The 246377-nt window shown below is 39.3% G+C and overlaps 4 protein-coding genes, 1 long non-coding RNA gene and 1 pseudogene across 8 annotated transcripts; 2 read left to right on the top strand and 4 right to left on the bottom strand.

Moving 5' to 3' along the window:
* Nucleotides 1–4631: 4631 nt before the first annotated feature.
* RAB21 (RAB21, member RAS oncogene family) lies at nucleotides 4632–19883 on the bottom strand. The gene is made up of 7 exons (XM_070755702.1): nucleotides 18773–19883; nucleotides 13279–13338; nucleotides 13057–13164; nucleotides 12498–12561; nucleotides 11446–11500; nucleotides 9891–9979; nucleotides 4632–6397 (listed from the first exon to the last, which is right to left on the bottom strand). Exons 1-7 carry the CDS (start codon nucleotides 18953–18955, stop codon nucleotides 6258–6260), a joined length of 699 nt encoding a protein of 232 aa, XP_070611803.1. The 5' UTR covers nucleotides 18956–19883; the 3' UTR covers nucleotides 4632–6257.
* Nucleotides 19884–30140: 10257 nt separating this feature from the next.
* TMEM19 (transmembrane protein 19) lies at nucleotides 30141–44943 on the bottom strand. 2 transcript variants are annotated; one of them, XM_070755701.1, is made up of 7 exons: nucleotides 44694–44943; nucleotides 42370–42523; nucleotides 40382–40495; nucleotides 35875–36012; nucleotides 35048–35299; nucleotides 33262–33471; nucleotides 30141–31982 (listed from the first exon to the last, which is right to left on the bottom strand). In XM_070755701.1, the coding sequence occupies exons 2-7, from the start codon at nucleotides 42500–42502 to the stop codon at nucleotides 31819–31821; spliced, it is 1011 nt and encodes a 336-aa protein (XP_070611802.1). In that variant the 5' UTR covers nucleotides 42503–42523; nucleotides 44694–44943; the 3' UTR covers nucleotides 30141–31818. The 2 variants fall into 2 exon arrangements, with proteins under 2 accessions (XP_070611802.1, XP_070611801.1); XM_070755700.1 differs by having other exon boundaries at nucleotides 44731–44860.
* Nucleotides 44944–65547: 20604 nt separating this feature from the next.
* On the bottom strand, nucleotides 65548–65692 carry LOC139169829 (U2 spliceosomal RNA; annotated as a pseudogene).
* Nucleotides 65693–76522: 10830 nt separating this feature from the next.
* Nucleotides 76523–130253, top strand: ZFC3H1 (zinc finger C3H1-type containing). Of its 3 annotated transcripts, XR_011559484.1 has the most exons (36): nucleotides 76523–77289; nucleotides 80068–80481; nucleotides 87966–88015; nucleotides 88740–88938; nucleotides 89056–89282; nucleotides 93042–93165; nucleotides 97658–97755; nucleotides 98652–98855; nucleotides 99968–100132; nucleotides 100440–100577; nucleotides 101402–101520; nucleotides 101904–102050; nucleotides 104951–105125; nucleotides 105247–105378; nucleotides 106231–106776; nucleotides 107005–107114; nucleotides 108991–109122; nucleotides 109873–109994; nucleotides 110332–110433; nucleotides 110557–110673; nucleotides 111560–111743; nucleotides 112354–112540; nucleotides 114126–114317; nucleotides 115226–115463; nucleotides 116005–116107; nucleotides 118827–119025; nucleotides 119536–119630; nucleotides 120520–120630; nucleotides 123584–123688; nucleotides 124175–124340; nucleotides 125786–125886; nucleotides 127321–127422; nucleotides 127762–127838; nucleotides 128011–128050; nucleotides 129100–129162; nucleotides 129288–130253. XR_011559484.1 is itself a non-coding variant. In XM_070755698.1 (35 exons), exons 1-35 carry the CDS (start codon nucleotides 76734–76736, stop codon nucleotides 129423–129425), a joined length of 5901 nt encoding a protein of 1966 aa, XP_070611799.1. In that variant the 5' UTR covers nucleotides 76523–76733; the 3' UTR covers nucleotides 129426–130253. The 3 variants fall into 3 exon arrangements, 2 of the variants coding, with proteins under 2 accessions (XP_070611799.1, XP_070611800.1); XM_070755698.1 differs by lacking the exon at nucleotides 127762–127838; XM_070755699.1 differs by lacking the exon at nucleotides 127762–127838 and having other exon boundaries at nucleotides 76558–77289; nucleotides 87969–88015.
* A 4844-nt stretch (nucleotides 130254–135097) lies between these two features.
* Nucleotides 135098–139243, top strand: LOC139168978 (uncharacterized). Its single transcript, XR_011559409.1, has 3 exons — nucleotides 135098–135132; nucleotides 137243–137363; nucleotides 139224–139243. It is a non-coding gene; the product is annotated as an uncharacterized lncRNA (long non-coding RNA).
* Nucleotides 139244–140058: 815 nt separating this feature from the next.
* On the bottom strand, nucleotides 140059–227089 carry LGR5 (leucine rich repeat containing G protein-coupled receptor 5). Its single transcript, XM_070754758.1, has 18 exons — nucleotides 226749–227089; nucleotides 212017–212088; nucleotides 198667–198738; nucleotides 197156–197227; nucleotides 171639–171854; nucleotides 169979–170050; nucleotides 168754–168822; nucleotides 165957–166028; nucleotides 164890–164961; nucleotides 164726–164794; nucleotides 164268–164339; nucleotides 159318–159383; nucleotides 158832–158903; nucleotides 152760–152831; nucleotides 152022–152147; nucleotides 148614–148759; nucleotides 147370–147453; nucleotides 140059–143579 (listed from the first exon to the last, which is right to left on the bottom strand). The coding sequence occupies exons 1-18, from the start codon at nucleotides 226952–226954 to the stop codon at nucleotides 142489–142491; spliced, it is 2721 nt and encodes a 906-aa protein (XP_070610859.1). The 5' UTR covers nucleotides 226955–227089; the 3' UTR covers nucleotides 140059–142488.
* Between the last annotated feature and the right edge of the window lie 19288 nt (nucleotides 227090–246377).

Here is a 246377-nt window from a genome sequence, read left to right as displayed (position 1 = left end):
AAGCGCTTGGAGAGGGAATAAACCTCTGCCAGTGTCCAAAGAAAAGAAACGCTCCTTTTGCTCTGGGCAGCCCAGAGCGAACAGAGCGCTTTCCTTTCTCTGGGTGCTTGGAGAGGAAATAAACCACTTTGCTGTGGTGACTCCCTTGTGCTACCTCCCATACACCCGGCACGAGGTTGCCTCCTGGAGCAGGTCACCCTAAACAGGGCAGCTGGGCAAGAATCTGCAAGGTACACAGCCTTTGCCGCCTTTATCGCCACAAGATAAGTCCTAATATAGTTTCTTACCTGTGTCCAGTCGGACACAATTACTGGCCCTCAATTTTCATTCTAGGCTTCTCTTTTGGCTCCCTGCCTGTTTTGGAGGACTGGGTGGGGGGGCAAGAAAGCAAAGCATGTTTGTGGCACCTATACTTTATTCTTATTTTCAATAAATGCCTGAAGGATATGTGTATGTTCCAAAACCATCTTGAAAATAAAGGATATATTTTGGTGGTACGTATACTGAATAAATGTAGTGGCTTATGAATAAAGCACAACGAAATTCAGACTCAATCATAATGAACTATACAATGAAATATAAAGGTAAAGGCTTCCCCTGTCCAATCAGGTCCAATTTGAAGAGGTAATGCTTATGTTTCTTACCTGCGCCAGCATTATCTGAAGATGCTTCCGTGGTCACAGGGCCAGCGTGTCTATACGCCAAAGTGTACAGAACACACTTACATTCCCAGCAAAGTAATACCAATTTATCTACTTGCATTTGCATGCTTTTGAATGGCCAGGTAAGCAGGAGCTGGGGCAAGAATGGTATATACTATACAATGTCTATCTACCGTGTCTGTCTGTCTATCTATCTACCTTAAGAATGCTGATAATCCAATACAACTATACAGATACTCATGAAATGAAGATTTATTGTAAACAAATCAAATGTTTCAGTGCTTTTTAAATATGTTATTATATAAAAAATGTTCACAATAATCTAACATCTAAAACTGAAATATCTAAAACTATTGGACCAACTAGCAATTCTGCATTATGGACCAATATCTTAAAAACAAATTCTTACAGGCAGTCCTTGATTTACACTGGAAGGTATGACCATATGTTAGGAAAGGCCCCACGAAAAGTACTTAGTGTTCTGAATTCAGGCTTATACATATAATACTTGAAATAAATGATTTCTCAATGTGTCTCATTGTAAAACATATCCTCTTTATTTCTCCTTTTAACACATCAACTTTGCACGCAGTTTTCTTCTCTCCTCATCTCTATCTCAGCAATTAAGTAGATAAGCTTGGCAGTAACATAAAAAACATTCCACAAGTCATTCTAAAATTTATGGGCTAATCAGGGCTAGCCATGAGTCATAAAAAAGCAAGTAATAAATCACTCATGATAGCTTATGCTCTGGAGCAAGTCCTGGACGTGACCATCTTTAGATTGCAAGATTGAATGAATTCAGCTTCTCTTCCGTTTTACATCCGGATGTGAGGATATAATGGTTCATTTAATGATTACTTACCACCGGCGGCCACCACAAAAAAAAGTAAACTCAGGCCTGGTCAAAGGTAACAACGGCAATTACTTGGAAAGCTACTTCCAGGCTCAATTACAATCATAAATTGAGGACTATCTGTATTAGTATTGTTACATGGAACAAAGTGACCAACTTTGGTCACAGATGTTGGAGGGTAGAAGAGACAGTTTTTCTATTATTCATGAACCACAATATGTTAAAAGGACAGTGATTAAGTCATTCTATCCTGGTCTCTTAACTAATCTCTTCCATAACTTACAAGAATTAAATTTCTAAAAGCAATTCTTAGTGTTCTTTGCTTCTTAGAAATACATTCTTTGAATAAATAAATTGAACTTACTTCAAAAATATTCCATAATATACAGTCATGTGAAAAAGTATATCCTCTTGCAGTGCTGTGGTTTTATATAGCAAGAATAGTGAAAATCATCTGATCCTTAGCGGTTCTTATAAGTAGGTAAATACAACCTCAGATGAACGTGTGACATATTACATCATGTCATAATTAATTTTACAAAAAAAAAGCCAAACTGGAGAAGCATGTGTGAAAAACTAAGTGAAATCTTACTGTTTCCATAGATAAGAAATAGCAGCCAGGTGTTGCTAATCAAGTGCCCTTGATCATCAGCAAGTATGACTACCTCAATGAAAGCCAAACTTTTAGTGTTCCAATATCTCAGGGGTTGCCACAAAGGAGTCAACCTATTCTCCAAAGAACCTGGGGATAGAACAAGAAGCAATGGGTGGAAACTAAACAGAGAGAAGTAATTTAGAACTAAGGAGAAATTTCCTGACAGTTCAAACAATCAGTGGAACAGCTTGTCTCCAGAAGTTGTGAATGCTCCAACACTGGAAGTTTTTAAGATGATTTTGGATAACCATCTGTCTGAAGTAGTGTAGGGTTTCATGCCTAAGCAGGGCATTTGAAAGGATCTCCAAGGTCCTTTCCAACTGTTATATTACTACTACTATCATCATCATCATCTTAGAAAAACTATTATTGGCCATTTTCAAAAAAATTAAAAGCTATCATTTTAGTGAGGAAGATTATTCACAAGTGGAAAACATTCAAGACAGTTACCAATCTTCCCAGGAGAGGACATCCCAACAAACTCACCCCAAGGTCAGACTGTTCAATGCTCAGTGAAATTCAAAAAATCCAAGATTTACAGCTGACTATATAGGCCTGTTATCATGTTAAATGTTGAGGTTCATGACAATACACTTAGAAAAAGACTTAACAAGTATGATTTGTTTTGAGGGGTTGCCAGGAGAAATGTCTTCTCTTTAAAAAGAACATAACAGCCGGGCTTAGGTTTGCCAAGCTGCATCTGAACAAATAAGACTTTTGGAATACTGTTGTTTGAACAGATGAGACCAATATGGAGATGCATGGCCATAATGTACAATGCCATGTTTTGCAAAAACCAAACACAGCATATCAGCACAAAATCTCCTACCAACTGTCAAGCAAAAGTGGAGGATGGATGATTTGGACTTGTTTTGCAGCCACAGGATCTGGGCACCTTGGAGTTATTGAGTGGACCATTAACTTCTCTTAGACCAAAATATTCTAAAGTCAAATATGAGGCCATCTGTCTCACAGTGAAACAGACGTTGGGTCATGCAACAGGACAATGATTCCAAGCTGACCAGCAAATCTACAAGAAAACAAAAAGAATGTGTAGCAAAAAGAAAAGAATGTGTAGCAATGGCTCAAAGTCCAGAGCTCAACCTAATTGAAATGCTGTGGTGGGACCTCAAGAGATGTGCATAAACAAATGCCCACAAATGCCAATGAGTTGAACCAATGTAAAGGTTTGGCTAAACTTTCTCCAAAATGTGAGAGACATACCAAAAATGATTACTTCAAGTTATTGCTGCTAAAAGTGGTTCTACAAGTTATTGAATCATAAAGTGTTTCTTTATAACATGTCACGTGTTGTTCTACATATGAAGTTGTATTTACCTACTTTTAGGTAAATGATTACTACTATATCCAGATATCTAAATCATAGAACTCACAAGTGTGTATTTTCTTTTTCAAGAATATCCACTACACAAATTATAAAACCATTGATAAGGTTAACATATAAGTAAACCTATTTACTAATATACAAAACTCTTCCATTAGTCTTCCAACTTACACATAGATAAGAAACATAAATAAGGGATCATTGATTTAAAGATAAAAAGAATCATAGCCTTAAAAGTTGCATAAATGGCAACTATTAAACAGAAACTGAATAAATAAAAAACATACATTGATGTCATGAGTTTCAAATAGATTATTTTTCAAAGTTTCCAGTAAGATTTTGAGAAGTAAACTTGCAGCTTGCTTCTACTGATAAGCAGTATCTGCTGCCTTCTAAAGACTGATAGGCAAAATGTCTATTTTCACTTTTTATCTCTCTATTTCTATCAAGCTTTGAGTTATTACATGTATTGAATCAGGAGGAAAATGAATTAAGCAATTTAGAAGTATAATCAGAGTATTTCCATTACAGAAGTTATGTTCAAAATCTAGGACAAATTATATTACTGGTGGGAATCTAAGAGGAATGTTTGGGATTATAATTTAGTGACAAATTGGAGATCTATAAATTTTCATATCAAAGAAGAAAAATGGAACTAACACTGTACATAAAATGAAGATATTTATAAAGAGATAAAGATTTATATTTAGGAAGAAACAACTGAATGATAATATGTAAACTGGAATATCACGTCATGTCCATGTCTTATTTGTTTGTATTATAACTTTTTTTAAAAAAAGTTATGCTCTTGTCTAGGATAAGGGTACCAATTATAATCTGGAACTCCCAACAAACTTCAGCAATATCCTGCTCACTTACTAAAGAATTTTATAAGTGGGTGCTCTTGGAATCATCCAACGCCCTGTTTTACAACAGTGCACCAAGGTTAATTCCAAGAGCATATTTAAGAAAGGGGGGAAAAGGGTTTCTCCAGGATTATTTTTAGAGTCATGAATATGAAAAATGAAACCATTATTTTTAAAATAAGTATCATTTTTGCCTTTGAACAGATACTCATAATTGTCTATGTCAAACACAGTTCAGACAAATAGCTGTAAAAAGATACTAAATATATTTAATGAATATAGGGTAGCGTACAGCAGCACATGGTAGAAGTCACAGTAACCAAGCTATTTGAACATATGTATTTTAACAAATCATTTAATTTACAGTTTCAGTAGGGGTTAAGGTACAGAGTATAACGTATATATTTACCCAGTTTATGGCCACGCGTGACAGTTAATTTCTTTCTGTTGACTTCCACTGATTTTTGTACATCAACTTTAATAGTATTATAAATGCATGCAGTGTTTTTTAAAATGCCATTCTTAAAAGTTCTGTGTCAGTATCTGGAAAGTGATCTTTATAGGATGTGTATCCAATTCCCAGTGTTCAGTGTTTCAGCTTGCATATTCATTATATTCATCGTAGTACTGAAAATTCAAGCCATCTGAAGTGAAGTTTCTAAATTTCTAAAAGCAAAATCATGTATGTTCCATGCAAAATACTCCCATTTACCAAATAACCATGTGGAATTTTCTTCAGGAACTCAACAATATGCTACTTTTAATGTAGTTATTCTGAAACAAAAGCACTTTCAAGTATGTTATCTGTATTTCTCCCCCCCTCCCCCCAAAATATCTTAGACATACTTGATAACTGGAAGCTCACAAAAAGTAGATTTAAACAAAGCTGATCGAAGTTCAATAATTCATATCCATTTTAATGGATTTTAATGTGTCGCAGCCAAATTATTTTAATTTCTGTTTTTAACACTATATATTATAAGGAAGAAAGAATATAAGGACAAATGAAGCATTGATGAGGTCTTTCTTAAAGATGATCAAATAAAAAGGCCTGTTCACAGATATAATTTCTGTGTGTTATAAGCAGTATTGTAACCATGTCAAACTTGTATTAGTAAAAATGAACATTAACAGTCCACAACATTCCAACTAGATTTTTTGGACTGAGAGTGTTATAGATCAATAGCTGCTAGAAAAATATTTAGAAACGTATGTAAAGTTTAGAGCAAAGAAAACTAATTATCATAATCTAACAAAGAGAAAGCCAGCAGTAATAAAACTTGTATCTTTCCACCGTTTTTCACCTCACAATCACTGACAAGACTTGTGTACATATTTCTGCACCTCACTTATAAAAGCAGATAAAATATTTAATTTGTAATTGATCATTTATTTTACCAGCATGGAGTACAAGATGAATATATCGAAGTAGTCAAGCAGTTATATATCAATGGTACCCCTGCAAAAATAGTATCCAGGTATCTGCTAATTAAAAAGAAATGGATTTGCAATTGTGAAGAAATACATCTTGATCTACCACAAAATACAAAGAGCTGCAAAAAATGTCTAGTTCCAATAAGGTGTATAAGTTATTAAATAATGATCTCATTTAAAATATAAATGAAGCCATAAGTCCTTCTCACATGCAATATTATTCATTATTAAAGAAATATGTAAAAAGGCCATTGGTTTGCTTTGTTAATCACTGTAGAAAATGCCAATTCTCTGGTCACATACTCCACTAGTTTAGCACTTAATGGTATTGAATTGTTACAAATGATTTAATGTTAATTCCAATTCTCCGCTGATAAAGAATGAGACTCTGAACATGGCAGTCTTCACTAAAGGGCAAGAAGCACAGTCTCTTGTACAATTATCCAGAGGAGCAGCAACCTCCACTACTCTGAGCTGCTGGCTCATCATCAATTATTTGTACTCCCCGCCTTGCAGCTCCTGATTGACTAGAACCATTGCCTCGTGCTCTCTCATCAACTTGCGCAGTTTCTATCATTCCTAGAATACAAAAATATTGTATTATATTAGATAATTTCTAATCATTGAGCAGAAAAGCAAATCATATTTTATATAAATGTAACATATGCAAATCTTGTAAAAGATTTTTTTAAACATATATTACTTATTTATAAACAGAACCTAATTTTAAATACCCAATAAATCTGAAACCCCACATATATTACTCAACTAAAATTAGAGACAAATTGTCTTCAAAGAATCAAATACAATATGAATCAAATATAAAATAAATACCTAACATCAATTTGAATATGTCACTTTTACAGAGAGCTTATCACTTTTCAGATAATAACCATTCTATTTCGGTGATTACCATCCCAGATACAGCAGCCCATTATGGGTACCACTATATTTCTGTATCCAAAAGATTCCTGAACTCTGATGTGGCTAATAAATGATGTGGCACTGTATTAGTAATAAGCAGTAGTCTTCAATTTCCCTATGCATCTTCCTATGTGGTTACTGCAAAATAAGAAGGAACAGCTGCAACACCATAAACAGTTTATGGTCCATAAACTACATTATAAATGTCAGCATTGCCAGTATCTCAACCCTGCCATTCTTTTGAAATGATTATTTAACTAGATTTAACTTTTGCAGAACTGTATTTTGAAGCCTTATATTACTGTCATATGTATTTTTTTCTGTCCTTTTTTCTGTCCTATCATTATGTATTATGTAAGTTTTACATTTCAGTAGAAATAAGCAGGAACTGAATCATCTTCCCATATGGATTTAGGCTATACCTTAAATAATATCACACTTGCCAAGCACCAATTTAACAGGTTAAGCTTATATTTTGTTCATTTTTAGCAGACCTCTGATTCCTGCCTCTATCTATATTATCCCAACACATGTTCCAGGATGGATCTAGCAGCCAGTAATCAAAGTACATGCAACCGGGGGAGAGGGGCGTGGCCAAGCACCGTGGTGGGAGGGGAATTCTCTGCGCTCCACGGGAACCCCAAATTCCCGCTGTCAGGGGGGGGGGGATGCAGTTCCATAGAACTGATCCCAGAACTTCCTTGAAGGGGCAGAGAAGAAAAGGGACACGACCGAGTCCTGTTTTGGGGTTGGCATACGCCGCAGGATCCCTTTACAGAGCCGTCAACCGGCAATGGTAAAAGTCAGCCAGGAAGAAGGTGTCTCAGCTGTTTTAGCCACAGTGGCTGCGCATCAAGAGGATTGAAAGTTTTCTGAGGGTCGTCATTTGGAAGGAGAAGATTTAAGCATTGTGCAGGAGAGAGACAGAGGTGGAGGAATACTATAAGGTTGGTGATTTTTGCCACTAAAGTGACCTTCAAAGCAACCTTTAATCTAAAGGGGAGAAAACAAAGGGACCAGAAATAAGATGGTGGCTAAAAAGGGACTAGTTTTAAAAAGATAAAAAGAACTGTAACTAAAGCCCAAGAACTGTAACTAAAGCCCAAGATATATGGACATTTTATTAAAGACTGAATGGAGAGATAAATGATTGTAAATGAGTGGAAGAAAACCTTTGTGGCGATGTGGAATTTAATCCTAATTGGAAAAGGAAAGGAAAAAATTAAATCAGAAGAAGCAAAATGCCATCATAGGGGGTGGAGAAATTGAGACTGTGGAGCTTTTTATGCAGCAGCTGGATGATTCGAAACCGTGGATTTATGATTTGTAATTTTTTTGGGAGGCATGTATGAAAGATTGGAAGTAAAACTATCAACTGGACTACTTTAAAATTGCTAACTGTATGACTGACTAAACATGAAAAGAATTAATCAAATTGAGATAATGGAAATATTCATTGACTTATTAAACACGTCAAAAAGAAGATGGGGAATAGAGACAAAAGTACTGACTAGAAGTGAAATCCAAGCAGAACTAAATGAAATTCAGGAAAAATTAAAAGCAAAAGAGGACTATACAGAAGAGGAGCTGACACAAGGGCCTACTATATATGAAAAAGAAGAAAAGATTGCTGGAAATTAAATTAAGACTATGGATTTTTTACAAATGATTACAAACATTATGATTATGATTTTGAAGTCATGAACATGTTGACAGGAGTGATGAATTTATTGATTTTACTGAAAACAGTACTGACAATTTTGGAAACAAGGAGCAAAAAAGACTAATAAGAGGAATAGGTATACAGAGAAAGATTAGCCAGAAAGATAAAAAGAAAGAGGAAAAGAAAGGGGGGGGGGGAGAAGTTAAGAAGATAAGGTTGTGGGAATGCAGAAAATTTAAGTATAAAAAGGGTAAAGGTGAAAAGACAAAAGATAAAGAATTAAGGTTGTGGGAATGTAGAAAATTTAAATATAAAAATGCTAAGGTTGAAAAATTGACAAAAAATGGATGAAGGGCACTAATGTATGCAATGCTTTATTAGTTTTATGCTAATTTACCTTTGAATTTATACACAATAAGTCTTAAATTAACAGATTATAATGTACTGGGTATTTTTCCTTTTTTAAAAATATATAAATGTAAGCATTTTTTCAGAAAGGCAAAATATGGCATTCTTTGCTGTGCGCCCGTATTACTCCATCTTTACACGAGCTGCGTTGGTTGCCAGTTGGTCTCCAAATGCAATTCAAGGTGTTGGTTGTTATCTTTAAAGGCCTGATGTCTCAGGGCCAGACTATCTACAGGACCGCCTCTGTCCTCATATCTCACTGTGGCCAGTAAGAACCCACAGTCGGCTTTCTCCAGGTCCCGTCCGCCAAACAATGTCGGTTGGCAGGACCTCAGGGAAGAACCTCTTCTGTGGTGGCTCCGACCCTGTGAAATCAACTGCCTCCAGAGATCCACACTATCTCTTCCCTACTAGTCTTCCGAAAGCTCTTAAGACCTGGCAGGCCTGGACTTAGAACCAGAGTGATTGTAATGCATGCATGGCTTTAATGATATTATCGCTTTTGTCATACTGCTGATTTTATTGTTGTATTTTTTACTGTTTCTTTTACTATTGTTGTATTTATAACTTGTCAGCTGCTCTGAGTCCGTTTCGGAATGAGCCGCATATAAATACAATCAATCAATCAATCAATCAATAAACCAAAGAATGCAACTATATCTTTTACTATGGTAGAAAGTTATGATATGTTATGATAATTTTTTGTAGTCTATGTAGTTTATTTACAGTAGTGTATTTATTAATGAGTGACTTATTGTTAAATATAAAATATAAAGTATTTTTTCTTTTCATTCTTAGTTTGTATGGAGTTGCTTCTTTTCTCTTTAGGTTTTGGTTTCTGTTATTATTTTTCCTTAAGTTTAAAGATTTTTTGTTAATTGTTTATGTTATGAATGTTAATTTTTTTAAAAATTAGAAATTCATAATGCAAATTGTTTTACATAGTTTAAATCTATGCAAATAAAGCTGGATATAAAAGCTAGTGCAAATAAAGCTGGATATAAAACAATAGCTCATCATTCAGGAGGAATTTGTTTTCAAATCAGAAACATTAACCCATAAAATAGAGAAACGTACGTTTACACAAATCGAGAAAGAGTTCTTCTATTCCTTTGTTCTGTTTGGCAGATGTATGATAGTGTTTTGCCCCCACTGATTCTGCATATCTGCAAGGGGAAAAAAAGCCTTATCTTGTGACTGAAAATTATAATTGCATGCATTTTCTATGTTGTAAGCAAATTATACACTGTGTAAATTTTAATACATCTAATGTACAGCAAAAATACCCTATTGTCCTTTCCTTCCTGTAAATTGTGGCTGAATTTTGGTTACATTTGGATCTGGATACAGACTATTAAATATTAGTCTGCTGCTATGGCCTAGGGGTGAAGCACTTGCCTCACAATCAGGAGGTTGTGAATTTGATCCTAGGCAGAGACAGATGTAGGGTCTCCCGCTTGGGCAGGTGGGGTTGGACTAGATGACCTGCAAGGCCCCTTCCAATTTTGTTAATCTGTTAAATTAGCTAACAAAATATCATTAAGTAACAGGAGAATTGAGGTAGTAAAGACTTTAAATACACTAATTGCATAGAATGTTTTAATACTTCATAATTTAAATGTTTACACAGGCGGTCCTCGTTTAGCAACTATAATTGGGATTGGGAACTCATTAAGCAAAGCAATCACTAAGTGAAAAATCACATGATCATGATTAGTGTTACACTTTCCTCTCCTTTGCTTTAAAATGTCAGAAAGCAGAGAAGACTGTTGATGGTGATGATATCCATTCAGTCAATCTTGACGATTCTATGAATCAGGTCTCTCTACATCTGCCAATCTTGCACTATTTCTTTGAATTGTTCTGTGCTCTGGACTGGTGTCAGTTTTGATGGTATCCAGCCACCCTGTTTTTTGGAGGATTGATTTCATTTTTACTGCTAACTCTTCCTAACATAAGTTAATTCCCCCATATTGGTCTCATCTGTTCAAACAATCAGTCAGATGAAGCCAAACAGTGAGGAAGCTTCCCAAAATTCAACTTGAGAAGAACTTGAACAAAAGAACATTTCTTATAGCCTTTTCCCCCACCCTGATATCCTTTTGAATAGTCACTCCAGCACTGAGGTAATTAGCAAAATGGATTCTTGTATTTACATTCTTTGGAGAGCAAATACACAGTGAAAGAAATGAGCTACTACTAATTGTTTACCTAAAAAACTATTTAGAAAGCAAATTAAATTCTTTAGTGTAAAACTAATTAGAGTCTTGTCAATTTTGTAGTAACTGCAAGCTCACCCAACATTCTAGCCAACTAATTAAGACCACAAAGCTAAGTTTCTTAAATTGTGGTTAATCCTTTTTAGGAATAGGCTTTGCAGCAGAGAAAAGTAACTCAGGTCAATATATTTGTTTGGGGGAGGGGAATCAGCACAGGACAACAGGTTACTGATTGAGATGATGAGCACATGAAAAGAGATGCTACAAAGGCACTGGTCACAAAGTTACTATTTCATCACTGTTGTAACTTTGATTATTTTGCTGTCTAAACAGTTGATAAATGAGGATTACTATATGCTCTATATGTGATGGCATCTTCAGGGTAGTACTGAAATTAAGTGTCAAATACTTACGTTTCTGCTTCTTGAATAGACACATGTCTTTCCTTCTCCAAATCTATTTTATTACCTGTCAAGAATACAGATTTCATTAATATTCAAAATAAATCAGGAAGATACAATCTGCTCAACATCAACAATATGTTTCTAACTGACTTCTAATTTTCATTGTTTCTATCATCAGTGGCATTTACTCTTCATACTCTTCTATATCTATAGACATTCAGGTATCCAGAATTAATTGTCAAATTCAACCTCACATTATCAAGACTATGAATTATTTATTTATTTATTTATTTATTTTATTAGATTTGTGTGCCAATTAAAAAATACTAAAACCCCTTATTAAAAGCAAACATACGCACAAACACACCATGCATAAACTGTTTAGGCTGGGGGGGGGAGGAGAGATGTCTCAATTCCCCCATGCCTGACGGAAGAGGTGTGTTTTAAGGAGTTTACGAAAGGCAAGGAGGGTGGGGGCAGTTCTAATCTCCAGGGGAAGCAAGAATACAAAAGAACACGCTGAATCATTTTTGTAATTCTTCATCATGAAAGTATTAAATAGTATGATAGAATCCTGCTCCATCCTGAAATCTTTGGCTAATCTCTAACAGACATGTTCCCTTGTATAATTAAACAGGAAGCTGTGGTTATTTCAAACAAAAAAGTTGCAGCTAAACTTAATCTGAGATACCAAAGAATTTCCCAAAATGACAAGTAATTTGTACAGTTCAGAGGAAATCTTTCAATCATATTTCTAAAGCAATTTTATATTAACTTGTTCACAAAGAATATCTAGTGTAGAACTAAATGGACTCTGAACTCTAACAAGGATTTAAATACATTCAGAAATTTCTCAAAAAACCTTCTCAAATTCTTGCTATTGCCATTCTGCTTTCAGTTTCTTCATTGTTTACTTTTAAAATCATCAGACATTTTTCTAACTGAGGCTAATCGGTACCAAAATTAAAAGAGTTTTTTAAAAGTACATAGATTTTATGCACTCATTTAAATGCAACATTCTACTAAAAATGAAAAATAAAATGTAGAAACCCAAATCTTACCAACTATGCATAGGCAAATTTCATTCCCCAACATTTTTCTTAGTTCCTTTACCCAGTTTTTTACCTATAAAAGTAACAAGAAAATGTATTTCAATGTTTAAGTTTTTAAAAGTTATTTTAAAATTTTCTAATCAGAAATCCTAGACTTTCTTAATTGTCTTCACATGAGTTGCAATTGTTTTCTTGGAAAAAAATCATTCTGCTTTCTTGGAAGTAAATCCTACTGAATTTAATTTAATGGAACTTCTGGATTGTACATTAAAAATACCTTTATCGACATAAGCCTATTCTATTTATAAAATAGGACTTTTGCACCTTTTCTCCAAAACAAGTTTTCAGCATTTATTCCGAATTATGCCATTAAATCCACGAGCACTAGTTAAAGCTATTCCTCCAAGGCTTAAGCCCATTTAGATACCACTTTTTATTCAACCCAAATCCACAGTATAAGTTTATCCACCAGGTTATTTCTAAAATATTAAGAGTGAAATTTAATTTGGGGGGGGGGAAATGTGCTTGCTATGGTTGCTTAATTGATACAGGAAAATGGTATAGTTACCTTTTGAAAAGAATCTTCATCTGTTATATCATAAACTAAAATAGCTCCATTAGAGTCTCTGTAGTAAATAGGACCTAGTGCATGAAATCTTTCTTGTCCAGCTGTATCCTGTATGATACAAAAATATTGATCTCATTTAATCTACTCAAACAGTACATTATTTTCCTAAGTAAAGTTTGATATTTAAATGTAGTATCATGACAACATAATTATACCACTTACCCATATTGCAAGGTTTACTCTTTTCCCTCCAATATTTAGTTTCTTGGTTAGAAAAGATGCCTGCAAGTGGAAAAACACCCATAAAATTAATGCCAAATTTCACTGATTCATTCCAATAATATATTTCAATGAGTTTTGTAAATATAAAAACAAAAACAGGTCCCCAAGGTCATTTTACTAACTTATATACAAATATGATTAGTATATGGATGTAGGAGAAGAAATGTTTTGTAAAATAATGGGTTTGAATGATGTTATAGTTACCTATATTTTTCTCTTATTTAATAAGATTTGATCAATCCCTTTAATTCATTTCAATATTATAGTTTTAAATTATGACTTTTTATGTATAAAAAAGTCTATTGCTGAAATGAAGGTTTCGGGTGAAAAATATGAATAATTAGGCAATTAAATTTTCTGTTTTTGGCAAAGTTGTTGATTAGTTCAGAGAAATATTTAAGAAATTTAAATACACTGAAAGAGCTATTGTTGTCTGTGTTGCATATAATGGTGTTGCAAACTCTATTTTGCACTTCTTTTGGATAATGGAGAAGAAATAAAGGTTTGTGAATAAAACTTTTTTTTTCAGTGAAGAATAGGACTGTGCTGCATATTGGACTCAAACTCCAAAAGATGCCTTGGAGCATAAAGGAAGGAACGCAAGTAAAATAGTATCTGCAGCCTCTCATCCATTTGTAATATTGTACAATTGCTTTCACATTCCCTGTCTAACAAAAATATGCAGTTGCTTTAAGGTTTTGCAGCGAATACTTCCATTCTAAATAACGTTTTGGAGATGACATCTGAAGTCCTGCACTACCCAAATGGGCATGTGCTTATTATAATTTTATTCCCACAATAAACTCCACCATACTATTTTTGGTTCTTTTATTGTTACATTGTGTTTTAACCGATTCTATATACTGCCTTGAGTCACCTTTTATGTATACAAAATACATGTTTATACAGTAATAAAGCAAACTTTGAATAAACTGATTATATTTCAAAACTGGAAAATGCTTCATTAGTTTAATATTTAATATAAGGGACACATAACACTGTAAGTTAACGACTGCTTGAAAAACGTTTAATTATGAGATCTACCAATCTCTTGTTCTCTCTTCTTGCTTCAACACCAGAAGACAAATGCTTGCAACCCAGCATTGATCTGAGGCACTTAAATGAATAAAGATGGACTTATCTTTTTTCAGTTTATAAAAAAAAGCAACTCTGAGAAATCTGCTATATGTTCTAGATGGCACTTCAAAACAATGTAAAATACCGCATTTTTCGCTCTATAAGACGCACCTGCTGATAAGACGCACCTAGATTTTAGAGGAGGAAAATAGAAAAAAAATATTTTGAGCCAAAAAGGGGAGAGGAAGAGAGGAAGGAGTGAAAGAAGGGAGTGAGGGAGGAAAGAAGGGAGGAAGGAAAAGGAAAGCAAGAAATGGAGGGAGGAAAGGAAGGAAGGAAGAAAAGAAAGAAAGAAAGAAAGAAAGAAAGAAAGAAAGAAAGAAAGAAAGAAAGAAAGAAAGAAAGAAAGGGGGAAGGAACAGGAACAGAGGAAGGAAGCAAGGAAACTTATGAAAGGGGAGAGTAAGAGAGGAAGGACTGAAGGGAGGGAGGGAAGAAGGTAGGAAGGAGAAAGAAAAGAAATAGAGGAAGGGAAGGTAAAAGAGAGAAAGAAAAAGAGCAAGAAAGAAAGCAAGAAAGAGAGAAAGAAAGAAAATGAAAGAGAAATAAAAATAGAGAGGGGGAATGAAAGAAATGGAAGGAGGGAAGGAAGGAGAGAAAGCAAGAGAAAGCAAGAAAGCAAGAGAAAGAAAAAAGAATGAAAGAGCAAGAGAGCAAGAGAGAAAAAGAAAGAAAGAAAGAAAGGCAACTTCAAAGAAAGGCTCACTGAGCATCTCTCACTCTCTCTCTCTTTCTATCCCTCTTTCTTTCTTTCTCTTCCTTTCTCTCTCTCCTCTTCCTTTATCTCCTCTCTCTCCCTCCCTCTCTCTTTCTCTCCCCTCTCTCTCCCCCTTTCCCTCTCTCTTTCTCTCTCTCCCTCTCTTGCTATCTCTCCCCCCCTCTCCCTCTCTTTCTCTCCCCCCTCTCCCTCTCTTTCTCTCCCCTTTCCCTCTCTCTTTCTCTCTCTCCCTCTCTTGCTATCTCTCCCCCCTCTCCCACTCTCTTTCTCCCTCTCCCTCTCCCTCTCTCTCTCCCCCTCTCTCTTTCTCTCTCTCCCCCCCCCTTTCTCTCACTCTCTCTTTCTCACTATCTTGCTGTCTGTTGCTCTCACTCACTCTCGTTCTCTCTCCATTCTTCTCAGCGGTGACGCGCGCACGCCCTGCCCGCCTCACCTTTGCCGAGAGCACTTTCGTCCTGGGCTCTCAGCAAGGGGGTTGTAGGAGAGACGGGGCCGGTGGCAAAGGTGATATTCAATGTCGGGGGCGCACAGACGGTTGCACGTGCTCTCTATCTCCCTGCTAGCCCACTCGGAATATTCAAAATAAGAAAAACCTTCACCAGCAAAGGCTTTTCTTATTTTGAATATTCCGAGTGGGCTAGCAGGGAGATAGGGAGCGCGCGCAACCGCCCATGCGCCCCCGACATTGAATATCGCCTTCGCCGGCCTCCGCTGAGAAAAGCCTTTGCCGGCATTTCCTCTCGGCGTCAAGGAGGCGCAGCGGCGGGCGGAGAGAGGGAAGGGGGGGCAGCGGCGTCCCTCCTGGCCTTGGCGGGCCGCCCGACCCTCCCCACCTCCTGCAAACGCGGCGGGCGGCGGGGGAAGAGCGAGGAGCCGGTTCCGGCGGGCGCGGGGCTTGGCTGGCTGGCGGGGGGGAGCGCCGCTGGTGGTGAGGAGGGAGACCCTCCTCCGGGAGGGAGGAGGCCAGGCAGCAGCTAGCCAGCCAGCCGGCGGGATGGCGCTTCCGAGTTCGCAGCCTCCCCCCCCCCCTCCCTGCCTGCATCTTTGCTCCATAAGATGGGGCTGATTTTTCATCCTACTTTGGGAGGAAAAAAACTGCGTCTTATGGAGTGAAAAATACGGTAACATGTTAAATCTAAGAAATGAACTTTGTTTTAATCACCAGTACATTGAATCTTATTAAACTGATCCTTTCATTTATTTACACACAATTTACATTAAACATATTACTGATAGTTATCACAAATAACGCCCAAATTTATATTGCTAAGTGAGATAGTTAAGTGAATTTTGCCCCATTTTATAACCTTTCTTGCCAGTTATTAAGTGAATCATTACAGTTGTTAAATTAGTAATAGTGCTGTTAAGTGAATCTGGCTTCCTGATTGACTTTGCTTCTCAGAAAATTGCAAAAGGTGATCATAAACATGAACTAGTTGCCAAATATCTGAATTTTAATCATGTGACCATGGGGATGCTGCAAAAGTAAGTGTGAAAAACAGTCACAAGTCATTTTTAAAGTGCCATTGTCACTTAGAACAGTCACTAAATAAACTGTTATAAGTTGAAATCACAAGCAATTTCATAGGTTAATTAATCACTGTATAAAACAATCTGTTTATAGATTTACAGAACTGTAGCATACTGCATTTTAGATTATACTACAGTAGTTTTTTTTTAAAAAAAACCTAACTAAAACTGACTGCTTTAAGACATAACTTGTAGGAGTGTTGCAATAAAGCTGGTGTGGAATGGGAACAAAGAATTATGTAAGTCTTCTGGGGTTTCTTTGAGAAAGAGCAGGATGTTAAAGAACAAGAAAATCTTCAGAGAACGTTACAATTAGCAATTGTGAACTGACATTTAATTATCATATCCACCATGGATTGTCTTCCAGTACTTAATTCTTAGCTACAGACTGCTAGCTTCCCATTATAGTGGTCATTTGCAAGATAGAATAATTTTAACATTCCAGGGAACAAAGTTTCTATTCCCTCAACTAATAGTGATAAAAAGGAAATCCGAAGAACCTACCTAATAAGTCTAGCAGATTTGTTTAAACTTTATATTTAAAAAGTAATAATATCCTATATATACTAAGAAACAAAATAAACCTATGATTTATTAATGAACAGTATAATGGGAATGTTTTTCTGTACTGTAGGCAGAAATAATTGCAATTGCTTGTAAAAATTGAATATATTCTCTCTTGCATATTTGTTTTAGAAAGCAAAAGGATCAGCACTGCTGTACTGTATTGTAATTCATAAACTCAATATAATTATCCTTAATGCCACTTTAGACACTTTAGACATTTAGAAAAATCTATTACTTTGAAGAATCACGTGGACCCTAATAGCGAGAAAATGAAAGTTAAACTTCATCACGTTTAGTTATAGAAGTGTATGGAAACTCAGCTTCCTTTGAACAGTCTTATTTGTATCCTTGGAGAGACATCATTACAAATATATCCTTCTGTATTCTGAATTATTCGGAGTCTATTTCAGCTCCACATGTGACTAAGCAGTGGATCTGACAACCTATTCCATTACTCTTCTCTAAAAAGTATGGGCAAAGCAAATGAACTGTAGCAATAGGAGTTTCAAATTACGAAACCATTCGAGATTCTACTATATATAAATCAGCATGTTTATCAACTAGTTTGTAAATAGGTCAGTAAAAAGTAAATGGATAAACATTTTTTTTTTAAAAAATGACTTTTTAAAAAGTTGGGTGAAGATGATCAGACAAGTATAATTACAGGGTATGATAATTTTTATCCAGAACCTCTGATGATCATGTGAAATTCTTGAAAGGAAAAAAAAACAACCAAGCTGTCTTAAGATTTCTGCAATTTTGAAATATAATTTCTACAATTACCATATAATTTTATTAATTCCTACTGATCTATCATTGAATGCTGTATTTGTATACAGCAAGGACGCCACATAGCCACTTCAATTCACTTCTATTCTCAATACCTATAATTTCTATCTTAATTACAGAATTAGTTTCAGAAATATCAGTTTGGGAAACTTTATAGGACAATTATTTTAATAATAAGGTCCTAAAGTTTAGGCTTGTAGTAAAACGATTCATAGGGACATACCTATGAAACCTAGGTAATACTAGGAGTGAAAAGCAGAACATTGGTTCATGCATATATTAAAATACCCAACATGTTCAAATTCCAGATAAATAGTAGTTGTCAGTTTACCATAGCATTTCTAAACTAGAACCGATGGTAGCTATTTTTTCCCAGCTCTTCCTACTACTTGTTTTGTGTTTCCATGTTGTCTGACACGATCATTTTTTATTTATCTCTAATAAAGGTGGTTTTGATAAACATTAATGGCGACTTTTCTAAAAGAGTGCGTGGTCCGAGCTGGAAACTTTGAAGCGCTTCACTCTCTTGCTTGTTCGGATTGGGGAGAGGGGAGCAGCTCGGGGACCCACTGTCGTCCCTTCCTCAAAAGGACCGAATGCGACAGGAAAAAACAAGCCCATCTTTAAAGAAGGAAGCCCAATTTCACCCCTGCCGAAGGTGGCGAGCGGCCTCCTGCAGCCTCCCGGGCCTACCTGCAGAGTGGTGATATGCTTGTCATTGAACTTGTTCTCACAGTAGCGGAGGACTAGGGAAGTCTTCCCCACGCAGCCTTCCCCGAGCAGGACCACCTTGAAGGAGAAACTTCGCCCGCCCGCAGCAGCGGCGGCAGCACTGGCAGCACCGCCGCCGCCTCCCGCGGCCCCTGCCGTCGCCATCCGCAGCGAAGTGGGCCGCCGCCTCCCGCGGCCTCACATTCGGCAAACCGCCGAACCCCGAGGGACAGGGGCACTGAGCAGAACCCGAGAGAACCGTTAAAAGGAGAACGGGGCGGGGGGGGGAGCAGAGGAAGGAGAGGAGGCCGCGCGGAGGAAGACTGCCAGGCGGAAGCCACCTACAGGAGGAGAGGCAACAGCGGCGGGCGGGGGGGGGGAAGAGAGAGAGAACCCCGAGCCGCCCTCCTCCCGCACCGGGGCGTCTCGCTCAGCCTCCTTTCTAATGGCGTCTTCTTCTTCTTCCTCCTACGTCATGCGACGGACGGTCACGCGACACGCCGTCGGCAGCTGACGTTGCGGCCTTCCGAAGCTCCGCCCGGAAAAAAACCAGCGGGAGGGGAGGAACAGGAGTCCCAGGCCGGGCCGGGGGAGATGACGGAAGGAACGTTGCTAATGTGGAAGGGTGACGCGTGTTCGCCCCCGTGGCTCGGAGTGCTGGCGGAGTCCAGCGCAATTATGCGCGATTTCGTTACCTGCCCAGGTGCAGTAGCATAATTGCGCTGCACTCCGCTAGCTGTCAGAGCCACGGGGCGCGCGCACGCGTCACCGTTCCCCCTTAGCAGCCCACCTCTTATCTCTTATAAATGAAGGCAACAGGGCCGTGGGGCCTACGGAGGTAGGCTTTGGTACCGGTTGTTCACTTTGCTATCGGCGCCAGAGGAGAAGATGGGTCGTTATTAAGTCGAGCCTGCAGCGTCACTGCTTCTGAAGCGATGTTTCCTGCTCAGGGCTGTCCACAAAAACAAACAAACAAACGGCGGGGGGTGGGAGGCGGTAGGATGTAGGGAAGGCTAATGATCTTTGTGCTATTCATACTTGGAAAGAAAGCATACGTATACGTATACGTAGTAAAATCACAAATGGAGGAGGAGGCGGCTGTAGTAACTCTAAAGCAGTGTTTCCCAACCTTGGCAACTTGAAGATATTTTGACTTCCAAATCAAGTTGCCAAGGTTGGGAAACACTGCCCTAAAGGACTGAGTGCGCATAGAATGGGGAACAGCTAACGGGGAATAAGTACTAATTTTCTATTTTTAAAAAAGCCCAAGGAAGTAAAACGGATTTATAAATAGCCATCTACAAACCATAGCTGATAAGATACTGATTATCTTCCATTGATAGTTCATTTAGCGTTGCAGGAACTCATACACCACGCCTTGCAATTACTGTGCAAAAGGGGCTATCCAAATGTGGCAAGAAAGGCGACCACATTTTAAATCGAAGATTTTCAAATAGTGATTCTAGATAATGGGGAAATCATAGGATCATGTCTAAGATTATATATGCTCCTAATGCACTGCTTCTACTAACCTGATGCAAACAACAAAAATATGAAACAAATTTATCAACCAGAAAGTATGAGGAAAAACATGATCGACTCTAGGCTGCTAGCTGCCATCCACCTGATGCTGTTATCCTGTGAAGTCGTTGCCACCGTTGCATGTAAAACCTGAGCTTGCATATACATGTTGTGTCTGCTCAGAATAATATACAAATTAATTTTTGTTGCTTATTCAGCAAACTACTTTAACACATTGCAAGTTTGTTTAGGGACTGAGCAATGTAATTGTTCAAAATTAGATTTTTTTCCTGACTCATTTTGAACATTTCTAGATACTTTTTTCCGTGAGTTTTCCAGGCACCTTGAACTATTAAAAGGTTTGTTAAAAACTATCAATTTTTCATACATTTCCTAGGATAATCATAACTACCTACATCTGATATGTCCCTACAGATTCCTGAGAAGTTCTTATATGAAGAAAGCTATTTTTAAGTTTTCATTTTGATTAGAATGTTTTAATTCAAGGACAGTTGCAAGATTTGTATACATCAAACACTGTCACTTTTAATGCTTACCCTTCTAGTACATTTTGTGCTATTACTTAGATTAAGTTGCATATGTTTTAAAATATGCACATTTATCAATTTGCATCTCTATCTTTAAAATGAAATTGATCCAGCTAGGATGACAAAGGCTCTATTTTTAGGAGTGACTTTTCAGTAATGTAATTAGATACAACATGAAGGTACTATGAGTCAAGTTGAGTTATATCTTTACCTTTGCCTTCAATTATGCACATGTAACTTTGGAAAGCATTTTTATGTGTTTTTGATGCTGCACATAGTGAAATAAACTGAATGTGGTAGATATAGTGTTCCATTTTACTGTGATTTCATGCAGATAGTGACTACTTGTTTTAATTGTGTTGGTTGAATAAATCATAATCGCTTTGCACATAGTGCTGTGCTAAACATGGCTTCAGTGTGATGTTTAAGTTGTATGTGTACATTGTACATCTTTAATTTTTTTCCCAATGGAAAAACAGCTCTTAGAATGGCAGTGGAAGACTTGGAACTCTAAATAAGAGATAAAAAGCAAAATAAAGAACAGTTATCAACAGTGAGTTGGCCACAATGTAGTTTTAAACTGTTCACAGATTTCAAAGGAAGTCTTGTTAAATATTACTTTAGAAAATTTAGGGTAGTTAATTGCTTAGTTCCCTCCAATGTGCTTTGAAAGAAGTCTTTGAAGGAAAAGAGTTGTGTTTTGAAGATGAAAAGTTCCGATTTCGGAAATCGCTACAGGAACTGTTATAGAAATAGTACTTATGACAAGAACTCATGACTCATGAACTCATGATTATATCCATCCATATTAATCTTCAGATCATGGTAAATCAAGGCATCATCAAAGGATAGCAAATGCCTAGCTTGAATAATCTTGAAAATCAAGTCAGACTGGTTAGTATTTGGATGAAAGATTTAATTCAAATTCCTAAAGCTGCAGGCTATATTATGAGTGTCAGCAAAATTCTACAGCTATCAACATAATATACAGCTCAAAAAATAAAGGGAACACTCAAAAAACACATCCTAGATCGGAATGAATGAAATATTCTCATTTAATATTTCATTTGCACAAGTGTTGCTTCCTAAGTGGACAGTTTGATTTACTTGAAATTATATTCTGTTTTTTAAGTGTTACCTTTATTTTTTTTAGCAGTGTATATTAATAGCTAGATGATAATAATATGGATTGGATTTAGATTTGTAGTTACCAGGAGAGGAGCTTGCCTTGAGTGAGATTTATCTTTGACAAGGTAAATCTATTTCTATGAAAAAAAAAATATTTTCCCCTAAAAGGAGATTTAGAGCTGCCTAAGATGAGGCAGAAATGGTCTCCCATGTTGCACCAGAAATATAAAGAGCCAGGATGGCGCAGCAGGTAGAGTGCTGTACTGCAGCCACTGAAGGTGACTGTAGATCTATAGGTTAGCGGTTCAAATCTCATCACTGGCTCACTGGAAGGTTGACTCAGCCTTCCATCCTTCCGAGGTGGGTAAAATAAGGACCCAGATTGTGGGGACAATATGCTGGCTCTTAAAAAGTGCTACTGCTAACATGTTGTAAGCCGCCCTAAGTCTAAGGAGAAGGGCAGCATAGAAATAAAATTAAATAAATAAATATAGCATGTTAGAATTTCTTATTGCCATATGTGCCTTCAAGCTGACATCCTAAATTCGGGAGAAAGAGGATGTATACTGAAAAATGAACTGATTTTCAAATACTAATGTGTCTTATTTGGCTATAATGAGATTTCACACACTTTGGATTTTCCTTACTGCCAGCTGAATACAGAAACCAATAGGTGGTGCTGTTCCCAGTGGTAAATCATTATTGAACAAAACATCTTCCTGTTTAAAATGATAGCTCAGGCAATACTAATGAAAATTTAGATTGCAATCATAGAAAATCAGTAATTGTAATCTATGTTTATTGTGATGGATTCTTAATGCTCTTATAGTATATCAACACTTATGTGGGATGGAATGAGTAGTCATTTCATCTAAGCTAATGGTAGAAGTTAAAATATACATGAGAAAGTCTTATAAAAATATTACACCAGTATTTTTGCCTATGTAATCCAGTTTTATTCATGATTGAAAATTACACCAAGTAACTTTCTGAAATATCTAGCAGGACAGCATTAAGCCCAGCTGCTGTGGCCTAGAGATGGAGCTACTGCCTCACAATCTGGAGTTTGTGAGTTTGATCCTAGTTAGAGGCAAATGTAGAATATCCTACATGGACTAGGTGAGGTCCTTTCCAACTCTGTTAATCTGTTAAATGTGTATTATAAAAACTCTCCCTTGTGTATTGCTTGTTCTAATAAAATTTATTTTTAGTTCTCAGCTGTGATAATCTATGACCCTAGTTGTTGCTGAGCTATAACTTGTACTGTCTCTTACCCTTGGCAAAGTTTGATTTGGATTAGCAGGAAGTACAGTTCAATTCTTCCATCTGCCAGTTGAAGATTTCTCATAACATGCTTTAAGCCAGAGGTCCCAAAACTTTTGGACCTCAGAGATCACCAAGGTCATTTTAAATCCTGCAGACCACCAAATCCATACTTTTAAATCCTACATACCTTAATTCATAATTTTAAGTCCCGCAGAATATGGTGAAATCTAAAAAAAAAAAACCCTATGGGTTCTGTGGGCATGGCTTGGAGTCAGGGGAGTGTGGCTTGGTGGTCAGGTGACAGGTTGGGTGTTGGCAACTTGTAAAATATGGTGAAATTTATTTAACAATGCTCTTAGCAACCAACATTTTGGGCTCAGTTGTGGTTATGTCTTTATAACTTTCCTTCTTTCCTTTTCCTTTTCTTCCTTTTTTCTTTGTCTCTCTCTCTCTCCCCCTTTCTCTTTCTTTTTTCTTGTCTCTTTCTCTCTCTCTCTCTTTCCCTCTGTCTCTTTCCTATTCCAAGAGGAAGTATTTATTTGGCCACGGCCAAAGGCCAGCGTTTCTAGAGAAAAGCCTTCATGCAACGTGCCTCCCCTTGGGTTACATCGCAGCTAGGCTCCTATTACTCCTGTGGGTTGCGCTGAAACATCTCTTCCACAGGCCACGGTTGCTCAGCAATACAGCACTGCATCCATCTCATGCATTGTGCATGTCGCCTTTTTCCAGGACTGCCCTGATAGCGTTACCAGCTGGGCCATCAAAAGAGCCCCACTTCAGTTGACCATTTCCGCTGAACAGGGTGCCGGCTTTTCCTCCTTGCTTTGCATACCATTTCGAGGCTGAGCACAGCCCCTAAGACATTGTCCTCCTCCATTGGAAGCTCTGTCTGGAGGAAGCCAACTTTCTCCCTCTTCCCCCTCCTGCCTTTCTCTTCCTTCCCCACCTCAGGCCTGCCTGCCTGTCCTGGAAGGCAGTGCAGAGAAAGGTGCCACAGAGCTAGTTTTGGACAGTTTGCTGTCCATTGTGCACGTTAGTTCGCCCCCACACAAACTCTTGTCTCTCGAGCGTTCGTTGAAGCGCCGCAGGAAACTTCAGCTGGGCTCTGTAAGAGACAAGCCTTTGCAGGGGGCCAAGCAAACTCTCATTTCTTGAGCCCCATTGAAGTGCTTCTGTCAGCTGTAGCGCAGCATCAGAGATCAGGGATTTCTAGCCCCACTATGGCTGGTCCCATATTCCAGAGCTATAGTAGTCACACTCACAGGACTGGCCCGGTGCAGCTCCCCCACCCAGTTGCAATGTCCATTGCAGACGCTAGCTTGCCCCCTCCCCACAAACTTGTGTCTTGAGCAGTGTGGGAAACTTGCTGAAGTGGCATGAGAAACCAATCTAGCAGGTGCTTTCTCTTGGACCACCCACCCGGAGGCCTCACAGGAGAGATGTAGACACAAAAGGCATCTGGACTTCCCCCCGCCCTCCAAGGCAGCCATCTGGCTGAGCGGGGTGAGTTCTTGATCTTACTTTCCTGTTCCAGCTCATATGGCTCACATCGCTATACTCAAGGTGAGGTTTGCACTTGGTCTTAAGAATAGGGGTTGGCATGTGGGCAGGGTGATATTGGGTGGTGCAGCTTTGTGTTCCCACAGGAGGGCTGAATTAATTGCTCTTGGCCATACCCGTCTCAGGGGCCAAGATTTCTCCACGGACCACCATCATTTTCTTGCAGAGCACCAGTGGTTCATGGACCACCGGTTGGTGACCTGTGGTATAAGCTGTGAAAACGGGCTGCAGGGGCCAAGAAACTATCTTACGAATAGCTTTTTGTCACTAATTAAAAATGGCAAAACCAGAAAAGATTGTTTACAAATAAGCCACTCAGAATTGTACAAAACAGAATAGAAGCATTTTAAATAAATCATTTTACACATATATAATAAATAGAATTTATATTTAATTGAAGTGCAATACAAAGATATACATTGTGAACCTATTATTTTGGCAGGCGATGCTTGTTTATATATGTATTGATGACATTTTTATATAGTCACCTTTTTCAGAGATTGACTCTGGATAGCACATAAACAATCAAATAACATATAAAAATAATCAATATAAAAATATAAAATCCAGATTAAAATAGAAATTATAAAAACAAATATACCAATTGTTAACAAATGGTGTCTAAGAATAGGCACCTAACAAAGGGACCATTTGAGCTTATCTCAGGTTTCCTGACAGCTCCAAGCCTGATTAGATAACCAGGTCTTGAGAGACTTTCAGAATATCAAAGGGATGGAGCTAATCTAATTCAAAGTCTCACCATGCTTTCACTAACTACCAAAATTCTATAGTGTTTGTTGGCAATGCTGTATTTCCTTTACTCACAACCCCTGTGGAAAATCTTGGAGGGTGTGAATGGCTAGGAATGAAGCTGGAAATGCATACATAGTAACACATATATAAAGTATGGTTGTAAAATATTTTGTGCGTATTTTGACCAAGCATGAATATGGACATCAATTCATTTAACTATATACTGTACTAACATTGTGAAATCCCTTAAATTCTATTTTATTTTATTATACAAACTCTTACCTGCTAGTATCTACTTCTTTACTACAACAGATAGCTTACTGCAGAGAAAAATCTTTGAACTCTATGGTCACATGTAATTTGTGTGTGTGTCAGTGCAATTAATCTCACAGAAAACACTTGGGTTTAGACCCTAAATAGTATAAATTCATCACAATATTTTGACACATTAGGGGAAATATGTGATAGAGGAATGCTCAAACTTCATTGTGCAAAATACATGTACAAGATTTTTTAATTATATTTTAACAAAGCATAAATATGATAATTGTGTGGCCTGCAATAAATAAAACTACCAGACGATGTTCTAACAGGAGTCCTGCCAGCTTGTCTAGCCACAGCAATAACAGAGTCTGGCAGCAACACTATGTATGAACTCACTCGTTGGATCAGGGTGTTCCTTTGACAGCCTTCATACTCATAGCAATAGCTCTGCCAACAGCCCAAACCTGTTCCTGAGCACAGCTTAAGGCAATCCTACCAGAAGTGAGCCTCTCCAATAGTCTCAGGTTACACCTATTCCAAGGGAAGCAGCGCCTTGCCATTTCTTGCTTAAAATAATTACTATTAAACTTAGAAAACCATGGAATAGTTTTGAATGAGGAAAATCTGTTACTATTTAGCAAAAAGCAGCCAATAGTAACATAATTTTTGCTTACATTTGTTACATTAATTATAAAACTGGGATGTTTAAATTTGCATATTATGACACATTTCATCAATGTTAAAGTTTTCATACAACAGCTTATTTTTTTATTTGCTCTTTTTATGAGAAATAGACTGTGTTTTGGATTCAGTCTCTCACTTGGAAATACTGAAATAGTTCCATTAACTGAAAACATGATTTCTGTTATTCAATGATAACACCTGAAAATCATTAACTTTTTAAAAATTTGAGACAGAATTAAAGATTCCATAACTATGTTTATACTAGGTGTATAAAGTAGACTCTCAATTATCTGTCCTTCGGTCATCTGACATTCCGGATCCTCCGACGTTGCGGCTGCTTAGAAGCATGGCTGTAGGCATTTCTGCGCCCCCAGACACGCTCCCAAACATGGCAGCCACCATGGGGAAGCAGTTCCCAAGGACTGACTTCTCTCTGCAAAGCCTCAAATGGGGGGGAAAGAGGCGGGGAGGTGGAGATGACAGGGAGGAGGAAGAGCCACTTCTCGCCTCTCTTCGAAACACAGCTCCCTGCAGACACTGGCTGCCCATCCACGAGGAATGCATTGCCTAACCCTCCCAACATCCCATTCCCTGGCCACCTTTCCACCCCTTCCCGCCTTGCTTCTCTGGGTCTATCTGCCCAATGGCCCGCCTAAGGCGCTCACCACCCCATTCCCAGACACACCAACCTGGCCCCCCAGAGCCACCTTCCAGGCAGGAGGGTGAAGCCAAGAGGAACTGGGGTGGTGGAGGCGCAGGCTGTGGTGCCCAGGCAACCAAGCTAGCTGGGAGGGGCAAAGTGGAGGGCAGCGGGGACCCTGCCAGCAGGAAATGTTTCCGCCAACGGCGGCAGCTTGGAGCAAGTGGAGGAGGGAAGGAAAGAGCACGCAAGGGGTGGACGGAATACCTGTTGGCTTTTAATAGTTTGCAGCAATTCCTACTTGGAAGTAAGCAGTCTCTGAAAATACATGTCATAAGCGTGCAGAGATTTGGATTCATCTTTAGTTCGTATCTCATGAATTGCTTTATCCCAGGACCTATGTTTACTCTTGGACCAGAGGAAATTAATACTGACATTACATCAATAAATCCAACAGAATGAGTTTAACACACAACTCGATTTGGCTAATGTTGAAATGTATTTGTTAGATTTAACAGGACAATGCATTCACAAATGCTTTAGGAAAAGGGAATACTCAATAATCATATGAATAGTTTGGTTTTTTTTAAGGTAAAAGACTAAGATCTGCATGAGCCTAAAATACCTATATTTTCAGAATGCATTTCAAAGAGTGGGCTAAAGATAAAGCATATTGCATGTTTGAATAGAAGTTGCATTAAAGTAGTACAGGTACTCTTCATTAGAATATCAAGGAGATACTAAGCTAGGATCCTTTTTTCCAGGACTATATGTACATGAAACAGATGGATTTCTCTCCCCCTTCCTTAATGTTATTACAGCTACAACTCTGCAAATGTAGCTAGATAATAGCAATAACACATAGACTTATAAACCGCTTCACCATGCTTTTGCAGTCCTCTCTAAGCGATTCAGAGTCTCAGCATATTGCCCCCAACAATCTGGGTCCTCATTTTACCAACCTCAGAAGGATGGAAGGCTCAGTCAACCTTGAGCCTGATGAGAGTTGAACTGCCAAATTGCACTCTAGACATTGTGCCACCTCTGCTCCTAATAATCCTACAAACATGGACTAGGTTTACATAGTATAAGCCACAAAACAGCTTAGTACAGGATCAGAAAAGGTGTTGGTCACGAGTCATTTCTACAGGGATGAGGCTACAGCAGAAAGGCTCAGGATAAAAAAGCCTTCGGTCATTTTTTTTCCTACCTTGTCCTTTTGCTAGGATAGTTAAAGGAATTTTTAAAATTACTATTTTAGGCCTTTTCATCTCTGATTCTGTGTAGGTAGCAAAATTGCGCACAGCAACGCACATACGGCTGCGTTTCAGCGAGGTTTTTGCTTCCCCACAATCATTATTTCTTTATTCCTATGGGCGCGCGCATTCCTGGGCAGAATTTTGCTACCTGCACAGGTGCAGGAAGCGTAACTGTGCTTGATCCCGCACTCGTGTTCCAGAGCCGTGAGTAACAGGCAAGAAATGACAGCTGCCTCAAGCAGCTCAAGCTATAGCTTGGCTGCTAGAGAAGTCTCAAATTCACAAATTCAGTCTCTAATGCAAATAAGAAAGTTCAAACTCACAGTAATAGAAGGAACAAGAAACCTCAGAATGGATACAGCAACTAATTTTTACAAAGTTTATAAGAAGAATGGATGGCACAACCGTCCTCGCTGAGCAATTGAGTGAAAAGGCTGTCAAGCATAGTAATAAGAGCAGCCCCTGAACAGCTTTGATAGACTCAGTCCAATCAGAGAGCAGATGGATTTAATTTATTCCTGGATGCTATATTTACCACGAGGGAGAATATGCTGGTACACACACACACTCCTTTTTGATTTAGAGAGTTTCTGGATCTGTAGGAAAGGAATAGCTTAAAACCCTGACATCATGGTATGAAGTGAGTTCAAATGGAAAGACAAAATCTGTTTCTGCTAGTCAACTCAAGTGAAATCTTAAACCAAATTAAGCCTGGTTCTGCAACAACTCTTACTCTAGTGCCGCAGTGGTTAGAATACAATATTGCAGGCAAACTCTGCCCACAGCCTGAAGTTTGATCCCGACAGGGCTGAAGGTTGACTCAGCCTTCCATCCTTCCAAGATTGGTAAAATGTGGATCCAGACTGTTGCAGACAATATGCTGGCTCATTAAACTGCCCAGAGAGTACTGTAAATCCCTATGGGGCAGTCTAAGAGCTATTGCTAAATGCTAGCGCTATCAATTTAACTAGAAAATGACGTAAAAGTCATTGACAGTATATTAGTTAACAGGAATCCAAGTGAAGATAATTATTACAAATGCACTTTTCCAAAAGTATTTATTTTAGGGTTCAACATGCTACATGAACCAGCCATTTTGGTTCCTAGTAGCGATGTGTGGCTGTGAAAGTTTGACTATAAAGTAGGCTGAGCGCCAAAGAATTGATATTTTTAAATTGTGGTATTGGAGAAGATGTACAAGAGTCCCCTGGACTGCAAGGACATCAAATCAGTTAATTCTAAAGGAAATGAACCTTGCATGTTGGGAAGGACAGATACTGAAGCTGTAGCTCAAGTACTTTGACCCAACAGATGAGAAATAAGGACTCATTGGAAAAAACTTTGAAGTTGGAAAAAATTGAAGGCAAAAGAAGGGGATGATAGAAGATGAGATAGTTAGATAATGTCATTAATGCAACAAACATGAATTTGGACAAACTCCCGAAAGCATTGAAGATATATTTCAATGTTAACCTGTTGAGGATATTCTTCATTATTTGACTGTTAACTGATACAAAGTGAAATAGAAAATAATTATTGACTTTTAAAGTGTGTTTATCTTTTATAATTTTTTTCTGTAATGATTCGTGATAGCAAGAGTTGCCACTTTTTAGAATTGATCCTAGCTACGTTGTTAAGTCAATTTTATAAACCAAAATGATATCAAAATTGTATGATTTTCTTAATATAACATACCAGTGTTGTTTCTGTAATGATAAAACAAAACAGCCATTTTAAAGTCATTTTTAATTGAACATATTTGTAAAAGCCTCATTTGGGACATGTTTTCTACACATATTTTCAAAAAAAATGCCTACTGCTCTATTTATCACAATGTATAAATACATTGAGGCACAAAAAATATTTCAATTTACATTCTTCTCCCCAACTCATACATTCCATTAAATATTATATTTTCAATTTTTATTATTTATAATTAGTTCACAATGCTTCACTGATATCTATAATATTTTAACCAGATCTTCATAAATCCAATCAATTTCTTGGGTTTCATTAAGATTTTATTGCCTATTTTGTCACTACCAACAAATATCCACTTTTTCAAATGCTTAAGAGAACATTAGAGTCAACACTAGTTAGTCCTGTATTCACTTTATTAGACCATCTATTTCAGCATCTATATTACAGAAATCTGTATATTATTTTTTGAAGAAATTTCCAATGTCCTATATTACATATGTGCTTATTGTGTTGTTTTAATAAATTTGTACAAATGGTTCTTCAAATTTGCTTTATGCACATTCCTTGTTAATGAAAGTTCTTATCTACAGTTGTAACTGATAAGAAAAACAACTGAAAACAGTCAATTTCTACAAACAATATTAAAAATTGTCTCTAGGCGTAGTCTTTTTGAAGCATCAATCAACTTCTCACCTTTTTTCCTTTAAGATTAGTGTAAAATTAAAAATTCTAGTATCTGATTTATATAAAATGACAAATATAAATCTATGGAAAATGGATCTATTTGCAAACAAACTTGACCATTTTTTCATTGCATTTGTAATATAACTTGCCAATATATTTTAAAATATATATACAAGAAAAATTAAAAAAAATATTTGTCAGTTCAGAGTTGCTTTCAGTTTAATTGAATTTCACTTTTGGGCAAATCTTTACGAAGAAATAAACCTATCTATAAAGATATCAGTGGTAAGTTATTACAATTTAAATCCATCTCAAAGATCAAACAAATTTTAAACAAATATAAGTATTTGTTCCATATGCCAGGATAAAACTGTAGCTAATAATTATAGACCATAGCCAAAGCATTCATTCTTGTTTTTTAAACATAATATTTTAAAGCCAATAAATTAAATTTTAAATATTAAGCACCAACAGGTTAATATTAGGTTTCATACAATACATATTTTAAAAAAATATTTTAACAGGAAAAAGCAAATTTGTGATGCACGAACGTTGTATCTAGAGTAGTCAGTTCACTAGCTATAGTACAATAGATCCCCTCAATAAATAGATTTCAAAATAATATAGAAAGTTTAGCATTTAGTTTAGTCACCAGACCGAGATTTTTTACTTGTTCAGGAAGCTGTAGTGGCATTCTATTCACAGGTTATTTTAGTCTTCCCAGTTCCCATTTGCCTAATAGATTATGGAGAATGAAGTGCAATCAAATATTCTATTAAGTAATAACTCAAGTGATAACTATAGAAAGAAGCAAGATTAAATCAGGACTCCTCATCTTCCTGTCTGTCTTAGCTACCAAAAACTGCTGTAGGAAATATCACTTTAATAACCTAGTGATTCCTCATGCTTTCAGAACAGTTGCAGGAATGTATTCCACTCCAGAATTATAAAGACTTTTGGTGGAGAATCTTTTAGGTCACAGCTTGTTTGAAGAAAAAAAATGCAAGTCACCACCTTTCTTCATCCTCTTGGCCAAAATCCCCATGCTATTCCTGGCAATAACAAAGCAATGACTACAGAGGAGAAGAGATTCACTCCATTGTTATCTAGGATTGGTTTACCAGAAATGTGTGTTGCATTTTCTGTCTGATGGTTGACAACCATTCCAGTACGTTTATCAAAACCTGAAGAAGCAGTAAGAACAGCATATTAACCAAATGGAGAAAACAGTTTTCAATAACATAATATGGCATCAACTATATGTTCCAATGACCACAAATTAAAACCATTGTAAAGGTCTTAGTTACACTTTTTATTGTAAACAATATTTAAACACTCAAAATTCTTGTTTAAAAATCTGTTTTATATAAAATGTTGTTCCTTATTTTTCATCAGGAATCAATCAATACAAAAAATTTAAGACAGGTAAAACTAGAAAAATTAGAATATCATGTTCATTTATTTCAGTAATGTAACTTAAAAGGTGAAACTTAATATATGAGAGATACTCATAACATGCAAGGCAAGATAGCTCAAACTGTGTCATAATTGTGATTATTATGGGGTACAGCTCATAAAACCCCCAAATCCCCCATCTCAAAAAAATAGAATATTACATGCGATCAATAAAAAAAGGATTGTACATAGAACAATATCGGACTTCTGAAAAGTATAATCATGCATATGTACTCAGTATTTCGTTTGGCCCCCTTTTTGCAGTAATTACTGCCTCAATGTGACGTGGCATGGATGCCATCAGCTTGTGGCATTGCTAAGGTGTAATGGAACACCAAGATGCTTCAATAGTGGCCTTCAGCTCTTCTGCATTGTTCTTTTTTTAGATTAAACAATATTTTAATATGAAGGGAATAAATCTGTACTTGTTGTGCAATTGTTTATATTTCTGTTGATTAGCCAAGGGATTTATAAACCTCAGTTTCCTGTTAATCTGAATGTTATAGATAGCAGGGCTGTGCAGAGCTTTGGATCTGATTGCAGTTAGACAGTTTGGACTGCATGAAAGTGCTCATGGACAGCCTGTCTGCAAGTCTTAAGGCAGCATCTATGTAAGTCCAAGAAAAGTCATTGATTCATGGAAGAGTTGCAGGCAAATGCTTTGTTTTGATTCTCACTAGAATATTTTTAATAATTTAGAATTAGGTTTAGATTTATCAACTTCTACTCCCCTAAATGCCAATAGAATCTAACTCTAATAACTTCCAGCTAAGTTGCTTATCTTCAGTATATTGCTTGTTATGTCTTAAGAATTTTCCAGCATTATCTGATGCTAATTGGAATATACTGTATATGATGAAATAGCAATATCAACTAATCTTTCTAATTTATTTAATATAAAACAAAAATATTTAAGATAAACTTATTCTATGGTTATCAATCCTACATGTTCTAAATGGTAAGATTACATTTCTTTCCTACCAAGCTAAATATTTATTTAAAACTTACCACTGTATTGCATTGTTGCTCCTAAGTAGGAATCAATGATAGAGCCTAGTAAACCAGCAAAAGCACCAAACACAATAATTGGCCATTGTGGAGCAGATATATCCAAATCATTCACAAAAATCAATTGGGAAATGAAGTAAGCTATGCCAACGAATGTACCTCCCAGTAGACTTGAAATTAAACCCACTACAGTAATACCTCCATTAGTACCTAAAATAAAACATTCCAAAATTAGCATTCTAAATGTTTAAAATTTGCATTACATTCAGCATAATATAGGTTTGCATCAGACATATTGCATATATTTGGCCAATATCATATTATTTTAAGTAAAATAACATTGACAATATCCATCTTCATTCTTTTTGCAGCACAGCAAGCTAGTAAAACAAAAAGGAGAATTCCAGTAACCCTTAATCCATTTTAAACTAACTTCAACAAATATCTTGTGCTACCACTGATGCAGCATTCTAGTTGAATCCACTTACGGTAAAAAAGCTGAACAAACCTCAACTGTTCTCTTCTCAGAAATGCACTATTAATACTAACATCAAGCATATTTATAAGTTAATTTCAAACAGCATTTCAATCAGTGTTCATTTCAGTGAGCAGATTATCATATTAAACTGAGACTTTTAAAAAATAGTAATGTCCTGCTTAATACATGACACAAATTCACCACCCAAACAACTGCATTATGTTTTTAGCAAGTGATAATATTGTTATAATTGCCAGTTGCAAGAATAAAAAGGTCTTTGTCTTTGCATTGTAAATACAGTAAAATTAATGTCAGGCATATTTCAATCAGAAAGAACATGAGAAAGCTATGTGTAAAAATGCCTTCCCTGACAGAAAGTCCACAATGGAAAGACACTGGTAATCCTCGACTTGTGACCAAAATTAAACCCAGAATGTTACTTCTTAAGTTTTTGTGATTGTAAATTAAGTCACCATGTGAACAAACCTGATCTTATAACTGTTTTTATTATAGTTGTTAAGTTGGTCATCAGCCCAAATCCAGGTTCTCCAATGGTTTCAGGCATAGAAAAACATTGTTTCTATCTAAGGGTTACTTGGCTGTTATACCCCTTACCAAATTAATATATTAATCATAGACTTATTATAATTGCAAACATCTATAATGGAATGCATTAGTAGTCTTAAGAAAGGAGAAAAGAGATGCTGCCTAGGAAAAATGAGACAAGATAGGCAGGAGCCGACAATTACTTAAGTGTCATATAAGAAACAGAGAAAGGGCCTGCCCTAATGGATCAAGCAGTTAAGTGGCTGGTGGAACGTTTGTAATTTTAGACTTGCAAGACTGTTAATGTAGCCTTACAATAAAGTAGAATTAGTTTATTTAATTCTGTTTCCTAACTGGTTTACCTGGAAGGTCTGACAGCATGTCATTTTCTGAGATATTTTGGGACAATTGTATTATTGCATCAATGATTCAAATACATGGTAACTAGGAAAAAGAAAGCAAAGGTCTAACTGATACAAGTCTTTCAGGCCAAATTTAAGGCTGCACCCAGTAACTAAGTTTACACATCATGCTAAATCATGAGGGTTTATTTGATTCTGACTTTCTGCACAATGAGACTCTATACACCAAAATCTATAAACCATGGTTTATAGTTCAATATATAGGAATTTAGACAATCATGCTTTATATAATAATCTATGGTTGCTAAAACAATGTTTAATTTTAATTAAACCAAGACCACATAAAGAGACTATCTACTACAATTCATTCAGCTGAGATAATTTTGAAATTCAAGCTCACCTACAGGAACTTTTTTCCAGGTTGTTATTAGCCGAGGTTCATGACCTATGACAGTGCCAATTTCTGAAGCCCAAGTATCCCCAGCACAGCAGGACAAAGCACCCAGTAATGATAGACACATCCAGGATGCTGTATATTGTTTAGAGAAATCTACTGGGATTTCACCTGGTCCATTTTCAATCATATAGAGCAGAGCCAATTCTGCAGGTACACCACCATTGCAAAATACTTGCACCCAATTTCTTTGTCCACCTGTGTACAAATAGAGATGCTATAAGCTGTTAAAAAGAAAATAACATTTAGTAGCCTGGAGAGAGAGAAAAAAATAGAGAAAAATAGAATGATACTATGCTTCTCTCAAATCATTAGTTTTCAATTTTAACTCAAAGCAAAAATTAAAATTATTATGTTGTTTACATGCATAATTCAGTTGATTCATTAGAAAGATGATGTCAAGATATATTTATTTGGGATTTGGCCTACAGATGAAATCCAGTAAATATTGATGATTAAATATACTTTTAACCATTCCATTTGAAACTTTCCAAAGACCACAAAAATGGCCTCTAACAGTGCTGGCTAAAAAAAAGTTTCCACCATTTTTCAAAAATGCTTTCTTATTTCAAATATATCAATTCCTCTCTCTCAAAAGAATCCTGTTCCCCAAGGAAATGTTTCCAGGATCTTGTGGACTAGTAAGGAAAGAGAAAACTGAAGTGGGGAAGACCAGCTTCTTCCTACCCAGATCAAATCTAAGTATTATACCATTTCTTCCCTAAAATCAGGGGAAATCAGCATTATTAAATTTCTTAAAACTAAAAGTTTACCTTCTTTGTATTCTGAATCTATTTGTTTTTTAACTTTTCCTTTCCACTTGGTGAGTTTGGAAGAAGTAATGAAAAACATGAGCATGGAGGTAAAAAAGCTGTAATTTGCAACAGTGAGGATAAATCCAACAATTAAACCTGAAGGAAAAGGGAAAGTTGGAGTAAGAATTACAATTTACATTTTGCAATCACTTTCTTCCAGAAATTTTATTATTTGACTTTTTAAAAGTATTTGGTATCAACCTGCATTGAAATAATAGTCCAAATACTATGTAGTTAGTAACAATATCAAACAGAATCACAAAACATACTGCACTAGTTGCAGTATGGAATACTCCTATTCAGTTTTCTACCCAGTCATATCCTATTTTATGATATTCCATTTCATTCTTCTATGGTACTGAACATACCCTTTGAAAGTATTGGGCAATAAGCTCTCCAAATTCAGTATTTATTCTACATAATATGGGAGTGAACTAAGCTAGCTCCCCCACATTTCTGCATTCCATTTGTAGTGCTCTAAAGAGCATCATTCCAATTAATATGCCCATTAATTATTCTACCTTATCTTGATTGGAGGAAAGAAGCACTACACCTTTAGTTCTGGTTCATATCTCTCTTCAAACTTCTATTTCAACCTTTATAACTTAGAACATTCTGATAATATGACTGGGAGAATATAATGCATTCATAATCCAGGTATCTGAAGATACGTTCATATCAGCCTTTCTTACATGCCATACTACATTTGATGTTTCTGATAGAATCTGGTATGTCTCCTAAATTTCTTTTTTCTCAGTATTCAAAATTTTATTATAAATGCTAGATTTATACAAACTGTCATAAATACCATAACTAAATGAAATAACCCATATTCTCCATTCTTTCCATTTAACTTAAAACTCTAGGCCATCTTGAAGAGGCCGCATGGAATAATCAGGATTGGTTTCTGTTAAACGAGTTAGATTAAACTTGCTAAGAATCTTAATTAAATTATAAATTCCATAAAGAAATGGTTTTACAATAATGGTCAGGTATAGAAATAGCAATTTTTTCTGGGGTAAAAAGCCATCAATTATGTTCTGCTATTCAATATAGACCAAGCATCCTCACTCTATGTGACTTTGGATGCTCCAGATACTTTTGAAACTTCTTTCCTCCTTTAAGTCCGAGCTTTATAGCACAGTATTTCTACTGTAGGCAATTTTCTCGACTGTACTAATAACTAGCATAGCTACATTAATAAACTATTTTGAATATGCTAAAACATACAAAGAAAAATTCTTACATTACTATTGTAGTAATCTACTGCCAAAAACTTTTATTGACCTATGAAATATAAAATTTCTTCTAAAAGCACCCCAGTGTCTTATTTGTGGTTGATCAGATATAGGATCCTAAGATTCATCAGACTATTTTTGATATTTAGGTGTATAGGACAACTTGACTGAATACCATGTTTCCCCAAAATAAGATCATGTCTTATATTTTTTTGAACCCTGAAATAATTGTTTGGCTTTATTGCCATGCACTCAAAAGCCCAACTGGGCTTATTATCAGGGATGTCTTATTTGGAGGGAAACATAGTATGTATTAGTACACACAGACACACACACATACACACATCAAATTTCATCTGGTATTTGATATATATCTGATGAAATTTGATCTTTGTATATGTGTGTGTAGAGGTTGAGGGCAATATGCTGACTCTGTAAAACCGCTTAGAGAGGGCTGTAAAAAATACTATGAAGTGGTATATAAGTCTAAGTGCTATTGCTACAGATATACACACATACGTGTAACATATTTGTTATGAGTTATTCATTTAAGTAACATTTATGTTTACATTAATTATATATTTTGAACATAAATATCTACTCAAGTAATAAGTAACTCATAACAAATCCAATTCTATGGAACCCAGCATAGCCCTAGATTAGATAGCATCACATGAAGTGTAGAGGATAGCATAGATTTAAAGTCAAGCCACTTCCTAAATTCTATTTTATTTTCCATCCACAATGAAAAAGAGAATTTACCAAATAATACATCAAATAATAAATAATTTACATATATTGATCTCTACAAAATGATGAGAACAGATTATTACAATACGGTGTTTCCTTGAAAATATAACCTATTCAAAAAGGCCTAGCCCAATTTTGAGGGGGAGAGCAATATATGCTCCAAAAATAAGTGTGGCCATCACAGGAGGCAGCCTTCCTTTCCCCAGTCATCTCATGGCTGCTCGGCCCCTTAATCGTGGCCCACGGATCAGCTGATCCCAGGAGTGGTCTCTCCAGTACATTCTCGCTAGCCCCAGCCCTCCCCACGGTGCCAGGCAACCTTGCAGCTGAGGGGCCTCTGTTCCACAGCTCACTTTGCTGCTATTGAGTAGGCAGTGACCATGGTTTGAAAGGGTTTCCTCTGCGCTGTTTCTCTTCTCTTTTCCACCCGCCTGTCCACCAATTGCACCTGAGCCTGCTGGGCACCATCTTCCCCAAACCAAGTGACAAGGAGGCTTCGGAACAGCACCCTTCTAGCATCTGCCACTCTGTCAAAGGCAAAGGTGAAGCAGGCAAGGGTTGCGTGAAGCTCCTCTGAGGCCTCCCCACCCCACTCAGGAGCAGCCCATACACGAAGTGTGAGTATGGGTTGAGTTGGCATTTCACCTTCCTGCCTTTTGTGAACTTTTGCCAATGAAAGCAGCAGAAGCAGTACCGCAGAAGTCTTTCTTTCTCTCCCCCAAACTACACTAGAAATAAATCTTTGTGAGACTCGTCACGCCGCCACCACAACCTCTTGAAGGAGGATCCTGCAAGGCTTGTTGTGTCATTGTAAGCACACTGCAAGCTTCATCGCACTGAGCCTCAAACCTCACTTTGTGAGGCTTGTTGCACGAGAGCAATGGTATCACCACGAGGTTTAACATACTGGCCCAGCTGTGAGCGGCAGGACGTCAGCTGTGCCAGTGTGAGGAAGTGCACAAAAGCTAATTTTTGGCAGCATTTGGGGGAAGGGAAAGAAAGAGTCTTTCTTTCATTAAAAAAAACTTCTCATGAGAAGTTGGAATTAATTAATTGAACTCTTTTAATGGTAGTCCCACAAATTGGCTCCCTGCACACAACAGTGAGAAACATGACGGATCTGGAAATCAAGTACCAGTAGGCAAAATAAGGCTTGGAGGAAGCAAGGGCACCTGGGTGATGGTGGGTGAGGCAAGCTTTTCTTTTCCAGAAAATCCTTGTTTTTGACAGCCAACCTGAAAGGCAGAGAAGAGCTACCGGGAAGAAGCCAGTTGGCCTGGCAGTTGGGAACACCCTTTCTCCCCCACTTCACCCCTCCCAATTCAATAAAGGGGGCGAGTGGCTAAGCGAGGGGCAGGAAGGATGGCCATGCCTGGTGAGGGGGGAAGAGAGTGCAAGAGGAGCTCCATTTTGCTCCACGCACCCCAATAAAAGGCCACAGCAGCCTGGTTTCTTCCCTTCCCCACCCTCTTTGGCACTGGAAGTCAACTGACAGGATCATACTCAGTCGCTCATTCCTCCCTCTCCCCCACCAAGATTAGCAGGCCAGATTCGGGGAGCTGAAGTCTCTGCCACTGCCCAAGAGGAGAAGAACATAAGAAATGGGCTCTCTCACAGCACCTCCTCTTCTTCTTTTCCTCCCAGGCAGCGGCAGTGCCTCCGACTTACCAAATCTAGCCTGCCAATCCTGGCTGACAATGCTACAGGAAAGAACAGGTCATGCCAATCCCAATTCACAGCTGCGCAGATGGAGCCTGCACCGGCCAGTGCTCGGAGCTCCAGTGCCGGTCCCCCTTTTTCCAGTCCAAGTCAACAGGGCTGGCAAGAGTGTGCCAGAAACATCTCCAGGCATCTCGATTACAAATTTCTGGCCCTTGCTGGATCAGCTGATCTGTGGGCCGCAGTTAAGGGGCCGAGAAGCCATATGGTAATCGTGGTTGCCACCTCTTGCATCTCAAAAAAATAAGATAGGGGTGGGCTCCAACTGGAACGCTAAATTGGGCTCACCGCCACGGCTCGTGAGTGCTTGCAGGGCCAGGGCTATTTTGCTTCTCCACCTGTGGAAATAGCAAAATCGCACACGGGCGCACCTGCAACTCTATGCACAATTTTGCTATCTCCACAGGTGCAGAAGCAAAATCGTGCTGGCCCCGCAAGCACTTACCAGCTGTGGCGGTGAGCCCAATTTAGCGTTCCGGCTAGCAGCCCACCCTGAAATAAGACATCCCCAAAAATAAGGCCAAGTGCTTATTTCAGGTGTCAAAAGAAAATAAGACTCGATCTTATTTACAGGGAAACACAGATAAGAATAGAATATTATTTTAACTGAAAGCTTGCACATGTAGGCAACTTTTTAAAAACCCAAAGTAACAATAAACAAAAACAAATACATCTTAATGCTAAGTTGAAAGTTGAAAGAAAATAGTTATATCTCAAAAATCTATACAGACAACCAAAATTAAGAGATAAAGCCATACCTCCTATTGCTCCACCATGATCAAGACTCTTTTTCCTAAATCCTCGTGAAGCAATTATTAGCGGGATCAAAATTGAAAAAAGCCAGCGCCATGGAGAAATTGGCCGCAAGCTACCTAAAAGGCATGTTGAAAACAGTACACAATGTCAAGACCAATATTATATTATACAACCATAATGTTTTAACCACCAGCCTTATTATTATTTTTGTTGTTATTGCTTATTTGCCTCTGGCAACTCCAGGCGGTTTTCAGAATACAAAAATCACATTTAAGACAATAAAACGAATTAAAAATCAAATCAATTAATTAATAATAAAATCACTCCCTACCCCCAACGCCACAAAAGCAGATCACACAAGCCATTTAATGGGCTCCATCCCACACTGGGTTCTCCAGACCTGCTTGCAAAACCAGGTCTTCAGTGCCTTCCGAAAGAGTATTAAAGTAGGGGCCATTCTAATCTCTGGGAGAATCATGTTCCAAAGAGAGAGAGAGAGAGCCACCATGGAGAAGGTCCTTCTTCTGGGTCCCCGCAGATATATCTTCCTGGGGATGTCATACACAACATTCCCTGCCTCCCTGCTCTGATGGGTCGTGTAGATGTGACTGGTCAGAGACAGTCCCTCAGGTGATAACCAGCACTTTTAATTGCACCCAGAAACAAATAGGCAGCCAATGTAGCTCCCACAGGAGGTGTGGTACATGTGCACACCAGGGCAACCCCATGTAAAGCATGTTGCAATAGTCAAGACTGGAAGTGACTAGGGCATAAGTGACTGTGAATAGGGATTGATGGTCCACTTTATCAATCACGCCACTGCAGCTGCCTCACTGCAGCTTCTTGTGCCATTGCATGCATGAATGGCAGCACTACCGCAAGGCAGTCCTGCAGTTTGTGCATGCAAAGGCACAAGAAGCCTTGCAGAGTCCTGCTCCACAAGATGTCTGTGGTGGGCCAGATGCTCAGCTGGTGCCAAGAACAGGGAGGAGAGGTGACAGTGATGGGACATCCAGTCCCATGCTCGCCCCCTAGTGCACCCCGCAAAATAATACCCCTTCCCAATAATATGGCCAAGGGCATATTTCAGGCTTCAAAAAAATATATAAGCCTGTCTTATTTTTTGGGAAACATTGTGTGTGACTCAATGGTTAAAATGCAGCATTATAGGGCAGTGACTTTGCCCACTGCCAAGAGATTGATCCTGACCACGGTAGACTCAGTCTTCCATCCTTCCAAGGTGAGAAAAATTAGGACACAGATAGTTACTCTTTTTTTCATAGCCTCCTTAACATATTTTCTCCTCTATTTTAAGCTATAATATGCTTAATTAATTTGAAATTAGAGTGCTTTGTAAGTCTTATGAAAGACAATAAAAAGTGAATGCAAATGTACCAGATGTAACACTATCCCTTTTCTTTGAAGAAAGTTAGGAAACCATATCATCTAATCGCTTTCATTTTATTTATGCAACAAATCAGTGTAGACTATTTGCTAATACACATTACCATTGTATATAAGTGTTTCCCACTTTTGCAACTTTAAGCTGGCTAGAGAATTTAGGGAGTTGCTATCCACACATCTTAAAGCTGCTAAAGATGGAAATGCATACAGATAACAATATTTAATTAAAAAACAGGTATTTTTATTTTCTCAAAATATGTATACACATACACCTTTTATTATTGTTATAAATAATTCAATATGATGAACATACCTAATTGTGAAGCAAATAAGAAGTATTATTTATAATAAATTATTGACATAATATATAGATTATACAAAATATTAAAGTTCGTAAAATTTATAGTTTTTAATATTATGAGTAGTTAAATATATTTGATAAACTTCAGCAGTCGCCTAAAATATTTCAGTTATAGAAATATATGGCAAAAGTGTGCTTACATATCAACATTAGCTATTAAAATAATTAAAATGTGAACGTAATACACAAACATTTCATAAATATCTAATGATTTTGAAAACTTACCATAATATGTGCTTGCGGTCATGGACACAATCCAGAAAGATAAAGAAATACATATAAGTATACTCAAAATGATGATATTAGTTATCATTTTGAAGTAATCTTTATTGAAATCATTCCAGGAATGAAACAGCATGGAAAATCCAGAATTGATCACCTGTGTATAGAAGAAAGCAGAAAATGCTTAGATTGTTTAGGTAAGTAAAATATATGTTTAGAGTAATAAAATATATCAAAAATCATAGAAAATCAGAAAGAATGAACTAAGTTTCCATGATGAGAAACATATTTCACCAGGTGGGCGGGGGGGGGGGGGGTTGTTACCTTTCTGGAGCTAAAGAAAATATCTGTGTGCAAATCCAGTTAAAATATAATACAATGCCTTAAGTTTTTAATAGAGCAACCATTCAGATTTTATGTTTTTTGTTATTGTTGTGTACAAGTAACTTGGCATGGGTGTTTACCTGTAATATAAATGCTGGCAATTCATCTCCGGAAATACATTTTGAATGCACCAAAGCAGAAAAAGAATGGGTAGGTGAGTAAAGTAGAATCCTTCCTCACCTTGCACTACTACTTCTGTAAATATTTGTGAAAGTCAAACTAATATAGGGTTATCATTTAGCAAATGTTTCAAGCATAGTCTTGAAGTGTAACACAGAGGGGGGTTTTCTTTAGTATCTGGGTTTTTTAAAAAAATTAAAATTGTTTTCACAACAGTGGTCAAACTTTCCTATACTGTGGCACTGTAAATTCTCTTCTTTCTTTTCTTTGTCTATCAATAACCCAGATTTTCTTTATTTATTTCCTGATTCCAGTAATCAGCTTCAATTCAGCCCCATCAAATCCATAATCACTGTAGTCTGTGAGACCACATGATCTGTCATACCTTTCCATGGTAAAATTCACAAAGAACATTGTTGCAAATTCTATATTATAGCTACATATGTTCCTGAAAATAAAGATTTGTGGGGAAAAATATTACAAATTGAAGAACTGGTGTTTTGGTGCTGGAAAAAGTGTTTTTGTACATATGAAGGCCTAAGTACATTTTTTTGCTATAAATATTTTCACAGATGTCAAGAAAGGTAAATATTGACTCTTACTTTTTTCCCCACTTGTCCTTACTAAAGCAATACTGGGAGAGGAGATCAATAATATTGTCACTGTATTGTTGTTTTTTAAATAAAAAACCAAGAACTTGTGCAAACAAAATATTAGTCAAAAGTTAGCATCTTCTATACAACTATCCGTTCTGCCATTAACTTACAAGTTTTTATCAAATCAATGCAAGACAAAGTTTAATAGTTTAATCCTAATCGAAACAGATATCCAGAATGTATATAATTCAATGGCTACTTTCAATATATTTTAATTATTGGAAATATGCATATGTCATATATCCCTTGGAAAAACTGCCGGCATGTATGTACAGCACAGGATAGAGAAGTGATGGCAAACCTATGGCACCTGTGCCACAGGTGGCACGTGGAGCCATATCTGGTGGCACGCTATTTCCTTAGCTCAGCTCCAGCGCACATGTGCACACCAGCCAGCTGATTTTCAGCTTACACTGAGGTGTTTTTGCCCTCCCCCATGCCCCCAGAGAAGCCTCTGGAGTCTGGGATGGGGCGGTGAATAAGGGGCCTTCTGGGCCCACCGAAAGTTGGAAAATGGGCCATTTCCAGCCTCTGGAGGGATGGGTGAAGCCATTTTTGCCCTTCCCAGGCATTGAATTATGGGCGTGGGCACTTGCGCATGTGTAATAATACTCATGCAAATGCTTTCAGCACCCTGGGAAAAAAGCTTCACCATTATTGGGATAGTTTGTCTGTCTGTCTATCATTTATTTATTTGGTTAGTTAGTTAGTTGGTTGGTTGCTTAGTTAGTTCCATCTGTATGTCGTCCAACTTCCTAAGGAGCCTTTATCAGCACACACAGCAAAAGAGCCCAAGGGCTTTCCCTCAACAATGTAAAGTACGAGGAAGTAGTTAAATTGCCACCATCTTCTTCCAGGCATTCTGCGGAGCAGCCAAGTGTTAAAGTACTGCGCTGAATTCGCTCTCTTGTATCCAACGCACGTGTATTTAAAGGTACCTCCGTCCACACTACCCTCCACTTCTGCTTTATTTAATCCCGACCATTTATTTAGCATAGCTGCTCTGTTGGGCTCGCTGGCCAAGATGCTTAGTACACAGTGAAGAGCAATCAGAGCTCCTTCGAGTAAGGCAGCCCCCTGTCTCTGACGGCCCTGGGGAAGCCTGAGCGGCTCGCCTAAAAGGCGCCGAGAGCCTGCCGAGCCTTGCGCCTCAGCTTCCTGACACACCTCAGGGCTAACGGGGCCTCGCCTGGCTGCAGCCGACCTTCTGGGGGAGGCAGAGACTCTTCCATCCTCTTCCCAGCGAGCCCCGGATCAACCCAGCAAGACGGCAAGACAGTCCCATCGGCGCCGAACCCCGCTGTAAACCTAAGGAACCCTAACCCCGGGCCATAGATTCATAGTTTGAAGACTCGTACGAAGGTCGACTCTTCCGAAATAATCTGGAGCGGCTTCGGTTTCGTCCTTCCGGGGAATCATGAGGAATATTTTCATAGAATATATCTGAGAATATTTTAAATCAAAACCAGTTACAATTTATTGATTTGAGTAACATGGATACGGCTGCATTGAAGGGAGGTGGGGGGGAATAGCATCTCCACCAAAAGCAGGCAACGAGAATCTTTGATTGGTGCTTTTATTAGGACGACTCAGTTCTCTCATTTGGGCGGTTTCCCCATGAATCACCAGAATTATAATTCTTTCTTAATCTATGTTATCGGCAGTTCAAGAATGTATCACAGCCATCGTTTCCAATTTGTAATACAGTAATGGATACACGGTATCAAATAAAGAGTGAACTCAGCGTAGACCATTTATTATCATTCTACTTTATTCCTAGCTCTAGTTGTTTATTTCTTACGCGCATGCGTCTTCGTGAGTGGGTTAAAGTCGAGCTTTAGAACTTTTACCTACGTGCATATAAACCTACATTATGTATTGGACAAAATAAAATAAATAACTGACTGTAAAAAATACGACTTTAGTAATCGAGTTGTCGAAGCGTGGAATTCACTACCGGATTCTGTAGTATCATCCCCTAACCCCCAACACTTTACCCTTAGACTATCCACGGTTCAAAAAAATAAACAAATAAGTTCCTAAGAGGTCAGTAAGGGGCATACATAAGTGCACCAGAGTGCCTACCGTCCCCTGTCCTATTGTCTCCTATACTGTATCTCCTATATCTTCTCTTCTATACCTATATCTTTTTCTGCTATTCTCTCATAGTTATATTTCACTCCTTTATTCTCTCCTCTATTCCCCCTTTAATACATTCTACCTAATTATATCCTCTATAACCCTCATTGTGTATTATTGTGTATTGGACAAAACAAAATCAACATAAAATAAAATAAATGGCTGCCTTTTCCTACAACTGCTGTACACAAATGAAGCTCAATCACCCCACCAGTTAAAAATTTTCTTTCTTCCACAGCCAAATCAATCAACCAACCATAATCCCTTAAGTAGAAAAGAATTTAGTTTTATAAATTTCACTTTTAAATGTTTAAATAGTAATAAATGTAATTATATTTTTTTCTAAGCAAAGTTAACATTTTATCTGAATTCCCCCTTCAAGAATAGGAATAGAATAGAACAGAACAGAACAGACAGTTGGAAGGGACCTTGGAGGTTCTTCTAGTCCAGTGTTTCCCAACCTTTTTTGAGCCGCGGCACATTATTCATGTTTTCAAAATTCTGGGGAACACTGAAGGGGGGGCGGGGGGGCTAAAGAAAAGTTTGGACAAAAAAAAATCTCTTCCTCCATTTCACTCTATTTCTCCCTCCCTCTTTCTCTCTCTTCCTTCCTTCCCTTCTTTCTCTCCATCCCTCTTTCTTTCTTCCTCTCTTTTTTGCTCTCTTTCTCTCTCCCTCCTTCCCTCCCTCTGTCTTTCCCTCTCCTTCCTTCCCCCCTTTCTTTCTCTCTCTCTCTTGCTTTCTTTCCCTCTCTTTCTCTTGCTTTCTTTCTCTCATTCTCTCTCCCCTCCTTTTTCTCTCTCTCTCTTTCTCTCTCGTTCACCATGCCAGCAACAGAGAGAAAAAGAAAGAGCGAGAGAGAGCCGGAGAGAGAGTGGAGTGCGCAGCAGCCATCAGCCTCCTCGCCCTCCCAGACGTCCCCAGCGCCCGGCCTCGCGCCGCCTCCCGTTAGCCCGGCCGAAAGCCACACAGTCCTGGACTCCCGGATCGCTCGCTTCTCCGGCCAGCGCGGCGCTTTCCTGGGCAGATGGCTTTGCTGACCGGAGAAGCGAGCGATCCGGGAGTCCGGGACTGTGTGGCTTTGCGCCATGAAGAGAAAACGGCAGCAGGGAAAAGTCGCCCGTTTTCTCTTCATGGCGCAAAGCCACACAGTCCCGGACTCCCGGATTGCTCGCCCCAAGGCAGGAGGCGGCGGCGGAGGAGAGTGGGCGGATCGGGCGGGCAATGGGGCAGGGCGGAGAAGCCAGGGGCGCGTTTGGCCGGAGGCACCGTGGGGAGGCAGGGGCAGGGAGGTGCGGCAGTAGGTGCCTCCGGCCAAACGCGCCCCTGGCTTCTCCGCCCTGCCCCATTGCCCGCCCGATCCGCCCACTCTCCTCCGCCGCCTCTCGCCGCGGCACACCTGACGGTGTCTTGCAGCACACTAGTGTGCTGCGGCACACCGGTTGGGAAACGCTGTTCTAGTCCAACCCCCTGCTTAGGCAGGATACTCTGGCCTATACCATTTCAGACAAATGGTTATCCAATCTTTTCTTTAAAACTTCCAGTGTTGGAACATTTACAACTTCTGGGTGCAAGCTGTTCCACTGATTAATTGTTTTAACTGTCAGGAAATTTCTCCTTAGTTCTAAGTTGCTTTTCTCCTTGATTAGTTTCCATCTATTGCTTCTTGTCCTACCCTCAGGTGCTTTGGAGAATAGCTTGACTCCCTCTTCTTTGTGGCAACCCCTGAGATATTGGAACGTTGCTCTCATGTCACCCCTAGTCTTTCTTTTCATCAGACTAGACCCATGATGGCGAATTTATGGCCCTTGCTGGGGACACACCAGCTGTTGCCCCATCCCAGCTTCACCGAGCATGCTTCAGTGCCTCCCGCTGGCCGGCTGGTCTTCAGATCTCGGAACACGGGGTCTGTGCTCACATTGCATTTTGGGGCTTGGTGTTTTGGCTCCCAGGTTGGTGCAGGAGGCTTTCCAGACCAAAAATGGGCCATGGGGGGCACATGTGAGCTCTCCTGGAAAGCCTCCTGCACCAATCTGGAAGCACAAAATAGGCAACAGAGGGTCAGGACGCATGCGTGGGTGTTGTATCCACATGCATGGTGGTGTTGCATGCACATTGCATTATGGCTATGGGTGAGCAGGAGTGCTGGCACATGTATACACACACACATTGGACATGTAATGACAAAAAGGTTAGTCATCACTGGACTAGACATACCCAGTTCCAGCAACTGTTCTTTAGATGTGAAGCTGTAGAAGTGATGTGCCGGTGTCTGGAGGCTGTAAGGGTCTGGATAGATATCAATAGGCTCAAGATCAACCTCAACAAGATGGAGTGGTTGTGGATCCTGCCTCTTAAGGACTATTCCATCAATCCATCTATAACTGTGGGAGGGGAGATTTTAACCCCCTCAGAGTAGATCTGCAACTTGGGTGTCTTCCTAGATCCAGAGCTGAGGTTAGAACGACATCTTTCAGCTGTGGCTAGAGGGACTTTTGCACAGGTCCACTTGGTGCACTAGTTGTGGCCCTATCTGGATAGGGAGTCTCTTCTCACAGCCTCTAATGCCCTCCGCACCTCACAGCTCATTTACTGCAACACATTCTACCTGGGGCTACCCTTGAAAAACATTCAAAGACTTCAGCTTGTCCAGAAAGCAGTCCCACAAGCTGTTATGTGTGTACCTAGATCAGTGATGGGCTACCAAAATTTTTACTAACACACTGTGGGTGTGCCTTATGCATTTTGTTTCAACATTTTTCATGCAAATTGGGTGCTCTGGGGTGGAGCTCCAAATTTTGCTACCAGAACGGTTCCTGACCGTTCCCATAGGAGCACATCACTGACCTAGATACACCCATATAACTCCATCACTCTGTGAGCTGCACTGGCTTCTGATTGGTCCCCGAATGCAATTCAAGGTGTTGGTTATCACCTATAAAGCCTACATGCAGTGAAGGGCCACACTTACCTTTTCCCTAACAGATCGGTCCCAGAGGACGGTGGGCGCACATAGGCAGTGGCAGATTTTGCTTCCACACATGCATCACTGAAATCTCATTGCATTCGCAGAAGCGAAGAAAGGCCGAAAATCGCCAAAATCTCATGCATGCAAGCATCCTCGCACAAAATTTTAATGGTTTTTGGTGATTTTTTTGCTTTCCTGCATACACAGAAGCAAAATCTCACACAGGGGTGCGCACGGCAGGCATCACCATTTTCACTACCAGAACAGCGATCCCAGTCATATCAGAGGAAGCCCGCCCCAGCCTATATGGCTTAGGACCAGATTACTTGCAGGACTGTCTTCTGCCTCATACGTCCCAGTGACTGATCAGAGCCCACAGAATTGGCCTTCTCCAATTCCTGTCAGCCAAACAATGTCAGCTGGCAGGACTGCAGGGAAGGGCCTTCTCTGTGGAGGCCCTGGTCCTCTGGAATCAACTTCCTCAGGAGATTTGCACACTCCCTACCCTCGTAGCCTTTCAAAAGGACCTGAAAACACAGCTTTGCTGGCAGGTCTTGAGCTGTTGAGCTAACGCTATACCTTGCTCTGGCCAGCAGCAGGGAGTGAATGTAGTATGGAAGTTTATATTGGGGTTTTAATTATGTTTTATTACCATGTTTTATTGTATTGTACTTTTATTGTTGTAAGCTGCCCTTTGTCCTAATGTAGCAGGGAGGCATATATATAAATTTTAGCCTCAAATCTCCATATCAGCTTCGTTACTCTTCTCTGCACTCTTTCTACAGTCTCAACATCTTTTTTACATTGTGGTGACCAAAACTGAATGCAGTATTCCAAGTAGGGCCTTATCAAGGCCTTATAAAGTGGTATTAACACTTCATGTGATCTTGATTCTATCCCTCTGGTTATGCAGCTTAGAACCGTATTGGCTTTAGATGCCTTTCTTTGTTTAAAGCACTATAACGAAATGTGTATGTGCATTTTACTTTAGTTTTAATAATAATTGGAGCCATCATTGTAATGTACAATTTCTTCCTATTCTGTAGAGATTAGGTAAACACAAATTGTTACCAATTGCCCATCAAAATAGGCACATGTTATGAATTGATATAATGATAATAATTACACTAAAAGAGCTTTCTGATCAAGGAAGGAAGAGCCACATAATATTGTGATCTATAGGAATCCTGGTGCCATAGTGTTTAAAGTGCATTATTTCAGGCAAAATCTGCCCACAGCCTGGAGTTCAATTGTAACAGGGCTCAATCTTCCATGCTTTTGAGATTGATAAAATGAGGATCCAGATGGTTGGCTGTATTATACAAAAATTCTCTGCATTGTAAACCACTCAGAGTGTGTTGTAAAGTGATATGGGGTGGTATATAAGCCTAATTGCTATTGATATTGGTATGGTCAGATATGAGGCAACTGAGCCCACAGAAGGAATGAAAGCATGGCAACTGCCTCAAAAAAACCCTCTTAATTTCTGGGACTGTAGAAGTGAGGTGGGACAGATATACATTCAAACTTGTGAGCTTCTGTTAATAGCTTTATAATAAAGATTGATCTATTAGTTCTGTGTGTATTTGTCTGGACTATCTCACAAGGTAGTTATCAATCCACATGGAGACAATGTAGAAATTGGATCACTTCCTGAAGATCAAAGGGATTATCTGATAAAATATTTTCTTTGCAAAATGGAATATAGAGATGATCTTAGGGAAAGATTTTGAGAGGCCATAAAGACTGATATCAAAGTTTTGCTGTATTCCATCTTATACTAAATATACTGCTCAAAAAAATAAAGGGAACACTCAAATAACACATCCTAGATCTGAATGAATGAAATATTCTCATTGAATACTTTGTTCTGAACAAAGTTGAATGTGCACAACAGCATGTGAAATTGATTGTCAATCAGTGTTGCTTCCTAAGTGGACAGTTTGATTTCATAGAAGTTTGATTTACTTGGAGTTATATTGTGTTGTTTAAGTGTTCCCTTTATTTTGTGAGGTGTATAATAAAGGCAGGGCTATTTTGTATTTCTTTCTTATGCTTTTCACTTTATTAGAAGTTGTCGCCCTGGGTTCTTGGAGAGGGGCTGGATATAAATCAAATAAATAATAATAATAATTTCATCTTTCTTAATAAGTCACCATTCCTTTCCCAAAGATATCTCCTGCATCCAGCTCTGAGTGAATATAAACAAATTTATTTTTTCAGGATGTTTGCACATTCATTATAATGACTCAGCCAAAGATTTTTTTTGGCCTATCAGTCTTTAAAACAGTGGTCCACAAATTATTCAGCTCATTAATTTCTTCATGATTCTTTAGATTGTTTGTAAACCCCAAAAATATGTTATATCAAAATAATTTAATATTAGTTAACTAATAATTCTATCATTAATAATAACAAAGCAATGGGTAGTCCAAATAATCCTTGGGGTGGATATTGATCATATTGGGGAACCCTGCCTTAAAATCATTTGGGTAATTTTAAACAGTACTGCTGGGAAGCAATGTTGACCCTGTAATTATATGTCCTGTTTATTTAGGCAATTTACTTTTTGTACAAAGTTGAATTTGTAAAACCTCTTATCATAGTTTACCTTTCCAAAATGATCAATACAGTTTATGCATGGTACGTTTGTGTGTATGTTTTCTTTTTAATAAAGGGTTTTTAATGACTTATTAGATTTGTTATATATTGTGTTATTATTGTTGTGAGCCGCCCCGGGTCTACGGAGAGGGGCAGCATACAAATCTAATAAATAACAACAACAACAACAATAATAATAATAATAATAATAATAATAATAATAATAATAATAAAGAAATATTGTCAGTGGTTCGCATATTTACAGTTTTTAAAAAGGGTTTAAATTAGATCAAAGAAGTTATGGATTTGGCTTTGTAAAAAAATGAATTGGAAATTAAACTATGTAATGATGATGGAAATGAAAAATGTCTTACAGTCTTATATTTATGAAGACCAATCTAGCTTTTTGCCAAAAAGAGAACTTACATGACAACTGTTTTGAACATTATTGAATACTTACTCATATTTACTATGAGAAGCATAAAATTTTTGGATGCAGAGAAAGTACTGTATCACAATTTAAATAGGCCTGTATGTTTAAAGTCCTGGAAGATATGAATTTTATGGAGACATTTATTGAAGGAGTTAAAGTGATTTATATGTCTATGGAGATTCTCAGTCATCCAGGTCATGGTTGTCCCAAAGGTGTTTTTTTAATAAGCAACTGGACTTTCTTACTTTTCTTTGAAAACCATTCACCTCTCATTCAAGAAGCTTCTTCAGCTCTGACTGGATGGTAGGAAGGATTTATAGTCCTTGCAGACAGCTGGTAATTTGCATTATTTTAGAGTTTTTGAGGCCACTTGGAAATGTATCTGTGTCCTCAGGATCACGTTAAACTCAGGGGTGAAATTCAGCAGGTTCTGGAGAACCAGTAATTTTGAGTAGTTTGGAGAACTGGTAGAGGAAATTTTGAGTAGTTTGGAGAACTGGCAAATACCACCTCAGGCTGGCCCCAGAGTGGGGTTGGGAATGGAGTTTTTGCAGTATCTTTCTCCCAGGAGTGGGGAAGGAATGGAGATTTTGCAGTATCCTTCCCTTGCCACACCCACCAAGCCACACCATACCCACCAAGCGACGCCCACAGAACCAGTATAAAAAATATTTGGATTTCACCACTGCCTAAAGTCCTTCACAATAATTCTGCCCACTCACTGGTAAAGGTATGCGGATGATATGTGCGTCAAGATCAAAACACGGGAATTGGAAGTATTCACCAAAATATCAACACTGTGGATGTTAAAGAAAATAATCTAGCTTCCTGGATTGTGCACTACACATTAAGGAAAACAGAAGCCTTAACCCCCAAACACAGATCAATATTTACATTTTGATTCTCACCAACCACTGAACAGAAAATGGGAGTTAACAGAACCCTACACCACTGAGATGAAGGCCTGCTTACCAGAAAAGGTGAGAAAGAAAAAGAACTAAAACACATCAAGGAAACCCTCAGAACATGGTGATCCCAAATGGGCCATCATCAAATCCCAAAATAGACTCAGCAGGAGCTCCTTCATAACAGACAAAGAAGAGAACAATAAACAAAGCAATGTCATCATTCCATACATTGCAGGAATATCTGAAAAACTCAAAAGGATCTTCAGTCAACATAACATACACACACAAACTTTAAATCCAAGAATACTCTAAGTCTAAGGCTTGTCCATCCCCGGGATAAAATGCCCAGACACAAACTGAACAATGTGATATTTGCAGTACAATTGTACAAATGAATAAATAAATAAAACAATGCAGTGAGTCATGTGCAGATCTGTACATTGGGGAAAAAAACAACTCCTTCATAAATGCATGGCACATCATAGAAGATATCACATTATCTGCATTTAAAAGACAAAGGCTTGAGAGGGCTGCTGGTTTGAAAGAGGGGTCAAAGAGGCCATTTATGTCAAAATTGAATAACCCTCAATGAACAGAGTGGGAGGGACATCTTCTATCTCCAGAGTACAATACAGTCCTTTTCAGCAGTTCTAAGAAGGCTCCACACCCATTTGAACTACTCAGGTGGTTCCAAGGACACAGATAAATCTTCACGTGGCCTCAATAACTCTCTAAAAGAATGCAAATGATCAGCTATCAAATGTAGAGAAGGGCAGCATACAAATATTATTATTATTATTATTATTATTAATAATAATAATAATAATAATAATAATTCCTTCCATTCCACACCACCCAGTCAGAGCTGAAGAAGCTTCTTAGATGAGAAGCAAAATGTCTTCAAAGAAAAATAAGAAAGTCCAGTTGCCTCTTGAAAAAGCACCTTTGGGACAAAGTTAGTAGTGGGTTCTAAATCCTGTCAGTACTGGTTTGTGCATGCACCCGTGCGCGCAATGCTTCTGCAGATGCGCAGAAGTGTCTCGTGAGGCAGAGCCTCCCTCCGCCACTGCTACAGGTTGCTGAATCGGGCCAAACAAGGAGCAAAGTCAAATCACTGGACAAAGTGATTTGTGCTTGCTGGGAAGTACAAATCACTTTGTCCAGTGATTTGACTTCGCAGCACGCACAAATCATTATTAATGAAGACTTAACTGAAATGTGTGAAATTCAAAAGAGTATGAGACAAGAATGTCCTTTATCACCTTTGTTTATATTGGTGCTGTAAGTTTTGAATAGGAATGTTGCATGAGAAAATAACAGGCATAGATATTAAAAAGAAAGTTTATAAAATTGAGCCTATTTGATGGTGACAGTTATATTTCTACAATACCCAAAAACTGAAATAGAATACTTGATAAGAAACTAAATGTTAAGAATATGGCTTTTAAGAATAAGAGCTGGGGGTGGCATAGAGGTTAGAGCGCAGCACTGCAGGCTCCTTCAGCTAATTGCTAGCTGTAGTTCAGCAGTTCAAATCTCACCACCAGCTCAAGGTTGATTCAGCCTTCCATCCTTCCGAGGTGGGTAAAATGAGGACCCAGATTGTTGTGGGCAAGAGGTTGATTCTGTAAACCGCTTAGAGAGGGCTATAAAACACTCTGAAGTGGTATATAAATTTAAATGCTAATGCTATTGCTATTTTCAGAATTATGAAATATTGATCAAAAAGTCATGTTTCAAAATAAAGAAAGGGGTAAAATATCTTTTGACAAATACCAAAGTTGTTTCAAAACAACTTTGTAGCTGTGTGGAATGATATAAAAAAGCCTATGACACTGGAATAATTTGCAATTATCTTTACTGGGTAGAATTAAGAAGTGTTTTAACAAAGATGTTATTTTTTATTTCATAATTTACTGATACTTATAATTGATATTCCATTTTTAAACAATGCAAATTGATGTTTCAAAATTCATATGGCAAGAAAAAAAACCAAGATAAAGATATAAGCTTCATCCTAAAGAAAAAAAACCCTTGGCTTATCAAATTTGAAATTGTACTGTGAGGCCTGTTTGGTCTGGAATCAAAGAGTGGGTGACTCTAAAACAAGAGACTACTTAAATTAGAAATCCCTGAACTAAGATTTGGATGGCACGCCTAATTGTATGACAAAGTTAAATGTAGATTATAACAATCATTGTTAGATGTGCCATTGTAAGGGTTTGGAACAAAATAATATGAAATAATCTCTGCAAAAGTACATCTTCAAGTGTCATCTCAGGAAATCTTTTTTAACAAGAAATGACGATGAGGCCAAACTGGCGGACCTTTTTAATCAAGGTGAACCTACCCCTCAAATCCAAAGAAGAACTGGAATCAGGAGATTCCACTGGTTTACATATTTACAATTGAAAGAAAGATTTAAATTAGAAAACTTATGGATTTCACTTTGTGAAAACCCACACATTGTACAGTGTGGGTAATGATGAACACATTATTGCCATGGTTTATAAACGATTGTTGAAATTGAATTTGGAGACTGAATATGTAAATCACTTCATGATCCAATGGGCAAAGAATTTGGGATATAATGCTTAAACAGTGGGAAAATACGTTACAAAGGGTCTAAAATTTATATTAAATTATAGCTTAAAAGAATTGTTTATGAAATAATGTATTGTTGGTATTTAGTACTAGTTATACTGTAACTATATTGTTTTAACATAAGTTTGCACTAAACCTTTTTATTGAGGAGGCGCAATAGTTAGAATGCAGTACTGCAGGCTACATCTCTGACTGCCTGCTGCCTGCAATTTGGCAGTTCAAATCTCACCAAGCCCAAAGTTGACTCAGCCTTCCATCCTTCTGAAGTTGGTAAAATGAGAACCCAGATTGTTGGGGCAATATGCTGACTCTTTAAACCACTTAGAGGGGGGTATAGAGCACTATGAAGTGGTATATAAATCTAAGTGGTATTGTTATTGTTCAACTGTCAATAAATAATTTAAGACTATAATTCTGATCAATTCAAAGTGTTGGTTATGACCTTTAAAGCCCTTCATGGCATCGGACCAGAATATCTCTGAGACCGCCTTCTGCCGCACGAATCCCAGCGACCGATTAGGTCCCACAGAGTGGGCCTCCTCCGGGTCCCGTCAACTAAACAATGTCGGTTGGCGGGCCCCAGGGGGAGAGCCTTCTCTGTGGCGGCACCGACTCTCTGGAACCAACTCCCCCCGGAGATCAGAACTGCCCCTACTCTTCCTGCCTTCCGCAAACTCCTCAAAACCCACCTTTGCCGTCAGGCATGGGGAAACTAAACATCTCCCCCTGGGCACGTTGAATTTATATATGGTATGCTTGTGTGTATGTATTTTAGTATATGGGGTTTTTTAAATTTTTCAATATTTTAATTAATTGGATTATGTATTGGATTGCTTTTCACTTGTTGTGAGCCGCCCCGAGTCTTCGGAGAGGGGCGGCATACAAATCCAAATAATAAATAAAATAAATAAATTTACTCAAGGAACTGAAATCCATGATTAAAACCTCATCAATATGACTAAAAATATTTGTATCAGTGGTAACAATCAAATATGACTCAAACAGAAGGCTTGAAATAGAACCTCACTTTAAATCCTTTGGGGCACAGAATAAACTGGATAATATGATTAACACATCATCTTTCTACGGCTTCATTCCTATTTATTTTGATCTTCCCTGCTAGATAAAGTGAAAGTTTACTTCATTAAAAAGAATGTGTATGTTGGCTGTTCTCTGTCTCTCTTAATGAAGATTATATTGGCTTGTTATATTTTACAGTAACAATTCAGGCAAGTTAGGATTTGTGACTATCTTATTTTTCTCTCTATCACATGTCATCCTACTGGGGGAAAGCAACCATCAATCTCTTTTTATAATGTGGGAGATTGCAGGACGGGCTGATTTAGATGGATGATTAGAATACAGGTTTAACTAACTTGTCTGGTGATTCAAGTAATATGCTCAGGCATAAAAGGGTGTGGGGTAAAACAATTAGGAACTCTCCCAGTGATCTTTGCATTCCCTCCTTTGCACCTGTAACCTGTTGGTCAGGCTATTTCTGAATTGCACTTGTGAGGCTGTACACCTGTGCTCAGTAAAGTGTTTCATTCTGTTCTTGGTTATATGTGACAGATGATAGAACCAGCACTTTTTCAGAATATTAAATCCATGCTTAAAGACTAGCATTTTTTCCAGATGAAACCCATAACTATGCTTATTGGTTTTTATTCAGTTATAGTAATTATGAATGCACTGTGAAGAGGCTTAGAAAAAATAGTTTAGGGTTACATCATCATTAAGAAAATGTATGTTGTTCCTAGGAATTGCAAATGACTTGATTGGACATAATTAACTGGTCTTCATCAGAACTAGGAAATGACCACTTGAAATTAGTCAGGAAGATGCTTTTGTGACCTGCTCTCTCCTACAGGCAAAGCCAACATGGGCTTTCATTTCAAAGATGCAGCGGTGGGCTACAAGCCGGAACACTAAATTGCGCTCACCGCCACGTCTCGTAAGTTCTTGTGGGACCAGCGTGATTTCGCTGCTGCACCTGTGGAGGTAGTAAAATTGCACCCGTGTTTCAGCAAGGTTTTATCTGCAGCTCCGTGCGCAATTTTGCTACCTCCACAGGTGCAGCAGTAAAATCACGCTGGTCCCGCAAAAACTTACGAGCCGCGGTGGCGAGCACAATTTAGCGTTCCGGCTCATAGCCCACCACTGCAAAGATGACACTGCTGCAGACAGGAAGACAGATTTCCTTCTACTCTCTTCATACTCCTTTTTCTAAATTGATAGCCATAGGATTGCATTATAATTTTTTATCGACTGAAAGACATTGTACTTTGTTTATAATGTTCAAGAGGGTTTTTGCTTAAGAATAGTGCTTAAGAATTTGGCTACTTTGTCAATTAAAGTGGGTTGTGTAGCTAAGTAAACAATCATTTAGAAATCATTAAAGTTCCACTCAATACTCAGATTAATACTGTATATTGCTCCAATGTCTCCTGGTAAACCATATTATTTATATCTGAATGCACCTCAATTATGCCAATGTAAAACTCCCTGGAAGTGGTTTCCATCCCACACTACCAATACTATTTTAGCCTGCCTGTCCTATTAATTCAGAACAGTATGGCTAATGTTTCAGTTCAGAGAATTATTTATTCTATACATAAACATCTGATTATATTTGTCTCTCTTACAGTCATATCATTAGTTTACAAACATGTTTTAGTTTTTGAAACATACCATTAAAATTCCATGGGTTCTGTGTTTCCTGTTGACTTGGATGTAACTACAGATTCCCCTTGAATTAGGGTGATAATTGGGATTGGATAAGCAATATGATCATAAAGCACAATGCAATTGTATCACTTAATGACAGCAGCCTGGCGATTCTTGTTGCTATTGTTAACTGAGAATCTCACATGACCATGACATAGGATGAGGGCTAAAATTGTGTCCCAGGAAAGCAGGTTGGCAGTTTGGAGACCAGTTGGGTGGGTGCTACATGGGACTGCTATGAGCACTTCCATTTATGGTAATTTTGAAGCTGGGCAGCCTTCTAAATCCAAATAACAAGACAGTGTTAATGATAAAAGTTGTGAACCTTTGAAATTATGTGCTAATAGTGGTACCTTTTTCAGATATGAATGAAGATCTACACAGAAACAGGAGGCAGAATGATTAAGATCTGGTTTGTAAATAAATATGCTGCAAACATACATTATGGCAAAAAATAATGGGCTGGAGATACATTATGCTAAAAATTCTAGTGATTTTTTATATTAATATAAAAGCATAAACTGAGAGCAAAATGATCCATTACCAAATAGGCTCTAAGGCAGTGGTTCTCAACCTTTCTAATGCCACGACCCCTTAATACAGTTCCTCGTGTTGTGTTGACCTCCAACCATAAGTCTAGGGCAAATTCTCCCAACAAAGCTTTAGGCTGATTGGCAGGAAGGTCAGAGGGAAACCCCGCACTGTAAACGCCTGATTGGTCGGATTGTAAAAATATGTTCCAAGGTGCCAGAATAGAAGCTTTAGTTCCTAACACCATGGGAAATTTGTCTTTTCCCATGATCTTAGGCGGTCCCTGTAAAACGGGCATTCGACCCCCAAAGGGGTCCCAACCCCCAGGTTGAGAACCACTGCTCTAAGAACTTAATTCTAAGCAATGACAAGGTTAAATTGAGTGAAATCAGTGTTCAGCATTCATACAGTGTTCTATTATGAATTCTTTATCTTCTTCTTTACCTGGCATGTGTGACTGAGACCTGGCTGGGCCCAGAAGGAGGAGTTCCTCTCTCTGAAATGTGCCCAGCTGGGTTTCAGGTATGGCACCAGCCACGACCCCAGGGAAGTAGGGGAGGAGTGGCTATTATAGCCAAGAAGACCTTCAGCCTACGCAAACTTGGTGCTCCTGAGATTGCGGGTTGTGAGTCCCTCTTTGTGAAGCTGGATCTAGGGGTTCAGGTGGGCTTGTTGGTCACATACCTGCCTCCCAGCTGCATGTCAATAGCCCTGCCTACGCTGCTTGAGGAGGTAGCTGGGCTGGCGGTGTACTTTCCCAGACTTATTGTCCTGGGGGATCTTAATCTGCCATCGCTCAATGAATCCTCTGGGTTAGCGCAGGAGTTCATGGCCACCATGGACCTGACCCAAGTACTTCAGGGAGGGTACACTCCCGTCATGGTATTCCTCTCAGATCGGCTGAGCAATGATCTGAGATTAAGGGGCTTAGATATCCTGCCTTTGTCATGGTCAGACCATTTTCTGCTATGTCTTGATTTTAAGGCTCCAATCCTCACCCACAGGGAGGCAGAACCGACTAGGTGTTTCTGTCCCAGATGCCTGATGGACTCAGTGGGCTTTCAAGAGGGCGCTTGGGATTTTACTGGATTCGCTTGTACACAGTTCGGCATAGTCCCTTGCTGTGGCCTGGAATACGGCGGCAGCGTGGGCTCTCGACCCAATTGCGCCGTTGCAACCTCTCTATGGCAGCAGACCTGGAGAGCTCCCTGATTTACCAAGGAACTCCGGGGGATGAAACACCAAAAGAGACGTCTAGAGAAGCGCTGGAGGAAAAGCAAATCTGAATCTGACCGAACACTTTTAAGAACTCATATTAAGACTTATAAAGTGTCACTCAAGGTGGCAAGATGTGTATATTATACCGCCTTGATTGCATCAGCGAAATCCCGCCCGGCCACCCTATTTACTACTTGGCAGGGTAGTGCCGAGGACAAGTTTTTCGCTGATAAAATAGCTCAGATTCGGACAGACCTTGACTCCAATTGGAATGAAGTGTTGGCTGACAACGAGTCAGTCAAGATGACAGGGGCCCATCCTAGTCCATCTGTGTGGGTTGAGTTTCACCTGATGACACCTGATGAAGTGGACAAGGCCATTGGAGCTGTGAGTTCCGCCACCTGTTTGTTGGACCTGTGTCCCTCCTGGCTGGTCTTGGCCAGCAGGGAGATGACACGGAGCTGGGTCTAGGGGATTGTCAACGCTTCTTTGAGGAGGGGTCCTTCCTGGCTCCCTACAAGGAGGCACTTGTGCGCCCCCTCCTCAAGAAGCCTTCCCTGGACCCAGCTGTATTTAATAACTAGTGTTAAAGGTATCATTGCATGGTGGAAGCTGTTCCAAGTAAAACTGTCTTTGCAATTGACTGGTGACAATGCCGATGGTGTTCAAGTAGTATTCTAGAGGTTTGGGGATTGCACTCAAGACCTCTATTACTATTGGTACTATTTTTGCTTTTTTTGCCACAGCCATTCTACTTATATTGTATTTTCAAGTCTTTTTATTTGATATCTTTTTCAGTTCTTTCTCCTCTATTCTAGTGTCTCCAGGTACTGTAAAATCCACTATCCAGACATCCTTGAAGTCTGGAGTGTTATGTGGCAGAAGCTTCTCTGTTTGAGTTCTAAAGTCCCAGAACTTCTTCATTTTCTAATACTTTGTCTACTTTGTACTTTCAATAGTTTTTGATTGTAGGTAGGCAAATGGCATTTCTTATGGATCTTCCAAGGCACCATTATTGCTATTTTGTCATGCTGTTGCTTGTAAGTAAGACAATGCAATGTTTTTGCACAAGCTAACCAGATGGTCCTTTGTTCTTTAGCTTCTTTGCAGAAACCATATCTGTTGTTGTCTTCCCAATTCTGGTTTTATATGCATTGGCTCTTAGGGGCTGGCTATGTGCAGCCAGAATTACCCACCCCCTGGTCCCCTTTTTCAGTTTCCCTGCTATTACAATTGCTAAGACTTGTTGGTATCTGCTTTGCCTGCTAATTGTTGTTGTTGTTTAAATATAGTGGTCATGTAATACTTTGCCTTGCTATATTTCTTTTCTATGCTTCCCTTGATTTTTCTTGTAGGCCAGTTTAGTCTCTTGGGCATTCAGGAAATTTTATTGGTGTACTACCTTCAGTTTATTTTCTTTACTGTTCTCCAGATACTCTTCCAATGTCCTTTTTTCTTCTTCAACTGTCTGGCGTACTTGCAATATTCCATGCTCACTTATTTTCTTCGGAAAGTAGAATTTGTTAACCTCACTGTGTGGATGAAGGACATGAATCATTGTCATTTTTCTGATTTGCCTGTCCAGGGCTTTTGCTTCTACTTGACTCCAGTCTGCTATTCTAGCTGTGTATCTAATGACTGGAATTTCCCAGGTATTAATTGCCTTGATATTTTCACCACTGAACTTAGACTGTAAAGATCTTTTTTTTCTCAAATGATGTATTCATTTCTAACCTCCTTGACTATGGTGTTCTTGATATTGTCAGCTTGAAGGATGCCTGGATATTTTTAATGATCGTCTTCATCCAGGCCCTTGATGTTATTTCCATAGAGCATCTTGATTCCTTCACATTTTACTATTTTTTCTGACTAGTAAGGGTGGCAAATTCTATTACAATATGTTGACTTTATATATGGGCAGTGTGGAGCAGTGATTATATTTCAAAATAGAATACTTCTATATAGCTTCAGTTCATCTATGTAAAGGAGGTGGGATAGCCTGGCAAATGTTTTTGATGTTTGATAGCCACAGCCTAACGTGTTCAGTATTGTTGACAGAGGAACAAGTGCAATGGTGGTTTGCTCCCGGTTCTATGAACTGGTAGCAGTGGTGGGGGAGGCACTGCCCACCCGCCCGGGACGCTTCTGTGCATGCAAACTGATAGCAACAGCATTTAGAATCCACTACTGAACCAGTGCAATGACAAACAGGAATGTGGACAGTGAATCTTTTTTAATCTGTCTCATTTTCATCACTGACCAACATCTGTCTTCCATTGTGCCATTGTTCTTTGTACAATGCTTCTGATGTTCTTACTGACTCCTGTTTCTTGAAGGCATTTGGTTATACAATTATGTGGCAGAGAGTTGAATACCTTCTTGTAATCAATCCAAGCTACTTTCAAATTGTTTTTTTTTCTCTTGCAGTTTTCCAAAATCATCTTGTCAATTAGGAGTTGGACTTTTGTTTCTCTGTTACTGGGGTAATTTCTTTTTTACTCAGGGGGAAAGAGTTTGTTTTCAACTAGATGCTGTTGGACTGCATCAACTATCAATATCATTTAGGAATTTGGAAGTTGATGGTGAGCAGGTAATTGGCATTCAATTTCCTGGCACTGCCCTTTTTGTTGGATCATTCATTTCAGGTAGGTTTTACCAAATGTCAATCTTCAATTTTACATCCTTTTAGTATGTTAAATTGTTTGGCTGTAGACCAAGTTAGATGTTTCACCTAAAAACCATGCAGTTTATCTTCATCTGGTGCTAGCCAATTCTTGATCTTTCTTGCCTGTTCCACCACTATTTTTGCTGTTGATTAGGTGTTCTTTGTTCTTGTTCTTCAGCTTCTTTTCTTTCATTTGTCTTAACTTGCTTGCATCTGCTCTTAGCATATTTATATTTTCTAGACTTTTTCTTTTCTTTTCTGATTTTGTGTTCAAGGTTTTCAATTATAATGGCAGCCATTCTGTTCATTACTTTATTTGTTTCTTGCAGTAAGCCTGCATTTATATTTGATATTACAATATTGGCATCTTTTAATAATTGTATCTTTGGAGTATCTTTGGAGCTGTTTCTTTGGAACAGTGTGGTGCCTAGAGGTGGAGTTCTCACCTGACAATCTGGAGGCTGTGAGTTCAATGCTAGGTAGTGGCAGATATTTGTCTCTCTGAGCATAAAGAGAAAATATCTGCTGTGAGCTCCATGTAGGTGTCAGGAAGGGTATATGGCCAGTAAATGCGCAGGTCCATTCAGTCGCCCCAACTCCACATTGATTTCAGGTTCATTAAAAGAAAAAAAAAGCTGTTTCATTTGGTGTGTCTTCCAATAATATTGCAGCTGCTGGTCCCAGTTGCTCAACCAGCAGTCCTAAGTCCTGTAACCATTTTTCACCATATGTTTGGGAACTCCAACACATACTGCATTTTCCTCAAAACAAGGCCATATCTTATTTTCTTTTCGGCCCCAAAGTAACACCAGGTCTTATTTTCAGGGGATGTCTTGCCTACTTGCCTTAGAACCACTTAGAACCACTGCAACCACGCCTCCTGTGCCATGAAACCTGTTGCGCTGCTGCTCGACTTCTTATGCAGCTGCTTAAAGCTGTTCATGGCATGATGAGTGGCATGATGCCAAGAGGGTCATCACATTGGTGCCACTGCAAGGCTTGTCATGCTGGTACCATGTGAACGGCAGAACGCAACCAGGCTTGTTGCATTTGTGCTGTTCACGGGGGCACCAGCATGGCAAGCCACAAAGTGCTGCAGCATCAGCACAAGTCTAATGGTATCCTGCCACTTACGGCGGCATCAGAGCAATGAGTGTTGTTGCATTCTGCCACTACTGGCTGCACCAGCACAATGCACCTCATGGCATCCAGCCACAAGTAGCTGCAGAAGAAGTTGGGCAGTTGCATGACAGGTGTAAGGGCATTGGAGGCCTGGCTGCAGCAGTCCTAAGATAAGCAGGTATGGGGCAAATAGGGCAGCTCCACCCACCCAGGCTTGATTTTTACGCTTGTGCCTCGCCCCAACCCTGTACAACCAAAGAGTGGACAGGGCTTAACTATGGTTTATTTTTGAGGGTAGGGCTAATATTAGGCGCATGTGTGGAAAATCTGGCTAGGACTTGTTTTGGGGGTAGGTCATATTTTCAGGGAAACATGGTAGCATCATCTTTCTTGACTCAGTTAATGACTGATCCAGAATGGGTTTCTGTAAATTACATTACACCATGTTATGTATGGGAGAGACTCTTCATTTGAATTAGATGAGACCTATCCAATATGGCTGAACCCAGGGGTGAAATCCAGCAGGTTATGACAGGTTCTGGTGAATTGGTAGTGGAAATTTTGAGTAGTTCAGAGAGCCAGCAAATACCACCTCTGGCTGGCCCCAGCCCAGAGTGGAGTGGGAATGGAGATTTTAAGTTTAAATTTATTGGATTTATATGCCGACCCTCTCTGAGGACTCGGGGCGGCTTACAACATATAAAAAAGACAATATACATCGAAATCCAAATAATTAAAATGAAAACATTACATCTAAAAACTAAAGAATCAATTAAAATACATACATATCCATTCAATCAACAAACCCTCTATACATTCATCGGCTGGGGGGAGAATCTAATGACCCCAAACTTGGTGGCATAGGTGAGTCTTTAGACTCTTACGAAAAGTGGGGAGGGTGGGGGCAGTACGAATCTCCAGGGGGAGCTGATTCCAAAGGGCCGCCCCCCCCCCCCACAGAGGGGCTCTTCCCCTAGGTCCCACCAAGCGACATTGTCTAGTTGACGTGACCTGTAGAAGGCCGACTCTATGGGACTTAACTGGTCGCTGGGATTCATGCAGTAGGAGGTGGTCCCGTAAGTAATCTGGTCCCGTGCCATGTAGGGCTTTATAGGTCATAACCAACACTTTGAATTGAATCCGGAAACCGATTGGCAGCCAGTGCAGAGCGTGGAGTGTTTGAGAGATGTGGACATGTCCGGATAGTCCCATGACTGCTCGCACGGCTGTATTTGGCACAATTTGTAGTTTCCGAGCACTCTTCAAAGGTAGCCCCATGTAGAGAGCATTGCAGTAGTCAAGCCTCAAGGTGATAAGGACATGAGTGATTGTGAGTAGAGACTCCCTGTCCAGATAGGGCCGCAACTGGTGCACCAGGCGAACCCGGGCAAACCTCCCCCTTGCCACAGGCAATAAATGATGTTTTGCAGTATTCTTCCCCTGCCATGCACACCACCCATCCCATAGAACCGGTAATTTTAAAAAATTGGATTTCACCACTGGTTGAATGTCTAGCATAGTTCTCATCTTTCTCAAAGCATACAAGCCCCATATTGACATCAAGGCAGTGTCTCACTAAGGGAGATATCTCTCTCTCTCACACACACACATACACACATTGTAATGCAGTGCAATGTAACATTATGGTTCATCTCACAGTCAGATGTTTAGACTGGATTTGAAATTTTTATCCACTTACCCTTTATTATTTATAATTTTTATCTGCCTTTTAAAAATATTCTTTGACAACTCAAGGCAGCAAACATTCCTACTACTTCTGCCTATTTATTGGGATGCTGTCAGATTAATCTTAGGTTTGACCTGAAAAACTCAGTTCTTGAATATCAAAAGTAGTCATATTTTTTTCTTGAAAGTGTTAAATTTCTGATAGCAGGTAATCACTGCTGTTTTGCAATTACATGTATTCCATTTACTATTGACCAACAGTTGCTTTATATACATATTTTTTCTTCTTATGGATTTGACTCCTTTTTCTGATCACATGTTGGGTTGCCTATATTAAGCTTACATATACTGTATCAGCATTATCACAGAACTTCAAAACTGTTCCTCAACTTTTTGCCTCCTCTAACCAGACACATTATATGTACATTATTGATACAGGCTTTATTGAAACCTGCCAATAAGAAAAACTAAATTTGTAATAAATGCTAGCCCAAAAGTCAACATAACATTCTCCTAAACCTAATACTGTTACACTTGATCTTAGCCAAAAGGCCGAGAAGCTTTTAGAATAATACAATACCCTAATTTAAAATTGGAAGACCAAAGTAAAGAAAATATCTTATAAACACAGTAACTGATATCCAAATACCACATCAAGACTATGCAATACTTTGACTCTTCTTGAAGATGGGGAGAGAACATTTAAGATTCCATTTCCAACCATAAAATATATTGAGACTACACAGGAGAAACAGGGTTAAGACTCAAAGGAACACATAACCTAAAAGATTGAATAATTAATCTAAAAAGCTGGTTGAGAAAAATTTGAAGTTGATAAACAATTACAGTTTAAAGCCTGTTCCTAACCAAACTATCTGAATGACTGATGGAAAGCTTACCTTCTAAAGAATCTCTTTTTTTTACTCCACAAAATAAATTATTTTAATAATAATTAACATGACTATCTCTATTGCAAGCATAACATTTCACTAGTTCAAAAGCTTAGCCTAATCAATTACCATCTGTCCTCAATTAAATCTGGGATAGTACTGTACTTAAGTATCTAATTTAAAGTTTATTTAGGTAAATAGGCACACACTATAGTTAGCATTACATAAAAAGAATAAAAAATTAAACTGTTGGCAATGAACCATTCTCTACTTAAAAAACTTTACCTTCTAAAGAATCTCAACAATAATCAAGCTGCTGTTGATGAGCAAGTACCAGATGCAATGTGAACCAGAAAAGAACCTAGGGAGTTGTTCCTCAGTTGTTTTCCCTAGGAAGTTAGTGGATTATATTCTCTTACGTCACTACTACTGACAGTTTATTAACAGTTTGGGGCACTTTCTTAGACCACCTTTCTACAATTGCATTTATTCATGTTGCAAACTTCTATTTCTATCACTAGCTTCAGCAGCATCACAGTTGACCGCCAGTTCTTTTCTTTTTTTTATAATTTATTTTCCATTCTATTTCTCATTTTTTCATAATAGTGTTTGTTAATTGATAAGCATGTTGACTATACACACATGAAAAATATAACACACATCAAATGTAAAAAAAGAAAGATATGAAATATTGTTTGAAATAATATTGCTAATAATTAAAGTAAAAATAAATAAAAATCTCTATGCAATTACTTGGCAGTAATCCTTGCTGATTTCAATAGGGCTTCTGAAGAAGTATGTATAGAAATCCAATATTTGAATTAGAATTCTTTGGATAAAATTATCTTAAATGAAATGAGACTGTTGTGCAAGTATCTATACATTTATCACTGTCACCTATACATGTCAGCATATTAACTGCACTAATTATATTATGAAAACATTTTTCACTTGTGCTAGAAGATTTTCTCACAGTGGTACGGGTAGAAAGAAAAATGTAAAACATAGACTGAAATAGAAGAAATAAATATATAGAATACCAAAATTGATATCACTTACCTGCTACTGAGAATCTTGCACAGTTTTGAAATCCAACAACTATGGAATGCAAGCGAAATATGTATCTCAAAATCACTACCGGGAATCCTGGGAAAATGTTAAATGTGTGGTAGTAAGTTGTCAATAACAATAATTTCTAATAGAATAGAAAAAATGATCTGAATTTCCTTTTCGCCCACTCTAAATTTGTTTCACATTCTTTCATTTATGTGGAAGAATTTAGTCTCTCTCTCATGACTCACTTCCTTAAAAGACAAAACAGCACTGGCAGAGGAACGAGGGTGTGTCCTAACATGTAGGCTTCAGATCAAAGTAATCTCTATAATGTATTCCATCATTCTTCTCTTGTGAAATTGGAGATCCACCCAGAATATTTTATTGGCACATTTTATTGGACACAGAATTCTGGAGTATCCACTGTCATCATTGTTACACGTCTGTATAACCCAATTCTACACCCTTTCTGGAGGATCTAACCATACAAGACATATTCTATAATCTAAATGTTTTTTTCAAAAGTAAGACACACTAAATTCAGGTGCAGTAATTTGACATATCACATACCTTTTATTACTGCATCTAAATACATAGAATTAAAGATACAGATCATTGAGCAATACGTAATTGCTGTTTTTAATTCAGCCACATGGCTGAGCAAATGTGATGTAGTTGATGTACTAAAATGTAAATTTATAATTATTATTAAAAAACCCAAAATAAACCCAATTCAAAAAATACAGTTTTCATTTGCAAAATTATTCAAAACAAGAACTGGAAAGCTATGGCACTCCAGATGCTGTTTGATCTTGATTTCTATATGGGCAGCTAACTGGACATCCAATGACATTGAGTGGGTTTGCTTGTCCTGATTTAAGGCACTTCCACTACAAACAGTAACTAGGACATTAAGTATAATTTAAAATATAAATTCACATCATTTATTACACTACTCTTTTTTATCATTTTTTAAATGTGGGAGTAGTTCTTCAATTTTAGAAAAATTGAAATAAAATTATTCATGAAATTCAGCACAAAATTAGGACACAAAACTAGAATCCATTAATCTAGATAATTTGTAACCTAACGTAGATGAAATCCAAACGATTGTTAGAGTTTATTTCTCTAGTAGACAAGGGAATAGAGACAAAGGAAATTTACACTGTATTTATTAAAAAATAATTTTCATGAAGTTCAATGTATTATCGAGTAAGCATATATATATCCAGTCTTTAGATGTAATAGTTTTTAAGTTAGCCAATAAAGCAAAAAAATCAAGGTTGCTCTTCACATCCCTTTATTCATTCATATGAACATGGTCAATAAGTGTTATTTTTTAATGTTCCCTTGTGTCATTGTCTTTATATCAACTACGTGAGACACTTTAAAGTCACCCTACGGTAGCTTGTCTAGATTTAAAGTAGTGTTTTTACTCTTAACTACACAGTTTGTGCTAAACACATAATTTTGTGTGTTTCACCAATACTGCTGAAATTAGGATCTGCACAATACCTAGGACATTTTGGCCTTCTACAGTCATTGCCCTTGTGGTTTATATGAATTGGCCTCCATGCACATATCGCTTCTACTGCAGGAATTGCAAGACACCTGGCTTTTGCAGAAAGTTGCAAGACACCTGGCTTTTACAGACTTAGACTAACTTTATTTTCACTTTAAAGGGATACATTACACTAGGAATACATGTACTGTAACTTTATTGCATACAGCTCTCAAAGGGTCGCCACCTCCAATATACACTACTGTGGAAATAATATCTGCTTGGTCCATTCCATAGTGTTTTCAAGATTTTGACAGGCTCCTGACCAGTACAGATTTAATGATCTTTGAAGAGAATTCAAAGATAGAAAAAGTAATATACACCCATAATGGAAGAATAGATTAAAATTAATGGAGCTAGCGTGAGATTGACTGCTTGCTTAGAGACAATAATTTGACTAAATTTCACATGACTAGAGATTTCTTACAAGATAATCAACTTTTGACTTTGGGATTTAAAGATTATTAGGTTGCATTTAACTAAGAAATATTGTAGCTTTGTAAGTTTTTTATTGTTAAGAATTCACTATTTTTTGGATGAAATTAAGAGGATATTTTATGAATAGTTTTCTTAGTATGTTGACTATTAATAGTTGAAGATACATGATAGATTGGTATTATTTGTTTAAACTTAGAGGGGGCGATATTATTATTCATTTTCCCTTTTTCTTTATGTTAATTTGTATTTTAATGTTTTATTTTAATTTGAAAAAAAACCCCTATGTATTAAAAACTGTAGTTCCATGTATCATTAAAGTAAATTTAAACTGGGAAAAAGAGCCACATTGTGACATACAGTATATGTGTTGTTGCTACTTTTGTTATCTCTCACTATATCAGTGCAAAAATGGTCCTACCCAGGTTTCAGGTTCTGTACCTGCCTGCAGCCCAAGGGGTGGGGAGGGGGACTATTGCCATTTGTGAGTTTTTGTAAACTTTCAAGGACTTTGCTTCACAGATAACCAGATGTGAGGTGTTGAAGTTGGGCATAGAGGAACATCTGGGATTGCTGATAGTGTACCACTCTACCTGCTGCCCAGTAGCATCTCTGCCTGAACTGCTGGATATGTTGCCAGGCTAGCCAGGCTGTTGGTCCTTGGAATTTTATTTTGCCATCCAGGTTCTTTAAGTTACTTGAGCGCCTAGGAATTTGTGGCCTGAGTTAAGTTACTAATTGTCTGCATACTTATTGTTTTTTGTCATGGTGGGATTACTGTAATACAGAATCTGGAAGTGGTGGATATTGATCTCATCCATTGCTATGGATATATCACTCTTTTATTGTCTTTCAAATCACTCCTGTCATCCTTCTTTAGAGAGCCTTTCAGCTGTTAACCTGGCCACCTGTTTCTGGATCCAGGCCCTTCTTGAGCTGTAAAAATAGCCAAGGGAAGCAACTTGCATTTATGTTCATGCTGTGTTCTCAGCTTAACAAAGGAGATAGTATCACATGTCATGAAAGATGTGTTGGTCCTCTCATCCTCACAAATCCATCTTTGAACCCATGTGCGTTCATCCAGTCTCCTTCCCTTTTGAGAGGTGGTTTTTGAGAAAATGATTGATCTGTAGTTGATGGAAACCTTATAGGAAACATAGGATCTAGTCTTCTTTCAGTCAGGTTTCAGGCCCAGATTTAGAATTGAGACAACTTTGGTCACACTTGTAGATTATCTATGGTGGATCTAGGTTAAAAGTAGCAATCTTTTTCCAAGGCTGGTTCCAACAGGTATTGGTTGGGGTTTGGGGTCAGATTACATTCCTGGACTCTTCTTTGAGGGGATGCCATAGGATTCTACTATCTACCCTCCATTCCAAAATCTCCTTGAAACCATCCAGTTTGGGGTTCAGCATTATCAATATATTAATGATACTATTATCTCTCAATCCCAGCCCGGCCACCTGCTATTACCAAATTTTTGTCCCAATGTCTATAGTATGTATGGATTTGCATAGGTAGGAACTGTCTCCAACTCAGTTTTACAAAAGCTGAGACATTTTGGGTGTTTTGGCCACCCAGACCTAGGGATATTCCACCTGCCTTTGGATAGGGTGGAATAAGAGTGGTGTACAACCTACGGTCCTTCATGCATCCACATTTGATGAACAAGTAACAGCTGTAGTCAGGAAGGTGACAGTTGTTTATACAGATTAATCTGGTGTGTCAGTTGCACCCTTTTGTAGATCGGGAGACACATCACTCATGTCCTGGTCACCTCATGGCTTCACTACTTTTATATGGGCTGCCTTGAAGACCACTTGGAAACTTCAGTTGGTTCAGAATGTAGCAGAGTTGGCAGGCCTTAGCATATCCACGTAGCATCTTTAGTTTGCAATTTGCCCTCATTGTAGGTTTGCATGTGGGTGCCATTCAAAGTGTTGGCTGTTATTTATAAAGCCCTTCATGGCATAGATCCTGGCTGCTTGAGAAACCACTATTTCCCATTAAATAATATCCCTCTGTCAGAACCATGGAAGTGCAGAGTCTCTGTCACAGTGCTTGTCCTCTGGAATGAGGTCTCATTCCAATATTGTGGAGAATTTTTTTAATGAGTTAGTTATTCATTCTAAATTTTTCATAGTGTGAATGACTGTGTGGCCTTAGTTATGAATGAATTAGAACACATGACATTCTTTATTATCATACAGGCTGGAGTTGTAGAGAATCATGGTTCAATTAAAGCATGATCTGCACCTATTTTGTTAATTATTACCCCAATCCCATTCCACCTTAATTTTAAATGATTCATATAAAAATGCACAAAATGCATTGGAATGGTATTAAAAGTATATATCAGACCAGATTACTTACTCTTCTGCCGCATGAGTCCCAGCAACCGGTCAGGTCCCACAAAGTTGGTCTTCTCCAGGTCCTATCAACCACACAATATCGCCTGGCAGGGCATAGGGGAAGAGCCTTCTCTGTGGGGGCCCCGGCCCTCTGGAACCAGCTCCCACCCTCCACCTCAAAGATTTGTACCACTCCCATTCTCCCTGCATTCTGCAAGAGTCTAAAGACCCACCTATGAGGATAGGTCTGGGGCCATTAGACATTAGCTCCCGGCTGATGAATGGAATGTATGTTTGACTGAATGAGAGTGATTGGTTTTTAAGGAATTGGGGTTTTAGATTAGTTAGTTTAATTTTTTACATTTGGATTTAAATTTACATATTGTAAGCTGTCGGAGTCTGCAGAGAGGGGTGGCATATAAATAAAAATAATAAAGAAACAAACAAACAAATGAATGAATGAATCCAAATAAATAGATAAATAAATAAATAAATCCAAATAAAGAAACCCAAATGAATAAATCCAAGTAAATAAATCCCAGTAAGTAAGTGAGTGAGTGAGTGAGTAAATAAGTAAATAAATAAATACATAAATAAATATCCTTAGCCCTTATGTAACTCAGGACAAGGGAATGTGGAACTTTGATGTGTCTCTCCAGTTTTTTTTATTTTAAGGATGTCTATTTTTCTGTCTATCACATTTACTGTAAATTGCTACCCTCTTCCAAAAAACTGTTCTGGGTTTTTTATTATTTAAATAGTGAAATATAAAAAAGACTACATTTAATAATGACAGCAGAATAATTCAAAGGAAAAGAACTAAACATAAATTTAAAAAAAACATGATAAAATTTTCTAGTGTCACATTCTCCCATTTCCTCCTGTTTGCTTCCCCAGCCTAGATATTTGTCTTGCACATTGAACATTAAACACTATTGTTAATTATCTGAGTCCTTGAATCTTTTTACCTGGTATTTTTATTGGTCTAACTTTTTTCCTTCAAAACTATATTCCCTATGTCTAAATTTGTCTTGCTGTCTCTTTGAAACCTTTCTATCCTCTCCTGCAACATCCCAGATATTAAATAAAATGATCTATAAAATTTCTGAAATGATGCTGAATTAGATAGGTTTACGTATTTGTTACTGCCAGATATTATTTTCCATCTGTCTGAAAACTTTTATTACTTATCAAGCCCATCCAAAATTAAGTGAAGCCAAGGATTTGATATTGTTTTTAAGCTTTTAAATGATGCAATGGAGCAGAGCCAAGCCTTGTCTTCACCATACCTTCACACTGATAGAAATTGTATATTTCTATTTTATGGAAAGTAATCCTAAAGCATCCTCCTATGCCCCAATGCAGCTTTTTTGTCTCGAAAGTTGAAGAAAAAATTCAGCTCAACAAGTTTAGCCAGCTGGAGCACAACACACCAAACAGGACAGAAGCTGAGCCCTTGCAAAAAAATTTGCTATGTGGCTGCTTTTATGACCTAGCTTCCTGCAGAAAAAAATTCTTTTCTTGCCTCATCCCTTTATCATGCTCTTCAGCCTGGGTCAAAGTAAGTAACTCATAGATTTTGACACCCTCTTTCCAGGCATGCAGTATATTTAGCAAATTAAGCTGTTAAAGATGGAGAATGGAAGGCAGAGGTGGGGAGGTTAATTTCAAAACCTAATTAGGAGTGAGGAGATTTTTAGACAAGTCCCTCAATTCCAGCTTTTTTTCATTTTCTTATTGAAGAAATGTGGATTTGGGCGTGTGTTGTTTAAATTTATTTATTTATTTTCTTGTTTGTTTATTTATTTTCTTGTTTATTTATTTGCTTATTTGTTTGTTTGTTTGTTTGTTTGTGTATGTATGTATGTATGTATGTATTCTTCTATGCTGCCCAATCCCGAAGTACTAAGGAACGCTTTTGAACATATGCAAATATTGAAATTATAGCTCTGAAAGGCTCGAAAACCCATCCTTTCTTTTTGCCCCAGAAAGACAGCTGCAACCAGGCAAGTAGGCACACCCCATCTTCTCCTTCCATATTGTTTGTTACAAGTCAGTCAGTTGTGTGGTGGGCATGTATGCAAATTACCCAAAGGATAGGCAAAGCATGGGATATCTCGTGGTGAAGGAGGCTGTGGAGACCCAAGGCAGATGGCCTTGTGCCTGCATTAGGCCTCTCAGAATTTCTCCCACCAGAGGTACCTCATGCTCCACTTATTGACCTGTGTGTTCAATGAATATACAGGGAGGAGCAGGGATGATTGATCATTACTTGCTACAGTTCTTTTAATAATTGTCTTGATGTCTGATCCCAATGGACAAGCTCCAATATGGTTGTAACTTTAAGGACTAACTCTACTCCACAGGGTATTTCCAGGTGTTGCTATTCCCTGGCAATGCTAATCAAGAACAGTTTGCTATTATCATTTGTTCCTTCTGTGTCACCTTATATGCTCCCCCCAAACCTGGTCAAAGGTTTAGCAAAATTTCAAAATTGCTCTAGACTCCTGTTTAAAAACAATCACAGGAGGTTCAAACACATAGGAGTGGTTGTGTCAAACAGAAAGGCAGCTTCTATCTATCATTACATATCTCTCTGTACTTACATGTTAGTTGAGCAACTTGATGGCTAAACTAAAATCTATATTCACCTATTCCTACTTGTCCACATGTTAAAGAACGTGATTATTTCCCCAACAATAGGTGATGTTGAATAACAGTGGAAATAAACCTTAAGGATCACCACTTTCCTTTACCTGTCCCAGGAAACACAGGAAAGTCACTATCACAACATTGCATTACTAGCTTCATTGCAATTAAAAGTATTCCACTTTTCTGCTGCATCATGAACTGAAGGGAAGCACTTAAAATCCTTCTGGGACTTTAAATCTTCTAAAGTCCTTCTTTGCACCCACGTTTTCTACAGTGACTAACCAACTAAACTAATCAACCAACTAAAACAACCAACCAGTTCTGGCAGGCCATTGACCGAATAAGATACCATCTAGATCTGGCTATGAGAGATATTGAAATATATGTATGGCTTTTACTAGGGTTTTGTAATTATTTTTTAAATTGTTATTTTTAATATTTTTATTTCTTGTAAGCCACCCAGAGTCCTTGAGGAGTTGGGCAGCATATAAATTAGATAGATAAACAAACAAACAAACAAAGATATGGAAAGCCCACACACAAGATATTAGCATCCAGCTATTTTTAGCAATTGTCACTTATAAAATCTGATATAATAATAATAATAATAATAATTATTATTATTATTTATTAGATTTGTATGCCGCCTCTCTCCAAAGATTTGGGGCGGCTCACAATAGCAATAAACAATTTAGTACAAATCCAATACTTAAAAAACTGAAGCTAAAACCCACTATTATTTAAAAACAGTCAATACTACTCAATCATACCACACATAAATCTTACTAGTGAACAAGGGAATGCATCATTTACCCTGTGCCTGGTGACATAGATAGGTCTTCAAAGTCTTGCAGAAGGCAAGGAGTTTGGGGGCAGTTCGAATCTCCGGAGGGAGTTGATTCCAGAGGGCCAGGGCTGCCACAGAGAAGGCTCTTCCCCCAGGTCCCGCCAGACCAGTGTTTCCCAACCTTGGCAACTTGAAGATATCTGGACTTCAACTCCCAGAATTCGCTGGCTGGGGAATTCTGGGAGTTGAAGTCCAAATATCTTCAAGTTGCCAAGGTTGGAAAACACTGCGCCAGATGACATTGTTTAGTTGATGGGACCCGGAGAAGGCCAACTCTGTGGGACCTAATCAGCCGCCGGGATTTGTGCGGCAGAAGGCGGTCCCGTAGGTATTCTGGTCCGATGCCATGTAGGCCTTTATAGGACATTACCAACACTTTGAATTGTGTCCGGAAACTAATCAGCAGCCAGTGCAGGCCGCGGAGTGATGACGACGAGACTTGGGCGTATCTGGGAAGGCCCATGATTGCTCTTGCGGACGCATTCTGCACAATCTGAAGTTTCCGAACACTCTTCAGAGGTAGCCCCATGTAGAGAGCCTTGCAGTAGTCGAACCTCGAGGTGATGAGGGCATGAGTGACTGTGAGGAGAGACTCCCTGCAACTAGTGCACCAGGCAAACCTGGGCAAACACCCTCCTTGCCACAGACAAAAGATGGTGCTCTAATGTTAACTGTGGATCGAGGAGGACGCCCAAGTTGCGGACCTTCTCTGAGGGGTTCAATAACTCCCCCCCCCCAGGGTAATGGACGGACAGGTGGGATTGTCCTTGGGAGGCAAAACCCACAGCCACTCTGTCTTGTCAGGGTTGAATTTGAGCCTGTTGACACCCATCCAGACCCCAACAGCCTCCAGTATTGGCTTTCATGATTTAGACACACAAGGTTGGAAAGGAACTCAGTGGTCTACTCCAACTTCCTGAGTTTGAGCTGGGATCTTCAAATCATAGTCTTGCAAAATTTCTTTCTAGAGATGAATCATGCTCAAACTCGTGCATGTTTAACAACTGGGAAACTGTTTAACAACTGTCAGAGTATTCAATATTTCAAGTTTGGATCGCTTTCGGTAAAGCTTCTGCTGCACCTGCTGGTTCTCATTCTACCTTCTTAGACTAAAACTACACCTCCCTCCCTGTGACAGTCCTTTAAAAATTTGAGGAACTTCTCCCCCTGGTTTTCTCTCTAGACGAAACATGCCCACTTTTAAATGTTCCTTATTGGATTTCTTCTTCTTCGGAATAAGGGCACTCCTCATTTAAAGCTTTAAAAATATTAGGCTATTCATCTCCACATTTTACAGCGGAGGATTCCACAAGTTAATTATGAACGATACAAAACCCACCGGTAAAGCTGAGTTCTGTCTTGTTCTGCATCTACGCCTAAATTAAGCTCTATGAAGGCTTTATTGGATCTTCAAACATTCTTTTCCTCATAATTTTTACAGGAGGAACAATCGCCGTTAAAGAACCGTTATTATTTCCCAGTTCTTCCTTGAAGTGCGACTGATCGCCTCAATTTCCTGACGGCGGGGGACTACAATTCCCAACGTGCATTTCGCTGCCCCCCCTTTGTGATGCTCCTCTTCCCCCCCCCCCGCCGCTATCCTTTGAGGAAGGGGAAGATCAGAAAAAACTAAGTCTCGCGAGAGTCTTGAGAGCAAAGGGGAAGGGTGGTGTTGCGCGTACAAGTTTGGGGTCTGACTGGGCCGGCCATCGCGCCACTTGGAAAAGACACCGAAAGTGAGCGGTACGCCTGTGGGCGGGCCAGCCCGGGGCGTTTTCTTCTGTGTCTGCGGCCCAGTTAGCGCTGAGGAACTTCTATGGCGGCTTCTGCGGCTGAGGAGAAGGCGGCGACCCCGAGCGACCTCTCCCCGAAAGAGGAAGGGGAGCTAGAGGACGGAGAAATCAGCGACGATGACAACAACGATGCACCCCCTGAACCCAGCGGCAGAGACCGGAGTGGCGCCCGGGGCCCTTACGCCCGACGCAGGCCGCCTCCCGACCTGCGGAATAGCCTCCCGTCCTCCTCTCGCCGCTTCCCTCACTTGCGCCACCAGCCTCCCCCGGAACTCGGACACGTCCACGGGCACGGCGGAGGCGGCGGGTACCGGCTCAAGGAGCCTTTCCGTCCCCAGCCGCCTCCTTCCTCGTCGTGCTCGCGGCTGCCACCCGGCCCTCACCCCGACGCCGGCCCAAGACTCTCGTTCTGGGAACGCAGCCACAACGCGCTGGACCGGTTTCGTTTTCGAGGCAGGGCCTACCGGGGCGGAGGCCGCTGGGGCAGGAGTCGAGGTGGCAATTCCCCTGGAAAGCCCTCGGGAGGAGGTGGCGGATACAGCGGCAGCCAAGGCTGGAGGGAGCCTTCGCCTCGGAAATGTATCCTTCTCATTAACAGTTTCCTTTTGCTGCTGGTGGTGCTGCTTCTTTATCTCGAGGGAAGGGGTGCTGTGCATGAGGCGACTTAAATTTGCTATCTGGGTTCGTTTAAGTCTGATTATAGGTTATACAAGGCGATCATTGGAAAGAAATCCAGCTGCTGTCTTGGCTTGTTCAAGGTTGGGTGGAGACTACAGTGACGACATCATAAAGGGTCAAGAGCTGTTTCTTAGTCTGAGGGTGATGGAAGAAGATCTGAATGCAGAGTTGTTGAGGTTTGCCGAGAATAATGGGAAATGTGCTCTCGATAGATGTAGAGGTCACCAGCTTGGGAAAGCTGTTTTAGAAACAGAGGGAAGTTTGCAAACCTGAATGTTTAAACAATATTTGCAGAAGGGGGGACGTGTAGATTTGACCTGCTTGAAAATCTGCTGAAGAATTGAACGTTAATAGAGATTGGAAAGATTCACTGCTGTCACTTTAACTGGTTATTGAGCTTGGAAATATTTAGAACTTAATTTCACATTTATTAGCTATTCGGTTTTGGAAGAGTTCAGTGGGTGATCTTCATTGCATTAGTGCTAGGGATCCTTGTCAGATATTGTATATTAACCCCCTTTTTTTAAAAAAAAAAGTTCATTGGCTGTATTTTATTTCTAATATGATTAGAATAGTATTTAATTTGTTATTTATAAACTTCCACGTGTTTGGGAATAGTTCAAGGAGATTTCGTATGCAACTTTGCATAATACATTGATATTAATAAATGCTTTCTAAACAGTCAAAGGATTATATTGCAAATTACATAGCTAAGCCTGTGATACTAAGAATATATTGTGGGGAATATGATCTGCATTGACACAATTAGGGTCAGATATTAGCATAGAATTCTGATAGATTTTTGCTGCTTTTGACTAGAGACTTTTTATCTTCCTTTTCATTGAAGGTATATTTAATGAGTTTGAGCTGATTCTGAATATCATTGCCAAACATTACTACAATCTCATATCTTCAATATATATACCACTTAAGTAATATTTTTGTTTGGATTGCTTTTAATTAACTAGTTTTATTCATGCAACTATGGAATAGGATGTAGTTTTGGTCTGTATTTTAGCATTTCAAATATATGAAGATGCATTCAGAACTTTTGAGAGTTGTTCTTGCATGGGTATGTCAGTGTATTTTAGTATTCTTATTTTGAATGAAAGTACTTCTCAAACAATCTCCACCTATTGCTGTATAAATTTTTTATTTTTCATTTTCATAGTTTAGTGGGTACATTAATGAATTTAATTTTATTCAATTATATTTTCAAATTGTAAAATTGCTTTAAGTAGTTTACATGATCAACTTGTCTTATGATAATTATTTCAACATAGAATGGTCAATTAAATTTTAGATAAATTGTTGATACTTATATTTGAAACTTTGCCACTAGGCCATTGGGCTGATAATTTGCAAATTGGAATAATTTATGTATTGATGTTTCATGTTGCCCTTTCAAATATCCAAAACATCTGTTTGTCTAGTGGTCTAGAGCCAGTTTGGTGTAGTAGTTAAGGGCCCAAGTTAAAAAGCAGGAGACCATAAGTCTCATTTTAGCCATGAAAGCTAGCTGGGTATATTTTGATGAGTCACATTCTCAGCCTGACTCTTACAGAGTTGTTGTGAGGAAAGGAGGAGGAGGAAGGTGTGTTAGGTCAGATCAGGTTAACAGAGTTGGAAGGGACCTTCCAGGTCATCTAGTCCAATCCCCTGCCCAATCAGGAGACCCTTATATCTGTCTCTACCTAGGATCTAACGCACAACCTCCTGATTGTTGGATTTGTTCAACACCTGGAGTTATTTGTAAAAATAATAAAAGATAAAAACAGATTAAAAACTTTAACAGTAAATAGTACTTTAATATTAAATGTTGAAGAACTTAAACACTTTTAATTTTATCAAATAGCTGTCAGACTTGAATTTGAAACTTTCAGTTTTTATCAGTTCAATTATTCCTGTTTAAAATCACCCAGTTTATAGTTCTTCAGTCTTCTGAAATAGTTTTAAATGACTTGTAATTAAATTTAAGGAAAATAACTGAAAAGTGTAAATTTGAGCCATTAAGAAGTACTGTATAACAACAAAAATGAAAGTCAATAGACAATATTTATCAATATCAAAAGCCTAAGTTTGCCTTTCCAAAATTTGCAATATTAAAGTGGAATTAACATGATAAGTAAATAATGGAAAATAAAATGAAAGATTCGTTATATAGAAAACTTACATACAATAATCTGTTTATGTGTGAGATAAATGAAAATTATTGTGTTGTAGAATTATTTTATAGCCTCTTATCCTGACACTGTCCGGTTGTACTTTTAAATCCGATTATTTGACCAAATAACTAGCAGACTTCAAAAAAAATATCATTTGGGATGTGTACTAAGGCTAGACATATTTCAGATAAGAAATTATCAAGCTTAATTGTGACAGTATCCTCAGAGGATATATTTAAAGTGCCAGAGAAGAATCAGGTGCAATGACAAGCCAATGAAAATTTTATTGATGGTGAATAGATTCGGAAGTACAATATATGTTTTCTTTATTACATTCTGAAAATATTTTTGAATATATAGTGGTGTATAAGCATGGAGTAAAATTTCTTAACGCCTAACATTCCTTTTCAATATTTGAATATATTCATTTGTATTGAATATATTGTATAATATATTCATATTGTAATGGTATCAATAAATGTATTCTAGATGAATTCTTTAATTAATGCATCAGCCAAAACATTTGGAAAGTCCCCATTTCGCAAGCAGAACTATTCTTCTAAAAATGATAACTCAGTTGAAGAGAGTTTTGAGGATCTTTTGTTGAAATACAAACAGATTCAACTAGAACTTGAATGTATTAATAAAGATGAGAAACTGGCTCTAAATAATAAAGAAGACAGTGCCCAACAAAGCAACAGTGAAGTGGCCAGTCCACAGGACCAAATAACAATTGAAAATGTCAGTATTACAAAAGATGCTGTAAATGAAGTGTCTCCTGAGGAGAATAAAGTATTAACTTTTCAGGCGTTTGAACTGAAACCTCTTAGGCAAAAACTGCCCACGCTAGCTGAGAGGAGCAAGTTGAAAAAAGCAAAAGATGGAATAAAAGAACATTCACAGAAAAACGACCTGGATATCAATGAAGGTAAAAAAAAAATTAAGTTGATTATATGTAATCTTTTTGAAATTAAGTTTAATTCCTTCAATTTTTAAAAATGTTTCTCAATGAAAAAATAAAGTTTAAATTTTATTACCAAAAATAATGCTTAGAAGCTGAACTTTTTGATTAAGATTATTTGCATTTTCTGGTTATTGGAATTAAGAAAACTATCAATTTTTAAAAAGCCAATAGTTGAAGTAAATATATATTAAATATGTGTCGAAGAATTTACAAATTAAAAGTTCCTTTGACATAGGCTGCATTCACACAACAAAATAAGGGTTATTTTAACCTAATTCTATTGTATTCTATTCTATTACGGGAGCCACAGAGCTAGCCGTTCCACGGGAACGAGGGATCGCTGCTTAATAATGATCTCTTGTTCTGGCCCTGTGAGTTCAACCCTGGGCACTGGTGATGAATGTAATTCTGGCCCTGGGCTCAAGCTGCTGCTACTCAATGCCAGGTCAGTGGTAAATAAAGCTCTCCTCATCCAGGATTTGATCTTGGATGAGGAGGCCGACCTGGCATGTGTACCTGAAACCTGGCTGGGCCGGAGGGAGGAGTTTCTCTCTCTGAAATTTGCCCAGCCGGATTTCAGATATGGCATCAGCCTCGACCCCAGGGAAGGGGGGGAGGAGTGGCTATTATAGCCAGGGAGTGTCTTTGCCTGCGTAGACTCGTTGCTCCAGAGATTGCGGGTTGTGAGTCCCTCCTGGTGAAGTTGGACTTAGGGGTTCAGGTGGGCTTGTTTCTCACGTACCTGCCTCCCAGCTGCGTGTCACAAGCCCTGCCTGTGCTACTTGAGGTAGCCAGGTTGGCGGTGGGGTTCCCCAGACTTATTGTCTTGGGGGACTTTAACCTGCCATCACTCGGCGAAACCTCTGGACTGGCACAGGAGTTCATGGCCACCATGACAACCATGGACCTGACCCAAGTAGTACAGGGTCCGACTCACGAGGGGGGGCACGCACCTGACATGGCATTCCTCTCTGAGCAATTGAGTAATGGTCTGAGACTAAGGGGCTTAGAAGTGTTGCCTTTGTCATGGTCAGACCATTTTCTACTGCGGCTTGACTTCCTGGCTCCAATCCTTCCCCGCAGGGAGGCGGAACCGATTAAGTTGTTCCACCCCAGATGCCTGATGGATCCAGAGGGTTTTCAGAAGGCGCTTGGGGTTATTCCAGATACATTCATCCACAGTTCGGCAGAGTCTCTGGCTGAGGCCTGGAACAAGGCTGCAGCGGAGGCTCTTGACCGGATTGCGCCTTTGTGACCTCTCCGCGGTACTAGACCCCGTAGAGCTCCATGGTTCAATGAGGAGCTCCGGGAGTTGAAACGCCAGAAGAGACATCTAGAGAAGTGATGGAGGAAGAGTAAGTCCGAACCCGATCGAACACTTGTAAGAGCTCATGTTAAGACTTACAAAGTGGCACTCAAAGCGGCAAGATGCGCGTATCATGCCGCTCTGTTTATGGTGACCCGCTCCCTTCTTAACCAGAGGGGAGTTAGGGAGCCCTTGAAGACTAGTGCCGAGGATTTTAACACATTTTTCGCTGATAAAATCGCTTGGATCCGTGCGGACCTCGACTCCAATTGAGAAATAGAGTCGACTGACAACGAGTCAGTCGAGGTGACTGGGGCCCGTACTTGTCCATCTGTCTGGGAAGAGTTTGATCTGGTGACACCTGATGAAGTGGACAAGGCCATTGGAGCTGTGAGTTCCGCCACCTGTTTGCTGGATCTGTGTCCCTCCTGGCTGGTTTCAGCCAGCAGGGAGGTGACACAGAGCTGGGTCCAGGAGATTGTCAACGCTTCTCTGGGGAGGGGGTCCTTCCCGGATCCCTACAAGGAGGCACTTGTGCACCCCCTCCTCAAGAAGCCTTCCCTGGACCCAGCCATTCTTAACAGCTATCGCTCAGTCTCCAACCTTCCCTTCGTGGAGAAGGTGGTGGCGCTCCAGCTCCAGCGGTCCTTGGAAGAAGCCGATTATCTAGATCCTCAACAGTCAGGATTCAGGCCCGGCTACAGCACGGAAACGGCTTTGGTCGCTCTGATGGATGATCTCTGGCGGGCCCGGGACAGGGGTTTATCCTCTGTCCTGGTGCTCCTTGACCTTTCAGCGGCTTTCGATACCATCAACCATGGTATCCTTCTGCGCCGACTGGAGGGGCTGGGAGTGGGAGGCACTGTCCTTCAGTGGTTCTCCTCCTACCTCTCCGGTCGGTCGCAGTCGGTGTTAGTGGGGGGTCAGAGGTCGACCTTTAGGTTGCTCCCTTGTGGGGTACTTCAGGGGTCGGTCCTCTCCCCCCTACTATTTAATATCTACATGAAACTGCTGGGTGAGATCATCCAAGGGCATGGGGTGAGGTATCATCAATATGCAGATTATACCCAGCTTTACATCTCCACCCCATGTCCAGTCAACGAAGCAGTGGAAGTGATATGCCGGTGCCTGGAGGCTGTTGGGGTCTGAATGGATGTCAACAGACTCAAACTCAACCCTGATAAGATGGAGTGGCTGTGGGTTTTGCCTCCCAAGGACAATTCCATCTGTCCATCCATTACCCTGGGGGGGGGGAATTACTAACCCCCTCAGAGAGGGTCCGCAACTTGGGCGTCCTCCTCGATCCACAGCTCACATTAGAGAAACATCTTTCAGCTGTGGCGGGGGCGTTTGCCCAGGTTCGCCTGGTGCACCAGTTGCGGCCCTATCTGAATCGGGAGTCACTGCTCACAGTCACTCATGCCCTCATCACCTAGAGGCTCGACTACTGTAATGCTCTCTACATGGGGCTACCTTTGAAAAGTGTTCGGAAACTTCAGATCGTGCAGAATGCAGCTGCGAGAGCAATCATGGGCTTCCCTAAATATGCCCATGTCACACCAACCCTCTGCAGTCTGCATTGGTTGCCGATCAGTTTCCAGTCACAATTCAAAGTGTTGGTTATGACCTATAAAACCCTTCATGGCACCGGACCAGATTATCTCCGGGACCGCCTTCTGCCTTACGAATGCCAGCGAGCAGTTAGGTCCCACAGAGTGGGCCTTCTCCGGGTCCCGTCAACTAAACAATGTTGTTTGGCGGGACCCAGGGGAAGAGCCTTCTCTGTGGCGGCCCCGGCCCTCTGGAACCAACTCCCCCCAGAGATTAGAATAGTCCCCACCCTCCTTGCCTTTCGTAAGCTCCTTAAAACCCACTTCTGCCGTCAGGCATGGGGGAACTGAGATATTCTTTCCCCCTAGGCCTCTACAATTTATGCATGGTATGTTTGTATGTATGATTAGTTTTATAACAAGGGTTTTTAGCTGTTTTAGTATTGGATTGTAACATGCTGTTTTTACCACTGTTGTTAGCCGCCCCAAGTCCACGGAGAGGGGCGACATACAAATCCAATAAATAAATAAATACGTATTAAGCCAATTGGCTGTGTTTGATTTAAATCATAAAAACAATAACAAAGGTTAAAATTAACTGGAGATACTTCCTTTTCCCCCATTCCTGAACCATAATTCAATATGATTTATGTATTGATAGTATATATTGAAATAAAATATACAGTGGTACCTCAAGATACGAACCCCTTGTCTTATGAACAACCCGAGATACGAACCCGGGGTTCTTAAAATTTTCACCTCTTCTTACGAACTTTTTTCATGTTACGAACCCCAAACCCGAACTTCCGGGTTCGGCGTTCGCCCGGCTGTCACCTTTTAAAACAGCCGGGGGGCTTCCCAGCAGCCTCCCGAAGCCGAACCCGGATGTTCAGGTTTGGCGTTCAGCTTCGGGAGGCTTCTGGGAAGCCCCCCCGGCTGTTTTAAAAGGTGACAGCCGGGCGGCGGGGCTTCTCGGCGGCGGTGGCAGGTTGGTAAGATGGAAAACGTTCGGGTTCGGGAGGCCACTTTGGGTTTTTGTCTGGGAGGGAGGGCAGGAGGTCCGGCGCTGGGGGAGGGAGTCAGGAAGGTCCTCCTGCTCCCCCCCCCAGCGAAAAACCACAAAGATGGTCTGCCGCCGCATGACAGGCAGGGCGGAGCAGCCTGGAGCAAAGGGAGTCTGAAACCGCCGGCGGCTTCAGCTTCCAATTGCTCCGCGGGCGGCGGCAGACCGCCTTTGTATTTTTGGCTGGGGGGGAGCAGGAAGCGCAGGATCGGGCCGGCGGCGGGCGTGAGGCGAGGCAGCAGGTCTGCATCCTGGGCGGGCGGGCGGTGGGTGAGGAGGAGCGGCCGAGCGAGACGGGGCCGGCAGCGAGACGGGGCCGGCAGCGAGACGGGGCGGGCAGCAACTGGGGGCGGCGGTGGTGGCGGCGATGCTGTGTCCGACTCAGGGCTGGTGGCGCCCGACACAGCGGGCAACATTGTCGGCTGCTCCGGGCCGCTCCCGGAAGCGGCCATGGGAGGGCGAGCTGCCTCAGGGAGGAGGAGGATCGGGCGGGACCAGGTGGGGGCTGGAATTTCTCCGCTGGGAAGAAGCGGCGATGGATCCTCTGTCTACCTCTGTCGGCTGCTCCGGGCCACGGGGGCGAGGATGAAAGGGCGGAAGGCGTGCTCGGTTCTGCCGCTCCAGCCCCTTTCGATCAGCGCGGGAGGCAGGAGAGGACCGGGCAACCGGAGAAGCAGCGCCCCTCGCCCCTGTGGCCCGCAGCAGCCGACAGAGGTAGACGGATGATCCATCGCCACTTCTTCCCAGCGGAGAAATTCCAACCCCCACCTGGTCCCGCCCGATCCTCCCTGAGGCAGCTCGCCCTCCCATGGCTGCTTCCTCCACCCTCCATCGCAAGCCCTTGCCACCGCAGCCAACGTGCGCTGCGATCTTCAAGCCCGGCTCCTTTCGGCCCAGCATCCCGGGCCAAGCGGCTGCCTTCCGTCACTGAGCCTGGCTCGCCCGGGAGATCATAGTGTGTGTTGGCTGCGGCAGCGGTGACGTTGCTGCCGGCTTGGCTTCCCTCGCTGGCGCAGCCAACGCGCGCTACGATCTTCCGGGCGAGCCAGGCTCAGTGATGGAAGGCAGCCGCTTGGCCCGGGATGCTGGGCCGAAAGGAGCCGGGCTTGATCCGCTGAGCTGATGTTCCCCGGTGCGTCGGGCGCCGCCAGCCCCGAGTCGGACGCACCCTCGCCGCTGTGCCCAGCCGCTGCCCGCCCCGTCCTAGCCTGAGCCGGTCGGGCGCGCCTCCTCGCCCGCCCCCCCCGCCCAGGATGCAAACATGAAAAACGTGGAGGTTGGTGAACAAAGGCCAGAACTTTCGGCTTCTGGGTGGATGGGAGGAGCTAAGCGGTGGGAGGAATCAATGCCGCTGGGCTGGTAACATCTCCCCAATGTAAAAAGCCGCTGGGCTGGCTTAGCTCCCCCTTTCCAGCCCGAGGCCGAAAGAAAAACGCGGAGGCTGCAGGAGTCGGGATGTGTGGAAGAGGTCCGCAGGAGAACTGGGGGGACCCCAGCCCACGCCTGCTGCTTGCTCTCCCGGAAAGACCCCAGCCCACACCTTCGGGAGCTTCCCAGCCGGGTCCCTTCCACGGGGCAGTGGCCACGGCTCCCCCCAGTTCTCCTGCTGACCCTTTCCACACACACACACCATCCCCACCCTCCACGCCGCCGGTTGGCTGTCATCTAAAGAAGCAAGAAGAGGAGGAGGAGCTGGGCGCCGGTGGTGGTGGAGGAAGGCGCCCAGCTCCTCCTCCTCTTCTTGCTTCTTTAGAAGATGACAGCTGGCCGGCGGCGCAGAGAATGTGGCTCGGAGGCTGGGAGGGAGGCGGAATACAGGAGGAGGAGGAGGAGGAGGGAGGCCAGGAGGGAGAGGGGGAAGGAGGGAGGGAGGAAATCAGAGAAGACGCACGTACAAACCGCCCGTGCATTTCCCTCCCTTCCCTTCCAGTCATTGCAAGCCGGACAGTAACTGTTGACTTTTCCGTTAATCCACCCACGAGGCTCCCTCCGGGCAGCCTGCGCTTTCTCCCCCCGTCTTCCCCCCCTCCACCCACACCCGAACAAAATCCGAATGCCGGCGGAAATGAGGCAAAAGGGGTGAATTTTGGGCTTGCACGGATTAATCGCTTTTCCATTGATTCCTATGGGAAACTTTGTTTCGTGTTACAAACTTTTCACCTTACGAACCTCCTCCTTTCACCAATGAAGTTCGTATCATGAGGTATTACTGTACTGTACCATTGGAAAGCATGCAACCCATCTGAAGCTTTGTTATCAGACATAGTTCACTGTCATCTGGACATAAATATTTTGAATATCATTACAGTTTTTAACCATGGTTTGTTGAATGAGGTTTAATTGGCCAAAATTGAAATAATAGGAAGTTCACAAGTTAGGACGACTCATTTAATAACTATTCAAAGTTATGACAGTGCTCAAAAAAGTTATGGTACTTATGATCAGTTCTGCCATTTATGACCAATGCAAGTTACCTCAGTCACATGATCAAAATTTGGGCGCTTGATAATGGGTATGTATGATAGTTAATGTAATTGCCATTTACAACTTTCCCAGCGTCTTCCAACAAGCAAAATCAACGTAGGAAACCAGATTTGCTTAATGACTGTGGCAAAAATATGTATTTTAAAATCAAGGATAACTCCCTTAATGACTGTTGCTTAGCAACAAAAAATTTGGTCCCAACTTGGTTGTAAGTTAAGGACTACTTGTTGTGTTGCTTTGCTGCTGTTTTCCAACTGATCTTCATTCTGATGAAAAGGAACTTGAAGCCTTCCTTCTGTCTTTCAAATTTGAAGTTGGCTCCCAGAAGTTAATTAATTAGGAGATATGGGTGGTCCTCTCTTAATGACCCTAATTAGGACAAGAATTTTCATTGCTAAGTGATGTGCATTATCCAATTCATCATATGACTGCACTACTTAGCACAGCCTTTTTGCTAGTCCCAGTTATGATCAGTAAGCCACTACCACACTGTTGTTAGGTCAAGACCTCACTTCTCCCCTGTCATCTCACTTCTGTTTCAATTTCCCCATACCTATCTCTCCTCTCCCTGCCCTATTGGCTGTCCTGCACTTTCTTCCTTGTTATCCCTCTTGTCTCACACTCCACCCTTCATCCTGCCATTACCCAGTGCAGTAATTCTGGACAAATTGCGGTCTGGCCTTTTCTTGGAACCTACCTGTGATAGAAAATCTTCAACTTCAGAAAATAGGCTTTACTGTTGCTTAATAGCTCTCGCATTCAGGAAATTCCTCATTCAAATTCAGATATCTCTCTAAAGCTTTCACCATTGGTTCTTATCTTTTCTTTGGGTACTAGAGAGAATAAATGTACTCATACTTTCCGTGGCATCCCCTATCAGAAGACTACTAATATGTCTCCCCTTAACCTTCTCTTATTTAAGCTAAATGTGCCAAATTCCTTTTTTCTTTGTAGGATTTATCTTTCAGTCATCTTACCATGCTTTTTTCTACATTTGAATGATATTGTGATAATTAAAAAATAGGGTTTTCTCTTTTTTCCCCAGCAGAGGAAAAAGAACAAAAACTTGACACTTCTGATGCTGCAGTAGAGAAGGTAAAACATTGCTTTCACCACTAAAATCAAGAGCTTTAGCAAAGCATACATTTGCAATATGTCTTAATTTGAAAGTAAGTGCAACTGAGTTTAATGAGAGTAATTCCTAACAAATGTTTCAAAGTTCCAAGTTAGAAACAAAATCTCTGGCATCATATAACCTGTCTTAATGAGTTTATCTTGTCAATGAAAATGTTCTTGTTAGCTTCAAAGTGTGATTTTGCTGTCACAATCATTGCTGCTTTTCAGCTTGCCACAACAAGGAGTGGGGAGAGAAAGCCACCTTTGGAATGCCAGTTCCAGGTGGAACAAGAAATTGTCCCATGGAAACCAACCAATCACCTAACCAGATATTTAACAAAGACTTGGACAGTTCCCATAATAATACTTGGCCATTTAATTGAACAATGTGACCTGCACTAATAGGGGAAGGGAGATTCTATACTTTAATTATGTGATAACCTGGGTAATTAGAGGTTTTTTTGCTTTCAATGTGTGTCGATACAATGTATTCAATAAAGTTTTGCATTCAGAGATCAGAATGTCTTGACAGCGCTTGCTTGGTTGTATTTGTCAGACAGAACCTGGACATTAAACCAACTCTCCCTAATCCCCGCCGTTTTCACATAATAAGCCACTTCAGTGAAAGGCAGGATTTCTGCCCGTTTAGATATTACAATTGGATAAAGGATTAAAATACTTATTTATTTTATTTCTATAATAGAAACTGTTGGATGAGGAACAAGAAGTATCAGAGTTACAGCTAAGACTACTGGCTCTTCAGTCTGCAAGTAAAAAATGGCAGCAGAAAGAGCAGCAAGTAATGAAAGAAAGCAAAGAAAAACTAACAAAAGCAAAAACCGCACAGCAAAGAGGCAAAATCAGTACAAAATCTCATTCTGCCAAAAAGCCAAGTACTGCAGGTAAAAAATTAACCCAGTAAACAGTGGTTTTCACAAGATACTTTATTGGTAGATTTTCTATGAGTTTTGGGGGGGGGGGGTTTGGAGAAAATATAGTTAAGTAATTTTCTTTTAAAGCTAAGCAGGCTCTAAGAAAACAGCAGACAAAGGTATGGAAGAAATTACAGCAGCAAAAGGAACAAGAAAGACATCAGAAGGAGGAAGAACAATGGAAACAGGATGAAGAGGAGGAAAGAAGAAAAAGGGAAGAGGAAATTAGAAAAATCCGTGATCTCTCAAATCAAGAAGAACAGTATAATAGATTCATGAAGCTGGTTGGTGGAAAGATGAGGTCAAGAAGCAAGGTATTTACTAGCATACATGCTACCTTTCTCCCCCCAAATCAATTTTATTACAATCCCCCCATGCAAACTACATATTTTATGAACAAAGTGTTGTCCAGACCATTATTTCATATACCTAATCCATTTTACATCATATCTCTATTTCTAATTTCAGCCGTAATATTCTCTTTCCCATTTATTTATCTTATTTTCTTCTTAATACGTAAACAAAATTATATTGCCCTAAATTCCTAATCTCTTATAATAACATCAATTGTCTTATTCCTCCATTACTAAATATATTTCTCAAATTTCCCATCCCATTTTTAAACATTTCAACTTCATCTCTTAATTTAAATTATTTTCAACATTATACCAAATTGCCATTTTACATTCCATCTGCTGTTCTGTTTTACTATGAGCAATGTATATCATCATATTCAAATCTTGTATAAAAACGCTTTAATTTGGTTGACTATCCATAATCAATGATAATACAATCACCTTAAATCTACTACTATAAACCTTATTTTCTTCTGTATCTTTTTTTCTGTATCTTTTTTCTCACTTTTAAATGTGTAATTCTACTCAAGCTTTCTCCTAATCTCTTCACACTATTTCCCTTTTTAGGTTTAGGTTTAGGTTTATTGGATTTATATGCCGCCCCTCTCCGCAAACTCGGGGCGGCTTTTGATTGATTTTTTTGGGAGACTTCACCCCCACCCTCCCCAGTCTGCTTTTTTAATGCCACTGTAAATCCCAGTGAAACCATCTGTTTTTACTTTCAGTTCTTTTTTCTTCAAAGTTAGTTTCTTATTCCTCATTTATACTCTCTTTTTCCACCTTGTCTCCTAATTCCTGCTCTCTGTATTCCAAAAAAATTTCTGACTTATTACTTTTTATAGAATTTCACACATATTTTTAACACTTCGAGTAACTCCTCATACATCCAAAGCTCCATGAGATTTTTTATATATCACATTGAATTAAAAACTTAAAATTAAAGTCCATATAGTCTTTTTATTTTCAATTTCTAATGTCCAATTATTTTCCATAGATCAAAATCAAGCAATGTAAAGAAACAAGCAGTTCCCACAGTTTCCAAATTATCTTTTCCGGTGTACTTTCTTTGCTGTTTTCCACCAAGTATTGCAATGCTCTCTTTCTACTTCTTTCAAATGGCTTTCTCAAATCCACAATACTTTCAAATCTGCTGCTTGTCAAAACAGTCTAAAATACTTTAAATCCACATAGAAAATGCTTTCCCCCAAGTTATCTTTTATTTTATTGTTTAATTTCTCCAAATCCAGTTATAAAAACAGGGATTTTCTTGGGCTTTGATGGTTTAGCCTCCGCTTTATCCTCCCTCCATTGAACTTCCCAAATGCTGATTAGCTGCTAATTACAGCTCTGGGACATCTTTTAATATCCAAATTTAAAGTCCTTTAACCTGTGAGTTGGTCAATCACTCACCCAATTCTAGCACTCTGTTCAAACACCGCTCTTGCACCAAAAACTTAATCCAGTTGCCCCAGCTTCAGATCAGTCATTTTGAAATGGCTGCCATCCTCACTGCTGATCAGAAGAGCTGTCTCTGACCTTTGAGGAATTTGGCTTTTCCTCTTGGTCAGCCAAGGCACCTCTCCTCCTATCCTGTCCCTATAAGACAATTCTGGTCCGCAAAGTTAACAATAATGAAAAAAACCCAGTAATTGATAAAAGATTAATACAGAAGACTTCCAAATGGTGCATAAAAAAGGCCATGTTTCAAGATTTATGTTTTTTTGAATAAAGTCAGTGTGAGGCTCATGAATAATGGGTGAATGCTGATTCAGTTTGATAACATTGTAAATAAGAAACATTTTATGCACTAATATTTTAAGTGGGTACAATGCTTTGCAGTAAAAAACATTCTCAAAGCATTAAATATATTACCAAAAATAGTGTTACTACTTTATAAGTAATAGCATTTAGCATTAGCATTTAGAAACAGCATTTTCTTCTGAAGAAATATATCCTAAGTATATAATGCATAGGTATATTTAATATTTTTCAGTACTGCAAAGAATAGAAGCATTGAAATTGAAAGCTAGGATCACCTCTTCCTAGATTTATTCTAATTTTGTTTCTATCCACTATATATTTAATATGTATATGTAGTGTTTTGGATCTTTGTGATCCAATCTTTGTTTAGCAGGACCAGTGCAGGAGTTCTCTCCAAGCTCATGAAACATTTTGTACATTTCATAAGCAATCTATCAATCCCATTATCAATGAATAATATGGGCATACCATTGAAAAACTGCACTGGTTAATGCTGTCGGTATGGTTAACCACTCAGTTTTGAATCTACCAGATTTCACTTTTAACAGCTTGTCATGAGAATGTCATGCAGAAACCTGTCAGAAACTGAGGTAAATTGTTACTGAAAATTAGATAGATTATTTCAAAGTCTCCTCTTTGTTGACTAAGGTAGTTACTTTGTTAAAGAAGGGGACAGTATGTATCTCACGTGATAATTTGGCAAAGCTATGCTGATTTTTAACAATCATGACTTTGTCTTCAAGATACAAAAGGTCTTCTGTATTATCTAACAGTTTTTCAAGGCATTAGTGAGGCCATAATCCTATTAAAAATAGAAGCAGTGTGTACTTCTGCAAAGGTACTTGTTTGGACAGAAGGGCCACCTACTTGCCCTACCAGTCTACTAGAAGTACTTTTGCCTGAAGAAGCAGAGATTGGCAGAGTACAAGAGAGTAGATGAGGTTACTCAGAAAGATGCTTATTTCTAGGAAATGAATTATAAGTAGTCCTCAATTTGAATCAAAATTATGCTCAAAAGTTTGATCATGCACTGGGGTGACCATTTGACCAGACTCAATTTTATAACCACTTTTACAATGGTCATAAAGCAAACCATGTGGTTATTAAGGGAATACAGCATATCTAATGGATGTTACAAAAATACTGCAAATCATAGTTATGAGCTCTTTGGCAAAGAACTCTGCCCTGCATGGTGCTGAATCAATCTCACAGGAAGCTCTAGCTGAGTCCTGCACACAAGGGAGGAAGGGAATGAATCTTGTGTTGACAGGCTAAATCAGCCTTGTGAATGTCACCCTGGGAAAGAGTTTTCTCCTACCTTCCTTTGGCAGGCAGCACTTTTACATTATGAGTGGAAGGGGAACTCCTTCCCACTCAGCCTGCTTAGGGAAAAAGTTTCTTTCCATGCATGGAGCAAAAGAGCTGTTTGACAAAGGAAGGCAAGCTTAACAACCGCAATTGGAAGAGCTGGGATTGCAGTGGTTGCAGCAAAATGGTCATGTGAGCATCTCATTTAATGACATGATTGTTAAGTGAGAACCATCTATATAAAGTTATTGAGCAATCTAATTGCCTTCAGAAGTTTTGGTCTATGGCTGGGGTCCCCAAACTTGACAACTTTAAGACTTATGGATTTCAACTCCCAGAATTCTCCAGCTAGCATAGCTGGCTGAATAATTCTGGGAATTGAAGTCCACAAGTTTTAAAGTTGCCAAGTTTGAAGACATCTGATCTATGGTATCTGTAATCTCTGATTACCTGTCAATAAGTAAATCTTGTGGGATTTGTAAGCAAAAGTATGAGACGAAAATCAATTTGCATAGGACCATTATAGCTTCCCCCCCCCAAAGCAATTTATAATAAAGCAGGCAGTTTTTTGTTTTATTAGCAATCAAGAAGGCAAAACCATTTGATTGTTTGAAGTACATATGTGATTAATAAATATACTTTGTCTAGTCTTCAGATAAAGATTTGAGAAGGTCCCTAGATAAGCAATCTACTGAAAGTGCAGGAGGAATTTATCAGTATGATAATTATGATGAGGTTGCTATGGACACAGAAAGTGAAACCAACTCACCTGGTAAGTGCTAATTTTTGAAGATTATGCTTTAGTCCTAATAGTGCCTTTTTATATTTGCATTCTATATATAATTGATTGATATTAGTTCCTGCATGCAATGCTACTTAAATGTTTATTTAAATTCAAATGGAATGCCTCAACAATTTTGTACTTGCACCAAGTGCAAAACACAAAAATTATGATTAAGATAAAATAGGTTAGGAATGTCAAGCGAAGGTTAAAAAATGCTACAATGGTTTGTCATGATTTGTTTGGGAAGTTTTATGATTGTTGTGATAATATTTAAAGGGTTTTATATTTTTATTAATTGTTATGTTTTAACCATTTTATACTGTTTTTATTTTTGTTGTAAGCGTCCATGAATCCCTCGGGAGTGGGCGGCATACAAATCTAAATAAAATAGTACTATTGTATCACATTTTGATTCGTTGCTAAAAATATAAGTCTTTTTCTTTTTTTCCTAATAAATAATAAACATTCTGAACCCCATAAACTACTTAGGAATCATAATTGGATACATAAATTTGAAGAAAAAAAATCCTTAGTTTAACTTACCATGAAGTATTTTTATAAGAATATAATGATGGAAGTGTATAGTAAATGAAATAAAAAGTATTTTCATTCAAGATTCCAGCCTCTCCATCTTCACCCATTTGGTTTTAACTTTATTGGCAGTTTTATTTATTTTTTCATTGTTTTTTCCTCTGTTTGTTGTAGACAAGTTTGATACAGGTGTCAAACTTGATTTCACTGGGGGTCGCATTATGGTTGTGTTTGACATCAAGGGGCTGGGTTGAGCACAGCCAGAGTAAGCTTAGCCAGCATGGCATTACTTGTGTTGGGACACCATTGGTGGTCCAAGTACTCTGCCAGCAAAAATGGGCTCCTCAAACCCGTTTTCAGCCACAATGGCCTCCTGCAGTCCTCTGCCAGCGAAAATTGAGCTCAGGGAGGGGGCTCCGTGTGACCCCCCAAAAAACTTTGATCTTTGATGGCAGAGGGCTGCAGGAGGCTGTCACAGCCAAAAATGGAACCTGGGATGACTGCACTCGGCCTTCCTGTGGTCCATTTTCACTGGCAGAGGCACTGCAGGCCAGTCCTCTGCTGTTTCCAGGGCAGTCCCACGGGCCAAATCTAAGCACTCTATGGGCTGGATGTGGCCAGTTTCATACCCCTGTTGAGGACAATACATACTAAAATATATAACTATGCTATACAGTATACGTAAGGGAAGTTTGGTTATGAAAATAGCTTCTTAGTTTGAATGATGTGTTCAGATACTATTTTTTATATGGCACTGCTTGTGTTTCTCTTTCAATCCCTCAGTTTTATTCTGTCCAATCAATTTAAATTATGCTATGAACTACATTGTAGTTATTCTTTTTTCTAAAAAAATATTTTGTTCAAAAGTTAAAATGCAAACTTGCAAAAAACAACTAAACAGGACAAAAAGCAAAAATAATTCCAAAAAAATACACATATATTGTCTGTTCCAGATGAATATTGATAAATACCGTGTTTCCTTGAAAATAATTCAATTTCCCCATAATAAAGTCAATCAGGCTTTTAAATTCTTGCACTGAAATAACCCCCCCCTCCTCACACACACACACAAATAAACCTCCCCCAACTACTTTCTGGGGAAATGAATGGGGTATGCTGGGAGCTGCTCTTTTTGCTGCGGGCAATTATTTGGCTGAGAGAGAGAGAGAGCAAGCGAGAGACAACAGATGACCACTGTTAAGAAAATTAAATAAGACTGAGCCAGTCCCGCAGGAGCTGACAGCCAAACATTTAGGTGGGCGCAGCAACAGAAGAAGTTGGCGACCAAACCTCTTGGGCAGGGTGTGGAGAGTTCACATAAAACACAGCACCAGGACAAGGAACCTTTTGACTGCATGCAGCGTGCAAGAAATCTTTCTTCTAAACTCCAGCAGAGATGAATCTTCATGAGACTCATCGTGCCTCGGCAGCTTTTTGGAACGAAAGGGGAGAACGTTTTCTTGCATGCAGCCCAAAGATTTGGTTGATGGTTGCTGCCCTTGCCGCCCTGCAGGCCAAGCTCAGCTGCAGTCAGGGAGCACTGGCCCATGTCGGGCCAGCCGAGGTGCGTTTATCAGAGCTGCACTTGACCTGCGGGAGGAAGGGAGTACAGACATGCCGACGGGCACTCTGTCCAGTTAGTGCTCAGATGGCAGGACCATGGGGAGATTGGAGTGAGAGGAATTGGGTAAGGGGAGGCCTCCAATGACTGTTTGGGTTTGGAAGCTGCAAAGCTGGAGTTTGGGGGGAGGGAGAGAAATAAAGACTTTCTTTGCATGCAGCCAAAAGCAGAAGCAGCAGAAGTCTTTCTTTCTCTCCCAAAAATTCCAGCTCTGCAGCTTCCAAATCCCAGCCAGGGCAGTGGCCCCTCTGTGAGTGCGCTTCCCGCTCTATGGTGACGGCTGGAACTGGAACTAAACAGACCAGCTGAGACACACCATGGAGCTGTGAGATTCCAGTAAGAGATACATCTCGCGGTCCGCCCCGCCTCTTGCACCCAGAAAATAATAACCTCCTTGATAAGGCAGCCATATATGGGGAGTCAAAAAAAATATAACACCCTGTCTTATTTTGGGGAAAACATGGTATATTACAACATTAGTAGTTTCTCCCCTTGCCAAACAGATCTATAATATATCAGCTTCCACAAATCTGTTTATCCCCCAAAATTTGATCATCTATAGTATATAGTATATATTCTATACCATAAAAAGACACAGCTAACAGGCAACCCCACCAACGGAAACCCACTTCAGAACCCTCTGTTAGCAATCCATTGTATCTTACTAGCAGGCAGTTTGCAACAACTTCAATTTCAGCCTTAATCACTGTAGTCATTTCTCATAGATCTATGGTAACTCCATAGCATTTATTGTTCAAAAAGTGCATAAATTTTCTTAAGCAACTTCAATTCATCACTCCATTCTGTTATCTCTGAATTTTTGGATTGATAGGCCTTTTAACTTTTTCCACCAAATCTAATTTTTCAGCAAAGTTCCTTCTCCAACTCTATCAGCAGCAAATCAATTTCTGATCCATCCAATTACAAATCTAATACTGCTATTGCCTGCATAATGTCTTCTTTAGATTTATATAATTGTTATTGCTTTATTAAGCTTTTCATCCAAATTTTCAAAGAAAGTTTGGAGGTTAAAAAACATTTTTCCCCAATGCTTCCAAGGAAACTTAAGGTTTTCATTTTTAATGTAGTCCAAAAAAACAAACAAACCCCATAGGGAATTTCTCTCAAGAACAGTGCTTTACACAACAAGCTAACTGCAGGAGAGAGAGATTGAGGTAATTTTTCCCACAGCAGAAAATGAATAAGAGAGACAAAGAGAAAAGTTTCTTGCTTCCTTGAGGTAAATTTTTAAAAAGAACCAGTTTATTATTCATACAATAAATACAGTAAAATACAGTAAAACAGCAAAAGTTCTTGTGAAATACAAATTCCACTTTCATTATGGAAAAAGAAACCCTCAGGCCATCAACTTCCATGAAATGAAAGTGAAAGTGATTTATTTCAAAAACACTAGGAATTTTTTAAAAAATCACATAATCCAGCTAAGGTTAAGGATAGTTCAGCATTCAACTAGATGTTTAAGATTCAAAATATAAGTCAAAGGCAAAACCAAATTCATAAATTTATGTTAAAAGGAAGATGTCCTTAAACATCCAAACAGCTGAAAGAAAAGGTAGAGACTTTTTTTCTTTGCCTGTTCTTTTTATGAATTGCAACCAACCAGGTTTCTCTTTACAGGTAAGTAGTATGATCATCCAGGAGTCATCTGACGTCTTTCCCAGGTGCTACCATTTCAATCTAAGGACCAAAGAACTGGCTTTGGCGGCAAAATCAACTCTTCATCAGTAGGAGAAAAGTAGTCCCAGCCGCCCATTTTTGGAGGATCTCCACTATATTTTAGTGTTATGGAATAGATTTAAGATTGACTTTTAAAACTTCTTTTTGCTTGGTTGGTGCAGATAGATAGACAGACAGATAGTCTCTCTCTTCCCCCTACCCCCTCATGCACTTGGAAATGTAACTGAAGAATTACAGCATAAAGCTGAATAATGGATGTGTAAAAATAATCCTTAATTGAATCTTGGTATATTTCATCTTTTTATTCAATTAAAGTATGAGATAAGTTTAGAATTTAAATTGTGACATTTATTTTGGATAGTTATAATTTTCTTTCTTCACTTGAGTAAGCACTGTTAAGCAGCGATCCCCAACTTTTCCGGCTCCGTGGATTGGCAGCTGGAAAAGGGATAGTTTAATATATGCCCACTAATTTATACAATTGGAGCTTTGCACGCTTTCCCTTTGCTTGTGTGGCCTGGTACTGGGCCACACAAGCAAAGGGGGTTGGGGATCCCTGCTGTAAAGATATTCCTTTAAATAAATGGCAGTTTGTAGTAACAATAGATTTTTCTGATAAATATTTTCTAGCATCTTCTCCAGTACAGCCTCCTTATTTTGAATGTCCTGCTGGATATTTTTCTTCTGCTATTCAACAAATCTCAGTGACCCTTACACCACAGATTTCAGTAAGTTATAATACAAGATGAAACTTTTGAAGTAGAAAAAATTGAGAATAAATTTTTATGCCTCCCACATGCAATTATGGAAGTTCTTTATAATTTTTTGTGGTATGTTCATTTTGGCCATGTTGAGAATACTTTTAAAGTATCTATTATAATAGGAGTTCTGAAACAGCTTTTCTGTTCTCTCCTTGTTTGAAAGCATTACTAATCATTGCTATTATATAATAAAGTTGTGCTAGTAAAGCTTGATAAAACTATGTACTGTAATAACTGTTTGACATTGGTTTTGTATTCACATACGCTAAGTGATCAGCATTCCAATTTGCAATACTTCAAGATCACTTCACTAAAATTTTATAAGAAAATGGCAGACATTTTGAAATATAATTCCCCTTTCACTTCCTTTATACATAAGATATTTTTAGACCAACTACTTCAAGGACTCAAATTGTCTAATAGTTGAAACAAAACGAATTAAAAAACATAGCAACTATAAAATGGCTTTATGCTTATCTGTGATATATATCTGTGAGTGATATATTTCAAAGTGTAAGGGCAGGTATGATTAAAAGGTTCTTTTGCTTAATGCAAGTTGGGAATACTTGGAAACTACACAGTGCACTATTGAGAATATCTGGGCACCAAACTGTGTAACCCTTAAAGGGGATACCATTTTAATATGAAATCAGAAGCAAATTTATAATCATTGCAGCCCCCAAACCCACCCCAATATCAGTGTATAGATTCTAGCTCTAGTTAGTGTATAGGACAACTTCTGAATCTTCAAAGATAACTCCATGAAGATGTGTTAAAGCAATTCCATCTATGAGGTGACAAGAACAGTACTGGATAATTTTGAGTAGCAATAACATGTATTTTTTTCTTTTAATTTGTTTTAGACTCTACAGTCAATTAACCAATTGTACATGGAGAGTCTTTCAACTTCCTCTCTGGAACCTCCACCCCCTCTTCCTCCTCTTCCACCTGAAGAACCCGAACAACCCCCAAAACCTCCATTTGCAGACGAAGAGGAAGAAGAAGAAATGTTACTGCGGGAAGAGCTACTTAAATCTTTAGCTAACAAAAGAGCTTTCAAACCAGAGGTATTTAATAGATTTTTAATACTGCCACTAGATGGCAGCCCTAGTATATTTTATGTAGAATGTATTTTGATATTTTGTTTTGTTTGGGGGAAAGTATTTTAGAAATCAGATAAGATGATGAGTTATTTAGAATTTTAAAGATTGTTCTGCATTTCCACTATTTACTAAAGATTTAAAATAATTCTGTTATAAACTCTAGTATAATCAAAGTGGGAGCTTTAGATTCAAATTGAGAATGGATCTATGGATAAAGATAACCAGTAAAGAAGAATATTTGTACCTCAGTTGAAATGAGGGGTCCTTGGTGCTCTCTGAGCTTGGTTGTTTTCTTGTATATATTTCCTTACCAAAACTAAATAATGTCATCAATGCTAGACTAGCTAGGAAGAAAAAGGATTAGTCTAGCATTGATGACGTTACCTAGATTGGTTAATGAAACAACCTGCAAGAAAACAACCAAGTTCAGAAAGCACCAAGGCTCCCTTAAGGACTAAGAAGAATGAAATTCAGCTTGCATTGTCCATCCTGGAAAGCAATCTGAAGTGGGATAATCATTGTAGTTTCAGATTTTACTATGTACTTATAACTTTTTTGTTGGAAAAGCCAGTGCATTTTTAAAAACAGTTGTTATGGTTCTTACATTGATTATGGTGAATATTTTGTGTGATGACGTGCTGATTAGGGGTGTTATGATAAAGAAGCCTTATTTCTTCAAAGAGTTCAAGGCTGTTGTAAATAGCCACCAAAATTTATTTGTTTAAAACAGTAGAATTTTTTTGCCCAACCCTTAAAGTTTGTAAGATAAATACAATTTTTGTACATCTTTGAATCCCATAAAGTGCTTTTTTAGAAAAAGTTGGATATTTGTTGAATCATATGCCTAATTGTTTGAAAAGACTTTATATTGAATCTAGCAGGATTGAGTAATTTTCTGAGTATCTGATTTTAGTCATATGGCAGACATTATCAAAGTTAATGGGTAATGAAAGGTTTATAAGTTTCCTACTTTTAAATAATTACACAATGCTTTACACATATTGATACACAGAGAAACCTATAATATATTTGAATAGTTTATTGGTTATAATTTCTTTTCTTTTCTTTTTTTTAAGGAAAATTCAAATAATAACAGCCCACCTTCACCACCTTTTTCCAATAATTCTCATTCTGTGCCAAGAAGCAATCTTTCAGCAGTCAGTATTAATACTGTGTGTCAACCTCGTATAAAGAACACAAAAATTATTAGAGTACCAAGGGCCCCCCGAACAGTCATTGCGGTAATAATTTTTTTTAAAAATTCTTCATAACTTATAAGTTGTCATATGAGTAAAGTGGCTAAAACTGAATATATTTTTCTGTCTTCAATTGATAATATAAGGAGGCTGAGGAAATTCTGATTTCAGACTTGTGTACAGTAAGAGTTAAAGTCCACATAAAGTCAACTGTAAAAAAGCTAGTGGTTAACATGCTCTTCTCTAACAAATTGAAGTTCAGGGTACATTTAAAAATCAAATAATACTAGATTTTGTTGGTATCTTCAATCAAAATTGTTATATTCTTTGACTGGTAATTTTATTTCTGCAGCTTCCGAAGCATAAGTCAGTTGTTGTTACATTGAATGATTCAGATGACAGTGAATCAGATGCAGAACAACCTAATTCTACTAGTAATGAATATGGAGGTCTGGAATCTATGATCAAAGAAGCTAGAAGAACTGTAGAGGTAAATGGATGAGTGCTGCCATGTATGCTGTAGGTTTCTTTGAAGAAAACTCATTTCTTACTCTGTGCGCTTGTCTTTCATTATAGGACAAATTTTATTAAAATAAATATTGTAAAATTCCTCTGAACCTGTAAGTAGAGCAAGCAATTTCAGAATTATCGTTTGGGAAAAAGTCATTGTGAAGTTCTGGTTCTGCTTTTGAAAAGCATTAAGTTTTAATAAACTATTTTAAAAGCCAGAATTGGCCATTTTTATGTATTTAGATTTTTTTCTATTTCACTATTTGTTTTGATGGTTCTGTGTTGTAGTTGGCTGGTTTTTATGATTCCATACTGGGAATGTGAAAATTCCTTGATGAGGAAAAAGGATCTTCTGGTTCATACATATATTTGGAGCAATTTTTAGAATTGTATCTTACAAACTTAAAGATCTATGAGATGTTCTGGCAATTGTCTGTTTGAAACAGTTTTGGAATTGGACCATTTCTTAGAGTGGCACATGCTGGAAAAAAAATTGACATGATAGAAGAGAATGAAGCATTTATAAAGTTTTTCAGAACTTACTTTTGGAAAGGAGCCCTGAAATATTATTGGACCATTCCTCAGTGTTATAGTTAGTGCTACCTTGCTGTCCACTTGTTTTTTAAATCCATATTCACAAGTATATTTGTTGAAAGTATAACTACTAGAATTCCCAGGATGCATGTCTGAGGGAAATTAAAAAACCCCAAAAAGCTATATTATATGAAAATGAATTCAAATTAACTTTGCTTCTGAACTTCTAATACTGTATTTAGGTTCTTTTCTTGCATTTCTTTGTTGCAGGCATCAAAACCCAAAGCACCTTTAAAGTCAGAAAAAGAAAATAATCCTGTGAGAACCCCTGAGGCTTTACCAGAAGATAAAAAAATAGAATATAGACTTCTAAAAGAAGAGATTGCCAGGTATATTTAGTATACTGTATGATAATGTATGTCTGTAAACTAAATAGAGTTGCCTCTGGTGAGATGGATAGCATACATGTGTAATAAATATAGGTAGGTAGGTGGGTGGATGGATGGATGGATGGATGGAGCTAGCAAATAAGCAAGCAAGCAGGCTGTAACAAATAAGAAAACAAATTATTGTTTAAAGTAATCTCCAAGTTATTGCCCTTCATGTTTGAGCAGATTCATTTGGTCATTTTAACTTAGTTTAAATTCTGCTAATTGGGTTTAGCTTATTTTTCAGAGATTGTTCTATTTTCTGGGGTTTTTTTCCTGATTTCTGGATTTTTGTAATTTGAAATATTTAAAATATTTAAAAAATGATTTTCCAATCTTTTTAGTCGGGAGAAGCAACGCTTGATAATAGCTGAACCTCTGAAGACAAGTTCATCCCCAGTAAACTCTGATGTTGAAATTGATGGAGTTGGTAGGATAGCCATGGTAACGAAGCAAGTTACAGATGCCGAGGCAAAACTCAAAAAGCACAAGTAAGTCTTTTCCCTGTGTTGTCATTTCTATAGATTGTGGTTTTATTGGAGAAAAGGCTTAAAGCTTTATATTTTGTTGGTTATTATGCTGTTTGTATCCTGTTTTTATTATTTTTATAAATAACTCAAGGCATTGAACCTCTCCAACATACCTTCCTTCTCCTCCTTTCTCCACCACAACAACAACCCTGTGAGGTGAATTGGGCTAAGAGAGAGTGACTGGCCCAAAGTCACCCAGCTGGCTAAAGTAGGATTGTACTTTACTCACAGTTCCACTTTCTACCCTGATCCCTTAAGCAGTAGTCAAAACTGGGTCTTTAATGTCCATCATCTGTCCTTGATAAATAATTGCTCATGATTACTTGTTTCTGGTTAATCTAAATACATTCTTTTTAATTTACCTTGCAATTTGCGACTTTCATATATTTTTCATCCTAATTGGAGTTGCAGAGGACTCTGGGATGTCTTCTTTGGAGGCTGCTCCAATGAGCAGTTATTAGGAAGTTGGGAGGTTCTTTCCTCCTTAATTTATTGGACTGCTAGTCTTGGCTGGTCTTTATACAAGACTTATTTAATTAATAGCAAGGAAAGAAATTGGAAAAGAAAAATGAGATTTTATTAACAGAAATTGGTGGTGTAGCCACAGCTGGTGAGATTCCTAATAGAAAGGAGGAAGAGCAGTGCAGCTGGAGTAAATGGTCAGTTGTCTACTCAGATGGAAATCTATACAAGAGTAATACTCTGTAAAATGCCATCTACTGATTTTACTAATATCTCTCTCTAATGAGAAAGGAGTTAAGTTTACTGCAACTTCTGGAAATAAGTTTGTTTATATGCACTGACTGCGTGTTTTGTTATTTTTAAATTAGAAAATATGTGACTCTTAACAATTTATGAGAAATTAAATATTCCAATTTCTAACAGCTGCTTTATAACAGAACAACTGTAGTGTTCACTAAACATTTCACTAAAATGTATCTTAAGTACTGTTTGACACTAAATATGCTTGACATGTTATGATCTGTATTATTAATTTATTGATATAATGAAAGCTGCTGAAAAGGTGAGGAATTATGTAAACACATTTGAGAGTTCTTTTCTATAACACGTAAAGAGTTAGTTTCATTATTCTCCACATATATTTTTTGTATTACAGTGATCCCCCGATCATTGCGAGGGTTCCGTTCCAGGACCCCTAGCAATGATCGGGTTTTCGCGAAGTAGCGCTGCGGAAGTAAAAACACCATCTGCGCATGCGCAGATGGTGTTTTTACTTCTGCAGCGCTAGCGAGGAGCCGAAGATTGGGGTTCCTGGGAAGGGGACTCAGCTGGGAAGCAGCGCTGGGGTTTCCCCACCGCCCACGCAAACTCCTCGCTGCCGCTCGCCCGCCCTTCGCCCGCCCACGCCGCTCGCTCGCGCCGCTTCCCAGCTGAGTCCTGAAGTCAATTCGCTTCAGGACTCAGCTGGGAAGCGGCGCGAGCGAACGGCGTGGGCGGGCGAAGGCCGGGCGGGCGGGCGCGCGGGCAGGCAGGCAGGCGGCGGACAAGCCGCTCACTCGCGCCGCTTCCCAGCTGAGTCCTGAAGCCAATTCGCTTCAGGACTCAGCTGGGAAGCGGCGCGAGCGAACGGCGTGGGCGGGCGAAGGGCGGGCGGGCGCGCGGGCAGGCAGGCGGCGGACAAGCCGTTCGCAAGCGGCGCGAGCGAACGGCGTGGGCGGGGCGAAGGGCGGGCGAGCAGCGGGCGCGCGGGCAGGCAGGCGGCGGACAAGACAAGCGGCGGGCGCGGCAGCAGCGAGGAGTTTGCGTGGGCGGTGGGGAAACTCCTCGCTGATGCCCGCCGCTCGCCCTCCCGCCAGCAAGAGGGGGAAGACCCAGGGAAGCCGCCCAGCAGCTGATCTGCCCGGCGCCATCTACGCATGCGTGCCCATAGGAAAAAGGGCGCGCATGCGCAGATGGTGTTTTTACTTCCGGGTTCAAAAATCGCCATATAGCCGTTTCGCAATGATCGGGATCGCAATACCCGGGGGATCACTGTATATATTTTGTGTTGGAGTTTATTTATAAATAAATGCTTGCATTGTTTTAAAAAATATTTCTAGTAATTAGGGTGTCCAGAAAACCTGGAAAACAAGGGAAATCAGGGAATTATTAGGGAATTTGGCGGTTTATGAAATATAAGGGAATTATCAGGGAATTCGTAAAAAAAACAATAAGTCTGGGAGAAAAAAACAATTAAGATGTTTAAAAGCCAGGGGAAAATGTAAAAAAAAAAAAAAAGGATCGCGCTGCTTGGCAGAATCAAGCAAAAATATGCATAACTGGCAACAACTTGCTTCCTCAGCTACAGATATTTCTCCATGGCTTAGCTGTTTGGTATGACATCATCTACGACTGTGCCTTAACTAGAACATAAGTTACAGGGAAATATCATGGAATTTCAAAATGCTTTCCCCCTGGACACCCTGTGTAATACCCCCCTCCAAAAAAACCCCCCCACTAGCTAAACTCTTAAAACCCCACTTGGTGGGAATTGTGATACATATATAATAAATGTATGTAAAGTCCAGTGCTGTAGATTTGTATATTCTTTCACAATCAACGTCTGCTAACTTGGATACAAATTTTAGACTACAGTGTTGATTCTGAATTTGGATGGCCAATACATTTAAATAAATATAACTACTATTTGGATTGCAATATATCAGTGTGCCATTTCTTTATAATTGTCTAAGATTTCCCTCCTTGATTTATTATTTTAAAATATTATACTTTTGTTAAACATAATCTGCTAATTAGAATAAAGTGTATCATAAATCATGAAAATATGTGATAGACCAGCTGCTTTTGATGGTGGTTCTGATAATATAGATTTTTATATAGAATGTAACTGTTATCTTTAGACTTCTCTTGATGAAGGATGAATCTGTGTTAAAACATCTTCTGCAGCAAGAGGCAAAGAAGAAAGAATCTGTTCGTCTTGCTGAAAGCAAAATTGCTAAACTTAATGAGCAGCTGCAAGCAACGGAAAAAGTACTAAATGCTAATAAAATATTTTTAAAAAAACTTCAAGAACAAGTAAGTATGTAAAAAGGGCCATGTTGCTCATCTTATTAGATATGTTTAAGAGTCTTTAAAATTTAATGTAAACATTTTGTTTTGTATATAGAATTTATTGAAAAATGTTTAAATGCTTCAGATTCACAGAGTACAGCAACGAGTAACAGTTAAGAAAGCATTGGCATTAAAATATGGAGAAGAACTTGCTCGAGCCAAAGCCCTGGCTAGCAAAGAAATCGGAAAACGAAAACTTGAACATAGCCATTTTGGAGTAAGTTCAATAACTTCAAATGTAAGAACTATTGTTCTGAAATAGTCATTACTGTTCTAGGCTGGAAGTCAGAAAACAAGATGAAATATGAATGAAAATTAACTTACAAATATAATTAGAAAATATAAAGTTTAGATGTAAGTGAAAAACTGACAGGAATGTTGTAATGTGAATATAGGCTAGTGTGAGTCCATAAACCCCTCAACTTTTCTTTAATTTTTAAGGAGAATTTGAGCTTATTTTGCAGTTTGTTGCAAAATAAGATTGTTGTCTGTTTCTATAATGTGCCTTAAAAATACAGAAGGCTACTACTATCCTTAGAACTGAGACAAGAACTGAGGAGATAATTCTAGTATCAAAACATGTTCCAGACCCAGTACAGCTCAAGAATTTGCAGGAACAGAGCTGTTTGGTGCTCAGAATACAGCAGGTAGAGGGGCCCAAAAAGCATTTGTCTGCTGTCCCTGCCTGGATAGATCTAAATAAAAACAAGGGAACTTGTAGTAAGTCAATTAATGTTGGAGGTTTGTAGTAAGCAAAATGCTACTTTCCCCCTTCGCCTATTTATCTTCCCTCCAACATCTTCATAGATAATGAACTTGGGTCTATGCTTACTAGCCATTTGGTACATGAACTGAAAACCTGACAGGCTCAAGTTGCAAAACTGTGGATCATTTTAAATATGTAGAATGGTTGAGTTGAACTTTTGTAAATATGCCAAAAAGTTGCACTTTTCTGCTGAAGATATAAATTCTTCCTAAAGATAATAATGATGAAGTTAGTCAAATGTTGTGTTTCTAATTTATCTTGCCCATAATTGAGTTTGTGAGAGAGATCTCTGCTTCTTTGCAGCCAAACAAAACATTGAGACTGGAGAAATCACCTTCATCAAGTCCAAAGAAGCATTCTGCAGAGTTGATTGCACAGGAGAAAAAAAGGCTGCAACAATTGCAACATGAGTATGCCCTTAAAATTCAGCAACTAAAAGAGGCCCATGCATATCAGAGTAAGGATCAAGCTATTGTCCCTTCTGTAGAAGAAGAATCTGAATTTTCACTACCTCAGCCTTCCCTTCATGATCTTACACAAGACAAATTGAGTTTGGATATTGAAGAGAATTTTTTTGATGATGAAATTTCATCCAATTGTAGTAGAGAACGAAGAAGGTCTTTCAGAGAATCAAATTCTTTTACTAAACCTAATTTTAAACATGTGGACACTCCTAAGCAAGAAGCTGCAAACAAACTTTCTAAAAAGACATTAGAACAACCAGAGCTATTTTTGGGGCTGAATATTGATGAACTAAAAAATCTTTATGTGAAAGCTGATGGTTTGAAAGAAGTTTTGGAAAAAAATGCACCATTCATTATTTCTGTTGAAGAAAAGGCTTGTGGTCAAGTAAGTTATATATTAAATAATAGAAAACTGATGCTTTCCACTTATTGTTAATGCTTAGAATAGAAGTTAGGCTAGTATTCATTAGCCTGTCTTACTTGTTTACAGTACTATCGTTCTAAAAAAAGTAGGAAGATTATAATCTTAGTTCCAATGCATTATTTTTTTAATTACTATGTTGTGAATCTTCATATAGTGTTTCAATTTATACACACATATACTCTTTCCTAGGAAATAACAGTGGATATAGATCAATTCACAGCTCCTAATAAACAAACAGAAGGAAAGCCATACCCATTTGGACCATATCATAGTCCTCTTCTTGTTTTTAAATCTTACAGGTATGAACATGGATTTGTTAAAATTGTTTGCCACCAATGGGATACTGCTGTTGTTCTAGAATTTACATGGGAATGTATAATATAATCAGAAAATGTCCTATTGTCAAAGGAGGTGTAAATATGTGTTGTCTTAGCAGCAACTGGGTTATACTGAATAATAATAACAACACCACCACCAAACAAATGGTTATCCAACATCTTCTCAAAAACTTTTACTGTTGGAGTATTCACAACTTCTGGAGGCAAGCTGTTCCACCAATTAATTGTTCTAACTGTCAGGAAATTTCTCCGTAGTTCTAAGTTGCTTCTCCTTGTTTAGTTTCCACCCATTGCTTCTTGTTTTTCTCTCAGGTGCTTTGGAGAATATAGTTTGATTTCCTCTTCTTTGTGCCAATCCCTGAGATATATTGGAACACCGATAGCATGTCTCCCCTAGTCCTTCATTAAACTAGACATGCCCAGTTCCTGCAACCGTTCTTCATATGTTTTCACCTTCAGTCCCCTAATCATCTTTGTTGCTCTTCTCTGCACTCTTTCTAGAGTCTCAACATCCTTTTTGGATGTAACTCAAGTGCATTGTTAGTACAGGGATAGGGGAAGGACTAGAGCAAAAATTACAGGTAGTCCTCAATTTACAGCTGCGAGGGAGCCTGCCAATTACAGTCATAAAAGTGATTCATGTGAACAACTCTATGAGCCACAATGGCACAGTGGTTAGAATTCAGTACTGCAGGCTACTTCTGCTGACTGCCGGCTGCCTGAATTTGGCAGTTCAAATCTCACCAGGCTCAAGGTTGACTCAGCCTTCCATCCTTCTAAGGTGGGTAAAATGAGGACCCAAATTGTTGGGGGCAATATGCTGACTGTGTAAAACTGCTTAGAGAGGGCATTGTGTAACAGTATATAAGTGTAAGTGCTATTGCTATTGCTATTTTGTGACACTTTTTTTTGTAGTGGTTTGAAAACAAATGTAGCAATCATGAAGCAAATACCACCATTGTAAAATGAATGCCATGGTCAGAAAGCAAACTCATTGCTATTGGGAGGTTTTATTGAAACCCAGAATGGAACTAAATACTGGGATTTTTTGGAGGGGGGGGGGAGATGGTCATTTGACTGCAGGATGCTGCAAACAACTGGGAGCTCTGATGTAGCTTCAAATTGAAGGTCAATGAAGGACTACCTGTATTTATTTAAAATACCTTCTATTCTGATGGTGGAAATAAGGTTTATAAGAATTGGTTCACAAATGCACCTTCAAAAGTTGAGACATGCAGATATGCTGAGCTCCTTGTAATGGTCTATTCTAAAATCAGTGGGAGATGAACATATTTTAAACAGAGGGGATATATTTGCTGTCTTGAGTTAGCCAAAACTAAGTAGTGTGATACACTTACCTAAATGGGATATTTAGGTAAGTGTATCACACTACTTAGTTTTGGCTAACTCTACATCTTACATCTACACTTACTTCTGATCTGGCTCTGGCTCTATTCTCACCCATTCACACAGTCACTAATTTGACTTTTTTTTCTATTCATTTTTCATATAATTTTAAATATAGTAGTGTCTCTTTTCATATAAACATACTAACATTTCTCTGCATCCTTGCTTTTTTGGGGAACTTAGAATTTAAAAATCATTTCCAGTGACAATATTGGATTACACTGTTTAGATAAAATATTACTAATTTATTATTAACAGGTTCTGTGCATAAGAACAATTGATCTTCCTTTCGGACTGAATAACAAACAGTATTTTGGGTATCTGACTGTAATTACAGTTGTAGCATTGATTTGAATGCAATGTAGTACCTTTCCCATTTTTGATTTAAAAATTATTTGCTTGATGATTTTATTTTACTTATGTTTTTTAGGTTTAGTCCTTATTTTAGAACAAAAGAAAAACTTTACCTCAGCTCAGTATCCTACAGCAATAAGATTGAACCCAAACAGTGTTTTTGCCGTTTTGATTTAACAGGCACATGCAATGACGATGAGTGCCAATGGTGAGTTATTTTGTATCTTAAATTAAGGGTATTTCTGATTATTGAAATGAATTTGTCATTGTCAGACTGTCTGAGCAAAAACAGCATAAGCAGCTTTAAGAAGCATTAAATATGGTGACATATTCTTTTAAAAAAACATGCTTGTTTTCCTTTTGTCATGGTATCTTTTAAGTATATTTATACTTAAAAGATCTTTGTTTCTCTCTCTCTCTCTCTCTCTCTCTCTCTCTCTCTCTCTCTCTCTCTCTCTCTCTCTCTCTTGTAAGTCACTTTTTAAGTGCTGTTATAACTTAAAATGGTCACTAAATGAATGATTTAGTCTAGGATTACCTATTCTATATTTTTACTAAATGATACTAAAAGTTACATTTGGCTTGTGATGGAGGACATTGGGAATCTTAGTGCTCATTTTATTGCAGAATTCATGTTTTATGTGTTGAAATCCATTTTGTTCACTGGATTTATTTTTGGCCTTACTCCATACAGCTGGATTGTCCAAAAAAATCCTGTCGGAATGTCATTTTTAATGTTGAATGCCTCAACATAGATTAATATACAGTAGCTAAGTATTACAAAGCAGGGTGAAAAATGTCCTTTATGAGAAAAGGGCTTTGTTAGATAGCAAATTGTTCTCAACTTCTGATAGTTAAAATAGTTTCATCTGTTAATTAAAATTTTCACATATTATGATCCTGTGTTCATATTTTTTTTCTTCTTACATTTTGTAAAAAGTATATTGTTTACTTTTAGGCAACACATGAAAGACTGCACTCTTAGTAGGAGACAACTATTTGAGGATGTTATTTCATACAATTTAGGTTTGATAGGCTGTTCAGATAAAAGTACTGATGAGGAGATAAGTACCGCAACAGGTATGTGCATATTAGTATATCAATAAAGATTTTTATTCTATAGTGTTACTGTTAAATCTGATCACAATATTTTTTGCTATACATATAAAAAACAAGTTGCTTTCTAATGCTTCCAGTTATTTTGTAATAAAATAATAAGAAAATATAAAGCAACCTTTTGTTTTACAATATTAATTTAATAATGTGACTCACTGATTAAGTTTATGAAAGTTACGTTTGCATTTATTTTCATTGTAATAAGTTTTGCCTTTTTTTGTGTGAATTTCTTCCTAGATATGTGAATGTACACTTGTAAAAATTTGTAGTCTAAATCTTCAATATTGTCATCTCGTTTCAGAAAAATACATAGAGAAGCTGTTCGGGGTAAATAAAGATCGCATGGCAATGGATCAGATTGCTGTTCTTCTAGTTAGCAATATCAATGAAAGCAAGGGCCATAGTAAGTAACTTTTAACAATATCAATGGTTAAGCATTTTAAGATGCATTTTGCATTTGCTTAAGGAGTTTCTTTTAAAAACCCACTGTTTTTCAAAATTTTCTTCTTTCTCTTTTCACTAACAGCCCCTCCATTTACAACCTGGAAAGAAGAAAGGAAGTGGAGAGTAAAGTACTTGAAAAAAACACTGGACAGTGATAGTAGTAATGAAGAGGAGCTATCTTCTGGCCCCATTAAATATGGTAACAAACAGCCATCTAAAAATTATTTATTAAAATATTTGTGCTTCACATAGTTTTTGATTTATGCTTAAATTTATCTCATAATCACATATGAATGTTAATGTAAGAAGCAACTTGGAAGACCAAAACAAGAGATTGCTGATTCTAACTTGATGGCAGAGAAAACATAATTACTCAGAATCTTTTACCTTCGTTACTTCAGTTTTGGCAGAATCCTTATTGTATTAATTATTTAAAAATTGTTACCATCCTGACTAAATCTTATTTTTAGTAAAACAGACTAAAACTGTTGTTTCCAATAGTTAGTTTTCTTTGACTCTTTCATTTTCAAAGTAAAACAATTTTCTGGAAAAACACATTTTTCAGATTTTTATAACTATGAAACATAAATGTGCCTCTCCCCTGCAGCTCATTTTAACTTAGAAGGTAGGTAGGCCCCCACTCATGCCAGCCTGCCTTGCTGAAATACAGGTAATTCTTGACTTATAACTACAATTGAGCCCAAAATTTATGTTGCTAAGTGAGACATTTGTTAAGTGAGTTTTGCCCCATTTTACAACCTCTCTTGCCACAGTTGTTAAGTGAATCATTGCAGTTGCTAAAGTTAGTAACCAGGTTGTTAAGTGAATCTGGCTTCCCCATTGAGTTTGCTTGTCAAAAGGTCACAAAAATTGATCCCAGGATCCCAGGACGTTGCAACTGTCTTAAATATGAATTGATTGGCAAGCATCTGAATATACATCACTTTTTTCAGTGGTATTGTAATTTTGAACAGTCACTAAATGAACTGTTGTAAATCAAGGACTACCTGTACTTAAAATTAGGAATAACTTCAATCCTGGATATCTTAATTGTCATGGGAAAAACATATTACTTTTATTTCTAGCTCCTCCAGTAGAAAACAAAATAAGTGTTCCTGCTCTGGATGCTGTTGTGACTCCAGATGATGTGAGGTATTTTACCAGTGAGACTGATGACATTTCAAACTTGGAAGCAAGCGTACTTGAGAATCCTTCTAATGTTCAACTTTGGATCAAACTTGCTTATAAGTACCTGAATCAAAATGAAGGGTAGGTAACTCTTACTGTGCAGATCACTCAGTTGCACTTTTGCTCAGTATCGTCTCACCTATGTTCCCTTAACGGTTTGTCAGTTTTGTGCACTTGCTCAAAAGACAAGTAAGCTATTGTTTAAAAGCAATTGAAAAACAATTTGCTGTGTTGCTATGTTATAAATCCAGTGTAAAGGTAATAAAACATTGGTATATTCTAAGATAAAATATGTTTATTTTCAGCACTGTGTAGTAGGAAGGCTTGTTTGCTATAAAAATGAATTAACACAATTCATTTCAGGTTTCAAAGGTTATATGAAAATAAAATATTTTGCTTTTGCTTTTTGAAGAATGTATTTGGATAAAATAGGAAATATCTGTCTAAAACGATGAGAATTGAAGAACTATCATGAGAAGACTTAATTTTTTTTTAGAAAATAACTGACAAATACTCTAAGAACATTAGCAGGCAGCAAATGTTAGTTGCAAATGTTGCAATGCAAGAAAGTTTATGTCATGACAAATCTATTAATTTATGGTACCACAATTTTTTTCAACAACATACCAAAATGACTGCCTCTTTACAAATTGTTAAAGTATTTTCTTGTTTTCCATTTGTTTTTACAAAGGTCATCTGCTGAATGCTTGGATTCAGCTTTAAATGTTTTGGCCCGAGCATTAGAAAATAACAAAGACAATTCTGAAATCTGGTGTCATTATCTCAAGCTATTTTCAAAAAGGGGGCTTAAGGAAGAAGTACAGGAAATGTGTGAGACAGCAGTGGAATATGCTCCCACTTATAAGATTTGGTGGACAGTAAGTTATATTTTATTTATTTGAAACTTTCATATATCCCTCTCCATCTTATACCAAAGTCTGAGAATCTCTCAGTCAAGAATCAAAACAGCATAAAAACCACATTAAAATTATTAAAAACCATAAGCATTAGAAATAAAACTTGGCTGCCAAGTCACACTTCCAACATGCAGTTACCTCTCCTGTCTCAGTGCTTGGGGGAAAAGCCAGGTCTATTTTGCTTTTCAGAAGGCTAAGAGGGTAGAGACCTACCAAACGTCAGTAGAGGCATGTTCCATAGGGCATGGACTACTGCAGAAAAAGCATACTTTATACTCACAGATTCTCCTGCTTGAGTAGGAGGCTGGACTAAAAGACCTCTAATTTCCCTTCCAGCTCATTCTATTCTATTGCAAGGTGACAATATTCTGATAGGACAGGTAGATGTCCTTGGAGAAAAACAATGCTTCAGATGTGCATGGAAAGTTACCATGGAGTATTTTTTAAATATATTGAATATAAATTTAATCAGTACAAAAATATTTCCCCTATTGAAACATTTGGTATTACTTATTAACTCTTTAAATATCTGATATGAAAATTTAGAAGCTGAAGAATTATATCAAACACTCTATTAATAACTTGGTCCTGACACCTGATGGAGAAATCAAATGTTCTGAGTGTTTTGGAAAACTTAACAGGGTCAGGGCTTCGTGGATCTCAGAGAAGATGCTGTTTCATAGGGCATACACTGTTGTACATACTCCTGGTCAGTTGGAGGATGATGAAGAACTTGAGGACTCGGATACAGATAGTGTTTATGAATTAGTGGTGGGCCCAGGGTTACAGGTAGTAGAACAGGTGGGAGGCCAGCCACAGGATGTTGCTATGAGTCCAGAATCTAGCGAGGAAGAATCAGACATTCGCTGGGTTGATCCTAAATTCAGAAGGATCCAAAAATGTAAGGAACAAGTGTTTGGAAGAAGATATTAAGGGGAGGAATGGGTTAAATACTGGAGTGATGTATTTGGTATGTCAGGGGGTCAGTGGGGAAAAGGGTGGAGTTTCAATGTTGTAGAACAAAAATGGAAGGTGTTCACGTTCAGCTTCCAAGCAAGCAAACTCATTCTGTGTTATTTTCTAGTCATTTCTGCTGTTTTTGAATCATGCTGTGAGTACATAAATCTTGGTGAACTGAGGAGGCTGGGAGGAATGCAAAAGGAATGTAATTAGGAGAGATAACGGGAGAACAAGAAATGTGCTAGTATGAAGTGTATTTTGAATATGGAAGGAAGAGAATAAAGATGGAGTTTCTTTGTTTATGAAATACTGCATTTAGTAAAAGTTATTTGTAATAGCTAAAATTCTACCAGAAACCAGAACATGCACCATGGCAGGGAACTTGTGTTTCTGGGTCCCATTAAATAGCACTGCATCGTGGAATGACCCAGAGCATGCACACCCAGACACAATTGAGGAGAGAAAGATTCAGAAATAACCTGAATAAATTTAAGAGCTTATCTTATCTTTTGAAATCTTGTGTAATTTTACTTTATAAGCCAAAGTGATTCTTAAGAGTGAATGTTTTCTCCCAACTATTGTTCAGTTTCTAAGTCTTGAAAATTCATATGATGGAAAGGATTATGTATGTGGAAGAATGCTACAATTCCTGATGAAAGCTCCAAAGAGTGAGGAGAATGTGAATATTTGGTCCTTTCGCTTGCTGGAGATGTTACTGTATAGAGTTCACTTAAGTCTCTTTACTGGAAAATATCAAAACGCCATTGCATTATTTCAGGTATTTGGATATATTATAATGTTATAATTTCATCCAAATAATTAGAGTTCGTTGATAGTTCAACATATGTTGCAGAGGCTAGTGCATGCTCTGAATAAAAGAAAAAGAGAAAAAAAAGAAAAAATGAGCAGCAATGGGAACATTCTAATTTTTATCAACATTACTTGATATGTGAAAAGAAAGAGGAATCTGTTCGCCAGTCATTTATTGTATAATGTGCAAAACTCACAAGAATGATGACTAGCAATCAAAGTACTTTTAAAATAGACAGATTTGTCCTATGGATAAAATGCATAGCAGCTCTTCCCCCCCCCCCTTCTAGAAGATGAAATTACTTTCTGTTATCGTTAGCTTTATATTTAATTGGTCCTTTAAAATTATGGTAATAATGTAATAGTTCAGAATGCAAGGCAGGATCAAAAAATCAGCATACAGAAATTCCAGGTTTTATTCCTGTGGCTGTTGATTTTGTTTCATAAGCAAAATTATCCCTTCCTCCCTCCTTCCCTTCCTGCCTACCTGCCTACCTACCTACCTACGATAAGTCTGCCAGGTCAGCTTTTATTTACAGGGAGATCTGCATTTTGATTGAAACAATGGCTTTTGGTCTGGGAAGTTCTTATCTTCTAAAAAGTCTAGATCTGAAAAAGTACCTTTAGAACAGGAGTTTGAAACTGGTGGCCCATGGGCCAGATGCATCACATGCAGGCCACACCCACCCCAATTCCATGAAGGAAAAAGGGCCCCGAACATCACATGACAGCACGTGACACCGCAAGTTTGAAATAGGGGTTTTAGAAATTCCAGTTTCAGGAGATTGAACTTTCCAGGTGCTTTCTCCTCCTTGATGAGACCTCCTCTGAGGGGGGCGTGACAGGTTTAAGCTTATATCCTTTTCTGTTCCGCAGAATGCTTTGAAGTCAGCAAGTGATAAGATCATAGTGCAACATCTGACTGTAAGTGACCGTTGCTTAGCTTGGCTATCCTACATACATTTGATTGAATTTGGAAATCTTCCAATTAAATTCTATGATCCTGCCAATAGCAACCCTTCAAAACTAATGAAAAAGGAGTCCTTTTTGATACCTTGGAAAACAATGGAAGATGTTAAAGCTAATCCTGATACTCTGTTAGCTTTGTTTGAAGGTAATTGGTTTAATTCTTAAAGTAATATTTAATAGTATGTATACTGTAATTATGATACAGTGTGCTATTACTAATTAACAAGCATTGATTGTAATTCTTCAAACATTAATTTAGAGTAAATATATCTATGTTAGTGACGCTTCTTTCTTTTTTAAATTTTTTTTAAATTTTTATTATTTTCAAAGACAAAATAAGAATACATACATAAAAGTACAAAACAAAACACAACAAAAAAAGGAGCTCCAATAAAAGTTAGTGATGCCTCTTTCTAAATAGATAACATATGTTTCTAGAAAGCTATCACTGCAAACCACCCCTTCTCTGGAAACATTCTGGGAATTGAAGTCTCAATACAACTGTAGAGTACCACTGTAATTACTCCATTGGTTCATAAACAACAATTTTATAAAACTATTGTTGAAGATAGTACTAAACTTGAGTATAGTAAATAATATGGATGGCAATTGGATATATGTATTCAACAACAAAATGTTATATTTCCAATTCTGTAATTTTTCTTTTTGTTTCTGAATTATTTTAGATGCCATCCAATCATGTACTAGTGAAGATGCTTCCACTGAGAAAAGAATTTTTTGCCTTCCCTTGTACAGAAACATGATTGTTTTGCAGCAGCTGTTAGAAAGGTTTGTTGTTATTGAAAAACTTACTTTTTTGTATGCTTATATTATATTCTAGGACCAGCTGTTTTTATCCTAATATTACTTATATTAGAAGACTAAAAAAAGTTTTATTATATATACTGTCCATCTCATAAAATGTATCTTTGGGTGATGCAAAATAATAGTTAAAAACTAATATAAAAACCATTAAAAATATTACAGTTTTTAAGAGACAAGGAGAGAATGACAGATACAGCAATAAAGCCGCCTCAGTAACTCAACAGGGGCTCAGCTCCCAAGCCTGATGACATTGTAAAAAATGAATAGGCATAGACCCAAACTATGGGCACTGGCAGAAATGGTTTGACTTCAGGGTCCTGCCAAATGTAATTAGCAGGCGGTTATAGAGCATATGCAATTCTTCTGTTGGATCTCTTCCCATCCCAATTACATCTGGGACAGACAGATGTAATTGGGATGGGAAGAGGCAGTCTCTCAAATAACCTGACCCAATGTGATGAAATATAGTGAGAAATTGGATCCCCAGGGTGTATTCTAAGGGAGTAACAGGCAACTCAGCCCAGAAATGATGTCTGTGGGGAAAAAAAGGTAAAGCACAGCCATTCCCTAATAGTTCACAGAATATGTTGTAGATGCAGGTAGTAGAATCCTCAGTCTGCCAAGATTTTATCTGTAGATGTGAAATAATAAAGAATTCAATTTGGAAGAATTACTAAATGTCATAGTTCTGGGCCTGACACCATGCCAGGGAGGGCTTTAAAGGTAAAAAAAAAAACCCAGCATCTGGAAGCAAAACTGGCAACCAGTGGACTGAAAGAACAGACATATAATGTCTGCTATTCCATTTAATTTCCCATACTGCTACATTCTGTACAAACTAAAACTTTTGGATACTCTTAAAGGGTATAGACCCAGAAATGGAAGGTCCCAACACCCAAAGTTACACAGTCTTGCCAAGCTTCAGCTGAATTCTATTGTTATCCCTCCAGATCCCTTCATCTTCTTGAAACCACGATAAGACATCATCAGCATTACTTAATTGACCAGATGCAGAAATACATGATTGGATGTCATTAGCACACAGATGATATCTCACAGCATGGCAGTGGATGAGCTCACCCAGCGGCTTCATGTAGATGTTGAATAGTAGCCGAGATCTGTTTCCCTACAGCAATGCTTCTCAATTATTTTCTGTCCCGTTCGCCCGGGAAGAAGTAAACATTTTGTGCGCCCCCCGACTCCCCGATCTGTGCCCCAATGGAATTTTAGTGTTAATATTTATTATTTTACTTATAAGCTACAAGCAAACTATTTGCTAGGGAAGGCTGCTCTACCCACTTGGAGTAAATCACACTGAACTCAGTGGAGCCTGTTTTCGGTTAAACAGGCATAAGCTTTCTTTTGACAATGGGCTGGGCCAACTTAATCAAGACAATGTTTTGGGGTCATCAGTCTGGCCCATAAACACTGCCTCTGCCGAGCACTCATAATGAATGGTGTGGAAGGAGGCTTTAGGGTGCCGTTTGAAGCTTTTACACAGCTTTTGCCCATCAGCAGGTTCGCCACACCGTTCATAGCTACCACTGCGCCACCGAGAACAACAACCCATGCAGCCGCCCCGCTTGGCTGCCTTCTCTTCCGGGCCCAGAGTAGCGTGCAACAGGGAAAACACTCCCTGTCCAGGGGAATTAATTGAGAAGGACCACGCATGTTCCTTGGGGTCACACATGCCCCCCTTGGCATTGCTCCACGCTCCCCTACAGGGGCACTTTCCATTATTTGAGAAGCACTGCCCTACAGAATATCGATCCTAAAGAAAGTAGGCAAACCAACACAATATAATGCTTGGTGCCCCGTCCACAGAGCTGATAGTGAAAGAAAAATGGTTGATGGTATCAAACAGAGCAACTGGTTGCATCAGAATGAGGCAATAACCTCAACCAGCTTCCTTGAAAATTGAAGGTTAGGTAACGAAAGAGAAATGACTTATTTAAGAGGTGAAACAAGACCTCCTGAAGATGTGAAGGAACAAGTGCCTCCTTCTACCTCAATTCCCCTTTCCTGAAGTCCTTAAACAAGTTAGAGGAATGATCTGAAGAGCAGGTGGCCAAGCTCACAGCCGTAAGGACTCCAAACAGTTTCGTGTTCATGTTTCTGTTGACAAATTTGAATTAAGTTCACTCCTGCTGACCTTGGGTGTGGCCAAAAGATTTTCTTGGCAGCGTTATTCAGCACTCCATGTAGCTCTTAGATTTTCTAATAGTTTTCTGTATAATAATAATCAGACCTAACTCTTCTTAGTGGTTATAGATAAACATAGAAGATTGATGGCAGAAAAAGACCTCATGGTCCACCTAGTCTGCCCTTATACTATTCCCTTTATTTTATCTTAGGATGGATATATGTTTATCCCAGGCATATTTATATTCAGTTACTATGGATTTAACAACCACATCTGCTGGAAGTTTTTTTCCATGCATCTACTACTCAGCAAAATAATATTTTCTGATGTTGCTTCTGATCTTTCCCCCAACTAACCTCAGATTGTGCCCCCTTGTTCTTGTGTTCACTTTCCTATAAGCCAGAGAATATTAGTTGAGTGCTGCCACAAGAGTGGATCAGTTTTTTTAAAAATGTATAAAGCTTTTGAATTACATTCTTTTAACATTTTAAATAATCTGTGAAAGATGTTCATGGAAAACTTCGCTGATTTTCATTCAAGGTGGGAAGCTGCTATTGAACTGAGTAAATCACTTCTGAAATTAAATCCTTTTGACTGTCATCTTTTGAAGACTCTAGTTGATTTGTATTTGAGAACAGGAGAGATTGAAAGAGCTTGCGATGTGTGGCTCTCAGCATTTGAGAAGAATCCTCAGAATGCCCAGGTTTTTTACTTTATGTGCAATTTTTTCATGATGCAGGTAAAACAATTTGTTTCATATTTGATTTATTTATTACAGTTTTTCCAATGAAAAATCACAACTTTATCATGAGATGTGTTGGCGATTGCTCTAGAATAAAGTAAAAATGTGTCTTACCCAAATCAATTGTTTACATGTTACAAGATTGAGATATGAATCTGAATGTTGTGGTTTATTGAGCAGATGACGTAGAACTTGATGACAAAGATATAACATACTAGATGGATTTTTCATATCTTTCTTTTATACCTGAAAGGATGCTTTGTATTCTTTTTTGTATATAAACGTTAATTTGGTCTTGTGTTGCTTCTGAGTAATCTCTCTGACTATTCAGATTCCCTCTTTTTCTGCTTTTATATAATTACTAAAATTATACTTTTAATATTTCCATATGACAACTCATTTAATTGATTTAGTTTCAAAAATCATTGAAATGTTTTTATATAATGCTAACTTGTACTGCATATTCTATAATGCAAGCTAACATCAGATTTAATTCTTTTATGACAGAATAGATCAGATAGTATTCCTGCGCTGTTGCAAGCCTTTGTTGCTGCATTCTTTGAGTATGTTCCTCAAGAAAATCATCCTGTAGATTTATTACGGTAAGCCTGGCTGCTGTTTTACTCTACATTGAATTACCCTCATTTTTGATGTAGAAATTGTAACATACATGTATTTTTAGAAATTCTAGTGATATGTTGTCAAGTTCCAGTCTACTAAGCATATTTTCATGAAGATCAATTATTTCCATTTGCCTACTATTTAATGAAAGGATTTCAAATATTCAGTTTGTGCTTTATGAATTTAGGTCCTCATTCCACTAAAGAACAATTTTGTAACTAATAAATTTTGTCTTCAGACTTGTGTCAATATTGTATCCACTATTTTATACCTGCACACAGATCACTGTTCATTCATTATTATAATCTATTATACTGGGTCTGGCTTAGAATAGTTTCCTCACTAACATGTACATTTTTATTGGAACATAGCCACTTCTTGTAGTCTTTCTGTTTTTGTTAGATTAAATTCAACTCATTGTTACTCAAAATAGTGCTGAAATTACTCAGTTACTCAGAGAAGCTCTTCTTTTTCTCAGTTGAAAATTCTGAGCTCAATCAAGTTAATTAGAACAAAGTAATGATGCAAATATTAAAAGGAATTTCTCTACTTCTTCACTTCTGAAATAACCCCTAGCTGCTGCCATGATGCCACCTTTTAGGTTTTGTATTAGTACTTACAATTCCTCTTATTAATTAAAATTCTATGCAGTTCCTAAATACAATATTGTGCTAGTAGTATGGATGGGAAATTTTTGCATCTACCGTATTTTGCAGTTACACTTTTGTTGCAGGATCTAATTTGATTCCTACTTAATAGCTAACATAGCATTTAGAATTTGATTTTTGCTATATGTTTATAAAGTGTCTTATATAATATTAGTTCTATATAGTAAACATTTTCATACTAAAAGCAGATCTTTTGTTGCAGGTATTTTTTGAATTTTCCAATGCCAATTGAATTTACACCACCCTTGTATAAGGGAAATTTTATGGAAGATGTTTTAAACCAGCAGATTCCTTACCTGTGGCAGATATACTGGTGAGATTGTTTGTTTTAATGCTAATAAGAGTTTGCATAGGGTGCCTTATACTAAACAAGTTCTTGAAAAGCAGCCCTTCTGTTCCTGGCAGATCACACTTGGTGAATGTAGTTTTCTCCTATGCATTTCAGTTTACAAATTAGTGTTAGGAGGTAAGGATGGAAAAATTTGGAAAGATGGGAATATTTTAGGGTGTGTGTTTTTTTCTAGAATCCTAAATTCTACCTAATGAAAAGGAGTACATTTCAATTTTTAAAAAATCAGAATTCAAGTATTTATTTTGGGTATTCAAAGAGAACAAAGCTCAAAATCTTCCACATCAATGTCTGTATGAGATATAAAAATAAAAGCTGTCTTATTTATTTATTTATTAATTAGAGTTATATGCCGCCCCTCTCTGAGGACTCTTGCTTACAAGAAGCCTTTTTTCCTTCATTTCGTGTAAGAATGTATGTTCTGGAAATTGTAACTTGTGAATAGTGTTGGGCAAACCGAACTTACATAGTTCGGGTTCGTACCGAACTTTGCGGTGTTTGGCATGCCGAACCCGAACCTGAACTTTTTAAAAAGTCTGTGTTGAGGTTCGGCGTTCACTCGAACACTGGGGGAGGTGGGGAGGGCTCTGGCTCAGCCAAGCTGGCTGAGGAATTCTGGGAGTTGAAGTCCACAAGTCTTAAAGGTTGCCAAGGTTGGACTAAATAAATAAGGAAGTTAAGGTTCCTTCCCCTCCTCTTCTCAGAACATGACAGGAGCGGGCGGCGGTGGCGCAGAGGCTGGGGGGGGAGGACGATGGCTGGGAGCTGGGGCTTCCACCCTCCTTGAAAGTTTTCGGGGGCGGCGACAGGCAGAGGGGAATCCCCTCCCCACTCCCCTAGCCTCAGCGCCGCTGCCCGGCTGTCATCTTCTGAGAAGAGGAGAGAAGGAGCTGGGCGCTGGTGGTGGCGGAGGAAGGCGAACCCCGGGGAGCTGTCAGATGGTCAAAAGGCTGGGAGGGAGGCAGGAGACAGGAGGAGGGAGGGGAGGTGTCAGGCTCGATCAAGCGGGCGATGGCCAGGAGCCGCCGAAAACCCATGCCCCTAGTTATCTCTCATTTCGGAGGCTCCCAGCCATCGCCTGCTTGATGGAGCCTGACACCTCCACCCCCCACCCCCCAGCGCTTCTGCCGGACTGCTATTCAGGATCCCGGCCAGCAGTTTCAAGCGGGAGGTGGACGGGAGGGGGAGGCGGGGAGGGCTCTGACTAAGATCGAGCTTTTGTCCGAGCCGGGGTGGCACAGCAGGTAGAGTGCTGTACTGCAGGCCACTGAAGCTGACTTGTAGATCTGAAGGTCAGCGGTTCAAATCTCATCACCGGCTCAAGGTTGACTCAGCCTTCCATCCTTCCGAGGTGGGTAAAATGAGGACCCGGATTGTGGGGACAATAGACTGGCTCTGTTAAAAAAGTGCTATTGCTAACATGTTGTAAGCCGCCCTGAGTCTAAGAAGAAGGGCGGCATAAAAATTGAATAAATAAATAAAATAAATAAATAAATCTGCGAAGCTCCTGGATTTAGGATTAGTCCTCAAAGCCGCCACCGCCAGTCTCAGATAACCTCAGCGGTGGTGGCTACAGTAAAAGGAGACAAAAGCGAACCAATCATGGGGAATGAATGGGGCGCCCACAGCTCGATCTTCACTTTCACTTTCTTCTGCGAGCTGGAGCCAAAACGAGGGAGCTGAGGAGGAAATAAAGCCACAGGCCAGGAAGGAGTCTCTGTGATGTCAAAGCCCCGCCCCCGGAATCCCCTCATGGGCGGCAAGCAAATGGGATTCCCCGCCTCCTTTTGCTTGCAGCGCCATCCCCGAGGCGGAGAAATTTTGGGCTCGGAGGTGGCGCTGCTCTCCCCCACTGTTGCGCCCATTGCCCAGAGCAGCCTTAGCTCACCCCAGCGCTCTTTGGAGTGTAACGGGGAGAGCCACGCCACCTCCGAGCCCAAAATTTCCCTGCCTCGGGGATGGCGCTACAAGCAAAAGGAGGCGAGGAATCCCATTTGCTTGCCGCCCACGAGGGGATTCCAGGGGCGGGGCTTTTACGTCACGGAGACTCCTTCCTGGCAGGGGCCGAAAAGGGGAGTTGAGGAGGAAATAAAGCCACGGGCCAGGAAGGAGTCTCTTTTCTTAAGGAAAAGGTGTGTCAGCGGCGTCCGAGCCTTTTCCGTAAGAAATAAAAGGAGACAGGTTGCTGCAGGCTGCTTTGGCGGAAGACCAGAAGTGTTTGGGTTCAGGTTTGGCGAACTTTCCCAAACTCCGCCGCCAAGTACGTCCGAACCCAAACTTTGTTGGGTTCGCCCAACACTATTTGTGAATACTTTTACCGCATGAATGTTCTCCATTTTGGCTTATTTCTCTATTGAGTAGAATCACTATATTTTGAGAATAACATTTATTTGAAAGTATTAATTGAAATATAAAATTTCCCTCTTGGTTTTGAATTTAATCATTTCAATTTATTGTATGCTATCTGCTGACTTTTAAAAATCGAAATACAACTTTGGTTTATGTACATAAGAATGAATGTATATTCCTTTGCCATCATACCTCTAGGAAAACAAATCAGGTTTTTTTGTTCATTAATCCCATTTTATTATTTCAAAATTCTAATCAATTCCTAAAATTATGTTTTGGAGTTCAGATTGTCTTAAAACAGAATCTTTTATATAAAAATTACTAGTGAACAACAAAATAAAGGCAAGTGGAATTTTTGTTCTGCTATGTAGTGTTTTGGGAGGTCAAAAAAATTAGCTCAAAACTTTCTTTACAAATCTGTTCACATAAACTAAACCAATTTAATGTTGTGTGCAAACTAAAACCTATTTTGACAGTTTTTGGTTCTGAATGTCATCTTCCTCAATTGCCATTTCCTTTTAGCAGAAAGTGTATGTGTTTGCTTACAAAAATGTTTCTTTTTATATAGTTTATACCAATCTCTTCATGGAACTTCTATGGAAGCAACAGATGCATTTGAGGCAGCACTGGGATCAGTCATGCAAGAGGAAACAGTTCAGCAGATTTGGATGGAGTAAGAATAAATGATGAAATATTACCTGGCTATATATTTAGCTAGCATATTTATTTATATATCAAATTTCTATATTGTCCACTATATTTGCATGCCTCTAGCTAATTTATATATTAAAAATTAAGTCATACTATAGCTATAGTTAGAAACAAGTTAAAAACCAATTTAAAACTAAGTTAAAAGATAGTATCAAAGTTAAAAGGAAGAGGAAGTACCTTCAGCTCACCAGTCATCTCCACGTTGCATGGTACTCTTGGACCTCCAGGCCACTTGGCAAAGCCAAGACTTTCATACTCTTCCAAAAGGCTAGGAAGGTGGGGAAATGTGTTGCTTCTCGTATAAAACCCAATAACATTCACCTGAGCTTATAAAACTACTGTATAAACTATCCCTGAGATCCCCAAGGCTGTGAAAAATCTTTGTTTTAAAGATATTTAATAGCATATTCAGAATTATTCAAATATGAGTTTTACTTGTGTTTTCCAGTTACCTTGTTTTCATGAATGACAAAATTGTCAAATCCAACAATCAAGTTCAAGAATTCAAGCTTTTTACTGATCTTGTGAACAGATGTCTTGTTACAGTCCCAACACGTTACCCTATTCCATTTAGCACTGCTGATTACTGGACCAACTATGAATTTCATAACAAGGTACAATATTTCAAAAGCCCACAGTAAAGCAAACTTAATATAAGCAACATTACAAGAAAAGTTTTGACATCCTCGATTAGCTAAAAAAATTTTAAGGACCCATCAGATCTTGGGAGAGGGCAGGAGAAAATGTGATGTTGAAATCAATATTTTCAGGTGGAATGAACGAAGAAATGTAATGCTTGGTTATATTCTTACAGACATATCATTACCGAACTAGGTAACATCATCAGTGCTGACATTTACCTACCCTTAATGAAATGTTTGCAAAAAAACAACCAAACTTACAGAGTACCAAGGGCTCCTCGTTTCAAACTTGAGATATAAATATTGTCCTCTATCAAAACTTAAGGGTATTATGATAACTTCAGGTTACTTGCATTGAGAGAGTGTTATCATGACTGTTTTTCATTGTGCCTATGGTTCAGGATAACTGAATCATAATCTTTTTGCAATATTAATTAGGAAAGTTTGCCTTTTAGCAGGATTGATGACTATCTACTTTATTGCCTTTTCATCGCTGCTGTAGTAATACATCCAAAATAATGATTCCTTGGGCATTTGCTTGGTCTTTTTGTTTTATTCTTTCCATCTTCTGCTAGGTATTGTTTTTCTGCTTTGTATTTTTATTTTATCCTCCCCTTTTTATTTCTCTTCACTATTTTCCATGTACTGATAGACCCAGAAGGCACCACTTAATATGTGCACCAAATATAATAGTAAGCTGCTGACTAAGGAAATTACTTGCCTCCATTCTGCTTGGAGGAAAGGAAAGAATCTTACAAAGCAAGTCATATGAGTTGGTCTTCAAGTCTAAGATTGTCTACACCACCATATCCTCCTCTCTACAGATTGTGCCCAGAAAAATGTTAATGCCATCTGGGTCCTTGGGCTCTGAGCCAATAGCAAGGCATTAATTCTGTTTCAGAGCTCATCACATAGCACAAAATTCATTTTGGCTTACTCATCTTTTATCAAAAGCCAGCAGTTGCAGACTTCTTTCCATTAAAATCTGCAAAATAATACAACAATCAAGATAGTCATTCCCCAGGTTTTGCAGCAACACCCTATAGCTTCCAGTGATGGTACTTCTGATTCTCTCACTATTTTGGCCTAGGAAGATGTATTGTTTGCTGCCTTGAATTATTTTTAAAAATAATAAAAGCAGAATAAAAAATAAACAAAGGACCTCCGTATAGAATTGCTAATGCACGCCAACCTGAAATTAGATGGCATGCTTCTCTTTCCTGTGGAACAAGTAGGTAACAGTGATGCATAATGGAATATCGTAAAATAGTATTATTTTGATAGGTAGTGGTCAGTCCAACTTAACACTGAATTGAAAAGTGTACATGCTATTTTCTCACTCATTACACTAGTGGACAGGGTTTTAAAAATAAATAAATAAATGGGAGCTTCTAATGTTTTCAAAATCAACCTTTCAGGTAATTTCCTTCTATCTGAGTTGTATTCCAAAGACTCAGCATTCCAAAGCTTTGGAACGGTTTTGTTCTACCATGCCTTCGAATCCTGGACTTGCATTCAAGTAAGAAATATTATTGGGAGCATCTAAAAGTTTATATATGTGCTTCTTTTTACTCTTTCAAATACAGTGGAATGTTGGAAAGAAATTAGGTAAATTGAACTAGACTGAATATGATATAAGAGAAGAAGCTGTTTTTTAAAAAAAAGATTCTGAAAGGGGCTGGATCAGACGGGGCTATGAAAAAAGACGGTGCAGTCCTATAGTCCTTCCTCCCTCTTAGTCATCCAATCCAATACTGAGCCAATATAGCGTTGCAGCTTAGAAAGTTTATTGAATAGTGAAAGTCATAATCTTAGCATCCTAATTCTCTAAACATAAATATGGCTCTTAAACTATAAATATTATCCAGAAGTCTATAAGAAAATATTGGGAACAATAATAGTTTAGCGCTATACCTGAGGAAACTGTTACGTTAATCTCTTTTTTCCCCATGGCTTTTCTCAGTCATTCAGGTCATGGTTGTCCCAAAGATGCCTTTTCCAAGAGGCTTCCTTGTTTTTCTTTGAAGGTATTTCACTTCTCATCCAAAAAGCTTCTTCAGCTTTGAAGAGCTGAAAGTCCAGTTACCTCTTGGAAAAGGCATCTTTGGGACACACAATTGAAAGTTTGTTCAGGTACTAAAAGAAGCAAATGCCATACATTGCAATCAGAAACTGGCATTAATCTAGGATATGAATGCAAGCAGCTGGCTCAAGAGATTGTTTCATTAGCATTAAGCCAGCCAGCATTTAATTCTTAGTAGATTTCAGTCTTTTGAATAGGTCTGCTTGTTGTCTATTAATTAAATAATTAGTATTAGTAATTAGTGTCAATTAGTAATAACTAATAAATAAGAGTCTTAATAAACATTTGTAAACTCTTCATATAAATGATAATTTGTTGTGCTGCAATTACCAGTATTAAAAACAGCTTCTCCAGAGATACATTGGGATGTCTTAAGTCGACCAAGTCAATTTTTGTTTTCATCCTAATCTTTTCATTTCATCATTTCTCCCTTCATACCAAATTTTCTGTTTAGTTTTCAAAGTTTATTCAACTAGCAGAGTCCCAATCCTCTTAATACCAGGAATTTCTTTCAAAATAAAATATAAATATATTTTTATATATATATATTTCAATATAAATATATGTTTTAGTAACATATCCTAACATTGTCAAGCAATAACAGTGGTTTACCTATAGATTAGTTACTGAAGGAGGAAAATTCCCCTTCATTGGAAATGTTTAAATATAAACTGGTCAATCACCTATTGAGTGATTTAAGATTTCTGCCCTAAGCAGAAGGTTGGACTCAGTCACCTAATACATATCAATTTGAACCCTAAACTTGTATTTGCAATGAGTTTTCTTATTTTGGAGTTTTAAAAAAGTTTTATTTAACATGTTTACTTTAGCTATTGCTACATTTTCTCATATGATTCTTTGTAATTACAGGTTGCTTCAGCAGTATTGGGAAGAAAACAATATTCAAATTTTGAAACTGCAAGCCAAGATGTTTACATATAATATGCCAACATGCCTGGCCATCTGGAAAATGTAATTCAACAGTCATACACCTGTTAAGATAGATACTATTGTAGTTTTCTGTTTTAAAAGGTTTGCTTCATAAAACTGAAATAGTCTTCAAAATAGTTTCTACTAGGAAGGTTTTCATTGTAGTCCAATTCACACTCTTTGGTTTAGAAATGTACACGATATTAAAGTGAGGACCTTGCTTCCCCATACAAAAAAAATTGAGAAGTAAGTATATTTTGTGTATGTAAGTAAGGAAAAAATGATTTCTTTCCTTGTTTCTACTTTGGAGTGTTGTACTATTCAAATTATTGACTTCTGTTTCCTCCTCCTTTCTACCCTCCCCTTTATATATCATAATAGCACTATCCAGTGATGATGAACTGATCATTGTCTGCAGTGTTTGTACATAATGGGAACAACTGAAATGTCTTGCTCATGTAAGATTGTTTATAAAATGGATCTTTTTTGTCTCTTCACTATAGATTATCATCATTGGGAATTAGTCTATTACTTTCCAGGATTTTATAGTTTCATTCCATATCCAGTGTTCTTCCCTTAAAGATATTCAGTATTCAGTAAAAATAAATCATTTTTATTTCTTCCCTTCAGAGCCATTGCTGCTGAATGCTTTTTAAAAGGACAAAGAGAGGTATGTAAGGAAAATATGCTAAACAGAAATATTTTGGAAATAATTGTTCCGAAGTTCTTAATTTGTCTTATCTATTACTTAAATTCTATTAATAAAGAAGCAGCAGCAATACTGTTTGGAATAAACGCAATGGTAGTTTATTTTGTAGAAAAAACCCTAGTAATGCTTTTCAGTATTCAGAGATAGTACTGTTGGATAATTTTTACATAGCAAGCCATGAATTCTGGTTTTACAAAATATGAACTAATTTGCTCTTCTTTCATATTTCAGGTAAATCAAGAAGTAAAATAGTTTGATCTGATGTCCAACCTTAATAATCAGGGCCCCAGGCCAAACACACTATGTTTTAATAATAACATTTTTATTCATAACTTACATTGATTACATACATTAATTATACTTCTTAATTAATTACATAGTCCTTTCCTCAGTCACCAATTCAGACATCAGGTCAAACTATCCTCTTCCTGGTTTACTTGCTTGAAAGAAGAAAAGGAAGCAGGAGCAGATAGACTAGATGTACATATATATATATATACCTAAAATACATTCCCGCAGAATTTTTTATTTATTTTTTTGCAAACAATCAGTTATGTTCATTATGTGGCTCAGTCTCTTCTTTTAGATGCAGTAACAATATATTTGCACTACTTTAGTACCCTTGTGTACCATCCCAAAGTCTTTTCACATGCTAATTGGGTTGACTTAAATTCAGTTCCCTTTGACTTTATGATATTTCATTTACAATATAATTCTACCGATACCTGCCTAGTGAATTCATTCCCAGATAATCAGTTCCAAGGATTTTGTGCACAAACAAATTTTTATTTTTGAAACAAGATAGTACAAAGTTACATTCTACGGATGAAAATAGTGTTTTTGTACTAATTCAAATATGCGGGATTTAATGTGTGTGTGTGTGTGTTTTAATGAGGTTACTATATGAGAGTTAGTGTGATAAATTGATTAAGATAGTTTGATGTAGAGATAAATGAGAAGAAAAATTATTGAGTGATAACATCAAATAGTTTTTTGTCTCTCCTTTACAGGTCCATCACTTATATCAGAGAGCCTTTCAGAAGTTACCTCTTTGTGCAACCCTGTGGAAAGATGTAATGTTTTCTCCTTATGTTTCAGTTTAAGGTTTCATTTCAATTTTCTGCATATCCCATGTCCATTGATGTGGTGATATTCAAGCTCTGGCTAAATCTCATGTCTGCTTCCCCATCTCTTACAGCAGTTCCTATTTGAAGCATCAGAAGGAGGTAAAACTGATAACCTGAGAAAACTAGTTTCCAAGTGCCAAGAGGTTGGAGTCAGCCTAGATGAGCTTTTAAATTTAAACACTTACAGAACAGAAAGCACGAATCACTGAACGCTGGGTGCAGTCAGTACTAAGTCCTCTCAAATGCCAAAATCATTTTGAATGATTCTCCAGGCTGATCTCTGGCTTTAGGCTTGTGTAAAGCAGATGAGCCGTGCTGAGCAGCTCAAGTCTCTTTGGCTTGCATTCCTTGAACCTGGAAACAATTAACATGGCGCCTCCTTGGATAAATGATGCCCTCTATGGCCTGCTTCTGGGCTCTGCCAGACTCTCATAACATCATGTACGTAAGTATAGCTCATCCCAATGACAGACATAAAATGTATTAATTTTTTTTAAAACCTGCTCCTTTTCATTTTCTTTTGTGCTATTACTGATTTCACTTGACACTCACACTGATGCCTGAGAGAGCTATGTTTGGAGTTAATAACGAGGGCCCTGTTTACATGAAAAACAACCAGTCTGTTTTGTTTTGCTTTTTATTTCCCTGTCCTTGTTTCCCAATCTCCTTTGTTTTGTTTCCAAGATTTGTTTTGATTGCAGGATTTAAACAAAAACAATATTTCTTAAGCAAAGTACCTGCCATGGCCACAAGTATGACTTTTGTACTTGGAGGCTATGAGGGTAGCTTACTCCCTTTCTGCATTTTGGACTTGTGGCAGAGACTAAAACTTGAAGAGTACAGTTTCTATTACAAATGCCAGTGCATCAGAACCTCAAGAGTGATCAATTCTATTATGTGCAATTTTTGTAAAGAAAATTTAATTTATAATAATAAAAGTTTAACAGTTAATAATATTGAACTCATTTGTATTAAGATACTACATTGTAGTATTACTGTTTATACAAAGATATTTTGAATATACATTTTTAAAAATCTGTTGTCTTTGTTGTCTTTTACTAGATATTACAAAATGTGGTTTCTGTTTCCATTATTTTTTTTAAACAGCACACAACAGCTTACAATCTTTTAAAAGCACCAAGCCATAAGTAGTAGTAGTAGTAGTAGTAGTAGCAGCAGCAATAAATTGGAAAGTTAAAGTAGATAGTGATAAAGATAAAATAGTAAGGATACTACTAGTAGTAATAGTAGTAGTTCAGACTATTAGACACTTGCCCAGTATTTCTTTTAATCCAGACTCATAACAATCAAAATGTTTGCATCCTAGAATCATACTACATGGTCTTGCATGGGTTTCAATTAAGCTTTTTTTGTTAATTCATGATTAGCATACAAATACAGAAATCCATTATTTTGGGGGGTTATCCATCAGGGGTGTCATATAGATAGTAAAAAAAGAGAGTAAATAATATGTAAAGAAGGTACAAGGAAAAGAAAATTTAGCTAGATTTAGTTTGTCAGTGCCGTCCAATACCATTCCACACATTTCTATCTTTACAAACCATCCTTTCTTCCACTATGTACACAAATTAATACATTTTAAGCACCTTAATCCTGTCTCTTTCAGGCTGTCATCAATTCCAGCAGTGTCTTGCTCTTCCGCTTGCTCTCAATAGATTCATTCTTGAGGGAATGGTACTAACCCAATGTTTGGCCAGGGGCAGGAGGCAATATTTCATAATGGCAGAAAAGGCTTGCCGCCTGGGACCCACCAAATGTAGAATGCATTGCAATAGTCCAATCTGAACATGACTAAGGCATGAGTGACGAGCAGAGCTTTCTGTTCTAGGAGCAGGGGCAACTGGTGAATAACCTAAAGCTAGGTAAAGGCCCTCCTCCTAATTACAATTGCCAGCTTGTCTTCAACCAGGGGTTGAGACTCCAGGACCATGATGGCGAACCTATGGTAAGCATGCCACAGGTGGCACACGGAGCCATATCTGCTGGCATGTGAGGTATTGCTCTACTCTGCTCCAATGCACATGTGCTCACTGGCCTGCTGATTTTCAGCTCGCATAGAGGCTCTGGGAGGGAGTTTTTGGTAGGGGAGGGTGTTTTCAACCTCCCAGGCTTCAAGAAACCCTCTGCAGCCTGGGGAGGGAGAAAAACAGGCCAACCAGGAAGTCAGGAAATGGAAGGGAGGAGGGGAATTGTGCACATGAGTGGGAGCCGGAGCAGCTGGGGGACATTGAATTATGGGTGTGGGCATATGCACAGTGCAATGGCATGCGCTTTAGGCACTCAAGACAAAAAAGGTTCACCATCATTGATCTAGAACAGTGATGGCGAACCTATGGCACTCTACCTTCTTTATGCAGAGCCATATCTGCTGGCACACGAGTCATTGTCCTAGTTGAGCTTCAACCTGCATCTGTGTGCTGGCCACCTGACTTTTGGCTTGCACAGGGGCTCTGGGTGGGCGTTTCTGGCTTCCAGAGAGCCTCGGGGGGGGGGGATGAGGGAGAGCATTTTTACTCTCCCCCAGCTCCAGGGAAGCCTTTGGGAACCTGAGGAGGGCAAAACACGATCCTACTGGGCCCACCAGAAGTTGGGAAACAGGCCATTTCCAGCCTCCAGAGTGCTTCCGCTGGGTAGAGGAAGCTGTTTTTGTCCTCCCCAGGCATTGAATTATGTGTGTGGGCACTCATGCATGTGTGATAGCGCACACCCACGGTTTTTTCAGCACCCGAGGAAAAAAAGGTTTACCATCACTGGTCTAGGAGTGAACACAACCACCACCACCAATTATGTACTGGTCCTATCTGGGGAAGTGCAACTTTATCCATTGCATTACAGATTACCAGCTGTTTTATGCATGCTTACACGCATAGTTTCTTAATACAGTAGTACCTCTAGATATGAGCTGCTCTACATGCGAGTATTTCAAGATACGGGCCACGAGGGGAGAGACATTTCTGTTCTACTCCCTAGCTCAAATTCGGGATACAAGCCGAGCGTCCACTAGGTGGCACAAGAATCCTTGCTTTTGGTTATCTCAGAGGGGAAAAAAGTTATTTGTTCCAGAATACGAGTTGCCTCGAGATACAAGCTCCCTTATGGAACGAATTATGCTCGTATCTAGGGGTACTACTGTAATAAACTCATTTGAGCCAGTGTATCACAAATGGAACCAAAGTCTAATTTTATTAAGTATGCTCCTGCTGTTCATTTCAATGCTACTAAAATCTATTTTGCAAACCAGTAAACGCCTGCCTGCATTCCACTAGCAAGGAGATACATAAAGTGTACTGGTACACTCAGCACACGATTGTAATTAGAAAAGAGTTTCATAGCCTGATGATCCAATTACAGTCCCCTTGATTTTTTAAAATTTAAATGTTCAACAAATATACTACAGTTAAACTGACTTCATTTATTATTTATTTATTATTTATTTATTTTATTTATTGGATTTGTATGCTGCCCCTCTCCGCAGACTCGGGGCGGCTAACAACAATGATTAAAAACAACATGTAACAATCCAATTTAATAAAACAACTAAAAACCCTTATTATAAAAACCAAACATACACACAAACATACCATACATAACTTGTAATGGCCTAGGGGAAGGAATATCCAGACTACCCTATCAATTAAGATCATGTGCATAAATGAAATTGTATTTACCGAAAATATGAATGCAACAGTGTTGGAAAATGCAGCTTCGTTGGAAAAGAGAACAAAAGGAAAATACTTTTTCAAGCTTGAGAGACAGTAGTGGACCACTACTAATACTTACTTACAATTTCTGAGAAGTATATAAAACAGTTTTAAAAACAGTTAGTGGTGAAATCCTATTAAATTCTAAATCAGAGCTATTGCTGAATATTTACAATCTCACAAATGTGACATTGGGCAACAAACAAACTTAACATAATTTATCTAAAATCGGGGAGAATGCCTTCAAGATCTTGTGTTATAACCATTTCACAGGGTCCCCAATTTCATGGTATTAAGCCTAGTGTCAGACTGTCCACATCTTGTTCCCTAGGAAAGAATGACACTTGACTCCATAGGTTAGAGAAAAGGTACTTTTACTAGAGTTACTGAGTGCAGCGTAGTGAGGCAAGTGTTGTGACCTGGGCTTCCTGATTAAATAAAACGGCATGTCACAAACCCCTTTTATTTGTAATGGTTGCTAATTATTTTCATTAGCAGCTGTAACAAGTCTGCACAAAGTAAAACAAGTCTGACTGAAATCTTTCAGGGAAAAGTGGATAATACACACGAGCCTTGCTCTTTGGCAAACTGCAAAGAACCAATTTGCAGGAAAAACCTGGCAAGTTCAAACAGGAAGAAACTGAACCCGAGTTGCAATGACAAAAGTGATATATGAACTGAGTTGCTTCCTGCACAAACCCTGTTGTGTTGTCCACTTACATAACCTATGGGAGGGGCCAGTTATCCCCAAGCCTTACTCCAGAGTAGTACTTCTTCTGAAACTGTTCTTGCCTTTTGCAGCTCTGCGCGTATGCACATTGAGAACAGGCTCCTGTTCTTCCTCACTTATATCAGCCTCTGGAGGTTCTGGAGATGTGACAGACCTGCCCAATAGCTCTGGCTAAATCCCTGCCTCTGGCACCGAGCCTTCACCAGGCTCCAGGCCTGGCCCAAGTTCCTCCCCAGCCTCCTCGCTGTCTGACTGCTGCCAGCTGCACAGGCCGCTGGCAGACCACAATAGTAAGCTCTGAAGAAAACCATGTGGAAATCACATTGGAAGCAAGCCCCAATGTCCAACACCCCCCCCCCCCCAGGAGAATAATTCAATCAGGTCTTGTGCTGATGTTTTGCAAACTTGGTGCCCCAGGTGCCATAGTAGATTCCTTTCCCAGAACCAGTGTTCCCAAAGACAGGAAGATAGCCCAGTTTAGCACTTCTGGTTCCTGTCAGTATGGCACAGGTGCCAGAGGTGGCACGTGGAGCCATATCTGAGGGCACATGAGGCACTGCCCTATGTCAGCTCCAGTGCACATGTGTATGCTGGCCTTCTTTTTTCGGCCTTCTTTTTAGCCATTTTCACTTTCCCCAAAGTTCAGGAAAGCCTCCTGAATCCTGAGGAGAAAAACACCACAACAGGCCTACTGGAAGTCTGGAGGCTTAAGTGAGGTCTGTGCACATGTGTGTGGGAGCCAGTATGGGGTTTGTACATTATATTATGGGTGTGGTCATGCGTCCGCACACTATTGTGCCCATGTGCACCCTTTTGACACCCGAGCTGAAAAAGGTTCGCCATCACTGCCTTAATAGTACAACAAAGTTTCTCAACCTTTTGTTCACCACGGATCCCTTTAAATATCTTTTGGGTTACGGACCATAGCCACAGACCATCTAGACTGAAGGTTTAAATCCTGGCATTATTTCAAATCTTTACGGACCTTCTGTGATAACAATCATGACCACCCAGGGGTCCATGGACCACAGGTTAAGGACCATTGCCTTAGCAAAGGAATCCTGCCATAGCTGCTGGGATGGTAAATGTAATTGGGGAGTGATGATTCCTCTAATATGACTATTCAAAACCAACCATCCACTCGTTTTTAACAGCTGTAAAACAATGCAATCAACTTGCTAATGTACTGTAGTTAATACAGGGTTGTTGTTTTTTAGCACAACTGGTCTTTCCTAAAATAGTTTGTCTAGCGTAGAGAACAGTACTTGGGGCTTCCTATTCTATGCCATGCTTTCTTTCACACTCCTGTAATTTACTTACAAGACATCAAGTATTCATGCAGTGGTACATTCTTTCACAGGAGAAATTTCAATTTGCCTTACATTCAAAAGTCTTTAAAAATGGCGTTTAAAACCCAAATAATTCATCAAGTCATTCTCTCGAGGGATGCTGTTCCAGCGAAAGGTAATTATACCAATAATTATTAGTGAGGGAGCTAGTATAACATTAAATATAGTCCCACTGTAAGTAGAAATAAATAACAGAAACACTTCTATGTTGGGTTGAAAGCTGTCTTAAGAAAATTTGGTTTGAAATTCTATTGATCATATTTCCCAAAATTGATATGTTTTCTGATGTTCTTTAGATTTTACTTTTGACATTCCTAATTAGAATGAGAATTTCTAGTTTGTTTCAAATGATTAGTGTAGAAAAGGTATGGAAAAGGTACCAAAATACACATAAAAAGTGAAAATCATAGAATAAACAATAAGTTTCAGGCCTAAGGCAGGACTAGAATTCATAGTCTTCTGGTTTCTAGACCAGCACTTTAACACTAGATCAAATTGGCTCTGTATATATACATATTCAGGTACTAGTCATGATAATGAGGTCTGACATGGTGACAAACAGCTAGTTGGTCTAGTGGTTAAGGCACCAGGCAAGAGACTGAGTTCAAATCCCACTTAGCCATGAAAGCCAACTGGGTAGGCTACTCTCAGCCCAACCCACTTCACCTCATGTTAGTTATGTTCCCCACCTTAAATTATTTGTAAAAATGATAGTTGGGTTAAAAATAACCAACTGCATATACCTCTACATGGGCTAGTTCTTCACATGCTGGCAAATTTAAGCCTATACAATAAGGGGGAGGGGTATTAATTAAAATATGGGTGGAGAAATTGAAAAAATTCAAGTAGATAAATAAGGGATCTGCCTGAAAAAATAGATATCACATTTCAATCAACTTAAATTACATGGAGTCAGAGTAGATATGAAAGGCAGAGTCAGAACAGTAGACCTGTCATAATGCTATTTTTTGTTTGCAGCATTTTTGGTAATGTAAAAGCAGGTCTACATTCCACACCAAAATTTGTGCAAGGTGACAAGATAGAAATGGAGCTACATTACCTGTTCTGTCTGGCTCTCTGGTAGAATCCTCCCAAAAAGTCACAGGTACAAATTTCAGACACACACACGTTTGAAAATTCAAAACAATGTTCTTTATAATGAAAATTCACTTAAACTAAGCCCTCTTTTGGTATAGCAAAGAGCACTAGTCTCCAAACAAACTGGTAATTTATACAAGTCCCTTATCAGTCCTGTGATACTTAGCTTGCAGCTGTGAGGTAATTCAAAGTCCTTCTTTCACAAAGTGAAACACACTTTGCTCTGGTTTAGTTTCAAAGCAGGGAAAAATAAGCACACAAAAAGTCAAGTCAGTAACGCAGCAATGAAACACAACGATCAGATAATCCTCCACAATGGCCAAACCCACAGGCTGCTATTTATAGAATTACTACAGACCCACCCAACCACAGGTGGCCTCATTTTCTTTGATAATAATCTCTCAGTTGTTGCCTATGCATCGCTCTCCGCATGCGTGGCTGTATCATTAACTCTTGTTCTGAATCCAAGGAGGAGCTAGATAATTGATCTCCTTCTGAGCTGTCTGCCACACTCTCCTCCTCCCTGTCACTCATGTCTTCTTGGTCAGAGGAACTTTCATCATCAGATTCCACCGGGGGACGGGACAGGCCTGCAGCATGTGGATGTCTCCCCCACACCCACAGTCCTTGGGGCAGGAGCTGGGCCAGAGCTAACCACAACAATTACCATTCAGGGTTGTTACAAAAATAGGTGAGGGTTGCTACATACATCATGTTTAGCCCTTGTACAATGGAGTAGAATCTAAGAAACAAAAAATTAGATCATTTTCAAGATCACTTAATCCTTTTTGGTTTGATTTTTGACTCACTGAAGAAAAATCCTGTTATTGAAAATGTTGAAAAGAATCCAAGTGCTAGTTTTCAAAAGCAGATTTTCTTTGTCAAAGATAATTCAGGTTTACATTCTTAAAGAAATGGCTGTATTCTGATTTGTGTAATTAGTGAAGATGTTCCAAGTAAAGTAGAAAGATTTGGGGGGCAGGTATTTCTTTTTTAAATTTATTACACTTGGGGATGTATTAACTCCTGCCTATTGTGTACAATAAAGCAAGATTATTTGTAACTGAAATCAATCTTTGAGCAATTGTTGGCAAGGACCCTGTGATTTATTTACTTTTCCATTGAAGGGAGTGTCATCTCAGATCATAAAATCCTTTCATGTTTGCACCTGTTGATGTGGAACAAAATTGACCAAGAGGCCTGCCTTTGTCTCTCAGGAAACAGTAGAATAATTTTAGCAATACTCTTGTAAGTGTTATTTTATTTTGAAAGACATTCATCATTGAAAAAGTAATACTGTTTCTGTTGAAAGAAACAATGACTTTATTGTTAACATAAGATTTATATCAAAGGTGGGTTCCTCATGGTTCGGACTGGATCTCCTGAACGGGTAATGACCTGCTGGTGATGTCACTGAACTGTATCAGTTGGTGCCAGTCCGTGAGCACCGCCATCTTTTGGGGGGATTTTTTAATGATTTTTTACTGTTGTGAAGGTTTTACCTGTTCTGCTGCTTGCAAAAGGTCCCTCCCACATTCCCGGGATTAAAATGACCTTTATTTCTTCACCCAAAGCTTGTATCCATTTCATGTATTAATAACCATGTTTATATCGGTTATCTAATACTTGCTTGACAAAATAAATAAATAAAACTCTTATTCCCCTGCAGTATCCAGCAAGGACTTTTGCAGCCAAAAGATACCCAGAATAAAACTGTAGACCAAAAGCCATTGAATTATATCATGATTGCACTTAGATCCCACTTTCCAAAAGATGGTATACTGTAGTGTGGCCTCCTGCAGAGTCTGTGCTTCAGATGAATATCTGTGCTTTTTCCAAATGGAAAAGTTTTACATTTTGATTTGTTTTTCTAGTGCCTAGAAATACACATCTGAGCAGAAATATCACCTCACGTGAATACTATAATTACATATTTGCATAATGTCTAACATAAATCTATAAACAGGCATTTAGAAGATGCAATTATGAACATGTAGTCAATCCCCCTACACCAAGGATAATCATGAATATATTAAGAGAACGTTGTCCCTTCAGACATCAGGTGGCCTGTTATGCAGACCACAGCCAACTGAGCAGGGTAGCACCACAATGCAGTTGTATTGCTGATGAGATTGTGGACACTTGAAGTTTCTTTTCATTTTCAGGAAGTTTAAAATTGTTGTGAAGCCTTGGCATCGAAGTAAAAATGTGAGGGAACAAGGAAGATGGGGAGGGGGTGTTGCTTCTGAGAGATTCTAGTCATGTAGTTGATAGAAAACATTCTCCCCTTTTTAAAATTATTTATTTATAATTTTAATACTTTTCACCCTTAACCCTTCCCCTCCCTTCCCTCAGTTCTATCTTATTCATAGGCCCAGCCAGGTCAGAGTTCTAGACAATTTCTTTTTTATGTCTTCATTGGCCTTATCTCTTTCCACCCATGCAAAATAAAGTTTCCATTTTTTTCTTATCCTTTCAGCTTTTTCATCCCATGAACAGTTCAGTGAGATAATATGAGTTATTTCCATTTGTACTTGTTCAAATATATAATCATTCCATCGTTTTAGTGTCCATTTACTTTTATCCTTCCATCCATATACTATAGTATATAGAGCAGCTTTTATCCTAGTCCTTGTTCTTCTGTCTTCATTCCTTGTATTTCTTTAATACCTCCTTCTGTTATGTCCCATCCTACCCGCAATTCATTTTTAACTATTCCATTTATATTTTTCAGTATAAATAATAAAAAATAATAAATAAATAAGAAGAAGAAAAGATAGAAAACGTTCTCCCCATAGAGGTGAACAATGTACTGGTGTAGTGTACAGGTTGGCGGTGTCTTCAAGGAAGAGTTTTTTATATGTTGTCTCTACTTGATCAGCACATTAGTGAAGACCAACAACCTGTGCTAAACTGAAACAAGCTCAGCTAAAGACTGTTGTGGCCCATCTGCATCCTGCGCAGCTGATCACGGATTCCAAAGATGGAGGGGCGGGTGTGGGTTGGTATCTTAGGCAAGTGTACCTGGCACCTGAGTCTGCTAGCGAGGAGGTTGGAGAGGATGTGGGGTCAGAGGCTAAAACCCAACCATGTCCTGTTGCACTTCAGAGATGCGCATGAGTGACCCAGAAGAGGAGGAGCCTCTTGTTGATACCTGGATATGCAGAAGTGTCAAAAGACATGAGTGGCTGAGCAAAAGGAGGTCTCTGCATGAATAGATCTCTAGGACATTTTGACACGCCTTTTGGCTATTTAAGGGTGAGCCTCTTGATGAGCCGGTGCGGAAGTCAATTTTCAAATGTGCTAGATGTGCTAGAACTATTTATGTTTAATTACAAATGGAGAAGTGGAATCCTTGTCTCCGGGCTTCCTGCCAACTCACAGTGAGTCATGTTAATGACAACGGTTGATCAAAGAGAAATATTTGGGGAGTTGATTTATTGCTTGAGACTCTAATGAACAGCTGAGATGAACTGACTTATTTCTTGCTTTGCTGATGCCTTTTACAACATTTAAAACCTCCTTGCTACTAAACTATTAGAATTACATTCTTAAATCTTGTGAAATCCATGTGTGTGTTCCTATTTCTTGGGAGTACATTGCTGGGAAAGAACAAAGACCAGTCAGAAGTCAAGTCATCTGCTTATAAAGATAGGCAAATCAGTCCTGGCTCAGTTGTCCACTAGATCACCTTGCCTCTGAATATATAGTTGCCAGCTGGAAATCTCTCTGGTTTAGAGTTATTTTAGAGTCAGCACCGCCTAGCAGATATTGGCTGTAAAAATCTGCACAAGTTTATACTAAGAGAAAGTTTGTATTATTTCTTCTGAAGGAAAAACAATCATTACAATTTCATTTTGCAATTAAATTACAAGAATGTTAGAGAATATTCTGTACTTGCTGTGAAACACATCTGAGATTTAAAGCACTAAAAGATCCTTCAAGAATAATTGCAAATTTTATTACAAATTAAAATTAAAAAACATTGGTAGAAAAAAATGCAACAGTATTTACAATCAGTAATTTTTACATATTTACAGATCAAAAGTTTTAATAGATATGAGCTGGAAATAGAAATCTAGTAATTAAAGCAACGTGAAACTACATGCCTTATTCTCATATTTGAGTATGATTTTACTATAAAGATAAATACTTCTATATTTACACATTGATTTTTAAAATCTTCTCTGAAATGAATTAATATTTCCAAACTATACTTGAATTTTTAAGCAATTTAACTTGCTCATACAATATTATGCATTGTATCCTGATTTATGTTATCTACTGTTTATTTTAATATTAAAATAATTTGTTAGATATTTTTCTTTCACTTAAATTTGTATGGTAATGTAAATAGAATCATAAGAGAAAAAATATACTGTATATTACCAATCCACTGTGAAAAATTAAATAAATGTAGTAAGATACGTTTTCAAGAACTGGCAGATAATCTCTAATTTGAAATGGTTTGAAGAATAGACTTCCAGCTCTAGGCTTTGCCGTTTCAAAATATAAAATTTAAATATATTATATAGTGCACAATTTCTTCACGTTATTTCCATGGATGCATAAGTCAACTGGATAAAATTGACATAGCACAGAACTTCATGTAAGTTATTCTGTTCATATCACTTTTCTAAACAAGTCCACTAAGTTAAAAGATATTCTAAAATTCAACTGAATCTCAGATGCCAACATGTTTTGCAAAGATTAGAAGCCATTTTTATTTGGTATTTTCTGTTTTCAGGATTCCTTTACACATGTAACATTCTTGGCTTCCAGATGTATCACAAAAAAGAATATTGAGGACAGCTCAGCTATATACAGATAGTCCTCAACTTATAACCACAATTGAGCCCAACATTTTCTTTGTTAAGCAAGAACTATTAAATGAGATGTGCCCCATTTTATGATTTTTGCAGGGATCTTGAGTGATTCACTACAGTTAAGTGAATCGTGTGATGATTAAGCGATCTGGCATCACCCAATGACTTTGCTTGTTGGAAACTGGCTGGAAAAGTTATAAATGGTTATCACATGACTCTGGGAATTCATGCCAGTTGCCAAGCAAATGAATATTGATCACATGACCATGATGCTACTGCAAAGGTCCTTAATTTTTTTTCAACTTTGTTGTTAACTTTGAATGGTCACTAAACAAAGGGTTGTAAGTTGAGGACTACCTATATTATCCTTTAAAAGCCCTAGGGAATCCTTGCTAAATTGATCACAATTGGGACTGGCAACTCTGTTGCTAGGTATTGTGGTCAGTAACCAGAAATTCATAGGACCATGAGAGGCTTATGGCACCATTTCCGATTTGGTCATAAAGCAAGACATGATGTGACTTATGCAACTTGCAATTTTACTTCTGTACTGTCCATTAACTCTGCTTGTTGAAAGCCAGTTGTGAAGCATGTGTATGGTGATCATGTGACTGTGGGATAATGGGATGGCCATAATGTATGGACTGGTATAAAACTGGGTGTGTGTGTGTGTGTGTTACGCTGTTGTAACTTTGAATGGTCGCTAAATAAAACATTCCCATTATTTTCAGTAATTGAGTGGAAATTTCATTACAAAAAAAAATATCCCAAGAAAAAACCTTTATTGTATTTACTATTCATGGAATTTGTGTTTCTCTTTCTCCTTCTCTTCCTTCTTTCTCCCTTTGCAAAATTCAAAGTCAGTTTTTCAGGATACTAAAAGGTAACTGGCATATGCACTTTTGAAAAAGCTGATAATATTGGTTATGTACATGTAGACCTCAACTTTCAACAGTTCCTTTAGTGACCATTCAAAAAATGACTTATGACCATTTTTTCACCCGTACAACCTTTGTAGCATCCTGATGATCATGGGATCAAAAGTGAGATGCTTGGCAACTGGTTCATGCTGCACATAAGAGGTTTCTGGCTGAAATACATCATTAAACAACACTAACTAAATCACAATTAAAATAAAATAAACTGATTGAAGAATCATTACATATTTAATAATATTCTAAATCTAGCACAGCTGGTTTATAGAATAGTTATGACTGCTGCTGTCCAAAGCAAGATGGGGAAGACAGATTCACTCAACAACCAGATTACTAACTTATGAATTACAGTGATTCAATTAACAGCTGAGGCAAATAATGTCATAAAATGGGGCAAAACTCACTTAACAAATGTCTCACGTAACAACATAAACGTTGGGCTCAATTGTGGTCATAGGTCAAGGTCTACCTGTACTGAAATGTCACAATTTCAGTTGTCTTTCCCATAAAACCAGAGTAGTTGGTTGCTTCTCTCTTTATAAGCAATTACATGCACATTCATCTTTTTAAAAAAAATTATTTGTAAACCTCACCACTGTCTCTGAAATGAAGTTAGTGGCATGGGACAAATGTGATGGATGAAAGGTTACAGCTTTCATTGAATTCACAGGATGATGGCACTACTGGATTGCTGGGAACTACATCGTATGATATTCTGGCACTTGCAAAAGTTACTAGAGCTTGAGTTGAATTACATGATTGTTTCTCTGCATCCTCTGAATTGACAGAAACCAAACTAGGATGTTTTGAAGCTTTCCACCCAAATGAAAACTTTTGAAACCTTCTCAGGTCCTTCCTGAAATGAGGATTAAAAAGTATGTAGAGAAGTGGGTTTAGACATGCAGGGAGGGGAACAATCACTAAAAGTATTGGTTTGATGACTTCTGGGCCAATAAAATGAAGGTTTAATAATGATGAAAACGATAAGATGGCCACAGGGCAATAGAGAATGCAGTTAATAAAAAGTAATAAGGCTATGTGTTTTATCATGGAGCAATCCAAAATGCTATCAATTTCTCCTTTGTCCAAACTGCAGTAGAGTTTTGTGTAAGCTACTGTCATTACAAGAAAACAAAAAGAATTTATTAAGACCATTGCTACTGTATAACCCATACCTGATGGTCTTCCAAAAGGTAGTGGTATGCATAAGGGAGAACCTCCATATTCACTGTCACTGAGCACTGGAATCACAGCAATTATTAAACTCAGTACAAAACAAAAGATGATGGCTACTTTTATGTTAACTAGAGGATGTTTGGTTTCAAATTTTGTTCTATATTTCACAGAGAAGGCACGCTCAACAGTTGCTAAGGTGAGCAAGAAAATAGAAGCCTCTGAAGCAAAGACAGAAATAATTCCAATGATATGACAAACAATTCCATCTTCCCACCATGTTCCATATTGAGCAAAGATTCCATAGGTTAATGCATCCACACTAGCAAGCACACTGCTAGATACAACCATGAGCGTATTTACAATAGCTATTAGTCCAATTATAAACTTTATGGAGGAGATGAACAGTGGAACTTGGAAGATTGTTGCAATAACCAATATATTACAAATAAATGCTAAAAGTATTAAGGTCCAAACTCCAACTCTGATCAGCCAACTACCAAAGAGGCAATCACAAGGCTTGAAAGGCCCTGCAAAGAAAATAAAGAAAAAGTATTATCTATGTCCAGTTTTCATTACATTTTGTGTTGACTGCATAGACAAAAGTGAGGGTAATTAGCGAGAGACAAACAGCTTCACACTTGGCGATCTTTCCTAAGAGTGGGATGGGGTAGTGCATCCATCCTTACTCTCCTTGACCTGTCAGAGGCCTTTGATACCATTGATATCCTTTGGGGTCAGCTGGGTCTGGTCAGCACAGTCTTTCACCGGTTTGCCTCCTTTGTCCAAGGATGGTCCCAAATGGCATTGATAGGGAGTGAGAGGTCCAGTGCAAGGCTGCTCCCTTGTGGTGCAGCACAAAGTTCAGACTCTCCCCACTCCCTTTAAACAATTAACAGCTTCTGGGTGAAATCATCCACTACCCTTGGATGAAGTACTATCATATGCTGATGATACTCAACTTTATATCTTCATCCTTTGTAACCCAATAATGTATCACAACTCTTTCATTGTGCCTGAAGACTGCCTGGATGGGGAACAATAAGCTTTGGATGAACCCTGGTAAGATTGAGCAGCTTTGGGTAAATGAGGTTTCAGGATCCAGAATATCTGCATTTCTGTATGGTGACACTGATGCAGACAAACCCTGAACACAATTTGGGGGGCTTTCTTGAACTCTCAACTCTTACTCAATGAAAAGTTGCAGTCATGGCTAGGAGAGCTTTTGCACAACTTTGTGTTGTGTGCCAGTTGCACCCTTTCCTGGAATATGAATTCCTATATTCAGTTATTCAGGTCCTGGTCATTTCATGTCTGGACTATTGCAATGTAAAGTACCAATGGGGCTACTCTTGAAGACTATTTAGAAGCTTCAGTTGGTACAATATGAATAGTTCTTAGGGCTCATAAGGTAGTTCATGTAACACTACTGTTGAACAAGGTGCACTGGTTGCCAATTTGCAACCAAATTCAAACTGTTGGTCATTTTCTTTTAGGGCCACAGTCCAGGTTACCTGAGGAACTGTCTCACACCAGTGGGATTAGCCTCCCCACCCCCACCCACCCCATACTGACAGACATACTGCACACTTCATCACTCAAAGAATTCTGGCTGTGGAATCTGAAAGAAGAATCTTTTCTGTCCTATCCTCTGGAATATCATTCAGGTCAAGGTGACATACCACACACTTGCCTTCCATAGAGGCCCTAAAATCTGGCTCTGCCAATTCACCTGGTGACCCAATGAGGGCATGTGATGGTTAATGGATTGAGAGAAGATTCTACCTTCACCCCAGTTGCACCTTGCTTTTTTCTTTGCAAATTAAAATGTTAATTTTGTTAATATTTATTATCTACATTTTAAAATATTTTCTCTTGTGTTTTCTTGGTTGCAAGCATCCCAGAGTCACCTCTAGGTGACTATTAGAATAGATTAGAGTAGATTAGAGTAGAGTAGAGTAGAACAGGACAGGACAGGACAGGACAGAATAGAATTTTATTGGCCAAGTGTGATAGGACACAAGGAATTTGTCTTGGTGCATTTGCTCTCAGTGTACAAAAAAGAAAAGTTCAAGTCTTATTTGTGCAATTGTACCATTTTTGTGCTGCACATAAGAGGTTTCTGGCTGAAATACATATTAAAACCATATATCATGAAACAACACTGAATAAATCACAATTAAAAGTAAAATAAACTAATTGAAGAATCATTAGATATTTAATGATATTCTAAATCTAGCACAGCTGGTTTACAGAAATAACAATAGATGTATTTCTCCCCTCATTTTTTGAGAATCTAAATTGAAGTTAACAGGAGATGTTAACAGATGTTCCTGAGGATTGGAGAAGGGCCAGTGTGCCTATCCACAAGAAGGGCAGTAGAGAAGAAGCTGGTAACTACAGGCCAGTTAGCTTGACATCAGTTATAGTTAAAATGAAGGAGACTCTACTCAAAAAGAGGATAAATCAGCACCTAAAAAACAATAACTTATTGGACCCAAATCAGCATGGCTTTACTGAAGGCAAATCACGTCAGACTAATCTCATTGATTTCTTTGACTATGTCACAAAAGTGTTGGATGAAGGTGGTGCCGTGGATATTGCCTATCTGGACTTCAGCAAAGCCTTTGATACAGTTCCACATAAAGATCTGATAGATAAATTAGTGAAGATTGGACTTAATCCCTGGATAGTTCAGTGGATTTGCAGCTGGCTGAAGCGTAGACATCAGAGAGTTATTGTTAATGGTGAGTATTCTGAGCAGAGACAGGTTACAAGCGGTATGCCACAAGGGTCTGTTCTGGGTCCTATTCTTTTTAATATGTTTTTGAGTGACATAGGGGAAGATTTGGTAGGGAAGGTTTGTCTATTTGACGATGACTCTAAAGTGTGCAATAGGGTTGATATTCCTGGAGGCGTCTGTAATATGGTAAATGATTTAGCTTTACTAGATAAATGGTCAAAGCAATGGAAACTGCAGTTTAATGTTTCCAAATGTAAAATAATGCACTTGGGGAAAAGGAATCCTCAATCTGAGTATTGTATTGGCAGTTCTGTGTTAGCAAAAACTTCAGAAGAGAAGGATTTAGGGGTAGTGATTTCTGACAGTATCAAAATGGGTGAGCAGTGTGTTCGGGCGGTAGGAAAAGCAAGTAGGATGCTTGGCTGCATAGCTAGAGGTATAACAAGCAGGAAGAGGGAGATTGTGATCCCGCTATATAGAGCGCTGGTGAGTCCACATTTGGAATACTGTGTTCAGTTCTGGAGACCTCACCTACAAAAAGATAGTGACAAAATTGAACGGGTCCAAAGACGGGCTACAAGAATGGTGAAAGGTCTTAAGCATAAAATGTATCAGGAAAAACTTAATGAACTCAATCTGTATACTCTGGAGGACAGAAGGAAAAGGGGGGACATGATCGAAACATTTAAATATGTTAAAGGGTTAAATGAGGTTCAGGAGGGAAGTGTTTTTAATAGGAAAGTGAACAGAAGAACAAGGGGACACAATCTGAAGTTAGTTGGGGGAAAGATCAGAAGCAATGTGAGAAAATATTATTTTACTGAAAGAGTAGTAGATCCTTGGAACAGACTTCCAGCAGACGTGGTTGGTAAATCCACAGTAACTGAATTTAAACATGCCTGGAATAAACATATATCCATCCTAAGATAAAATACAGAAAATAGTATAAGGGCAGACTAGATGGACCATGAGGTATTTTTCTGCCGTCACTCTTCCATGTTTCTATGTTTCTAAGTTACATTCGTAGAGGTAGATTTTGTTATTTTTTTTTCATCTAGCTTGAAGACAATTTGCTATTTCCTTCCTTTTGAGAAAGTTTCTTGAACAGGAATAGCATAGGCAATGCTTTTATTCTTACAATGTACTAATGGGAAACTAATCTTATCGTTGGCTGCTTTCAAGTAAATACTAGGAAAAAGTTAGGTAATATTTTTCCAGGAATTCAGTTGTCCTGAAATATGAAGCACTGTACCTTGGACCTTCTGATTGAAACTCTCTGGTAAAGATAGTAAAGGTAGTATAGGACTAAGTTTTCAATGGTATATGAAGACTTTTAAAATTACTTTTTGTCAGTTATTTAATTCTCTGGAACTGTTTCGATACTGCATTTTAAATATGTATTAAGTATTCATTTCAAAAAGAATAAGAAATAAAAATATGATCCATACTATGGATGCATACCCAAGTACTACATATAGCTTCCAACCATTTCCCCCCCTCAGAAAGTATAATAAAATTTCACATGATTTTTTCCCTCATAATTACTCATAAGTCTGCTCAAACAATTCTATTATTACCTGGAGAAGGAGAACATCGAACTGAATGATGAGTTTTCAGATCTTCATTGAAGTCAAGAGAAAAATCCTCAAAAACATGTTCATCTATAGGAAGGAAAATCACAGTATTTAGTTACTAATAATTTTAACAATATTTAATATGTAGATATAGAGAGAATTATGAACTTTTAAATCTGAATTAAATATCATATTTATCTTCCTCACAGGTACTTATAATTATAGAAATTCAATTTTACTTAAGATAACTCTATCATATACAGTATGTCACAAAAGTGAGTACTCCCCCTTTCACATTTTGTAAATATTTAAGTATATCTTTTCATGGGACAACACTGAAGGAATAACACTTGGCTACAATGTAAAGTAGTGAGTATACAGCTTTTATAACAGTGTAAATGTGCAACACATGGCTATTAATGTCTAAACTGCTGGCAACAAAGGTGAGTACATCCCTAAGTGATAATGTCCAAATGGGACGCAAAGTGTCAATATTTTGTGTGGCCACCATTATTTTCCCTGCATGTGTGCGGAGAAGCAAAAAATCTTGTCAAAACGTGCACACACGTGTGTCCCTCTGCAAGATTTTGCTATCAGCACAGGTGCAGGAAGCAAAATTGTGCTCAATCCCATACTCGTGCGCCACAGCTGTGGAGCCTTGCGCAATTAGTCATACTGGCAGGGGCCCACCATTGATGATAGCAGTGTTTCAATATCTCAGGGGGTGCCACAAAGAAGAGGGAGTCAAGCTATTCTCCAAAGTACCTGAAGGCAGGAAAAGAAGCAATGGCTGGAAACTAAAGAAGGAGAGAAGCAACTTAGAACTAAGGAGAAATTTCCTGACAGTTAGAACAATTGATCAGTGGAAAAGCTTGCCTCCAGAAGTTGTGAATGATCCAACACTGAAAGTTTTTAAGAAGATGTTGGATAACCATCTGTCTGAAGTAGTATAGGGTTTCCTGTCTAAATAGAGGGTTGGACTAGAAGACCTTGAAGGTCCCTTCCAACTTTGTTGTTTATTGTTGTTGTTGTTGTTCTTTACAGTGTTATGCAAGCTGTATACTCAATACTTTACACTGTAGCCACGTGTCATTTCATCAGTGTTATCACATGAAAATATATACTTCAATATTTATAAAATGTGAGAGGTGTACTCACGTCTGTGCCATACTGTATACATTGTGGGAAATGTAAATCTTTTACCTTTTATCTTTTATATATATTTAATGCATATTTACAGTGCTTACCATTTGTATGGAAACTGCTACTATCTTTACTTTGAAATTCATCAGCACTGCCATTCTCAGCTTTGTTCAATTCATTTTGGATTTTATAGTAGTTGTCATGGGCTCTAAAGGCACAGCATTGATAAGTATAAGGCATTTCTATCATCCTAAGGAATAACAGATATATTTGGTTACACACATTCATTTCAGTATTTTGATGTAGATCAAACTGTTTGCATATATAAGCATGCCTAAATACAGTGGTCCCTCAACTTGCGCGTTCTCGATTAGCGCGAAACGCTGCAACGCGGTTTTTCAAAAAATATTATTTAAAAAAATAAAATATTAAAAAATAAATTTTTTTTTATTCTGTTCCCTGAATGGAGACCGCCGGCCGCTCAATCGGGCCGGCAGGGAACAGAATGGAGCCTTCCGCGGCGGGGCTGGTAAGGGGGGGAGCCGAGGGGGGAGCCGAGCCCAGCCCCGTGGCATTCGCTTTCCTCCCGCCGGCAGCCGACTGATCGTGGGCTCCTTCGCAACCTCGGAGAGCTTCCTGGTTTTCGTGAGCTTTCATGCCCCGGAAGCTCTCCGAGGTTGCGAAGGAGCCCACAATCAGTCTCGGCTGCGGGTGGGAGGAAGGCGAATCCCCCGTGGGCTCCGTTACATCTTCCGCTGCCAGCCAGGCCATGCTGGCGGCAGCGGAACAATCGCTGGCTGTCAACTTTTCTTTTTAAAACTGGGCAGGAGCTGACTTGCCTCCCCAGTGCTAAAAAAAAAAGTTGACAGCCAGCGCTACGACTGACGGAATGCTGAGCCTCCCGGCGGAAGGCTGCCGCTTGGCCGGGGAGGCTCGGCCGAAAGGGGCTGGAGCGGCAGAGCCGAGCACGCCTTCCGCCCGGGAAGTCCTGCCCCTTCATCCCCACCCCTCGCCCCTGTGGTCGGCGGGGATGAAAGGGCAGGACTCCCTGGGTGGAAGGCGTGCTCGGCTCTGCCGCTCCAGCCCCTTTCGGCCGAGCCTCCCCGGCCAAGCAGCCAGGGAAGTCGAGCCAGGCGTGGCGGCGGCAGCGCTGCTTCTCCGGTCGCCCGGTCCTCTCCTGCCTCCTGCGCCGATGTTCCCCGCTGCGACAGAAGGCAGTCGCTTGGCTAGGGAGGCTCGGCCGAAAGGGGCTGGAGCGGCAGAGCCGAGCATGCCTTCCGCCCGGGAAGTCCTGCCCCTTCATCCCCACCCCTCGCCCCTGTGGCCGGCTCATCCAGGGGGGCGTGTGTGGACTGGCAAGCGGCAAGCGGGAAGACCAAGGGAAGGTTCCTTCAGCCGCCCAACACCTGATCCGCTCCGCAGCGCGGCAGCAGCGAGGAGCCGAAGATGGGGTTTCCCCTTTGCCTTTACCCCATCTTCGGCTCCTCGCTGCTTCCGCGCTGCGGAGCAGACCAGCTGTTGGGCGGCTGAAGGAATCTTCCCTTGGTCTTCCCCGCCGCCCACACGCAAACTCCACCATCTGCGCATGTGCGGCCATGAAAAAAATGGCGCACATGCGCAGATGGTGGTTTTACTTCCGCATCCAATATAACGCGGAAATCGGTTAGCGCGGGAGGTCTTGGAACGTAACCCCCGCGCTAACCGAGAGATCACTGTATATAATATAATTTTATTACACTGGTATTTAATTTTATACTGAATCAATATTAATTCAGAATTTTTGACAGATATATTAAATTTAGTAATGCCATTCTTCCAAATTCTAAGCTTCAGAACATTGTATATATGTTGTCATTATTCTTTTCATTTTTGCTGCTATTGTTGTTAGTGTTCTTTTACCTCTTTCACATAGGATGAAGCTATCCCAGGCTTGAGAGAATCACAAGATTTAATGCTATATCTTGTTTGTTTAAAAGAAAAAAGTAAAGTGGGTAATAGGTTAAAATAGAAATAATTGCATTATCACTTGCTGATTGACTGCTAAGAATAGCTTATTTTCTGATGGTCACACAAGATTATGATGTTTGGCATTCATTTCTTAATATTTTGGGAAGAACACATTTTCTTTTATGGTGATTTATGATATGGCAGATGTACAAAACATTTTTCCCTGCTAGCTAAATATCCCTCATTGATTCTGGATGCAGGTGCACTGTAATGCATTGTGATCCTGTATCTTTATTAACAGTTCTGGCATCGGACCAGAATATCTCCGGGACCGCCTTCTGCAGCATGAATCCCAGCGACCGGTTAGGTCCCACAGAATTGGCCTTCTCCGGGTCCCCTCGACGAAACAATGTTGTCTGGCAGGACCCAGGGGAAGAGCCTTCTCTGTGGCAGCCCCGACCATCTGGAATCAACTCCTTCTGGAGATTAGGACTGCCCCCACCCTCCTTGCCTTTCACAAACTCCTCAAAACCCACCTCTGCCATCAGACATGGGGAAATTGATTCCCCTGGGCCATTTCCACTTTATGTATAGTCTGTATGAGATGTGTGATTGTTTTTATGTTAAGGGTTTTAAACTGTTTTAAATATTGGTTTTGTACTGTTTTTCTTGTTGTGAGCTGCTCTGAGACTTCGGAGAGGGGCAGCATAGAAATCTAATTAATAATAATAATAATAATAATAATAATAATAATAATAATAATTAAAAAAAAATATAGTTATATAAAATATAAAATATGTTATATATTCTTGGATACCAGCAGTCTGCCAAAAAGAATAGGGTATCAATAATCTCTGTCATTTTTGATTTAGTTATGACATTTCTTTTTTATTAAGTGAATATGACAATATTTTATTCCTAAGAGTCAGGTAACATAAGAGAGACAGTTTGATCTAATGGTTAAGGTACCAGGCTAAAAGCTAGGAGACTGAGAATTCTAGTCCTTCATGCTGGATGACTTTGAATCAGTCACTCTCCTTTAGCCATGACGTCAGGCTCCAGTGACAAATGGGTGGGCCAATTTCTGTCACAACCAATGGAACAGCACTATGATGATCTGAAAAAATGGTCCCTGCACTTTCAGTAAAATGACAGGAAGAAAGTAAAGAAAAACAACAACAAACAATATAAACCTTTTTTCCCTTCTTCAATTTTTTCCCCATTTTAAAATATTTGTATTTTATGAAACATTTAAGGAGGGGGAAGCATTCCAGTATACAATATCATATATATAAAGAGCTTGCAAGTATAAATATATTTGGAAATACTATTGAAAATAGCTGTACTTTAGAATGAGCAATTATCAGGATATTAAAAATCAATTACATTTTCTCAAGATAAAAAAATATTTTAAAGCTATATTTTTTGCCATGAATACCTTAGTTTAGCTGTTGCTGACAAGACAATAAGACAAGTCTTTGATAAGACTTTGCATAAGAAGTAACATATTCCTTCCATTGCACATGAGAACAACTGTGCCCTATTAATTGTAGTGAGGTACTCACTTGAGTTCTGGCAAGTTTTCGGATGATATCAAACTTCGAAGTGGATAATTTCCTGTTAATTTTAAATGAGTTAAACCATGTAGACCAGTTATAGGGAAAGAGGACAAAAGGTTGAATGACAGATCCCTGCAAAATAACAAAGCAACAACCAAAAATCAGCTTACAATGCTAGAACAGAATTTCCCCACATATGTGAATACTTTTTATTTTTTTAAAACAACAGAAATATTATTCCAGACAAATATATGCTGCCACTTTCAGAAACATTTATCTGACAAATAGTTTCTTTCTGTCCCCAGTTTCTTTGCCATTAAATTTAAAGAAAGCATTTATGCATTCTACTTATACTATTAAACAGTCAATTATAAGATATAATTTTTTTTACCATTAGCAGGGAGACTCCAACACAAAAAGGAAGGAAATTTTTGGAAACAACTTCTTGTTTGGCTATAAAATGTTTCATTTAGTTTGGAATATTTCAGTTTTTTCCCACTGTATCCTAAGATTCCTCCCATTTAGTTTTCATAAGGAACATATCAGTTTAATTACATATCAAAAAGACAATTTAAACATAAAAAAAGCAAGTTGATGCTGACACTTTCTACAGCAGTAACTGAAATAAACAGCAGTATAGAACTATAAAATTATTTTTCAGTTATAAAGAAAGATTATTTGTTATATTGTTCTTCTATTTTACAGTTATTTAAGCTCAAACATTAAAATAAGAAAAATACTTACATTTTAATAAGGGACAGTAAAGAAGAAAATGCATTGGCATGAATAATAGAGATTTTATTCCAAGCTAAATCCCTAGAAGAAATAAAATATCATCCGATTAATAATGTATAGTGTTGAATATTTTATTAACATATTAATAGCAAGAAATAGCTTCCAATAACTGATTTTAAACTTTCAGAAAAAAATGTACCTAAATTAATGATGAAATGGACTGAAAGTCACAAAAACTTGTGAAAATAGATTTTTAAGGCACTGAATTATAAGGATATCACTGTTTCAGAATACAGTGATCCCCCGGTTATTGCGTCCCCAACCATTGCGAACAGGGTAATTTGCAATTTTTGAACCCGGAAGTCAAAACACCATCTACGCATGCGTGCCCTTTTTTCTATGGGCACGCATGCGTAGATGGGGCCCGGCAGATCAGCTGCTGGGCGGCTTCCCTGGGTCTTCCCCCTCTTGCTGGCGGGAGGGCGAGCAGCGGGCATCAGCAAGGAGTTTCCCCACCGCCCACGCAAACTCCTCGCTGCCGCCCGCCCTTCGCCCGCCCACACCGTTCATTCTCGCCGCTTTCGAGCTGAGTCCTGAAGCGAATTCGCTCCAGGACTCAGCTCGAAAGCGCCGAGAGCCAGCGTGGACAAGCCGTTCGCTGGCGCTGGCTATCGGCGCTTTTGAGCTGAGTCCGGAAGCGAATTCGATCCAGGACTCAGCTCGAAAGCGCCGAGAGCCAGCGTGGACAAGCCGTTCGCTGGCGCTGGCTATCGGCGCTTTTGAGCTGAGTCCGGAAGCGAATTCGCTCCAGGACTCAGCTCGAAAGCGCCGAGAGCCAGCGTGGACAAGCCGTTCGCTGGCGCTGGCTATCGGCGCTTTTGAGCTGAGTCCGGAAGCGAATTCGCTCCCGGACTCAGCTCAAAAGCGCCGAGAGCCAGCGCGGACAAGCCGTTCGCTGGCGCTGGCTATCGGCGCTTTTGAGCTGAGTCCGGAAGCGAATTCGCTCCCGGACTCAGCTCAAAAGCGCCGAGAGCCAGCGCGGACAAGCCGTTCGCTGGCGCTGGCTATCGGCGCTTTTGAGCTGAGTCCGGAAGCGAATTCGCTCCCGGACTCAGCTCGAAAGCGCCGAGAGCCAGCGCGGACAATCCGTTCGCTGGCGCTGGCTATCGGCGCTTTTGAGCTGAGTCTGGAAGCGAATTCGCTCCCGGACTCAGCTCGAAAGCGCCGAGAGCCAGCGCGGACAAGCCGTTCCCTGGCGCTGGCTCTCGGTGCTTTTGAGCTGAGTCCTGAAGCGAATTCGCTCCAGGACTCAGCTCGAAAACGCCGAGAGCCAGCGCCAGCGAACGGCTTGTCCGCCGCCTGCCTGCCCGCTAGCGAGGAGCCGAAGATTGGGGGCGGCGCGGCTATTTTAAAATGTCACCGCCGGCATGGGGGGCTTGCCAGCACCCCCCGGACCCCCAACCCGGGTTTGGGGGGCTGCTAGGAAGCCCCCCATGCCGGCGGCAAACAGCTGCGCCGCCCCCAATCTTCGGCTCCTCGCTAGCGCTGTGGGAGTAAAAACACCATCTGCACATGCGCACATGGTGTTTTTACTTCCGCAGCGCTACTTCGCGAAAACCCGCTCATTGCGGGGGGTCCTGGAACGGAACCCTCGCAACGAGCGGGGGATCACTGTAGTAGAATAGCTCTAGATCCATGCAAATTTATATCTACCATCCATCCATCCATCCATCCATCCATCCATCTATTATCTATCTATCTATCTATCTATCTATCTATCTATCTATCTATCTATCTATCTATCTATCTATCTATCTATCTATCTGTTGTGGTTAGCTCTGGCCCAGCTTCTGCCCCAAGGAATGTGCAGGTGGATGTGAGGGAAACATCCACATGCTGCAGGCTCCCAATGGAATCTGCCGACGAAGCCTCCTCTGACCAAGGAAGCGTGAGTGACAGGGAAGAGGGGAGTTTGGCAGACAGCCCAGGAGGAGATCAATCATCTGTATCATCCCTGGATTCTGAACAAGAATTAATGACACATCCACACATGCGTAGAGTGATGCATAGGAGACAACAACTGAAGGATTATTACAAGCGAAAATGTGGTTGGGTGGGGCTGCTGTAATTAGTGCTACAGATAAAAGTGCAGCTTGGTGTTTTAGCCTCATGGCAGTTTTTCTGATTCATTGTTTCGTCAAGATCGTGGTTTTTGTGCTGTTCAAGATTGTGTGTGGACTCTCTGGACTTTAGAATTGGACGCAATTTCCCAGTTATTGGGTGAGCAATTGGATTGCATTTAACATGTGCCTTGTGTGTACCAGAAAATCACTTTGACATTTAAAAAGGGAGCTGTTTCTGTTTTTCTGTTTATAAAAACATTTGAGTTTTCCTTATATAGTGTGGTGTGTGTCTTCCTGGACTGATTACCCTGTAATTACGGGCGGTTGAAACACGCCAGCAGAACACTATCTATCTAAGCTGTCTTTCTCACTGAGGTAATCCTTCTCCCAGAAAAATGAAACATCCTAGGAAATATTAAAAAGGCAGAATATTATGTAGAATATCCCTAGAGAAATGGAGAAATGTGCTTTTAGGCAGGAAACATACTCACTCTAAGTAACCCCCACCTTTATAAATGTGCCATCAAAGAATGGCCCAGCTCACTCATCCACCAACCCCCTTTGTTAATATCCTGGACCAGTCTATTCTACATTGTTCTGGTTTCTGGTAGAACTTTAGCTATTACAAATAACTCTTACTAAATGCAGTATTTCATAAACAAAGAAACTCCATCTTTATTCTTTTCCCTTCCGTATTAAAAATACAGTTCATACTAGCACATTCCCGTTATCTTTCTTAATTGCATTCCTCATGCATTCGTCCCAGCCTCCTCCATTTAACAAGATTTATGTACTCACAGCATGATTCAAAAACAGCAGAAATGATTGTAAAATAACACAGAATGCATTTGCTTGCTTGGGAGCTGAACGGAAACACCTTTCATTTTAGCCTTACAACATTGAGACTTAATATCTTCTTCCAAACACCTGTTCCTTACGTTTTAGGACCCTTCTGAATTTAGGATCGACCCAGCGAACGTCTGATTCTTCCTCGCTAGATTCTGGACTCATAGCAACATCCTGTGGCTGGCCTCCCACCTGTTCTACTACCTGTAGCCCACCACTAATTCATAAACACTATCTGTATCCGAGTCCTCAAGTTCTTCATCATCCTCCAACTGACAAGGAGTATGTACAACATACATAACAAAGATCTACCTCCTTCAAACAGAGCCATATTAGGAATTGCCCAAAACACTTTCATTACCCCACATGGGACCTGGAAAGATTGCATCAGCCAGTGTGGCTCAAGAAAGCTTGGACTCAAGTCAACCTACAGAGTTGCCCCTGCACAGCCCCATGGGAGTCCGAGAGCTAATTGGAGTGTCTTACATACACAGGAACAGGGAACTAAGATGTGGGACCCAACAGAGGTCATAAAACCAAGGGACTCAGCATCTTTCTCCCCTTTTCTTTTCACCCTACATCTGGAAGGATGTGATCCACCTTTTTGGTTTAGGAGCTCATGCCATTCTTCTGTCCTCCATTACATCTTCTTTCCAAGCAGATTCCATGAATCCAATGTCTTTTTCCCCACTTGGAACTGAACCCAGAAGGATATTCCTTCCAACACTATATAATTTGTACTAGATTTGATAGGTATTTTTTAATCCACAGCAGTTTATTTGAAATTGAAGCTATTGTTTTCTTGTAATACTGCAGCCCTAAAATTTGAGGAATTATGTTTCCTTATTTGTTTCATCCCATTTTTCTGCTCCCGGGTTTCAACCATTAAAGCAGGTCATTTTAACAGAAATGTCGCTTGACTGCAAATGAAATGAAAATATGGATAAACAATGTTCATGCATGCAAGCAGTTTATTTTGAATTTGCTTTGGGTGACTGTGAGGGTGTGTTTATTGCTCTAGGATATGTTAGCAACCTGGGACAAGGCAGTAATCTTTGTGCCTTTTGCTCAGCTTTGCTACATTCATGGCAGCAGACTCCTCCCTTTGAGTCTCAGTCTTAAACTACATTGGAAGCACTGAAAGCAGAACAGTATCAAAGTCCCCCTAATATTTATTAAGGTTTTAAGACTCAAAGTCTCCCCCCACCCGACTAAGAATTTATTAATGCGAAATTTAATATTTTCAACCAAATTTTAAGCTGATCAATTCTTTTTTATTTTACACCCTCCCTACCAAATCAGTAATTGATGGGCAATCTCTGCCCTAACTGCAATGTAATGCTGCTGTTCCTATAAACCATGTAAAGAAATGAAAAGCTTTAGTTCTCACTCCTTCCAAACATTTTCCTTTTATCTGTCACACATGCATGCTCACAGAATACTTTTCATCTACTAAATCACCTTTCTCTCTAAACTTAAAATATATTTTAAGTACTGCTTACTTACCTGACTTCAGGGGTGGGCTACTGCCTGGACGGGGGAGGGGAGGATGCAGTAGGGCAGCAAAAATGGAGCTCCACCCCAGAGCACCCAATTTGCACTGAAAGATGTTGAAAGAAAATGCAGGGCGTCCTACATAAGCCATGCCCATAGTATGATAGTAAAAATTTTGGTAGCCCTTCACTGCCTGACTTGGTAACCAGGATCAATGTTATGATTTTCAATTATGGTTCACAACTAGTGTTATCTAGTTAAGATCTTTAGTAATCTGTGCAGGAGAATCAGTGACAGGCAGAGGTGCATGCCTACATGTGTCTATATTTTAATAAGACAGGTCCATTGATATTATCCACTGTTTCTGTTTCTCGTTTTGGTCCAAATGTTTCTGTCTAACCCTGTCAATTTTGTCCAATCTGCTTCTATTTGCAACATTTTCTTTCACAATTTTTGGGACCTACTTCTATTATATACATACTTATTTGTGGCAAGATTACATTATTATAGGCATTCAGCAACATAAAAAGTCTACACATACCTGTTTAAAATGCCAGGGTTTAGAAATGTGAAAAGAAAAAGTATTTCAGAATATTTTGAATCTTTAATATAGGTAGTCCTCGACTTACAGCCATAATTGATCCCAAAGTTTCTGTTACAAAGTGAGGCATTTATTAAGTGAATTTAGCACCATTTTACAACCTTTCTTGTTTACAGTTATTAAGTGAATCACTACAGTTGGAAATTTAATAATCTGGTTGTTAAGTGAATTTGGCTTTCCCATTAATTTTGCCTGTTAGAAGGTTGAAAAAAGGGACACCTCAAATATGAGCCAGTTGCCAAGCACCTGAATTTTGATTAGATGATCATGGGGATGCTGCAAAAATCGTAACTATCAAAAATAGTCATGTCATATTTTTCAGGGCCTTTGTAACTTTGAATTTATTTATCTATCTATCATCTATCTATCTATCTATCTATCTATCTATCTATCTATCTATCTATCTATCTATCTATCTATCTATCTATCTATCCATGCAATTTTTATGCCGCCCTTCTCCTTAGACTCAGGGCGGCTTACAACATGTTAGCAATAGCACTTTTTAACAGAGCCAGCATATTGCCCCCACAATCCGGGTCCTCATGAATGGTCATTAAATGAGGACTACCTGTATAACCATATACTGTAAGCAGTATAATTCAACTGAAAAACAAATTGAAATATTTTACGGTGAAAAATAATACAAAATTTACAATACAAAGTCTTATTCATTCTTCTGTAATGAAGAAAGTCGTTTTATTTTTTATTTTATTTTTCTATTCATTCAAGTAATAATAAAAGGCTTTACATGAATCATTCAAATTGGTTATTCTTCAGTGGTGTCTGCAAGTTAAATCTACTTCAAGGGTACTTTTTTTTCTTTGATGTGTGGCTGCGTGAATCCATTGCTGGAAATTGTCAATGTCAGAATGTTTGTTTCATTTTGCTAAATCAAATGCAGCAATTTGAACAATCAAGGAAGAAAATATATGTAAGATCGGGCAGGAGAAAGGAATGTCAGCTTCCATGCCTCTCGATATCAAGTACTGTAAATAATGTTTTTATGATGATACTCACAGGGAACGGAGGGCAACCAGCTGCTGAAATGTACCCGCATGGATTTCATATATTTCATTGTGATGTAAAGCACTGAAATGGCAAAAAATAAATAATTTAAGAAAATTTCTATTGATGCCCAAATTCCAAGAATAACTTTCATGACTACTAAACATTTTTAGCATATTGCAATCTTGTTTTTGAAAATTTGCCTGAGGAAAGTTAAAAAAGAATAACTCCAATATTAAACTCTGGCACTTTCTCGATCACTTTTCTTATATACAAAGCTCAAAACATTGTCGTCCCCCCCTCAAGAGCTTATACTCATCTATACATGCCCAAGCAGTAACAGTTTGATAGGCTACTTTAATTTTTAAAATATCAAAATCTGAATATAAGCAAACAAATATTCAGATTACTACATCCATAGATAAATTCTTTGTATTGGAAAAGATATGGAATCTTGCTCTTTCTGGGCATAGATACAAAGCATTTTAGAAACCTTACATTTTCTGAAGTTTTTCACAAGCTGTAAAACAGGGCAATTCTTCCAAACGATTATATGAAAGGTCTCTGAAAAACAAAGTAGAAATCCAAAATGACATGGTTCTGCTAAAAATTAAAAACTTATTTTACAACTTCTTTTGCAGAGAGATTTATATTAGAAGAATACTTCTTTTACTTGTTTTATATAATCTACTTTTTTTGTTTTAGGACTATCCCATATTTTTAGCAGCAACCAAAGCAAAATCTAATAATCTTCCCAGACTATACTTTAAATTAAGCAATCTTGCATCTGACCTTTAGAACTGTTGTATCTTGAGTTGGGAAAAGTGGTATGGGAACTAGAAGTCACTTTGAAAATCAATCATTACAAGGGGGAAAAAACTCCTCAAATGTTTTCAGCCAAAACCTAACAGATTACAGAATAACTAAAACATCTGGACTCTTTTATAGTATAATATAACTAATCAAAAACAAGCCATTGTAATTTTCAGAAATTGTAAAAAGAAGAAAAAAAAGGGAAAATCCATTTGTATCCTATACTCCTTTGTGCAGGGTAACCTCCTATGATCTTTAACTTAATAAAGAGTTTTGTTTCTGTAAATTGAAAAATGAGAGAGGAGGCCTGTTTACTTTTAAAGCCATAAATGGTAAGATTTTATTCCTATATTAATTATTAAAATATAGTTTGTCCATTCTTCAAATTCCTTAGAAACAGCTGTTATTTTTATACAAATGGAAAAAAAATTATATTTCCCTTCCTTTCCAGCAAAAGACTCTTGAAGGAGACTTACTTAGTGACTTGAAAATGAGGATAAAAAACTAAACCAAAACTGAACCAAAAATCCATACGTATAGAATACTGCAAATTTCACACATACTTCAGAAACATGAAGTCATAAAGAAACACTTGGAGAATGCAACCCAAGCTCAGTTACAAAAACAGTCAATTCAGTAAAATTGAAAAGAGCATTAAAGAAAGGAACTCGTATTACTGATTTCTATCTCTTGGCAGGAAAGACACGAGGAAGGGTGTGGTTTAGAACGTGGATGATGTATCTTAGTTCACAGAGAAAGCCAATCCAAATCTATTAACTAAGACTTGGATACCTTGTTGATTAAGGGACAGGTGAGTAGGAAGGACTAACTCTAATCAATATATTAGACAGATAAATGTAGAACATGTTCAGATGGCTGATTATCTATCTATCTATCTATCTATCTATCTATCTATCTATCTATCTATCTATCTATCTATCATCTAGCTATTTTCTACCATCTATCTATCATCTATCAGTTTGATTAATGGTATTAGATATTTACAAAGAGGTATTTCTCAGAATTGTGGCTTTGTAACAAATTTTGGGTGTATATTAATAATGTAGTTAGAATGTTGGATGAGCAGACTAGTACCAGATATACCAGGGGTAGGCAATTAATTTTGCCATGGGGCAACATGAGAAATTGGGATGGTTTTAGAGAGCTAATATAATTAACTCAGTTCTACCCAGTACTGTAAAGACCCAGACCCTGGCCTGACCTAAACATCCAGACTCACTCTACAGACCCCTAATTGTTTGCTTTACGACAACACGGTGCACCACAGTCATGGAGTGTTTGCGTGGTTTCTGTGCTTGGCTGCTCTTGGTAGGAGGTCGGGGTCCGCTCCAGTGCGAGGATGAAAGAGCTCACCACGTCCGCCAGGACTCCTCCGGTTCCTGCTTTCCTCATGATTCATCAGGAAAGCAGGAACCAGAGGCGTCCGCGTATTGGTCACAGATAGCGGGCGGGCCGGTCAAAGACAGCGGCCGAGCTAGATGTGGCCCACGGGCCCCCCCTTGCCCAGGTCTGAGATATACTCATCATGATGTAATGGGAAATGGAAAATATGGTTGGCTAATTCACAAAGAATCAGACAAAATGATTATTTTTGATAGTGATTCTACCTCCATAGAATTCTTGAAAGTTAGTTACAACAATATACTGGTTAATCATTATAACAAAAGAGCTGTTTCAGAGCTACTATTCGATGTTCAAACTGAATAAATATAAGAAAGAAAAAAGTTAAGAACATGTTGTTTCAAACATGGACTGCTTAACATCATATCTAAGCAAGAACAGAGTGTGTACTTTATTTCAATGTAAACATGTATTGACATGTTAAAAACATATTTAAGTAAAGCATCCTGTCCTGTACAAAAAGGTTTTTGAGTTTGGATTTGATATAAGATGGAGAAAATAGGATATTCCTGTTATCCAAAGTGCTTTCCAAAAACTAATGGCTTTTAAAAATAATTTGAAAAATAGGAAGAAATTTAAATAATTGGTAAAATCGTCATTGTACATATTCTTAAAATTTCCCCCTTAAAATCACTTATACAGTACATCAGGTTATTAGTATGAATCTAAACTCTTCATAGTATTGCTTGTATCTTGATCTACTAGAAATATCAAATTCTAGTATTTTCTTCTACCCTATAATGTTGTTTTCCTGAAAATATGACCTATCCCTAAGAAGCCCTAGCCTGACTTTTTTTTGGGGGGGGGGGCTTGGCCAGCATAGGAGGCAGCCCTTCCCCTCCCCTGCTTGGCCACTTAATTGGGGCCGTAGATCTGTTGAGGCTGCTCGACCCCTTAATTGGGATCATAGAACTGCTGAGCCACCGAGGTTTGGAAGCTGTCTGGACACAGCCTGTTCCTTTCCAGTGATCAAATCACCACCCAGAATCCGTCAGGAGTTGGGCGGCCTATAAATTTATTAAATTAAATTAAATTAAATGTCGCTCAAGAAAAGGATGCACATCCAAGGATTGTAACGCTGAAGGCTTGGGATGGAACCTTTTTGTGATGTCCGTATGTTCTGAGCTTGAGAAAAGGACAACAGGCAGGAAAATCCCCCTCCTATTTTCCTGCCATTCATCAAAAAGGCTCCATTCCAAGCGTTCAGTGTATCTCAGGACCCTGCAAGGCTTGTTGTAAGGTTCATCACATCAGCACAGCCTCTTGGTGCAAGATCCTTCAAGGACTGCTGTGCTGTTATGTGCATCAACAGCAGCAGTGTCACGAGGTTTGACATGCCGGTGCAGCCACTCAATGTAGGGTGCCAGAAGTTTGCGGATGTGCTGTCATTCACAAGTGGAGCACCATAACAAGCCTTGCAGGGTTCTGCTCCAAGAGGCTGCGCCGGTATGATAAATCTCATGGCGGTGCCGCCGCTCCTGTGCGCAATGGCACAACAAGCCTTTCAGCATTCTGCTCCAAGAGACTGCAATGGTGCAAAGACTAATTTTTGGCAGAGTTTGGGGGAGAGAAAGAAGCCAGGATCTCTTCTGCTTTCCTTGCATGCAACCAGCTAAATGTGCACAAAACACTGAGACTAGAGCTTGAAGGGGGTGGGGTTGAGCCCAGCTAGCTTCACGTGGGAGATGAGGTGCTGCAAGGGAGTCGATTTCTTGCATTGGCCAGGTACTGCTTGGCCATGCAGAGGACAGGCCTTGGGGTGCCACTCTGAGCAGGCACTGAGCTGGAAGCAGGAGAGTCAGTCCCCTTACCTGGTTGCCCTCTGCTGTTTTTCATCACATCTGTCTGTCTGTCTGTCTGTCTGTCTTTCTGTCTCTCTCTCTCTCTCTCTGTGTGCGAGAAAGAGAGAGAGAGAGAGAGGGAGAGAGAGAGAGAGAAATGGCAGAGAGGAAACCTTTTCAAACAGTATTGCTTGCAATTCTTGTTACTCCCCTTTGTTGTTTGTTTGTTTGTTTGTTTGTTTGTTTGATTGATTTTTATGCCACCCTTCTTCTTAGACTCAGGGCAGCTTACAACAGGTTAGCTATAGCACTTTTTAACAGAGCCAGCCTATTGCCCCCACAATCTGGGTCCTCATTTTACCCACCTTGGAAGGATGGAAGGCTGAGTCAACCTTGAGCCGGTGATGAGATCTGAACCACTGACCTGCAGATCTACAGTCAGCTTCAGTGGTCTGCAGTACAGCACTCTACCTGCTGCGCCACCCCGGCTCTGTTTCTCATTCCCCCCCCCTCTCCCTCCCTCCCTCCCTCTCTGTCTGTCTCTCATTCTCTCTCACACAGACATTTGATTGCTTGAAAGGAACAGGTTGCGATTTGCTTCTACCATAACCACATGCTTCCCACAATCTTCCAGAATTGTCCTTTTTTCAAGCAGCAGCAGCAGCAGCTGGATAGAGGCAGGGTGGGGAGCCAATTCCAACGGGCTTCATGGCTTTCTACCTCATCCTGAGCAGCTCCCTGAGCAACACAGCTCCAGGCCTGGCAGAGCGCAAACTGTGGCAACTCCCTACTCCACCACCACAAAGTGAGCTACAGAAGAGAGGGCCCCTCTGCCACAAGGTTGCCTGGTGCCGTGGGCAGGGTTGGGGATAGCAAGAGTGCATTGGAAACATCTCCAGGCATCCAGAGAGACGGAATTACTGGCCTTCACTGCTCAGCCATGGTTAAGGGGCTGAGCAGCTATGAAGTGACCATGTTCGCCACCTTCTGCATCTCAAAAAAAGGTAAGACTTCCCCGAAAATAAGCCTAAAAGAAAATAAGACCTGGTCTTATTTTGGGGGGAAACATATATTAACTTAATTTTTAAAAAACTAGAGAGAGTCCCTTCTGAGCCTTCTGCCCTATCCACTCTCCAGGTATAGGCTATGCTAATTCTTATCTGACTGTTCCATAGGCTGCACCTCTTCACTCCATTTTACAAGATCTTTCCCAATACCAATACACATCAGAACATTACAAAGTTGGGGAGGATTGTTTCTTTATCCAAATTAATATAGTATGGCTAATTTCAGTCCAGATTTCCCTTTAAAAAAGGCTTTATACTATTGATGATTTATCATTTAGATAGTTGTTAACTCCCCCTATAACCAATGCTATATGTATTCTCTGAATCAGTGGTATGATTTAACATTGTCTTTCCACTATACTTACAGTACTTGGAGATTAGGAAGTTGCTCACAAATTGATTCTGGAAGAGTTTTGATCTGAGCTCCTGTTAGGATCCTATTAAGGTATGGAATTTTAAATAGTTAATAATTACAATAGGAATTAACTTAGTCTATAGCAGATTAATCTGAAGTCCTGAGTCATATAACTATTTGTTGCTATTGGTCTAATTCATAAGAATTAAGAAGTATTAATTCTCTCTCTGTTGAAAAACAGCATATCTGAACCTATCTATAATCAATATTATGTGCATACATTTAAGAGCATAAGTAAAGGGCTAAGGGCTGAGAGATAAAGAAAACTCATATTAGGAACCTATCTCATAGATTTTCACCTGGTTCTCCACTATGCCATCAGTGAATCAATCAACTAAATATATGGGCTAAATATATTATTGATTAAAGTACAAGTCCTATAAGTAACAAATAAGAACCAATACTTACAAGCTTTCCAGGCTTGTTGTCCCAGTCAAATCAGGAAATTCTGTCATCTCTGAAGCACCATTTAATGTTCTATAATAACAAACAAAATGTATTAATGTTGTAGTTTAAGGAATGAAAGAATTTTTGTTTGGAACTAAAGTGCTTTTAAAGGTGCAAATACATACAGAGTTCTAAGTTCAGGTAAATGGCGAAAAGCAGACTTTCCCAGGGTCTGGATAGGATTATCATAAAAATGGCTGTGAAGAAAATGAATCCCACTGTAAGATTTAAATCTTCAAATTCTGATGCAATTTATTGATATTCTCATAAAAGAATTTATGACCTTGCCTGCAAGCTTTTTATTGAATGCTTATCTCCCAAACCATTTGCTTCCCAAATTATATACATACTAAATCATTAAAAAAAACTGAGCAAGAATCTCTACTTATCTTAAGATCCAAAATTTTAATCTAGGTTAAGTTTTATTTTTTCCAAATTATTGCTAGGCATCCTTTAAGGATTTCTTTTGCCTCCATGGAAATAGAAAATAGAGGCAAACAGTATAACTGTCTATCAAACAGATAAAATTTCCCCCCAGAATTTATTTATTAATTAAATTTGCATGCTGCCCACTGACTTTATTTATGGCATGGCTAGGACTAGAGAGAGTGCACTGGAGAAACTTCCAGGTGCTCAGAGAGATAGAATGAGATGCGGCCCCCAGCCCCCGCTGGCTCTGCTGATCCATGGGATTAAGGGGCTGAGCCTCCATGAGCTGACTGGGGAAGGGAAGGAGCTGTCATGATTCAGGGACTGCTGCCATCTTTGTGAGGAGACATGTGGTTGGACTGTCTCCTGTGCTGACCATACCCACCCCCTTCATTAGGGCTTATATTAGGCACACGCTTAAAAAAAACAAGGTTAGGACTTATTTTCAGAGTAGGTCTTGTTTTTGGAGAAACATGGTGTGTGTGTGTGTCTATATATATGTTTGTGTGTATGTATGTATGTATGTATGTATGTATGTATGTATGTATGTATGCCACCCCGAGTCTACGGAGAGAGAGGGGGCATACAAATCTAATAAATAAATAAAATACATACATACATATACCTATATCTGGAATTTAATAATATTTGAGAAACACTGTATCATATAAAATATTAAAAAACTAATATATAATGAAATAAATTAATTAATAGAAAAAGAAATAGAAAATTTTTCTAGAAAAAGTTAACCTTCATAACTTACATTGCTGTAAGTGATGGGTTGCCCATAAATGCCTGTTCAGGTATTGACCTTATGTTGTTATTATGAAATCCGCTAGAGAGAAAATAACAGAAATAGAGTACATACCCACAATATATGGAAACAAAAATTACGGTACTTTATAGATTACCCAAAGACAAAGTTATTCTAAATAAATTAGATTGTGTAGAAATGTACCAGCTATCATAATACAGGAGATTTTTAGTTCTCAATAAGTTCCTCAAAATGCTATAAGGATAAAATAAAATCTCCTTTGAATCAAATTTGATTCCTGGTGAGTTCATGGACATACTTATGCACCTTTTTGGGCAAATGGAATTGGTTTATCAATACATCTTTCTAAATGTTTTTTTGTTTTCATTTTACTTTCAATATATTCTGGTACACTTGAAACTCTGGTATTTCAATATGTATTTCATCCAAGTTTTAAACAGGCCCAACCCTGCTTAGCTTCCCAGCCCAGTCAATGGCTGCCATCTGATAAAATCAATAAAAGCAATACTAACATTTTTTCAATTCTTTCATACCTTTAATAATCTGTACAAATTAATTAATGAATGACATTATTACTTCTTCCCCAATAACCACAATCAAACCAAACAATAACACTTCCAAGTATACATTAATGTATATAAATAACAGATGTTCAGTCTCAAGGCATTTTGTATATACTGGCTTTTCATAGCATTTCTATATGAGAGTTTTGTTAAATGACAATGTAAATATTGTCATTTAAGAGCTAAGCAAATTATTTCCAAATTAACTGAAGTATATTATTTGCTTGCATAATAATATAATACAGGAACAAAACACTAAAGTTTTAATAACAATAATAATGATTGCATGGGAAATATTTGTTTTTCCACTGAGCTACAAATGAAGTCACTCAAGTTGAAATTAAAATATTGCAAGGCTCACTAAACTCATTTCATTGTTTGGACTGCTATTATTAGTGATTATATAATGCCTGTCTCTGAAAATTGATTGCATAAGAAACAATATATCAGTAGGAAAACAAAGTGAAAATGAACAATGGAAGGCTGTCAGCATTTGCAGACACACACACACACACACACACACACACACACACATGTATGTATATGTATGCATATGTATATGTATTTATATATAAAAATTTCTATTATTATCAGTTTCCTATTCACTTTCTATTGACTTATACAATATTTTTAAAAATCATGTTTTTACCCAATATGTTGTCTTTTCACTTGGACAAATTTTACCATCTTTCTTGCTTTTTCTTTCTAACCTCACATGCATTTTTCTCTCTCTTACATTATCTATGTACAGTATGTATGTGTGTGTGTAGAAATGTATACTGTAGCTTTTTAAACTATTTTCCCCTTAACAGATTTTGTGTGAATGAAAAAACCCTGGACAATATTATTTCGACAATCTCAAACTTGGACAGCAGAGACTTTATAATCATTGTCAGTCACACACAATTAGGCTAATGCAGTGTTTTTCTTTCTTCAGGGGAACCTTTTGGTGTCGTCAGATCTCTGGCAGAACCCTGGTTGAAAAACACTGCATTAATCTGTACATCCTAAAGCTGAAATAGAATTCTTTTATTGGCCAAGTGGGATTGGACACACAAGGAATTTGTATTTGGTGCATATGCTCTCAGTATACATAAAATAAAATATATACTTCTCAAAAAAAATAAAGGGAATATTTAAATAACACAATACAACTCCAAGTAAATCAAACTTTTGTGAAACCAAATTGTCTACTTAGGAAGCATCACTGATTGACAATCAATTTCACATGTTGTCAGCACATTCAACTTTGTGCAGAACAAAATATTCAATGAGAATATTACATTCATTCAGATCAAGGATGTGTTCCTTGAGTGTTCCCTTTATTTTTTTGACCAGTGTACATTTGTCAAGAATCATGAGGTACAACACTTAATGATTGTCATAGGGGTCAAATAAGCAAACAGGAAACAATCAATATTAATAAAAATCCTAAGTATACAAGCCTCCTTTTGCTTGCAGCGCCATTGTAGGCCCCGCCCTCCCGTCTTCCACCAAAGCAGCCTGCAGCCGCCTGTCTCCTTTATTTCTTATGGAAAAGGCTCAGCCACCACGGTCATCAGCCACCACGGTCATCAGCCACCACTGTGGTGTGTTGCTTGAGCTGCTCTAGCGCCAACTCAATCTTCTGCTTTTTCATGGGGGAAACTGACAAGATCGCATGCGTGGTGGCGAAAGAAATTAAAGGAGGAGGTGTAGCTGCGACATTTCCCGTAAGAAATAAAAGGAGACAGGTGGCTGCAAGCTGCTTTGGCAGAAGATGGGAGGGCGGGGCCTATGTCAACACAGAACCTGCCCCCCTCCCCTTTCCAAAGAGCGCTGAGGTGTGCTAAGGCTGCCCGGGGCAATGGGCACAACAGGCAATTGGTGAAGACTTTGGTTTTGTTTTCTGCTCAACAGCCAATCAGTATTGCTCTTGGTTGCAGGATGAGCAAGGCAGTGTCATGGCCTTAACTTCCTTATTTATTTAGTCCAACCTTGGCAACTTTTAAGACTTGTGGACTTCAACTCCCAGAGTTCCTCAGCCAGCTTCGCTGAGTAAGAGCCCTCCCTGCCCCCCCCCGCCCACCGTGGTGTTTGAGTGAACACCGAACCTGAACACAGACTTTTTTAAAAGTCCAGGTTCAGATTCGGTATGCCGAACACTGCAAAGTTCGGCACGGACCCGAACTATGCAAGTTTGGTTCGCTCATCACTACTGAAGACCAAAATTCTGTACTCACAGTTCTTTCAGGTTTCTGAGGACATTGACAGAAGTGGGAAATTCATTCAGATCATTGTAATTTAAATCTCTGTATTGGGGAGAAAAAACAACCCCACATTACACGCTACTAATCCCCATATTTAAAAGGAAAGACTTTACCTGTTTTGTGCTGCACTTTTAGATTTATTCATTTATAGAACTGTATTTATTTATAAAATAAATAAAGCTAGCAACCAACAACTCTGGATGGCTTATAACATAAAAATATCATCTATTATAAAAACACAGCAGATAAATACATTGATAAAAGTATGGACACAAGTTGGCAAAGAGGGGAACTGGACACCCAGGAAGGGGGGAGATGGGGTTAATCAACCACCACCAGTATGAAGCTTTCCTATTGGTCCCGAAGACATCTTGTAAATTCAAGTCTTAAGGCTCTTACAAAATGTTAGGGAGGTGGGAGCCAGTTTCACCTCATAGGATAAGATGTTCCAGAGGGTACAAGACTCTTCTTGAACCCACCAGCCAAAATTCCTTGACTGACAGGATTCACAGTATGCCCCTTCTGTCATTGTGGGTGGGATGGGTCAGTCCCATTGGGGTAAGATGGTTCCTCAAGAAAACTGGATGCATGCCTTTTAATTTTTTTTTTTATAAATATAGTAGATATTTGCATTTGCTTAAAATTTTATTTATTGTTACTTTTTGCTTGAATAATCTGTCCTCCTTAACTTTAGATATCTATTTTTGACTAAGTTGATCAGACTATCATGTTTACATGTCACTTACTAAATTAACCTTAAAGGAAAAATTAAGAAAAATATTTTTATAAGATCACACCAAGATAGTAGACACTGCTAGTCTTTGTAATTTTAACTACATAAGTAAAATCTGTTTTTGCAAATATGAGCAAACTGTAATTTAATTTGGGTCAAATTTTTCAAAGATTGGTCAAGAATTTAATTAGTCACAGTGAGATATTGATTATTTTCTTAGTGTATATCCATTAGTCTTTTTAAATGCCCATTGTCTACAAGATAAAAAAGTTAATACATAGCATAAATTAAAGGAAAATAAAATAATGCAAACTGGCTTCCATATAAGTGTGGATTGTATTACATCCTTAATAATTTAACAATAGTCAATATGCAATTTATCTAAATCTGCATTTAGGCATTTAAAAAAATGATTTGGTGAATGTTAATAGAAACATGGAAAAAGCATATAAAAGCTCAACTTACAAAGTCTCTAGACTAAGGAGGCCATCAAAGCATTTTTTCCCCAAGAAGTTGATTCTATTGTTATGAAGATGCCTAAAACAGACCGTTCAGAATATGAGAAAAAAAACAACGTAAACTACAGTAAAGAAAACATTTTAATGGTTACTCCTGCTCTCCCATCATTTAAGAAAGTCATTTTTACAAACGTTTGGATACTACAGAATATATTTTACCATTTGTGCCTCTATTTGCATTTTCATTTGGCTCTTAATCAGCTTAGATGAACAACTTCTATTTTTGTGACCTCTCATATTGCTCATGTTCTTTTCTTACTGATTAAGTGCTTTCTTGCTCTTTACAAAGTTAATTTAGGTGCCCTTGAGTCAGGACCAAATCCCATTCTGTGTACAAATGCTTATATTATTTATCTAGACTAAAATTTCAGTAATCTCTATCTTCCGGTCTAGGCAGTATCTAGTATCCTTTAATATTTCTTTTAAGTTTGTCAATGTAAAATATTATAATGGCCCCAATCCTCTTAGCCTTTTGTAAGGCTCTAAAAACCTGTCTGTGTTCCTAAGATCAGGTGTTGAATGTATTAGATGCCCCATTTCCTGTGTTTATTGCTAACAGGCAAGCAGTACTCGACCTACAATAGCTCGTTTAATAATCATTTGAAGTTACACTGGCATTAAAAAATATTTATGCCCATTGCAGCATCCCCATGGTTACATGATTTACATTCAGATGCTTGTCAGCTGACTCACATTTATGACAGCTGCAGTGTCTAGAAATCATGTAATTCCCTTTCATGACCTTCTAACAAGCAAAGTCAATGTAAAAACAAACTTTCTCTTAACAACCATGTTATTAATTTAACAACTGCAGTGATTCACTTAACAGATGTGTCAAGAAAAGTCATACTGTAAAATGGGGCAACATAAATGTTCGTCTCAATTGTGGTTGTAAGTTGAGGACTACCTATATATTTATTTAGAATGTTTTGCACTGTTTAATATGTTTTTATTGTTTTAATTGTAATATATTTTTTTGAATTGCAAGCAGCTCAGAGTCATTGATTGAGATGATTTCCCATTTTTACTTTTTTTAACATGCAGACAGGACATTCCATTAAAAAAAAATTAATATCCCTGCTCTAAGCCAATGCAGCAACCCAACTTAAGTTGATCCTAATCACATCAGTTCCATTTAACAGTTGGAATTCTTCCATTCTGCACATGTAAATAACTTTTTGCTAGGCTACAATCATGTTTGAAATAAAGTAGAAAAATTGCAAAACATCTGTACCCCAAAATATTTACTTTCAAATGCGACTAATTTCACGATTAAACTAGCAATAAACGAGTCTATGGAGAGGGGCGGCATACAAATCTAATAAATAATAATAATAATAAAAAATCTTATTTATAAAAAATATTAATATTCTATGTATGGCAAAATAAAATATACAAAAATAAACAGCAGTATTTTCAGCTTCTGATTCTTTTGCCTCATATTAGCATTCAGTTGGCTTCATTAACCAGGTTTTGTACTTAAATATTTGCTGTTCTACTAAAAGAACTAGGTGTATACTAAACACATACTGTACTTTCATGAAGTCAGCAGCTGAAACTCTTGAAAATTAATTAAATTTTATGTCTAAAAATAAATTCAAACTTACAGCACTACTAAATTGGAGAGATTTCCAAAAGCATAATCTGGAATATAGTAGATTTTGTTGAGTGCAAGTGTCATTGCCTGTAGTGCTGGTAAACTTCTGAAAGCTTGCACTGGAATTTCAGTCAAAGAGTTATCATCTAGCCACAGATATCTAAGTGACATCAAGCCGCTGAAACAGTTGGAAGGTATGAAGCTAATATGGTTAGCATCAAGCCGTCTAAGAAAAAAAACCCCAGAAATATAAAATGTCATTAAAAAGTGTTTCATTAGTAAATGCGCTCAGACAAAAGTAATATTTTCTGCATTTTTAGTTACATAGTCTAATTTCCATTTCTATTTCTGCAACTTCTTTTTAATTCTGTGGTCATTCTCACTGTATTTTATAGATTTGGTATATTCATTGTATTAGGACATGGTTTGTTTAACAATGATTCATTCATAAACTATAACTTATAATTTAATGAGTTCATATAATATTCTAATCCCTGAATCAAATCACAAAGGCTGGCTTCATATGACATAATAAACCACAAATATATTTTGGTTTAATATGGTGCATAAGACTAGTCAACTGTGGATAGCATGGCTTTTTATATTATATGTTACAGTAATTGATGTTTGTGTCCCAATGCATCATGCAACATGAAACTATCTGTGGATATGAATTATGCTGTGAAACAAAGTTAATATGTTGCTTCAGAATCCTACAAGATTTAAAATAAACATATAGAATAAACAAAGATTTAGTGTACATATATTTTTTGCACAATTCAGTCATTAAAGAAGCTATAACTTCTTAGTAGTGTAATACAGTGGTACCTCTACCTATAAATGTCTCTACTTACAAACTTTTCTAGATAGAACCGGGTGTTTAAGATTTTTTTGCCTCTTCTCAAGAACCATTTTCCACTTACAAACCTGAGCCTCTGAAACTATAAAAGGCAGGGAGAAGTCTCCATGGGGCCTCTCTAGGAATCTCCTGGGAGGAAACAGGGCCTCCACCTTCCCTGTGGTTTCCCCAATCGCATGCATTATGTGCTTTTACATTGATTCCTATGGGGAAAATTGCTTCTTCTTACAAACTTTTCTACTTAAGAACCTGATCACAGAACAAATTAAGTTCGTAAGTAGATGTACCACTGTATATAAAGCAGATGACAAAAACACTTTAGCAGAACAGAAACTTAGAATTTGGCATGATGTGTGCAGATTCCATGGCTTTTTCATTCAAATGCTAGTCTATTTTGCTACCATCATTTACAAAAAAACCCTGCACTATTATACAGATAAAGACAAATCAGGAATTCCAATTCTGCATTATAGTGCATTTAACTAGGTCAGATTAATATAATGGTTTGACTATTTCATGAAAATTAAAGGTGATGTTCCACCAAAAGCCCATTTTATGAATACATACATGCATCAACAATATTTGTAATGCTATTATTGTTAGCAATAATCATAGTAGTTTAAGGGTAAAACAAAGCTGAAATTGGATCCAAAGTATCCAATTATTAATTAAAGGAAGAAAAGCAAGATGTTTGAGGGAAATTAATTGGTTGACAGTATAACCATATTATTAGTTTAGATACAATTTTGAAGATTTAGAAATTGTAGATTAATTTTGTTAACTTAATTTTTTCAGAGAAAAGGATAATTTACAAATACTGTATGTTTAAATGTTCACTTTCATTGAATTAAAAAGAAAAATACATGCAAGCATTTATGAGGAATTCTGCAGAAAATAAACCTTACACATCTGAGAGGAAATGGACTTTGAAATAAGCATGTGGATTACTTTATTTAAAGCAGATTCTTTATTTGCAAGCATATAAAATGCTAGGTCTTTTGCTACATTTTTTCTAGTATTGCACAAGGCAAATAGCAAATGTGCTAGAATGGCAAATAATTGAGACAAGGTCAGTTGGAACCAATTTGTAAAGTTCAGTGTCAAAGCCTTTTTATAAGTAATTTTTCAATATAATAACTGACATGACAAGCCACAGGGACACAGCTCCAAAATAATTCACATTTTGTCAACAAATTGGAAAAGCTGGAAATATTTAGAAATACCCAGCCTGAACTTTTCCTTTCAAATAAAGGAACATATTTTGTGCTGTGCTTTCAAATAAAATATACTTTAAAAGAAAACGTGGGATTTTTTGTGTTTAGTCAGAAATAAATTTCTTGTCTGTGTGATGTTTCTGTCTAAACCAAGGACTTTAGAGTTGCACTAACTTGACAGTTACACTGATTAAAGCTTTTTTTGTTTTGTTTTGTTTTTGTCTTTAATAAGTTCACGTTTTTCTTTTTCCAGCCAGATTAACAACTGCCTTGTATATGACCTAGATCTTTCCACTCTTTCTTTTATCATTTCAGGGTTGCTGCTCATACAAGATACAATAGTCATAGACATAATCCACACAATATATTTGGGGGAAATAATAATCACAATCTATAGCATGGATTGAATTATAAAAAAATCAATTTCATACTCTAAAATTAGATAATAAATTAGGGAATGCCTGCATCTTGCATGAACCTGTTTCAGTGTATCCCTAGATTACAGGCTTTTTTAGACATGATGCCCCTGATAAGTTCCTATGGGGAACAATGATTATAAGCAGCAATTTATGGTTAGCATCTTCAAGGCATTTTATAATTTCTACCATGTAATTATTTGTTTTTAAATCATGGCCATGATATTCTGACTCCAAAACCAGCCCAAATTGACGAAAGCTATGGCAACCTGAAGTAGGAAGAGGATCTGCTGCTGCTTCCTTTGTAACTCTCCTTTTCACTGATATTTTTTCTTTGATGATTCTAATACTGTCACACATTCCAACAGGAAGTAACTCAGCAGGAAGATCATGATGTGATGGAATGTAATGAGGCGATGCATTCCCAGGTAAGAGAGGGTAGGAGGTATAAGAAGCAACTTAGTCCAAATTTTACATGTGAGACAACAAGGATGAAGACAGCCCTTCCCTAATAGTTTACTGAGTATATTATAGTAGAATCTTCAGTTTGGCAAGATCTGTGAAACAATAAAATACAGTGCTACCTCAAGATACGAACCCCTCGTCTTACGAACAACCCGAGATACGAACCCGGGGTTCTTAAAATTTTCGCCTCTTCTTATGAACTTTTTTCATGTTATGAACCCCAAACCCGAACTTCCGGGTTCGGCGTTCGCCCGGCTGTCACCTTTTAAAACAGCCGGGGGGCTTCACAGCAGCCTCCCAAAGCCGAACCCGGATGTTCAGGTTTGGCGTTCGGCTTTGGGAGGCTTCTGGGAAGCCCCCCGGCTGTTTTAAAAGGTGACAGCTGGGCAGCGGGGCTTCTTGGCGGCGGTGGCAGGTTGGTAAGATGGAAAATGTTCAGGTTCGGGAGCCCACTTTGGGTTTTTGTCTGGGAGGGAGGGCAGGAGGTCCGGCACTGGGGGAGGGAGTCAGGAAGGTCCTCCTGCTCCCCCCCCAGCGAAAAACCACAAAGACGGTCTGCCGCTGCATGACAGGCAGGGCGGAGCAGCCTGGAGCAAAGGGAGTCTGAAACCACCGGCGGCTTCAGCTTCCCATTGCTCCGCGGGTGGGGGCAGACCGCCTTTGTATTTTTGGCTGGGGGGGAGCAGGAGGCGCAGGATCGGGCCGGCGGCGGGCATGAGGCGAGGCAGCAGGTCTGCATCCTGGGCGGGCGGGCGGCGGGCGAGGAGGCGTGGCCGAGCGAGACGGGGAGGGGCGGCGGCGGTGGCAGCGATGCTGTGTCCGACTCGGGGCTGGTGGCGCCCGACGCAGCAGGCAACATTGTCGGCCGCTCCGGGCCGCTCCCGGAAGCGGCCATGGGAGGGCGAGCTGCCTCAGGGAGGAGGAGGATCGGGCGGGACCAGGTAGGGGCTGGAATTTCTCCGCTGGGAAGAAGCGGTGATGGATCCTCCATCTACCTCTGTCGGCTGCCCCGGGCCACGGGGGCAAGGATGAAAGGGCGGAAGGCGTGCTCGGCTCTGCCGCTCCAGCCCCTTTCGATCGGCGCGGGAGGCAGGAGAGGACCGGGCGACCGGAGAAGCAGCGCCCCTCGCGCCTGTGGCCCGGAGCAGCTGACAGAGGTAGACGGATGATCCATCGCCACTTCTTCCCAGCGGAGAAATTCCAGCCCCCACCTGGTCCCGCCCGATCCTCCTCCCTGAGGCAGCTCGCCCTCCCATGGCCGCTTCCTCCACCCTCCATCGCAAGCCCTCGCCACCGCAGCCAACGCGCGCTGCGATCTTCAAGCCCGGCTCCTTTCGGCCCAGCATCCCGGGCCAAGCGGCTGCCTTCCGTCACTGAGCCTGGCTCGCCTGGAAGATCGTAGCGCGCGTTGGCTGCGCCGGCGAGGGAAGCCAAGCCGGCAGCAACGTCGCCGCCGCAGCCAACGCACGCTACGATCTTCCGGGCGAGCCAGGCTCAGTGACGGAAGGCAGCCGCTTGGCCCGGGATGCTGGGCCGAAAGGAGCCGGGCTTGATCCGCTGAGCCTGGCCGGCTTGGCTTCCCTCGCCGGCGCAGGCAACACGCGCTGCCATCTTCCGGGCGAGCCAGGCTCAGTGACAGAAGGCAGCTGCTTGGCCCGGGATGCTGGGCCGAAAGGAGCCGGGCTTGATCCGCTGAGCTGATGTTCCCCGGTGCATCGGGCGCCACCAGCCCCGAGTCGGATGCACCCTCGCCACTGCGCCCAGCTGCTGCCCGCCCCATCCTAGCCGGAGCCTGAGCCGGTCGGTCGCGCCTCCTCGCCCGCCCCCCGCCCAGGATGCAAACATGAAAAACGTGGAGGTTGGTGAACAAAGGCCAGAACTTTTGGCTTCTGGGTGGATGGGAGGAGCTAAGCGGTGGGAGGAATCAATGCCACTGGGCTGGTAACATCTCCCCAATGTAAAAAGCCACTGGGCTGGCTTAGCTCCCCCTTTCCAGCCCGAGGCCGAAAGAAAAACGCGGAGGCTGCAGGAGTCGGGATGTGTGGAAGAGGTCCGTGGGAGAACTGGGGGGACCCCAGCCCACGCCTGCTGCTTGCTCTCCCGGAAAGACCCCAGCCCACACCTTCGGGAGCTTCCCAGCCGGGTCCCTTCCACGGGGCAGTGGCCACGGCTACCCCCAGTTCTCCCGCTGACTCTTTCCACACATGCACACCATCCCCACCCTCCGCGCCGCCGGTTGGCTGTCATCTTCTAAAGAAGCAAGAAGAGGAGGAGGAGCTGGGTGCCGGTGGTGGTGGAGGAAGGTGCCCAGCTCCTCCTCCTCTTCTTGCTTCTTTAGAAGATGACAGCCGGCCGGCGGCGCGGAGAATGTGGCTCGGAGGCTGGGAGGGAGGTGGAATACAGGAGGAGGAGGAGGAGGGAGGCCAGGAGGGAGAGGGGGAAGGAGGGAGGGAGGAAATCAGAGAAGATGCATGTACAAACTGCCCGTGCGTTTCCCTCCCTTCCCTTCCAGTCATTGCAAGCCGGACAGTAACTGTTGACTTTTCCATGAATCCACCCACGAGGCTCCCTCTGGGCAGCCTGCGCTGTCTCCCCCCCGTCTCCCCCCCCCTCCACCCACACCCAAACAAAATCCGAATGCCGGCGAAAATGAGGCAAAAGGGGTGAATTTTGGGCTTGCATGGATTAATCGCTTTTCCATTGATTCCTATGGGAAACTTTGTTTCGTGTTACGAACTTTTCACCTTACGAACCTCCTCCTTTCACCAATTAAGTTCGTATCATGAGGTATTACTGTATTCAGCTTGGAGATATTGTCACATATTATTCTTGGTTTTGGTCCCCATATCTTTATTGATATTAACTATAATGACAGACTCTTGCAAATCTGGTTCTGTTGCATCTTCCCCTCTTATTTTTTTAAAAAATATATTTACATCCCATCTTTATTATTTTTATAAATAACTCAAGGCAGCAAATGTAACCAAAATACTTCCTTTTCATATTTTCCCCACAACAGCAGCCTTATGTGGTGAATTGGGCTGAGAAAAAGTATTTGGTCACAGAACTGCTTTCATGGCAAAGGTGGTGAATAAGGGAAGCATCTAGTTGAGTCACTATGAATATTATCTTGTTTCTTAGGGTTTTCAGTATCTTTTATCTAGTTAATGGCTCTTAGATATTTCTATCATCTGCACTATTTTCTATACTTTCCTACTGGCCATCCATTTAACTAATCCATTAGCATCACTCTGAATTGCTCTTCAGAGTTTCATTAACAACTGAGTTTCATTAACAACTGAGTGTGCCTCCTCAGAAAGATATACAATGGGCATCCAGTTATAATGGAAAATAGTATTCCTTAGTTGCCAAACAGTTGATAAAAGTGCTCCCTTCTTACAGCTGTTACTTAAAACTGGACTTGGATTAAATAGCCCTTCAAATAGTATGGAAAATAGTATTCCTTAGTTGCCAAACAGTTGATAAAAGTGCTCCCTTCTTACAGCTGTTACTTAAAACTGGACTTGGATTAAATAGCCCTAGAATGAAAGAGAATAGATCACATAGAAAACCATACATTTCAAGCACAGTTTCTTAGTTTAATTGCAAGAGGACTCTCCCTCTGAACTAAATAGCTAGTCTGTCCATGACAGAACATTGAAAGCTTGGTGTTTTGCTTCAAACATTGCAAATAACACAATCTGTCTTAAAACTTAAAATTTGAACCCTGAAAGTGACTGTTTTTGAGGCCGTTATCTTTTACCTGTAAAATAAATTATTTATTTGTAGTTTATTTACTATATTTTTATACTACTAATAACAGGAAGGCTTTAATGCTATTTTTGATGGACTTTGGACAATGAATTCATAGAAGAGCCAGGAAAGTAAATTCCCATCAAGATCCTCTATAGGAATGGGGACATAACTAGAATCCACAAAACAACCAAATACCAGTCTGGCTATCCATGATGGAAGCACTAATATATCCAAATGTTCTTGGTCTTGAAAAAATTACAAGATATAAATATATTCAAAATGAACAAGGGGAATTAAAATCGAAACAAGAATTGAAAAATGAAGGAATTAATTTGGCTTGGTGGCCACTTATGCAAATACAATCACAATACAAGAAATGCAAAAATGTATGGATTTTACAAAGAACCATCAGAATTAGATCAGATATTTTTGGGACAGATGATAATTAATTTTTTTAAATATAGCTATTTATTGAACTTCAAAATGGAAGAGGAATAAGTTAAAGAAACTATGATATATTAAAGAACCAGACAAATGGCAAAAACTCTGGGAAAGAAACTATAAATTGACGATGCCAACAGCCTATAAAGAAAATCTTTACAAAATGTTTTACAGGTGGCATTTGCCCCCAGCAAGAATAGCAAAGATGTTTCAAAGCAAATCTCCCAGATGTGGAAATGTAAATAGATACGAAACTTATTATCATATGTGGTGGACTTGTCCTATGGTAAATAAAGTATTGGTTAAAAATAAAAATGTGGTTAGAAGAAATGACAAAACAAGTTTAAGAACATTTTTCTTTTTTGGTCCTTTTAAGTCAGTTTTGACTTTTTACAACTTGGACAAGCCTCTGAAGTTGTCCGGCAAGGTTTCTGAAGTGGTTTTCCATTGTCTGCTTCTTAGAGCTGATAGTGTGTGACTGACTCAATACTCAGCGGTATTTTTGCCAAAGAAAGGACCAGAACAGTCTTCCAGTTTTTAGCTTGATGCCTTGACACCGTATCAAACTGGTTCCTGTTCTAAGAACATTTATGCAAAAGCCCCACTATATTCATATCTGTTCACTTTCCTAAATTAGCCAACATTATCTGAATTAGGAACTTAGTTCAAAATTCTTTACATATGACAAGTATTTATAGATTTTAAATTGTCTACAAATCTAAAAAAGCTCAGGAAAAGGTTTAGCTCTGTATACAACTGTTTTAAATGATGTTCATGTTTTAAATGTAAAAAAATTGTATATGTATATGAAAAATATATACTGTACATTGAGAAAAATGTAATAAAGTTACATTTTATTCAAATCCAGCAGAGTTAATTTTCAAAATACTGTACTAAGATAAGAAGTTACAGAATACATAACTCAGTTAAAGGGTTTATAAAGTACTTTTAAAATCTATTGCCACAAATGTTTCCTGTCTATCTGATCTTTTATTTTTATTCTTAAGAGCCATTGTTCTATTTATAGATAGTAAAATATTTAATTAGAGATTGTGCTTCCTATCATAATGTAAATAAGGCATGCCAATCTCTAAGGCATGCAATGAAACCTTAAGTTTTCTTTCCCTTATTTTAGTTGAGTTGATCAAAGTTTTGGCACTTTCAAAACTAAATCCATTAACTCATAAACAATACATTATATGCAATTTATAATACATGGCTAACATGGAGATAGTTTAAAAGCTGTGTTATGTGCCAAAGGCAAGCAACTTAAGAATCATATATTTTGTTTTGTTTTATAGATAGCATATAAAAGAGAATATTACATGACATTTTTCACGAACTCATTTAAAATGTCCAGGTCATTCAAGAAAAAGTGATGCAGTTTAAAGAATACAATCCAGCATAATTTTAATACCGTGTTTCCCCGATAGTAAGACACCCCCGATTGTAAGACGTATTGGGGGTTTCAGGGGGGTCGGCTAATATAAGCCATACCCTGAAAGTAAGACATATGTCTTACTTTCGGGGAAACACGGGGGTATTGCCGGGGGGGGGAGCCCGATGACGTCGGGAAGACCCAGGGAAGGTTTCTTCGGCCGCCCAGCAGCTGATCTGCTCGGCAGCATGGCAGCAGCCCTGGCGGCGGTTCCCTCGGCAGCGCGGTGGCAGGGAGAGGCTTGCGGCCGCCGAGCAGGTGGGAGAGTTTGGCGGCAAGGCACAAAGGATTTCCCTCGGTGCACGTGTGGAGCCGCAGACGCGTGTCGGGGAAGCGTGTGTCTGGAGGGGAGGAGCCACTCTGCGCAGTTGGGCAGCCCCACCTGCCTGCCGGAAAGGAGGCGGGTGAAGGAGGGCGCAGCTCCGGCCGCTCGCCTCGGAGCCGGTCGGCCTCGCAGGCCGCTTGCAGCCGAGTCTCGGCAGGACTCGGTTGCTGGGACGAGCGCCTTCGCTGCAAGCCGCCGCCCGCTCGCCTTGCCGCAGTCGGAGCTCCCGCTCGTGCCGCAGCCAGAGCCGCGCCGCTTCGGCCAGGGCCACCGCCTCGCCCGCCGGGTGGCCCAAGCTGGCGGTGGTGCGCTGCGCCCAGAGCTTGGGCCACCCAGCGGGCGAGGCGGCGGCCCTGGCCGAAGCGGCGGAGCAGTTCGCGGCGCTGGCGAGGGAGCTGCGCTCCCAGGAGAATCTCCCTTACGCAGCCTGGTGCCAGTTGGCGGTGGCGTGCTGCGTAAGGGAGACTCTCCTGGGTGCGCAGCTCCCTCGCCAGCACCATGAACTGCTCCGCCGCTTCGGCCAGGGCTGCTGCCTCGCCCGCCGGGTGGCCCAAGTTCTGGGCGCAGCGGAGCTTAGACGACACCAGCCGGTAGCGCGTCAGGAAGTCGCCGCCGGCTCCGGCGCCCGAAGAGGCCTCGCCTGGGCCGAAGCCCGAAGACGAGCCGGCCCCGGTGCCCGGGACAATATAAGACATACCCCGAAAGTAAGACATAGTGGGGCTTTTGGGGATAAAAAGAAAGTAAGACACTGTCTTACTTTCGGGGAAACACGGTAATATATTGTGTATGTTTTGACCATATATTCAATAACTTAATAAAATATATCCTTGAACAGTTAGTACAAGAATTGTCAGTATTTTAATACTAGATATGAATAGGGATGGGCCCATCCCTGGAATGGGGGGAACGCCACTCTGGTAGCAGAAATGGAGCTGTGCATGCAGCTCCATTACTGCTGGGCATGCACGTGCCGTGCACGTGTAACTGGCACGATTTTGATAAAAATTACCAGGTTTTTTTTGCTTCCGTGCATGCGTGGAAGCAAACAAATCAGCATTTTTTGCCCAAATCTCACTGCCGGAAGGACATCCATGCGAGATTTCAGTTGCTGCACATGTGCGGCAGCCGAAACTTGCTGCAGTGCCTAGAGCGGCACCTGGACCTAGCAGCAACAGCGGCCTGCCCAAGCTCTGGCTGATTGGCCTGCTTTTTGCTCTCCAGTGCCACAGGCACCTCTCGGTGCATGTAGTGATGGCGTCCCGAGTGAATTGTGGCCTTTGGGAGCAGCGCTGTGCTTCTGAAGGCCCCGACTTGCTTGACACACATCACTGCGCCAAGAGATGCCTGCGGCATGGGAGAGCACAGAGAGGCTGCACGGTCAGAGCTCAGGGCTGCCTGGCCTGCTCCCCATGCCATAGCCCATCTTCTCAGTGCCTGCAGGAGATTGCACAAGTGGGTAGGGAGAGTGGACAGGCCACAAGTGACATGGCAGGCACGCGGTTGAGCCACTCACGGCAGAGCTGCAATGAGCGGTGCGACAGAACGAGCGGTGACTGTCACCTTATTTTGCCAGTTTCTGGGCCTTTTTGCTTTTGCGCATGTGGGGAAGCAAAGAAACCCAAGAAATCTCTCTTGCACATGTCCTCGCATGAGATTCAGCTTCTGCGCATGCGCAGAAGCCAAATCCAGCACCAGGCATGTGCGTGCTCCTGCAGTCCCGACCCTTTCCAGTAGCACCGGGAATGGTGGCCTGCCGCTGGATATGAATTTGGTATCTAGAATTAAAAAATACATATTTATTGCAGTACATTGCAATGTTTTCCCCCAAAATAAGACCTATCTTGAAAATAAGCCTGAACATATTTTTACACATGACTAACATAAGCCCTATTCCCCCACAAAATAAGCCATACTAAGAGCCTGCTGCAGCCACAAGGTGAGGGGGTGGAGCTGCCCATGCACATTTCATTGGCTTACCTCAGGGCCCTTGTAGACAGCCCTCCATTGTCTGATATCTGCATCACAACAGCAGCTCCAACAGCCAGCCCACTTCTGCTGTTTGCTCACGGCTGCAACAGAGATGCCCGGCCGACGGCTTAAACCGTCGGCCGAAATTACCTCCGGGGCTGGGGAGACGCTGCTGGCAGCTCTTTCAAGCTCCGGACTTCCAGGTTCCTTTGGAACCCAGAAGTTCGGCTTTTGGCAGCGCGCCAAGGTAGCGCGCTGCCTGCTGGTCAGGGGAAGGTCCTGAGTCGCCCTATTTAAGGGCGACTCAGGCAGGACCTCCCCCTTGCCCTCGGCTTTCCTGAAGCGAACGTGTGTTCGCTGAGCTGTGGGCTCCTCCACGTGGCGCGGCCTTGGTCTGGGTCACGCCTGGCGTTTACTGACCTTACAGCCGACCGATCGACAACGGAGCGTCCCACTCCCCTGAGGAACACCGAGGAAGAGGCAGCAAAGGGGTATCCCCTCCTTCTTGCCCACGCCCATAGTCTAACGGGTAGGGCCTCTGCCTTATAATGCAGAGGCCCCCAGGTTTGAGTCCACGGAGTTCCCCCACCCCGCGCTGGCAACGTATTCTGTGGCCCTGATTTGGGATTAGCTTTTCTCGGGGGGGGGGATTGCTAGCCGGTTTTGTTATCGCGTAAATCAACACATTCGTACACTCGAACACTAGCTTTCCCTCGAATGGGGCCATTATGGCCTGGTGGGGGTGGGGCATGTGGCAGCCAAAGTTTTCATTAATGGGCAATTCCTCAATAAAGTTTTCCCCCAGTTTATTACCCAACATGATTAGGTGGTCTATAGCTTCCCTTCAATGGCCTGCAGGCCTCGGGGCCTTCCCATTCCGGGCTTGGAGGCCTTTCTGGCCTAATGCTAACTTTTAGTTGCCTTCAAGGCCCTGGGCATGCTTTTTATATGAGTTATTCATAACTTTAATGAAGATGTGGATCATGCTTCTTATATATTATTTATATTGTACATATAGCTGATTTAGAGGGATTTGATTAATTGCCCCTATTGATTCCAATGGTAAGGTATAATTATATTAATTATATTATGTATTGATTTAAAGGGATGTAATCAATTTATCCCTAATAATTGCAATGGTAAGTTGGATCAGTTGTTTCCCTAATTATGGATGATTCTGATCTATCCCCCTTTGATATTATAAGCTTTCATTTATGGGAAATCATGTATTTTGATTCATTCTCTTTTGGTCTGGGACTGGTGCATGGTTGATAGATTATTAATCTTGGACATACACCGAGAGTTGTTTATTTGTTAATCATGCATTTCAGTTTTTGGATTACTATTGAACAATGAATTGGGATTACTTTGGTCGGGCCTCTCCCTCTGGAAGAGGCCTGCACCCTGTTCGGCTTATGTGTTCAGGTATTGATACAGTATAACAAAAGTAGTGCAATAATAGGTTTAGATTAATTGGAGCATTTAACAGGAAGGGTAGTTAGTGGGACTCTAGATTTAATTCAGCATATATAGGCATGCTTATATGTGCGTAGCTCGTGCACGGGTGCATTCACTAGGTATAGTTTGCAACGTGTGTGAGCCATGCCTCACACGATACATAAACACAATTATGCTGGTGATGACAGCCTGGTTCCGTTTATGGGCATGCGCATACAGTTGCGTACGGGTATGGTCAGGGACACATATGGGAAGTGGCATGGCACCACCAAAATGGGATGGCCTGTCCACCGTTCCGGCCATACCTCCAAAAAGGTATAGCGACTGCGCAGTGCCTACCTAGAGGAACTGCTAAGCCTTAACGGGCATCCATGTTTTCAGTGGCAACATGCACATAGGGGAACAATGTAATTGTTCCCCTTACCTGGTACGGAGGGAGTTTCCACCTGGGCATTACGCATAGAGACCGCAGGGGCCCGGACCATAACATCCTTCCTGGGGGAAGGGCAGTGATCCTTCAATTCCTCATTTCATTCTCGGCCCATTTCATAAGATGGTACCGTTATTGTGCTGGGGGAGCAATTTTAGGCTGTCCCATCTGTGAGTGCTACATTTGGAGGGTCAAAGTTACCAGGGTACATTCAGAGCTTCATCTTACTGATTGGGTACTGATTGCAACTGGGGTTTTTTTTAGTTTTCCTGCAGCACCGTGACTTTCCCATCACCCTTTCCTCTGCTGCTTCCACCAGTCAGTGAATGCGGAGAGCGGATCGTTGAGGAAAGGACCAGAGTCGCTCCGCCTGTGGGTAAGACCGGCACGATAGTAAGGTAACGATGCAGGATGCCTGGTCCGTACTACTGTTATGCACTGAGTACCCTTTATTGGTAACGCCCCTGGTAACATTACTGTAGGATGTTTGGCGTGTATCCATTCACTGTGTTTTATACTTCAGGCCATCCAAGATTTGGGCGGGTCGTATATCTGAGGACCTGTGTTTGGGAAGTCATACTTCCCACTGGCCATGCAATGGCCAAGCCCCGCCCTGGTGGGTATGGCTGACTGAGATGGGCAGAATTGACCCAAGGTATTCTTTCTGGGCCATTTTATGGAAGGCGAAGAGTACAACCCTGTGCTGTCCCAGTTTTTAACGGCTGGGGTCCCTACCGGCTCAGTCATTAATGCAAGCAACGTGCTATAACTAAACCTTCTGGACAGGGTAGATTCGGACTTCCTGGCTTAATAGCCGGGGATCCGGACATGATAATGACAGGGGAAGTCATTGTCTTCCTCCTTTAGGGGGATTTCAGCTACCGTGAGGGGTATAATTGCCATTAAGGTCAGTTTGCTTCGCCGGGTTCTTCATGAGCCCAGGCGCCAACCGGTAAGGGGCCTTACGGGGGGGCCCTTACCGGTGTGATGGGTTCCAGCTAACTGGGGTTCTTATTGTCATGTTAGGCCTTCAGCAATGGGGGCGTGGGTATGGCAGTACATCCGCAATATGCCAGGGCCCCCCTCCCGCTCACATATCTGTCTGTATGAGCTAACTTGTCCTTCCGTTAGGTGGGGTTGAGGAGGGCTCATTGAATCACGGGTGAGTTTGGATGTTAGCAGGTATTAGGCAAGTGGACAGGGTCCCCCCCCCCCACTTGCCCGAGATGCTGGGATCAGGGGCTTCTCTAACCCTGACAGGGACAGTTTATCCCCTACGGTGCCAGGGCGGGTTGTACCCCTAAGGACCATAGGTCTGGTATGTGGTTCCCAGGCGTGGGTCTTGCCAAAGTGGCAATGATTCAGTACCTTTTAGGGCTGGGGGGGCGATGGTTTGGCTGTGTATCCACAGCATATATGAGTTTTTCTCTGCCCCCCCTTTTTTACCTATCTTTCATTTAGGTGTCGAGGAGAGAAGCCCCGGGATCTCCGAAGTCGGGATGGATCGCAGAGGATCAGGGATGGCGGCAGTTTACCCAGCTGGCCGAGACAGTGTGACTGAGGGGCTTCTTCTGCTGGGGCGGTTATCCCTTGTGGTGCTGCCCAGTTCGCTGACGCGGTAGTCAGCACTGTTTGTTTTGACATGGGCCAGAATACGCCGGTTGTGTCCTGAAGACGGAGGAGGGTCTTGTCTGTTTTTCCCATGTATGGGTCTTGCCAAGGTGGCAACGACTCAGGAATGTTGTGGGGTTTGGCAGTGGTTGTCGAGCCCAGGACCGGTGTCCAACTCTGCCCAAGCATTGGGCTTGGATGTATCTCCAGTATAGCATTAGGCTATTAGTATCCCCTAGAACTGTAGGTACGGCTGTACATTGGCCATGACAGTAGGGTTGACTCTAGAGGGGATGGGAATAGCGGCTATGGTAGATGGAGAGCAGGTTCTGCCCGTGACTCTACTGAGTCGACGGTCTTGTTTAGAAAACTAAAATTTAGATGGCAGCGGGTGGCACCTAGATCAGTTATAGGCCCAGGTCTTCCTGAATAGGCGCCGCTACTGCGGCTGCAACTGCTGGTTTTGCGGACTGACACATCATGGGATGTCATCTGGGGGCCGCAGGGGACTGCGCTGGGAGGGGCTCCTCCCCCTGGTTTTTGGCTGGTGCCGGTCTGAGAGAGCCCCCGAGTTGTTGGTGTTCCACCTCGGGGGCAACGACCTCAGTGTTCTGAGTGGCTTGGCGGTGAGCATCCAAGCCTGCGATGGCCTGAGGGCCATTGCCGCTGCGTATCCAGACACACGTATCGTGTGGTCTGGGAGTCCCCCCAGACTGGTCTGGCAGAATGCTGTATCCCCTAAAGCCGTTAACGGGCCAGGTTAAGGGTCAACCAGGCCATTGGGAAGGTTGTTAGGGAGTTGGGGGGGGGTGTATGGTAAAGCATCCCTTGATAAAATTTGGAATGCCCCGGTTCTACCGGGCCGATGGCGTTCACCTCTCAGATGAGGGGAACGCCATTTTCCTGTCGGACCTGCAGAGGTGCCTCCAGGAATTGGTTTAGGAGGCTGGGTGGGGGTCGGGGGGCCAAGATTGAGATCTGACCCCCCTCCGTGGCAGGTTAGGGGCGGCATTTAGAAGCAACTGCGCATGCTCCTTTGGGCATCCTTCAAAGGGTGATGGACCGCCTCTCTCCATGAACTAGAGGTTGGAGCAACGTCGGGGATTGGAGAGAGGATGTCCATGGGAATCACCGGATCCAATTTCCCACGGGGATTGGAGGGTAAACTCCTCCCACATGATGAAGGGGCGTGGCTTGGATCCAGGTGAAGGTGGCTACCTTCACCTGGTTCAGCAAGGAGTTTTTACCCAATGTTGCCAAGGAATTTTCTGGTAGGAATTTCCGCCCCGTTAGTTTTGGCCTCTGCAGGTCCTTAGTTCGTTCTGAATTTAAATATTTAAATTGACGTATTTAAATTTATTTAAATTTATGTTAATTCAATAAATGACCCGTATTTAATCCACAACATGTCTCAGCTTCGTTACTCCGCTTCCAGGGGTAAATGCCCGGCCGACGGCTTAAACCGTCGGCCAAAATTACCTCCGGGGCTGGGGAGACGCTGCCGGCAGCACTTTCAAGCTCCGGACTTCCGGGTTCCTTTGGAACCCAGAAGTTCGGCTTTTGGCAGTGCGCCAAGGTAGCGCGCTGCCTGCTGGTCGGGGGAAGGTCCTGAGTCGCCCTATTTAAGGGCGACTCAGGCAGGACCTCCCCCTTGCCCTCGGCTTTCCTGAAGCGAACACCCACCCACCCTCTGCTATCAACAGTGTGTCCTGAGGAGGTCGCCTCGGGGCCGAATAGGAATTTTTTGCGGCCACCCCTTTAGAGGCGGCCGTTTTTTCGCCTATTCCACACTGACGGCACGGACTGGATTGGTTAGGGGGTGCGGCGCACTTAGATATCAGTATAGGCCTCCCTCTGGTCATTTGGGTCTGGCAGGTTAGGGGCGGAAATTTCTGGTAGGAATTTCCGCCCCATTAGTTTTGGCCTCTGCAGGTCCTTAGTTCGTTCTGAATTTAAATATTTAAATTGACGTATTTAAATTTATTTAAATTTATGTTAATTCAATAAATGACCCGTATTTAATCCACAACATGTCTCAGCGTCGTTACTCCGCTTCCAGGGGTAATAGGAAGTGTTGTGTTAGTGCCACGGCCGTGAGATGAAGCAGATGTTGAGGCATGGATTGCTTGACTGCAGAGACCCTAAGGTAAGCTGGTGCGGGGCCTATGGGGCACTCCACCCCCACCTTATCTCATGGTCCCAGCACCATCAAGTTGCTCAGCCTCCTACTCCATTGTGGCTGTGAGCCAGGGGGTCCTATTGGATGAAGCTGGTGGAGCTTCTACCCTAAGGCAAATCAGGTGTTGGGGCATGGATGAGCTGGCTTTAGGGCCCTTGAGGTACGCCAGTACAGGGCTCATGGGGTAGTTTCACCCTCTGCCTTTTGGCAGTGGCACTGGTCAAACAGCCTCCTGCCCCGCACTGGTCATTCACTCTTATTATGGGGCTGCAGCAGACCCTCCTACCTCTCTTCTCTCCCTTCCACCCCGACAGGACTGTTCTCCATGCTTCCTGGAAGCAGCTCTCACCTTCAGAGTCCCAACAATTCCTTATGCAAATGGTGATTGCTGTCACAAATTTCTGTGCCTATCAGTGGAGAGGGGTGGCATACAAATCCAATAAATAAGTAAGTAAGTAAGTAAGTAAGTAAGTAAGTAAGTAAGTAAGTAAGTAAGTAAGTAAATAAATAAATAAATAAACAAATAAATACAGTCTGAAGAAGGCTTTTAGATGAAGATGGAGCAGAGCTATGCAGGCTCTGCATAATAAAAAATAAAAAAACAATACTAGACATTAAAATTATGTATATTTTCATTGAGAAATAAAATTAAATATACATTAATATTTTCATGTTCTGCTGAGTTGTAAGACTCATATGATGTAATAATATGACTCAAATGTGAAATGAAATGAAAGAAAGTTGCAATACCCTTGGAGGTAAAAGAGAAAAAAATCAAGATGGCAGTTGTGGCAGTATGACAGCAGCACTACTCCTTTTGTACATGCATAAATGTTGCACACCAAGACAAAAGGTGCTGCTACAACTGATTTTTTTACTTTTCCCCCTCCCTCTCCTGAGAGTCTTTTGTTTATAAGAATACACATTTATTATTCTTGGAAGAAATTACCAGAATTATGGTCTTAAAACATACAAATTACCTCAAAAGCAAATAAAGTATGGTTGTTGCTTTAGAATGCTTTTTAAAGCCATGTTTCATTATAGTTAAAAGACAATAAGCAGACTAGTAAACATATGACAACCAATTACAATTCTTTGTAGACTGAGCTGAAGACTGAATGAAAAAAACCCAATTAGTTTGACAGCCATTGCATATACCACATCAAGCAAAATTCTTTTCAGAGAGCAGCAAAAGGCCTGGGCTTTTACATGCAAACTGCTCTTACTTTTATTAAATGGAGGATCTATGCAGCTACCACCAAATATCTATTAGGACATGTTACTTGATGATCGCATAGTCCTACAACAATACATTACTGTATAGCAGTCTGAAGCTGGAAATTTCAGAGTATAAAACAGTTTGTTTCATGTTAGGCAACAAATGAATGTGGAAGTAAATAGTTTCAGGGAAAACACCAGATGTATTTACACTAGAAAAAATAGTGTGCAGTAGAAGAGCAGTAAGATTAGCTAGACATCAGTAAATTCATTTATTCATCATTAAATTAGACAAAGTGGTTAACAATATTCAGATCAAATTAATTATAATTACTAATTGTGAACCTTATAATTTCTTGAAGAATTTTTATTTTGAAAGCTGATCTAATTAATTTTTATACATCTGTTTTCCCCTCCCCATAGTCTCAAGTTGAAAATTAAAAAAAGAGGAACAGACATTTGAATTACTTTTTAAATAGAAAACCAAGACTAGAAGCAGACTATGGAAAGATAATTACTAGGCTATACAGAACAAGAAACTGAATCTCAACAAACCTTTTTCAGGCTCATTTACAACAAAATAAATTGTTCTAATTCCTTTTGTTGAAGAGTTCCCATTTGCCCACTACCTCCTTTCAAATGGATAGTAGCTATTCTGCACATGAATGTATCACTTTATCTAGAGCCTGATCCACAGCTGTTTAAAGTTCCTGCTGACCACTCTAATTCTCTTTTTATTTTAATTCTGTTACCAAACACCAGTGCTTAGCTAGGGTCCCCAACTCCTCTGTTTTCTTACTTATTTACCTTTCCTGCCTTTTGGAAAGATATTTAAACCAAGATTAAAGGACAGTGAGATAGTTATTTAGAAATGGAATTGAAGCTTTAAGTATCTCTGCCTCAATAAAGGACCCATTGTTTATATGAGCTATCATTACTACAGTCCATTTTCTTCTAATGACAAACGTTAGACTTTGAAGTTTACTGTCATAAATAATCAGAATTTCCACTTCATAATTAATATAATGAAGTTTCACTGTTACTTTAGTATTTTCTTGCTGAAGCTTTTCAGATTCAGTAGTACAGTGGAACCCCGACATAAGAGCTGCTCTACTTAAGAGCAGCTCGAGATAAGAGCTGGGAGGGGAGAGATATTTTTGTTCTACTTACAAGCCCAAATTCGAGATACAAGCGCCAAGGAGCTGTCTCCTGAAGCCAAACGCTAACTTCCGCGTTCGGCTTCAGGAGACAGCTGCGAAGCGGCGCGCGTGTTTTAAAAGGTTGCAGCCGGCCTGGGGGGCTTGGGGGGGGGCTTGCAGCTTTCTTTCTTGCTCTTTTTCTTTCTCTCTTTTACCTTCCCTTCCTCTATTTCTTCTTTTATTTCTCCTTCCCACCTTCTTCCCTCCCTCCCTCCCTTCACTCATTCCTCTCTTACTCTCCCCTTTCATAAGTTTCCTTGCTTCCTTCCTCTGTTCCTGTCCCTTCCCCCTTTCTTTCTTTCTTTCTTTCTTTCTTGCTCTTTTTCTTTCTCTCTTTTACCTTCTCTTCCTCTATTTCTTCTTTTCTTTCTCCTTCCCACCTTCTTCCCTCCCTCCCTTCACTCATTCCTCTCTTACTCTCCCCTTTCATAAGTTTCCTTGCTTCCTTCCTCTGTCCTTGTCCCTTCCCTCTTTCCTTCCTTCCTTCCCACCCTCCGTCCATTCATTCACCCATTCCTCTCTTGATCGCTTAAAGCCGGTCCCTGGTGCAAAAAGGGTTGGGGACCTCTGTCCTACAGGATTGGGTGGCAGAGAAGTTGAACATATGTAAATTTAAAAGTTTAAGAAAGTTTACAAGTTAAGTGAAAGAAACTTCATTATTCATTTATATGTACATGTACATTTCTTCATTAAAAACATGTCTTTCTGCATAATTTAGACTAACTTTGTGAGTTTTTTGAGGGCTGGAACCAATTAAAATTATTTACATTAATTCCTATGGGGAAAAGTCGTTCGAGATAAGAGCTGCTCGACTTAAGAGCCCAGGTCCGGAACGAATTAAACTCGTATCTCGAGGTACCACTGTACTTCCCTTTAAAAATTAAATTGGAGAATAAATGCTTGACATCACACAGAAACATGCATAACTTGGATTTTTAGCCATTCACAGGTTATTTTAAATATTTATTTTATTTTTATTTATTTATTTTGTCCAATACACAATAATACACAATGAAGGTTATAGAGGATATAGTAGAGAAGAAATATGAGATATAGGAGAGACTATAGGACAGGGGATGGAAGGCACTCTAGTGCATCCAAGCCTGCGATGGCCTGAGGGCCATTGCCGCTGCGTATCCAGACACACGTATCGTGTGGTCTGGGAGTCCCCCCAGACTGGTCTGGCAGAATGCTGTATCCCCTAAAGCCGTTAACGGGCCAGGTTAAGGGTCAACCAGGCCATTGGGAAGGTTGTTAGGGAGTTGGGGGGGGGGTGTATGGTAAAGCATCCCTTGATAAAATTTGGAATGCCCCGGTTCTACCGGGCCGATGGCGTTCACCTCTCAGATGAGGGGAACGCCATTTTCCTGTCGGACCTGCAGAGGTGCCTCCAGGAATTGGTTTTAAATATTTATTTTATTTTTATTTATTTATTTTGTCCAATACACAATAATACACAATGAAGGTTATAGAGGATATAGTAGAGAAGAAATATGAGATATAGGAGAGACTATAGGACAGAGGATGGAAGGCACTCTAGTGCGCTTATGTACACACCTTACTGACCTCTTAGGAATCTGAAGAGGTCAACCGTGGATAGTCTAAGGGTAAAATGTTGGGGGTTAGGGGATGTTACTATAGAGGAGGAGTTCCACGCTTCGACAACCCAATTACTAAAGTCATATTTTTTACAGTCAAGTTTGGAGCGGTTAATATTAAGCTTGAATCTGTTATGTGCTCTTGTGTTGTTTAAAGTTTAAAGTTTTGTGTTGTTTAAAGTTTAAATCTTTTGTGTGCTCTTGTGTTGTGGTTGAAGCTGAAGTAGTCTTTGACAGGCAGGACATTGCAGCATATGATCTTGTGGGCAATACTTATATCATGTTTAAGGCATCGCAGTTCTAAGCTTTCAAGACCCAGGATTGTAAGTCTAGTTTCGTAGGGTATTCTGTTTCGAGTTGAAGAATGAAGGGCTCTTTTTGTGAAGTATCTTTCAACATTTTCAAGGGTGTAAATGTCTGAGATGCGATATGGGTTTGGTGAACGTTTTGTAAGCTCTGGTAAGTAGTGTGAGATTTCCAGAACAGAAGCTATATGGGATTAGATTAACAACTCTTGAGGCCTTCTTAGTGATGTTGCTGCAGTGGGCTTTGCACTTAGATCTTTAGTCATTAATATCCCGAGGTCCTTGACCAAGTGGGGATTATCTGTGATAATTTGTTTATTAAGTTTGTATTTGAAGTTCTGATTCTTTTTGCCGATGTGTAGGACAGAGCATTTTCTGGTTGAGATTTGGAGTTGCCATGTGTTGGACCAGTCAGAAACTGAGTCTAGGTCTTTTTGTAGAATAGTTGTGTTATCAGTGGTGTTGAAGAGTTTTACATCATCTGCAAAAAGAACACAGTTGCTTGTGATGAAATCGCAAAGGTCGTTGATGTAGAGAATGAAGAGTGTAGGTTCCAGTACGCTACCTTGGGGGACACCGCTTTAACAGGGATGGGTGTGGATATGGAGCTTCCTATTTTGACCACTTGTTGCCTGTTAGACAGAAATGCAGTAATCCAGCTGTGGAGGGATCCTGAGATGCCATAGGATTTGAGTTTTTGAAGTAGTTTGTCATGGACCACTGAATCAAAGGCTTTGGAGAAGTCAATATAAATTGCATCTATAGATTTTCCTTGATCAAGATGAGTTGTCCATATGTTTTTGCGAGAGGGAGCTGTAGATTGCAGGATAGTTTTTTTTCTGAATCCAAATTGTTTGTTAGAGAGCAGATTATTAATTTCTAAGTGGAGAGTAATTGATTGGTTTATAATTGATTCCATAACTTTACATGGGACTCAGCATAGCGATATTGGTCTGTAGTTATCGACAAGAGAGGGGTCTTCTTTTTTGAAGGCAGGGATGACCATTGCTTTTGACCATATCTTAGGAAGTGTGCTGGTACTGAAGGATTTTTCAAAAATTATGCTTAGTGGTCTAGCTATAGCAGAAGAGAGCTTTTTAAGGAAGTATGCACATAGACCATCTGGTCCGACTGATAGGGAAGGTTTAAGGTCACGTAATGTGTTTTCAACTCGGTCTTCAGTGAAGTCTATTTTGGTTAGGTCATTGAGAGAGTTTGAGGTGTGAGTGATGAATTTGGGGGATGAGCCGTTGCTGTTGACGAAGACGGAGCCAAAGAATGAATTGAGAAGATTAGCTTTGGATGAATCATCGTGGTATTCTTTGTTGTTGGGTCCTTTGAGAGGTGGGATAGGTCTAGAGTCCTTGAGTTTGTTGTTGACAAAGTTGTAGAAGGCACGATTGGATTTGGTGCATAGAAGGTTTTCCTCTTGTATGCTGTGGTAGTTGAGACATTCTGCTTTTATTTGTTTGCATATGCTTTTATAACGGCTTGTGAAGTTTACTACTTGTCCCTTTTTGTTTTTACGCCAGAGATTTTTTTTAATTGTAATTTTCTTATTGAGATGAGGAGGTTATTTTTCTTGGTTGAGGCAGATGCAAATGATTATTTTCATCTCAAGCAAGAATGTTTGTAGAGGTCATCCATAGAGTTGCAGTTAGAGAATAAAGTTTGCCAGTTTAATGTTGAAAGATGGGCATCAATGAGTTCGTAGTTCGCTTTTTTGAAGTTGAATTTCGGAGTCGCGTTATTTGGATGGATCTTAGTGTGGCTTAGGTTGAGACTGAAGTTTATCATGCTGTGGTCACTGTCAGAAAAAGGTTCTTTTATTTGTAAGCCATATATTGTACTGTTGCTGTTGCAGAAGATGAGATCCAGACAGTTATCTAATCTAGTATTGCCACTTACAAGTTGTTCAAGTCCCAGACTAGTGACTGTGTTATATATAGTAGAGTGGATAGGTTCCATGCTACATTCATTTAATGTCCAGTTAATATGTGATAGGTTGAGGTCACCAAGGAAGATGATGGATTGTGGGCAGTGGGTAGCCCATGTTAGTAGTGCTGATAATTTGTTTGCATGTGCGATGTCATAGTCAGGAGCTCTGTAGCAGAGTAAGGGATAGTTTCAGGGAGTAATAGATCCTGCGCAACTTTGATGTTTTTAATGTTTAGAGATTTTTTTGTAAAATATAGCTACCCCACCTCCTCTGCGGGATTCACGGTCATAATGAGAGACAAAATATGTTATTTCTTTAAAAAATATTCTTTTTAATGTAATAATTCCATATATCCATCCTAAGATAAAATACAGGAAATAGTATAAGGGCAGACTAGATGGACCATGAGGTCTTTTTCTGCCGTCAGTCTTCTATGTTTCTATGTTTCTAAATATATGTGTTTTTCTGTGAGAAGACATGTACAAATTTCATCATTTCCATACTTGAATCTGATGACATTATGCATTTACACCAGAGTGGGTTTTGCACAGTAATTAAGTATATATATATATATTTAAAAATTCACAGTTAGTAGAGGTCACTACATTTAAATGTAATTTAAATGTAATGATTTACCATATTGAAAAATTATATCAAAATGTGGAGAAAAATAAATTATTTATTTATTTATATTATTTATTTAAACAATGTAATAGTTCTGGGAGTATATACTCCTGGTCAGTTGGAGGATGGCGATGAGCTTGATGACTCTGATACAGATAGTGTTTATGAATTAGTGGCAGGTCCTGGATTACAGGTATCAGAACAGGTGGGAGGCCAGCCACAGGATGTTGCTATGAGTCTAGACTCCAGTGAAGAAGAGACAGATAATCGCTGGTTAAATCCTCATTTCAGAAGGGTTCAAGGGCGCAGGGAACAAGTGTTAGGGAAAAGATATTAAGGGGAGGAATGGGTTAATTACTGAAGTGATTTATTCATCACATCCGGGTGCCAGCGGGGAAGAAGGGCGGAGTTTTCAATGTTGTAAATCCATCATGGACGAATGCCGGTATGGCTACGAAGTAAGTTAGTTCATTCTTTGCTGTTTCACAGATGTTCTTAGTGCTTTGAACTACGCTGCATAGACATAAATCTTAAGATAAGGGAGGAGGCTTGGAGGAATGTGTTTGTGAGCTCTAATTGCTAAAGATAAGAGAGGAAGGAATGTGAATGCCTGTAATACATTTTGAATACAGAGGAAAGGAGAAATAAAAATGGAGTTTTTGTTTATGAAATCCTGCATTCAGTAAGCATTATTTCCAATTTAACCAAAGTTCTAACCAGAATCCAGAACATTCTCCAAGAACTGTAGATGAAATTTATATTTTTACAACTTCAGATGCGATTTTATTTGTTGATTGATTTGAATTATTACCGTAGTGCTCTAGTTCCAATGTTTTGAGTTGGTTTTTTTTTCCAATTTATTGAATCTACAACTGCAACTGTAAGACTAAAGTAGATTCTCAAAAAAGATATCTAATAATACCTCCAACTTTGTATCCCACTTTGTCTTCTTTGTGGCAGAAATGCCACCATTAGGGAAGTCAAAGAAGAGATATAATAAGATTCTTCTGCAATTGGCGCTTAAACCATTCTCCTCCCCTCCCATATCTCTCTTCAGCTCTCTGGTGTTTCTTAGACTCAGCAGATATTTATGCACAAAACCCAATATATTACTTTTTATTTATTTATTTATTGGATTTGTATGCCACCACTCTCCGAGGACTCGGGGTAGTTCACAACATATCAAAAGTACATAACAGTATACATCTCAGAAATCCAATTAATATTAATAATTAAAATACAAACATATAGAGAAATTCCAATAATAACATATAAAACAGTAATAAATGAAGAAAGGATCTTAAAAACTAGGATAGAATTGAAAGAAGAGGAAGTCAATCTGGAATGGTGGGAATACTTACAGTTAAAATCAAGATTAGACAAAGATAGGAAAGAGGGGAATATTGAAACGAAAGTAGCACTAGATAAAATATTACTAGGCCCGGAAGATAAATTGATTTTAAAATTCTACTGTTATCTATTAAATTTTAAAATGAAAACTGAACAAGCGAAAGAAAATACGACTAAATGGGCACAGGATTTTGGATACTCAATTAATTTTAATGAATGGCAACAGATGTGGAGTAGAAATAAAAAGTTGACATTAGCTACAGCATATAAAGGAAATTGGTAGAAGATGTATTACAGATGGCATATGACCCCCACAAAATTAGCAAAAATAGATAAAAAACGTTCACCTAGATGTTGGCAATGTAAAAAGGAATTCGGATCATATTGGCACATGTGGTGGGGTTGCAAAAAAATTAAGAGTTATTGAGGAATAATTCAGTTATGGCTAGAAGACATATTAGAGAGAAAGGTAGAAAAGAAGCCTGAATTATTTCTATTAGCTCGTGGACACTTTGATAAAGATCAATTGTATTTAATTCTCCACATAACAACAGCTGCGAGGATAGTGATCGCACAAAACTGGAAAAATAAAACCATACCCATGGAAGAAGAAACTATCGAAAAAATAATATCATGTGTGGAAATGGATAGTCTTACTAAAAAAGTTTTGAAGATAGCTTGTATAATATATTTCAGAATTTAAAAGCTGACATAACAAATATATGTATACTTACAGAGACTGGAGAGAGTATAGGTTCTGAAGTGCTTCAGAGGGAACTTGTCTTAACAGGTTGTTCTGAAGCATTCTATGTTGGTACATAAAAGAGATCAATAAAAAAGAGAGCTAATTTTGTTGTCTCATGTTAATTAGAATTACAAATATAATAAATAAATAAATAGTAAATAATAAATAAATAAATAATTTCATAGAAAAATCTTGCTAATTACTGCTATCCAAAACTTGAATTTTAGTTGCAATAACTGTTTGGTTATTGTAATGCACACTTTATTAAAAAGTTAGAATATCAGAAACCTAGATTTTAACTTTCCCTTCAAAGCTATAAGATGGTGCTCCCAAACATTTTGGCCATCAGAGAGATTTTTTGGAGAGAGGTTTTTTCATGGATCGGAGGAGACATGAGTTTGTTCGCATCCAGTGGATGGGGCTTCACTTGCTTGAGTGAAACAGTTTCTGGCATCCATAGACCAATGCTGGTCCAAAGTTCAGGGGCTGGGGATCCTTATTGTAAGAGAGTTAAATTAGGTAGATTTCTATTAGCTAGGTACAACAAGACTGTATTTATCGAGGAACCTGACTTGATGAATATTACCAACAACTGGATTGATTATCTGCACTTAAGCCAGTTTTTACTTATCTGGTTTCTCAATGTAGAATTTACCTAGGCTTTAGAGTTGATGATCAAATGAAGTGATCCATAAAATATTATCTTGCTGACCAGGGAAAGCTTGAGGCAAGCTACAATGGTATTTTGTCCAGCTAGAAAACAGAATCTAGGTTTTTTAAATCATTTTTTTTTATTTTACTCAAAAGATTACAATAAAAATAAAAAACTAGACAAAAACATTGCATCTTTATTGTTATCTAGCAAGAAAATATTGATCTCTTCAAAGATCTGCTATGATAGATTTGTGAGATACATCTGAATTTTGCATTTGATATAGCATTGATCAAATATCAAATTCATTCTAACACAATTTATGGGACAATCTTCAATAATGCATGAATTTTATTTTCTTCTGTATTAGTTTAGATTCATAAACTAAATTATGACAATCCTAGGAAAGTGAAAAAATATTCTAGCTTTAAGCAAAAATAATATTTTTTCCAGATTGAGTGGATCTATAAAGAAGATACAAACTCTAAATATTAATACTTACTATGTTTACAGTAATTAATTAGTTCATTTTATATTTTCACCATTAAAATGAAATTAGAAATAAAAGTTAATATTTTCATCAGCAGAATTATCAATAGAATGTTATTTGGAAACTAAAACATATCCTTTGTTAGAAGTTAATGAAGCAAACATTTAAATAAAATCAGATTTCCTCTGATATTGTGCAAAGATGCTAATATCATGAGTAAATTGATTTTGGAAAATTGTTTAGGAGTGAAGACATTTTATTATAAAGAGCTGTATCAAAATAAATATTTTATTAGCATAAATCTCCAGATTTTTATATATCACCTAAAATGCATAAAACAATACTATAATTTACTTACAATACTTTAAGTCTAAAGAGTCCAGCAAATGTTCCTCTAGGAATATATGTCAAGCTATTTCCTGCCAGACGCCTACAGGGTTAAAAGATAAAAGATAAACAGATTTCATCTCATGTGGAATTAATTTGGATGTTAAAATGTTCAAGACAGCAGTGTTGGAACAACCAAAGAGCCAGAAGTAGTTGTTTAAAAGTTCTGTTTTGTCATAATTAATGTTCTGTACAAAACATCCTATAACTATACAGTCCATTTACAAGCAGATGGGTAAATGTAGTTTTCCTCAATAAATCTAGTTTATGTTACATGTGTAATTGTTCAATCTGTTCTGCTTCAGTAGCAAATAATTCAACATTCTAGTTATATATCATTATGAATATGATAATTTTATCATTTTTCCACAAGATACAAATACAGTCAGAGGAAGCACTTTGTCTGAAGTAGAAACCTCATCAGCTTTGAATTTGCAAATGAGCTCCAATAAATATATTAACACTGTCTACTTATCTAACAGGCAGAAATTAAATTAAAAATAAATAAATTAATTTAATTATTTATTTAATTAAAAAATATGTTTTTAAGCTTCGCAATCACTCGTGTTATCTTTTTTATATACCGTATTTTTTGCTCCATAAGACGCAGTTTTTTTCCTCCCAAAGTAGGATGAAAAATCAGCCCCGTCTTATGGAGCGAAGATGCAGGCAGGGAGGGGGGGGGAGGCTGCGAACTCGGAAGCGCCATCCCGCCGGCTGGCTGGCTAGCTGCTGCCTGGCCCCCTCCCTCCCGGAGGAGGGTCTCCCTCCGCACCACCAGCGGCGCTCCCCCCGCCAGCCAGCCAGCCAAGCCCCGCGCCCGCCGGAACCGGCTCCTCGCTCTCCCCCCGCCGCCCGCCGCGTTTGCAGGAGGTGGGGAGGGTCGGGCGGCCCACCAAGGCCAGGAGGGACGCCGCTGCCCCCGCTTCCCTCTCTCCGCCCGCCGCTGCGCCTCCTTGACGCCGAGAGGAAATGCCGGCAAAGGCTTTTCTCAGCGGAGGCCGGCGAAGGCGATATTCAATGTCAGGGGCGCATGGGCGGTTGCGCGCGCTCCCTATCTCCCTGCTAGCCCACTCGGAATATTCAAAATAAGAAAAGCCTTTGCCGGTGAAGGTTTTTCTTATTTTGAATATTCCGAGTGGGCTAGCAGGGAGATAGGGAGTGCGTGCAACCGCCCGTGCACCCCCGACATTGAATATCACCTTTGCCGCCGGCCCCGCCTCTCCTACAACCCCCTTGCTGAGAGCCCTCTCGGCAAAGGTGAGGCGGGCAGGGCGTGCGCGCGTCACCGCTGAGAAGAACGGAGAGAGAACGAGAGTGAGTGAGAGCAACAGACAGCAAGATAGTGAGAAAGAGAGAGTGAGAGAAACGGGGGAGAGAAAGAGAGAGGGGGAGAGAGAGAAAGAGAGGGAGAGGGAGAAAGAGAGTGGGAGAGGGGGGAGAGATAGCAAGAGAGGGAGAGAGAGAAAGAGAGAGGGAAAGGGGGGAGAGAAAGAGAGAGGAAGAGGGGGGAGAGATAGCAAGAGAGGGAGAGAGAGAAAGAGAGGGAAAGGGGGAGAGAGGGGGGAGAGAAAGAGAGAGGGAGGGAGAGAGAGGAGATAAAGGAAGAGGAGAGAGAGAAAGGAAGAGAAAGAAAGAAAGAGGGATAGAAAGAGAGAGAGTGAGAGATGCTCAGTGAGCCTTTCTTTGAAGTTGCCTTTTTTTCTTTCTTTCTTTCTTTCTTTTTCTCTCTTGCTCTCTTGCTCTTTCATTCTTTTTTCTTTCTCTTGCTTTCTTTCTTTCTCTTGCTTTCTCTCCTTCCTTCCCTTTCATTCCCCCTCTCTATTTTTATTTCTCTTTCATTTTCTTTCTTTCTTTCTTTCTTTCTTTCTTGCTCTTTTTCTTTCTCTCTTTTACCTTCCCTTCCTCTATTTCTTCTTTTCTTTCTCCTTCCTACCTTCTTCCCTCCCTCCCTCCCTTCAGTCCTTCCTCTCTTACTCTCCCCTTTCATAAGTTTCCTTGCTTCCTTCCTCTGTTCCTGTTCCTTCCCCCTTTCTTTCTTTCTTTCTTTCTTTCTTTCCTTCCTTCCTTCCTTTCCTCCCTCCATTTCTTGCTTTCCTTTTCCTTCCTCCCTTCTTTCCTCCCTCACTCCCTTCTTTCACTCCTTCCTCTCTTCCTCTCCCCTTTTTGGCTCAAAATATTTTTTTTCTATTTTCCTCCTCTAAAATCTAGGTGCGTCTTATCAGCAGGTGCGTCTTATAGAGCGAAAATACGGTAAATACTGCTTTGGATTTGGATTGCCATTCATGTTTCAGCTGTTTCTTCTTAATTTTCTAGTTTTTTCCTTTGCTAGAAAGTGTGTCTAGTCTGTAACCTGCCCCGTTGGCCTATCTCAGACCTCTCCTATTATCTTCAAATGCCTATTCTTACAGTTGATGTAATATTAATCAAGTTATCTCACTGGCTTATCTATGTCAAAAGGAGGAAGCCTTTATATTATTCATGTCTGCTCTTCAGAATTTTATGTACTCATAAGAATCTTAAACATCAGCAACAATATTTTGGATGCACTGGAATTTATGCTAGCATTTTTCAAATTTCTTGGAATAAGCTTGATCACCTAGCCCTTGAACAGTTGAGTGTGATTTTACCATACATAGATTACCACTGATGTTATAAGAATAATGGCAAGAGTCTCTAGCCTGAAGAATTTTGAGATGCATTCACTTAAAGGCATATTATCAGGAGTGGTGGGACAGGATCTCAACATCTATTAGTTAAGTTTGTATAATGTTAGCTGTCAAATAATATGTATTGTTCATTGTTCTGTCTGGGTTCCCCCAAACGTCAACACCAACTAAAAAGAGTATCCAGACACGCTGGTAAAAAGCAAAGTCATTATATATCTTTGAAAACAAACACAGATAACAAAAACTGTTCTTACAAACTGGAATGCTATGAAGCTTCACAGAAAAGTCACGACGGCCAGACAATACAACAGGCTTCTTGCTGGCACACACACCACTGTGGATAATAAAACCCACGCCTCTCCCAAGTTTTCAGCCTTCGAGGCCACAAGCCAGAATCAGAGACGCCAAGGATCGAAGCAAGGTCACAGGACTCCCAAAGGATAACTCTCCACAATACAGGAAGGGCGGGCCTGCCTTTTCAACCTTTCTGAGGAGAACCACACCCAAACCCAGCTGTTCCTATTAGGGATGGAAATACCTGGCTAATTGTCCCCTTCGTTGTGCTGCCCTTCTCTGCCTCATATCTATGATGGCTTGTGCGTTCTCATCTAATGACTCCAGGCTACTCGCTGGGGAGAGCTCCCCCCCCAGGGGTCTCAGGCTGTTCTCCCTCCTCCTCGTCCTGACCTTCCTCTTCCCCGTCTGCCTGGTCCTCCTCCTCCTCCTGTTCCCCCTCTGAGCATGGAGCCGGCAGAGTTCCAGCCGTTCCCTGAGGAGCCTCAGACTGAATCACAACAGTTCATATAATTTTCAAGTATTATAAAAAAACATAATGGCTGACCATGATTGTGCTCACAAGTTCCATTAAGCCACAATTAGCTTTCAATATGGCTGGGTTCTCATAATCCAAAAAGCCATAAGTCATTATTTAGAAAACAACGAGTCATTCAAAACCAAATCTCACTGAACTCACTATCTTTAAATTTCTCTATTGATTATTCAATAAATGCAGTGAAGGGCTGCAAAAATTTTTACTGCCACACTGTGGGCGTGCCTTATTTTGTGGGTGTGGCTTGCTGGCTATGTGGCCAGGTGGGAGTGGCTTGATGAGCATGTGACCGAGTGGTGGCGGCTTAAAGGTCATGTGACTGGCTTAATGGTGGCCAACTTGATGTCACTCATGTCAAGGGTTTCAGTTAGGGTAAGGGTGCCTGGCCTCTCCTCTCCTCAAAGAGACACAATTTCTCTATTTACTATTAATGAACATCCAAAATATACTATTTAATTCTATGTATATATGCCATATGTTTACAAACATATTACACACACACACACAAAAATATACATTATCTACTATATAAATTGTATGTGTATGTACACACACACACACAGCTCATTTCTGTACTAATATGCATCCTTGAAAGATTATTTACAATATACCGGTAGTCCAACTTATTATTTATTTTATAGTAAGTGTTCAGAATGACTTACATTTTCTTGAATAAAATTTCATAATGCCCATATTTGCATTATCAAGTCTGACTTATATTTACAATGTGCTACTGCCTGCTTGGGACAGACATGTCTTATAAATATGAATGCACTTTAAAATATAACTAAATATTCTGTACCATATACATCCTTTAAAAACCAGAATAGAAAACAATTCATCACTATAGAGAGAATCATACAGTATTTTGAGAATGTATCATCAAAAGCTGGTATCTGCATCGAAGCCATATTTATATATATGAAAATAGACTCATATCATCCAGGAATCTGTTTTTGTTTTGACAAGTTTTAGAATTTTCAATTAAAAATATTGCTGGAAAATGTAGTTATTTAAAAAAAATAGTTTTATAATTTATCAACTTTCCACTTGACCAAGAATCCTATTTATTATGCATTTTATTTATTTCTCACCTTTATTGTTTTTATAGATAACTTGGTGAGGAATGCTGTGTTTGCTTAGAAACAGCCGGCCGGTTAGAGCCGTGCGATTGGCGTCCCTATCCAAGGTTCTGATAGGGCGCTTTCCATAGTTACTTTGTAAGCGGGAAAGTTACTGTGTATTGATTGGTTCCTGCCTCAGCCTGCGGTGCTATATAACTCTGTATGTATTAGAATGTTCTCTCTAAGCCTGTACCTGCCTTGCTGGCATGCATTCCGTATTCAATCTATCAGTTATCTAAGGCCTCCTCTGTTATACTGGCGACGAGGATTCTAGCCATTTCTTCGGAGAATTCTATGCTTGGACTCTGTACGTAAGTGAAGATGTCAGTGCAGCTTACTTTCGCCCCCTTCAATCCCCAAGGGGAGACGTGGGACTCCTATGTCGCCCGTTTCGATTGCTTCTTAATCTCCAATGGGTACACAGAAATTTCCGGGGATAGGAAAAGATCATATTTCCTGGGGTTTTGTGGCCCCGAGATGTTTGAAACTGCCCCCGCATTGTTTGCCCCTACTTCGATCCACGACGTTTCGTGGGATGACTTTTTAAAAACATTGCAGGACCATTATGCCCCAGCTCCCTCACGGTGTGCATGGCGCTATAAATTTTATCAGCGGAACCAAGCCGAGGGGGAGTCTATAAACGACTATGTGGCCGCCCTTCGCCAAGCGGCACTGTATTGCAAATTCGCTGACCTGAACGATTACCTCCTTGACAGACTTGTAATTGGGGTGAGAGATGGTTGTTTTAAGCAGCGCCTCTTGGCCATTAGGGATCTGACATTCCAAGCGGCGCTAGCGGAGGCTCGTGCGTTTGAGCTGTCAACGCAGTCGCTTGCAGCCATGGACAGCGCCGTGAATGTCACCCAAAAGAGTGCTGTTTCCACGGATAAGGCCGCCGTTCTTCCTGAAGAGGAAGGCATTCTTGGGGCAGAGGAGGAGGAGGTGTGCAAATTGGTAGTGAATAGGAACCGAGATGCTATTTCTACACGACCCCGGCTGCCCCAGTCACCTTGTCGGGGGTGTGGGGTGTAATCATCTGAGGTCCTCCTGCCCTTCCCGTGATTCAATGTGTTGGCACTGCAGTGCCAAGGGACACCTTTCCAGGGTCTGCCGTTCTTGCAGAGTTTCCACAGCCGCGACCCGGGAGCAACGAGAGCCCCAAAGTTTCACTCCCCGATGGCAGAGGAAATTCCCTTCAAACCGGCGGGAGGATTGCAACGCTATCTATAGCCGGCCACGTTTGGCTACCACTTTTGTAAAGGAGATGTCTAATTCGGCGGAGAAGAACTCGTTGGAGGTCCAGTTGGGAAGCTCGAGGTGCCCAATGCAAGTGGACACTGGATCTGCTCACTCCCTAGTTTCGTGGGCAACATTGATGCGCTGTTTCCCAACTATCAGCAGAGGTCGCCTGTTTCCATGTGCTGTGCAACTGAAAGACTACCAAGGGGCACCAATTCCTATCCTGGGGGAGGGTCGTTTTCCAGTCCGTTTCAAAACTTTTGTGGGCAAATTGCCTCTGATTGTAATTAATGGGCCGTTCTCTAACCTTTTAGGATTGGACTGGTTCAAGGCATTGGGACTCTCTGTCATTGGGGTAAATGCTGTCAGTGATATGGGGAGGTTTGAGGTTCTTGCACAGGAATTTCCGACAGTATTTGATGGCCAGTTGGGCTGTTATACGGGAACCCCGATTTCATTTGGGTTAAATCCACAAGTACCGGCGGTTCGTTTAAAAGCCCGCCGGGTGCCCATTCCTCTTCGGCCGAAAGTGGATGAGGAGCTGGATAGGCTAATTGCCCAGGGGGTGCTAGAGCCGGTGGATCAGGCCAAATGGGAGACCCCGGTGGTTATTGCTTTTAAGGGGGATGGGGGAATTAGGCTGTGTGGGGACTACAAATGTTCCATTAACAAAGCGTTGGCACATCACTCATATCCGCTGCCAGTGGTGCAACAGCTGCTGCATACCCTGGGAAAGGGTTGGGTGTTCGCGAAGCTTGATCTCTCTCAGGCTTATCAGCAGCTCCCCGTCGACCCCCTAGTTGCGGAAGCGCAGTCAATCATCACCCACCGGGGGGTCTTCAAGTGTCACCGTTTACAATTTGGGGTCTCCATTGCCCCAGGGATATTCCAGGGCCTGATGGAAAGGTTGCTATATGGGCTCGAAGGAACTGTGCCATATTTCGACGACGTCCTGGTGTCAGGGAGTTCCACAGACGAGTTGATGGCACGAGTAAGGATGGTTTTGTCCAAGTTTAGGGATGTGGGACTTAAACTGAAGGAAAAGAAGTGTGTCTTTGGAGTCCCGAGGGTGGAATTCCTGGGTTTTATTGTGGATGGAGAGGGAATTCACCCTACCCCTGAGAAGACACGGGCAATTAGGGACGCCCCCAGGCCACAATCCAAGGCAGAGCTGCAAGCCTTTTTAGGACTCTTAAATTTTTACGCGGTTTTTATTCCGCATAAAGCTTTGGTGGCCGAACCGTTGCACCGTCTTTTGGACAAGCATTCGAGCTGGCACTGGGGAGACAGGGAGGAATTGGCATTCAACGGGGTCAAAGCAATACTATTGTCCAATAATGTGCTGGCCCAATACTCACCGGGATTACCTTTAGTATTGACCTGTGACGCTTCACAGCACGGGGTGGGCGCTGTCCTCAGCCACAGACTGCCCAATGGAACTGAAGCCCCTCTGGCATTTTTCTCTTGCACGTTGGCAAAGGCTGAGAGGAATTATGGGCATATAGACAAGGAGGCACTGGCACTCATTGCAGGGGTCAAGCGGTTCCACGATTACCTATATGGCCGGCATTTCGAGCTGGTTACTGACCACCAACCATTGCTGGGGCTTTTGTCTGGCAACCGTCAAAATCCAGTGGTCCTATCACCCAGAATGTCACGCTGGATCATTTTTTTAGCGAATTACAATTACACACTGACCTATAAGCCAGGACGCCACATAGCACACGCTGATGCCTTAAGCAGATGTCCGCTGCCAGATGTTCTAGTCGACCCCGCTCCGGCGTGCTCTGTGTTCGCGCTATCTGAGAGTGCTATCCCTATTTCTGCAACCGAGGTACCTGGAGTAACTGGGCGGGATGCCATACTATCCCAAGTGAGGCAATGGGTGTTAAGGGGATGGCCATCTGCAGCCCCCGCAGACATATTTGTTCCATTTTTTAGATGCCAATCGGAGCTCTCTGTAGAGAAGGGGGTGGTGCTGCGAGGCAGCAGGGTGGTGGTTCCAGAAACCTTGCGCAGCCAGGTGTTGGCACTATTGCACAGGGGTCACCCGGGCATAGTGCGCATGAAGAGCTTAGCTCGTGACTATGTTTGGTGGCCAGGAGTGGACAAGGCGGTAGAGCTGAGGGTGGCAGGTTGTGCTGCATGCCAAGAAAGTCGTCCTTTCCCTCCCCGGGCCGAGCCGTTGGTTTGGGAACCGCCAGCAGGACCTTGGGCTCGCATACATATTGATTTAGCCGGTCCCTTTATGGGACAGACCTTCCTAATAATCGTGGATGCCCATTCGAAATGGGTGGAGGTCGTCCAGCTTAGGTCTATCTGCGCTCAGGCAATCGTAGATGCTCTAATGACCTTATTTGCTACGCATGGATTCCCCAACCTCCTCGTCTCGGACAATGGTCCACAGTTTACAGCAGTGCAGTTTGAGTCATTCTTGGCATCTGCTGGCATCAGACATGCGTTGAGCTCGCCGTGGCATCCGGCCAGTAATGGCCAGGCGGAACGGGCAGTTCGGTCTGTAAAAGACGCCCTAAAAAGGATGCCGCAAGGTTCTTGGCAGGAAAGGTTAGCAGATTTGTTGCTAGCGCAACATTCCACCCCGTGTGGCCACGGGCAAAACCCCGGCTGAATTATTGATGGGTCGCAAGCTCCGAATCATATTAGACAGACTGCACCCGTGGTATTCCCAAACTGTCCAGTGGCCAGTAATCCCGGCCAGACAGGTAAGGGTAGGAAATGCCGTTTACGTTCGCTCATACTCTGGGGGACGAAGTTGGGAAAAAGGAAGAGTAAGCAGGGAACTGGGGCCTCGGTCTTTCGAAATCGAACTATTGGATGGTAGGATTTGGAAGAGGCATTTGGACCAGATCCGAATTGACAGGGCGGGCGACCTCCGGGGAGAAAGGGATCATGGGCAGACAGAATCTGCTCACAGCGAGTTATTTTTGCCCGCAAGGATCTTGGGGGAAAACGCTCTACGGAGTCATTGAGGGGTGAGGCATTTCCGGATACTGAAGAGGGAGTACAAGAACCAAACTCGGGAAAAGTTTTAGAGCCGGCGGTCATGCCTCGGCGCTCTGAGAGAGTGCGCTACAAGCCGGCATATTTAGAGGACTATGTATGTGTCAATCAAGGGGTTAGGAGGGCTGTGTTTGCTTAGAAACAGCCGGCCGGTTAGAGCCGTGCGATTGGCATCCCTATCCAAGGTTCTGATAGGGCGCTTTCCATAGTTACTTTGTAAGCGGGAAAGTTACTGTGTATTGATTGGTTCCTGCCTCAGCCTGCGGTGCTATATAACTCTGTATGTATTAGAATGTTCTCTCTAAGCCTGTACCTGCCTTGCTGGCATGCATTCCGTATTAAATCTATCAGTTATCTAAGGCCTCCTCTGTTATAAGGAATATGTTTAAAACTCATTTCTCCTACTATTTTCCCCACAACAACAAATCTGTGAGAGAGTTGACTGGCCCATCTGTCTTTCATGCCTAAAGTGGGATTCATAAGCTCCTAGCTTCTGGCCTGATGAGTTATTCACATTATATTTTTATAAATTTGCTTCATATTAATTGACTCATATTGAAATGAGAATAATTGCTTTTAATTCATGGTAACCTATCCCAAGCTGAAAATTGAGCTGGCACCTGTTTGATCAAATAACATTAACTAATTTTAAAAGCTGAGCTCCTTTTTTCTCCACTATCTCTGCACTGTATCAAAGGAAAGCTTGCCTTTCTTTTTTTCTTGCACTGCTGGAGTTTGTGGTAATCCATTCTTCTGTTGGTGGGAATTCTTACCTGTCCGGGCTATTAAGATCAAGCAAGCCATTCATTTTACTCACTGAAAACACTACAACAACCTGGAGCTTTTCATCCCCATTAATCTTTATCAGAAAGAATGGAGAAACAAATTGAACGCTTCTCATTTTCAGCTTTGCTCTTTTATTCTGGTCTACTGTGCACCAAACAGGACTTACAAAGATAGATCTGCAAAGCTTCCAAAGAGCCTGGATCAATCCCAGATATATTTTCATGCTGAATTCCTGGAGAATATGTGCATGGTTTAGAGCCTGTTTTCTTCTCCCACATTCCCGCCAAGCAGTAGAATATCATGGTTACAGATATGGGACAGCACTTACAATTACAACCTTATAATGTATGTCATCATTACAGATTAAGATACCTTTAAATGCAATATAGTGGACATGGCAAGCCAGTTGGAACCAGCCTTTCTTCCACAGTGATACATTTCTTCCATTTTAAAAGTGGCAATATATGAAATCACAATTAAATAAAAAGAGTAATATTTATTTATTTTAATTTTCAGTTTTTATAAATCAGCATTTTTCTTTATTTGAAAGTTGTAATTGTCTATTTTGTTGAACCTCATTCTTTGCTACTAAATGCTGTATAATGTTATGATGTTTTTTCTCAGTGATGGTAAAAAAAAATTAAAAGCACAAAAGTTCAACATCTCACTTTAAAAAAAATGGCATGAAACTTAGTTATATCAACTACATTTTAAGGATCATTTGTCACTTATTCTGCACAATGGTTGTTATCTGAAACCAGCTGCCAAATAATTATTTTGGAACAGGGAAGGAAGGAAAGAAAAAAATCTTTCCTCAAGTGAATTTATCTTTGCATTATTCTACTAATAGCACCTGTTTTAGTTATTCAATAATAGCAGTATACAAAAAACTGCTTGGACATTTGCCCATTCTGCTTTTGTTTGAGATGGTGATTTTGCAGCCTTAGAAAAGAAATCAGATACGTTTCTCTCACATTGCCATGACTAGCTCCAATAACATTGTTGGCTTTCTCCTTCAGAATTATAGAAACAATCATGCCTGCAAGTTCTACAGTACATGGTGTTCATATGCAGTTGTAGGAGAATGGCGAGACTGCAGAATAATAGAATATACTGGGTTCAGATCCCTAAGGTTGCAGCAAATGGCCATCTTTCACACAGGAATGTTTCTAAGTGTTCATAGAAGACAGTGAAGGTGTTGATGTGTTTTAATGATAAAAATAGTATTATAATATAATTGGATGCCTATCTAATACCTGCTAAAGTCTCCATTTGTAGGAAGATACAAAACAAAGTACTGTACCTAAAATGGGGAAAGGTAATTCCAATAGCACTCTACTCTTAAATGAATAAAAATTAATTCTGGCATTTTAAAGGAGAAATGAGAATATGATACATTTGCTTGTTGTAAACAAGATTATATTTTTAAATTAGAGATTTTTTGTATGTGATTCATCGTAATTAGGGATTACAGACTACAGATTATTAAGATTATGAAGAAATATCAACTTGGGCTATTTATATATTTATATTTACTTATTTACAGCCTAAGACCAAGTCACAAAATTTAAAATACAGAACACTCTTAATCCATACATACCTAGCAACACACACACACACACATACATACACACACACATTTAGGGAAGAAACCTTGTAAAATAAACAATTCATTGAAGACACCAGATAATTTCTATAAACTAAGAATCCCTCAGACTTCTATGAGTGGAGTTTATCAGATTTCAGATCTGGTGTATCATTGATCACCTTAAAAGGGAAGCAATGGTTTCGACCAGAGTGGAGGCTAGGCTATAAATTGCCGGTCCGCAATAACTTAAAAATATAGCTTGCTTCCTGTCATCTTCAGCGTCCTGCAGGTTACTTGCTTTTAAGAAAATCCGAAATTTGGACATGTAAGATGTCCAGGATTCTGAGTCCAGGATTGAAAAAAGGCAGTGGTGGAGCCATGACCGAGCTCATGGTTACTTTATTGGGAGTTCGACCTCCTCGTCGCCACTGCTAAATCACTGCACCGGAGACGTCTGTTCGTTCAATGCATTATTTATTAACAGAGAATAACAACCAACTGTTCCTCTCAACAGCAACTCCCAAATCCGTTGCCCTATTTATACCTTTGCTTATGCGCAGGCTTTTTTACTGACAACCGTTTGTTTTTGGCGGCAACCTAAACTTAGCCACGTCTTAACCAATCAGCAATTTTCTGTTATTTCTTTAAACGAACACAACAAATTAAACGAATTCAACTTCTGTGTTTGAGCAATACTAGATCTTCTTTATAGGGAAGTTTGACATATTGACCAGCTGTCACCTCAGAGGGGCAGCATCTTCTATGTAGGGCATACAGAATCTTAAATAAGTAATTAGTGAATATCCAAGGGTAAAATAAATTTTGTAAGAGAGATGAGAAAACCTGGCTTCGTTTACTGAAATTATTATTATTATTATTATTATTATTATTATTATTATTATTATTACTACTATTTATTAGATTTGTATGCCGCCCCTCTCCACAGACTTGGGGCGGCTCACAGCAACAATAAAACAATGTACAACAAATCTAATAATTTAAAAAACACCAGAAACCCCTTATTAAAAGCAAACATACACACAAACATACCATGCATAAATTGTATAGACCCGGGGGAGATGTCTCAATTCCCCCATGCCTGACAGCAGAGGTGGGTTTTAAGGAGTTTATGAAAGGCAAGGAGGGTGGGGGCAGTTCTAATCTCCGGGGGGGAGCTGATTCCAGAGGGTCGGGGCCACCACAGAAAAGGCTCTTCCCCTGGGTCCCACCAAATGACATTGTTTAGTCGATGTGACCCGGAGAAGGCCAACTCTATGGGACCTAACCGGTTGCTGGGATTCGTGCGGCAGAAGGCGGTCCCGGAGATATTCTGGTCTGATGCCATGAAGGTCATAACCAACATTTTGAATTGTGGCCGGAAACTGATTAGCAACCAATGCAGAATTTATCCAGAATATTTGTGATATCTCATTTTCAAATTCCTAATTTTATGTTTGTTGAATGCTTTCCAACATTCCTCTTGTAATGCTATGTTTGATTAACTTGGTTTTGGAGCATTTTTTTTTTTCTATTTAAGTGAGCAAATTACTGAGCAAGAAATCTAAGCTACACTGGGTACTATGATGCATAGTTAGCCTTGAGGGATGCTAAAAGCTAAAGAGTAAGGAAACAGTAATTAAAAATGATTACAAGATGATTTAGTAGTCACAAATATAAATGCAAGTGTCCTTGACAGTCAGTGGGATTTGGTTTTGATGGTAACTTTGCTTGCCGTTTTAATAAACATAACCCAGCATTCAAACTTTTAATATCCTGCTGCTTAAGTATATCCAAATAACAATTAAGTTTTTTTTTAAAAAAAACAATTGTTAACAAAATTAATTTGTGGCACTCTTTCTTCACTTTAAATTTTGCAGCCTCATGGTAACATTTTACCCAGTGTGGATAGGAGTGATAAGTGCATTTTAATTAAATGTTCCCATATGTGTCAAAACTCATAGCTTTTTCATGTCATGTTAACTGATACTCAAATTACGTAGAAGAGAAAATCCCAGAAATATATTTAATTTTCAGCTATGCCAGTCAAGGATACAATGGTACATACAGTTCTTCGAGGAAGCAGAGTTTATGCAGAGAGTTCAAGGGAAGTTTAGAGATATTATTCATACTGAGGTCACTGTAAAAGAAAAATAAAAAAGACTGAAATATAACTGCAATGTTAAGCTGTAAATATGTAAATATCAACAAATACAAATATATCTTGTCCCAGAGCTGATAGCATTAAGTTGTTTAAGCTAGACAAACTCAATTATTTATTTAGAATATCATGTAAGCAAGTAGTCAGTGTTTCCCTGGGGATGTCCAAGAAGCTCCTTTCATATCCCTGGTGTATTCTCACCAAAGTGGTATTTTTTTATCTATTTGCATTTGCATGCATTTGAACTGATAAGTTGGCAGGGGCTGGGGTTTTAAACTGCTGAGCTGTCAGCCTCTCAGTAGTCTTCTGACTTAGCATTCTAACCTGCATCGGGGTAATACAGGAAGCCGAATCTAGCCACAGGTTCAGACAACCACTCCAACGCAGTGTTTCAAAACCCAAGGCGTTGCACATCGGGTGAAGCTTCTCTGAAGCTGTTACTGATTCGCCCGTCCGCCCGACCTTTAGGATATGGCCTAGCAGTAGAAATCCTTCATGCCACTGCCCCCAGGCTTAAATTCAACCCCCTCCCCAGAGTTTTTTCTTTCTTTCTTTCTTTCTTTCTTTCTCTCTCTCTCTCTCTCCCTCCCTTCCTCTTCCTCTTTCTCCTTCTTTTCTTTCTTCCTTCCTTCCTCTCTTTCCCCTCCCTCCCTTTCTTTTTTCTTTCTTTCTTTCTCCCTCCCTCCTTCTTTCCTTTGTTTCTCTCTCTCTCCTTCCTTCCTTCCTCTCTCTCTTGCCTTCTTTACTTCTTTCCTCTTTCTTTCTTTCTTTCTTTCTTTCTTTTATAGCAATATCATTTAAACTTATATGCTGCTTCACAGAAAAAAAGAGAGAGGAAAGAAAAGAGAGAAAGAAAGAGGGATGGAGAGAGAGAGAAAGTAAGAGAGAGAGAGAAAGAGGGAGGGAGGGAGAGAGAAAGAGAGGAAGGAAGGAAGAGAGAGAAAGAAAGAGGGAAGGAGAGAGAAATAGAGAGAAATGGCGGGAGGAAGAGAGATAGAGAGAGAAAGAAAGATTTTTTTTGCTCCATATAAACCAATTTTTTAATCAAGCACTCCCCCATCATTGGTGTCCCTCTTTAATAAGATGGCGTTCAGTGGGACAGTCCCGCTTTTGAATGATTTTTCCCGTGTCCCACGGCAATTCAAAAATGTCCCAATTTTGAAGCTGGTCCCCCCCCCCCCCAGTCCTGAACCCTGGCCAAGTTTGCGAAATGTTTGGAGCAAACGCACACACAGTCCTTCCGGGGAGGTGCTGAGCTTCCACCCTTTGGCTTCAGAAGTGGCCTCTCCCGCAGCTGCAGCACCCCGCCTGGCTGAAGCTTCCCTGGTGGCGGCGGCAGATGAGCTTTGGGGCCCAGCAGCGGCAGCTGAGCTTTGCAGCTCTTGGGTGGTGGGAAGGGCTCGGGCCCAAGGTGGGCCTACAGGGGTAGCGGGGCCGGGTAGCTCTGGTGGGTACGGGGCAGAAGGGTGGGCAGCAAAGGCGCCACCGCCAAGCAGTGGTTGAACTAGGAGCAGGAGGGCGCCGGCAGCAGGCTACTGATTTCATTAAAATAATTTAATTATTTTAATGAATGAAGAAAATAAATTCTGGTAAATTTTGGCAACTGGATTAATTATTTAATAACAATTACCTGCTTGTTTATTATATGGCCTATCCATGTCCCAATTTAGATGCACTTCAGATGGTTTACAGAAATTAAAACATACTAAAAACAATAAGAATTAACAATAATAAATGACAATACAATGCAATACAATTACAGTCATGATATGGCAGTGGTTATAGTCCATCCAATGTTGGTAGTGAGATATTCCAATCAGTAAACAATTTTCTGTGCCTTAATTAAATCTTGTCTAGACTGTAGTGTGCTTTCCATTAAAGCATCTGGATTTTCCTTTCATACAAAATGCAACAGCTGGGCTAGGTGTCATGATTATTTGATACTTAAAAAACTGCATGATTACTGATTATTTTCTAAGCTTATTTCAAGATTCTGGTAATTTTTAGAGCTCTTATCTATCTGAGGATGGTAACCTCTGTTACTGACAACACACACAAAGATATTTTGGTTTACAGCCCTATGTGTCAAAATGTCGAAAGATACTGTTGTGTTTGGGCCTGGGCCAGCCGTTGCTCCCACAGATGGGAGAGACGCGGCACAAAGTGAATGTGAAAGCCTGGCTGACAGCCAGGAAGATGTGGCAGACAGCCAGGAAGACGTGGCAGACAGCCAGGAGGACGAGGCCATTGGGAAGCAGGATTCAGCAGACAGCCCAGGGGATTTGGCATGCAGTCCCTCAGACAGTCTTTCGTCCCTGCGTTCTTCTGCAGATCAAGCTATGCAAAGAAGGGATCGCTTTAAGGAGTATTACAAGTCATTATAGGAGCACCTGGGCTGGGTGTGGTTCTTCTACTGAGGGCTGGGTGTGGTTCCCTTAATGAGGGCTAAAGGGATAAAAGGGAACAAAGGCCAAGGCAAACTGTGGCTGTTTATCTGTGTTATTTTGTGGTTCCTGCTCTGAAGTTTCTGTTCCGTGCCGTTGGAGTTTTCAACCCAGCTTTTTCAGACAAGTGGGAGGTGAAAACTCTGGGACTTGCTGTTTGCTCCAAAGATTCAAAAGGACTCCTGAAACGTCTTTGCTCATTTCAGGTTGTCTTTGTTTGTTTTTTCCTGTGTTTTTGTATGCGGCTGAAGTAAGCTTTGCACTCTCATTGTTTTCGGACACTAAGAACTGTTTTTGAGTAACCCCTTTTTGTTTATCTAATACAAGTTTGCTGATTAGCAGAGCACGTGTGTGTTTGATTTCTTTTCCTTGGACTGTTACGCATTGCCTGAGCCCAGTCAGGCAGAACAGATACCATTTTAATTTCACACTTGAAAATTTATTTTAACATTTACATACATTACCATGTTGTTTATTGTTTATTATTATTATTATTATTATTATTATTATTATTATTATTGTGTCCTCCATATGTTTTATCATTATAAAAAAGCACTAGCAAGAATTAGTTGGATGCAATATTGGGACAATATTGTTACATACTGAAATAGGAGTTCTATTCCTCATTGTCATGAGAATTAAATAGGATCTGTGGCTGCTGGTTCAGTACATAAAATACATTGTTGAATAAGGGCAATATACATAGAATAAATTTAGACAAAATGGACAAAATGGAAGTCCTTGGGATCTGTAGTTTTCAGAAGTAGGCAACCTATTCTAAAAAATGCTGCATGTTTCCTAAAATATAAGATTCACCGCTCAAAGCCAAGGGGGCTTCAGAAGCACAGACTGCCTTTGTTCATGTACTAAATACATTGGCTGTGTATTAACTAACCAAACTGATACATTAACTATGGCACCTGCTGGACTGGTATGCCTAATATGACCAGGAATAGAAAGAAATCAAAGGACTTAATATAGTGAGCAATAAATTATCAACAAAACAAAAGAAAATTCAAGTGTCAGCCTTATATTGTATTTGATCAATGGCCTGCGAGATATAAATCATGAATGGTCACACAATGTAGTTTTGAGAAAAATATGCAAACTAATTTTACATTCAGTGTTTCTAATTTTTCAAATAAAGACTATATGATTGTTTAGTTGTAGCCTCACAGGTTGCAGGATCTGTCACAAGTATATGTGCTGGCATTGAATTTAAGAACCCTTCCAAAAACTAATTTTATACCTCTTTCCTTTTTCCACAAAGGTTATTATAGGTAACCCTCAGTTTAATAACCACAATTGATCCAAAAAATTATGTTGCTAAGTAAGATGGCACTTATGTAAATTTTGCTTCATTTTACAATCTTTTTTGTTACAGTTGTTAAGTGAATTACTGCAGTTATTAAGTTAGTAACATGATTGTTAAGTGAATCTGGCTTACCCATTGACTTTGCTTGTTGGGAAGTCATAAAATGTCATCACATGACCTTGGGACATTGCAACAATTATAAATATTAGCCAGTTACTAAGCATCTGAATTTTGATCAAATTATCATGGTGATGCTGCAATGGTTGTAAGTATGAAAAGCTGTCAGAAGTCAAGCAGTTTTTCAGCTATAAGTTGATAGATTCAAAGTCTAGTTTATAAACAGGCATAAAAAAGCCACAGTGTCAAGGCACTGTTGCTATATAGTTGAAAACTAGGAAAAACATTTTTAGCAAACCAAAAACAAAGAAGTGAGAAGGCAGAAAAGTTTAGAGAAGAGTTAGATTTAGCAGATCACCTTATTTTCTCTTCAAGTACTTATTATTCTATGAACTGAAAAACGCAACAATTCCAGTTTCAAGAACAGCTTTTGTGAAAGTTTAAAAGAACATTGCCCAAACAATTTCAGGATATTAACTTCTGAAAAGCACTGTACACTGATTATTCATAAAGAGGAATAAATGAAGTTTTCCAAAAAGGCATAGGAACATATAATTAGTGACTAAAATCTCAGATGCAGAATAGAGAGAATAGGGCAAGATAAAAAAAAGTTTTACTTTATTAACTAGATCTAGTAGAAAAAAGTATGAAACAAGAATGTATATATTGTTGCTACTAACAATTTAAGATATTACCATAAAATCGCTTTAAACCTGGAAAAAAATGATTTTAAATAATTCAATATAAAAGCAGGAAAAAAAGTCACTGTGTGCAATCTTCTTGCAGCAGCTTACCAGGTGCTCCACTGTTTCTTCAGATCCTTTGCATAGGGGGCATTTACTGTCTGTTGCTGTCTTCTCAATTCTGGCTTTGCATGCATTTGTCCTGAAGGTTTGGTCTTGTTCAGCTAGATAGAATTAGACCCTCAGTCTCTTTTTTCATCTTTCCTGCTCTTGCCAGGTCTTGTTATGCTACTTTCCATGCTATTCTTTAAAAATGTACTGGCCATGTAGTGCTTTGTCTTCCCATGCCTCCATTCTATTCTTAACTAGTCTTTCTTGTAGGCCAGCTTGGTCTCCCAGTAAGCCTTGCTGGTATACTAACTTCAGTGCATCATTTTGATTGTCCTTCAGATATTCTTCCAAAACCATTTTTTCTTCTTCAACCCACTGATGTACTTTGCAACATTCCATGGCCATCCATTTTCTTTGGTAGGTAGAGTCTGTCAACATTGCTGCATTTTATTATTTTTCTGTTCTTCCTATCCAGGGCTTTTAGTCCGTTATTCCAGCAGTATATCTAATGATTGGAATTGCCCATGTGTTGATTGCCTTCATTGTATTTCCTCCACTGTGTTTGGATTGTAAAGTATTCTTCACTCTCTTGAAATATTCTTTTCCAATCTTTTTCTTGACTTCATTACGCTTGATGAAATTATTTTAAAAGATGCCCAGGTTGTCAGGTTTCCAAATAGCATCCAAAACTAAATCAGAGTCTGAGGCAAAGTATTCCTTAAAGTTCCAATTTATTAGCAGAGCCATGTTGGCACATCTGGGAGAAACCCAAACCTGAAGGGGTTTTTCCACCCAGTTGAAAGTTCAAGCCCCTGTACTCACACCCCCAAGTCCATCATGTTGACCAATCTTCAACTGCCAACCTGGCAAGAATCCACCCATCTCCTTCCGTGCAGGTGCAGGGGTGCGAAGACAAAGGATGACCTTGACTACACAGAAAGAATTTGTTGCGGCTACATACAGACAACCCTCATGCAATTCCCCCTCCCAAATTCCCACAGTAAAGAATGCACATTAAAATGTTATAAAGTCTGCCAGGCCAAAGACTCCAATTAAAATGGCTTTGGCCTGGCACAAGTATTTATAGTGATTGTCTTCATCCATATTATATGGATATGATTTCCATAGGGCATCAAATAAGTAAGTCATATTTGTCCAGTCCAAAATCTTGGCAATATATATGGACAGTGTTGAGCAATGATTCTATTTCAGATGTGTTTTCCATATAGCTTCAAATCATCCATGTAAAGGAGGTGGGATAGCCTGGCAGATATTTTTGATGTTTGGTAGGTATGGTCTGAGTTATTCAGTATTTTTGATAGAGGAATCAATGCAATGATAAACAATAGTGGTGATACTGAGTCTCTTTGAAAGACTCCTCCCATTCTATCACCATAATAATGGTGATATAATATTGACCAGCAACTGTGCCTTCTATTCAGTGAAGGGCTACCAAAATTTTTACTACCACATTGTGGGCGTGGTTTATGCAGGATTATTATTATTCTTTCAACATATTTCAGTGCAAATTGGGTGCTCTAGGGTGGATCTCCATTTTCACTACCCCACTGCATCCCCCCCATCTGGCCAATAGCCCATCCCTGCTTCTATTGCACCATTGATTTTTGCACAGTGATTCTGATGATTCTACTGACCCCTATTATTACTAGGCACTTGATTATCCAATCATGTAGCAGGGAGTCAAATGCCTTCTGTAATCAATGCATGCTGCATTCAGATTGGTCTTCTTTCTCTTGCAGTTTTCCAGAATCATCTTGTCAATCAGGAATTGATTTGTACTACAGGCACATCACAAACTGATTTTTTTCATTAAAAAAATTAATTTATTTGAGTTCGCCTTAAAAATAGATTCTAAAAACTAACTGAATGGGTTAAAATGTAATAACAGTTTTCTTTACTGGTGAAAATTAGTATCTTTTATAATATTAACTTATTTGCCTTGTAAAAACGTGTTGGTCAAAATTATTTTGCATGTAATTCTAATTTTTTTACTTATATTTAAATTCTTAAAATACATGGCATTTAAAATAATACATTCATAACAATGGATAGGCAATTATAGTTTTGCTTCCAATAAAATATTAAAAGGTCTTATGTAGAGCGATGCTTGTGTTTTAAGTAGTTAGATTTCAGGTTTCATATAATTATTTTATATTCCATATTCAAAGATATCAGCATTAAGTTATTTTCTTTAATCCACCATCAAACTTTATTAAGAAAAAGAAGGGAAAAAACCTTCAACATTGAAAAAAAATGTTTATTTTTGACTGTCCCAATTATGCCAATACATTAATCCTGCTAGCCAGAGAAAGCTTGGTTGTTGATTTAAATCTAATGAGTTAAATGAATTTCCAAGACAGTCTGCTAAGTTGTCTGGACTATAAACAAACAATATGGTTTAATTTTATTTATATCAGAAACATTTGTACTGAATTCCCAGTGAAGTTTCAGAAAGCAAAACTTAATGCATAATTTGATTGTATTTACATTAAGCAAAAAGCCTATGACAAGTAAACACAAGTGTTAAAGAAATACAGATAGTTAATAATATAAGAATAGAAACTATAAACAGCATTTGGGCAGTATGCAAATTTAAACTAATAAGTAAACTGATATAAAGCTTAAAGCATTTTCAGTCTTTGAAAGATCTGAACATCAGTGTGATCAGGCTAACTTAATGTAGGCAAAACACAACTCGATGATTATTTAATTGTTGCATTTGTGGTATTTAGGCATTTAATTGTTGCATTTGTGGTATTTTTTAAAGAACATCACATGTATGCATACATCTTTTATAGTCACTAAATTGACTAACTAAAATGAGTTCATAAGCCAAGAAAAAACAGTGTAAGAGAATGTTGTGATATTTTAATACTTCATGTATGACAAAAATCAGAAATCTCAAAATTTAAAATTTATGGATAAACAATTGTCTCCACTTGTCCCCATGATATGATTGGGAAGTACAGCAAGAACTAGGAAGCTAGGAGCTTACATAATATGGCTATGGAAATTATACATGTGGATGGGACATTGGAACTGGAGCTTTGGAATTTTCCTGTGGTTATAAATTTTATGACACCTATTTTAGACAAGCTCAGTATGCTACATTATTAAAAATGAGAATGTGTAAGTATGTTCAAGACAGAATGTTATTCTGAGCCACAAAAAGTTTATTTCTAATTTAACTTTTTTCTTATAGTTTCTGTTTCTAGGGTAAAAGAGAAGAGTGACATTTAAATGTACTTTGTTGTTTCCATTTAATCTAATACATCCACCTATCTTCTATTCCGCCATCCATCCTTCTGTCTTTCACAATAGAGTCATAGCAGATGCGTTAGATTTCTTTAAATATAAACATCCATCTTAAGAAGGTGGCAAATTTAATTAGGGAGATGGGTGGTTAAGAAATATGATAAATCCATTATCCATCCATCAATCAATTTGCCAAGAGCAGAGAACAAAGAAGTCTGGGAATGCTTCTAACAAAGAAATCCAATTAAACAAGTATTATAGCTTACATTATGTTTAGATTAAAATGAAGTATTTTTACTTATTAGGAAGAACTTTTCCCCTCTCCATTTCAGAAAAAAATTGATTGCAACTTCATTTAATATTCCCTGTATTTTATAGTATATAGAGAAAGGTACTATTACTTTATTTCCATGATGATGATGATGATGATGATGATAATAATGATGATGATTGCCTCCTTGGATATTTGGGAAGCACTGTAGTTTTCAGACAATGAAATAAATCAACTATTTTTATTGGATCCAATGTGGTTCAATCTTTGTTCTATTTATTATGGCTGAAAACAACATAGTTTAATGTCCATGGAGATTCTCAGTTCAGAACTAAAGAAGCTTCTTGGATGAATAAAGGAAACGTTTTCAAGGAAGACCAAAGTCCAGTGGCTTTTTGAAAAAAAACATATTTGGGACAATATAGCTTAATCAGACAATAGAATAGAATAGAATAAAATAGAATAGAATTTTTTATTGGCCTAGTGTGATTGGACACATAAGGAATTTGTATTGGTGCATATGCTCTCAGTGTACATAAAAATATACATTTGTCAAGAATCAGGAGGTACAACACTTAATGATTGTCATAGGGGTCAAATAAGCAATGAAGAAACAATCAAAATTAATAAAAATCTTAAGGATACAAGCAACAAGTAACAGTCATACAGTCATAAGTGGGAGGAAATGGGTGATAGGAATGATGAGAAAAAACTAGTAGTAATCGTAGTGAAGACTTAGTAAATAGTTTGACAGTGTTGAGGAAATTATTTGTTTAGCAGTGATGGCGTTCGAGAAAAAACTGTTCTTGTGTCTCATTGTCTTAGTGTGCAGTGCTCTGTAGTGACATTTTGAGAGTAGGATGTCCAGGATGTGAGAGGTCAGTAAATATTTTCACAGCCCTCTTTTTGACTCATGCAGTATACAGGTCCTCAGTGGGAGGCCGGTTGGCAGCAATTGTTTTTTTCTGCAGTTATGATTATCCTCTGAAGTCTGTGTCGGTCTTTTTGGGTTGCAGAACCGAACTAAACCGTTATAGAAGTGCAGATGACAATGATTCCTCTATAGAACTATATCAGCAGCTCCTTGGGCAGTTTGAGCTTCCTGAGTTGGTGCAGAAAGAACATTCATAGGTGAGGGTTCTAAAAACATGCAGGATTGGTAGAGGTGAAAAGAAGAAATTTAGTCTTGTAGATGGTTATGGAAAAGAGAGCAATATAGATTTGTGGGAGAAGAAGAATATGTGTAGAAAAGAGATTCTTTATTTGAACCTAAATGTTTTCTGCTCATTATTACATACAAAAATGGACCTGTAAACGATGATGGAAACTTCAGTTTTGACTTTGGCTGTATAATTAGTTCTAAAATGAAGAATGCCTTCCCCGTATCTGTTATGTTCATTTTTTAAAACTGGATCACAGATCATGCTATAGCAGTGCATTGTTCCAAGACATAATTGGAATCTGTGGGTAAGGATCTATGTGTGTTATATGCAATGAAAACAGATCAGGCTGACAAAATAATTCCTGGGCTTGTACATAATTCTAAGTGAGGATTGGTTTTTTTTCTTCAGGCTTGCTGAATAAATAAAAAGCAAACTGGGTAAATCTTATAGAGATAGTCTTGACTTTTTTGGCTATTTCTTAGTTGGTTTCAAATTCTCATTTGTTGTAAAACACCCTTTTCCCCTCTAAGTATGGACTATTACTAAGTCAAAAACAAATAAATAAATTTATAAATAAATAAAATATGGCTTAGTGTTATATATAAACACGGGAAGTAATATCAGTAACTACAAACAAAGGTAATATCAGTAACTACAAACAAAGGTGATCAGTTTAATCACATCATGTTGAATCTCATTATATAAACATGGGTGAATATCCCACATGTGCTCTTAAGTGTAAAGTGAATGGGAAACCATCATATTTCTTAACATTTATCTGTAAAGAGAAAAATGGTTTTTATATTAACTAGTATTCAAAAATATAACAGAAACAAACCTTCTGGCTAATGCAGAGGTGGGTTCTTCCCGGTTCAGACTGGTTTGCCCAAACTGGTAGAAAACTGCTGGTAATATCATGACGATGTCACAGAACTGGTTCAGTTAGTGCCGGTCCGTGGGTGCTGCTATCTTTTCTTGGGGATTTTTTTGAAATGTTTTTAATTTTTTTAAAAATAAAATTTCTGGGGGGGTTTTCTTCTGCACATGCATAAAGAGGTATACAGTGTTCCCTCGATTTTCGCGGGTTCGAACTTTGTGAATAGCCTGTACCACGGTTTTTCAAAAAAATATTAATTAAAAAATACTTCACGGTTTTTTTCTATACCACGTTTTTTCCCGCCCTATGACATAATACATCATCGTCAAACTAATAATTTTTGCAAATAAATAACAAAAAAAAAATTATTGTTAATAAATAATTATGTTTATAAATATCAGGATTACTAAGTGTCTTATTCAATGGTGAATACCAGTAATAATGGTGAGTAAATTGTTATGGGAATAGGAAATGGTAATTTAGGGGTTTAAAGTGTTAAGGGAAGGCTTGTGATACTGTCCATAGCCAAAAATGGTGTATTTACTTCCGCATCTCTACTTCGCGGAAATTCGACTTTCAAGGGCGGTCTCGGAACGCATCTCCCGCGAAAATCAAGGGAACACTGTATCGCAATAACTAACAAAAGAAACCCAGGAACATATACAACTGCTTAAATTTAAGTAGCATTTTACATGCTATATTAACAGTGATGGCGAACCTTTTTGACACTGAGTGCCCAAATCAGAATGCGTGTAAGACGAGGTATCACTGTACTTCTTTTTCCTAGTGTTTTCCCTCAAGTGAAGAGTAAATTTCTTTCCCAGATCAACTGACCATTGATTCATTTACTTGAGACATAAATTGACCAACCAGCTTGTCACTCATCTCTGACATTGTGGGCTGAGTGTGACTGACCCAATTGGATTTTATGGGTAAAGCAGGACTGGAACTCATAGTCGTTTGGTTTCTAGCCTGGTGCATTAATCAATAAACAAAATTGCCTCTCTTTTAATTACAGACCTACTCTGATGGGAATAAATTAAAATGTTGTGTAAATTTAATTGAAAAAAGCACATATCTTAATTACTCATATAATTTTAAAATACACCAACATATTTTAATTATGAATTATATATTTGTAATAAAATCACATTGACTAGCTTAAAAGTCAATGGCTTAAAATTATCAAGGTAGAGTTGCAGCATCCCCTACTGGTTGGAAGATCAGTTTTCATGTATCTGCATACTCTTAAAGGAGTTTCAAGAATCAAAACGTTATATAATTGTCATAAAAGGTAATCCTATCTCAGGTCTTTCCGGCAGAACTTTCTAATAGAATATACCACACAACTCTACCTGGGAATATTGGCATTCATTATTCAGAGTTAGATAAAGTGATTCTTGAGGTCATTGTTCTTAGAGATGGACTACCCTGCTCAATTTCAAAGTATTAACAAATATAACCCACCAGATGTTCCTTATTATTAATTTTACCCGTATAAGGCTAGGAAGTAAAAAAAAATATCTCTGAAATAACCAATGACAAGAAAACTACGAGCAGTTAGCTAATCTTATGAGCTAAACTGATTAATCCTCTTTAGTATTTGGATCAAGAAATAACAGGGTTAAATGTAGACTGAAAAGTTGGAAAGCATCCTGAAAGGCTGAAAGACAAATTACTTCAGTATAGAATTTGCCAATCATAATGAATCCCATTAAATGACAGTATTTTTAAAAGTTCTGACGCGATCAGAGAATGAAGATACCTATAATCTCTTGCATCTTTATTAAGAAGTAAACTTCACTAGTTTGAGGATACTTTGTCCCAGATAATGTTGCAAACTGTAAACTGCAGTCACAACTTCAGTGAAGAGGATTCATAACTGATGCAAAAATGTAAAACCCACTTAATTAGATTAATGTTCTAAAGTTCACAAATATTAAATTTTGTATTTTATTTCATCTTTATCAAAAAATGATCAGGAGCTTATTCATAACCTTAATAGATTCAATATAATAATTAAAAAAGGCTTTGTCCCTGATTTCCCTCCCTTACCTATTCATACTTTAGAAGCATTTACTCTATTTTATAGACACCTGTTCTATCTTTCAGGATTAGTTAAAGATTAAATAATGTCATTCAAAAACTTAACTTGGAAGCCCTAGTAAAGATAATATCCAGCAGGTGTAATCATGTTTGTAAAAGTGGTTATTTTTTTAATATACTTTATATATTAAGCTTTCTCAAAGTGGCACCCTCCATAAAAGCTGGAAGTAATTTCATACCAAACTGAGGACACCAAACTGGGAAAATTGTTTAATAAAGTATATCATTTATAAAAAAAAACTTCATATGTAATTTAACACCTCAGTAAAGTCTGTAAATGGCTTTTATCCCATTTTTAATAAACCAATGATCAAAACAATTTTTAAAGTAATACATTACATAGACCCAAAGCAAAAAATTAATTATATTTTTATGAAGCTGTTTCAATTCTTTTTTAAACAGTATTATCTGTTACCACCTAAATGTCCATGCATCAAGCTGTCAAATTTGTTTGCAAAATAAAGTTTTAATCCTTGAATATTGCAGTATTATCTAGTTACACATATTAAGATAGTATTTCTGATAATAGTTTCTCACTAAAAGTACAAAACCAGTTATAACATAATTATAAGTTGCAACCTAATTTTTGCATACAAGTGCTTTCTGTGTAGACATTTTTAATATTTGTATTTCAATGCATTTGAAAATATAAGAAACAAACTTTGACAAAATAGCAACTTTATCATATGGTCAGTTTAATATTAGTGTCAACAGCCCACAATTAAAGTATTATAGGTTCAATTACAGATGCTGTAGAAAACAATGAAATACAGGAAAACACAAATTAAAGAGACATTAGTGATCTATAATAACCCCTCATTTAACCAGTTGTTTCTGATCTTTCTTTCCACTAACATAGACTTTGGCACCAGCAAATTAGACAAATTTTAATATAGATTTTATTTTAACCAGACCTTAGAACACCATTCCCTCCATGATCCTTCAACAATATTAGTTTTGAATATAAAAAAATGTAACCCAAATTAAATACATTTCTTCTCAAATCAGACATTGTCCCACTGAGTGTTATAGAACAGAGTTCAGGGATTTGATAGAATCATGAACATCTAGATTCTGAATACTTTCCATACAATGTTACTACATAGTCTGCAGCAGAAAATACCCTGGATCATATCTATCACTTGCATACATAGTTTTGTTTCACAGTGTTTTAACTATTTGTGAAACTGACTATATATCCACAGCTCCTTATCTTTTCACTTTGTAACAGTTTATCTTATCTTTGTATCGCAGAATGAGCATACAAAATAAGATGCCCATAGAACTGCTTCTCATTCCAACTTTTCTCACAAGATGCATACTTCATCTGGAATGTCTTTGCTTTCATGAAATGGCCCCAAATCCCACATTTTTGTAATATTCTCAGGGAAGCAAGTTTGTGAGAAATAATCTACCAACTAGAGTCAGTTTACACCAGATGCATGATCAAACAGTACCGGATGAAATAGTGGAGGAATAATGCTTAGCAAACTAGCTATAACTTATGCTGTGCTGATTAGTTTTGCTGGGTTATTAACTTAGTTGACTATGATCCCAAGTTCCTCCAACCTGTTGCTTCTCCACCCTTTACAAACAGCATATCCATTCCACTTTAACAGGATGATGGAGGGGTGTAAATAATCCAGGACATCTGAAGGCACTATATGAGGGAAAGCATTTGCCCCCCTTTTCGGCTTCCAATAATAATTTCTCCTTAGTACCTTCTGAGCCAATCGTACCATATTTTATAATACAATTACCATAATATAAAAAAAAATGTAGAGAGTCATGTGAAGAAGGATTAGGGATTATGTTTGTCCAACATCATAATAATAATAATAATAATAATAATAATAATAATAATAATAATAATAATTTATTAGATTTGTATGCCACCCCTCTCCAAGGACTCTAGTGAAAATCAGGACTAGAAGTGACATGATAGCAGTGTTCCAATATTTGAGAGGCTGTCACCAAGAACGGGGTGTGTGTTAAATTATTCTCTAAAGCACCAGAGGACAGGACAAGAAACAACGGATGGAAAGTAATCAAGAAGAGAAGTAACCTGGAATTAAGGAGAAACTTCCTAACAGTGAGAACCATTAACAGTGGAACAGCTTGCCTTCAGAAGTTGTAGGCGTTCCATCACCGGAGGTTTTTAAGAAGAAACTGGACAGCCACTTGTCTGGAATGACAGGGTTTCCTGTCTGAAAAGGGGGTTAGACTAGAAGGCCTCCAAGGTCCCTTCCAACTCTTTTCTATTATTCTGTACTTACAGATAAGAGGTGAAGACGCTAAGGTTGGCGGGCATATCTGTGAGGCCCAGGTCGGCGCAGTCCACCCGCAGGAACATCCCGTCTGGCTCGCAGTGACAGAAGCCCGGGCAGCTTCTTTGGCGCGTCCCGAGTCCGGACTGCAACCCGAGCAAGTTGAGGAGAAGCAACATGCGGGCAGGGATGGCGACAGCCGCGGCGGTGTCCATGGTGCCAAATCAGAGCGGGGGGCAAAAGGCGACGACTGCAAAGTTGCTGTTCCAGAAATGGAAGGAGCTTCTGACATCCCCCCTTAACTACCTAACCGGCCGGAGCGTCAAGAGGAGGGGGGCGAAGGCGGTCGGTCTGAAGCTTTCCGGGACGAGCCTCACTCGAGGGCGAGGGGTGACGGAGCGCGCGCGTGCCAGCACAGCTGTGGCTGAGGGCGCTGGAAGGCCGCCCGCTGCCGTAGCTCAAACGACTTTTGGCGCACGCGGCTCTCTATGGGAACATCTCAGTTTACACGCCGTTTTTAAAGAGCTGGAGTCTAAACTGCGCGCCCCTGCTGACGTAGCCCCAGCGCTGCCTGTTGCTCGCTCTCAGCTCCCGCCGACGCAGGAGGTTGGTTCTTCAGCCAGCGAAAACTCGCGAGCAGGGCTGGAGGCTGGAGGCGGGAGGGGACAGGCGAGGGCTGCTGTCGCTGAAGCCCGCGAAAACAAGTTGGGGGCGCTGAGAAGCAGAGCGAGCAGGTTCCCTCCCTCTTCCCTCCCTCCCTCCCTGGCGGTTTTTTGTGCCAAACGGGAAAAGGTCGGTTTGGCTGGCAGCAGCTCCAGTGTCCGAGGCGATGGCCATTTGCACAATTAAGGCGGTTGAGATAAAAGGTTGTTTTCTTCCCGCTCCCCACCCATCTCTGCAGCCACCTGGAGTAGCTTGGGCTTACACGGGTTGCCAATTTTCCGTGCTCTCTCGATAGAGGCGTTGGTCTATAAAAGTTGAAAGGTGGCGCGAAGTCAGCAGGTGCAACCGCAGTGAATGCAGTACAGAAGAAGCCTGCTCTGTCATCCAAGGAGATTCGGGTGACAGAAGCCCACTCTAGCTGAATGTTTGGAGACAGTTCCTAACACTAAAGCTAGAGAAGCGTGAGATCCCCTTTACTGGCTGTGTCCAAGCACAGGTTGGAGCCTGCCACTTGCCTTCATTTGGGTTCCTGACAGAACAGGAAGTTGAGTTCTGTGGCCTAAATATCTTTTTTGTACTCTCAATATTTTTAATCAACCTTTCCAAATTGCTGAGCTGAAGTGTTTTCCACTCACTGAGTTGACATGGAAATTTGTTGTGTCTATTGTCAATTTGTAGACAGTCCCCCATGTCTTTGTTTTGAATAGAAATTGTCAATAGCCATCACAAATTTCACTTATCTGATTTGTGCCCAAAGTAATGGGTAACAAAACCTAGACTGTCTTGGGTGGTTTAAATTGCCTTGGGTGACTTTTACAAATTTTCAAATTTTTTTAGTTTCAGAAATGAAATGTGCCATTTTTTAATGAATTTCATATGTGGAATTCAAATATAATAATGAAATCAGTTGGTTGGTTCTAGTTTTCATGCAACAGACATTTTACACTTTCCATCTACAGGTAATAAGCAAATAATGCACCAAAGCTTAATGCATATTTATAAACCCGTATATTTTTATTAAAATTAAATGAATTATATTCGCAACAGTGAATACATGAAATAATATATTATATATGTTTATCAAGAAAAACTAAATTAGTAAACAAGTTTAAAATGTTCAAAAGTTTAAATTTCTCATTAATCTTGCTTTCACTGTGTGTCCCTTTTGCTTCTCTTGAATTTTATTCTTTGTATTCAAGGATTGTCTCTTACAATGTCCAACAGTAGTCTGCAAGCATTGATGAGCTCCATTTACCTTGATATCTTTTTTCCACAACTACAACGTCTTGATGGAAGCACTCCCCATGGTTGTCACTCACTGCTCCACAATTTGATGGAAAGAAATTCAGATGAGAGTGTAGAAAATGAATTTTTAAGGACATGTTGACCTGATTGAATGGAAGGGGGAAGAAGGTTATAGGCAATATTTCTGTGGTTTATTTTTTTTTTTGTAGTTATTTCCTATTTTCATCCCACAGTGCCAGTACATATTGGGGATATACACTTCCACTGCCAATTTATAGAGCCAAGGTAATCCAGTACTTGAACAAGCTGAATGTCTTATCAGATGTTTAAATATTCAGTGAACCCTGACTAGAACCAAATATATGGGTAAAATCAGTTTTAGAGTGCACTGAGTAAAGAAACTTTTTTATAAGGTACCATTACAATGGTACCTCTACTTAAGAACTTAATTCATTCTGTGACCAGGTAGAAAAGTTTGTAAGTAGAAGCAATTTTCCCCATAGGAATCAATATAAAAGCAAATAATGCGTGTAAAACCATTAGGAAAGAAATAAAATCTCAGAATTTGGGAAGAGGAAGAGGAGGAAGAAGAGGAGGAGGACAGTCGCTGCCGAAGGAAGAAGGTGAAGTGAGATGAATTTTAAAAAAAACCAAAACTTTAAGGCTTAAAAAAAAAAGAGGGACTCTGAGGCGGCGAGGAAGAGCACACACCTCCCATACACTGCGCCAGAGAGAGAAACACAGGTGGGCAAGAGGGGGGAACATCCTGCTCCTTTAACCAAAAGGTGGCAGCTGCTGCTACCTGCTTCCTCTTCCTTCCCATGCTGAAGGGCTCCCCTCTCCTCTCGCTCACTTGCTTTGCAGCCAGTGCCTTTCCTTCACTGTGGTGACTCCTCGGTTTGGCTGAAGCCAAGTTGATCCAGCCCTGGTGAAGAGCTGCCTTTTGCCTTTCCGTGTCCAGACGCTATAGGAGGCGAAGTGATTTATTTTCTCTCCAAGTGCCCAGAGAAAAGAAAATGCTTCATTTGCTCTGGACTGCCAAAGCCTCCTTAAGCGCCACCGAAAGGCTCCTCTGACAGCCCAGAAAAGCCTGAGATGGCCGGGATTAAAGGGGGAATGGCAGGAAACTGGCTCGGCCTTTGTGCAGCTCTCAAATTTCCTGGGAAATTTTTCCAGGCTCGGTTTCTTAAGTAGAAAATGGTTCTTAGGCAGAGGTACCACTTATGTTGAAGTTCAAATGAATGCCAGTTTTTATACAATCATTGTGAATTGTTAACCAGTTTTAGTCAATTTGGAATCAGAGTTTGGAATATGAAAACCCTGCTTCATTTTAATTGATACTATATTGGCTAAAATGCATTGATAGGCACTTTTGTAGGAATAAAATAATATTACAGTATGCACAGGCTCTTAATCTTATATTGTGTATTTACCACGTGTATGCTTTTTGAGGAATTCAAGTTGGTTCTTTCTTCTCTAACTTTATTTACACAATATTTTGGGATAGATTAAGTAGAATAACTGGTCAAAGGTGAAATTCATAGTTGAGTGATACTTCGAATGCAAATATCACCTGTTTATCATTGGGGATTAAATTGAAATACCGTATTTTTTAGACTATAAGAAGCACCTAGCTTTTGGGGAGGAAAACAAGAAAAAAAAATCTGCCGCTACCTCCAAAAAAATTGTTTCCTTGAAGCAAACAGCAAAAGGGCATGGTCAGCTTTGGGTCATTCCAGGTAGCAGGAAAGGGCTGAAATGGGGCATGCAGAAGGCAGAAATGGGATGCGCAGAGGCCAAAAATGGGGAACGCAGAGGTGGTGATTTGTGGCAGCAGCAAAGGGTGGCAATGATGGCAATGGATGGTGGCCATCCCCACAGCCTGGAACAGCTCCAGGCAGATCCAACCGCCAATCAGCTGCTCATGCTAAATGTGCTGAAGCTGACCAGGCTGTCTGCTGTTTGCTGAAAGGAGGCAAATTGCTGGAAGGCAGAGGCCAAAGGGTATGGGCTTGGAAGTGGGTGGGGGCTTCAGCAACATTTGCTGTATAAGATGCACAGACATTTCTTATGCGTCCTATACAACAAAAAATATGGTATCATATTTCCCTTTCTTCAGCTTCCATAAATCTATATACTGTACTACTAAAACACATGTCTATAACCTTTAATTGGGAAAAAAATGCACCACAGAACAAAATGTTTTCTACCAAGGTAACTCAAATGGGCTGTCTTATAGAAGGCTGTGACTCCTGTGGAAAATGAAATTGTGGAAAGTTATTGCCATTGCAGTGCCACAATTCCCCTACTATGATCACGTGATCCTCATTTACATTCCTTGACACCTTCCCACAAAGTATCCTAGATTCTTAAGAAGACTGATAGTCAAGAATGCAAAATACAGTCAAAAATATCTGATTATTGTAAACAACAATAATAATGAAGTAGTCAAGTGGTTTTAAGTAACATATTCATTGTTTCTTATTTTTTTACTAAGCAAAAAATGAGTTAATGTATATATCTTTACTTCCTTTTGATAAATTATGTTTGATTAATGTTTGAGAGATTGGAAAATATATTTAGCTTGAACATTATTTATTTTGCATGTATATGTTTGATTACTTAGGAGAACAATATGAAATATTAACATTGTATTATTTAATTGCCAGTAATACAAATATTAGCCCTAGAATTTAAGTACTGGGTTTGTTTTTACCTTATTAGAAACAGGATGTGATTGGATCTAAATTATTTATTTTGTGCTGCATGCCAAATATCTGTACTTTAAACCAGACCCTTCAAGTTATTTGAGAATTTCATTTATGTAAGATCTTTCAACACATTCCATATGAAATCATAATTACTACTTCAAAATAGAATATTGGGCTAGATCCAAATTTAGGCATATGCACAGAGTTTTAGGAAATAAACTAGCCCATCCCTCCCTTCCTCTCAATGGCAGATCCAGCAATATGCTGTATGAATGTATAGGGACGCTGATTTGTGGACTAAGAACTCAACAGAGGAACTTAAATTTGACCATTCTTGTATATTTTGATTTTTTTTATACTTGCTTAATACTACAAAAAAGATTGACTCAGACTTTCCATTATGTTTGTAGTTTTGTTTTGGATAAGATGGACTTGCTAGATAAAACTTTGGGAATTAATTTTGCTCATATGGTCACTCTACCCCTGTACATAATTAAGGAGACATGTGTACCTTCTCCACATCAAATTTATGGGAACAGGAACAGTAGAAATTTCTGTTACACCTCTTATTAAGAGTCACACAATAAGCTTATGAACTTTTAAAGTGTCTGATTTGCAGCCCTGTTATGGAAAAGAATCCAACTGTGAAGCATGAACAGTATCCAAACTGGCAAAGAATTTTATAGTATCATTTGACTACTGTTGCAATACACAAGTATTTCTTTTGTCTTTAGTGAGCTGTCCTTTTTTAAAGAAAAAATAACTTTTCTGAACAGGAGGACTGTTAAATAGATCAAGGAAAAAAAATAATTGTGCTGAGGTTCTGAATTTAGGAATATAATCCAGAGTAATTATGGTAGAGAATATAATCCAGAGTAATTATGGTAGGCTGAATGGGATTTCACAGAAACAAAAATAATTGGATGGCTTTTATGTGTGTATGTTTGAGTGAGAATGAGATACAGAATGATCAGTGTGCAAATAGGCTGCAAAAACAAAAAGAAAAGCCAAGAAAAGAGACCAGTGTTTAAAATTAAGCCAGTTACAGGTTTTCTAAAATATATATCCTGAATGATGAAAAGAAACTTGGAGTCAACTTGATTGTTTACGTAACTATTTACGGAGTCAACGGAGAGGGGCGGCATACAAACAAACAAACAAACAAACAAACAAACAAATAAATAAATAAATAGTTCTAGATCAGGCCCACGCAGAATTGAATCAATTCATCATACAGAACTATTGGCTCTAAGATTAAAGAACAACACTTATTAGATATCAAGAAGTAACTCAGAAATTAATGTTCTGTTTTTCTTTTTTAAGGGTATATTCATCCAAGAATTATGTGACAGTTCAAAAGCAGATCCAAATGTCTGTGATCCATGATACTGGCTGTGTTTAAGAACTAATCAAATTTATTTCTTGCTCAGCTGTGAGATACTTGAGCATGAAATAAGAGCCCCATCTCTCCATTCAGAGGATCTCATGACTCAATATGCTTCCTGGCACCTAGTCTTTAGTACAACTTCAGGATTTCAAATTGTCCCTCTTCGGAACTGCTAGACTTCTTTTGTATATGATCACACAAATGCAGACGAAGGAATAAGCATGTGTATGAGTAAAATTATTTCTTTTTGCATGGATTAGGATTGAGTAGATTCCTGTTTCTGAAACACCTGCAGCAGTCCAGGATAGAAAAGGGTTTCCCCCCCATTTGTTCTGTGTTTCTGCAGTATCAGGAATGAAGACAATCATGGATCAACTTCAAACTGTTTTTCAGGCAGTAAAGAATGGGAATTGTGACAGTATGGAAATAGCTTATTGCTTTTAACTCCATGCTCCCTATTTTCCCCAATAACAACATTTCCCATGAGTCTCATCCCTAATATCATCTTCCCTTTCATCTTTGTCAAGATTACTTCCCTTCTGGTCTCTCTTTAATTTATCTTATAATAACAACAACAATAATAATTTATTAGATTTGTATGCCGCCCCTCTCCGAAGACTCCAAGACTTCAGGCAGCATTTGAACTCTTTTGGAGCCTCTGGATACTGAAAATCAGCATTCTGAGGCCCATGGAACACATGAAAATAATAGAAGATACAATCTTACCGGTATATTTACAATTCAAACCTGAATAAAATCAAGTTCCAAAACCTGGAACCTCTTCGTTCAAAATCCGAGCCCTCGTCAGATATATAATACAGCCCTGCCTACCCCTTATGTATGATGCACTATCAACTGCAGCTTTTATCTTTCCTTATGTTACTTAGCACTAAGCAGCCAAAAGTTGCCTACTTTTGACAGAGAGCCCCTACATTTAAAATACTTACATATTAAATGATAGAAAAATAAACTGGTTTTAACACACTAAAGTGGAAAATAAGGAAATGATTTCCCTTTTCTATTTGCTCGAGTTTACAATATTACCTTATTATTTTTTAAAACTGTGATACCTGTATGATATAATTCTTACACCTTATAGTAGTCCATATTGATCTGTTCAAGTAATTTGACAATTTTGAATGAAATATTTATATAATTTCCTCAAATTTGGGATCAGATATACCTGACTTCACAAAGTAGATACATCAGATGTAAAGTAAGCTCCAAATCCACCCTTCAAACCTTTTAATATAGAAGCGCCTCCCTCCACCCATTTAAAAGATATGATACTACCCCCTTCACAGAATTTTAAGACTTTCCCTTCAAAAAGGTTTTAGTGAGTAGTGCAAAAGATAACTTATCTGGCTGAAGAAAATGAAATTCCATCATGTTAAAAAAAAATTCCCTATCAATGAATTTCACAACCTGAGAATGTGAACCTGTTATCCAGAAAACTGATACATTTGACTATATACTTTATTTAACGATTTTATATAACAGTACCAACTCTGATATCAGAATTAGGCTCTTAAACAAAGTGAGTGATTCATTGAGTTATTCAATGAATCATTCTATTTCCTGCTCAAGCAAGATTATCACTTTAGGCTGGCATGACTATTTGGGGGAATGCCAAATAATGTCAGTGATACTGTAAGAAGTTGGGCTTTGGTTTAAGATACCCTTCTCGGATATGCAAAAAAATTTGAAAATGTGTCCTATAAAATACTAGTAATAAAAGGAACCAAGAAACTGCCTGCTTAATTTCAAATGCATTCTATATATACTAAAACTGATAAGAATTGCATGATATGATTTGAGTTCAGATTCTCTTTTTTCTACTGTAATATAGGAATAAGTTATCTTTGTAGATTTCTGGTCTTAATTACTTCATAAAATTACCTAAAACTTTCATCAAATAAGCTTAGAAGACAAGGGGCAGACTCTTTGAAAGCCAGAATGCATGTAGGTTTGGAATCTTTGCCAATTTCTCCAACTGTGGTTCCTCCAACCATAATTTATTGAGGAACTATATATGGTATGATGAAATGTGCAGGCAGATATATAGAGAGTTGCTGGCATAAGTCATAAAATAAACATGACCAAGCACAATTTAGCACTAATTAGAGCATGTCTCTGCTGGAAATTAGGTAGAAAAGTATTTTAAGGACTGAAGCAGCCTGTGGGACTGGTCTACTGTTATAGGTAGCAACATTATTGGTTTTACTTTTTGATAGATAAACCATTAGAATGATACAGTAGTAGTCAGGAAGCTGGCAGACCTGGTTTTCCTGTGCTACATAATCAATTTCAACTAGTGCTTCTTGGGGATAAGCATAGATTATTTGGGTATGTTTCTACTATTGCACATCTTTTAGATGCAGTTCCTTGGCTGTACTGTTTGGAAAGAATCAGTTGAGGGAGTCATGGTGCATCTCATCCTGAATATATGTTCTTTAAATCCTTTTTAATAAGTTTACATCTCTACCAGAATTTTGAGAACTAATTTAGTTAATGGTTAAAGGTACCAGGCAGTGAAGGGCTGCAAAACATTTTACTACTGCACTGTAGGCGTGGCTTAATTTGTGGGTGTGGCTTACCAGCCATGAGACCAGGTGGGAGTGGCTTGAGAATCATGTGACTGGGATGGCTTAAAGGTCATGTGATTGGCTTAAAGGTGGCCAACTGGACATCACTCCCATCAACCCATTTGAGTTAGGGTTAGGATGCCTGGCCTCTCTTCACTTCAAAGAGATACAATTTCACTATCTATTTACTTTTATTGAACATCCAAAATGTACTATTTAATTCTATGTATATATGCCATATGTGTACAATTATTTATTTATTTATTTATTTATTTATTTATTTATTTATTTCTTTATTTATTTATTTATTTATTTATTTATTTATTTATTTATTGGATTTGTATGCCGCCCCTCTCCGTGGATACACATTACATATAGGCACACAAAAATATACATTATCTACTATATAAACTATATGCGTATGTATACACACACGCATGCACACAAGCGTGCACATCTCTTCTAAAATTATACACATTCAACCTCATTTATTGCAATAGGAAAAACACTCAGATCGTACAGAATGCGGCCACAAGAGCCATCGTGGGGCTTCCCAGATTCGCCCACGTTTCTACAACACTACGTGGCCTGCATTGGCTGCCGATCAGTTTCTGGTCACAATTCAAAGTGTTGGTTATGACCTTTAAAGCCCTACATGGCATTGGACCAGAATACCTCCGGAACCGCCTGCTACCGCACAAATCCCAGCAACCGATAAGGTCCCACAGAGTTGGCCTTCTCCAGGTCCCGTCAACTAAACAATGTCGTTTGGCTGGCCCCAGGGGAAGAGCCTTCTCTGTGGCAGCCCTGGCCCTCTGGAATCAACTCCCCCCGGAGATTAGAACTGCCCCCACCCTCCTTGTCTTTCGTAAACTACTCAAGACCCACCTATACCACCAGGCATGGGGGAATTGAGACACCTTTTCCCCAGGCTCTTTATATTTTATGTTTGGTATGTATGTATGTGTTGTTTGTTTTTTAAATATGATAGGATTTTATATGCTTCTTTTTTAATATTAAATTTGTTCACTATAATATTGTTTTTATTATTGTTGTGAGCCGCCCCAAGTCTTCGGAGAGGGGCGGCATACAAATCTAATAAATTATATTATTATATTATTATAATTAATTATACCCAGAGCCCAGAAGGGAAAAAAAGAAAAAAAAATCAATTTTTTTCCTACTGGTTCCCATAGGCGCCCAACACTGGTACCAGCTTATAAATCAGAAGGATGTGATGTGAACAATAAGTCACTTCTGAAAATGTTTCAAAGAAAACTGCAGAGACTTTTGCAGAGAGTTCCTGGCTGGTCACACAATGGATGTAACTTTGGTTGTTCTGACAGGCAAGCAATTGAAGAAGAGAAGGACAATTGCCCTTACTAGTGATATCATGGACCACAGTCTCCTCTTAGCTGATGGTTGAAAAGATTTCAACAAATGTGCATTTTTTCTGTAAATTTTATATTTTCATATATTTATATTTATTTTACATTTTTACATATAGATTCTGACCTCGATTTTTATAAGACCAATCAATTAATCAATATAAATGAATTATGCATACTCAATGTATACTTTGGTTAGAATGTCTCGAGACCTTCTGAAATATCCAAAATAGGACATGATGTTGAAAATTTTTCAAATTTGTCATTCGTATACCGGTAGTAGGTTTTTCTTGATTCTGAAGTTTTATTTGGGAAAACTATGGCATTAGTCTGAGTATACAGAGAAAATAAAATATTTTAATATAATAAATGGCCGTAGCTTTGGTGGTGGTGGTGGGGGGGATAGGGTTGTCAGGTTGAGGATAAAAATCCCAAAAATGTGTACAGAATGCGGGGATTTCTGTGTTGTAGTTCTTTGCAATCAACTATTAAAATGTCTGTAATATTTGTAGCAGTTTGTTCTAGTGGTTGAGACTCCAGGCTAGAAAACAGGAGACCGTGAGTTGAAGTCCTTGGCTGGGAAAGCCAGTGAGGTGATTTTGGGCCAGTCACTCTCTCTCAGCCCAACTCATCTCATAGGGTGGTTGTTCCATGATAATAGGAAGAAGAAGGTGTTTTGGATATGTTTGCTGCCTTGTGTTATTTATAAAAATTTCACATGAAGTACATAGGTATGAAGGGAAATAATAGTTGGTTATACTTATTTTTAATGTAGAGGGAAAATTTGCTGCAGTGCAGGGCTGGACAGTGATTTTTTTTGTTTTTTTCAATGTTTCTGGGTTGAAAAGAAAAAGAAACAGTAGCATGCCATCTTCAGGACCTGTGGCAAATGTCAAAAAACACCAAAGACAAGGCAGTAGTGCAACAGTAGCACGTATTGATACACATTGGAATACAGTATAGTCTTCATGTGTAAAACCTATGTAGACTTTTTGCTGAAGAAATAAAAGAAAGAATTGCTGATTTCTGGATTTGGAAATTTAAAAGGGCCAGAGAAGATGAAGAAAAGAATAAAGTGCTAGTTATCAATAGAAAGAAGAATGAAAGGCAGAACTATGTGCTATGCATGATTATTCAAGAAACTTCTGATATTTTTAATTATGTTTGTAAAATAGAAGACACACTATTTACACGCATAAACTTTAATTAACCTTTAATATTGATTTTTAACCATCCCTGCCTCTTTTTAAATTGTATATGCTGTTTTTATATTTTAAGAGACTACGAAGGAAAAGTGCATACTAATTTATATTCTTTTGTATGATATGCTGGTCTCTATAGTTATTATAATATACACCTTATACAAATCTGTGTTTCATGACTTTTTTCCAGAATTGCACTGTTGTCCTCTATACTGTAACATAATTTGGTTTAAAAAGATGCAGACAGATGTTATCTTCTTACTCATGCACGTTCAAAGTACCGTAATATGTTTGCTTTTGAATGTAAAGCATAGTATACCATATTTTTTTTATTTATTTATTTATTCCATTTTTATGTCGCCCTTCTCCTTAGACTCAGGGTAGCTTACAACATGTTAGCAATAGCACATATAAAGTTGATCATATGCACTATTATACTAGTACACATATTTTTGGCACTACAGTAGTCCCTCACCTATCTCTGGTGTTACGTTCCAGACCTGGCCACGATAGGTAAAATCCGCGATGGGGAATTTATCGACTGATAGTACTTATTTAAGTATTTATATTGTAATTGTTTGGTAAGTTTTCATTGTTTTAAGTGTTTATAAACCCTTCCCACACAGTATTTATTTTAGATACAGTATTTAAATACAGTATTTACAATTTTAGATATATATATATTTTTTTAAAAACCTGCCGATCGAGTTCGGCGGGCTGTTTAAATCTGCCGATCGACTTCCTCAGAAACCCACGATGAAGTGAAGCCGCAGTAGGTGAAGCGCGGTATAGCGAGGGACTACTGTAGAATGGAACAGCTTCAAGTATGAAATGATTTATTTATTATACAGTATATCCTGACACTATGTCACAACTCTAAGAAATATTCAAAATATGAAAAATATTTAAAACAATCCCAAAACATACAAAGTAACCAAACATACCATAAAAAGATGTAGTAAGTTGAATGTACAGTACTTATATAGGGCTATTTTTGTCAATACAAAATTACATTCACTCTCTTATCTTTTCTCACAATAGGTATGCAAAACAATTAAGAGGTAAAGCAATGAAAAAAAGTGAATTAAAAGATTAGTTTATCATTATTAAGAAATATTTTACTGTATAATTTCATAGGTGAAATGAAAGCAGTGGTAACAATATAAGCATGAAGTAAGAATATAATTATTTTAGCAATTCAAAAGTCCGTTTCTCTTCAGTAAATAACATTAGTACCCAACTATACTGAAGTTTCACTTCTAGCCACAATGGAAATATTGGTACTGAGAAATGCATTTGATAACTTTCACAGTCCAGCACATATGTTGAATTAATGTCTTTGGAAAACATTTTCCAAATTCACTGATGATTCAAAGCAAAGATGCCTTGCCAGATCTGATAAATACATCAAGTGGATATAGTCTAAAAGCATTACTGATCACTTTCCAAGGTGCAGTCCTCTAATAAAAAAATATACATGTACTACATGTATTTGGGATTCTTTTTTAGCCTTATTTGTGCCTGTGTCTGGTAAATAATATGTATTAAATATATTCCATCACCAATTTACACTTAATCTTCTAAATTGGGGCATTGTTGTCACTAGAATTACAAACAAAATTGACTGAACCCCCCATTGATTCTCAGTAGGAATGTGGTTATAGATGATAATCTTCAACTGGGGGAATATTTTTCCTTATATGATGAAGGATTTAATTATTGGAATTTTAATAATATAAAAGGCATTTCTTAAGTGTGATATATGGAATATTCTGCATGATGACTGCAGAATGTGATATGTGTTTTTTTCTTTTAGCTTGCTTGACATTCTGAAAAAGAAGTCCTATATTCAAATAACCAATGCATTACCTAGTTTTCATGCTATAAAAATATAAAGGTGTACTCTAACAAAAATTGCAGGGGGATATCGTCGGCCGAGCCTCTCCTTGTGTTTTGAGGGTGAAGGCGGCAGTTTCAAGACAAAAAGAAACCAAGAAGAATACTTTGGACAACCAACAACGATTAAAATGCATTAAAATCTAAAATAAATAAGTCAAAATTTTCCAATTCCTCCAAAAATATTTATCCTTCCTCAACTGTTGAGAGACAAAGGAGAAAATGATAAAACCCAAAGCTTCAAGCTAAACCATCCCATGAAAAGCCATACAGATGTTTGGATTGCAGCAGAAGCTTTACTCTGAACAGATCTCTCGTGATTAGTGGAAGGACCCATACCGAAGGGAAGCACTACCAGTGCTCCCATTGTGATGAATGTTTTAACATGCACACCAATCTGGGTATGCACAAGAAGACTCACACAGGAGATAAATCATATGAGTGTCCAGATTGTGGGAAAAGTTTCAGTCAGAATTCTCACCTGGTGGAACATCAGATGACTCACACAGGAGAAAAACCATATGAGTGCCTGCATTGTGGGAAAAGTTTCAGTCGGAATTCCTTCCTTGTGGAACACCAAAGAACTCACACAGGAGAGAAACCATATGAGTGTACAGATTGTGGGAAAAGGTTCAGTCAGAATTCCCACCTAGTAAGACACCGCAGGACTCACACAGGAGAAAAACCATATGAATGTCCTGAATGTGGAAAAAGGTTCAGTCGGAATTTCAGCTTTGTGATACATTGGAGGACTCACACAGGGGAGAAACCATATGAGTGTCCAGATTGTGGGAAAGATTTCAGTATCAGGTCAAACCTTCTAAATCATGTAAGGTTACACACAGGAGAGAAACCATTCAAATGCCCTGATTGTAGGAAGTGTTTCACACAAAATTCCTCTCTCACTGCGCACAAGAAATTCCACATGAAGCAAAATTTGATGTGTGTAGAGGAATCTTGAATTTTGTTTTTCTTCTCTCTTTGGGAGCCCAGTTGAAGAATTAACCATTTAATTTCTTGCTTTAATTGTTTTAGTCAAATATGTCTTAGTATCAAACATGAGGGAGGAGATCTCAGTGTCCTTTCATTTTGCAGTTGTTTCCTTTCACATTGTCGAGGGGAGTTGCCATTCTGGGCCAGAGCAAAAGTACTTAGATCTTTACAGCCATGTTTGCCACCTTGAGTTATTTCTACATATAATAAAGGCGGGATATAGAAAGGAAAAAAAATTGCAGGAAAGATAATAGTGTTGGAACAAGCCTCATTCTGGTGGTTACTATAATGCTGCCTGGAGGTATCAGTCTGCCTGACTCAGTCAATCTTTACCATAAAGAGCAGGAGGAACTGAGAGGTGGAGTTTAATGCATCATCAATTTAGAATCATGGCATATGATGATTCACACTACAAGTGTTCCAAGTCTAACCTGTCCTGAATTATGTTGACCCTTATCTGGTGCCAATTTTGTGTTGAGTTTTAATTGACCAGATTCTTGTGTATAGGCCTGGAAAAGTCTTCTATGTTGCAAACTTACGAAAATTTATGCACGATTCTTTGTGCATGATGCCACTGAAACCAGTCAATGCGCTTATAGATTTCTGTCTAGATATCCAGCCCTACCTTAGTTTTTTTAAAATACCCAAAATAATAAGACAGTATTATATGTCCACTAAGCATCTACACTTTTCATTGTTTCTCTAATTATTTTTGGAATACTTTTTCAAATTTGAAATTTGCCTCTTTTTTTTGTATTGCATTGCTTTAGAGATGGATGTATCTATGTATTGTAAATTGTGATGGTGCAAATCACTTAAGGATCAATAGACTTAATTTGGCAGGGAAGGCAAAGCATTAAATACACCTAATTTATTTCAGTAGAATGTGCACAGGGTGCTGAGTCCATCAGAGTTCATATAATTATTAGGATTAGTTAAATTTCTTTTTCGAAGGGATTTTAACATATGCACTTCAAAGGCATTATTATTTGTCATGAAAGGGAATTTTTTTTAAAGATTCTCTTAGAATCCATATTAAATAGCAGTGCGGGTTTATTGAATCATTTGTGATACAATATTAAAATGAATTTTAACATTCTTGATTTAAGCTATAATCATATATTTATCAAACAGTAAGCAAATAGAAATGCATTAACTAGTTTGTATATTAAATAAGTTTATTTATTCTAGATGTTATTGCATTCTGATTAATTTGCAACAAGTCCAGAGATCACAATCTGGATGGAAATGTTGAGTGAGATCTCCAGGATAGTGTCCCCAGTCCAGTAAATTCCCTAAAAGATAAAATGGTGTAGAATCTTATTACATTTAATATTACCTCCAAGCTAATTTATTTATCTAGTATATGCCATCTACAGAAATCATGCAATCACTGGTATACAAATTACAAATATACAAAATACACTGATATACACAAATATACAAATCACTGATGTACAAATCCAAGTGAAGAGATTGACTTACAGTACAGAAGACAAAAGCAAAATAATGTCAAAAGAACAAAACTATGGTTATGAGTGTTAGGTTCTGCAACTGGATAGGAAAAGCTCCCATGTATATTCAAAGTTTTGGGGAAACTTGGCTCAACAACAGTGTGTGGAAAGGATCTCAGAGTGCTAATGATAAACTTGAGTGAGCAATATAATGTAAACAGCTAAAAAGGTCAGTGCAATCTTTGGCTTCATTCAAAGAAGCACAGTGTCCAGACCACAAGATGCTCATAAAGTCCCATTGTGGTCTGCCCTGGCTAGATCACACACTGCTGGAGTATTGTAGCCAGCTCTGGTCACAATTCATTAAAAGGAACATGGGAAAGCTAGAGCAAGATCAGAGCTACCAGGGGGATAAGAAGTTTAGAAACCAAGCAGAAAGAAAATTAAAAAGAGATAGGACAGTAGTTTAAAACATGTAAAAAAAAATACAAAACCCAATTACATGCAAGAAGGAAAGACCTGTGGAAAAACCTGTTCTCTGCAAAAATTGAAGCAGGGATTTTCTGACAGTTAAGAATTGATAAGCAGTGGGACTTTACCCAGAACAGTGGTGTGTTTCACCTCACTGGCTTCACTCACCACATCTTCAAGCTAAGACAAATGGTCATCTGTCAGCACCCACAGAAACTTAGTCTAGATGATCCATTAAAATCTCCTCCACTTATACATCTATTGTTCTAGGTCTAGAATAACAGTGTATAAGGGCTCAAGTTGACGAGAGAAATTGCTCAGACTAGACAGAATTATTGTGTAAACAATATTGATCCCAACATTGATTCCATTCCATTCTATCCTTGGGCAGTAGCTGTGACTCCTAGAGGAATCTCAAGATGCAACCAGCATCTGAATAGAGTAATAAACTCTTGTTCTGAGCCAAAGATGATGCTACTCTGGAATTATTTGGCCCACGGATGCAAAGTCATTCTGTCTTGGGCAGATTCAGGTTCAATATATTCATTTTAATTCAGAGTGTGAGTTTCTGGGTCAGCATTAATGCAGTATCTCCTGTTTAGCATGGGGCCCAATATAATATGTCTGCTGATAAATAACCCTTGCACAGTTTTATGTAAACACTAAAGAAAAATGGGAAAAGTAGAGAGCCCCGCTAAAGTAGACCCAGAGACAGGGTTAGGTGAGAACGGTACCTTTATTTCAGCTCAGAAAAGGTAAGTGACTTTCAGCTAGTACCGTCTGCTCTACCTGGGAGAAACCGCTCCTTTTATACATTTGCGGTTCCCGCCAAAGCAAGAGCAGCCGCGTCTGAGCCAATCAGGAGCGACTTCCTGATTCTAGCTCAGACAGCGCTTTAACAAGGAACAAACTATTTACAGAGATACAAGGTAGCCATTACAGGATACAACACCCCTCCCTCCTTAGTTTGGATACATCCATCACGAAAGCCATGTGACGAAGTCCTCCAATCTGCTGGGTCTTCGCGAGGCTCGCTCCGACCTGCGCAGTTCAGTTGTGTCCTCGCTACCGACGGTGGAGGTCGGCTCGCTGTTGCTCCCCCGGCGCGGCTGGGGCCTGTTTTGGGCTCCGGCCTGCTGATTCGGCCTGGCAGACACAACGCTGACTTCGGAGGAGGAAGATGGTTCGGCGTCGCTGGAGGATTCTCTCTGACCCGATAAGTCCATTTGAATGTCTATAAAATCAGGTTGCGTGTTAAAGTCTGTTGAAATGGGAGAGTCTGTGTCAGCGGTTTGCTCCAGGGAGTTTTCCATGCGTTTTCGTACGTGGTCAATGTGCCGCTTCCACATTCGACCATCCTCCAGTTTTACAATATATGTTTTAGGAGCAGTTTGTTTAACAATAATTCCCTTCATCCAGTTTACACCTCCATCAAAATTTTTCACAAACACATTTTGACCCAAATACATTTGTCTTTCAGGGTTTACATACATTGGGTTATTTGTACAAAACCTTGGGTGTAACCTATCTAGTGGGGACCTTAGTTTCCTTCCCATTAGTAACTCAGCAGGGCTTACGTGTGTGTGGGTGTTTGGGGTAATGTGCTGGGTTAGCAAAAACTGGTCCAAATTTTGTTGTACATCACCAGGGCCTGACCTGCGCAATGCTTCCTTTGCCACGTGAACGTAGCGTTCTGCCAAACCATTAGCCCAGGGTGAGTAGGGCGAGATGAGTGCGTGTCTGACTCCAAGATTATCTAAGAACAATTCAAACTGCCTGGCCGTTAATTGTGGCCCATTGTCAGGCACTAGGATATCAGGGCAACCATGGGTAGCAAACAGCCTGCGCAGCACCTTGATGGTGGCACTTGTGGTTATATTGTTCATTGCTATGATTTCCACCCATTTGGAAAATGCATCAACTACTATTAAGAAGTATTGTGACCCCACTGGCCCTGCAAAATCAATATGGACCCTGGACCATGGCCCCGCATGTTGCTCCCACTCTGCTGGAGTTGTTTTGGGGGGGGTTAGGCCGTGATTCTTGGCATGGATCACATTTGGCTACCCAGTTTTCAATATCAGCATCCAAACCTGGCCACCATAAGTGCCCTCTAGCTAGGCCCTTCATCCTGACAATCCCAGGATGGCCCACATGTAACATTTCGAGTACTTTTACCCTTAGGCTTTTAGGAATGATCACTCTATCCCCCCACAACAGACAACCTTTTACATATGACAATTCTAGTCTTTTGGTTTTGAAGTCACACAATTCAGGTTTCACAGAGTCATTTTGCCATCCCTTAAGTACACAGTTTACCACCTGTTTTAGGATTGGATCTTGCTGCGTGTGTGCAGCCACCTCCTTTGCAGTAGTTAGTGGGTTGTCCTTGAGTTCTATCATTAAGACATCAGCAGATGGGGCAGGGTCCTCCACTAACTCTGCCATGGGGCACCTACTGAGACCATCTGCGTGGTTGATGGTTTTACCCCCTTTATGGATGAGCTCGTACTGGTATCCTGAGAGGAAAAGGGCCCATCTGATTAGTCTTGGGGACATAAATGGAGGAGTAGGCTTGTTGGGGGCTAAGAGACCTAGTAAGGGCTTGTGGTCGGTAACCAATTCAAAACTTCTCCCAAAAAGGTAATTATGAAACTTCTTCACCCCTGCCACTAAAGCTAGAGCCTCCTTATCTAGTTGGCTATAATTTCTTTCAGTATTGGTCATCGTTCTGGAAAAGAAAGCAATTGGGGCCTCTGTATTATTAGGCAAAACGTGAGCCAAGACTCCTCCCACGCCGTAAGGGGAAGCGTCGCACGTCAGCCTGATGGGTGGCGAAGTACTATACTGGACTACCACACTTTTAGAAGTTAATAATTGTTTTATTTGTACAAAGGCTTCGTGTTCAGTTCTCCCCCATGTCCAAGGGGTTTCTTTCTGGAGTAAGCGGTGTAGAGGCTCTGCTGCTGTTGCCTTCTGTTTTAAAAAGACGGAGTAAAAGTTAAGAAGGCCTAAAAAAGCTTGCAATTCCGTCTTATTTTGTGGTTCTGGGGCTTCTCTAATGGCTCTCAGTTTCTCAGTCGTGGGGTGGATACCTTCCTTATCGATTTTATAACCTAGGAATTCTACACTGTTGGTTCCCCAGACGCATTTATCAGGCTTAATTCTTAACCCTTTGACCTGAAGTCTCTGAAGTTTCCCCCTGCAATTAAGATGTCATCAAAATAGGGAATGGCCCCCTTTATCCCAGATAACAAACGTTCCATTATGCTTTGAAATATCCCTGGAGCTATGCTTACTCCAAACTGTAATCTGGTACATTTAAAGGCACCCCTGTGGGTCACAATTGTTTGCGCGTTTGCTGTTGGTTCATCGACAGGTAACTGTTGATAAGCTTGCGCGAGATCGATCTTTGCAAACCTTTTCCCTTCCCCCAGGGAGTGCAGGAGTTGTTGTACCACCGGAATGGGGTAAGGGTGATGTTGGAGGGCTTTATTTAGCGTAGATTTATAGTCAGCGCAAACCCTTAAGGAGCCATCTGGTTTTAGAGGCATGACTATGGGTGTTTCCCATGGTCCCTGCTCCACAGGAACTAAAATGCCTTGGCTTATGAGCTTATCCAGCTGCAGGTCAAGTTTGGGGA

The sequence above is a fragment of the Erythrolamprus reginae genome, chromosome 6 (genome assembly GCF_031021105.1).
Source record: "Erythrolamprus reginae isolate rEryReg1 chromosome 6, rEryReg1.hap1, whole genome shotgun sequence".
Classification (NCBI taxonomy): domain Eukaryota; kingdom Metazoa; phylum Chordata; class Lepidosauria; order Squamata; family Dipsadidae; genus Erythrolamprus; species Erythrolamprus reginae.
This window is presented reverse-complemented; position numbering and strand designations above follow the sequence as displayed.

What these genes read in the sequence shown, in the direction of transcription:
- ZFC3H1 (XM_070755698.1), top strand. Translation starts at nt 76,734, where the DNA reads ATGGCGGCTTCTGCGGCTGAGGAGAAGGCGGCGACCCCGAGCGACCTC. An exon ending in CCCTTACACCACAGATTTCA is followed by an intron (nt 97,756 to 98,651) that starts GTAAGTTATAAT and finishes AATTTGTTTTAG; the next exon opens with ACTCTACAGTCAATTAACCA. An exon ending in TCTGTTAGCTTTGTTTGAAG is followed by an intron (nt 115,464 to 116,004) that starts GTAATTGGTTTA and finishes GAATTATTTTAG; the next exon opens with ATGCCATCCAATCATGTACT.
- TMEM19 (XM_070755700.1), bottom strand. Translation starts at nt 44,811, where the DNA reads ATGGGACTGTCTTGCCGTCTTGCTGGGTTGATCCGGGGCTCGCTGGGA. An exon ending in GTCTCTGCCTCCCCCAGAAG is followed by an intron (nt 42,524 to 44,730) that starts GTCGGCTGCAGC and finishes TTCTATACACAG; the next exon opens with GTGATCAATTCTGGATTTTC. An exon ending in GACCGCAAGCACATATTATG is followed by an intron (nt 40,496 to 42,369) that starts GTAAGTTTTCAA and finishes CATGCCTTTTAG; the next exon opens with GTAGCTTGCGGCCAATTTCT.
- LGR5 (XM_070754758.1), bottom strand. Translation starts at nt 226,954, where the DNA reads ATGGACACCGCCGCGGCTGTCGCCATCCCTGCCCGCATGTTGCTTCTC. An exon ending in CTCAGAAACCTGAAAGAACT is followed by an intron (nt 166,029 to 168,753) that starts GTGAGTACAGAA and finishes TTTTCTCTCTAG; the next exon opens with CGGATTTCATAATAACAACA. An exon ending in TCGATGTTCTCCTTCTCCAG is followed by an intron (nt 143,580 to 147,369) that starts GTAATAATAGAA and finishes TTTTCTTTGCAG; the next exon opens with GGCCTTTCAAGCCTTGTGAT.
- RAB21 (XM_070755702.1), bottom strand. Translation starts at nt 18,955, where the DNA reads ATGGCGACGGCAGGGGCCGCGGGAGGCGGCGGCGGTGCTGCCAGTGCT. An exon ending in AGCATATCACCACTCTGCAG is followed by an intron (nt 13,339 to 18,772) that starts GTAGGCCCGGGA and finishes TTCCACTTGCAG; the next exon opens with GCATCTTTTCTAACCAAGAA. An exon ending in GAGTAAACCTTGCAATATGG is followed by an intron (nt 13,165 to 13,278) that starts GTAAGTGGTATA and finishes TGTATCATACAG; the next exon opens with GATACAGCTGGACAAGAAAG.